Source organism: Thalassophryne amazonica, chromosome 2 (assembly GCF_902500255.1).
Source record: "Thalassophryne amazonica chromosome 2, fThaAma1.1, whole genome shotgun sequence".
Classification (NCBI taxonomy): domain Eukaryota; kingdom Metazoa; phylum Chordata; class Actinopteri; order Batrachoidiformes; family Batrachoididae; genus Thalassophryne; species Thalassophryne amazonica.
The window spans coordinates 39,383,192-39,587,013 of record NC_047104.1 but is presented as its reverse complement, the minus strand read 5'-3'; the positions used below and the strand labels follow the sequence as shown (position 1 = coordinate 39,587,013).

General features: G+C 43.8%; 2 protein-coding genes across 2 annotated transcripts in view; both read left to right on the top strand.

Moving 5' to 3' along the window:
- Window positions 1-711: 711 nt before the first annotated feature.
- On the top strand, window positions 712-133,789 carry abcc12 (ATP-binding cassette, sub-family C (CFTR/MRP), member 12). Its single transcript, XM_034162832.1, is given in 29 exon segments — window positions 712-836; window positions 2,592-2,738; window positions 30,640-30,704; window positions 30,707-30,786; window positions 31,068-31,304; window positions 35,320-35,322; window positions 51,412-51,582; window positions 60,573-60,727; window positions 67,701-67,773; window positions 69,415-69,522; window positions 72,437-72,610; window positions 72,722-72,774; window positions 72,864-72,939; window positions 75,190-75,314; window positions 78,028-78,100; window positions 86,253-86,337; window positions 96,655-96,705; window positions 99,474-99,569; window positions 103,768-103,871; window positions 105,648-105,830; window positions 105,963-106,189; window positions 118,508-118,645; window positions 118,781-118,970; window positions 119,617-119,676; window positions 119,678-119,707; window positions 124,032-124,256; window positions 129,634-129,855; window positions 129,976-130,018; window positions 133,734-133,789. Coding segments are annotated over 29 exon segments (3,369 nt in total). The 5' UTR covers window positions 712-717.
- A 41,398-nt stretch (window positions 133,790-175,187) lies between these two features.
- Window positions 175,188-203,822, top strand: part of LOC117503559 (myocyte-specific enhancer factor 2A-like) — a 120,667-nt gene continuing 92,032 nt past the window's right edge. Inside the window, exons 1-2 of the mRNA XM_034162821.1 lie at window positions 175,188-175,281; window positions 201,111-201,119. The gene's annotated coding sequence lies outside the window, so the exon portion shown is untranslated. The remainder of the gene's footprint in view (window positions 175,282-201,110; window positions 201,120-203,822) is intronic.

Sequence of the window (203,822 nt, the reverse complement as noted above, 5' to 3'; positions counted from 1 at the left end):
CTTCACATCAACAGGCCTCAGGGCCTATACAGGATGTGTTATATCGTACATAGTTGGCGGAGAAATGAGTGATCATTCTAAGAGTTAGAAACTGTGAAGATTCTGTACAAGTAACCAAGAGATATTCTTTGATATTTGGCTGATGAAATATTGACTATAGCTGATCGGTTTAATGTGGCAAACATTGCAAAAGGCTCTTTCTTCCAGGTATGGATCCAGGGTGGAATGCACCCCCCCCCCCCCCAACCACCACCACCACACCAGCCAAAAAAAGAAAAGATGCAAAAAAAAAAAAAAAATATATATATATATATATATAAAGATAAAAGAAAAGTAAAAAAAGAACATCTTACCTTTGATCACAAGACTGATTAAACCTCGCTCATTCCATATGTATGCTAAACTCGCGACCCACCCCTGCTTTCTTCTGTTCTCGTAGTGACTTTGGGAGGGGACAAAATGAAGACGGACTCTCCCTTGGAGCGGAACAACATTCACACAGTCTCATTTGTAAGTCCAGAACATTCTTATTTTCTTCCCATCTCTTTATCTGTATGAACAACTTTCCACTGTTATTCAAAGCGTTAAATCAAAGCTTTCTGTTGAAAAGGAAACTGATTATTCTGTCCTCACATCTTCTTCTACATCTCATCGTGATGCTTGATTATTATCATTTAGAGGTAGTTGGAGGATGGTGTCACGGTCAACGGTGACTCGATGACCTCTGGCCCACAACATGTCTATGCGGAATTCAGAGGGAGGACGTCCGCTTCTTCATACAGCAAATACCGCCAGAGCCTCAAGACACTCAAACTATTCCGCATTTTCTCTTCACAGTCAGTGACATAATTCTCTCCATCATAACCCTGACACGATCACCATGAGTCAGCATAATTTAAATATAACTTATAGTGAGCAGACTAAAATAATATCGAGGGTATAAGCAGACATTTGCAGGTGATGTGAATGAATGATTGTTTTCTGGAGTTTTCTTCATAAAAAAAAAAAAAAAAAATCAGAAAGTCTTAAGATTAAAGCTGGCTGATTTCCTTTAATCCACACATAGCCCTCTACCTGCTAGCTTCACAGTAAAATTATTTTATTGTGAAACAGAGTCAAGACATATGAGTTCTTAGCAGTATCTGGAAGGTTAACACCATATAGTAACTCTCTCAAACATTTGTGGACAAAGTTCTAAATAACATAAAACCATTAGACTATTTTATTGTATACTTTATACGTATACTCCATACATTTGAATGTTTGTTAAGAACATACTGTTATATGGCTGGGGGGGCCTGGCTGCCGGTTTGTTTGTCTTTTTGTTTGTAGGCTTGGCTTTGGGTTGTTTTTCCTTTTTCCCCTTCCCTGGGGTTTGATGGGACGGTCCCCTGGGGCGGGGGGGGTGTTTTGGTTGTTTTGTGTTTTGACTAATCACACATGTTTGGTTAAAGGCTGACCGCACAGGTGTAGGAACTCCTGGCCACACCTGTGCTGAGACTGTCAAACAAGGGCAAAGATGCAGCCAGTTCAACCAGTCTGTTGGAGGACGAACGCAGACGCGGTTTCCAGCCATGGTCCCTGGAGGGGGGTGTTTCTCCTGGGCCAGGTGTGTGTGGTCGCCGGGAGGCTTCCCGTGAGGGTGGGGTACTGTTATATGGCTGGGGGGGCCTGGCTGCCGGTTTGTTTGTCTTTTTGTTTTCCTCCCAGGTGGCGTGCATTTGGGACTGAGTGGCTGTGTTGCTGAGGCTGTCAGGACCTCACCCTGATCACCTGCGACTCGTCAGGACTCACAGCTGAGGTGCATCTGGATGGATTGGAGCATGTTGGCATTTAAGACTGGAGTGCACAGTGTGTATTTGCCAGAGACTCGACCTTGTGACCAGACGGGTGAGATCGTCGTCTCGGGAGCCATCTCATCAGCAGCGGATGCTGAGAAACGTCCAGGTTTGATGCACAGTCTGTGAAAGAGGAGGGGGTGAGGTCTCACGCTCGTCAGCACACTTCCTGAGGTACGTTAGATTTTGTGACTAACAGTTATACAGTCAGTAAATGTGGTGTCCCTCACACCTTATTGTATTGAGCTGTTTGTTAGTCATGTATCAGCTTCCACTGCGGTGGAGTTTTGTGAACTGGATGTTCCATGCCTGCAGGTTGGAAGCTGATCAGCAATCAAGCCAGGAAGTGTTTGCTGTTTGTACACCTTTAAGTGTTCTGTGTGTAGAGTGTGGACTCACATAATGGTTCCTTCTTTCACAGACTCGGTTGTTGCGGCCACCTGGGGGGGTGTCGGCGGGGTCCTTGGGTCCGAAACAGCTTCTGGCTCCGGACCGTTAGCGCTGCTGGGAGCGCACCACGCCAGACCGCACCTTTCTGTTATTACATTTTCACTGTTATGTATTAAATTCAGTTAGCCTTTGTACCGTGCTCTGCTTATTTCATACTGGGTCCTTCAAACGCTGGTCGGTTCTCCGAGCTGCGTCCGACACATAACACATACTATGTAATATATTCTAATAATTGTTGTTATTGTCATTAATTTTTTACGAGTGATTTTTTGTGTGTGTAATTTTCTTTTCTTTTTTTAATAGACCACACCCTCTGGATGGGGCAGGGTTTCTGTCTTTTTCCACATTTGTCTGGATGGCGCCTATGATGTGGGATATATTCAGGAATAAGCTGAACATGAATGCAATCAGTCTGTCTGCTCTGGATGGATCCCATGAGAGCGGTCAAAGGTCTGATCATCTCCCTGTTTTTCTGGTCTCCTGCATTTCTAAATTGTTTTGTTACACAGTTATTGCCAGTAATAGTGACACTGATGCTTTTTTCTACTTTTACCATGCTGACAAGACTGGTATTTGTTTGATGTATTCATCAATTTGAAGTGTTGAATTAGAATTTGACCACGTTTTCCTGAAACTTGAGTTTGATCTCTGAGAAAGTAGGCAACTGTAAATTGGAGTAAATTATGGTGCAGAATTTTTGTTGTTGTTGTTGTTTGGGGACTATGGCTCAGGATAGGGTGCCTTAATCCGGTTGTTAAGTGTGACGTAACGCATCATGTGATTTTCAACTTCTGACTCCAAACAAAAAAGGCGCGCTGTCATTAACATTGAGAACTGCACTGAGATGATCTGATCAGGCTGCACTTAAACCGTTGCACACAGACAACAGCATTAACATCGCAACATAAAACTCTTTGTATATTGTGCCTAAAACTCTCCTGGATATATTAACTAGGTTTTTAGACGTTGTTACTGCATTTGTTTTATGGAAAAATGTCAGACGCTCAGGTCGTTTCTGTTGCTGTGAGCTGCGATCGCTTCCTGTTCATGTCGTTCGGGGAGAAAGTGAAGTTTACACTTTAACGTCCTGTTTATTTTAATAAATATTTTTTTATTAACAAACATGTATATTTTTACCTGTGCATAATAAAATATGTAAAGTAAAAGAAAAAAAGTTTTAAGTGTTCTGACCATAGAACCAGACGAATGCGGTTAACGGAGGTGGAGGCAGAAAAGGGAGGAACGGAGGTTTGCGCACAATGTAAACACAAACTAAACTTAAATTGTAATCCTTAAAAGGATCAAACAGACTTCACTTTAATTGTGAACTTGGAGGTCTTTGGACCCGGAGACAGATTTATCTCGTGATGCGTTACGTCAGCGCTTAACAACCGGATTGAGAGTGATGTCAACTCAGAACATGGCGCCATTTTGGTTTCAGCTGTGCTGAACTACTGAATAACGCTTTAATGTTTTCAACATTTTTTTAAATTCATTTAACCACATACAGCAACACATCCAGATACAGCTGCTATCAAAATAAATATAAAAATAGTTAAGCTATCACATTTACAATTTATGATGATTTATTTAATTAATTTAAAGCCTGATTTATGTAGCTACAGCTAAGTAACTCCATGTCATGCAATGAGGTGTGTGACAGTTTTAAAGTCAGTCTTTTAATCACAGAAATGACTCCCATCCCACTTTCCTCAAATCAGCGAGTGTCAGCGCACTGAACTTTAATTTGTACCTGTGTTACTTTGCACGTCCAGACTGCTCTGGGTTTTTTAATGGAAATACATTGCGATCGGACGGGACATTTTATCCGATGTGAGCGAAAATCTGTTGTACAAAATCCATTATATACCGTGTTTATTACATGGAAAACAATACAAAAACTTTGGGACTTTTTTTGTCCAGTGACTGCGAATATCTGGTTTATACGATGACGGTTTAGGTGAGTTTTACTCTACATGGGACTGAACAATAAATTTACCTCTCAAAGCTTTGACGATGATGTCGGCTTCCATCCCAAACGGCTGACTTTATTTTCCAAAATTTTTCTTCTGTTCAGATCTGAAGGGGATCTGTACATCTTGACACCATTGTTGTGTTTATTTGTGCCTCCAAATGCACAGCAACTCGTCATTTTCAGCGAAGAAATTAATAAAATAGCTGGATTTACATGCAGAGAGATTAACAGCAAACACTATTTTGAACCCAAGATGGCACCATGAGTCTCTTGACCGGGTTTCTTTCGACTCGTCATGTTGCCACTCTCTCATTTAAGGCACACTAGCATCCAGTGTATCTGCCTGCATGATCTGTGTCAGTGTGAGACCTTGATTGACACCTTAGAATCATACCATTTGCCACCAAAGGACATGGCCCTCAGAGCTCTCCAACAGTTTTGTCTATTCCAGTCTGGGTGGCCACAGTCCATGAAGAGCCAATAGCTGCAGCCTCTTTGTCACACTCAATGATTTCAACAGGTGAATGGCAGCCTGAATGTACAGTCAAACTAATTAAAGACATCAAATCAAATCACATCAAATCAATTTTATTTATATAGCACCAAATCACAACAAACAGTTGCCCCAAGGCGCTTTATATTGTAGGGCAAAGCCATACAATAATTACAGAAAAACCCCAACGGTCAAAACGACCCCCTGTGAGCAAGCACTTGGCGACAGTGGGAAGGAAAAACTCCCTTTTAACAGGAAGAAACCTCCAGCAGAACGAGGCTCAGGGAAGGGCAGTCTTCTGCTGGGACTGGTTGGGGCTGAGGGAGAGAACCAGGAAAAAGACATGCTGTGGAGGGGAGCAGAGATCAATCACTAATGATTAAATGCAGAGTGGTGCATACAGAGCAAAAAGAGAAAGAAACACAGTGCATCATGGGAACCCCCCAGCAGTCTAAGTCTATAGCAGCATAACTAAGGGATGGTTCAGGGTCACCTGATCCAGCCCTAACTATAAGCTTTAGCAAAAAGGAAAGTTTTAAGCCTAATCTTAAAAGTAGAGAGGGTGTCTGTCTCCCTGATCTGAATTGGGAGCTGGTTCCACAGGAGAGGAGCCTGAAAGCTGAAGGCTCTGCCTCCCATTCCCAAAGACATGCATCCACTTGTGTGTTTGTAGTACATGGTGTGTTGGCTCTGGTCTTCATCAAGGACGGTGCTCAAAAATGGTTTCCTTCATCCTCTTTGCTGAAGGCATTATTTTGGTTATTTCTATGGAAGGCAGAATTTGATCTTCTCTTTCATTTTCAGACTGTGAAAGGTGGTGTTTCAGTGGCAGGACAATTAATTCTGCCACCATCACTAATGGGTAGTCTTCTACAGGATGGAGAGCCAACGGCAGCCCTGACTGCTCAAGATGAGGTCTCATCTGGGTTGCATGCATTGTAAGGGAGTGCCATCTCAGACATTACTCCTTGCAGTTAGTCAAGTGACACATAAAAAAAACTATAGGGAGATAAAGATGGACTGCAAGTCTACCTGGGAGGTCCCCAATCAGGACAAAAAACAGTTCTGTGAGGTGACTGTTGCGGTATCTTGCAGCACCAATGTGAGCTCCCAAATCTGCTTTGACTATCCTTCTACTCAAGCCTGTAATTCCAGAGGAAAAAAGCATCCTTTGTCACTGACAAAGAAACCAATCGAGTACAAAGACCTGAATCCGGATCAGTTGTACACAGAATGGTTTGGCTATATGGGATATACTCAGGAATAAGCTGAACATGAATGCAATCAGTCTGTCTGCTCTGGATGGATCCCATAAGAGCAGAGAGTGTTGTAATGGAACCCATTACAACACTTCTTTGAATACTGTGAAATGCAGTGTTTCAAACATTTAGAATATTTAGAGAAAATTAAGTTATTTTGTCAGTCATTTGTTGCTTTATTTTTAATGTATATATGTATTGCATGTTTACATTTTGGATTTGGTTTTAATGCTAATACTACTACTATTACTACTGCCAGAGACCTTTACTATACTGTAAAAGTATAGTAAAACCATACTGCAGCTGGACATGCTCATGGCATGTCCAGCTGCAGTATGGTTTTCTATTTTCTGATGTTTTCCTCAATTTTGGCCTTGTTCTTTGTTGTGATTGAGTGTTACCATGTACCGTTTTTTTGTGTTCTCTCCCAGTTTGGATTGTGCCGTCCAGCCTTTTGCATGGTTTTGTGTGTGCGGCCGTCAAGTGTGTTTGGTCATGTTCTGTCCCCCCGTGTGTGTCTGCCTGCCTGCGTCCCAAGTCCTGTGTGTGTGTGTGTTGGGGGGGGGGGCATGCTCCCTGTGCATGTGTGTGTCTCTTGCGTGTGTGCATCAGTCCTGCATGGGTGTGCATTCTGTCTCGTCTGTCTCTGATGTCCCTGTATGTGTGTACAGAGGCGTGTCTCCTGTGCATCTCCTCTGGCGTGTGTCTGCACCTGTGGTCCTTGTCTGTGTGTTGTGGATGTCCTTCTCTTCCATGTGAGTGCTGCCTGCATTTGTGTGTGAGGTTGTGCATCCCTGGGCAGTGTTTGCCTGATGTATGTGCGAGTCTGGTTTTCTGGTTCGTGTCTGAAATCCGATGTGTGTCTCTGTGATATCTTGGCTGTGTGTCCGTGTGTTTGTGGTTCATGATCTACACTCCCCTGGATGTGTCATTCTGTGTCCAGCCCGTGATCTGCAGTCCCTTACGTTATTGTTATTGCTGTTGTGTTGTTATGTTGTTCTCCCCTCCCGCTCTGCATCTCAGATTATTGCTCTTGTGTTATTCTTGTTTTTGTTGGGTTGCTTTGTATGCCACAGGTTTTATTTCGTGTGTAATTATTGTCAGTGGTGGGCACAGTTCTGCTAATCAGCTAATTTTGAAAACCATCAGCGGACCACTTAGCTTCCGCTAACTTGTTTTGCTGGCATAATGAATAAAACTTAACGGTAACCCCCCCCCAGCAGCCAGTCTGCTCCACTTTCTTCATTTGGGGGAGGGGGCGGTGGGGGCGAGCTCACAGCCGTCTGACTACGTAGGACAGAAACTCTGGCTCGTTCTTCGTTTTTGGGTTTGTGATCGCTTTTGATTTTACTCAAAGGCCTGGGCGGTGCTTCAACTCAGAACTGGCTTATCAGTAGCCGACAGTTTAGCTGTAACGTCCGCTAAATTTTTTGCGGTTTATTAGTTTAGCATTATAAAAGTTAACTTTTCAGTTAGCGGATTAGCGGTTATCAAAGCTATCTTTTTGGTCAGCTGTGCCTACCATTGATTATTGTGTACATCTTTGACCTTGTTTTTGGGTTTTGCACTGCTGTGGTTCTTGATTAATGTTTAATTGTTTATCTCAGTTTATGTGCCTTTTAGTTCCAGGGTATTTTCATATTGTTGTATACTTGTCGTTGCATGTGACGTTTTGCATTTGATTTTATTTTCCATGTGTGGTCTTATGTCTTTTTCCCTTTTGTGATTTCATTCTGATTGGTTCCCCGCACCTGTTGTTAATTTGTCGGTCAGAGTATATATACCTCACCTGTGCTTGCCACCAATCTGTTGACTTTTTGTTATGGGTTGTTCGTCTGTGTCGTTGGGTTTCCTGGTTTGTAAGTACTGTCAGTTGGATTATCCTCCACTGTGTTCCTGCCACCTGCTCCTGGATCTCTGTCATCCACCATGTCTCTGTGTGTTGAAGTTGGTTCCACATTGGTTAATTGAAGCGCAGTGTTTTTTTTCCTTTGCTTTTTGGGTTTGAATTGACTCTGCTGTAGCTCCCAACTGTTGGGAAAGTGTAGTGACACAGACCCACAACAGGGGGCGTAAATGAACGGACAATGGATAAGCCAAAATATAACAATTTAATGTTGCAAACTGTTCACAATGGAATACAGACAAATGCAGTTTGAGAATGATAGTCATTTATACGAAAAGTGACATGTGGGCAGGCTAGAGGATAGAAGACGTCCATCCAGAGTGGAGTTGCTGCCTGGCTTTTATGGTGCTGGTGATGATGAGTGACAGCTGGTGCTTGTGGATGAGTGACAGCAGTCACTCCCGGTTGGTCCGGTGCCCTCTCGTGCCTGAAGCCCGCACTTCCGACAGGGTGCCCTCTGGTGGTGGGCCAGCAGTACCTCCTCTTCAGCGGCCCACACAACAGGACCCCCCCCCACGGGCGCCTCCTGGCGCCCGACCAGGCTTGTCGGGTTGTCGGTGGTAGAAGTCGGCCAGGAGGGCCGGGTCCAAGATGAAGCTCCTCTTCACCCAGGAGCGTTCCTCAGGTCCATACCCCTCCCAGTCCACCAAGTACTGGAACCCCCGGCCCTTCCGACGGACGTCCAGGAGCTGGCGTACTGTCCATGCCGGCTCTCCGTCGATGATCCGGGCAGGAGGCGGCGCCGGTCCAGGGGTGCAGAGTGGTGAAGTGTGGTAGTGCTTAATCCGGGACACGTGAAAGACAGGATGGATCCGCAGTGAAGCTGAAGCTACCAGCTTCACTGCGGCCAGACTGAGGACTTTGAGGATGGGGAACGGTCCAATAAATCTGTCCTTAAGTTTTTGGGATTCCACTTGCAGTGGGATGTCTTTGGTGGATAGCCAAACCTCCTGCCCGGGCTGGTATACAGGGGCCGGGGAACGCCGGCAGTCTGCATGGGCCTTGGCCCTCATCCGGGCTTTCAGCAGGGCAGAGCGGGCAGTACGCCACACCCGCTGGCACCTCCTGAGGTGGGCCTGGACCGAGGGCACCCTGACCTCTCCCTCCACAAGCGGAAACAATGGGGGCTGGTACCCCAAACATACCTCAAATGGGGAGAGGCCGGTGGCAGATGGCACTTGGCTATTGTGAGCGTACTCGATCCAGGCCAGATGGTTGCTCCAGGCCATCGGGTGCGCGGAGGTCACGCTGCGGAGAGCCTGCTCCAAATCCTGGTTGGTCCGCTCTGCCTGTCCGTTCGTCTGGGGATGGTACCCGGACGAGAGGCTTACGTTGTCCCCCAGTTCCCTACAGAAACTCCTCCAGACTTGCGAGGAGAACTGGGGACCACGGTCGGTGACCACCAATCCCATGCAGACGTACGACATGGTGGACCAGGAGGTCTGCTGTCTCCTGGGCTGTCGGGAGCTTCGGGAGGGCCACGAAGTAAGCCGCCTTGGAGAACTGGTCCACTATCGTGAAGATGGTGGTCATGCCCCTGGGACAGCGGGAGGCCCGTGACAAAGTCCAGGCCGACGTGGGACCAGGGGCGGTGAGGCACAGGTAATGGCTGGAGGAGTCCCTGTGCCCATTGGTGGTCAGCTTTTCCCCTGGCGCAGGTGGTGCAGGCCTGGATGTACTCCCAGACGTCGGCTTCCATAGACGCCCACCAGAAGCGCTGCCGGACCACTGCCACAGTCCTTCGCATCCCTGGGTGACAGGAGAGCTTGGAATCGTGACAGAAGTCCAAGACCACAGCTCTGGCTTCTGGTGGGACGTATAACTTGTCCTTCGGGCCAGTTCCCGGGTCCGGGTTCCGTGCCAGGGCCTCCCGGACGGTCTTCTCCACGTCCCAGGTGAGGGTGGCCACGACAGTTGACTCGGGGATGATGGTTTCCATGGGATCTGACAGCTCGGCTTTGACTTCCTCTTCGTGAACCCGGGACAAGGCGTCAGATCTTTGGTTCTTGGTCCTGGGGCAGTAGGTGATTTGGAAGTCAAAACGCCCGAAGAACAGTGACCAGCGGGCTTGCCTGGGGTTCAGACACTTGGCGGTCCGGATGTACTCCAGGTTCCGATGGTCCATGAAAACCGTGAATGGAACCGCAGCTCCCTCCAACAGGTGTCTCCACTCCTCAAGAGCCTCTTTCACCGCAAGGAGTTCTCGATTGCCCACGTTATAGTTTCGATCAGCCGGGGTCAACCTGCAGGAAAAATAGGCACAGGGGTGGAAGAGCTTATCGGCCTCCCTGCTCTGGGACAGCATGGCTCCTATCCCTGAGTCAGAGCCATCCACTTCAACAACAAACTGGCGGTTAGGATCGGGCTGCACCAGGACTGGCACAGTCGAGAACTGGTGTTTCAACTCCCTAAACGCGGCTTCGCACTGATCCGACCAGGTGAAGGGGACTTGGAGGAGGTCAGGGCTGTCAAGGGACTAACCACCTGACTGTAATCCTTAATAAACCTCCTGTAGAAGTTTGCAAAGCCGATGAACTGTTGCAGCTTCCTACGGCTTGTTGGTTGGGGCCAGTCTCTCACCGCCACCACCTTGGCCGGATCAGGGGTCGACGGAGTTGGAGGAGATTATGAACCCCAGGAAGGACAAAGAAGTGCGGTGGAACTCTCACTTCTCGCCCTTCACAAACAGCCGGTTCTCCAACAACCGCTGCAGGACCTGACGTACATGCTGGACATGGGTCTCAGGATCCGGGGAAAAGATGAGTATATCGTCCAGATATACGAAGATGAACCGATGCAGGAAGTCCCGCAAGACGTCATTAACCAAGGCTTGGAACGTTGCGGGCGCAATGGTGAGGCCGAACGGCATGACCAGGTACTCAAAATGACCTAATGGGGTGTTGAATGCCGTCTTCCATTCGTCTCCCTTCCGGATCCGAACCACTGGAATGTCTGTATTTGGCACTCGGTCAGCAGGAGGAGGCACTGCAGCAGCGCCCTGTGTGTGCGCTTCCACCCGAGCGGTGAGAGCCTCCATCCTCCAATTGAGTATAACGTTCTGCTCGGTTACCAAGTCCAACCGAGCAGTGAAGGCGGTTAAGATTTGCTGCAGCTCACCTAACACGCCTCCTGCTGGCGCCTGTGCACCTAGTGTTTCCATTGGTGGTTCATCCGACGGTTGATGCCCCTCGGGATCCATGACGTTGGCCGAGATATCCTGTTGGGAAAGTGTAGTGACACGGACCCACAACAGGGGGCGTAAATGAACGGACAATGGATAAGCCAAAATATAACAATTTAATGTTGCAAACTGTGCACAACGGAATACAGACAAATGCAGTTTGAGAATGATAGTCAATTATACAAAAAGTGACGTGTGGGCAGGCTCGAGGATAGAAGACGTCCATCCAGAGAAGAGCCGGGTCCCACACGGCTTCCACCGCCAACGGATCTGAAGAACACGGGAGCCGACAAGTCCTGAATCTCCAGGTGGCCACCGTCTCCAGCTGTCAGACCTGGTACTGCTGGCAGGAAGCAGAGACAGTTAATGGTGGGTGTGTGGATACACGCCCAGTAAATCCTCACTCACAGAAACAGTTCCTCCGGGAGGGAGCACCTCCACCTCCGAAATAGGAACACGATAGCAGCTCCTGTTAACCACTTATCTGGTTGGAGTGAGAGGCGAAGATGTCGCTTCTCTCACTACTCGTCAACCCAGCTGAAAGTGCACCACAGGAACACGGCTGCAAACAGATCACACGTAAGTCAACGTTCAGATACAGCAGAGAATATTACCTAGTTGGTAGATGATATCTCGGCAGCGAGGTGGAGTTGCTGCCTGGCTTTTATGGTGCTGGTGATGATGAGTGACAGCTGGTGCTTGTGGATGAGTGACAGCAGTCACTCCCGGTTGCTCCGGCGCCCTCTCGTGCCTGAAGCCCGCACTTCAGACAGGGCGCCCTCTGGTGGTGGGCCAGCAGTACCTCCTCTTCAGTGGCCCACACAACAGGACCCCCCCCCCCCAAAATGTCTGCCACTATAGGGTGGCAGACATTTGGTTTTGTGTCAGTGTATTTTATAGTTTTTTTTATTTCTTTTGAAAGAGTTGCGCACCCAATGCTAAATAGTCTCACTGTGTGTGTGTGTGTGTGTGTGTGTAAGGCTCCAGAGGTTGTGGGATGAAGAAGTGTCGAGGGTCGGCTTGGGGAAAGCCTCTCTGGTCCAAGTATGCTTCGCTCATAAGAACCAGCTGATTGTGTCTTCTGTTGTGGCGTCCTCACCTTTGTGGCTGCATTTTTGGGTCCGGTCAGTGATCATCTTTGTATTTTACATTTTATTTCTGTCAGTACACATGGTACAGTCTGCCTTCACGCAAGATTGCCCGAGTATTACAGTCTCAATGATTCAAGAATTATATCTGCATAATTAGACAAATATGATGGTGTTGATACACTTACAGAGCTACAAGGCACAAACCATTATAACTAAACCACAACAATAATAATTATTGTCAACAATATCCTATATTAGAATTTTCGAGTATTAGATGAGAAACATGATCTGAACTCTGTGTGTCTTCTCCCAGGCAGTTGTGGTGAATCAGCTCCTGAACTTCGTTGATAATCAAGAAAAGTTTGCGCTGTCCTATGGCCTCGGTCTGGCTTTGCTTTGTACACTACAGAGTTCAGCAAAACATTCCTGATATCATTGCTGTGGGCCATAAACCTACATACAGCTGTCAGACTCAAGGGCACTTCTCTACAGTGGCTTATGAAAAACTCACCTCTTTGCGGGTGCACAGTGGCTTATCGATGGGAGAGGTACAGTATGAGTTCATAATAACGCATCTTATTTACAGAGCACTTTTCTACAAATATACAAAACAGCAGCAAACACAAACAAAATGTGTTTGTTTATTCCATTTATTATTAAATTATTCTAAATATTCTGATGATAGTGTTGAGTTCTGTTTGTGCTTTTTGTGTTATGGCATTTTGCTTGGTTGGTGGTTGTATCAGTAAATGTGACTGGGTATGTCAGTTTTGTCTTATTCTTTGGTGATGACAATGATTTTGGATACATCTGATGTCTGAGTGTAATGCTGCATCATACCATACTGCTTTACTGTGGGAGGATAGCTCTGAAGGCCTAGATGTAAAATGTACAGTCCCACCGCTGACTGATACACCACCATCGCCACAATTTAGTTTTTCTAAAAAAAAAACCCAGATTCTACAGAAGTGCTTCTTCTTCATTTTAAGAAGTATAGTGCCATAAAGTTATTCAACAGTATGAAACTGTGAGGCACTATTCTATCGACTTTGTATCATCTGATGTTATGTTGTACAAGCAGTAAACCTTGTTATGAGATTTGTGTCAGGATCTTTAACAAGGAAAATCAATACTCCATGTAAGTTTCATGAACAGTGTTTTGTGGCAGATTTTCTTTGGCTTATTTCCTTCCAGTTAAGATTTCCTTGTCATTTTGTATTTTACATGCATCTTTTTCTTCTATACATAATAATAATACCTGGGATTTTTAAATTCAGAAATGATTGAACCTCAACAACAAAACAAATTTTAATTCAGCAAAGTAAAAAATAAATAAATACAGATGTAAACGTGTGGGTGACAGAGTTACTGGTGCACATTGATGAATTTACAGAAAGCCATCACTTTTAAAGTCTTTATACCTGTCAGCGGATGCGCATGTGTTTTGGGTCACCGAATATGTGTTGGAGTTAATAAAACTAAGTGACCTGTGCAAGGAGACAAGTGAGGCCTCCAAGCCACCAAAACACACTTGTGACAACTCTACAACCCCAATTCCAATGAAGGTGGGAGTTGTATAAAATGTAAATAAAAACAGAAATACAATGATTTGCAAATCCTCTTCAAGCTATATTCAGTTGAAATACACCACAAAGACAAGATATTTAATGTTCAATTGATAAACTTTGTTTTTGTGCAAATATTGCTCATTTTGAATGGATGCCTGCAACCAGTGACAGGAACGCTGACAAACAGGTTTCAAAAAAGTGTGTGACGGGGCAACAAAAAGACTGGGAAAGTTGATGAATGCTCAAAGAAGCCTAACTGGAAACAGGTGAGTGTCACGAATGGGTGTAAAAGGAGCATCCCCCAATAGGCTCAGCCCATTCCCAAGCAAAGATGGGGCAAGGGTCACAACTTTGTGAACACTGCATGAAAAAAAATTAGTCCAACAGTTTAAGAACAATGTTTCTCAATGTTCAGTTTCAAGGAATTTAGGGATTCCCTCATCTACAGTCCATAATATAATCAGAAGATTCAGAGAATCTGGAGAACTTTCCACACGTAAGCAGCAAGGACAAAAACCAACACTGAATGCCCGTGACCTTCGATCCCTCAGGCGGCACTGCATTAAAAATTGACATCATTGTGTAAAGGATCTTACCGCATGGGCTCAGGAACACTTCAGAAAACCATTGTCAGTTAACACAGTTCCTCGCTACATCTACAAGTGCAAGCTAAACATCAACAACATCCAGAAACTCCGCTGCCTTCTCTGGACCCAGCTCATTTGAAATGGACAGGCGCAAAGTGGAAAAGTGTGCTGTGGTCTGATGAGTCCACATTTCAAATTTTTTTTGGAAATCATGGATGTTGTGTCCTCTGGACAAAAGATGTAAAAGACCATCCAGATTGTTACCAGCACAAAGTTCAAAAGCCAGCATCTGTGATGGTATGGGGGTGTGTTAGTGCCCATGGAATGGGCAACTGACACATCTGTGATGGCACCATCAATGCTGAAAGGTACATCCAGGTTTTGGAGCAACACATGCTGCCATCCAAGCAACGTCTTTTTCAGGGACGTCCCTGCTTATTTCAGCAAGACAATGCCAAGCCATATGCTGGATGTGTAAAAACAGCGTGGCTTTGTAGTAAAAGATACAGGTACTAGACTGGCCTGCCTGCAGTCCAGACCTGTCACCCATTGAAAATGTGTGGTTCATTATGAAGCGCACAATACGACAACGGAGACCCCAGATTGTTGAACAACTGAAGCCATAAATCAAGCAAGAATGGGAAAGAATTCCACCTACAAAGCTTCAACAATTAGTATCCTCAGTTCCCAAATGCTTATTGAGTGTTGTTTGAAGGAAGATGATGTAACATGGTGGTAAACATACCACTGACTCAGCATTTTTGAAACGTGTTGCAGGCATCCATTTCAAAATGAGCAATATTTGTAAAAAACAATAAAGTTTACCAGTTTGAACATTAAATATCTTGTCTTTGTGGTGTATTCAGTTGAATATAGGTTGAAAATGATTTGCAAATCATTCTATTCTGTTTTTATTTACATTTACACAACTTTCCAACTTCATTGGAATTGGGGTTGTAAATGATTTATAGGTTTTGTGGCTGTGATTGGAGAAACTGTGCATAGTGGCTGTAAAATTTCAACTACTTTTTATCAGATTGGACATAAAAGACTCAAGCTTAGGTTTTATCTGTTTTGTTTGTTTTTATACATAGTCCTTCTCTAAATAAATTAGAGTTCTTTTATAGTTCCGAGGTTCCTCACTGCTCACATCCTTTTAATTCATAGAGTGAAGTGGATTAGTGTCTATGACTTCCCCTAGATGGCACACAAGTCTGGTGCAGATTACTTCCTGACAGGCGGGATGCTCAGGAATGGTAGGACACAAATGCACGGCTCCAGCAGACAGCTCTGATTTTTAGTAATCTTTACTGAAGGAGAAAGCAGTGGTCGGTACACGAGCAGGCAGTCCAACAAAAGCAGCAGTACAGAAATCATCAGGCAAAGTAGCGTGGTCAAAGCAGCAGGCAGGAGGTCAGGTACACACTATGAAGCAGGCAGGAAGAAGAACACAGGTACAGAGCTGGAATGCAGGCACAAGGCACGACAAACTGGTGGAGAACAGTACCACCCAGTGAGCTTATAAAACCCCAGGTGGCAATCAGCAAATCAGGAACAGGTGCACATGGAAGGCACCAGAAGCAGGGCATGGCCAGAGAGAGAAACACCCATCACCAAGAACCAAGAGAGAGATAAGAGAAACAGAGACAGACAGACCCAAGCAGAAAAATCCCAACAAAGACTAAACAAACCAAAACCCTGATAACACAAAAGTAACAAAACTCAAGCCCTGACAGTAACCCCCCTCCAAGGCTGACCCCGGACGGCCCAGGCGAACCAGGATGAGAGGAGTGAAACTCACGAATCAGAGCAGGGTCCAGAACAAAGCGGGAGGGAACCCATGGCCGTTCCTCAGGGCCATAACCCTCCCAATCCACCAAATACTGAATACCACGGACACAGCGGTGAGAGGCCAGGAACCATCATCACCGTGAACGCTGGGCCACCATCCACGAACTGGGTGGCGAGGGGGAATGGCAGGAGGGAACAAAGGACTGAACCTAGCAGGTTTGATCTCACTGGTATGAAAGGAAGGATGAATGCGGAGAGACCTGGGGAGACGAAGAACAGAAACAGGGTTAATAATTTTGGACACAGGAAATGGACTGACGAACCTGGGAGCCAGTTTACAAGACAGTCCTCTCAATTTAAGATGGCGGAGAGAAAGCCACACTTTTTGGCCGGGAACATAGGCAGGAGCAGGCGACCTCCTATGGTCAACGACAGACTTATAGGCCTGTGAGGTGCAAACTAAAACCCTCTTGGCCCGCTCCCAGGTCCGTCAGCAGCAGAGGATGAGAGAGTGCAGAAGGAAGTGAAGAGCCGAGATCTAGGAGGAAACAAAGAGGGTTGATGACCAAAAACGACATGAAAAGGTGAGTAACCAGTAGATGGTGAGGGCAAATGATTATGAGCTAGTTCTACCCAGGGCAGTTGGACAGACCAGGTGGCAGGCTGCTTGGAGGCTAAAATTTGCAGACCCTTTTCCAAATCTTGATTGACCCACTCGGTTTGACCATTGGCTTGTGGGTGGTAACCCGATGTTAGACTAGCAGAAACCCCAAGGAGACGGCAGAATTCCCTCCAAAAGTGTGATACAAATTGAGGACCCCGATCAGACACAATATCCTGAAGAAAACCATGGATCTTAAAGATGTTAATAAACATCACCTCTGCGGTTTCCTTGGCTGAAGGTAACTTGGGCAGGGGGAAGGAAATGACCCATTTTGGATAATCTATCAACTACAGACAGCATCACAGTGTTTCCTCTAGAGGGCGGAAGACCAGTTACAAAATCCATTGAAATGTGTGACCATGGATGTGTAGGAACAGACAACGGCATTAACAGTCCAGCAGGAGGGCGATTGGGCATCTTATGCATAGCACAGGTTTGACAAGCATTAACATATTCAGTTTCAGCACAGGATTTCTTGGATTATTTTGAGAAGAATAGAAGATATTAGGCTGAGCATATCTCTTAAAACCTGCTATGGAGGTGGGCGCTACCATTGAGGTGTTACCTAGATTGACAGAATTTAATAGTATTTCATTAGGTGCTGATGAAACTTGTGGCGTCTACAAAAAGCACAACCTGTTTATTTGATCCCATACCAACAAAATTTTTTAAGGACCTGTGGCCCACTCTTGGGCTGACTGTGCTGGAAATTATTAATCTGTCATTAACCTCTGGATCTGTTCCGAAATGTTTTAAATCAGCAGTGATTAAACCATTACTTAAGAAATCTAATCTTGACCCGAGTGTATTGAAAAATTACAGGCCGATATCAAATCTATCATTCTGTTCCAAAATTTTAGAAAAGGTGGTTTCACGGCAGGTCATAGACCACCTTACTGAGAATAATCGTTTTGAGCCGCTGCAGTCTGCTTTTAGGAAATATCACTCCACAGACACAGCGCTCACTAAAGTTGTGAATGATCTTCTGTGAGCAATGGATTCAGACACCACTACGGTTTTGGTGTTGTTAGATCTCAGTGCTGCGTTTGATACCGTGGATCATCATATTTTGCTCAATAGGTTGGAGAATTTTTGGGGGATTACTGGAAGTGCCCTTGCCTGGTTAACGTCATATCTGTCCAGTCGTTCTCAATGTGTCTTGTATAATGGCACTACCTCTGACCTTGCTGACATGAGATTTGGGGTTCCACAGGGATCTGTTTTAGGCCCCTTGCTTTTCTCCCTGTATGTGGCAACCCTTGAGCGTATACTGCGGAGTTTTGGGATTGCCTTTCATTGTTATGCTGATGATACTCAGTTGTACATGCTGATAACTGCGGGAAATCTCACTCCCATAAAATGCCTGGAGGACTGTCTTCTATCAGTGAGAAGTTGGATGTCTAGTAACTTCCTACTTTTAAACTTTGATAAGACTGAAATGATGGTTCTTGGTCCAGCGAGACATCGGCATCAGTTTGACCAGCTGGCGCTCAGCCTGGGTTCCTGTGTCATACATCATACGGACAAAATGAGGAACCTTGGGGTAATTTTGATCCCACGTTGTCTTTTGACCTCTACATCAGGGATGTTACTAGGACTGCCTTTTTCCATCTGAGAAATATAGCGAGGATCCGCTCCATCCTGTCCATGGCTGATGCTGAGACCCTGATTCATGCTTTTGTTTCTTCTAGACTAGATTATTGTAACGTTCTATTTTCAGGGTTACCACAGTCAAGCATTAGGGGTCTTCAGCTGGTTCAGAACGCTGCTGCCAGACTTCTGTCACGTAGCAGAAGGTCTGAACATATCACACCCATTTTGGCATCTTTGCACTGGCTCCCTGTCTCTGTGAGAGCAGATTTTAAGGTTTTGTTATTGACTTATAAGGTTGTTCATGGACTGGCGGCATCTTATCTGGCTGATCTGGTGGAACTCTACGTGCCGGCCCGGGCTTTGCGGTCACAGGATGCGGGACTTCTCTGTGTTCCCAGGGTGAAGAAGTCAGCAGGTCAAAGAGCCTTTTCGTATTGTGCACCCACCCTGTGGAACAGTCATCCTGCGACCGAGTCTGTGGACATTTTTAAGTCAAGACTCAAAACCTATTTTTATTCTCTTTCTTATGGATAGTTTTTAATCTTTGTTTTATTCTTTTACTTCTGTTTTTATTTATGTATTTGAATTTTTTATTCATTTTTAATTATTTATTCAATTTTATGTTGACTTGTTTTATGTAAGGCGCCTTGAGACGGCTTTTGCTGTGATTTGGTACATTATAAGCTAATTAAATTAAATTCAGTTACATCTTTCACCAATCCTGGCCACCAAAATCTCTGTTGAAGTACAGACTGAGTCTTTTTTATATCCGGATGACAAGCAAAGCGGCTGTCGTGTCCCCACTTCATTATCTCCCCCCTGAGTGTGGCAGGAACAAAAAGCCTATTAGCGGGACAGGAAAACCAGCTGTAGAGCGGCGGTGAAAGCCGGAAGAGAGAAGCAGATGGCAGATTTACGACCCCACTCAGCTGTTGCCCATGCCAACGCATGACCAGTCAGGTGAGTGATGATGTAAGCTATCTTTGTCCTGTCGGACGGGAACTTACAGGCCATGAGCTCAAAGTTCAACTCACACTGCGTTATGAATGGTCTGACATCACCTGAGAAGCGTTCTGGTGGAACAGCAGGTTGCAGTACTCAGGTGCAGGTGTAAAGCTGGTGCGGGTGCTGATGGCCCCAGTGGTGATGGACTGGTACTGCTGGTGGTCGTCATAAGAGACCTGATGATCAAGTCTGGTTAACAACTGACTCATCTGAGTGTCACCGACTCCATAAATGTCTTGACGTTTAGCGAGATCACTAAACCCGGACGTCAGGGCAGTGAGGCGGTCTTGCTGCTGTGCGAGCTGCTTACTGTGACAGCGTACTGCTGACTGAAACAGGTCAGAGTTGGCTGTGTCCATCATTGGCCAGTTTGTACTGACAGGTGGGATGCTCAGGAATGGTAGGACACAAATCCACAGCTCCAGCAGACAGCTCTGATTTTTAGTACTCTTTACTGAAGGAGAAGCAGTGGTCTGTACACGAGCAGGCATTCCAACAAAAAACAGCAGTACAGAAATCATCAGGCAAAGTAGCGTGGTCAAGCAACAGGCAGGAGGTCAGTAAACACACTATGAAGCAGGCAGGAACAAGAACACGATACAGAGCTGGAATGCAGCAGGAGACAAGAACACAGATACAGAGCTGGAATGCAGGCATAAGGCATACACCACCCAATGAGCTTATAAAACCCTAGGTGGCAATCAGCAAATCAGGAACAGGCACATGGAAAGCACCAGAAGCAGGGCATGGCCAGAGAGAAAGAACCAAGAGAGATAAGGGAAACAGAGACAGACAGACCCAACAGAAAATCCCAACAAGAGCATAACAAACCAAAACCACGATAACACAAAAGTAACAAAACTCAAGCCCTGACACTTCCCCAGCCAAGGCTGGTACCCATTTACAGCTGCATGGCCTGACAAGATCGACAGCGTCTTAAAATATAAAGCATGCTAAAATACCCTCGGTCAAATGAGCATTTCCTTTCTCTATAGATAGTATTTACATTAATTATTAAGATCCTATTGTGTTATGTACAATTTGGACATGTTCAATCAAGCCCGTCTATTTTGTCATGTGATAATTCACAAGGAACCAATGGAAATAAGCGTTGATGCTTTATTGTGTTTTCTGTGTATCATTGATATATTCACCTTTGTATGTTTATATTGATATTGCAAAATAAACTCAATTAATCAGTCACTTAATCATAAACAATATTATATTTCCATTTTAACAGCATCTGCAGGAGGGCATGCATGTGTGCATAGATGAACTACAGGAGCGGAAGTTAACGATGTATGATGCGCATGCATGCTGATGTCCACGAGATGTCTTGTAAATTACTCCAGAGGTGTTATCGGGTTACAAATCAACGTTTTTCAGTTTTCAAACTTCAAAGTTCTTTATTAATCGTCTCCTTTCAGAGAAATTTAGCTTGGTGCATGAGGAGGATCAACTGCACAAACAGTAAACAGTACCAACATTACAACAGTGATACCCACAGAATAAATACAACTAACAATAAAATAGCATACAGACCGCACCTTTCTGTTATTACATTTTCACTGTTATGTATTAATTCAGTTAGCCTTGTACCGTGCTCTGCTTATTTCATACTGGTCCTTCAAACGCTGGTCGGTTCTCCGAGCTGCGTCCGACACATAACACATACTATGTAATATATTCTAATAATTGTTGTTATTGTCATTAATTTTTACGAGTGATTTTTTGTGTGTGTAATTTTCTTTTCTTTTTTTAATAGACCACACCCTCTGGATGGGGCAGGGTTTCTGTCTTTTTCCACATTTGTCTGGATGGCGCCTATGATGTGGGATATATTCAGGAATAAGCTGAACATGAATGCAATCAGTCTGTCTGCTCTGGATGGATCCCATGAGAGCGGTCAAAGGTCTGATCATCTCCCTGTTTTTCTGGTCTCCTGCATTTCTAAATTGTTTTGTTACACAGTTATTGCCAGTAATAGTGACACTGATGCTTTTTCTACTTTTACCATGCTGACAAGACTGGTATTTGTTTGATGTATTCATCAATTTGAAGTGTTGAATTAGAATTTGACCACGTTTTCCTGAAACTTGAGTTTGATCTCTGAGAAAGTAGGCAACTGTAAATTGGAGTAAATTATGGTGCAGAATTTTTGTTGTTGTTGTTGTTGTTTGGGGACTATGGCTCAGGATAGGGTGCCTTAATCCGGTTGTTAAGTGTGACGTAACGCATCATGTGATTTTCAACTTCTGACTCCAAACAAAAAAGGCGCGCTGTCATTAACATTGAGAACTGCACTGAGATGATCTGATCAGGCTGCACTTAAACCGTTGCACACAGACAACAGCATTAACATCGCAACATAAAACTCTTTGTATATTGTGCCTAAAACTCTCCTGGATATATTAACTAGGTTTTTAGACGTTGTTACTGCATTTGTTTTATGGAAAAATGTCAGACGCTCAGGTCGTTTCTGTTGCTGTGAGCTGCGATCGCTTCCTGTTCATGTCGTTCGGGGAGAAAGTGAAGTTTACACTTTAACGTCCTGTTTATTTTAATAAATATTTTTTTATTAACAAACATGTATATTTTTACCTGTGCATAATAAAATATGTAAAGTAAAAGAAAAAAAAGTTTTAAGTGTTCTGACCATAGAACCAGACGAATGCGGTTAACGGAGGTGGAGGCAGAAAAGGGAGGAACGGAGGTTTGCGCACAATGTAAACACAAACTAAACTTAAATTGTAATCCTTAAAAGGATCAAACAGACTTCACTTTAATTGTGAACTTGGAGGTCTTTGGACCCGGAAACAGATTTATCTCGTGATGCGTTACGTCAGCGCTTAACAACCGGATTGAGAGTGATGTCAACTCAGAACATGGCGCCATTTTGGTTTCAGCTGTGCTGAACTACTGAATAACGCTTTAATGTTTTCAACATTTTTTTAAATTCATTTAACCACATACAGCAACACATCCAGATACAGCTGCTATCAAAATAAATATAAAAATAGTTAAGCTATCACATTTACAATTTATGATGATTTATTTAATTAATTTAAAGCCTGATTTATGTAGCTACAGCTAAGTAACTCCATGTCATGCAATGAGGTGTGTGACAGTTTTAAAGTCAGTCTTTTAATCACAGAAATGACTCCCATCCCACTTTCCTCAAATCAGCGAGTGTCAGCGCACTGAACTTTAATTTGTACCTGTGTTACTTTGCACGTCCAGACTGCTCTGGGTTTTTTAATGGAAATACATTGCGATCGGACGGGACATTTTATCCGATGTGAGCGAAAATCTGTTGTACAAAATCCATTATATACCGTGTTTATTACATGGAAAACAATACAAAAACTTTGGGACTTTTTTTCCAGTGACTGCGAATATCTGGTTTATACGATGACGGTTTAGGTGAGTTTTACTCTACATGGGACTGAACAATAAATTTACCTCTCAAAGCTTTGACGATGATGTCGGCTTCCATCCCAAACGGCTGACTTTATTTTCCAAAATTTTTCTTCTGTTCAGATCTGAAGGGGATCTGTACATCTTGACACCATTGTTGTGTTATTTGTGCCTCCAAATGCACAGCAACTCGTCATTTTCAGCGAAGAAATTAATAAAATAGCTGGATTTACATGCAGAGAGATTAACAGCAAACACTATTTTGAACCCAAGATGGCACCATGAGTCTCTTGACCGGGTTTCTTTCGACTCGTCATGTTGCCACTCTCTCATTTAAGGCACACTAGCATCCAGTGTATCTGCCTGCATGATCTGTGTCAGTGTGAGACCTTGATTGACACCTTAGAATCATACCATTTGCCACCAAAGGACATGGCCCTCAGAGCTCTCCAACAGTTTTGTCTATTCCAGTCTGGGTGGCCACAGTCCATGAAGAGCCAATAGCTGCAGCCTCTTTGTCACACTCAATGATTTCAACAGGTGAATGGCAGCCTGAATGTACAGTCAAACTAATTAAAGACATCAAATCAAATCACATCAAATCAATTTTATTTATATAGCACCAATCACCAAATCACAACAGTTGCCCCAAGGCGCTTTATATTGTAGGGCAAAGCCATACAATAATTACAGAAAAACCCCAACGGTCAAAACGACCCCCTGTGAGCAAGCACTTGGCGACAGTGGGAAGGAAAAACTCCCTTTTAACAGGAAGAAACCTCCAGCAGAACGAGGCTCAGGGAAGGGCAGTCTTCTGCTGGGACTGGTTGGGGCTGAGGGAGAGAACCAGGAAAAAGACATGCTGTGGAGGGGAGCAGAGATCAATCACTAATGATTAAATGCAGAGTGGTGCATACAGAGCAAAAAGAGAAAGAAACACAGTGCATCATGGGAACCCCCCGCAGTCTAAGTCTATAGCAGCATAACTAAGGGATGGTTCAGGGTCACCTGATCCAGCCCTAACTATAAGCTTTAGCAAAAAGGAAAGTTTTAAGCCTAATCTTAAAAGTAGAGGGTGTCTGTCTCCCTGATCTGAATTGGGAGCTGGTTCCACAGGAGAGGAGCCTGAAAGCTGAAGGCTCTGCCTCCCATTCCCAAAGACATGCATCCACTTGTGTGTTTGTAGTACATGGTGTGTTGGCTCTGGTCTTCATCAAGGACAGTGCTCAAAAATGGTTTCCTTCATCCTCTTTGCTGAAGGCATTATTTTGGTTATTTCTATGGAAGGCAGAATTTGATCTTCTCTTTCATTTTCAGACTGTGAAAGGTGGTGTTTCAGTGGCAGGACAATTAATTCTGCCACCATCACTAATGGGTAGTCTTCTACAGGATGGAGAGCCAACGGCAGCCCTGACTGCTCAAGATGAGGTCTCATCTGGGTTGCATGCATTGTAAGGGAGTGCCATCTCAGACATTACTCCTTGCAGTTAGTCAAGTGACACATAAAAAAAACTATAGGGAGATAAAGATGGACTGCAAGTCTACCTGGGAGGTCCCCAATCAGGACAAAAAACAGTTCTATGAGGTGACTGTTGCGGTATCTTGCAGCACCAATGTGAGCTCCCAAATCTGCTTTGACTATCCTTCTACTCAAGCCTGTAATTCCAGAGGAAAAAAGCATCCTTTGTCACTGACAAAGAAACCAATCGAGTACAAAGACCTGAATCCGGATCAGTTGTACACAGAATGGTTTGGCTATATGGGATATACTCAGGAATAAGCTGAACATGAATGCAATCAGTCTGTCTGCTCTGGATGGATCCCATAAGAGCAGAGAGTGTTGTAATGGAACCCATTACAACACTTCTTTGAATACTGTGAAATGCAGTGTTTCAAACATTTAGAATATTTAGAGAAAATTAAGTTATTTTGTCAGTCATTTGTTGCTTTATTTTTAATGTATATATGTATTGCATGTTTACATTTTGGATTTGGTTTTAATGCTAATACTACTACTATTACTACTGCGCCAGAGACCTTTACTATACTGTAAAAGTATAGTAAAACCATACTGCAGCTGGACATGCTCATGGCATGTCTGCAGTATTTTCTATTTCTGATGTTTTCCTCAATTTTGGCCTTGTTCTTTGTTGTGATTGAGTGTTACCATGTACCGTTTTTTTTGTTCTCTCCCAGTTTGGATTGTGCCGTCCAGCCTTTTGCATGGTTTTGTGTGTGCGGCCGTCAAGTGTGTTTGGTCATGTTCTGTCCCCCCGTGTGTGTCTGCCTGCCTGCGTCCCAAGTCCTGTGTGTGTGTGTTGGGGGGGGGGCATGCTCCCTGTGCATGTGTGTCTCTTGCGTGTGTGCATCAGTCCTGCATGGGTGTGCATTCTGTCTCGTCTGTCTCTGATGTCCCTGTATGTGTGTACAGAGGCGTGTCTCCTGTGCATCTCCTTTGGCGTGTGTCTGCACCTGTGGTCCTTGTCTGTGTGTTGTGGATGTCCTTCTCTTCCATGTGAGTGCTGCCTGCATTTGTGTGTGAGGTTGTGCATCCCTGGGCAGTGTTTGCCTGATGTATGTGCGAGTCTGGTTTTCTGGTTCGTGTCTGAAATCCGATGTGTGTCTCTGTGATATCTTGGCTGTGTGTCCGTGTGTTTGTGGTTCATGATCTACACTCCCCTGGATGTGTCATTCTGTGTCCAGCCCGTGATCTGCAGTCCCTTACGTTATTGTTATTGCTGTTGTGTTGTTATGTTGTTCTCCCCTCCCGCTCTGCATCTCAGATTATTGCTCTTGTGTTATTCTTGTTTTTGTTGGGTTGCTTTGTATGCCACAGGTTTTATTTCGTGTGTAATTATTGTCAGTGGTGGGCACAGTTCTGCTAATCAGCTAATTTTGAAAACCATCAGCGGACCACTTAGCTTCCGCTAACTTGTTTTGCTGGCATAATGAATAAAACTTAACGGTAACCCCCCCCAGCAGCCAGTCTGCTCCACTTTCTTCATTTGGGGGAGGGGGCGGTGGGGGCGAGCTCACAGCCGTCTGACTACGTAGGACAGAAACTCTGGCTCGTTCTTCGTTTTTGGGTTTGTGATCGCTTTTGATTTTACTCAAAGGCCTGGGCGGTGCTTCAACTCAGAACTGGCTTATCAGTAGCCGACAGTTTAGCTGTAACGTCCGCTAAATTTTTTGCGGTTTATTAGTTTAGCATTATAAAAGTTAACTTTTCAGTTAGCGGATTAGCGGTTATCAAAGCTATCTTTTTGGTCAGCTGTGCCTACCATTGATTGTGTACATCTTTGACCTTGTTTTTGGGTTTTGCACTGCTGTGGTTCTTGATTAATGTTTAATTGTTTATCTCAGTTTATGTGCCTTTTAGTTCCAGGGTATTTTCATATTGTTGTATACTTGTCGTTGCATGTGACGTTTTGCATTTGATTTTATTTTCCATGTGTGGTCTTATGTCTTTTTCCCTTTTGTGATTTCATTCTGATTGGTTCCCCCACCTGTTGTTAATTTGTCGGTCAGAGTATATACCTCACCTGTGCTTGCCACCAATCTGTTGACTTTTTGTTATGGGTTGTTCGTCTGTGTCGTTGGGTTTCCTGGTTTGTAAGTACTGTCAGTTGGATTACCTCCACTGTGTTCCTGCCACCTGCTCCTGGATCTCTGTCATCCACCATGTCTCTGTGTGTTGAAGTTGGTTCCACATTGGTTAATTGAAGCGCAGTGTTTTTTTTTCCTTTGCTTTTTGGGTTTGAATTGACTCTGCTGTAGCTCCCAACTGTTGGGAAAGTGTAGTGACACAGACCCACAACAGGGGCGTAAATGAACGGACAATGGATAAGCCAAAATAACAATTTAATGTTGCAAACTGTTCACAATGGAATACAGACAAATGCAGTTTGAGAATGATAGTCATTTATACGAAAAGTGACATGTGGGCAGGCTAGAGGATAGAACACGTCCATCCAGAGTGGAGTTGCTGCCTGGCTTTTATGGTGCTGGTGATGATGAGTGACAGCTGGTGCTTGTGGATGAGTGACAGCAGTCACTCCCGGTTGGTCCGGTGCCCTCTCGTGCCTGAAGCCCGCACTTCAGACAGGGTGCCCTCTGGTGGTGGGCCAGCAGTACCTCCTCTTCAGCGGCCCACACAACAGGACCCCCCCCCCCCACGGGCGCCTCCTGGCGCTCCGACCAGGCTTGTCGGTTGTCGGTGGTAGAAGTCGGCAGGAGGGCCGGGTCCAAGATGAAGCTCCTCTTCACCCAGGAGCGTTCCTCAGGTCCATACCCCTCCCAGTCCACCAAGTACTGGAACCCCCGGCCCCTTCCGACGGACGTCCAGGAGCTGGCGTACTGTCCATGCCGGCTCTCCGTCGATGATCCGGGCAGGAGGCGGCGCCGGTCCAGGGGTGCAGAGTGGTGAAGTGTGGTAGTGCTTAATCCGGGACACGTGAAAGACAGGATGGATCCGCAGTGAAGCTGAAGCTACCAGCTTCACTGCGGCCAGACTGAGGACTTTGAGGATGGGGAACGGTCCAATAAATCTGTCCTTAAGTTTTTGGGATTCCACTTGCAGTGGGATGTCTTTGGTGGATAGCCAAACCTCCTGCCCGGGCTGGTATACAGGGGCCGGGGAACGCCGGCAGTCTGCATGGGCCTTGGCCCTCATCCGGGCTTTCAGCAGGGCAGAGCGGGCAGTACGCCACACCCGCTGGCACCTCCTGAGGTGGGCCTGGACCGAGGGCACCCTGACCTCTCCCTCCACAAGCGGAAACAATGGGGGCTGGTACCCCAAACATACCTCAAATGGGGAGAGGCCGGTGGCAGATGACACTTGGCTATTGTGAGCGTACTCGATCCAGGCCAGATGGTTGCTCCAGGCCATCGGGTGCGCGGAGGTCACGCAGCGGAGAGCCTGCTCCAAATCCTGGTTGGTCCGCTCTGCCTGTCCGTTCGTCTGGGGATGGTACCCGGACGAGAGGCTTACGTTGTCCCCCAGTTCCCTACAGAAACTCCTCCAGACTTGCGAGGAGAACTGGGGACCACGGTCGGTGACCACCAATCCCATGCAGACGTACGACATGGTGGACCAGGAGGTCTGCTGTCTCCTGGGCTGTCGGGAGCTTCGGGAGGGCCACGAAGTAAGCCGCCTTGGAGAACTGGTCCACTATCGTGAAGATGGTGGTCATGCCCTGGGACAGCGGGAGGCCCGTGACAAAGTCCAGGCCGACGTGGGACCAGGGGCGGTGAGGCACAGGTAATGGCTGGAGGAGTCCCTGTGCCCATTGGTGGTCAGCTTTTCCCCTGGCGCAGGTGGTGCAGGCCTGGATGTACTCCCAGACGTCGGCTTCCATAGACGCCCACCAGAAGCGCTGCCGGACCACTGCCACAGTCCTTCGCATCCCTGGGTGACAGGAGAGCTTGGAATCGTGACAGAAGTCCAAGACCACAGCTCTGGCTTCTGGTGGGACGTATAACTTGTCCTTCGGGCCAGTTCCCGGGTCCGGGTTCCGTGCCAGGGCCTCCCGGACGGTCTTCTCCACGTCCCAGGTGAGGGTGGCCACGACAGTTGACTCGGGGATGATGGTTTCCATGGGATCTGACAGCTCGGCTTTGACTTCCTCTTCGTGAACCCGGGACAAGGCGTCAGATCTTTGGTTCTTGGTCCTGGGGCAGTAGGTGATTTGGAAGTCAAAACGCCCGAAGAACAGTGACCAGCGGGCTTGCCTGGGGTTCAGACACTTGGCGGTCCGGATGTACTCCAGGTTCCGATGGTCCATGAAAACCGTGAATGGAACCGCAGCTCCCTCCAACAGGTGTCTCCACTCCTCAAGAGCCTCTTTCACCGCAAGGAGTTCTCGATTGCCCACGTTATAGTTTCGATCAGCCGGGGTCAACCTGCAGGAAAATAGGCACAGGGGTGGAAGAGCTTATCGGCCTCCCTGCTCTGGGACAGCATGGCTCCTATCCCTGAGTCAGAGCCATCCACTTCAACAACAAACTGGCGGTTAGGATCGGGCTGCACCAGGACTGGCACAGTCGAGAACTGGTGTTTCAACTCCCTAAACGCGGCTTCGCACTGATCCGACCAGGTGAAGGGGACTTGGAGGAGGTCAGGGCTGTCAAGGGACTAACCACCTGACTGTAATCCTTAATAAACCTCCTGTAGAAGTTTGCAAAGCCGATGAACTGTTGCAGCTTCCTACGGCTTGTTGGTTGGGGCCAGTCTCTCACCGCCACCACCTTGGCCGGATCAGGGGTCGACGGAGTTGGAGGAGATTATGAACCCCAGGAAGGACAAAGAAGTGCGGTGGAACTCTCACTTCTCGCCCTTCACAAACAGCCGGTTCTCCAACAACCGCTGCAGGACCTGACGTACATGCTGGACATGGGTCTCAGGATCCGGGGAAAAGATGAGTATATCGTCCAGATATACGAAGATGAAACCGATGCAGGAAGTCCCGCAAGACGTCATTAACCAAGGCTTGGAACGTTGCGGGCGCAATGGTGAGGCCCGAACGGCATGACCAGGTACTCAAAATGACCTAATGGGGTGTTGAATGCCGTCTTCCATTCGTCTCACTTCCGGATCCGAACCACTGGAATGTCTGTATTTGGCACTCGGTCAGCAGGAGGAGGCACTGCAGCAGCGCCCTGTGTGTGCGCTTCCACCCGAGCGGTGAGAGCCTCCATCCTCCAATTGAGTATAACGTTCTGCTCGGTTACCAAGTCCAACCGAGCAGTGAAGGCGGTTAAGATTTGCTGCAGCTCACCTAACACGCCTCCTGCTGGCGCCTGTGCACCTAGTGTTTCCATTGGTGGTTCATCCGACGGTTTGATGCCCCTCGGGATCCATGACGTTGGCCGAGATATCCTGTTGGGAAAGTGTAGTGACACGGACCCACAACAGGGGCGTAAATGAACGGACAATGGATAAGCCAAAATATAACAATTTAATGTTGCAAACTGTGCACAACGGAATACAGACAAATGCAGTTTGAGAATGATAGTCAATTATACAAAAAGTGACGTGTGGGCAGGCTCGAGGATAGAAGACGTCCATCCAGAGAAGAGCCGGGTCCCACACAGCTTCCACCGCCAACGGATCTGAAGAACACGGGAGCCGACAAGTCCTGAATCTCCAGGTGGCCACCGTCTCCAGCTGTCAGACCTGGTACTGCTGGCAGGAAGCAGAGACAGTTAATGGTGGGTGTGTGGATACACGCCCAGTAAATCCTCACTCACAGAAACAGTTCCTCCGGGAGGGAGCACCTCCACCTCCGAAATAGGAACACGATAGCAGCTCCTGTTAACCACTTATCTGGTTGGAGTGAGAGGCGAAGATGTCGCTTCTCTCACTACTCGTCAACCCAGCTGAAAGTGCACCACAGGAACACGGCTGCAAACAGATCACACGTAAGTCAACGTTCAGATACAGCAGAGAATATTACCTAGTTGGTAGATGATATCTCGGCAGCGAGGTGGAGTTGCTGCCTGGCTTTTATGGTGCTGGTGATGATGAGTGACAGCTGGTGCTTGTGGATGAGTGACAGCAGTCACTCCCGGTTGCTCCGGCGCCCTCTCGTGCCTGAAGCCCGCACTTCAGACAGGGCGCCCTCTGGTGGTGGGCCAGCAGTACCTCCTCTTCAGTGGCCCACACAACAGGACCCCCCCCCCCCCCCAAAATGTCTGCCACTATAGGGTGGCAGACATTTGGTTTTGTGTCAGTGTATTTTATAGTTTTTTTTATTTCTTTTGAAAGAGTTGCGCACCCAATGCTAAATAGTCTCACTGTGTGTGTGTGTGTGTGTGTGTAAGGCTCCAGAGGTTGTGGGATGAAGAAGTGTCGAGGGTCGGCTTGGGGAAAGCCTCTCTGGTCCAAGTATGCTTCGCTTCATAAGAACCAGGCTGATTGTGTCTTCTGTTGTGGGCGTCCTCACCTTTGTGGCTGCATTTTTGGGTCCGGTCAGTGATCATCTTTGTATTTTACATTTTATTTCTGTCAGTACACATGGTACAGTCTGCCTTCACGCAAGATTGCCCGAGTATTACAGTCTCAATGATTCAAGAATTATATCTGCATAATTAGACAAATATGATGGTGTTGATACACTTACAGAGCTACAAGGCACAAACCATTATAACTAAACCACAACAATAATAATTATTGTCAACAATATTCCTATATTAGAATTTTCGAGTATTAGATGAGAAACATGATCTGAACTCTGTGTGTCTTCTCCCAGGCAGTTGTGGTGAATCAGCTCCTGAACTTCGTTGATAATCAAGAAAAGTTTGCGCTGTCCTATGGCCTCGGTCTGGCTTTTGCTTTGTACACTACAGAGTTCAGCAAAACATTCCTGATATCATTGCTGTGGGCCATAAACCTACATACAGCTGTCAGACTCAAGGGCACCTTCTCTACAGTGGCTTATGAAAAACTCACCTCTTTGCGGGTGCACAGTGGCTTATCGATGGGAGAGGTACAGTATGAGTTCATAATAACGCATCTTATTTACAGAGCACTTTTTCTACAAATATACAAAACAGCAGCAAACACAAACAAAATGTGTTTGTTTATTCCATTTATTATTAAATTATTCTAAATATTCTGATGATAGTGTTGAGTTCTGTTTGTGCTTTTTGTGTTTATGGCATTTTTGCTTGGTTGGTGGTTGTATCAGTAAATGTGACTGGGTATTGTCAGTTTTGTCTTATTTCTTTGGTGATGACAATGATTTGGGATACATCTGATGTCTGAGTGTAATGCTGCATCATACCATACTGCTTTTACTGTGGGAGGATAGCTCTGAAGGCCTAGATGTAAAATGTACAGTCCACCGCTGACTGATACACCACCATCGCCACAATTTAGTTTTTCTAAAAAAAAACCCTATATTCTATCAGAAGTGCTTCTTCTGTCATTTTAAGAAGTATAGTGCCATAAAGTTTATTCAACAGTATGAAACTGTGAGGCAATATTATATCGACTTTGTATCATCTGATGTTATGTTGTACAAGCAGTAAACCTTGTTATGAGATTTGTGTCAGGATCTTTAACAAGGAAAATCAAATACTCCATGTAAAGTTTCATGAACAGTGTTTTGTGGCAGATTTTCTTTGGATTATTTCCTTCCAGTTAAGATTTCCTTGTCATTTTTGTATTTGTATTTACATGCATTCTTTATCTTCTATACATAATAATAATACCTGGGATTTTTAAATTCAGAAATGATTGAACATCAACAACAAAACAAATTTTAATTCAGCAAAGTAAAAAAATAAATAAATACAGATGTAAAACGTGTGGGTGACAGAGTTACTGGTGCACATTGATGAATTTACAGAAAGCCATCACTTTTAAAGTCTTTATACCTGTCAGCGGATGCGCATGTGTTTTGGTCACCGAATATGTGTTGGAGTTAATAAAACTAAGTGACTGTGCAAGGAGACAAGTGAGGCCTCCAAGCCACCAAAACACTTGTGACAACTCTACAACCCCAATTCCAATGAAGGTGGGATGTTGTATAAAATGTAAATAAAAACAGAATACAATGATTTGCAAATCCTCTTCAAGCTATATTCAGTTGAATACACCACAAAGACAAGATATTTAATGTTCAAATTGATAAACTTTGTTTTTGTGCAAATATTTGCTCATTTTGAAATGGATGCCTGCAACAGTGACAGGAACGCTGACAAACAGGTTTCAAAAAAGTTGTGACGGGGCAACAAAAGACTGGGAAAGTTGATGAATGCTCAAAGAACGCCTAACTGGAAACAGGTGAGTGTCACGAATGGGTGTAAAAGGAGCATCCCCAATAGGCTCAGCCATTCACAAGCAAAGATGGGGCAAGGGTCACAACTTTGTGAACAACTGCATGAAAAAAATAGTCCAACAGTTTAAGAACAATGTTTCTCAATGTTCAGTTTCAAGGAATTTAGGGATTCCATCATCTACAGTCCATAATATAATCAGAAGATTCAGAGAATCTGGAGAACTTTCCACACGTAAGCAGCAAGGACAAAAACCAACACTGAATGCCCGTGACCTTCGATCCCTCAGGCGGCACTGCATTAAAAATTGACATCATTGTGTAAAAGATCTTACCGCATGGGCTCAGGAACACTTCAGAAAACCATTGTCAGTTAACACAGTTCCTCGCTACATCTACAAGTGCAAGCTAAACATCAACAACATCCAGAAACTCCGCTGCCTTCTCTGGACCCAGCTCATTTGAAATGGACAGGCGCAAAGTGGAAAAGTGTGCTGTGGTCTGATGAGTCCACATTTCAAATTTTTTTTGGAAATCATGGATGTCGTGTCCTCTGGACAAAAGATGTAAAAGACCATCCAGATTGTTACCAGCACAAAGTTCAAAAGCCAGCATCTGTGATGGTATGGGGGTGTGTTAGTGCCCATGGAATGGGCAACTGACACATCTGTGATGGCACCATCAATGCTGAAAGGTACATCCAGGTTTTGGAGCAACACATGCTGCCATCCAAGCAACGTCTTTTTCAGGGACGTCCCTGCTTATTTCAGCAAGACAATGCCAAGCCATATGCTGGATGTGTAAAAACAGCGTGGCTTTGTAGTAAAAGATACAGGTACTAGACTGGCCTGCCTGCAGTCCAGACCTGTCACCCATTGAAAATGTGTGGTTCATTATGAAGCGCACAATACGACAACGGAGACCCCAGATTGTTGAACAACTGAAGCCATAAATCAAGCAAGAATGGGAAAGAATTCCACCTACAAAGCTTCAACAATTAGTATCCTCAGTTCCCAAATGCTTATTGAGTGTTGTTTGAAGGAAAGATGATGTAACATGGTGGTAAACATACCACTGACTCAGCATTTTTGAAACGTGTTGCAGGCATCCATTTCAAAATGAGCAAATATTTGTAAAAAACAATAAAGTTTACCAGTTTGAACATTAAATATCTTGTCTTTGTGGTGTATTCAGTTGAATATAGGTTGAAAATGATTTGCAAATCATTCTATTCTGTTTTTATTTACATTTTACACAACTTTCCAACTTCATTGGAATTGGGGTTGTAAATGATTTATAGGTTTTGTGGCTGTGATTGGAGAAACTGTGCATAGTGGCTGTAAAATTTCAACTACTTTTTATCAGATTGGACATAAAAGACTCAAGCTTAGGTTTTATCTGTTTTGTTTGTTTTTATACATAGTCCTTCTCTAAATAAATTAGAGTTTTTATAGTTCCGAGGTTCCTCACTGCTCACATCCTTTTAATTCATAGAGTGAAGTGGATTAGTGTCTATGACTTCCCCTAGATGGCACACAAGTCTGGTGCAGATTACTTCCTGACAGGCGGGATGCTCAGGAATGGTAGGACACAAATGCACGGCTCCAGCAGACAGCTCTGATTTTTAGTAATCTTTACTGAAGGAGAAAGCAGTGGTCGGTACACGAGCAGGCAGTCCAACAAAAGCAGCAGTACAGAAATCATCAGGCAAAGTAGCGTGGTCAAAGCAGCAGGCAGGAGGTCAGGTACACACTATGAAGCAGGCAGGAAGAAGAACACAGGTACAGAGCTGGAATGCAGGCACAAGGCACGACAAACTGGTGGAGAACAGTACCACCCAGTGAGCTTATAAAACCCCAGGTGGCAATCAGCAAATCAGGAACAGGTGCACATGGAAGGCACCAGAAGCAGGGCATGGCCAGAGAGAGAAACACCCATCACCAAGAACCAAGAGAGAGATAAGAGAAACAGAGACAGACAGACCCAAGCAGAAAAATCCCAACAAGAGACTAAACAAACCAAAACCCTGATAACACAAAAGTAACAAAACTCAAGCCCTGACAGTAACCCCCCTCCAAGGCTGACCCCGGACGGCCCAGGCGAACCAGGATGAGAGGAGTGAAACTCACGAATCAGAGCAGGGTCCAGAACAAAGCGGGAGGGAACCCATGGCCGTTCCTCAGGGCCATAACCCTCCCAATCCACCAAATACTGAATACCACGGACACAGCGGTGAGAGGCCAGGAACCATCATCACCGTGAACGCTGGGCCACCATCCACGAACTGGGTGGGCGGAGGGGGAATGGCAGGAGGGAACAAAGGACTGAACCTAGCAGGTTTGATCTCACTGGTATGAAAGGAAGGATGAATGCGGAGAGACCTGGGGAGACGAAGAACAGAAACAGGGTTAATAATTTTGGACACAGGAAATGGACTGACGAACCTGGGAGCCAGTTTACAAGACAGTCCTCTCAATTTAAGATGGCGGAGAGAAAGCCACACTTTTTGGCCGGGAACATAGGCAGGAGCAGGCGACCTCCTATGGTCAACGACAGACTTATAGGCCTGTGAGGTGCAAACTAAAACCCTCTTGGCCCGCTCCCAGGTCCGTCAGCAGCAGAGGATGAGAGAGTGCAGAAGGAAGTGAAGAGCCGAGATCTAGAGGAGGAAACAGAGAGGGTTGATGACCAAAAACGACATGAAAAGGTGAGTAACCAGTAGATGGTGAGGGCAAATGATTATGAGCTAGTTCTACCCAGGGCAGTTGGACAGACCAGGTGGCAGGCTGCTTGGAGGCTAAAATTTGCAGACCCTTTTCCAAATCTTGATTGACCCACTCGGTTTGACCATTGGCTTGTGGGTGGTAACCCGATGTTAGACTAGCAGAAACCCCAAGGAGACGGCAGAATTCCCTCCAAAAGTGTGATACAAATTGAGGACCCCGATCAGACACAATATCCTGAAGAAAACCATGGATCTTAAAGATGTTAATAAACATCACCTCTGCGGTTTCCTTGGCTGAAGGTAACTTGGGCAGGGGGAAGGAAATGACCCATTTTGGATAATCTATCAACTACAGACAGCATCACAGTGTTTCCTCTAGAGGGCGGAAGACCAGTTACAAAATCCATTGAAATGTGTGACCATGGATGTGTAGGAACAGACAACGGCATTAACAGTCCAGCAGGAGGGCGATTGGGCATCTTATGCATAGCACAGGTTTGACAAGCATTAACATATTCAGTTTCAGCACAGGATTTCTTGGATTATTTTGAGAAGAAAATAGAAGATATTAGGCTGAGCATATCTCTTAAAACCTGCTATGGAGGTGGGCGCTACCATTGAGGTGTTACCTAGATTGACAGAATTTAATAGTATTTCATTAGGTGTGCTGATGAAACTTGTGGCGTCTACAAAAAGCACAACCTGTTTATTTGATCCCATACCAACAAAATTTTTTAAGGACCTGTGGCCCACTCTTGGGCTGACTGTGCTGGAAATTATTAATCTGTCATTAACCTCTGGATCTGTTCCGAAATGTTTTAAATCAGCAGTGATTAAACCATTACTTAAGAAATCTAATCTTGACCCGAGTGTATTGAAAAATTACAGGCCGATATCAAATCTATCATTCTGTTCCAAAATTTTAGAAAAGGTGGTTTCACGGCAGGTCATAGACCACCTTACTGAGAATAATCGTTTTGAGCCGCTGCAGTCTGCTTTTAGGAAATATCACTCCACAGAGACAGCGCTCACTAAAGTTGTGAATGATCTTCTGTGAGCAATGGATTCAGACACCACTACGGTTTTGGTGTTGTTAGATCTCAGTGCTGCGTTTGATACCGTGGATCATCATATTTTGCTCAATAGGTTGGAGAATTTTTGGGGGATTACTGGAAGTGCCCTTGCCTGGTTAACGTCATATCTGTCCAGTCGTTCTCAATGTGTCTTGTATAATGGCACTACCTCTGACCTTGCTGACATGAGATTTGGGGTTCCACAGGGATCTGTTTTAGGCCCCTTGCTTTTCTCCCTGTATGTGGCAACCCTTGAGCGTATACTGCGGAGTTTTGGGATTGCCTTTCATTGTTATGCTGATGATACTCAGTTGTACATGCTGATAACTGCGGGAAATCTCACTCCCATAAAATGCCTGGAGGACTGTCTTCTATCAGTGAGAAGTTGGATGTCTAGTAACTTCCTACTTTTAAACTTTGATAAGACTGAAATGATGGTTCTTGGTCCAGCGAGACATCGGCATCAGTTTGACCAGCTGGCGCTCAGCCTGGGTTCCTGTGTCATACATCATACGGACAAAATGAGGAACCTTGGGGTAATTTTTGATCCCACGTTGTCTTTTGACCTCTACATCAGGGATGTTACTAGGACTGCCTTTTTCCATCTGAGAAATATAGCGAGGATCCGCTCCATCCTGTCCATGGCTGATGCTGAGACCCTGATTCATGCTTTTGTTTCTTCTAGACTAGATTATTGTAACGTTCTATTTTCAGGGTTACCACAGTCAAGCATTAGGGGTCTTCAGCTGGTTCAGAACGCTGCTGCCAGACTTCTGTCACGTAGCAGAAGGTCTGAACATATCACACCCATTTTGGCATCTTTGCACTGGCTCCCTGTCTCTGAGAGCAGATTTTAAGGTTTTGTTATTGACTTATAAGGTTGTTCATGGACTGGCGGCATCTTATCTGGCTGATCTGGTGGAACTCTACGTGCCGGCCCGGGCTTTGCGGTCACAGGATGCGGGACTTCTCTGTGTTCCCAGGGTGAAGAAGTCAGCAGGTCAAAGAGCCTTTTCGTATTGTGCACCCACCCTGTGGAACAGTCATCCTGCGACCGAGTCTGTGGACATTTTTAAGTCAAGACTCAAAACCTATTTTTATTCTCTTTCTTATGGATAGTTTTTAATCTTTGTTTTATTCTTTTACTTCTGTTTTTATTTATGTATTTGAATTTTTTATTCATTTTTAATTATTTATTCAATTTTATGTTGACTTGTTTTATGTAAGGCGCCTTGAGACGGCTTTTGCTGTGATTTGGTGCATTATAAGCTAATTAAATTAAATTCAGTTACATCTTTCACCAATCCTGGCCACCAAAATCTCTGTTGAAGTACAGACTGAGTCTTTTTTATATCCGGATGACAAGCAAAGCGGCTGTCGTGTCCCCACTTCATTATCTCCCCCCTGAGTGTGGCAGGAACAAAAAGCCTATTAGCGGGACAGGAAAACCAGCTGTAGAGCGGCGGTGAAAGCCGGAAGAGAGAAGCAGATGGCAGATTTACGACCCCACTCAGCTGTTGCCCATGCCAACGCATGACCAGTCAGGTGAGTGATGATGTAAGCTATCTTTGTCCTGTCGGACGGGAACTTACAGGCCATGAGCTCAAAGTTCAACTCACACTGCGTTATGAATGGTCTGACATCACCTGAGAAGCGTTCTGGTGGAGACAGCAGGTTGCAGTACTCAGGTGCAGGTGTAGAAGCTGGTGCGGGTGCTGATGGCCCCAGTGGTGATGGACTGGTACTGCTGGTGGTCGTCATAAGAGAAGCCTGATGATCAAGTCTGGTTAACAACTGACTCATCTGAGTGTTCACCGACTCCATAAATGAGTCTTGACGTTTAGCGAGATCACTAAACCCGGACGTCAGGGCAGTGAGGCGGTCTTGCTGCTGTGCGAGCTGCTTACTGTGACAGCGTACTGCTGACTGAAACAGGTCAGAGTTGGCTGTGTCCATCATTGGCCAGTTTGTACTGACAGGTGGGATGCTCAGGAATGGTAGGACACAAATCCACAGCTCCAGCAGACAGCTCTGATTTTTAGTACTCTTTACTGAAGGAGAAAGCAGTGGTCTGTACACGAGCAGGCATTCCAACAAAAACAGCAGTACAGAAATCATCAGGCAAAGTAGCGTGGTCAAAGCAACAGGCAGGAGGTCAGGTACACACTATGAAGCAGGCAGGAACAAGAACACAGATACAGAGCTGGAATGCAGGCAGGAACAAGAACACAGATACAGAGCTGGAATGCAGGCATAAGGCATACCACCCAATGAGCTTATAAAACCCTAGGTGGCAATCAGCAAATCAGGAACAGGTGCACATGGAAAGCACCAGAAGCAGGGCATGGCCAGAGAGAAAGAACCAAGAGAGAGATAAGGGAAACAGAGACAGACAGACCCAAGCAGAAAAATCCCAACAAGAGCATAAACAAACCAAAACCACGATAACACAAAAGTAACAAAACTCAAGCCCTGACACTTCCCCAGCCAAGGCTGGTACCCATTTACAGCTGCATGGCCTGACAAGATCGACAGCGTCTTAAAATATAAAGCAATGCTAAAATACCCTCGGTCAAATGAGCATTTCCTTTCTCTATATAGATAGTATTTACATTAATTATTAAGATCCTATTGTGTTATGTACAATTTGGACATGTTCAATCAAGCCCGTCTATTTTGTCATGTGATAATTTCACAAGGAACACAATGGAAATAAGCGTTGATGCTTTATTGTGTTGTCTGTGTATCATTGATATATTCACCTTTGTATGTTTATATTGATATTGCAAAATAAACTCAATTAATCAGTCACTTAATCATAAACAATATTATATTTCCATTTTAACAGCATCTGCAGGAGGGCATGCATGTGTGCATAGATGAACTACAGGAGCGGAAGTTAACGATGTATGATGCGCATGCATGCTGATGTCCACGAGATGTCTTGTAAATTACTCCAGAGGTGTTATCGGGTTACAAAATCAACGTTTTCAGTTTTCAAACTTCAAAGTTCTTTATTAATCGTCTCCTTTCAGAGAAATTTAGCTTGGTGCATGAGGAGGATCAACTGCACAAACAGTAAACAGTACCAACATTACAACAGTGATACCCACAGAATAAATACAACTAACAATAAAATAGCATAAATAACCATAAATAACCTTAAAACCAGCGAAAAAGAAATAAAATCACTGTAACCAACCCACTATCAAGTACTAAAATCACACAGCCATTAACAACTTGCCATTCCACTGGAAAATGTGCAAGATCTATCCTATGACAGTGCAATTTAAGTTTGTTCATTAATAAGCTTAATAGACAACGGAACAAATGAATGTTTGTATCGGTTACATTTGCACAAAGGAACACGATATCTGTTCCCCGAGTTTAACAAGATATACTCTGAATGTAGAACATGTGAGCTATCCATTAAGATTTTTTTCTTGTGTAATTATTGCTCGATCAGAGAGTTCTTCAAAACTGGGAGGAGTGTGGCCCATGATCTTACCTGCTGTTTTTATGAGGGAATGGATCTGTGCTTTCAACTTAACTGTAAGATTCCCAGACCCGCCGGTGATACCATAGCGAAAAATGGACTTAATCGTAGCTCTGTAAAAGAACATAATATTCTCTCAGACCCCGAATAAACGGAGTCTGCACAGAAAGTGCAGACTTTGATGAATTCTGGCACTGACAGAGGTAACCTGTGTCTGCCAGCTTAGGTTACTGTCAATGTGAACACCAAGATATTTATAAGAGGTCACCTGTTTAATTGTGCGGTTGTTTATGACAACAGGACTATGGATCCAGCATCATCTAAAAGTGTTTATTTCTTGCTAGCTTTTACATAATACATTAAAACTCACCTAAACCATCATCATATAAACCGGATATTCAACTCACTGAACAAAAGCAAATGTCTCAATGCTTTTGTATGATTTTCCATGTAATAAACACTGTATATAACAGATTTAGTATAATGGATTTTTGTTCACATCAGACAAAACGTTCTGCCCCATCCTAATGTATTTCCATTAAAAACCCCTCGCATGTACCGGACAGATCAGTCTGGGCATGTGCCCAGTAACAGAGGTACGAAATAAAGTTCAGCACTGACACTTGCCAATTTGAGGAAAGTGTTGTGAAAGTGTAGTGACACGGACCCACAACAGGGGGAGGAGCTGCAGCGGCGCCCTGAGCGCTCGCCGCCACCTGCGCGGAGAGAGCCTCCACCCTGCGGTTCAGGAGGATGTTTTGCTCGGTCATTTGATCCAACCGAGCCGTAAAGGCGGTGAGAATGTGCTGCAGCTCACCAATCATGCCTCCTGCAGACGCCTGCGCTCCATGCTCTCCCATTGGTCGTTCAGCCGGGTGACGCCCCTCGGAGTCCATGACGCTGGCCGAGATATCCTGTTGTGAAAGTGTAGTGACACGGACCCACAACAGAGGGCGCAAATGAACGGTCAATAGATGAGCCAAAAAGTAACAATTTAATGTTGTGAAATGTGCACAACGAAATACAGACAATCTCAGAATATAATTACAGTCAATCCACAAAGGTGATGTGTGGGCAGGCTCGAGGATAGAAGACGTCTGTCCTGAGAAGAGCTGGAACCACACGATTTCCGCCGCCACCGAACCTGGTGAATACTGGAGCCGCCAAGTCCCAAATTCCCAGGCGATCACCGTCCCCGACTGTCGGATCTGGTACTGCTGGTGAGAACAAAGACAGTCAAGTGTAGGTGTGTGCACACCCAGTAACAACAACAGTGGGAATGCCACCTCCACCTCTCACTCAATACGCTGATGAATTTACAGTGATCCCTCAGAGGAAAAGAGTGCCGTCCTGCACTCACTCAGCCTCCACAGGAAGAGGGACCGGTACTCCTGGAAACACTCACAATATACAGCTTATAAGTACACAAATGGCTGAGGATATTACCTCCAATGAAGTACGATATCTTGGCGATGAGGTGGAGATGACGTCTAGGTTTTATGGAGTGCGATGATGAAGAATGAGTGACAGCTGTCAGGAATTAATGAGTGACAGCTGTCACTCCCGGCTGTGTCCGTGGCGGCAGCGCCCTCTCGTGCCTGAAGCCCGCACTTCAGGCAGGGCGCCCTTTGGTGGTGGGCCAGCAGTACCTCCTCTTCTGGCGGCCCACACAACAGGACCTCCCCCTCAACGGGTGCCTCCTGGCGCCCGACCAGGCTTGTCTGGGTGTCGACGGTAGAAATCGGCCAGGAGGGCCGGATCCAGGATGAAGCTCCTCTTCACCCAGGAGTGTTCTTCGGGTCCATACCCCTCCCAGTCCACCAAATACTGGAACCCCCGGCCCATTCGACGGACGTCCAGGAGCCGGCGCACTGTCCAAGCCGCCTCCCCGTCGATCCGGGCAGGAGGCGGCGCCGGACCGGGAGCACAGAGGGGTGAGGTGTTGTGAGGCTTGATTCTGGACACATGAAAAACCGGGTGGATCCGCAGTGAAGCTGGGAGTCGGAGCTTCACTGCGGCAGGACTGAGGATTTTGAGGATCTTGAATGGTCCAATGTAACGGTCCTTCAAGAAGGTCCACTTGGAGGGGGATGTCCTTCGTGGACAGCCACACCTCCTGCCTGGGCTGGTAAGCAGGGGCCGGGGATCGCCGGCGGTCCGCATGGGTCTTCGCCCTCGTCCGGGCCTTCAACAAGGCAGAACGGGTGGAGCGCCACACCCGACGGCACCTCCGCAGGTGGGCCTGGACCGAGGGCACACCGACCTCTCCCTCCACCACGGGAAACAATGGGGGCTGATACCCCAAACACACCTCAAACGGGGAGAGGCCAGTGGCAGAGGACACCTGGCTGTTATGTGCATCCTCGATCCAGGGCAGATGTTCACTCCAGGCCGTCGGGTGTGCGGACGTTACGCAGCGCAGGGCTTGCTCCAATTCCTGATTGGCCCGTTCTGCATGTCCATTGGTCTGCGGGTGATACCCGGACGAGAGGCTCACAGTGGCCCCCAGTTCCCGGCAGAAGCTCCTCCAGATGTGTGATGAGAACTGGGGACCACGATCAGAGATAATGTTGATGGGTATCCCATGCAGACGGACGACGTGGTGGACCAGGGGGTATGCTGTCTCCTGGGCTGTTGGGAGCTTCGGGAGGGCCACGAAGTGGGCCGCCTTGGAGAATCGGTCCACTATCGTGAAGATGGTGTTGTTGCCCTGGGACGGCAGGAGGCCCGTGACGAAATCCAGGCCGATATGGGACCAGGGTCGATGAGGCACAGGAAGTGGCTGGAGAAGCCCTTGGGACCTCTTGTGGTCTGCCTTGCCCCTGGCACAGGTGGTGCAGGCTTGGATGTACTCCCGGACGTCGGCCTCCATAGACGCCCACCAGAAGCGCTGCCGGACAACTGCCACGGTCCTTCACACCCCTGGATGACAGGAGAGCTTGGAACTGTGACAGAAGTCCAAGACTGCAGCTCTGGCCTCTGGTGGGACGTACAGACGGTTCTTTGGACCGGTTCCGGGGTCCGGGCTCCATGCCAGGGCCTCCCGGACGGTCTTCTCCACGTGCCAGGTGAGGGTGGCCATGATAGTGGACTCCGGAATGATGGGCACCGGTGGATCCAACAGCACCGTTTTGACTTCGTCTTCGTATACCCGGGACAAGGCATCCGATCTCTGGTTCTTGGTCCTGGGGCGATAGGTGATCCGGAAGTCAAAACGTCCGAAGAACAGTGACCAGCGGGCTTGCCTGGGGTTCAGCCGCTTGGCGGTCCTGATATACTCCAGGTTCCGGTGGTCAGTGAAAACCGTGAACGGCACAGACGCTCCCTCCAACAGGTGTCGCCACTCCTCAAGAGCCTCTTTCACAGCAAGGAGTCATCGATTGCTGGGGTCAACCTGCAAGAAAAGTAGGCACACGGGTGAAGAACCTTATCGGTCTCTCCGCTCTGGGATAGCACGGCTCCTATCCCTGAGTCAGAGGTGTCCACTTCAACCATGAACTGGCGGCTAGGGTCGGGCTGCACCAGAACTGGCGCAGTAGAGAACCGTCGTTTCAACTCCTTGAACGCAGCTTCGCACCGATCCGACCAGGTGAAGGGGACTTTTGGAGAGGTCAGGGCTGTCAGGGGGCTAACTACCTGACTGTAGCCCTTAATGAACCTCCTATAGAAATTAGTGAAGCCGAGGAACTGTTGCAGCTTCCTACGGCTTGTTGGTTGGGGCCACACTCTCACCGCTGCAACCTTGGCCGGATCAGGGGCGACAGAGTTAGAGGAGATGATAATCCCAGGAAGGACAAAGACGTGCGGTGAAATTCGCACTTCTCGCCCTTCACAAACAGTCGGTTCTCTAATAACCGCTGCAGGACCTGACGTACATGCTGGACATGGGTCTCAGGATCCGGAGAAAAGATGAGAATATCGTCCAGATATACGAAGACGAATCGGTGCAGGAAGTCCCGCAAGACGTCGTTAACCAAGGCTTGGAACGTCGCGGGGGCGTTGGTGAGGCCGAACGGCATGACCAGGTACTCAAAGTGACCTAACGGGGTGTTAAATGCCGTCTTCCATTCGTCTCCCTTCCGGATCTGAACCAGGTGATACGCATTTCTAAGATCCAGCTTAGTAAAGATTTTGGCTCCATGCAGGGGGGTGAACACGGAATCCAACAATGGCAACGGGTATCGGTTGCGAACCGTAATCTCATTCAGTCCCCTGTAATCAATGCATGGACGGAGTCCGCCATCTTTCTTGCCCACAAAAAAGAAACCTGCCCCCATCGGGGAGGTGGAGTTCCGGATCAGCCCGGCAGCTAATGAGTCCCGGATATAGGTCTCCATTGATTCGCGCTCAGGTCGTGAGAGGTTGTACAGCCTGCTGGACGGGAACTCAGCGCCTGGAACCAAATCAATGGCACAATCGTATGGACGGTGCGGGGGAAGGGTGAGTGCCAGATCCTTGCTGAAGACGTCAGCAAGATCGTGGTACTCAACCGGCACTGCCGTCAGATTGGGAGGGACTTTGACCTCCTGCTTAGCCTGTAAACCGGGAGGAACCGAGGATCCTAAACACACCCGATGGCAGGTTTCGCTCCACTGAACCACCACCCCAGACGGCCAATCAATCCGGGGATTGTGCTTCAACATCCATGGGAAGCCCAAAATCACGCGGGAGGTAGAAGGAGTTACAAAAAACTCAATCTCCTCCCGATGGTTTCCAGACACCACCAGAGTTACTGGTTGTGTCTTGTGTGTGATTAAAGGGAGGAGGGTGCCATCTAGTGCCCGCACCTGCAATGGCGAAGGAAGCGCCACCAGAGGGAGCCCTACCTCCCTTGCCCATCTGCTGTCTAGCAAATTCCCTTCTGACCCCGTGTCCACCAGTGCTGGGGCTTGAAGGGTTAAATCCCCGCTCAGGATTGTAACTGGGAGTCGTGTGGCAATCTGTGTGTGTCTCACGTGTATGTTTTGACCCCCCCTTAGCCCAGTCTCTGAGGGCGGTTGTTGTGGCCGTTTGGGGCAGTTTTTCTGTGTGTGCTCCTTCGAGCTGCAGAGAAAACACTCCCCGCGGATCAGCCTCCTAATTTTGGCCCTGTGCGTTTCCCTAACAATGTCAGCAGGGGGAGCTGTTGCCCCACAGAGCGCTGCGGCTGTGGAGCGTGGGGAGGGTGGCCCCTTTTCGAACCCGGAAGGGAGATGGACGGCGCGTATCCGGCCACGTCCTTCGCCTCGCTCCAGACGGCGTTCCTCCAACCGATTGTCTAACCGTATAACGAGATCGATAAGCCCATCTAAATCCTGCGGTTCCTCGTTAGCTACCAGATGCTCCTTCAGGACCAACGACAGTCCGTTTATGAAGGCAGCGCGGAGCGCAACGTCATTCCAGCCGGACCTCGCAGCCGCGATGCGGAAGTCGACTGCATATTCGGCTGCACACCGGCGCCCCTGTCGCATTGACAGCAGCATTGTTGAAGCGGTCTCTCCTCTGTTAGGGTGATCAAACACTGTTCTGAACTCCCCCACAAACCCAGTGTATGCTGATAACAACCGTGAGTTCTGTTCCCAGAGCGCCGTAGCCCAGGCGCGTGCCTTACCCCGAAGCAGAGCAATCACATAAGCTATTTTACTAGCATCTGACGCGTACATGACGGGACGTTGTGCGAAGACGAGCGAACACTGCATGAGAAAGACCGCGCACGTCTCCACACAACCTCCGTATGGCTCAGGAGGGCTTATGTATGCTTCAGGGGATGGTGGGAGGGGTTGTTGAACCACCACTGGAACATTCATATCCTGCACAGGGTCGGCAGGAGGAGGAGCTGCAGTGGCGCCCTGAGCGCTCGCCGCCACCTGCGCGGAGAGAGCCTCCACCCTGCGGTTCAGGAGGATGTTTTGCTCGGTCATTTGATCCAACCGAGCCGTAAAGGCGGTGAGAATGTGCTGCAGCTCACCAATCACGCCTCCTGCAGACGCCTGCGCTCCCTGCTCTCCCATTGGTCGTTCAGCCGGGTGACGCCCCTCGGAGTCCATGACGCTGGCCGAGATATCCTGTTGTGAAAGTGTAGTGACACGGACCCACAACAGGGGGCGCAAATGAACGGTCAATAGATGAGCCAAAAAGTAACAATTTAATGTTGTGAAATGTGCACAACGAAATACAGACAATCTCAGAATATAATTACAGTCAATCCACAAAGGTGACGTGTGGGCAGGCTCGAGGATAGAAGACGTCTGTCCTGAGAAGAGCCGGAACCACACGATTTCCGCCGTCACCGAACCTGGTGAATACTGGAGCCGCCACATCCCGAATTCCCAGGTGATCACCGTCCCCGACGGTCGGATCTGGTACTGCTGGCGAGAACAAAGAGTCAAGTGTAGGTGTGTGCACACCCAGTAATAACAACAGTGGGAATGCCACCTCCACCTCTCACTCAATACGCTGATGAATTTACAGTGATCCCTCAGAGGAAAAGAGCGCCGTCCTGCACTCACTCAGCCTCCACAGGAAGAGGGACCGGTACTCCTGCAAACAGTCACAATATACAGCTTATAAGTACACAAATGGCTGAGGATATTACCTCCAATAAAGTACGATATCTCGGCGATGAGGTGGAGATGACGTCTGGGTTTTATGGAGTGCGATGATGAAGAATGAGTGACAGCTGTCAGGAATTAATGAGTGACAGCTGTCACTCCCGGCTGTGTCCGTGGCGGCAGCGCCCTCTCGTGCCTGAAGCCCGCACTTCAGGCAGGGCGCCCTTTGGTGGTGGGCCAGCAGTACCTCCTCTTCTGGCGGCCCACACAACAGAAAGTGGGTACCGTATTTTCTTGATTAAAAGACTGGACATCTATTTTTTAATCAAACTGTGCTCAGATCCCACCCCTAAACGAGGCAGGACGTAATTCAAGGCTGTCAATTATTAACAACATTCTTCTTGCTGCCCGCACTGTAATATGGTGTTAAGTTACACACATATCCCTGGGTGTGACAAACCAAACCGCTTTAGATCAGACCCTCTGCGTGGCTGCAAACCCGTGCACCTACTAAATGATGGAGACTGTAAAAGGGTTTTGTAGTGCGGACGCTGATTACATTTCGATTTCTGGATCAAATACATTTGACAGAAAAGTCTGCAAGTATGACCAACCTTACAACACAAAGTCAGAAAAAGACGCCCAAATGACCCGCAACTTATGGAGCAACATTACACGTACCATAGGACTGGAGGTTGATAACTGCATAAAGACGCAACAAAGTTTTGACCCGGTCATTAAATGAGGCAGGTCCTGATTCTTTCAGACATTTAATCAAGGAAATACGTAAGCTCCTGACTGTAACTAATCTGTTATATACACACACACACGAGGTCTGTCAATAAAGTATAGGTCCTTTTTATTTTTTTCAAAAACTATATGGATTTCATTCATGTTTTTACGTCAGACATGCTTGAACCCTTGTGCGCATGCGTGAGTTTTTCCACGCCTGTCGGTGACGTCATTCACCTGTGAGCACTCCTTGTGGGAGGAGTCGTCCAGCCCCTCGTCGGAATTCCTTTGTCTGAGAAGTTGCTGAGAGACTGGCGCTTTGTTTGATCAATATTTTTTCTAAACCTGAGAGACACATCGAAGTGGACACGGTTCGAAAAATTAAGCTGGTTTTCAGTGAAAATTTTAACGGCTGATGAGAGATTTTGAGGTGATACTGTCGCTTTAAGGACTTCCCACGGTGCGAGACATCGCGCAGCGCTCTCAGGCGCCGTCGTCAGCCTGTTTCAAGCTGAAAACCTCCACATTTCAGGCTCTATTGATCCAGGACGTTGTGAGAGAACAGAGAAGTTTCAGAAGAAGTCGGTTTCAGAATTTTATCCGGATATTCCACTGTTAAAGGAGATTTTTTTAATGAAAGACGTGTGGACGGATTGCAGCGTCGGCTCGCAGCCGCCGCGATGCTCCGCCACAGGAAAAACACCTCCGTTGGAAGCCTTAAGGACAAGTTGGAACATGTCCAGCTGTTAAACAATTTCTCATATACTCACTCCACTGAAAGCCATCAAAAGCCGCCTGGATTTTACAAATGGTTATCAACACGGAGGTGTTTTTCCTGTGCCGCCGCACTGCGCCGGCTGCGTCCCGACGCGTGGACCCGTCCGCACGTCTTTCATTAAAAAAAAATCTCCTTTAACAGTGGAATATCTGGATAAAATGCTGAAACCGACTTCTTCTGAAATGTCTGTTCTCTCACGACGTCCTGGATTAATAGAGCCTGAAATGTGGAAGTTTTCAGCTTGAAACAGGCTGACGACGGCGCCTGAGAGTGCTGCGCGACGTCTCACACTGTGGGAAGTCCTTAAAGCGACAGTATCACCTCAAAATCTCTCATCAGCCGTTAAAATTTTCACTGAAAACCAGCTTAATTTTTCGAACCATGTCCACTTCGATGTGTCTCACAGGTTTAGAAAAAAATTTTGATCAAACAAAGCGCCAGTCTCTCAGCAACTTCTCAGACAAAGGAATTCCGACGAGGGGCTGGACGACTCCTCCCACAAGGAGTGCTCACAGGCGAATGACGTCACCGACAGGCGTGGAAAAACTCACGCATGCGCACGAGGGTTCAAGCATGTCTGACGTAAAAACATGAATGAAATCCATATAGTTTTTGAAAAAAATAAAAAGGACCTATACTTTGACAAAAACCACCCGGACCTTCCGATCCACACACACCTCCCCCAGCTCCTCCGGGGGAACCCCGAGGCGTTCCCAAGCCAGCCGAGAGACACTGTCCCTCCAGTGTGTACTGGGTCTTCCCCGGGGCCTCCTCTTTCGGTCATGAACCAAATCTGATGACCATAGGTGAGGGTCGGAACGTAGATCGATTGGTAAATCAAGAGCTTTGCCATCCTGCTCAGCTCTCTCTTCACCACAATGGTCTGATACAGCGACCGCATCACTGCAGACGGTGCTCGTGAGCAAGACCCCGAGATACTTAAACTCCTCCACTTGAGGCAAGGACACTCCACCGACCTGAAGAGGGCAAGACACCTTTTTCCGGTTGAGAACCATGGCCTCGGATTTGGAGGTGCTGATTTTCATCCCGGACCCTTCACACTCGGCTGCAAACCGCCCCAGTGCACTCTGAAGGTCCTGATTTGACGAAGCCAACAGAACCACATCGTCTGCAAACAGCAAAGATGAGATTCTGTGGTTCCCAAACCGGACCCCCTCTACACCCTGGCTGCACCTAGAAATTCTGTCCATAAAGGTAATGAACAGAACTGGTGACAAAGGGCAGCTCTGGCGGAGGCCAGCATGCATTGGAAACAGGTTTGTCTTACTACTGGCAATGCGAACCAAGCTCCTGCTGCGGTGGTACAGGGACTGGATAGCCCTTAGCAAAGGACCCCGTACTCCCAGAGCACCCCCCATAGAGTGCCCCAAGGGACACGGTGGAATGCCTTCTCCAGATACATAAAGCAAATTTGGACCGGTTGGGTGAACTCCCATGAACCCTTGAGCACCCGATGGAGGGTGTAGAGCTGGTCCAGTGTGCCGTGACCAGGACAAAAACCACACTGCTTCTCTGGAATAGACCTTACCGGGGAGGCTGAGGAGTGCGATCCCCCTGTAGTTGGAACACACCCTCCGGTCCCCCTTCTTAAACAGAGGGACCACCACCCCGGTCTGCCAATCCAGGGGCACTGTCCCCGACCACCACGCAATGTTGCAGAGGCGTGTCAACCAAGACAGTCCCACAACATCCAGAGACTTAAAGTACTCAGGACGGATTTCATCCATCCCAGGAGCCTTGCCACTGAGGAGCTTTCTGACCACCTCGGTGACTTCGGCCTGGGTGATGGATGAGTCTGCCTCTGAGTCCCCAGTCTCTGCTTCCTCTTCAGAAGACTAGACAGTGGGATTGAGGAGATCCTCAAAGTATTCCTTCCACCTGACAGGGGAGATTTTGATTATAACGGACAAAATTCACTGGTCCACCTGAATCCATTATGTGAGTTTTACTGTCTACGAGAACCATCTTATATTTACACAGACACAAAGCACAGTTAGCAGCTAACAAGAAGTGTTTGTCATTAGCTTAGCTTTTAAATAATATATGATAAACGTGTTATATTTACTCAGACATGAAGTGGTTTTGGAGTGCCAGACAGACTAGCCAGTCACAGTGCCACTCTACTCTGATTGGGTGTCACCCCTGCTCGTCCTATTAAAAAAAAAAAAAAAAAAAAAACGGATTTGCATGATTCATAGCATAAAAATTGGAAACACAATGTGACTTTTTAACTTAACATACCTCTTAAAATAGGTCAAGGTTAGCCATCTCTGAACTTGGTAAAAGGCTGGATGGTCAGGAATTGCTGGCCACAAACGCACAGTTCAAACAAACAGCTTTTGTTTTTAGAAGGCTTTACTGTAGTGGATTGCAGAAGTTGGATACACGAGTACTCAGTCAAAGAAAAGCAGCAGTACAAAAATGATCAGGCAGTCAACGTGGTCAATGCAGGCTGGAGGTCAGAAACACACAAGGCGGCAGGCAGGACTATAGAACCCAGGTACAGAGCTGGAATGAAGGCACAAGCCACAACCTGGCGAAGAGCTAACACACCCAGTAAGCTTATATAACCCTGGGTAACAATCAGAAAATCAGAAACAGGTGTTCATGGAAAGCACCAGAACAAGGGCGTGTCCAGAGAAAGGTAAACACCCATCACCAAGAACCAAGAGAGAGACAAGAGAAGCAGAGACAGCCAGACCCAAGCAGAAAAATCCAGCAAGAGAAGAAACAAACAGACACCAATGAGATACGAAAAACAACAGTCAGATCAAAAGAGAAATAAAAAGAGATAACCAAACAAAACTCAAACCCTGACACTTGGCCTGTGTCACAAGAATGTTCCCTGTGAATTTGAAGACTGGCAGTTGTAGGATTGCTGAGCACAGATAGACAGACACAAAGCCTTCGCAATACCTGATGGCCATATTCTGATGGCCTGGGGTAAAAATATAACATAATGCTAAAATACCCTCGGCCGTATGAGCATAAACATAGGAAACAGAATGTGACCTTTTGACCTCTTAAAATAGATCCAGGTTAGCCATCTTTGAACTTCACGTCCAAGGTCTGTGTCCCAAGAATGTTCCCTGTGAATCTGAAGACCCTGGCTGTAATAGGACTGCACTTATGCTGAGCACAGACAGCTGGACGGACGCAAGGCTTTCGCAATACCCGATGGCCATATTTTGGCTTCGAGTAATAAACTGAATTAAAAACTTTACTTTATTGAAATGTCAGCCATTTGTCTCACACTGCAGTTTAGAACCTCTAGTGTAGACTGAGACTTGAATAATTTGCATAGGCTTCTTGAAACAAGGTTACTCAAATTATTTGCAAAATGTTCTTGTGAAGATCATGAGTTAAGTGTTGGCAAGTTAATATTTTCTGCAAAATGTTTGACATTCTATCCTTATAATTCATCTTTGCTCTTCCTTCTGACCTCTGTTTCCCATCCAGATCAGCGTATTGACCAGTGACGGTCACAGGATGTTTGAAGCAGTCGTGTTTTCCAGCTTCACACTGACTTCGCCAATACTGTTAATTTTGTGTATCGTCTACGCTTGCTACATTCTGGGTTACACTGCGCTGACTGGAATTGTGACGCATCTCATCTTCATTCCTGTACAGGTGTGTGCATAATAACTGTACCTTTGTTCAACAGACAGCTGTTATATCAACTGCTGTAAGTGAGGTGGCTTCAAACAGCACAATAAAAACACGGCAGGAATTTTTTTCCATGAGATGTTGGAATGCGTAACAACAAATAATGCATTTTATTGTCCTAAAATTAAATGCTGTAATTGTTATACCCCCCACAAACAAACATTGTATGTGGGAATCACCCTGTCCATCTGTCCATCTGTTCATCCAAAACAGCCCATAAAAAGTACAAAAAATAAAAATATACATAATAAAATAACATACATAAAATACTAATGATAAAACAGGGAAAACAGGTGGGTCTTATGTTTCTATTTAAAAGTCTCCACAGTGTCTGACTGCCCTATGTGCAGCAAGAGATTGTTCCACAGGACAGGGGCACGGTAGGAAAAGGCTCTGTGTCCGGCAGACTTTTTATTCACCATGAAAACACAGAGAAGTCCTGTGCCCTGTGAATGGCAGAAAAAAGCAGAGGGCTCAAAACGGACCCCTGTGGAACCCCAAACTCCATGTCAATAAGATTAGAAGTAGTGCTGTTGTATAAAATACAATGAGAATGACTGCACAAGTAAGACGTCAACCACGCAAGGGCACTTCCAGTAATCTCAAAATGATCCTCCAGCCTATCGAGTAAAATATGATGATCCACGGTGTCAAATGCAGCACTAAGTCTAACAGCACCAACACCATAGTGGTGTCCATTGCTCACAGAAGGTCATTCACTACTTTGCTGAGCGCTGTCTCTGTGGAGTGATATTTTCTAAAAGCAGACTGCAATGGCTCAATAAGATTATTCTCAGTAAGGTGGTCCATGAGCTGCTGTGAAACCACTTTTTCCAGAATTTTAGAGCAAAATGATTGCTTTGATATCGGCCTATAATTTTTCAATACACTAGGTCAAGATTAGATTTCATAAGTAATGGTTTAATCACTGCAGATTTGAAACATTTAGGAACACATCCAGAAGTTAGTGAAAGATTAACAATTTCCAGCACAGTTGGCCTAAGAATGCGCCACAGGTCCTTAAACAGTTTTGTTGGTATGGGATCAAATAAGCAGGTTGTGCTTTTTGTAGACATCACGGGTTTCGCCAGCGCGCCTACTGAAATACTATCAAATTCGTTCATGACTTTCTTTGCTAATAAAATTTTAACTATTAGAGAAAAAATTACTCATAACCATCCCAAAGACGTATCGTTATCTTTGGCTGCTTTCAGTGATGCCGGTATTTGGTTAGACTTTCTCTCCGATTGTTCTGTCTAGTTATCTTCATTAGTTACTTCCTCCAAACCATCAACATGTCTATTAGACCCCATTCCTACCAGGCTGCTCAAGGAAGCCCTACCATTAAGTAATGCTTCGATCTTAAATATGATCAATCTATCTTTATTAGTTGGCTATGTACCACAGGCTTTTAAGGTGGCAGTAATTAAACCATTACTTAAAAAGCCATCACTTGACCCAGCTATCTTAGCTAATTATAGGCCAATCTCCAACCTTCCTTTTCTCTCAAAAATTCTTGAAAGGGTAGTTGTAAAACAGCTAACTGATCATCTGCAGAGGAATGGTCTATTTGAAGAGTTTCAGTCAGGTTTTAGAATTCATCATAGTACAGAAACAGCATTAGTGAAGGTTACAAATGATCTTATGGCCTCGGACAGTGGACTCATCTCTGTGCTTGTTCTGTTAGACCTCAGTGCTGCTTTTGATACTGTTGACCAAAAAATTTTCTTATGGCATTAGAGCATGCCATAGGTATTAAAGGCACTGTGCTGCAGTGGTTTGAATCATATTTATCTAATAGATTACAATTTGTTCATGTAAATGGGGAATCTTCTTCACAGACTAAGGTTAATTATGGAGTTCCACAAGGTTCTGTGCTAGGACCAATTTTATTCACTTTATACATGTTTCCCTTAGGCAGTATTATTAGACGGCACTGCTTAAATTTTCATTGTTACACAGATGATACCCAGCTTTATCTATCCATGAAGCCAGAGGACACACACCAATTAGCTAAACTGCAGGATTGTCTTACAGACAAAGACATGGATGACCTCTAATTTCCTGCTTTTAAACTCAGATAAAACTGAAATTATTGTACTTGGCCCCACAGATCTTAGAAACATGGTGTCTAACCAGATCCTTACTCTGGATGGCATTACCCTGACCTCTAGTAATACTGTGAGAAATCTTGGAGTCATTTTTGATCAGGATATGTCATTCAATGCGCATATTAAACAAATATGTAGGACTGCTTTTTTTGCATTTGCGCAAAATCTCTAAAATTAGAAAGGTCTCGTCTCAGAGTGATGCTGAAAAACTAATTCATGCATTTATTTCCTCTAGGCTGGACTATTGTAATTCATTATTATGAGGTTGTCCTAAAAGTTCCCTGAAAAGCCTTCAGTTAATTCAAAATGCTGCAGCTAGAGTGCTAACAGGGACTAGAAGGAGAGAGCATATCTCACCCATATTGGCCTCTCTTCATTGGCTTCCTGTTAATTCTAGAATAGAATTTAAAATTCTTCTTCTTACTTATAAGGTTTTGAATAATCAGGTCCCATCTTATCTTAGGGACCTCATAGTACCATATCACCCCAATAGAGCGCTTCGCTCTCAGACTGCAGGCTTACTTGTAGTTCCTAGGGTTTGCAAGAGTAGAATGGGAGGCAGAGCCTTCAGCTTTCAGGCTCCTCTCCTGTGGAACCAGCTCCCAATTCAGATCAGGGAGACAGACACCCTCTCTACTTTTAAGATTAGGCTTAAAACTTTCCTTTTTGCTAAAGCTTATAGTTAGGGCTGGATCAGGTGACCCTGAACCATCCCTTAGTTATGCTGCTATAGACTTAGACTGCTGGGGGGTTCCCATGATGCACTGTTTCTTTCTCAATTTTGCTCTGTATGCACCACTCTGCATTTAATCATTAGTGATTGATCTCTGCTCCCCTCCACAGCATGTCTTTTTCCTGGTTCTCTCCCTCAGCCCCAACCAGTCCCAGCAGAAGACTGCCCCTCCCTGAGCCTGGTTCTGCTGGAGGTTTCTTCCTGTTAAAAGGGAGTTTTTCCTTCCCACTGTTGCCAAGTGCTTGCTCACAGGGGGTCGTTTTGACCGTTGGGGTTTTTCCGTAATTATTGTATGGCCTTGCCTTACAATATAAGGTGCCTTGGGGCAACTGTTTATTGTGATTTGGCGCTATATAAATAAAATTGATTTGATTTTGATTCGATTCTTTAAATCTAGGTAACACCACAGTTGCTCATTGCACCCACCTCCATAGCGGGGTGCAATGGTTGGGCCAAGGCATGCTGAGATATGCGCAACCTAATGTCTTCTATTTTCTTCTCGAAATAATCCAAGAAGTCCTGTGGTTAAAAGGAAGAGTGACTAACAGGTGGCTGTCCATGGATGAGAAATGCTACCGTGTCAAACGAAAACTTTGAGTTATGCTTGTTTTTATTGATCAAATCAGAATAATAGGCCCGCTTTGAAGTCAATAGTGCATGCTTATAATCTACAATAGCATCATGCCACGCGAGGTGGAACACCTCTAATTTGGAGCTATGCCATTTTCGTTCCAAACCTCTAGCCTTCTGACTGAGGTTACGCAAGTAACCGTTGAACAAAGGCGACTGTGCTTTGGGAAGGTATGGCCTTAAAAGATGTGGTGCAATCTTATCAAGTGTAGTTTTGAGCACTGAATTTAAACTGTCCACAAGACAGTCTACTGATTCTCCAAACTTGAAGCTAAACTATCAGGCAGTCTAGCTTCGAGTTCAGTCATAGTTAAGGGTTTAATGCGTCACTGTAGTAACAGGCAAGAGTGTTGCTCCACTAAGCACAGCAGCGTAAATGTAAACCTAATAAGTGAGTGGTCAGAGACCACCGATGCAAGGGGCAAGATGTTGATATTGGTGACAGCAAAATCACGTACAAGAACCAAATCCAGGGCATTTCCACTAATGTGTGTTGAGTCCTGAATGCATTGCTGAAATCCTAATGCAGCCACAATTTCCATAAATGATTTACAAAGGGATCAGAGGGCTTATTTATATGAATGTTAAAATCACAAATAATCGAAATGTTATCTGCACTAGTCGACAAGTCAGAGATGAACGCACCAAGTTCATCTAAGAATTCAGAGTATGGGCCAGGGGGCCTATAAACAATGACAAAATAATACGACTGATTTCCATACTTCTGACGCTGACAATATGTAGCATCATGGGCAAAGCGGAGAATCAGATGCTCAAACTAATTATATTTGTGACCTCCAACAACTAATAAGGTAAACCTAGATTTTAAATAAAAGCAACACCCCCGCCTTGCTTCGCACCATGAGAAACATGACAATGTGTACGCCGGTGTGCAGGCCTCATTTAGGGGAAGGACAGCTGTAGGTTTAAGCCAGGTTTCACATAACCCAATCATATCCAAGTGGTGATTCACAATTAGATCATTAATCAGAGATTTTGAGGACAGTGATCTGATGTTAATGAGACCCAAACTAAGGACCTCAGCGGAGTTAACAATTGGACTGTTTGGGTATAGGGGTGGTTCCAGAGTAATATTGCTAAGGTGCCTGGAAATAGGTTTAGGTTTGAGACATTCCTCACGGATTGTAGATAGACACGAAATATCTAATATTGCTGGAACAGCCAGCGGGCCATCCTCAATTTCAATGTCATCCAATTTAGTAATAGGTATTAAGTTTGCAAAACATGTCCCTCTATAATTTTTAAGGACACGTCTGCGGAAGCAGGCCACAGTCTCAAACTGATAAATTTCCCTCCCCGAAAAACCACTATCACCACAGTGGATTGTCTGCACTAAATTCCCCACTAAACTAGTGGATCCCAAACCCACATTCGACACAAGCCCCGCAGGGCCTCTAATCCACTGCTCTGTGACCTGCTGTAAAATCCTAGTAGGGTGAAGGCCATCCGCCATCAGATAGTGGCCCCAGAACAAAGGCCAGTTATCAACAAAACTAAAGCCGTGCTGTGTACAAAACTGTGCCAGTCACCTATTTAATGAAGTCAGCCTGCTAAAAATCTTATCACCACCCCAGGAGGAGAGGGGACCAGAGACTACCAATCGATGCTGGCACTTCCTTCTAGCAAGGTCACAAGTCCTCTCTGTATTCATTTTTGTGACTTTTGAGTGCTTCATCTTATCATTGGCACTGACTTGAAAAACTATATGACTATCTCATGTCATGTTTTTTAGCCTGTTTACCCTTCTGCAATGTCAGTACCCTGAGGTGGGAGGTAATGTCAGGAGCTCTAGCCCCAGGAATACATTTAACGTTGGCGGGTGTCTGCATCCCAACCTTGCGGGTGATAGAATCCCCTATCACTAACACCTGATGTTTTGGCCTGGAGATAGGAGTGGAAGTCTGTGGGCTCAAAAGACTGATATCAGGTGTATCCAGGGGAGAAAATAGGTTCATAGTTCGCAGAGTTGAATGTAATTTGGGTGCCACAACTGGGTGCAGAGCCGCACATGACTTCTTCCACCTGACCACAGTCCGAAAACCGTCCTCCACAGCCGGCATTTCTGGGCTGATGCCAGTAGGCATGCCAGCCAGCCCAACATCAACCTTGCCCGTAACATCAATCTCCACAAGGCTAATAAGCTGTTCCAACTGACGGACACAGCTCTCTAAGAGAGCCACCCTCTCTGCCAGCATCATACAAGATTTCATAAAAACACCTAAGACTCCTAAAAGTAACCCACTCCTAAAATGAATCAAGAATAAAATACTAGTAAAATAATAAAATAAAGTGAAAGTAAAACAATAAGCTAAAATTCACAACAAAAGTCACCTGAGCTGAGTGCCACTTAGCTCAGTTAGCTTAGCTTGGCCTGAAAATGCCCCGGCTTCCCCGCAGAAATGACAGGCTGACTGCTGATGTGGTGGCAGCCTCCGCCGCTGCAGCAGGTCTGGCTGGTAGCTTACGGCCCATCGCGGGTCCAGCTGGCGAGTCACGGGTTAGGCTTGGGGCATCCAGTGAATCACAGGCCCTGCTAGCGGCTTCCAAACGAGCAGCGGCCTAGCTGGCATATGCTGATGAGCCACAGGCCTGATGAGCGACCTCGACAAGCTGCGAGCCCAGTCAGTGGCCCCTGACAAGTCATGAGTCCAGCTGGCTGCGGCCTACGAGCCGCAGGCCTACGAATCGCGGGTCCAGCTGGTGGCATCTGATGAGCCACGAGCCTGGATGGCAGACACCGATTAGCTGCGAGCCTGGGTTAGCGACCTCTGATGAGCCACAAGCCTGGATGGGGCGCCAAAACGGCCACAGGCCTAGCCAGCAGACTCCAAACGTGGCCGCAAGCTGTAGCACGTGGTACGGTCATCTGTACCAACACCGACCATTTGCTGCTCGCTCTGCTCACACTGCTGCTCGCTCTCCTCACGCTGACTTTAATCATTTATTAATTTGTCATTTATTCATGATGAGAGAAATGCACCACATGGCCAAAATGTTGTCGCTGATGTCCCCCTGCAATGAAAGTGATACTCCTCAGCTAATGCTCCAGAAGTAACCATTTTGTAAGATGTAATGACAGCTCAGCCAAACACTAATTTAAAATTATATGACAGATACTAGTTGAAAATAAATATGCATAAATGGGTCAATGGTAGTGTAATCTGATCATTAAAAACCATAAATCATCCATTGAAATGTTTATGCAGTAAATTAAAATTTTGAATTATCTAGACCAGAGTGTTTTAAATCTGTCCTCCTTTTAGAAAATTTGAGGTTATAAGAGCATCTCTAAGTTGGTGACGTTCATTTTTCTTCTGTTCATCTGATCCAGAATAAAATATCAGATTATACAAGATTTGTGCTCAGCCACATGGGGTGAACTCAGCCACATGGGGTGTGCAGCCAGTACATTCTGAGTGCTGTTCCCAAGCCCCAGTAAATGCAGAGTACAAATCAAATTTCCATACCGAATGGGCTGAGGCCCGGGTTAACAACGACCACCACCGGTGCTGTTGCCCAACAGGGTCTTGTTGGAAATTGGGCTACTGCTGGGTGAAGAAGAAGGAGAGGAGAATGTTTTGAGTGACAGTGGATGAAGAGGAAAACTAGAAGGGTGGAAGTGAATCTTGGCAGTATGACAGGTAAAGCGAGACTGCTGGCTGACATGAAGAAGAGGAGAAAGGTAAACATATTGTGTGTGTGCAAGAGACCAACTGGAAGGGAAGTAAGAGCAGGAGCATCAGTGGTGGGTTCAAGTTGTTGTATCAGTGTGGACAGGAAGAGAAATGGTGTTGGGTTCATTTTAAAGGAAGAGTATATTAAGAGTGTGTTGGAGGTTAAGGGCCCCTTCACACATATAGCATGAAAAAGTACAAATCAGGGTGAATCATGGCAGAACAGCTCGTATGAGCCAACCATGAAAACACAGCCAACGGGCAGGTGTGAATGAACCCGCTGCGAAAGAGATTAGTAAGGATGACGTGAGGACAGCTATAAAGCGTGGAAAGGCAGTTAGCCCAGATAACATTCCGGTGGAGGTATGGAAATGTCATCTGAGTGAGAGGATGCCTGAGGAGTGGAGACGAAGTGTGCTGTTTCCTAGTTTTAAGAACAAGGGTGATGTGCACAGCTTTAGTAACCACAGAGGCATAAAGTTGATCAGCCACAGCATGAAGTTATGGGAAAGAGAGTTATGGGAAGCTAGGCTTATAAAACAGGTGAGGGTAAGTGTAGAGAAGGTCAGAAGGAGTTGCATTGTGTCGTTGTGGATTTAGAGAAAGCTAATGACCGAGTGCCAAGAGAAGAGTTGTGGTATTGTATGCGGAAGTCTGGAGTGGCAGAGAAGTATGTTAGGGTAGTGCAGGACATGTACAAGCATAGTGTGACAGCGGTGAGATGCGCAGTCGGACAGACTCATTCAAGGTGGAGGTGGGATTACACCAGGATCAGCTCAGTCCTTTCTTATTTGCAATGGTGATGGACTGGTTGACTGATGAGATCAGACAGGAGTCCCCATGGACTATGATGTTTGCAGATGACATTGTGATCTGTAGTGAGAGTAGAGAGCAAGTTGAGTCTCACATGGAGAGGTGGAGATATGCTCTGGAGAGAAGAGGAATGAAAGTCAGTCGGAGCAAGACTGAGTACGTGTGTGAATGAGAGAGAGTCCAGTGGAATAGTGTGGATAAAAAGAGTAGAAGTGGTGAAAGTTGATGAGTTTAGATACTTGGGGTCAACTGTCCAAAGTAATGGAGAATGTGGTAGAGAGATGAAGAAAAGAGTGCAGTCAGGGTGGAGTGGGTGGAGAAAGGTGGTGGGAGTGATTTGTGACCGAAGGATATCAGCAAGAGTGAAGGGGAAAGTCTACACGACAGTAGTGAGACCAGCTATGATGTACGGCTTAGGGAAGCTGGCATTATCAAAAAGACAGTGGGTAGAGCTGAAAATGTTACGATTCTCTTTGGGAGTGACAAGGATGGACAATATTAGGAATGAACATATCGGAGGGACAGCTGAGGTGGGACATTCTGGAGACAAAGTCAGAGAAGCAAGATTGAGATGGTTTGGACATGTGCAGAGGGGGACCCAGGGTATATAGGGAGAAGGATGCTGAGGATGGAGCCACCAGACAGGAAGAGACGAAGGAGGCCAAAGAAGAGGTTTATGGATGTGCTGAGGGAGGACATGCAGGTGGTTGGTGTGACAGAGGAAGATACAGAGGACAGGGTGAGACGGAAACGATTGATCTGCTGTGGGGATTGTGATCATATTCAAGCTTAGTCTAATGAGTGCCTGTAAATTTTTCTCTGAAATTCAGTTACGGTATTTACAAGTTGATTAGCATTTATTGTGGCTTTTCTATTTTTAGTATTTATTTTGACTGAGCCACAAGGACAACATATTTTTACATTGCTTGGTTTATATTGATGCCAATAATGATATTTTATTTCTCCTTACAGTTTACTTTGGCCAAGTTGATTAATGCATACAGGAAGAAAGCCATATCGACAGCAGACAGCCGCGTCCGCACAATGAATGAGATTCTGAGCAGCATCAAATTAATCAAGATGTATGCCTGGGAAGAGTCCTTTGAAGAAAAGATCACAGGTATGAAGTTAAAAGGTGCCACATGTTGACCGTCTCCCAGTCAGACCGACTTTAACCTGATATATGTGTTATATCTAACAACTTCAGCTCACTGTTGATAAATGTTTTACTGGTTTGAAAATAAATTAATTTTGAAAGATCTGGTTCACTCAAGACAAATGCATGCTTTTAAAAAACATTTGTGACTGTAGTAGAACTTTAATTTTAAAATATTAACTGCTATTTACAGTACTCAAGCTAAATTAAACATAATTGCTTTGTAAGCTTCAGTACTCCCAAGTTCCATGAGTTCGACATGACAGCTCTTTACAAATAACACAGATGGGAGGGGCTACTCAATAAACAGACTAGATGCACCGCCATCACGCCTCAAAAAAACAAAAAAATTACAAAAAATTTCCAGGCGTCTGCACTTTGGTCATTGTTCTCAGCTTTGGAAGAATGGATTCATCTCTAGTCATTTTCTCTTGTAAATTAACTCGGCTGTTTGAGGACTATGCACCACTGCGCATCTTATGCCCAAACAGAGCAGGTGTGAACACCTCTTATACAGGCAGAAAACAAATGTGTCCTTTCCCACCAACTTTTGAGTTAGTGGGAAAGGACACGCTAGCAGCAATTAAGAGATTATTGCCCCGTTTGCGCTTAAACTGCCTTGTTTCTGCTTACAATCAACTTTAGAATGATTAAGAGGTTTTGCATTGTCATCTGACAGTTAATAATCACATTATTAGTGTGAAGTTCGCTGAGCCACAGCAGGATTGTTTTTCACCGGCGCGGCTCCACTTGAAGCCCGAGGCGTCAGTGCAGTTCCACCGGCGCGGCTTTACCGAGGCCCGAGGCGCCAGCACGGCGTTATCTGACCATGGGTCCGAAGAAGGCACTGACGGCGGAGGAGGGAGACGATATCAAGAAGTCCCTGGACTTTTTGTCTGAGGAAATCTCTGTTAAAATGCAGCAGAAATCCATTATGGAGCTGGTGGAAGAAGTGAAGGCTCTCCGGATCCAGAATGCCGAGAAAGACCGGCGTCTGGTGTACCTGGAGAACCGTGTTGCGGAGTTGGAACAGTACACAAGGATGAACGACGTTATTACAGGAATTCATATTAAACCTCGATCCTACGCACAGGCGGTGTCAGAAGACAGCGGAGGAGAAGCCAGTGAGCAGGAGGCCAGCTAAGTGGAACAACAGGTGGCTGACTTCCTGCAATCTAAAGGTATTCAAATGGACTGTAATAACATTGAAGCGTGCCACCCCCTGCCCAGGAGAGAGGATGGAGACAAGCGAGCAGTTATAATGAGGTTTGTCAACAGAAAACATAAAATGGCATTGTTAAAACAGGGACGGAAACTTAAAGGAACAAACGTATTCATCAATGAACATCTGACCAAAAGAAACGCAGACATCGCCAGGAAAGCGCGTTTCTTAAAAAAGCAGGGAAAATTCAACAGACATGGACATCCAACTGCAAAACATTTATCAAACTGAATGGAACACCAGAACAAGCGAAGGTTATGGTAATCAGGAACATCGAGGATCTGGACAAATACGACCAATAAGGTATGAGGACACAAACACATCACAACACCATGACACAGACCAGAGGAACCTATTCATCTACTACATCATCTACATCTGGAGACAAGAAGGATATAACTCAAAGGATTGCTGATCATGGAGAAGTAGAACTGAGAACATTTAAATACACAGACCACAATGTACTGGACTTGGAGCACGATATAGACCCGGACAATAATTTCTTCTCAAATATCAATGACAGTTGTTGCTATTATACAGATGAACAGTTTAATCGGATCATTAAAACGGATAACAAATTATCAATAATCCATTTCAACAGCAGAAGTCTGTATGCAAACTTTAACAACATTAAAGAATATTTAAGTCAATTTAAAAAAAATATTTAACATAATTGCTATATCAGAAACATGGATCAATGAAGATAAAGGAATGGATTTTGAACTGGATGGATATGAATTTAATTGTGTAAACAGAAAGAATAAGAGTGGAGGAGGAGTGGCTGTGTATGTGGATAAGAACATGGATTATAAAATAGTAGACAATATGACAACTGTGACTGATAACTTATTAGAATGTATAACTATTGAAATATGTGAAGAAAAAAGCAAAAATGTATTAGTCAGCTGTATATATAGAGCACCAGGATCTAGTATTGAAACATTCACTGACTGTATGGGAAAAATGTTCTCAAAAACTAATCAAAAAACTGTGTTCATTTGTGGTGACTTAAATATTGATCTGCTCAATCCAAATAAGCATAAAATAACAGATGACTTTATCAGTATAATGTACAGTATGAGTTTATATCCAAAAATCACCAGGCCAAGCAGAATTACATCCCATAGTGCCACCTTAATTGATAATATATTCAGCAATGAGATTGAGAATAACACTGAGTGGATTATTAATCAATGACATTAGTGATCATCTACCAGTTTATCGTTTATAATAGAAACCATCGGTGGAATCAGCCAGAGGAGAAAATAAAATACAGGCGAGTGCGGACAGAGGAAAACATGAACACACTAAAGAAGGATTTACAGGAGCAAAACTGGGAAAAGGTATACAGTGAAAGTGATGTTGATAGTGCATATGAAACTTTTTTACAAATATTTACATCATTATATGATAAAAATTGTGTTATGATTTGAAGCCAGGATCTGAACAAAGGCTGAGATTTCCCAAATGCAGAGCAGTCACGACAAAAGGTTGAATTTTTAAAGAATACCAGGTTTAATGCTGGACTGGTGACAAGATACAAAAACAGTTGAGGAGCAGGAACAACCAAAATACAAAATTCACCCACTCAGGTTTTGGGGAGATCCAGGGCGTGAGGAGACAAAGCAAAACTTAAGTTGACAATCCTCCAGGGAGTGCAAAAACCAGAACTGAGTACTTACAAAAAGGGAGCAGTGGAGAACACAGGACATCAGAAAAGGTGAGCAGTCACTTTAACAACAGAATGATAAGTAGCATGCTGCATGGACAAAGACGAAAAGCAGCACAGGAATCAGCTCCCACAGGAAAACAGCTACAATGGACCAGCATGGGACATGAACACAGGTGAGGTTAAATACAGAGTCTGATGAGTGAATTAATTCCAGCTGGAAACTCAGAAGAAGTGTTAAGACTAATTTAAGACACTAGATGGCGGCAGAGAACAGAACATACATGACTGAAGAGTGCAAACATGAAGTGACCCAACATACTAATAAGCCTAATGACATAGAAAGGAACAATGACAAACACACAGTGGAAAGACCAAGACACAAGCAACCACAGGAGTGTAGGACAAACTTGGTTGGAAAGAAAGATGAGAGAACAGACAAAACATAATGTAAACAAAGGGCGGGGTCTAACCAGACCGACAGCACTGCACGCTCAGTGAGAAGTACCCAGACACAGAGCGCGCACATGCACCAGGAACAACACAGAGGAAAGAGGGATAATATGCACACATACACAGCAAGACAGAAGAGGGCCAGCATACATGTCAATGTGGACTAGGAGGGGGGCGTGCCAGGACACATGCGCATATAGCTGAGCACACTAACCAGACGTGCACATACACCTACACACACACACACACACCTGACTCCAACTCCTTCATCCAAATGACAAACCCACAGATTCACAAAGACAGAAATCATGGACAGAGCAAATACAACAGAAACTTGGACACTGACGATTCAGAAGACAGGACAGACAGACAAGGAAGAAGACAAAATACAAGACCTCAAAAACAACCTGAAGGGACCTAACAAATTGTCCAATTAAACAAGACTACAGAAAACAAAAAATCCAAGCTCGACCATGGATGACGAAAGGGTTACGAAATGCATGTAATAAGAAAAATACACTGTATAGAGAATTCATAAAACTAAAGACTAAAGAGGCAGAAAATAGATATAAGAAATACAAAAATAGATTAACTAATATTATACGGGTATGTAGGAAGGAATATTATAGTAACATATTATATAATAACAAAAACAATATTAAAGGAATATGGGATATATTAAATAGCATTATCAAAAATGGTAATAAAAAACAGAGTTACCCTCAGTATTTCATTGATAATAATGTCAAGAAGGAAAATAAGGATGAGGTAGTCAACGGTTTTAATCATTTTTTTGTAAATATTGGACCAAGCTTGGCAGAAAAAATTCCCGATTCCCAACCTGAGGATTGGGATAATAATCTCATAGAAAGAAATCCCTGTTCAATGTTCCTCACAGCAGTGGATGGAAAAGAAATGATAGACATTGTGAATAATTGTAAATATAAAACATCTACCGATTTAAATGAAATTGATATGGTGGTGGTAAAACAGGTCATTGAATGGATTGTAGAACCATTAACATACATCTGTAACTTATCATTTCAAACCGGTAAATTTCCCAATCAAATGAAAACAGCATGCTTGGACAATGCTTGTGGTCTCCCACAGGGGTCAGTATTGGGTCCAAAACTGTTTCTAATTTATATAAATGATATTGTCAATGTTTCCAAAATATTAAAATTAGTATTATTTGCAGATGACACAAGCATTTTTTGTTTAGGGGGGGATTTGCAGGAGTTACTGAGGAGGATCAGTATAGAAATGGGAAAATTGAAAATATGGTTTGACAGAAACAAATTATCATTAAACTTAAGTAAAACAAAATACATGTTATTTGGCTATTGTAATACAGACATACAGGTTCAGTTACAAGTCGACGGGGTAGATATTGAAAGGGTACATGAAAATAAGTTTCTGGGGGTGATAATAGATGATAAGATAAACTGGAAGACTCATATAAAACATATACAAAGTAAACTGTCAAGAAGCATTTCAGTTCTAAACAAAGTGAAACATATTCTGGACCACAACTCACTCCGCATTCTTTACTGCTCACTGGTTTTACCATATTTACAGTACTGTGCAGAGGTATGGGGTAATACTTATAAAGGTACAACACAATCACTATCAGTAATGCAGAAAAGAGCTATAAGAATTATTCATAATACTGGCTATAGAGATCATACAAATCCACTATTTTTACAATCCAAATTCTTAAAATTCACAGACTTGGTTCATTTTCAAACAGTACAAATCGTGCATAAAGCAATAAACAATTTACTTCCAGCAAATATTAAAAATATGTTTTTTAACAGATCAGGGGATTGCAGTCTGAGGGGGAAATTTAATTTAAAGCATCAGTGGGCACGAACAACATTAAAAGGTTTCTGTATTTCTGTCTGTGGGGTGAGGATGTGGAACAGATTGGGAGTGGGGCTCAAGCAATGTCCAAGCATGAACCAGTTCAAACAGCGGTACAAAAATATGTTTTTTTTCTAGGTATAGGGAGGAGGAAGGGTAATGAGGGTTAGGGTGTTTTTGTTTTTTGCTTTGGCTTGTAAATATATAGTATTTTGTATGTAAGTAGGTATGTGTAGGTGTATATTTATGTTTGTGTGTATATATATATATATATATATATATATATATCGGTTTAGGTGTGTAGGAATCTATGTTTATATGTGGCAAAGGGTATCACTGGTTGTGGGGAAGAAGGGGTAGGGAAAAATAAGCTGATGCTTCACCCTACCCCTTTTCGGACATGTTGGGTACACAGTAGGAACTTTTTTGTTGTTGTCTTCACTGATCTATCTTGTAATTGTTGTTGTATCAAATGTTCGAAATAAACAGTTTTCATTCATTCATTCATTCAATTTTTTTTATCTGCATGCAGCCATGGCCTTCACAGCGCACATTATGTGCATGACAAAGCAGATGATTCAAAGACACGCTGTGTGTTTTCCAGGTGTCTCTTTATGTGCTTCCATGCTGGAGATAAACAGCAGAATGTGCCTTGTCCACATACACTTGTTCACACAGGATTAATATAACCTGAGATAAATATGGATCATTATAGAGAAGGTTAAAGGTGCCGCAGACCAGCCAGGTGCCAGTGGGCTGGCCACGGCCCAGAGCACCCACACTAGTCAAACAAACAGGACGTAGGAGCATTGGAAATGGAACACTTAACCAACAGTATTCAGAACTAAAATACAAAATAAGACAAAGTGTGAGCAGTGGAAAGTCCTGGTGTCGCCGACCGAACAGTCGGACCGAAATTGGTCCGCCCTGCCTTCACTGTGCCTGCGTCATTTCTGTGTGTCAATTGCGGTTCAGATTATCACCATGTTTCTGATTAAAATTGCACTCCAGTCATCATCTATCTCATCTATCTATTTCATAATAAAAGATGAAGGAAGTGATCAGAGCGCATCAGCCAGACAAGCTGCTGCTGCTGCGTTCACTGTGCCTCTGTCATTTCAAAGCATCAGCAGCAACTCATTGCCTCGTTTCTGCTTAAAACGGCCTCGTTTCTGCTAAAACTGACTTTACAATGATTTAAGAGGTTTTACTTTGTCATCTGATGGTTAATAATCACATTATTCCCTTTGATTGCTTTGGGTGTCAAGAGTCAAACTCATTCGAGCTGCTGTGGTCCCAAATGATGCATGCACAGTCAAGGCAGGATGGACCGATTGTTAGGGGGGACCATTCAGTCTGCGACACTGGCTTGACTGAGGCAGCAACTGATTTTTTTTATAGTTGAGGCTTTAGCAATGTGCCCAGGTGCCTCCACTCAGCTAGTCTCATCCGGACACAAACTAGTCAACATCCGGACACAAACTAGCAGGCAGGTTCTAGACCACACGGCAGTGACAGAATTATTTACAGCAGATTATTGTTATGTGCCCTCAAAGGGTGCTGATGAGAATCTTTCTTTAAAACATTGCCATATCATGACAAATAGTGTTTTATACCCTCAAGGTGCTCCTGAACAAAAAAGCTACCCCCATTTGCTCCAGTGTAGGTATTGGGGATTGCCCATATCTGTGCCCTGTTGTTAAGTGTCATTGTGTGCTGTCTGTGTCTTTTTCTTAGTTGTCTCTGTGTATCCCTGTCTGTGGTCTGTCTCCTGTTTGGGTCCTCATGTTCCCCTCCTGTGTCCTCACCTGTCAGTCTTGTTGTATCTTCCTGTTGCAGTCCATCACGTTTGAGTTCCACACGAGTTTTCTGTTTTTGCTTGAAGAATTTCATTGTGGTCATCGTTTAGATGTTGTAGTTTGTGCAAGTCTTCACGTTTGTTTTTTACTGTTCACTTTGTACACGTTTGAGTCCCATGTTTTGTTTTAAGCCTGCTTCATTCCCGTGTCACTCGGCGGTGTGAGTATTGGTATGCCTTTGTAGATTTTCCAGTTTTACCCCGTGTTTAGCCGTGTCTTTATTGGTGGAGTATATTCTTTATGTGATTCTCCTCTGTGTGTTTTGCCCCCTGCTCTGACCCGTGTTTTTCCAGTTTGTATGTTGCCACCCTCAGCCCGCTTCCCAGTTGTATTTTTTTTGTTTGTTTGTTTGTTTTTTTGTTATTTGGGCTTGGGTCAGTTTTTCTCACTGTGGGATTGGATTGTGTATCACATGTGTTGAAGAAGAATAAATCACCTGTGTTTTTTCACTGCTCCCTGCCTGCATTGTTGGGTTTGCTTTTAAAATTGCCAGTGCAACAGAAGGTGTTCAGTAGCCATTCCATTGTAGTATCTGCAATTTTTAAAAAACAATCTACAGTAGTGTTCAGAATAATAGTGCTATGTGACTAAAAAGATTAATCCAGGTTTTGAGTATATTTCTTATTGTTACATGGGAAACAAGGTACCAGTAGATTCAGTAGATTCTCACAAATCCAACAAGACCAAGGATTCATGACATGCGCACTCTTAAGGCTATGAAATTGGGCTGCTTCTTGCCCACTGACCGCTGAGACAGGCTCCAGCCATCACCATGACCCTTAACTGGAATAAGCTGGAATATCTGAATAATTACTAAAGTTCTCAGCACACAGCATTGCTTTTTGTTGTAGAATCCACGAGGCTAGGTATCATGGACTGTAATTCTGTTTTGTTTGTTCTGGTTCAATTTCAAAGTAATTCTGAGTTATTTTCAGTCATTTTCCTTCTGTGTCACTTTGTATTTTCTATTTGTGCCTTTATTGTGATGTTTTCCTTGTGTTTGTTTTGGTTAGTTTAACTTCCGTGTTCACGTGTCCTTGCACTTCCAGTTTTAAATGCTTGCTGTCCTTTATATCTGCCATGAGAACACTTTGATGTTGCCACACTGCCGTAGGTTCCACCATGCGCTCTAGCATTCCAGTAACTGTGTTTTTGATTCCATGTTACAAACCTTTGCTATGATTATGGATTCCTCTTTTTGCCTGCTGTCTTGCTCTGGTTAGTGTGGATTTTTTTATTCCACACTACAGACCTTTGTTGTCATTCTTTATTATTGTCTTTTGCCTGCCATCTTGGACTCTGTGGTATGAGAACCTCTAATTACTGAATTTTGCCTATGTCAGCTGAACCCTTTGAAATGCTTTCTGCATTTGGACTGATCACCCGTGTACTGAGCCATGACTGTTTCACTATATTTTTGCCTGCTGTTGTTAGCTGCTTTCCCATAACTGCTGCTAATGGACGTTCCATTTTCACTGTTGGTCTTTGTGTTGGGGTCCTTGCCATGTTTGTGGATATGCTGCTACACCTGACCTGACCTGTGAGCTGGTTAAATGTTAAATGTGTTATATGGGGCTTTGTTTTATCACCAGGCCTTTACCACCATTGCCATCTTCAATGCCATGAGGTTCTGCCTCGCTTTGCTGCCAGTGTGTGTGAAATTTATTTCTGAAGCTGCTGTTTCAACAGCTCGACTGAAGGTAACTTCCTCTTCTGTAATCGTGATGTTTGTCCATTATGAAGCGATTCAAAACTCAAAACGTTTTCTGTAATTAGGTTCAGCTCAAAAGTAGAGAGAAGCTTGAATCTTTGACTATGGAAACCACCTGGATAACTGAGAGCCTTCACAGAAACATTCAGCTCAAAACATATTATGGGTCTGATTTGCTGGGTGTGTGTGGTAATTGTGATATGCTCCGTTACACACAAACTCTGCCTTATGACTGTGGATGTTCACGCATTGGCAGTTACAAATAAAGTGAAATAATTCCACTATTTCCATTTCAATTTCAATTTATTTAATTTATATAGCGCCAAATCACAACAAAGTTGCCTCAAGGCACTTCACACAAGTAAGGTCTAACCTTACCAACCCCTAGAGCAAGCACAGGCGACAGTGGTAAGGAAAAACTCCCTCTGATGATTTGAGGAAGAAACCTCAAGCAGACCAGACTCAAAGGGGCAACCCTGTGCCTGGGACATACTACTGACACAATTGACAATACGAATATACAGAAAATTTTGGGAGTCCATGCTGGTGCACAGGACAGGAGGCTTGCAGAAGATGTCCACTCCCATCTCTGGATGGAGCCGCACCTCAAACAGAGAGAAAAAAACAGAATCAGGCATCAGAAAGGCAAGAAATACAGTATAATTTGTCAGCATTAAGCAACAAGAAAAACAGAACAAATGTTAAGGTGATTGCCGGCCACTAGCCCTAAGCTTCACTATAAGCCCCAGACTTTAGATAAAGCTGAGGCCCACTCTGTTTACTAATAAAATTAATTTAAAAGGATAGAAAGCATAGTACTATACTATGCCAGTATGCTAACCATATGAAAGAGAAAATAACTGTGTCTTAAGTCTGGATGTGAAAGTCTCCACAGAATCTGACTGTTTTATTGATGCAGGGAGACCATTCCACAGAACAGGGGCATGATAAGAGAAACCTCTGTGACCTGCAGACTTTTTATTCACCCAAGGGAGACAGAGTAGTCCTGCACCCTGAGAACGCAGACCTCGGGCGGGTACGTAGGGGTTAATTAGGTCAGCTAAGTAAGGAGGTGCCAGTCTGTGAACAATTTTACAGGTTAGCAAAGGAACCTTAAAATCTGATCTCACAGGGACAGGAAGCCAGTGAAGAGATGCCAAAATGGGTGTAATCTGGTCAAACTTTCTGTTTCCTGTCAAAAGTCTGGCAGCAGCACTTTAAACCAGTTGGAGACCCCTAATGCTGGACTGCGGTAAACCAGAAAATAGAACATTGCAGTAGTCCAATCTTGAAGAGACAAACGCATGAATCAGGGTCTCAGCATCAGCCATAGACAGGATCGAATGAATCTTCACTATATTTTGCAAGTGGAAGAAAGCAGTCCTCGTGATATCTCTAATGTGAAGGTCAAAGGACAACGTAGGATCAAAAATTACCCCAAGGTTCCTCATTTTGTCAATGTGATGTATGACACACGAGCCTAGGCTAAGCGTTAGCTGGTCAAATTGATGCTGATGTCTCACTGGACCAAGAACCATCATTTCAGTCTTATCAGAGTTTAAAAGTAGGAAATTGCTATATATCCAGCTTTTCACTGATGCAAGGCAATCTTCTAAGGATTTTATGTGGATGAGATTATAGCAATTATCGGCATGTAGAATTGAGTATCATCAGCATAGCAATGAAAGGTAATCCCAAAACGCCACAATATGTGTCCAAGGGGTGCTATATAAAGGGAGAAATGCAGGGGGTCTAAGACAGACCCCTGTGGAACCCCAAATTTCATATCACTAAGGCTAGAGGTAGTGTTATTGTACAAAACACAGTGAGAACCACTGGTCAAGTATGACGTCAGCCACGCAAGGGCACTCCCAGTAATCCTAAAATGATTCTCCAGCCTATCGAGTAGAATATGGTGATCCACAGTATCAAACGCAGCACTAAGATCTAACAACACCAGGACCGTAGTGGTGTCCCAATCCATTGCAAGCAGAAGATCATTCATCACTTTAGGGAGAGCCGCCTCTGTGGAATGATATTTTCTAAAAGCAGACTGCAGTGGCTCAAAAAGATTATTCTCAGTAAGGTGGTCCACGAGCTGCTGTAAAACCACCTTTTCCAGAATTTTAGAGCAAAATGATCACTTTGATATCGGTCTATATTTTTACAGGCATTTAATTATTGTTCCAATAATTCCAAGCAAACCAGTGAATAATTATGCTGTGTTTTGCCGGTGGAGCACACAGATAACTGTGAACACAAAGAAATGTTCTTTTTGCATCAAGCACACAGATCACATCAGTCATGATCATCTCACACAAATGTCGAGATGTGTGTGTGTCTTTAAGTGTGCGTTTGTGTTGCGGCCAAAGCGTGACAAGTATGAAAATTAATTAATTGGAATTGAATTGCTAGTTTCTCTTTGTTCCATGCACCACAAAACTATAATCCTGTTTGCATTAGAGAAACAAATTTTTATGCTTTTATGTCATTTTTCATGAAATTTATTGCAGCCTTCATGTGTAAATGAAAATACGACAGTTACAGTAATGATCAGGAGTTGCACATGTGAACTTTGTGCTCAGTGCACAAAAATGGCAAACCCCCTAAATTTCCATTTGATCTTGAGAAATCTCTTTGGATGTACAAACCCAAACAATTATAATGTTCAACACCCATAATTACACATGCAAACTTTTAGTAAATCAGAACCTGTATGTTGCATTTCAATGAAAATTATATTTGATTGGCGTCTCTGAATGCACACGATGATAAACAGTTACAAATAGCTATTTTCACATTTATTACCATGTTTATGAATTTTGGTTGTGAATCTCACATTGTAGCTTGTGGTCCTAATAATATTTGACCTAATCCATAACTGTGACATGTGGCTGTTTCAGAAACTGTTGCTGATTGAGAATCCAGAGCCATATTTACTCCACAAAAAGGACAGCAAGTTTGCTGTAGTAATGGAAAACGCAACATTTTCCTGGACCAAACAAGTGAGACCATCGATGTTTGAACCAAGCACAATCAATGGGGTGAAAGGACATGACATATTTATGTTTTTGGCTGTTTTGTCTTTTGCTGTCAAACCTAGAGCTGCTAAATGATCTTTTGTTGCTGTTATTTTTTAAACGTGACAATAAAAATTTATTCTGTTCTGTTCTATGAAGATATCCAAGAATGGGAACACTGAAGCTTTGCCATCACTCATAAACATCTCCTCCGCTTTGCCTTTTCCTTGACTTTACCCTCAGTAATGGCTGTTTGGATTAGTGGTAGTTTGGATGAAAGCTTATAACCATCCTTTATGTGTTATATCCTGAAGGGAAACCTTCTTGGTGTCTGTGGGAATGTGGGGAGTGGGAAGACATCACTAATTTCCAGCATTTTGGAACAGGTTTGTTAACTTTGTGAAATTTTATTTATTTGTTTTATTGTTTTTTATGCATTTAGTCATTTACTTACATATTTGCATTTCTATAAGCTTTCCAGCACGTGGGCCATCTTCACTAACTGAATTATTTCAATGACTATGCATTTTTACAATTTTATGGATTTATATATATATATATATATATATATATATATATATATATATATATATATATATATATATATATACGAGGTCTATTAGAAAAGTATCCGACCTTATTATTTTTTTCAAAAACCATATGGATTTGAATCACGTGTGATTACATCAGACATGCTTGAACCCTCGTGGGCATGCGAGAGTTTTTTCACGCCTGTCGGTTACGTCATTCGCCTGTGGGCAGTCTTTGAGTGAGGAGTCGTCCACCCGCTCGTCGATTTTTTTCATTGTTTAGGAATGGCTCAGAGACTGTTGCTTTGTTTGATAAAAATTTTTTCAAAACTGTAAGGCACAACTGAGTGGACACCATTCAATAAATTCAGCTGGTTTTCGGTAAAAATTTTAACGGCTGATGAGAGATTTTGGTCTGGTAGTGTCGCTTTAAGGACGGTCCACGGTGCCTGACGGCGATCTGCGCTTCGAGGCGGCAGCGTCTCGCCGTTTCAAGTTGAAAACTTCCACATTTCAGGCTCTGTTGACGCAGTAAGTCGTCAGAGAACAGAGAACTTTCAGAAGAAGTCGGCATGAGGAGTTTATTCGGACATTCCATTGTTAACGGTCATTTTGTAATGAAAGAACGTGCGGGCAGAGTCGCATGTCGGGCTGGACCCGACCGCGGGGGGTCGCGGCAGGAAAAACACCTCCGTTGGAAATCTTAACGGGCAAGTTGGAACATGCCCAAGCTGTTAAACAATTTCTCAGTTACTCACTTGTTGAAAGCCATTAAAAGCCGCCTGAATTCTACAAATGGTTTTCAACACGGAGGTGTTTTTCCTGTCGCGGCGCACACAGATTTGCCGAGTCGTCACGGAAACGACTCGGCGAATTTGCGCGTACGTCTTTCATTAAAAAAATGTCCTTAAACAGTGGAATGTCCGCATAAATTCCTCATGCCGGCCTATTCTGAATCTTCTCTGTTCTCTCACGATGTCCTGGGTGAATTAAGCCTTAAATTAGGATGTTTTCAGCTCGAAACAGGCCGACGACAGCGCCTGGAAGCGCTGCAGGACGTCCCGCTCCGTGGGAAGTCCTTACACCGACAGAAACACCCCATAATCTCTCATCAGCCGTTAAACTTTTCACAGAAAACCAGCTTAATTTCTCGAATAGTGTCCACTCGGATATTCCTCACAGGTCCAGAAAAATTTTTGATAAAGCAACGCGCGCCGTCTCGAGCAGCGTGTGAAACAAAGGAATTCAGCCGAGAGGGCGGGACCACATCTCACTCAAGGCCTGCCCACAGGGAAATGACGTCACCGACACGCGTGAAAAAAACTCACGCATGCGCACGAGGGTTCAAGCATGATTGGTGTAATCGCATGTCATTCAAATCCATATAGTTAAAAAAAAAATAAAAGGGTCGGTTTATTATCTAAGAGACCTCGTATATATATATATATATATATATATATATATATATAATACAATAATTTAAAAAATTGTGCTCTTTAACTCAAAGTTGAAACAACTCTGCACTACATGATGTAAATCAGACAAAAAATATACAATACAAAATAATAAACTGTATCAGACCACACACAGTTTAATATAAAACAGCAAAATCATTAGTATTGTAACCGTTCAACCTTTCTCTTTTGGTTATTGTGGCTCTGCGCTGAACTGGTGATCTGTTCAGTGTTCTTCACAAAGACCCCATGAAGTTCAAAGTCACTAAATACCACTTCACGTTTAGTCCAGTCATTAAAACGTGGTAAATACTGTATTCCAAAAAAGCTCATAAAAACAGAGTGACTGTGACAGTTGAGGGATAACCAGGACAGCACTGACGGAGCTTCAGTGGTGATGATTGAAGAGACCATGCATACATGCAGAGACTCTCACTTCACTAGTCACAGCCATGGTGGAGTGACACACACAGAAACCCTTGTTAACCCTGTTCTTACTCTGTCTTCTTTGTAAGAGTGGTTTCTCTGCTTGACTGCGCTGTAAAAGCTGTGACTGGTGAAGCACCATTTAAAGACTAACTATTAGACTGAACCGCTGTGTCACTGACTGACATTTATTGTTTTCTGTTCAATTTCCTTGTTTTTTTTTTAGATGTACCTTCTGAAAGGCTCCATCACGGTTGATGGAACCTTTGCCTATGTTTCCCAGCAAGCCTGGATATTCCATAGAACCCTTCAAGAAAATATCCTGATGGGGGCACCTTTTGACCAGGCAAAGTAATAAATCAACAGTCTTAATGAGCAGAAATGAGATAGACTAAATGCTGATGTATAGTGCATCCAGAAAGTATTGACGGGGCTTCACTTTTTCCACATTTTGTTATGTTGCAGCCTTATTACAAAATGGATGAAATTTTTTTTTTCCTCAAAATTCGACACACAATGCCCCATAATGACAATGTGAACAAAGTTTTTTTTTTTAGATTTTTGTAAATTTATTAAAAACAACAACAAAAAAGCTCTAAAATCACATGTTCATGAGTATTTACAGTCTTTGCCATGAAGCTCAAAATTGAGCTCAGGTGCATCATGTTTCCACTGATCATCCTTGAGATGTTTCTACAGCTTAATTGGAGTCCACCTGGGGTAAATTCAGTTGACTGGACATGATTTGGAAAGACACACCTGTCTACATATAAGGTCCCACAGTTGACGGTGTATGCCAGAGCACGAACCAAGCATGAAATCAAAGGAATTGTCTGTATGTCTGTAGACCTCTGAGACAGGATTGAGGAAGGGTACAAAAACATTTCTGCTGCTTTGAAGGTCCCAGTGAGCACAGTGGCATCCATTATCAATAAATGGAAGAAGCTCAGATCCACCAGGACTCTTCCTAGAGTTGGCCGCCCGTCAGTGATCGGGGGAAAAGGGCCTTAGTCAGGGAGGTGACCAAGGACCCGATGGTCACTCTGTCAGAGCTCCAGCATTCCTCTGTGGAGAGAGGTTGTCTGGAAGAAAGACAACCATCTCTGCAGCAATCCACCAATCACACCTGTAGGGTACAGTGGCCAGATGGAAGCCGCTCCTAAGTAAAAGGCACATGGCAGCCCACCTGGAGTTTGTCAAAAGGCACCTGAAGGACTCTCAGACCATGAGAAACAAAATTCTCTGATCTGATGAGACAAAGACTGAACTCTGTGGCGTAAATGCCAAACATCATGTTTGGAGGAAACCGAGTAATGGCTACAGTGAAGCATGGTGGTGGCAGCATCATGCTCTGGGGATGTTTTTCAGTGGCAGGAACTGAGAGACTAGTCAGGATTGAGGGAAAGATTAATGAAGCAATGTACAGAGACATCCTGGATGAAAACATGCTCCAGGGTGCTCTTGAGCTCCGATTGGGGCAATGGTTCATCTTTCAGCAGGACAGTGACACTTAGTACACTCTAAAAAAGGAACTGCTGTCTCAACAAGAAAAACTGTTGTAACAATTTGCATAGATAGTTATTTTAACTTTCAAATAAGTTAATGCCACAAAACTTTTCTAGTTAAGTTGAAATACCTTTAGTTCAGTTGAATAATTAAAAAAAATCTATGCAAATTGTTTCATCACTTTTTCTCTTTGATATAGTGCTTCATTTTTTTTAGAGTGTACACAGCCAAGATATCAAAGGAGTGGCTTCAGGACAACTCTGTGAATGTCCTTGAGTGGCCCAACCAGAGCCCAGACCTGAATCAGATTGAACATCTCTGGAGAGATCTGCAAAGAGGAATGGGCAAAACTGCCCAAAGACAGGTGCACCAAGCTTGTGGCATCATATTAAAGATTTGAGGCTGTAATTGCTGCCAAAGGTGCATCAATAAAGTATTGAGCAAAGGCTGTGAATACTTAGGTACATGTGATTTCTTAGTTTTTTCTTTTAAATTTGTAAAAATTTGAAAAAACCTTTTTCATGTTGTCATTATTTGGTGTTGTGAGTAAAATTCTGAGGGAAATAATTAATTTACTCCATTTTGGAATAAGGCTGTAACATAAAATGTGGAAAAAGTGAAGTGCTGTGAATACTTTCTGGATGCACAGAAACCGCAGATAATGAGTTTTCACTGAGGATGGAATCATCAGGCTGCATATAATAACAACTCTTGGGTTAAAGTGTAGCCACTGTGGCTTTTAAAGATGAGAATTAGTTACATGAATTTTCATTGCACACCTCTTTGTTATAGTATGATGAGGTAATGTGGCAATATTTAACTGAGAGAACGTTCCTCTTATCTCTGTGAGTTACCAAGATTGTTAAACAAGGCCAGAGGTCATGTCATCTATCTCTAGCCTTTTACCCAGTAATCTGTTGTGTAGAAGTTAACTCTCCTCATTGGAGTGTAATCTTGTGAAAGTTCATGACTGTGAGTATGCAGGGTGGGCTGCATTTTACTTACAGTTGTCCACTAACGAGACAAACACTGATGAAGTTTCATGAGCTGCCTTTGTTTTTTACTTTTTAGTGTTGCTTTTGGTTTTGCTATGAATACGTTCTTATCCAGAGGCCTGTTTTCAGGGATGAAAGTGACAAAAAGTGCATGATAAACATGGATGTGATGAAAATGCATGTGAACTGAAAAATGGAGGGATATTACTGTCTATCATTCACCATTAACAAAACCCATCTGGCGGTTTTTGTTACTTACCATAAATGACAAAATGACAAAAATCATTTGCTGCAAATAATGTTTTGTGTTTTTTTTTTAAACATTTTTAATTAAAAAAAAAAAAAAAACCCTCTTCCATACTACGGAACATGAAACAGGTGCACAGCTGACTTCAAATTGGCCATTATTTGTTTGTGCATCTATTTCATGTGTGCTGCTGGTGTAATTCCATGATGGCAGCAAGAATCTACAGTCTGAAGCAGTTTGCATAGCTGGTTCAGGTTCAAATGTTCTGGGTCAGTGTAACAAAGGTTGCTTTTCTGTTTGGTTGTATTCTTTCCAGGTATGACAGAGTTTTGGATGCCTGTAGCCTCAGAGCTGACCTGGCTATTCTCCCATTCGGTGATAAAACTGAGGTAGGAGCTCTGTATCTGCAATACAGCAAACACCTCAACCATCTCTGATAAACGTCCTAAACATAGTTATTAGGGTTGCCAGGTATCCAGTTTTTGATACCTTTAAACCTTCCCCAAATTACACCCTGGATATACACTTTTACCAAATTATTGCGCAACTAATGATCATTAAATAAGGCAGCACTTAGAAGATCTGTGGGTACGGGCAGGACTAGAGAAATGTTCATTGTGGCATGGAGACTTTGAATTCTGTGCACGGTGCAGTCACTAGACCTTAACGTGTTACAAGCTTCACACTTTTAGAGTGGAAACAACTTACATGTGTGAACTGCATTGCTTTGTCCCTCACTTGGCTCAAACTCACAGATCCCAGAGTGGGAAGCAGAAGAAGAATGTCGCGGTTTGGCTCTGTTCGGGGCTTTGATTCCATCCTTCCTTCTTTCTTTTCTTCCCTTCGGCTCCTGCTTTGTTTTATTAGTTGGTTATTTTCATCATGTGTTTATTCTAGTATGTTCCATTTTGCTTTGTCACTTTGTTTCTTTGTCAAGCAGGGGTGGTGGCCAAGTGGTTAATGCGCTTGGTTTCAGTTCAAAAGGTTCTGGGTTCAAATCCCACCCCTGCCACATTTCTCCATGTAATGTGGAGTTGCATCAGGAAGGGCATCTGGCGTAAAACCTGTGCCAAATCAACATGCAGATCCTTTCATTCATGTTGTGTGGGCCACTGAAGAGGAGGTACTGCTGGCCCACCACCACCAGAGGGCACCCTGCCTGGAGTGCGGGCTCCAGGCACCAGAGGGCGCTGCCGCCTCACAGGAGCAGCCGGGGTGATAGCTGACACTCATCACCTATGACAGCTGTCACCACTCATCTGATCAGCATCGGTATATCAGCAAGACATCATCTCCACCTCTTTGCCGAGATATCGTTCTACCTGGAAGGTAACGTACCTCAGCTGACTGTTTGACAGTATTCTTTTGTGACTTTGTACGTTGTATTGTGGACTACTTTTCCAACGAGAGGTGGAGGTAGCTTTCCTGCCGTACGGATTCCTGGGTGCAAACGCGCCCTCATTTAATTGCTTTTTGTTCCTCGCCAGCAGTACCAGGTCCGACACGCGGAGGCAGTGGCCACCTGGGAGTTCGGGACTTGGCGGCTCCAGTATTCCCGGGGTCTGGTGGCGGAGGAAATCGTGTGGTTCCGGTTCTGCTTTGGACAGGCGTCTCCTATCTTCGAGCCTGCCCACACGACACCTTTGTGAATTGACTCTTGTCTATTGTTGTAATCTGTTGTATTTGTTGTGCACATTCACAACAGTAAAGTGTTGTTATTTGACCTACTCCATTGTCCGTTCATTTGCGCCCCCTGTTGTGGGTCCGTGTACCTACACTTTCCCAACAGGATATCTCGGCCATCGTCATGGATCCCGAGGGGCGTCAACCGGCTGTTGAACGGCCAATGGAAGAACAGGGCGCACAGGCGTCCGCAGGAGGAATGATCGGTGAGTTGCAGCGGATCCTCACCGCTTTCACGGCTCGGTTGGATTTAATGACCGAGCAGAACGTCCTCCTTAACCGCAGGGTGGAGGTTCTCGCCACGCAGGTGGAAGCGCGCCCTCAGGGCGCTGCTGCGGCTCTCCCTCCTGTCGACCCTGTGCGTAACAGTGACATTCCACAGGTCGTTCAACGACCCCTCCCACCTTCCCCGGAAGCATACATAAGCCCTCCAGAGCCGTACGGAGGTTGAGTGGAGACGTGCGCGGACTTCCTTATGCAGTGTTCGCTCGTCTTCGCACAACGTCCTGTCATGTACGCAACTGATGCCAGCAAGATAGCTTATGTAATAAACCTGCTTCGCGGTGAGGCACGTGCTTGGGCTACAGCGCTCTGGGAGCAGAATTCACGGCTCCTTCAGACATATGATGGGTTTGTGAGGGAGTTCAGAACAGTGTTCGATCACCCAAATAGAGGAGAGACCGCTTCAGCCGTGCTGCTGTCAATGAGACAGGGGCGCCGGAGTGCAGCTGCCTATGCAGTCGACTTCCGCATCGCGGCTGCGAGGTCCGGCTGGAATAGCACTGCCCTCCGCGCCGCCTTTGTAAACGGACTGTCGTTGGTCCTAAAGGAGCACCTGGTGGCTAAGGACAAACCGTGGGATTTAGATGGGCTTATTGATCTCGTTATACGATTAGACAATCGGTTAGAAGAACGCCGTCGGGAAGGAGACGAAGGGCGTGGCCGGGCACGTGCCGTCCCTCTCCCTTCCGGTTCCGACCGCGTTCCGCCCTCCCCACGCTCCACGGCCCCTACTCTCCCTGTGGTTACAGCTCCCCCTGCTGACGAAGCTATGGACACGAGCAGGGCCACATTTAGGGCACCAGATAGACAGAGGAGGCTGGCCCGCGGAGCGTGTTTTGTTTGTGGCTCGATAGAGCATCAGGTAAGAGACTGCCCCGAGCGGTTAAACACCAACGCCCGCCCCTAGAAACTGGGCTAGGGGTGGGCCGAGACATTCACGTGGGACACACCCACATTGCCACACGACTCCAAGTTACAATCCTTTATGAGGATTTAACCCTGAAGGCCCCAGCACTGGTGGACACGGGCTCTGAAGGGAATCCGTTAGACAGCAGATGGGCCAGGGAGATAGGGCTCCCTCTGGTGGCGCTTACCTCGCCTGTGCAGGTGCGGGCACTAGATGGCTCCCTACTCCCTCCAATCACACATAAGACACCACCAGTAACTCTGGTGGTGTCAGGAAATCACCAGGAGGAGATCGAGTTTTTTGTGACTCCTGCTACCTCCCGTGTGATTTTAGGGTTCCCCTGGATGTTAAAACACAATCCCCGGATCGATTGGCCATCCGGGGTAGTGGTGCAGTGGAGCGAGACCTGCCATCGGGTATGCTTAGGTTCCTCGGTTCCTCCCGGTTCCCAGGCTAAGGAGGAGGTCAGAGTCCCGCCCAATCTACGGACGGTGCCGGTGGAGTACCATGACCTTGTGGATGTGTTCAGTAAGGATCTGGCGCTCACCCTTCCCCCCCACCGTCCGTACGATTGTGCCATTGATTTGGTTCCAGGCGTTGAGTTCCCGTCCAGCAGGCTGTACAACCTCTCACGACCTGAGCGCGAATCAATGGAGACCTACATCCGGGACTCTTTAGCTGCCGGGTTGATCCGGAATTCCACTTCCCCGATGGGTGCAGGTTTCTTTTTTGTGGGGAAAAAGGATGGCGGACTACGTCCATGCATTGATTACAGGGGGCTGAACGAAATCACGGTTCGTAACCGATACCCATTGCCCTTGTTGGATTCAGTGTTCACGCCCCTGCATGGAGCCCAAATGTTCACCAAGCTCGATCTCAGGAATGCGTATCACCTGGTTCGGATCCGGAAGGGAGACGAGTGGAAGACGGCATTTAACACCCCGTTAGGTCACTTTGAGTACCTGGTCATGCCGTTCGGTCTTACAAACGCCCCCGCGACGTTCCAAGCATTGGTTAATGATGTCTTGCGGGATTTCCTGCACCGATTCGTCTTCGTATATCTGGATGACATACTCATCTTTTCTCCGGATCCTGAGACCCATGTCCGGCATGTACGTCAGGTCCTGCAGCGGTTATTAGAGAACCGGCTGTTTGTGAAGGGCGAGAAGTGCGAGTTTCACCGCACTTCTTTGTCCTTCCTGGGGTTTATCATCTCCCCTAACTCCGTCACTCCTGATCCGGCCAAGGTCGTGGCGGTGAGAGACTGGCCCCAACCCACCAGCCGTAGGAAGCTGCAACAGTTCCTCGGCTTTGCTAATTTTTACAGGAGGTTCATTAAGGGCTACAGTCAGGTAGTTAGCCCCCTGACAGCCCTGACCTCACCAAAAGTCCCCTTCACCTGGTCGGATCGTTGCGATGCCGCGTTCAAGGAGTTGAAACGGCGCTTCTCGTCTGCACCCGTTCTGGTGCAGCCCGATCCTAGTCGCCAGTTAGTGGTTGAAGTGGACGCCTCGGACTCAGGGATAGGAGCTGTGCTTTCCCAGAGCGGGAAGACCGATAAGGTCCTTCACCCGTGTGCCTATTTTTCCCGCAGGTTGACCCCGGCCGAACGGAACTATGACGTCGGCAATCAAGAACTCCTTGCGGTGAAAGAGGCTCTTGAAGAGTGGAGACATCTGTTGGAGGGAACGTCCGTGCCATTCACGGTTTTCACTGACCACCGGAACCTGGAGTATATCAGGACCGCCAAGCGGCTGAACCCCAGGCAAGCCCGCTGGTCACTGTTCTTCGGCCGTTTTGACTTCCGGATCACCTACCGTCCCGGGACCAAAAACCAGAGATCGGATGCCTTGTCCCGGGTACATGAAGAAGAAGTCAAAGCGGAGTTGTTGGATCCACCGGAACCCATCATCCCGGAGTCCACTATCGTGGCCACCCTTACCTGGGATGTAGAGAGAACCGTCCGGGAGGCCCTGGCACGAAGCCCGGACCCCGGAACTGGGCCGAAGAACAGACTCTGCGTCCCACCAGAAGCTAGGGCTGCAGTCCTGGACTTCTGTCACGGCTCTAAGCTCTCCTGTCATCCAGGGGTGCGAAGAACCGTGGCAGTTGTCCGGCAGCGCTTCTGGTGGGCGTCCCTAGAGGCCGACGTCCGGGATTATATCCAGGCCTGCACCACCTGCGCCAGGGGCAAGGCTGATCATCGCAGGGCTTCGGGACTGCTCCAGCCGCTGCCCGTGCCCCATCGCCCCTGGTCCCACATCGGCCTGGATTTTGTCACGGGCCTCCCACCGTCCCAGGGCAACACCACCATCCTCACGATAGTGGACCGATTCTCCAAGGCAGCCCACTTCGTGGCCTTCCCGAAGCTCCCGACGGACCAGGAGACAGCGGACCTCCTGGTCCACCACGTCGTCCGGCTGCATGGGATCCCAACAGACATCGTCTCCGATCGCGGTCCCCAGTTCTCCTCGCAAGTCTGGAGGAGCTTCTGCCGGGAACTGGGGGCCACGGTGAGTCTCTCATCCGGGTATCATCCCCAGACCAACGGGCAAGCAGAACGGGCCAATCAGGAGGTGGAGCAGGCCCTGCGTTGCGTGACAGCCGCGCACCCGGTGGCCTGGAGTACCCATCTGGCCTGGATCGAGTATGCCCATAACAGCCAGGTGTCGTCAGCCACCGGCCTCTCCCCTTTCGAGGTGTGTCTGGGGTACCAACCTCCTTTGTTTCCGGTGGTTGAGGGAGAGGTCGGTGTGCCCTCGGTCCAGGCCCACCTACGGAAGTGCCGTCGGGTGTGGCGTGCCGCCCGTTCTGCCTTGCTGAGGGCCCGGATGAGGACGAAGGCCCATGCAGACCGTCGGCAGACCCCGGCCCCTACGTACCGGCCAGGGCAGGCAGTGTGGTTGTCTACTAAGGACATTCCCCTTCAAGTGGACTCCCCTAAACTGCAGGACCGGTATATCGGTCCGTTTAAGATCATCAAGGTACTCAGTCATTAAAAAAATCTCCTTTAACAGTGGAATATCCGGATAAAATGCTGAAACCGACTTCTTCTGAAACTTCTCTGTTCTCTCACGACGTCCTGGATCAATAGAGCCTGAAATGTGGAGGTTTTCAGCTTGAAACAGGCTGACAACGGCGCCTGAGAGCGCTGCGCGACGTCTCGCACTGTGGGAAGTCCTTAAAGCGACAGTATCACCTCAAAATCTCTCATCAGCCGTTAAAATTTTCACCGAAAACCAGCTTAATTTTTTGAACCGTGTCCACTTCGATGTGTCTCACAGGTTTAGAAAAAATTTTGATCAAACAAAGCGCCAGTCTCTCAGCAACTTCTCAGACAAAGGAATTCCGACGAGGGGCTGGACGACTCCTCCCACAAGGAGTGCTCACAAGTGAATGACGTCACCGACAGGCATGGAAAAACTCACACATGCGCACGAGGGTTCAAGCATGTCTGACGTAAAAACATATGAATGAAATCCATATAGTTTAAAAATAAAAAGGACCTATACTTTATTGACAGACCTCGTATATATATACGAGGTCTATTAGACAATAAACCGACCCTTTTATTTTTTTTTTAACTATATGGATTTGAATCACGTGCGATTCCACCAATCATGCTTGAACCCTCATGCGCATGCGTGAGTTTTTTCACGCATGTCGGTGACGTCATTTCCCTGTGGGCAGGCCTTGAGTGAAATGTGGTCCCGCCCTCTCGGCTGAATTCCTTTGTTTCACATGCTGCTCGAGACGGCGCGCATTGCTTTATCAAAATTTTTTCTGGACCTGTGAGGAATATCTGAGTGGGCACTATTCTAGAAATTAAGCTGGTTTTCGGTGAAAAGTTTAACGGCTGATGAGAGATTATGGGGTGATTCTGTCGATGTAAGGACTTCCCACAGAGCGGGACGTCCTGCAGCGCTTCCAGGCGCCGTCGTCGGCCTGTTTCGACCTGAAAATATCCTAATTTAAGGCTTAATTCACCCAGGACGTCGTGAGAGAACAGAGAAGATTCAGAAGAGGCCGGCATGAGGACTGTTTAAGGACATTTTTTAATGAAAGACGTGCGCACAAATTCTGTGTGCGCCGCGACAGGAAAAACACCTCCGTGTTGAAAACCATTTGTAAAATTCAGGCGGCTTTTGATGGCTTTCAACAAGTGAGTAACTGAGAAATTGTTTAACAGCTTGGGCATGTTCCAACTTGCCCATTAAGGTTTCCAACGGAGGTGATTTCCTGTCGCGACCCCCCGCGGTCGGGTCCGGCCCGACATGCAACTCTGCCCGCACGTTCTTTCATTACAAAATGTCCGTTAACAATGGAATGTCCGAATAAACTCCTCATGCCGACTTCTTCTGAAAGTTCTCTGTTCTCTGACGACTGCCTGGGTCAACAGAGCCTGAAATGTGGAAGTTTTCAACTTGAAACGGCGAGACGCTGCCGCCTCGAAGCGCAGATCGTCGTCAGGTGCCATGGGCCGTCCTTATGGTGACACTACCACACCAAAATCTCTCATCAGCCGTTAAAATTTTTACCAAAAACCAGCTGAATTTATCGAATGGTGTCCACTCAGTTGTGCCTTACAGTTTTTGAAAAAAATTTTATCAAACAAAGCAGCAGTCTCTGAGCCATTCCTAAACAATGAAAAAACGACGAGAGGGTGAGTGACTCCTCACTCAAAGACTGCCCACAGGCGAATGACGTAACCGACAGGCGTGAAAAAACTCTCGCATGCCCACGAGGGTTCAAGCATGTCTGATGTAATCACACGTGATTCAAATCCATATGGTTTTTTAAAAAAATAATAAGGTCGGATACTTTTCTAATAGACCTCGTATATATATATATATATCCAATCCAATCCACTTTTATTCATATAGCACATTTAAACAACAGAACAGTTTCCAAAGTGCTGCACAGAAAAATAATTATACAAACTATAGAAGACAATAAACCAACTCAGATACTAATAAATAAACATAAAAACAATAAATAAATCAATAAATAAATAAAACACTGGGCCAAAAGACAACAGAGGACCATACAACTCACGCAGAGCTAAAAGCCAGAGAATAAAAGTGGGTCTTCAGACGAGACTTAAAACACTCCACTGTGGTGGCGTGTGTTTTATATATATATATATATATATATATATATATATATATATATATATATATGTATGTCAGATGAAGTATATGATGTGACACATTAGGAAAGTGTCAGAATGGTATTTTCATCGTAATGTTGACTAGACGAACATTATAATCACTGTCTGCAGTGCACCATAACTGCGCATGTTGACTTTTCTGCACGCAGGAAATTATCTATCTATCTATCTATCTATCTAAAATCAGTGTTGTTTTCTTTTTTGATTTGTTGGCTGTTAAATATTTAATCTCTGATTTTAATGGGTACAAATACAGAAGCTTCAGTAAGGCACTGTATAATTCTAATATGAAGAGGTTAATTTTTGTTATGGAATAAGTCCTTATTGCTCAAGTAGTTCCAAGCTGGTTTGGAACAGTTTACAAATGTCTGAGGTTTCTATTAAACATGAATGTTTAGTGTACTGAGTTAAAGATTCAGGGTTTATCATCAACTTTTCAGTGGAAATGACTTCTTGCAAATGTTTATTCTGAGTGACGCTGTTATATAACTGTGACCAGGAGGACAAGGCACCAGGTGAAAATCCTATTTCAGTGGAGGAGGTGGAGCTAAGGCATCGTACAGACAGCGGGATACTGAACCCAGGTGGGTGAAACCGGGGGCAGCATTTCCTTATATCCAAATGTGAATATTTTATGGCTGAACTGACATCAAACCTAAAAGCTCTCTGAGACAATTCAAACATGTTGGACCCAAAAGGGGATTTTAGGTTTAGTCCTCTATAAAAGGGGCAATTTTTAGTCCATCTGGAGAGTAATGAGGATTTATAATTTTAGATATTATAACTTTAAAAGCCAACAGTTCATTATGACCTTTTCCAAAGGACACGTCCCAGTGATTTCTGACTAGAAGTGCACTCTATAAATTAGAGTGCATAACTTCAACAAGCCCTCATAAGCACCCCAACTTCCACTGTAAAATAATAATTTAAAAACTCAAAATTATGTGGTTTCTATTTCACGCCAGAACCAGATTTGCTGAAAATGAGTCCTTATTAGAACCCTCTATCTCACAGTGTTACCAGTATAGGTCCAGTTTCTGCAGCTACACTTTCAGCCAGGTTCTCCCCAAACGTAGCAGTAGTAAACACAGTATACACTTACATATGGTAGTATACATGTACCTACACTGTATATGCTTACATACTATACATGTACATACACGGTATACACTTACATACGGTAGTATACATGTACATACACTGTGTACACTTACATAGTATACATGTACATACACTGTGTACACTTACATGTAAGCCCAATATAGAAATGTAAAAAAAAAACACACACAATGCTGTTATTCTTACATTTGTTTTTAAACATTCCAATAATTTATTGACACACTTTTTGAGATCCTTTGACACCTTTTGTTTCTCAAAGCCTTTCATATGTACTTCTTTTGCACCAAATCATTACAGTCACCTATTGACATCTAGCATAATTTTTTTTTAACCTCATTACTAGCCCTAATTTGTCCTAGTCCCAACTTTTTTGGAATATGTTTCAGATTTTAAATGTGGAAATGGATGTAAATAAACAAATGAAGTTGGCACACAAAGCATGAAATACCTTTCATCTGATATCATTATCTTGTTTTTTTTTTTTATTTGCATTTTGATACGGTTCCAACTTTTTCCGATTGGGGTTGTACTCTCAGTAATTTTCCTGTGTTCATGATGCTGTACACCAGGGGTTTTCAAAGTGTGGGAGCGTGAGCCCCCCTCAGTTTACAAATGAATAGCTGCCCCCCTCCACCCCACAACACACATACACACAATTTCAACATCTTCGTGTATTTCTTTTTATTCTTTTACACATCTTAAACACATTTTAAAAGTATTTGTGCATTTTTAAGGAACTGTCTATGCATGTACACATTTTACACCCTTTTCAAACATTTTAAACATGTTTTTAAAGAACTTTCTATTCTTATACACATTTCACACCTTTCAAACATTTTAAGTGTGTGTTTTTAAAGAACTTTCTATTCTTCTAGTTTTACCTTTTGTCATAATTTAAAAACATTTGAACATCTCTGTGTGTTTTTAAATGTCTTTGGCATAACTAACACATTTTAACATATATAATAATTCAACTTCAGGGATGGGTATTGAAAAGTTTTTATTGATATTGATTCCGACTATTGATCCAATTCCTTACTGATTCCCTTATCAATACCTCCTGTGGATTTTACTAAAAGTAGGCTTTACAGGTTTTTGTCAGTAAAATTTTATTTAGTTTTAAAGTAAATAAATATGAATTTGGTCACTGGATCCTTGATCTCTGGACATAAATAAAAATAATAAAAATCTGTACTTTTTGTCAAAAGCATTTCCTTTCAGACATTAATGACATGAATGTCACTCCATACCTCTGAGCTGAGCTCAGCCGGCTGCACGTCAGCATCAGCGTTGCCAACTTGGCGACTTTCTCACTAAATCTGGTGACTTTCCAAACCCGCTTGACGACTCATTTTGTCAGAAGCAACTAGCGACAAATCTAGCTACTTTTCCTGGCGTCACTGGAGACTTTTCTGGTGTTTGGCAGCTCAAATGTAAAAGCACGTATTGATGTTGTCTCTGTTCTCATCGAGTGGCAGCGGCTCTCCCCACCTCCGCTGCAGCTGCAAAGCCACAGAGTCTGATTGCAAAGTACTGAGTGGAGGGATATCTACAATCCTCTGCATTCAAAGATGTATGAGCGATGGCTCCGAGGCTGTTCCTGCATTGAATGGCAAACTTGACTCAGACTCACTCGGCCTTCATCTCGTTTGCTGCCCTGTGACTGCCCTGGCCTTGAGAAGTTATTTTATTTTAAGAAGTGATAGCCAATTTTAATGGCAAAATAAATAAACAAACCAATAATCAAGTTTATTTGTGGTTCTAAATATTATTAAGATATTTTTGCTTACTTTTTTGTCTCTTTCACAGTTTTTTTTTTTTCCAAAATTTTATTTCAGCAAATGCATTAACAGTAAATGAACAAAGGCAGTAATATTCACAGAATAAGATTAAATTACATAGAAAGATATATAAAAAATAAATTAAACAAAAATAAATGGATTCTTTAACGTTAATTCTCTTTTAAAAATTCCTTATAGAGTGTGACAGTTTTAGGACATTTGGGAGGGTCTATAAGCTTAATACTGCTGATATATTGATCAAATTCAGCCCAAAGTCCATGTAAATTCCTTTTCAATACTCTGAATTTATGAATAGGGAATTTACCAAACAATATTCTCTCACACAACGCTTTTTTTTTCTACAGCATCTGTTATGACATCATACTATGCAAATAATATACAAATTAGATGATGACATCATCTAGCCACTTTTAGGAGAGCCAATAACTACTTTTCTTACTGAGGAGTTGGCAACACTGGTCAGCATTAATGTAATTCATAAAGAATGCAGGATGTCTCATTTTGGGAGGAGAAAACATTTTAGTCTGTTGTACTTTGTTTGTTGTCTGTAACAAGACAAGAATCCAAGTTAGTGACTTTAATCTGCACAAAAGTGACTCACGATTGACATTTTTAATTGGCTTTGAGAGGGGTTATGGCCCAGTCACGTGGCACATGATGATTCCTGAACGAAGGGAAAAGTAATAAAAAAAAAGTCACAATTCGTTGAGAAAAGGTGGATGAAAGAGCCGAACAGCCTGCGAAGCAAGACTGCAAAAGGGACGAAAGGGGAACTTAACAAAACCGAAGCAAACGATCTCAATACTTTAAATGAAACGCACCTGGAGCCACTGCTGGAGCAGTGTGTGTCTGCATCTCTGAGCTCCAGGACTTGACACTGGGATGGAGCTCATAGCGCCTGAGTCCTGGAGAAACTGCAAATGGAAGCTGTGGAGATCTTTGGGCACGTTGGTGGACCCACCTGCTCTGGTTCCTTGTCCAGAACAGAAGAGGGATCATCTCCTTCATCATCACAACCCTCACTGTCTGTCAACACACTGCGCGCTCTGTCTTACTCCAATTAAAATAAAAAAAATTCTGGTGTGCCGTGGTGACTGCTCTATCACTGTATTATGTTCTAAGCCATATATTTTGATTTATAACAGAAAACTTTCAAAAGAGGGAATAAATATAAGTGTAAAGATGACTGAATATATCAGAGCAGTAAATTGATCAGTCCGTGTGAATGCGCATTGACTCGTGCAGTTATTTCAGCTGCAGCTGATCCACAATGTGAATTCTGCCTTCCAGAACAGCTCTTTATATAAGCTTTTGAACTATCTACCTGTTGCCACATGTACATAACGGCTGGATTGTCATTCCTACACTCATATTGTTATATTTAATATAAAATAATAAGCGCATGCAGGAGCTGCTGCTGCCGCTGATGCTGCGTTCAAGTATCGTCGGAAATTAGACAACTTTTGTGTTTCAAATTCAGCAGTTGCTTTGGCAAAATAATTAATTGTATCCACACAAAAGATTAATTCTGGCCGATACAAGGTGCCTGAGCCCATTGAAGCTGACCCCCCCACCCAGATAAAAAAAATCCAAGCAAACAGGCTGAGTTTGCCCTGTAATTTCCGATGGTACATGAACGCAGCAGCAGCTTCAGCGCTCACAAACCGGCTTCTGCACTGTGTGAAAACATTCAGCTGATCGAATGAAGTCAAACTGAACACTAACGTTACAAAAACTAAACAAACAATTAAAAAACATCATGAACGAAAGCAAAACGAAACACGGATGAATTGAGGTTTTCGTTGCCCTTCGTTCAAATTTGTCAACAGTTTAAAAATCCTGACAAGCGCCAGCTACAGGAACGAAGCTGCACAAAGGCTAAACGATGCCAACGAAAGTCCAAATTTCTTGTTTCATCAGGGCTTCGTTGCCCTTCGTTAAGGCCATGTGACTGGGCCATTAAGAAGCGGACTTGCGCTCTAAAAAGCAGCGAAGCAGTGAACCAATGAAGCAGCGAGTCTGATCACTGCTTCGTTGGTTCAAGATTCGAAGCGGAGCCGTTACAGAAGTAGTTGATTACAGACCCGCTACAGGGTCTTTATTCAACATAAAGAAGTGATCATTTTCACAATAAAACACCCTCAAAAACAATGACCGCTCTAAAGGTGTTGGGAAAGTGTAGTGACATGGACCCACAACAGGGGGCGTAAATGAATGGACAATGAAAATGCCAAAAGATAACAATTTAATATTGTGAAAATGTGCACAATGGAATACAGATACTACTTTTAGGTAACAGTCAATTGAACAACAGGTGATGTGTGGGCAGGCTCGAGGATAGGAGAAGCCTGTCCAGAGAAGAGCCGGGCCCCACACGATGTCCACTGCCAGCAGAGACCTGCAACACACCGGAGCCGCCAAGTCCTGAGTCCCCAGGTGGCCACTGCCTCCAGCTGTCGGATCGGGTACTGCTGGCAGGAAGCACAAACAGGTTATGTGGGTGTGTTAACACCCAGCAACAGTCAGTAAACTCACAGTTCCTTTCCTGAGGGATAAGTCCTCCACTCCCAGGTAGCAGGAAAACACAGTGCGTGCAGTGCCTACTGTAACACTTAAGAAATTTAGGAGTGGGATCGCCAACTCCTCCAAATTCCTACAAACCAGCTCCAAGCTGTAAATGACAGAAGGCTACGACTGCAAAACGTTCAGAAGTAATTATGTGCGTACGGCACAGAAAACGGCTGAGAGGTTACCTGTCAGGTAAGCTGATTTCTCGGCAGGGATGTGGTGTCACTGCCAGGCTTTTATGGATGAGGTGGTGATGACGTGATGACCGACAACTGTCAGCTCCGGGCTCCTGGTGCTCCTGGTGGCGACTGCGCCCTCTGGTGCCTGAAGCCCGCCTACAGGCAGGGCGCCCCCTGGTGTTGGGCCAGCAGTACCTCCTCTTCTGGCGGCCCACACAACAGGACTCCCCCCCAATGGGTGCCTCCTGGCGCCCGACCAGGCTTGTCGGGATGGCGGTCGTAGAAATCGGTCAGGAGGGCCCGGTCCAACATGAAGCTCCTCTTCACCCAGGAGCGCACTTCGGGTCCATAACCCTCCCAGTCCACCAGATACTGGAATCCCCAGCCCTTTCGACGGACGTCCAGGAGCCGGCGTACTGTCCATGCGGGCTCCCCGTCGATGATCCGGGCAGGAGGCGGCTCCGGTCCGGAGGTGCAGAGGGATGAGGTGTGGTGAGGCTTGATCCGTGAGACATGAAAAACAGGGTGTATCCGCAGTGAAGCCGGCAGCTTCAGCTTCACTGCGGCAGGGCTGAGGACCTTGATGATAGGGAAGGGTCCGATATAGCGGTCCTTGAGCTTCTGCGATTCAACCTGTAGTGGTATGTCCTTGGTGGAAAGCCACACGTCCTGCCCGGGCTGGTATGCAGGGGCCGGGGTACGCCGGCGGTCTGCATGGTCCTTAGCCCTCGTCCGGGCTTTAAGCAGGGCAGAGCGGGCAGTGTGCCACACCCGACGGCACTTCCTGAGATGGGCCTGGACTGAGGGGGCCCTGACCTCTCCCTCCACGACTGGGAACAATGGGGGCTGGTACCCCAAACACACCTCGAACGGGGAGAGGCCGGTCGCTGATGATATCTGGCTGTTGTGTGCGTACTCGATCCAGGCCAGATGGGTACTCCAGGCCGTCAGGTGCACGGAGGTTACACAGCGGAGGGCCTGTTCCAGTTCTTGGTTGGCCCGCTCTGCCTGTCCGTTGGTTTGCGGGTGGTACCCGGAGGAAAGGCTCACGGTGGCCCCCAGTTCCCTACAGAAACTCCTCCAGACTTGCGAGGAGAACTGGGGACCACGATCCGATACGATGTTCATCGGGATACCATGCAGACGCACGACATGGTGGACCAGGAGGTCTGCAGTCTCCTGGGCCGTCGGGAGCTTCGGGAGGGCCACGAAGTGGGCCGCCTTGGAGAACCAGTCCACTATCGTCAGGATGGTGGTCATACCCTGGGACGCAGGGTGACCCGTGACAAAGTCCAGGCCTACGTGGGACCAGGGGCAACGAGGCACGGGCAGCGGCTGGAGGAGTCCTTGTTCCTTTTTATGTACTGCCTTGCCCCTGGCGCAGGTGGTGCAGGCCTGGACGTATTCCCGGACGTCGGCTTCCATCGACGCCCACCAGAAGCGCTGCCGGACCACTGCCATGGTTCTTCGCACCCCTGGGTGGCAGGAGAGCTTGGAACCATGACAGAAGTCCAAGACTGCAGCTCTGGCCTCTGGTGGGACGTACAGCTTGTTCTTAGGTCCATTGCCGGGATCCGGGTGTCATGTCAGGGCCTCCCGGACGGTCTTCTCCACGTCCCAGGTGAAGGTTGCAATGACAGTGGACTCGGGGATGATGGTGTCAGGTGGATCCGACAGCTCTGGCTTGACCTCCTCTTCATGCACCCGGGACAGTGCATCGGACCGTTGGTTCTTGGTCCCGGGGCGATACGTGATTTGGAAGTCAAACCGACCGAAGAACAATGACCAACGGGCTTCCCTGGGGTTCAGACACTTAGCAGTCCGGATGTATTCCAGGTTCCGATGGTCCATGAAAACCGTAAATGGCACCGCAGCTCTCTCCAACAGGTGTCTCCACTCCTCAAGGGCCTCTTTCACCGCCAGAAGATCCCGATTGCCGACGTCATAGTTCCTTTCAACCGGGGTCAACAAGGATGGAGGACCTTGTCGGACTCCCCACTCTGGGACAGCACGGCTCCTATCCCTGAGTCAGAGGCATCCACTTCAACTATAAACTGGCGATTGGGATCGGGCTGCACCAGAACTGGTGCAGTCGAGAACCGGCGTTTCAACTCCCTAAACGCGGCTTCGCACCGATCCGACCAGGTGAAGGGGACTTTAGTGGAGGTTAGGGCCATCAGGGGGCTAACTACCTGGCTATAGCCCTTTATGAACCTCCAGTAGAAATTTGCAAAGCCGAGGAACTGCTGCAATTTCCTATGACTTGTCGGTTGGGGCCAATCTCTCACCAACGCAACCTTGGCTGGATCAGGGGCGATGGAGTTGGAGGAGATTATGAACCCCAGGAAGGACAAAGAAGTGTGATGGAACTCGCACTTCTCGCCCTTCACAAACAACCGGTTCTCCAACAACCGCTGCAGGACCTGACGTACATGCTTCACATGAGTCTCAGGATCTGGGGAGAAGATGAGAATATCGTCTAGGTATACGAAGACGAACCGATGCAGGAAGTCCCGCAAGACGTCATTAACCAAAGCTTGGAACGTCGTGGGCGTATTGGTGAGGCCGAACGGCATGACCAGGTACTCAAAGTGACCTAACGGGGTGTTAAATGCCGTCTTCCACTCGTCTCCCTTCCGGATCCGAACCAGGTGATATGCATTCCTAAGATCCAATTTTGTGAAAATTTGGGCTCCATGCAAGGGCGTGAACACTGAATCTAACAGAGGTAACGGGTATCGGTTGCGAACCGTAATTTCGTTCAGCCCTCTGTAGTCAATGCATGGACGGAGTCCGCCGTCTTTCTTGCCCACAAAAAAGAAACCAGCACCCATCGGGGAGGTGGAGTTCCAGATCAACCCGGCAGCTAAAGAGTCCCGAATGTAGGTCTCCACTGATTCGCGTTCAGGACGTGAGAGGTTGTACAGCCTAATAGGACTAAAAACAGGTTTACTATCGAAAAATTGAAAAATGAATATGGCATGATTATTGATAATGATGAAGAAATTGCTGTTGAGTTAAATCGCTTTTTCCAGTCGGTCTTTGTGAATGAAGAAGATAAAAGCCTGATCTGGTTTAATGATTTTATGAAATGTATTTATGGCGAAACAGTATGTGATCCCTTTAATTTTTATGGTCAAATTGTTGAACATCATGTTTTAGATGACATATTTTTCTCACCTGAAGACGTGAAAAAGTTGTTGCTTCAGATGAATGCTAATAAGACGATGGGTCCAGACGAAATACATCCTCGAGTTCTTAGTTCTTAGACAATCTTTTGACCAATGTAGACTTCCTGACACTTGGATGAGGGCCAATGTGACCCCAATTTTCAAGAAAGGTGAAAAGACCATAACAGGTAATTACAGGCCTGTGAGTCTGACATCACAGGTTTGCAAATTATGTGAAAAAATCATTCGAGATAAGCTTGTAATCTTTATAGAAAAAGTGCTCTCGAAAAATCAGCATGGTTTTCGAAGGGGCAGATCCTGTCTCACTAATTTACTTGTTACTCTTGAAGAATGGACGCAAATGTATGACGAGGGCTTACTCTTTGACGCCCTGTATCTCGATTTTTGAAAAGTATTTGACTCTGTGCCGAGTGCCAGACTCATTTATAAACTGCGAAAGTATGGTATAGAAGGAAGACTTTGTAATTGGATAGAAAATTTCTTAAGTGACAGGGAACAGAGAGGTTGTATGAATGGTGTGAAGTCCTCTTGGATGAAGGTCACCAGTGGTGTCCCCCAGGGATCGGTCATAGGGCCGATATTGTTTTTGCTTTTTATTAATGATTTGCCATGTGCAATAAAGTCAAATTGTAAAATTTTCGCCGATGACACGAAGGTGTATCACCCCATCCTTTCTTTAGCTGATGGGGAAGACCTCCAGTCAGACATAGATAGTCTCATGGCTTGGTCTGAAGAATGGTTACTTGGGTTTAATGAAGGAAAATGTAAAGTTCTCCATATTGGTAGAAAAAAAATCCATGTTACAATTATTTTATGAATGAAAAACAATTAGAAGCGGTTTCAGAAGAAAGAGACCTAGGAGTGTTGATTTCTAAGGACTTATCCTTTTCCCGCCACATTGCTCTTGCGGCAGCTAAGGCCAGTAGAATTCTTGGGATGATAAAAAGGGCCTTTCTGTTTATTGACAAAGACTCCTTTCTTCTTTTATACAAAACGTTTGTTCATCCTCACCTTGAATATTGTGTGCAGGCATGGTCACCATATTTGCAGAAAGACAAAAATATTTTAGAGAAAGTACAGAGAAGGGCCACTAAGTTGGTTCCAGAATTTAAAAATTTGTTTTATGAGGATAGGCTCTTGCAACTTGGTCTCACAAGTCTTGAAGACAGACAAACTCAAGGTGATTTGATTGAAATATACAAAATTTTGCATGGCTTTGAGAATGTTGACCCCACTGTATTTTTTGAATTGAGAAGGTATACTGGCCTTAGAGGTCATGAATTGTGCTTGGAAGTTAATAGATCTAGATTAAATGTGAGGAAAGAATTATTTAGTAACTGAGCAGTAAAGATCTGGAATAGTTTGCCACCTGAAGTGGTCTTATCCTCAAGTACAGATATTTTTAAAGCAAATTATGATCTGTATTATAGTATAATGAATGCCACCAGATTTTAATTGTTAATAGCTGTTTTTATTGAATGTTATGATTTGTTATGATGTGTCATTATATGCAATCATGTATATACATATTTTACACAATAAAATTAATTATGAATTATTAATTCACCTCGTTCACAACGTGACAGAACTTAATGATGCTTTGTTATGCGCAATAGCGTGCAACAACGCGGAACAGTATTCTTGACCGCGCGTAATGGTTCCTGATAATTCTCCAGCAACACGTGCCATTAATCGTAACCTGTGGTAACAGGTTGCAGCAGTTCCTGAGGACACCTGACGCCTCTGCCCCGAATCATCACATTCGTGATCAGCGGCCAAGAATGTGTACTTCATGGCATGCGTGACTTGTCATCGGTATGTGTAAACGTAGCATAAGGGAATCGTTAAGCAAAAAGGCTATTGATGGCGGTGGATGGAATAATTTCTTAACAATTCTCGCAAATAACCAGTTCATGATACCCATCCCTTGTGCACCCCCCGAAGAACCCTGTGAGGTGCCCCCCGCACCTTACAGTTTGAAAACCCTTGCTGTACACCACCAGTATGGAATACAAAATGATCATTTTTCTTCTTCTTTTCAGTGTTTGATATGTCAGATGAGTTGGATGATGGCACGCTTTCTGACCACAAATGTGAGTAAACAGAATTTATTAAGATATCAAATTGTGATGTTTTGGGGCCAGCCTGGGCTCCGTATATAACTCCAACAGAACACATTAGAGCACATACCTCAGCCAAGATCCAAAACCAATGTTTGGATCAGGAGGTCTGAGCTGAACTTACCCAAAAGGTCCTTAACTCCCCCAAAACAGAGGATCAAAATGAAAAATCTAATCACGTAAAACTGGCATTTTTTGTAGCATTCATACAGCAGAATAAAAAAAACAACAAGTGTGTGTGTGTGTGTGTGTGTGGTGTGCCCTCGCACACACTTACGGAGCACCTAAATTGTGCACATAATTAAAGTTGGTACAGTGCATCCTCAGTGGTTTGACAGCTAAAGTCGTGTTGGACAATTTTGTCAACACTAAAATAAAATAAATAAATTACCTGCAACTGAAATTAGATTGTATGTCTGAAGTATTTCCATACATTATGATAAACTAAGTCAGATAAATGAAGAGTAACACTTCATTTAAATCATATACTTGTTTTATTATTTCTGATTTACAGTTTAAAAATAAACAAATACTTTTGGACAATTTTAATCTTTATTACAAAATTGAAAATCAAAGGTGTTTTTATTTATTTTTCATGACCTCTTAGGGCCCAACTGATGTCCATGTCCCATATGTGGAATCACTTGATCACACCATTTAGCAAAGAAATGGGCATTACTGAGTTCTGGTTTTCTGTTCCAGCTACTGAGCTTCATATTGATACAACCCCAGTTCCAATGAAGTTGGGACATGTGTAAAATGTAAATAAAAACAGAATACAATGATTTGCAAATCCTCTTCAACATAGATATATTCAATTGAATACACCACAAAGACAAGATATTTAATGTTCAAACTGATAAACTTTATTGTTTTTGTGCAAATATTTGATCATTTTGAAATGGAACAACAGTCCAGGGTCTCCGCCAGTCTAGTACCCACACTCTTTTACTGCGAAGCCACGCTGTTGTAAGACGTGCAGAATGTGGCTTGGCATTGTCTTGCTGAAATAAGCAGGGACGTCCCTGAAAAAGACATTGCTTGGATGGCAGCATGTGTTTCTCCAAAACCTGGATGTACCTTTCAGCATTAATGGTGCCATCACAGATGTGTAAATTGCCCATGCCATGGACACTAACACAACCCCATACCATCACAGATGCTGGCTTTTGAACTTTGTGCTGGTAACAATCTGGATGGTCTTTTTTCTCTTTTGTCCGGAGGACACGACGTCCATGATTTCCAAAAACAATTTGAAATGTGGACTCATCAGACCACAGCACACTGTTCCACTTTGCATCTGTCCATTTCAAATGAGCTCGGGCCCAGAGAAGGCAGCGGTGTTTCTGGATGTTGTTGATGTATGGCTTTTGCTTTGCATGGTAGAGTTTTAACTTGCACTTGTAGATGTAGTGACGAACTGTGTTAACTGACAATGTTCCTGAGCCCACGCGGTAAGATTCTTTACACAATGTCAGTTTTTAATGCAGTGCCGCCTGAGGGATTGAAGGTCACGGGCATTCATTGTTGGATTTTGGCCTTGCCACTTACATGTAGAAAGTTCTCCAGATTCTCTGAAACTTCTGATTATATTATGGACTGTAGATGATGGAATCCATAAATTCTTTGCAATTGAACAATGAGAAACATTGTGCTTAAACTGTTGGACTATTTTTTCCACACATCTGCTCCACGTGCATCGCACTGAGTAATGGACCGCATCTGCAGAGTATTGAGCTTGGCAAAATACTGTTTCTTACTAATCAGCTATGCTTCAACTGGACATTTGATATACATTTGCTTTCCTTTTGCTCAGGTCTGATTGGGTCAAGTGCCTGTTCAGGATATCTTACCCCCTACCCAATCATAAGTGGGGAGGTCAAATAATACATGAGCAGGGAAGAAATTATAGATGTGAATTAATAGAATTTACACAAAAAGGGGTCAGTGTCTTCTTTATGGAGGATGAAAATGTTTTCCATTGTTTCAGCTATGTATAAATGTGGGTAGGATGAAATGGGTGACAATGCTACAGCAGACTTGCTTTACAGGTCTGGGAGTAAGATATCCTGACCTGGATATCTTACACACTCAGCAATCATAAGGGGGGAGGTCAAATAATAATTGAGAGAATTTACACAAAAAAGGAGTCAAACAATTCAGAATGGAGGATGAAATGTGTGATTTCATCCTACTACAGTAGACTTGCTATGCAGGGGGGGGGGTAGATATCCAAGGGGGGGTAAGATATTCTAGAACAACTCCCCCCCAGGGGGGAAGATATCAAGGGGGAAGAGGGGAAGATATACTGTTACACCAGATGCCCTTCACGACGCAACTCCACGTTACATGGAGAAATGTCACAGGGGTGGAATTTGAACCGGGAACCTTCCACACTGAAACCAAGCGCACTAACCACTTGGTAATTGTGCCATTATAAAATGCTGTATGTAATAGAGATATAAATTGTGAAATGTTTGTGCAACTTGGGACTGTTATGACCATTTTACATATTTGAATTTACGGATAAATAAATTGACAAATGTTATGATGTAAGCCTTCAATGAGCTTCCCCTCTTAAAGAGACCAGCAGCCGCCACTTCATATATATATAAAGTGTGTGTGTGTGCGTGCGTGTGTGTTTTAAGATAAGATAAACAATGTAAATTTTTCCTGCTGTGGGACCATAAAGGGTTATGTTATGTTATGTTATCTTGTCTTATGTTTTAATTCTTATAAAGCTATCGAAGGTGAGGACAAGCTGGTCACTCAGCAGCACTTCAGCAAAAATGCCATCTCCTGGAGAACTTACCACTACTATTGCAAGGCAGCTGGAGGTCTGACACCACACACACACACAGTCTATGTAGTCTATGAGCCCACAACCATGTTTGACATAACTGGCACCACCGTCAAGCAGTGCAAACTCACGCTTATAATCCAATTTAGGTATTGTAAGTGTGAGAATACCATGGCCAACACAAAAAATACAATGAGGCATTTGATCTACTGTCGATTTTGCAGGTTTTCCCACCTACAAAGAATGGAGAGGTCTGTAAATTTTAGCACTGGTACACTTCAACTGTGAGAGACAGAATCTAAAAAAAAAAAATCATAAAATCACATTGTATGATTTTTAAATAATTAAATTGCCTTTTATTGCATGAAATAATATTTGAACACCTACCAACCAGCAATAATTCTGGCTCTCACAGACCTGTTGGTTTTTCTTTAAGAAGCCCTCTTATTCTGCATTCTTTACCTGTATTATTGGCACCTGTTTGAACTTGTTACCTGTATAAAAGACACATGTGCACACACTCCATCAATCACACTGCAACCTATCCACCATGACCAAGACCAAAGAGCTGTCTAAAGTTGAGCTGCAGCTATGAATTATTTCAGTAATCGAGTATTCTATTGATTATTCTGGTGATTAATTGAGTAATCAGATAAAAAGTACTTTTGCGTTTTTAAACAATATCAATAGTCCAGGGCTCTCCCTAAAGCGTGGTCACAACCCGCCGTACTTGCACATGCGTGCAGTCTACTTGCAAAAACGTGGGCTAAATTTGGAGATCCGTACGTCGTAAGTACTGCCTCAGTACGAATTTAGGAGCACGCAGACACACGCAGACACGCCGTAGAGGTTTTAGGGCATGCAGAACTTTCGCTGCGGTCAGGCTGCGGATTCACCAGCAGTACAGATGACGCACGTTGTGAGTACTGCCTCAGTACAGATTCAAAGCAGCACATTTTCATTCAATTACTATTGAATTAACCAAATCCGTACGTAGGCAGTATGGATTACAGCACTCACCACATACTATGGAGGCCGACAGACTTGCATGCACGACGCAGCTTCTCACTTGAACTTGGACTTTATTTCCAAACGTCAGCAACACAGATACTCCACAGCTTCAGTCTGATAACTAGCTGTAACTTTTTGAAGCAAGTAAACACTCGTACAACTGACTGCTGCAGGCTGGACATGCTCATGCATCGCCGACGCCGAAAAACACCTGCCGCTCCGGTCCCACTCATAAAAAAACAAAGCGACCCCACACGCACACACACTGCTTTATTGTCAACTCTCTTTATCGTTACACTCCTAGAGACGTGCGTTGAACGTACTCCCTCCCTCCTCTTGCTACTGCCTCCGTATGTTTCACAAAAACGTAGTGGCTGTGGCATCCGCAGAAAACGTACGGCGAAACAAAACGCACGGTGGGTTGTGACCGGGGCTTAAGCAATGGCACAATGTCGCTGCGCCACTGTTGACATTTTGCTGAAATGGCGATGGGATGTGGTTTCTGTTTTGCTTTGTTTTTCCCCCCAACTTGTACAGTTTAACCTTTTTTTTATTTCATTCATTTAAAAGAAAAAGACAGAAAGCAGAAATGAAATTTACAAAACTTTGAATGAAAAGGAGCAGAGAGTAGAACAAGTCTTATATTTTATACCCTTTTTACAATACAATCTTTCAATTTTAAGTATCATTATTCAACATTATTAAACAGATTACATTTTTGACTTGTCACATACCACTGACTTATTTCATAATTTTAACCATTATTTAAAAGATTACATCCCTAACAGGTTACATTATAAACTTAAAACATTCTAGACATCACTAACAGATCACACCCTAGGCTTTGTCATAGCCCACTGACTTATTTCATAGTTTCATACTTACTTAATAGTCCTTAATTTTAAGGTTTTTTGAGGGTTTTTTTTAAGTTGGTGGACTGGGTCCCTGCATAAATTTTTTTTAATCCCTCTTTCTCTGCAATTCAGCAGATGCATTTCAGCTGGAGGTTGAACATGCAAGCATCGCAGTCAGGTTTTTTATTATTATTATTATTATTATTTTATTTAAGTTACCGTGTTTGTGAAGCATTGTGTGTTGCCCAAAAAAAGCAAAAATTAAAAAGCGAAACACTCAGTGCGAGTCTGAGCAAAACACAGAAGAAAGAATGGACTTTTGCTGAGAGGGCATTTCAGAAACTGTTTGTCAGTGTGGCCAGAGACGGAGCTGTGACTCACCCGGTGTGAGCGGAGTGCTCAGCCCCTGTAGAGCGAGACAGCAGCCGGCCACCGGGCGAGTCACTCCCCATGTAGAGAGGACCATGTGTTTTTTAAAAATAAACACACGGTTTTGCTTTAAATGCACAGTAAGTCTATTTAAGATGATCCGCATAGACCCGCTTTCTCTTAAAAGGCTTTATTTTACTCTGTGTGTCACGTTGGAAAGTGGTAGCTTTTGGATTAGCCTTTACACGGTTTATGGGCATGCTTTAGTCTTGTTCTTTTTTTTTCAGGGGACGTTACAGTGCCACACACAGGCCTGGCATATGTACGACAACTTTAAATGACACTTCGAGGCACAGAATTTGCCTCGAACATTTTTTGTAATTGAATTATTTGAGTTAATCGACTAATCGTTTCAGCCCTAGTCTAAAGACACCAGGGACAAAAACTGTAGATCTGCACAATACTGGGATGGGCTACAGGACAATAAGCAAGCAGCTTGGTGAGAAAGCAATAACTGTTGGTGAAATTATTAGAAAATGGAAGAAACACAAGATGACTGTTAATCTTCCTTGGTCTGGGTCTCCATGCAAGATCTCGCCTCGTGGGGTAAAGATGATTCTGAGAAAGCCCATCACTACACATTAGGACCTGGTCAGTGACTTTAAGAGAGCTGGGATCACAGTTGCAAAGATTACATTAGTAACACACTACGCCGTCATGGTTTTAAAATCCTACAGGGCAGCAAGGTCCCCCTGCTCAAGCCAGCACATGTCCAGGCCCATTTCAAGTTCGCCCGTGACCATCTGGATGATCCAGAGGAGGCATGGGAGAAGGTCATGTAGTCAGATGAGACCATAATAGAGCTTTTTGGTATCAACTCCACTTACCATGTTTAGAGGATGAGATTAACCCCAAGAACACCGTCCCAACCATGAAGCATGGGGGTAGAAACATCATATTTTGGGGGTGCTTTTCTTTAAAGGGGACAGGACGACCGCATCATATTGAAGGGAGGATGGATGGTGTCATGTATAGAGAGATTTTGGCAAACAACCGCGTTCCCTTTGTAAAAGCATTGAAGACGAGTCATGGCTGGGTCTTCCAGCATGACAATGACCCCAAACACACAGCCAGGGCAACTAAGAAGGGGCTCCATAAGAAGCATTTCAAGGTCCTGGAGTGGCTGAGCCAGTCTCCAGACCTGAACGCAATAGAACATCTTTGGAGGGAGCTGAAACACCAAACCTGAAAGATCTGGAGAAGATCCCTGCTGCAGTTTGTGCAAACTTGGTCAAGAACTACAGGAAACATCTGACCTCTGTAATTGCAAACAAAGGTTTCTGTACCAAATATTAAGGTCTGTTTTTCTATTGTATCACATACTTATTTCATGCAATAAAATGCAAAATAATTAGTTAAGAATCTGATTTTATTTTTTAGATTCTGTCTCTCACAGTTGAAGTGTACCTACGATAAAAATTACAGACCTCTCCATTCTTTGTAGGTGGGAAAACGTGCAAAATCAACAGTGGATCAAATACTTATTTTCCTCACTATGATAATCTTCCCTGAGTGGTAGGTGTACTCAGGTGGGGCTCAATTAATGAGTGCATATGCGTCATCTTGTGTTGAAAAGTATACCATATTATTTGTCTCATTACAAAGATGAAAATAAGATACACTTTTTACTATTTATTGCCAAAAATCAGGTCATTACGAGCTAAAACAACAAAAATGGTGACAAAGGCCAGTTTTAGTTTATTCAGTCCAATTCTGAAAAGGTGTCCTTAATTGACCCCTCCCTAGCTATAGCTACTACTCTTTCTACATGTCTATTGTACATTTCTTTGTACATGTCTATGGGATGCAAAACTGACTCACATTTACTATTGGTCCACTAAGATGGTACCAAAGTTCCAGCTGGCCCAAGGACTAATGCAGAAATACTCATTTCAAGCATGTATAATAAACTCTTTTTTTGTTGTTGTTGTTGGACTGCAGGTTATATCATCACCTTCCTCACCATCCTGAACATCATTCTCATTATCGCATCCACAGCCTTCAACAACTGGTGGCTCAGCTTCTGGTTAGGAAAAGGCACCGGGGTGAGAACCACAAACATGCAGTCACAAAGCCACAAATCATATTCAACACATAGGTAAGGTCCTTGGTTCCATTCAACACTTTTACCACTACATGTCCAAACCCACACAACTTGATTTTGGACCTAATTTAAAGGGCCTCTACACTTTCATCCAAATTTTAACTCTGAATATCTAAATGCCTTTCCTATTTGACCTCTCCCTGCACACGCACCTTCCTTTTTCCCCTCTCTCTCACTCTCTCTCTCTCGCCTGCTCTCTCTGGATCAGTTGTGTATAGCGGCCGCCGTGCTGCCCAGGCGGGTTCACATATGAGCCGTGAGATGAACAGGTGAGATGTGTAGATGAAGCAGGCACATGCATGCACACCGCTGCGATCAGCTGTTGTCCCGGCTGGATTGAAAGGAGCATGCGGCACCTCGCACGGTTGAGATGCACAGGCACGCTAACCTGACTGTCCTGTTTTCTCTTTTCTTTTTTGTTTTAGAAAACAAACAATAAGGATATATAAAATAAAAATAGTTAAGTGGGCGAAAGATCTCGGACACGCTGATGCAGCGTCTGTGATCGCAGTATAACATCCAGATTGTGCATCTAATCACACGTCCATTGACAGTCCACCTCATATGTCAGAGGATTCATCTGAATTTTAATGACATCATGGCTGTTAGACCCCGTCCACAGGACCGCAGTGCGTGTCAACGCGTCATGGAGACACGGCGACTAGCTATGACACACGGTGTATTTGGTGTGATTGTGCAATGTTCACCTGTAGTGCACATCATGATTGCGTCTTTGTACATTACAATATTTCCTTTTTGCAGCGAACAGGATCGGGGGGCTCATTGGGGGCACAATCAGGACATACCAATGCAATCAGACTGCTCTCAATGCTGTTGGGTTGCCATTTCAGATGCCAGTTGTATGTCAGTTTGAATGCCATTCAGGCGCACATTCACACAGCAGTATGACCACCGTACAGATATTCCCCAGTTGGACAGCAGCATGACAGTAGTCTGCCTGCTTTCTGTGTTTGTGCTGGCCTGCCAATTTGGCGTATTCCCCTAAGCGCCACACAAATGCTGCGCAGGGAATCTGAATGCAGCTGGACTGCAGCATGACTTGCACAAATGTAGTTTGAATGTCACTTCATATGGCATACGTGCAATTTGTGCTGCAGGTCGAATGCAGTACGACTGCAGGTTGACTTGCACGAATGATGTTCGACTGTCCATTCCTATGGCAGTACAAATGCAGTACGACTGACTCCATCACCATTCGTATGTTTTCCAGCACGAGCCACACATGAACGTGCCGACTGCTGTAGGAATGCTGTGCGAGGTGTTCGAGTGCAGTTTGAATGCAGCACGACTTACACGAATGTTGTTCGAATGTCAGTTCATACGTCATTCATGCAATTCGAGCTCTAATGTGACAGGGTATAACGTTTGCCGTACATAGCGTCTCTGTCATTCTTTTCTCTGCAACATCATCAAACAGTAACAAAATTGGCTCATTAATTGGAGCCAACCAGTTCACAGTGACACGTTTCATGCTGTCACTCTGATTTACACTACCAGTCAAAAGTTTGGACACACCTTTCCAGTCAACTGTATGTATAATCTGATTTATACGTTTTCCATAAATGGCATGAATGTTTGCACTAGTATACTAACAATATTCAATATTTACTGTGTCATTTCTTTGTGTGTGTGTGTGTGTGTGTGTGTGTGTGTGTGTGTGTGTGTGTTTATCGTCACTGGTCACATTTCATTTCAGTCAGCCAACGTGTCCAATTCAGACAGTGGTGACATCTCGAAGAATCCACAGAAATGGTTCTACCAGATGATTTATGGCGTGATGGTGGTTGTTATGGCCATACTTGCCGTCATAAAATGCTTCTCCTACACTCATGCCACCTTGAATGCGTCATGCAAACTCCATGACTCCATGTTCAAGAAGGTATCGTCCAATAAACATGTTAAGCGTGGAATAAATGAAACCATTAATCAGTGTGTTTGGTGATCTTCGTATTTTTTAAGTAACAGTCAGTGAGTGGATGATGCAGAAAATTTCTCTGTTTTGCTTTCTCAGATTATAACGAGTCCCATGAGTTTCTTTGACACGACACCAACAGGCCGTATTCTCAACCGCTTCTCCAGAGACCAGGATGAGCTGGACAGCATGCTGCCCATCAACATTGACCCATTCCTCCAGTTGTCATTGTTGGTCACCTTCACTATCATCATTGTGGCAGCTGCCTTCCCGCCCTTACTGGTGGCTGTGATCATTCTGGGAGCTGTGTTCACTCTCTTGCTGCTGTGAGTTAATTCTTGTTTGTTTGTTGCCGTGGACTTTTGTCCTGTGATGGTATGGTGATCTGTCCAGGATGTGCCCTAATCCTTGTGTGTTGTGTTACTCAGAATAGCAAAGGTTCTGTCCTCTCAGGGAGGCCACTTAAACAATCACACATTCAAAGATGAGTTCCATGACATGTAAAGTGGATGAGATCAGGATGTTCTGCTTCCGTGGTCACTGGTGGTGCTGAAGCTCTTCCACCTGAAGTAATTAATACGTTTCATCTTGACTGATGTAACTCTTTACCCAATAATGCAGTGAAGTGCTACACAAGCTTTATTTTCCTTGTCCAACATTTTCTCAACGAGACATCATTGTAGTTAGAAATATGTTACTAGTCTGGACAAGCGCATGATGTAAAAAACACAACTATGAGGGCTTTCATTTACAAAACTGTTGTGTTTGTTGTAATCACCTGTAATTTCTTTGACTTTCCATTGGCTAAATGTGGTTAAATTATCATGCAGATTCTAATAATGACAGTTAATCATGTCATGGCCTGTAATCAGAGAGAGATGACCAGAGTGTGCGCCAATTACAGGGGCATCACACTACTCAGCCTCCCTGGTAAAGTCTACTCCAGGGTGCTGGAAAGGAGGGTTCGGCCGAGAGTCGAACCTCTGATTGAAGAGGAGCAATGCGGGTGCCGTCCTGGTCGTGGAACAACCGACCAGCTCTTCACTCTCACAAGGATCCTGGAGGGTGCCTGGGAGTATGCCCTGCCAGTCTACATGTGTTTTGCGGACTTGGAGAAGGCATATGATCGGGTTCCCCCTTGAGATACTGTGGGAGGTGCTGCGGGAGTATGGAATGCGGGGTCCCTTCTTAGGGCCATCCAATCTGTACTCACAAAGTGAGAGCTGTGTTCGGGTGCGCAACAATAAGTTAGACTCGTTTCCGGTGGGGGTTGGCCTACGCCAGGACTGCACCTGATCACCAATCATGTTTGTGATATCCATGGACAGAATATCGAGGCGTAGTTGGTGGGAGGAGGGTTTCCAGTTTGGTGGGCTCAGGGTCTCATCGCTGCTTTTTTGCAGACAATGTGGTCCTGTTGGCTTCATCACTCTGTCACCTCCGACACTCACTAGATCAGTTTGCAGCCGAGTGTGAAGCGGCTGGGATGGGGATCAGCACCTCTAAATCTGAGGCTATGGTTCTCAGCAGCAAATCGATGGATTGCCTACTCCAGGTAGGGAATGTGGTCTTGCTCCAAGTGAAGGAGTTCAGGTACCTCGGGGTCTTGTTCACGAGTGAGGAGACAATGGAGCATGAGATTGGCCGGAGAATTGGAACAGCAGGGGCGGTATTGCATTGACTCTCCCGTACTGCTGTGACAAAAATGGAGCTGAACCACAGCCCCAATTCCAATGAAGTTAGGATGTTGTGTAAAATGTAAATAAAAACAGAATAAAATGATTTGCAAAATCATTGTGTGTGAGCGGATGCAATACATCACGGTTAGACATTTGTCACCCTGGTTGCCTGGATAATTTTATTTACATTTCACACAACGTCCCAACTATGAAGGGTCAAAGTGATCAAAATTTATTGAAATATTGAATGTGGTAAATATGTGGTGAAAATGAAAGCAGTAAAACAATTAATGTGGTTAAAAGTGAAAGCAGTAAATATTGAATGTGGTTAAAAATCAAAAGGGTAAAACTGGACTTGATAAAAATGGAAGGTATGAAGTACTGAACATAAAAATGAGTGACGTAAAAAACAACATCTGATTAATATTGCCCCTTTGAAAATTAAATTTGGATGCCACTAAAATCACATTATGGTAAATATTAATCTTACAAATATTATGTCTTAAAAATATAACATTGGCTAATTTAATTCACTGCCTCGATCTTAGTACCTCTGCTTTACACACTTCAGTTGTATCATTTGCTGGACTCGATTTAATGTTGAATGTTTTCATTCACTGCCTCAGTTTTAGCAGGTCCACTTTACACACTTCACTTTTATCATTCACCGCGTCAACTGTGCAATTTTGCTCACTTCCATGTAAATGGGGAATCTTCTTCACAGACTAAAGTTAATTATGGAGTTCCACAAGGTTCTGTGCTAGGACCAATTTTATTCACTTTATACATGCTTCCCTTAGGCAGTATTATTAGACGGTATTGTTTAAATTTTCATTGTTACCAGATGATACCCAGCTTTATCTATCCATGAAGCCAGAGGACACACACCAATTAGCTAAACTGCAGGATTGTCTTACAGACATAAAGACATGGATGACCTCTAATTTCCTGCTTTTAAACTCAGATAAAACTGAAGTTATTGTACTTGGCCCCACAAATCTTAGAAACATGGTGTCTAATCAGATCCTTACTCTGGATGGCATTACCCTGACCTCTAGTAATACTGTGAGAAATCTTGGAGTCATTTTTGATCAGGATATGTCATTCAAAGCGCATATTAAACAAACATGTAGGACTGATTTTTTGCATTTACGCAATATCTCTAAAATTAGAAAGGTCTTGTCTCAGAGTGATGCTGAAAAACTAATTCATGCATTTATTTCCTCTAGGCTGGACTATTGTAATTCATTATTATCAGGTTGTCCTAAAAGTTCCCTAAAAAGCCTTCAGTTAATTCAAAATGCTGCAGCTAGAGTACTAATGGGGACTAGAAGGAGAGAGCATATCTCACCCATATTGGCCTCTCTTCATTGGCTTCCTGTTAACTCTAGAATAGAATTTAAAATTCTTCTTCTTACTTATAAGGTTTTGAATAATCAGGTCCCATCTTATCTTAGGGACCTCATAGTACCATATCACCCCAATAGAGCGCTTCGCTCTCAGACTGCAGGCTTACTTGTAGTTCCTAGGGTTTGTAAGAGTAGAATGGGAGGCAGAGCCTCAGCTTTCAGGCTCCTCTCCTGTGGAACCAGCTCCCAATTCAGATCAGGGAACAGACACCCTCTCTACTTTAAGATTAGGCTTAAAACTTTCCTTTTTGCTAAAGCTTATAGTTAGGGCTGGATCAGGTGACCCTGAACCATCCCTTAGTTATGCTGCTATAGACGTAGACTGCTGGGGGGTTCCCACGATGCACTGTTTCTTTCTCTTTTGCTCTGTATGCACCACTCTGCATTTAATCATTAGTGATCGATCTCTGCTCCCCTCCACAGCATGTCTTTTTCCTGGTTCTCTCCCTCAGCCCCAACCAGTCCCAGCAGAAGACTGCCCCTCCCTGAGCCTGGTTCTGCTGGAGGTTTCTTCCTGTTAAAAGGGAGTTTTTCCTTCCCACTGTAGCCAAGTGCTTGCTCACAGGGGGTCGTTTTGACCGTTGGGGTTTTACATAATTATTGTATGGCCTTGCCTTGCAGTATAAGGCGCCTTGGGGCAACTGTTTGTTGTGATTTGGCGCTATATAAAAAAAAACTGATTGATTGATTGATTGACTTCCACTGGACCGGAATACGGCAGCAGCCACTGTTGCGACAGCGGAAATTTGTAGTCCAGAGCCACTGCGCATGTCACTGACCGCGGGGTGGCACCATTGGGAGTCGCAGGTGAAGAGCGCCCAAATCTAAAAGGGCTTTTCTACTTCACAAAAGTAGCACTACTCGACTCGACTCTACTCGGTTTTTTGCTTGTTTATTAGGATTAGTACCTGGTACCGAGTGCTTTTTTTAGTACCTGCTCAGCAGCAGTTCCAAGCGAGCCGAGCCAATACTAAAATGTGACGTCAACAGGCTGCTGATTGGACAGAGAATGTCGTCACTGGACGAGTCATGAGCGCGCCGTCCGAGAGGAGTATCAAACCCACCATTTTTAAATAGTCACAGCGGCGTTACAAAATCCGGGGGTTTTCTTTCGTTTCACGGCGAGGTTTTTTTTTTTTTATTTACTTGCACTGGTCCATGGATGAGTTGCGGACGTTTGTGTTTGGTGGCGGAGGAGAGAATACAGAGGTGGATGAAGCGACCCGAAATGAGAAAATGGCAGCACTTTGCTTTGGCCGCGCCCGGCTCACCGGACATTACAGCAACGCAGAGAACAGCTGAAACAGCTCAACAGTGATTACAGGACCACAACGACCGGAGAAGGCCAGACTGTAAGGGCTGGAAACGGTTCGACCGCAGGAACGCTGTTTATGGACACCGACCGACGAGCACCCGGAGGCAGGATGACCGCAACTCACCCACGGCATTGTTGGAAGCGGCGGATGGTAAGTGGTTTTGTGACTTTGTAGTCTGCTTGAAAGCACCGTTTAACGTTACTTATCCCATTGGTGGGAAGCACACTTTAATGAAAATTTTGAGTCTAAACTTGTGTTAAAGTAACATCGTTGTCTCATGTATGCGGACACAGTAAGCTAGCTGACTGCTAACTAGCAAGCTAGCTAACGCTGTGCTCCACTTTAAAGTATTAACTTCTGACAGAAAAACACCTAAAGTCAGCATGACAACAAACGTTTACATCTAATTTACTGCCATCACTGTATTTTTTTGTAACATGTCGTGATTTTGTGTTTTTGTTGAAGAATCCAGTTCCATAAGCGAGGAGGGTTCAACCATCAACGTCCAGCACCACAGCAACGTGTCATCACTGGGAAGAATAATGTCTCACATCACGTAGCTTTTAGCTCCAAAATGTATTTCCCAAATACGATGTGTGTGTGTAATATATATACGAGGTCTATTAGAAAAGTATCCGACCTTATTATTTTTTTCAAAAACCATATGGATTTGAATCACGTGTGATTACATCAGACATGCTTGAACCCTCGTGGGCATGCGAGAGTTTTTTCACGCCTGTCGGTTACGTCATTCGCCTGTGGGCAGTCTTTGAGTGAGGAGTCGTCCACCCGCTCGTCGATTTTTTTCATTGTTTAGGAATGGCTCAGAGACTGTTGCTTTGTTTGATAAAATTTTTTCAAAACTGTAAGGCACAACTGAGTGGACACCATTCAATAAATTCAGCTGGTTTTCGGTAAAAATTTTAACGGCTGATGAGAGATTTTGGTCTGGTAGTGTCGCTTTAAGGACGGTCCACGGCGCCTGACGGCGATCTGCGCTTCGAGGCGGCAGCGTCTCGCCGTTTCAAGTTGAAAACTTCCACATTTCAGGCTCTGTTGATGCAGTAAGTCGTCAGAGAACAGAGAACTTTCAGAAGAAGTCGGCATGAGGAGTTTATTCGGACATTCCATTGTTAACGGTCATTTTGTAATGAAAGAACGTGCGGGCAGAGTCGCATGTCGGGCTGGACCCGACCGCGGGGGGTCGCGGCAGGAAAAACACCTCCGTTGGAAATCTTAACGGGCAAGTTGGAACATGCCCAAGCTGTTAAACAATTTCTCAGTTACTCACTTGTTGAAGCCATTAAAAGCCGCCTGAATTCTACAAATGGTTTTCAACACGGAGGTGTTTTTCCTGTCGCGGCGCACCACAGATTTGCCGAGTCGTCACGGAAACGACTCGGCGAATTTGCGCGTACGTCTTTCATTAAAAAAATGTCCTTAAACAGTGGAATGTCCGCATAAATTCCTCATGCCGGCCTCTTCTGAATCTTCTCTGTTCTCTCACGATGTCCTGGGTGAATTAAGCCTTAAATTAGGATGTTTTCAGCTCGAAACAGGCCGACGACAGCGCCTGGAAGCGCTGCAGGACGTCCCGCTCCGTGGGAAGTCCTTACACCGACAGAAACACCCCATAATCTCTCATCAGCCGTTAAACCTTTCACAGAAAACCAGCTTAATTTCTCAAATAGTGTCCACTCGGATATTCCTCACAGGTCCAGAAAAAATTTTGATAAAGCAACGCGCGCCGTCTCGAGCAGCGTGTGAAACAAAGGAATTCAGCCGAGAGGGCGGGACCACATCTCACTCAAGGCCTGCCCACAGGGAAATGACGTCACCGACACGCGTGAAAAAACTCACGCATGCGCACGAGGGTTCAAGCATGAATGGTGTAATCGCATGCCATTCAAATCCATATAGTTAAAAAAAAAATAAAAGGGTCGGTTTATTATCTAAGAGACCTCGTATATATATATATACATATATATATATATATATATATATATACTGTATATGTGTGTGTGTATATATACACACACAGGGTGACATCCCCCCCAAAAAGAAAAGCCATAAAATATTGTAAAAAAAAAAAAAAAAAAAAAAAAAAAAAAATCCACTAAGGTCCAGCAAATTTTACTGGACCTTCCCCAAAGTTTCAGTTATCTTAGTTGCTTTGCATAAAAGTCATGTTCTTTCAAATTATGCTCCATATGGTATATATATATATATATATATATATATATATATATATATACACTCAACAAAAATATAAACGCAACCCTTTTGGTTTTGCTCCCATTTTGTATGAGATGAACTCAAAGATCTAAAACTTTTTCCACATACACAATATCACCATTTCCCTCAAATATTGTTCACAAACCAGTCTAAATCTGTGATAGTGAGCACTTCTCCTTTGCTGAGATAATCCATCCACCTCACAGGTGTGCCATACCAAGATGCTGATTAGACACCATGATTAGTGCACAGGTGTGCCTTAGACTGCCCACAATAAAAGGCCACTCTGAAAGGTGCAGTTTTGTTTTATTGGGGGGGGGGATACCAGTCAGTATCTGGTGTGACCACCATTTGCCTCATGCAGTGCAATACATCTCCTTCACATAGAGTTGATCAGGTTGTCAGTTGTGGCCTGTGGAATGTTGGTCCACTCCTCTTCAATGGCTGTGCGAAGTTGCTGGATATTGGCAGGAACTGGTACACGCTGTCGTATACGCCGGTCCAGAGCATCCCAAACATGCTCAATGGGTGACATGTCCGGTGATTATGCCGGCCATGCAAGAACTGGGACATTTTCAGCTTCCAAGAATTGTGTACAAATCCTTGCAACATGGGGCCGTGCATTATCCTGCTGCAACATGAGGTGATGTTCTTGGATGTATGGCACAACAATGGGCCTCAGGATCTCGTCACGGTATCTCTGTGCATTCAAAATGCCATCAATAAAATGCACCTGTGTTCTTCATCCATAACAGACACCTGCCCATACCATAACCCCACTGCCACCATGGGCCACTCGATCCACAACACTGACATCAGAAAACCACTCACCCACACGACGCCACACACGCTGTCTGCCATCTGCCCTGGACAGTGTGAACCGGGATTCATCCGTGAAGAGAACACCTCTCCAACGTGCCAAACGCCAGCGAATGTGAGCATTTGCCCACTCAAGTCGGTTACGACGACGAACTGGAGTCAGGTCAAGACCCCGATGAGGACGACGAGCATGCAGATGAACGTCCCTGAGACGGTTTCTGACAGTTTGTGCAGAAATTCTTTGGTTATGCAAACCGATTGTTTCAGCAGCTGTCCGAGTGGCTGGTCTCAGACGATCTTGGAGGTGAACATGCTGGATGTGGAGGTCTTGGGCTGGTGTGGTTACACGTGGTCTGCGGTTGTGAGGCTGGTTGGATGTACTGCCAAATTCTCTGAAACGCCTTTGGAGACGGCTTATGGTAGAGAAATGAAAATTCAATACACGAGCAACAGCTCTGGTTGACATTCCTGCTGTCAGCATGCCAATTGCACGCTCCCTCAAATCTTGCGACATCTGTGGCATTGTGCTGTGTGATAAAACTGCACCTTTCAGAGTGGCCTTTTATTGTGGGCAGTCTAAGGCACACCTGTGCACTAATCATGGTGTCTAATCAGCATCTTGATATGGCACACCTGTGAGGTGGGATGGATCTCAGCAAAGCAGAAGTGCTCACTATCACAGATTTAGACTGGTTTGTGAACAATATTTGAGGGAAATGGTGATATTGTGTATGTGGAAAAAGTTTTAGATCTTTGAGTTCATCTCATACAAAATGGGAGCAAAACCAAAAGTGTTGCATTTATATTTTTGTTGAGTGCATATATATATATATATATATATATATATATATATATATATATATTTTAAACTTGCTTTTGTTAATCACTTCCCATTTCTACCTTCATTATTGTCCAGGTAAGAGAAAAAGGAGCCTGTTCCAGCAGGAGAATCTGTCTATCCTGAGTGATGTTGAGGTTGAAGCTGAACTAGATTCAGTGTGATCGACACATCCGACTGATCCTCGAAGAAGCAACGCAGGTGGAAGCTGCATCTACTCGGGCAATCCTTGACGTGCTGGGCGAGCTTATCCACGCGATGCATGACCGGGGCATGTGTCCTGCGTCCCCACCCCAGGACTATAGACACATGGAACTTTTGTATAGTTTGTGTTGCACAGATTTATTTTTATTTATTTTTTTTTTTTTTTGGGGGGGGGGGGGGGGGTATTTGCTCTTCTTTTAGTTGCAGTAAACAATTTGACTTATGTGATTTATCATAACTTGTCATTTCTGGTTGAGTCAACAGTAAAAAACATTTTGTTGTTGACGTTTTGGTATGATGATGGTTAATTTCTAAGAATTTTAATTTGGGATTTGCTACTGCAGAAGACACTGCACATTACACCTGGCTAAATCTTTACAAAGATGCTGGAATAATCATGTCGAAACTGAGATTTTAGCAAATGGTATTTAACATGAAAAGGTTTAGTCACTTCAGTGAAGACACCATTACATCAAGGAATTCTGGCTGTACTATAGGTGTAGGGTTTGTGGTGTATAATTCTGCTGGATGACTGATACCAAACCAGAAGTAATTAATTCAGATATTTTGAATAACCAGTTTTACTGTCTATTTACTTCCATTTACATTTATGACCCCATTAAATGTAAAACTTATTTTAGTACAGGATTTTGCTTAAACAGCTTTTCAAACTGTTAGCATTTAATTTAAATCAGTAAACCTTGGTAACTTTTACAAATCAAATTGATTTTACACAAAAGTGGAGACATTTTAGCAAAAAGTACAAAAATTTATTAAAAATTCACAGTGAAACATAACCGGTGTATAACGTGTAGGCAAATGACAGGTATCCCATTCTGTGGCATGAACCTGCCATGAGCAGTGTCTCTGAGAAAACCATCTAAAACACGCACATACAGCAAGCCTCTCTTCATTGGCTTCCTGTTAATTCTAGAATAGAATTTAAAATTCTTCTTCTTACTTATAAGGTTTTGAATAATCAGGTCCCATCTTATCTTAGGGACCTCGTAGTACCATATCACCCCAATAGAGTGCTTCGCTCTCAGACTGCAGGCTTACTTGTAGTTCCTAGGGTTTGTAAGAGTAGAATGGGAGGCAGAGCCTTCAGCTTTCAGGCTCCTCTCCTGTGGAACCAGCTCCCAATTCAGATCAGGGAGACAGACACCCTCTCTACTTTTAAGATTAGGCTTAAAACTTTCCTTTTTGCTAAAGCTTATAGTTAGGGCTGGATCAGGTGACCCTGAACCATCCCTTAGTTATGCTGCTATAGACGTAGACTGCTGGGGGGTTCCCATGATGCACTGTTTCTTTCTCTTTTTGCTCTGTATGCACCACTCTGCATTTAATCATTAGTGATCGATCTCTGCTCCCCTCCACAGCATGTCTTTTCCTGGTTCTCTCCCTCAGCCCAACCAGTCCCAGCAGAAGACTGCCCCTCCCTGAGCCTGGTTCTGCTGGAGGTTTCTTCCTGTTAAAAGGGAGTTTTTCCTTCCCACTGTAGCCAAGTGCTTGCTCACAGGGGGTCGTTTTGACCGTTGGGGTTTTACATAATTATTGTATGGCCTTGCCTTACAATATAAAGCGCCTTGGGGCAACTGTTTGTTGTGATTTGGCGCTATATAAAAAAATTGATTGATTGATTGATTGATATTTTAATTAGTGCTGTCAGGTTATTAAAAAACAATGTAATTGATTACAGGGTTTGTGATTAGTTAATCTAAATGAATCATTTAATTGCAGGTATATTTTTAAAAAATCTGTGTGTTTGGGGCATTTAATAATCTGGTAAACGGTGTGGGTTATTTCTGTTACGCATCAAGCAGGTATTAAGCTGTAAATTGATCTTAAATTCGGAGAAGTGTCTAACTGTAATATGGATGGGTTAAATGCAGACAAATTACATTGTATTTATGTGTACAATGACAATAAAAGGCTGTATTATAAAGAATGCCTATAAAAACAGAATTGTGGGAGTTTGGAAGCTGATTCTTTCTGCACAATATGACGCCTTTAAAAATTATCTTATGAGATTTCATATTTAAATTTGTCCATTGAACATTAAAATCTGGATGAAAAACAAATCAAACGTTTTTAATGCATTTTAACCTGTTCGAGTTCAGTGACATTAATTAACGTTCATTAAAACCAAATTAACATTTTGTGCATGAACGTCAGTAAACGCACAAACTCCCATGTTTGATTTTTAACAATAGTTATCAAAATAAGTTACTTTGGTATGAAAAGTATTGACATCTAACACATTTATTGCTCTCAGAAACTTGTCTTCCTTTACAGACCAAGTCACTCACGTCAAATCAAAATGGAGCAAAGTGTGACTGAAGGTGTGATAAGTGCTGTAATTAATTAATCTAAATGAACACTTTATTTTGACAACCACAATTTTAATACTTAATAGTGACAGCCTGCAGTTATTACTTATTTATGAGCTAACGATTAGCTTACTGTCATGCTTTGTCTCTTCGTCTGTAGCAGCTCGTATCTTCTCGTCTTCATATTGTTGTAAGAATTCCCAAAGTCTTCTGTAGTTTTCAAGTGTATTTTGTCTCGTTGCCAGCAACTTTCTCTTAAAAACTCACAGAGCAGCAAACACACAGAGTCCGCCATTGTTTATGTTTGTGTCACGTATAAAACAACGTCATTTGGGCGCTCTTCGCCACCGACTCCCAATGACGTCACCCCGCGGTCAGTGACATGCGCAGTGGCTCTGGACTACAAATGTCCGCTGTCGCAACAATGGCTGCTGCCGTATTCCGATCTACCAGAAGTGAGCAAAATTACACAGCTAACGCAGTGAATGATAAAACTGAAGTGTGTAAAGCGACCTGCTAAAATTGAGGCAGTGAATGAAAACATTCAACATTAAATCGAGTACAGCAAATGATACAATTGAAGTGGGTAAAGTAGAGGTACTAAAATCGAGGCAGCGAATTAAATTGGCCAGTGTTCTATTTTTAAGACATAATATTTATAAGATTAATATTTACCATAATGTGATTTTAATGGCATCCAAATGTAACGATTCTAATTTTTAAAGGGGCAATATTAATCAGATGTTGTTTTTTACGTCACTCATTTTCGTGTTTAGTACTTCACACCTTCCATTTTTATCAAGTCCAGTTTTACCCTTTTGATTTTTTTAACCACATTCAATATTTACTGCTTTCACTTTTAACCACATTAATTGTTTTACTGCTTTCATTTTCACCACATTCAAAGTTTTACTGCTTTCATTTTTACCACAATCTATGTTTTACTGCATTCATATTTACCACATTCAATATTTCAATTACTTTTCATCACTTTGACCCTTCATACCCAACTTCATTGGAACTGGGGCTGCACATTGAGGGTACAAGCAGCCAAAATGGGTTTACTTAGGAGGGTGGCTGGTGTCTCCCTTAGAGATAGGGTGAGAAGCTCAGTCATCCATGGGGAGCTTGGAGTAGAGCTGCTGCTCCTTCGCATTGAAAGGAGCCAGCTGAGGTGGTTCAGGCATCTGATAAGGATGCCTCCTGGGCGCCTCCCTAGGGAGGTGTTCCAGGCACGTCCATCTGGGAGGAGATCCCGGGGAAGACCCAGGACTAGGTGGAGAGATTATATATCCACACTGGCCTGGGAATGCCTCGGGATTCCCCAGTCAGAAGTGGCCAATGTGGCACGGGAAAGGTAAGTCTGGGGTCCCTGCTGGAGTTGTTGCTCTTGTGACCGGATCCCAGATAAGCGGTTGAAGATGAGTGATGAGTGATGGCCTGTAATCCACTGGATTGCAAGCATGTCCAGCTGTTAAAATGCCTGGATGAGACCACCAACTCAGCAGGTAATGAAGCATAGTTCAGTGGTCCTCAGGTTCATTTCCTTCTAGCTCCCCCCACCCCCACCCCACACACACGCTTATATAAGACAGGCTGGTTTGTTTCATTAATTATCAATGGGCACACCTGATTTGCCCGTTAAAAACAAGCTAAACATGGTTTCTTTGTCGTTATAAAGCCTGATATGTGACAGCACAAACACAGCTGCTGATGTGATGTCATATTTGTACAAAAGCTGCTGCACTTTTTAAAATCAGGTGGGAAAAGTGTAGAGTGGTGCACTGTTTGAAAATTGTTTGATTTCTGTGCAGTGTTTTCCAGAAGAGCATACGTCAGATAAAGAGGATGGAGAACATCAGTCGCTCTCCGTGCATCTCTCTGACCACCTCCACCCTGCAGGGCATCAGCACCGTGCACGCCTACAACATCAGAGCTGACCTCATTGTACTGTGAGACTTTATCATTGCGTTACTTTAAATCCAGTAATTAGCTGAGAATTCAGTTTCACAGCAGATGTTTTTATTGTGTTGTCTGTCTTGTAGATATTCAACATGCTGTAAGTTTGCAATATGTTTGCGGTGTAGGTTCAAGAATCTGAATGATGTCAACTCCAATCAGTATTTTTTGTTTCACTCTGGGACACATTTGCTCTCCGTCACAATGGATTTCATGGCTTCCACTTTATCCTTCTTGGTGGCGCTGTTTGTTGTCCTGAGCAGCAACCACGTAATCGATCCAGCTGTGAAGGGCCTGGCCCTGTCCTACACCATCCAGGTAAAAATAAAAAGGCACATTTGGTTTGTATTGGGGCCCAATCTATATCAGCTGCCTGTTAATATCGGTCAATATGAGCCTTTTGTGAACACATTGGTATCGGTGGATTTTTTTTGTGAAACTTTTATTTTACAGAATAAATTATGTCAAAAACACTGTTGGCTGTTGGAAATGGTGTCATTATGTAGTTTGTCCAGGAGACGGTGCTCTGATGCCTTTTTTTACAATGCTGTCGAGTATGGCTGGGGCCCCCATCATGCCTTGGTCACATTAGCTAAAAGAGACAGGTGTTTTACAGTGACGAGAGAGCTGGAATCTGTATGCTGAAATCTGGGCGGGGCCAAAACAGACAAGAAGTCTATTTTATGCAAATTCTGAGCGATAGGACACAATGACTGCCAATCCAAGTGATTTATAATAAAGTTTATGTTTAAACTGCAAAACATGACCATTGCTAGGAATCATTGCCATTTTTATGTATGTATCAGCCGATATATTGGTATCGTAAATGTTTTTACTCCCTAATATCCGTATTGTTATCATTCCCTGAGAAATCCATATCATTCACGCACTAGTTGTATTGTGTGTATGACTCTATACTTAACATAAATAACTGTGATGTGTGCGTGTATGTGTGTTGTCAAAGTTGACAGGAATGCTGCAGTACGTGGTGAGGTTGGCCACAGAGGTAGAGGCGAGATTCAACCTCAGTGGAGCGGATGCAAGAATACATCACGGTCAGACACCCTGTTTGTCACCCTGGTTGCCTGGACAGCAATATAACTTGGTACAAAACAATGGTTTTGAGGCAATTTGTACCAAAATTGATGGAAAGATTGAGGTTCAGCCGTAAGCAAAGTAGCTTGATTTTGAGGGGTGGGCTGAAGGACAGCACAGGAGCTCTGATTATGGTAGCACAACAACAGGCCCTAAGCACCAGCTCCATACAGGCAGGGGTCCATTTTAATTTTTCAATTTCATGTCATTTATATAGCGCCAAATCACAACAAAGTTGCCTCAAGGTGCTTCACACAAGTAAGGTCAAACCTTACCAACTCCTAGAACAAGCACACAGGAGACAGTGGTAAGGAAAAACTCCCTCTGATGATTTGAGGAGAAAACCTCAAGTCCAGTATCGCAGACAGGACCTGAGGTGCAGGCTGATGCCCCTGAGAGGGTCCAGCACATAGTGGCAGGGTGGAAGATGCAAGATGAGACAGCACACACTGAAAGGCACAACCAAGGAGCTGGGATAATGTATAGGAACAGCTTCAATTTCAATTTCAATTTCAATTTATTTTCCATTATATAGCGCCAAATCACAACAGAGTTGCCTCAAGGTGCTTCACACAGGTAAGGTCTAACCTTACCAATGCCCAGAGCAACAATGGTAAGGAAAAACTACCTCTGAGGAAGAAACCTCAAGCAGACCAGACTCAAAGGGGTGACCCTCTGCTTGGGAGATGCTACAAACAGAAATTACAGAAACAATTCACAGAACAATTCACGGACGAATATACAAGAATAGCTGTTGGTGCACAGGACAGGAGGGTTGCCAACACAAATACAATTCCCATCTCTGGATGGAGCTGCACCTTAAACAGAGAAAAAAGAGAATCAGGCATCAGAAAGACAAAAAATACTGTATAATTTGCCAGCATTAATCAACAAGAAAAACACAAGAAATACTAAGGTGATCGCCGGCAGCTAGCCCTAAGCTTCACTAAAAGACCCAGAATTTAGGTAAAGTTGAGGCTGCGGCCCGCTCCAATTACTAATAACATGAATTAAAAGAGTAAAAAGCGTAAAACAAAATTGTACCAGTATGCTAGCCATATGAAAGGGAAAAGAAGTGCGTCTTAAGTCTGGACTTGAAAGTCTCCACAGAATCTGATTGTTTTATTGGCGCAGGGAGACTATTCCACAGAACAGGGGCATGATAAGAGAAAGCTCTGTGACCTGCAGACTTCTTATTCACCCTAGGGATACAAAGTAGTCTTGCACCCTGAGAACGTAAAGCCTGGTCTGGTACATAAGGTTTAATTAGGTCAGCTAGGAAGGGAGGTGCCAGTCCATGAATAATTTTATAGGTTAGTAGCAGAACCTTAAAATCTGATCTCACTGGGACAGGAAGCGAGTGAAGAGACGCCAAAATGGGTGTGATGTAGTCAAACTTTCTGCTTCATATCAAAAGTCTGGCTGCAGCATTTTGAACCAGTTGGAGAGCCCTAATGCAAGACTGCGGTAAACCAGAAAATAGAACATTGCAGTAGTCCAATCTAGAAGAGATGAATGCATGGATCAGGGTCTCAGCATCTGCCAGAGACAGGATGGGACGAATCTTCATTATATTTCGCAGGTGGAAGAAAGCAGTCCTCGTAATATTTCTAATATGGAGGCCAAAGGACAACGAAGGATCAAAAATTACCCTAAGGTTCCTCACTTTGTCAGTGTGATGTATGACACACGAGCCTAGGCTCAGTGTTAACTGGTCAAATTGATGCCGATGTCTCACTGGACCAAGAACCATCATTTCAGTCTTATCACAGTTTAAAAGTAGGAAGTTTCTAGACATCCAACTTCTTAGTGCTGCAAGGCAATCTTCTAAGGATTTTATGTGAAAGGTAATCCCAAAATGCCGCAATATGTGCCCAAGGGGTGCTATATAAAGGGAGAAAAGCAGGGGGCCTAAGACAGACCCCCGTGGAACCCCAAATTTCATGTCACTAAGGTTAGAGGTAGTGTTACTGTACAAACACAGTGAGAACAACTGGTCAAGTATGACGTCAGCCATGCAAGGGCACTCCCAGTAATCCAAAATGATTTTCCAGCCTATCAAGTAGAATATGATGATCCACTGTATCAAAATGCAGCACTGAGATCTAACAGCAACAGAACCGTAGTGGTGTCTGAATCCATTGTAAGCAGAAGATCATTCACCACTTTAGTGAGAGCCGTCTCTGTGGAATGATATTTTCTAAAAGCAGACTGTAGTGGCTCAAAGAGCTTATTCTCAGTAAGATAGTTTATGAGCTGCCGTGACACCACTTTTTCCAGAATTTTAGAGCAAAATGATAGATTTGATATCGGCTGATAGTTTTTCAACACACTAGGGTCAAGATTAGGTTTCTTAAGGAATGGTTTAATCACTGCAGATTTGAAACATTTAGGAACAGATCCAGAAGTTAAAGAAAGATTAATAATTCCAGCACAATCGGCCCAAGAGTGGGCCACAGGTCCTTAAACATTTTTGTTGGTATAGGATCAGATAAACAGGTTGTGCTTTTTGTTGACGTTACAAGTTTCGTCAGCATGCCTAGAGAGATACTATCAAATTCTGTAAATCTAGGTAATACCTCAGTAGTTGCGCCCACCTCAATAGCAGGGTGTAGTGGCTGGGTTAAGGCATGCTGGGATATGTTCAACCTAATGTCATCTAGTTTCTTCTCAGAGTCAACCAGGACATCTTGTGCTGTAAAAGGAGAGCGAGCTACAGGTGGTTGTCCATGAATCAGTGTTGCCACCGTGTCGAACAAGAACTTTGAGTTATGCTTGTTTTTGTTGATCAAATCAGAGTAGTAGGTCTGCTTTGTAGCCAATAATGCATGCTTATAGTCTAAGATAGCATCACGCCACGCAAGGTGGAATACTTCTAATTTTGAACGACGCCATTTCCATTCTAGACCTCTTGCTTTATGCTTGAGGTCACGCAGGTAATCATTGAACCAAGGTGACTGTGATTTGGGGGAGCACGGTTTCAACATAGGTGGTACAATCATGTCGAGTGTAGTTTTGACCACTGAGTTTTAACTGTCCACAAGTCTGTCTACTGACTGGGTATTTGTCAAAAATGAGGCTAAGACATCAGGCAGTCTAGCTTCTACTTCAGTCTTAGTTGAGGACTTGATGCATCGCTGCAGTGATAAATAAGGTTGTTGTTCCACTAAACACGGCAGCGAAACTGTAAACTTAATAAGTGAGTGATCAGAGACCACTGATGTAAGAGGCATGATTTCAATATTCGTGACAGCAATACCACGTGCAAGAACCAGATCCAGGGTATTTCCACTAATGTACGTTGAATCCCGAATGCATTGCCGAAATCCTAATGCATCCACAATTTCCATAAATGATTTGCAGAGGGGATCAGAAGGCTTATTTATATGAACGTTAAAGTCACCAATGTTATCTGCAGTAGTTGACAACTTAGAGATGAACGCACCAAATTCATCTAAGAATTCAGAATATGGGCCAGGAGACCTATATTCAGTGACCAAGTAATATGGCTGATTTTTATTCTTCTGACCTTGGCAATGCGTAATATCCTGAGCAGAGCGGAGAATCAGATGCTCAAACAAGTTATATTTGTGACCCCCAACAGCTAATAAGCTAAACCTAGATTTATAAATAAGAGCAACACCCCCGCCTTGCTTCGCATCACGAGGGACGTGACTAACTATATATACTGGTGGGCAGGCTTCATTTAAGGGGAGGACAGCTGTAGGATTAAGCCAGGTTTCACATAACCCAATCATATCTAAGTGATGATCAATAATTAAATCATTAATCAACAATGATTTTGAGGACAGTGATCTTATGTTAATGAGACCCAGTCTAAGGACCTCATTGGGGTTGACAGTTGAACTGTTTGGGTTTAGGGGTGGTTCCAGAGTAGTATATATTAGATGCCTAGAAGTAGGTTTAGGTTTGAGACATTCCACGCGCGTTGTAGGTAGCAGACACGAAATCTTTGCTATTGCTGGAACAACCACTGGGCCATCCACAATTTCAACATCATCCAATATAGTAATGGGTATTAGGTTTGCAAAGCATATCCCTCTATGATTTTTATGGACACATCTATGGAAGCAGGCCACAGTCTCAACTTGTTGAATTTCCCTCCCTGGCAGATAAACGGCACTATCACCATAGTGGATTTTCTGCACTAATTTCCCCGCTAAGCTAATGGATTCCACACCCACATTTGTCATAAGCCTTGCAGGGTCTCTAATCACCTGCTCCGTGACCTGCTGTAGATTCCTAATGTTACCCTCCCTGTAGAGCTCTATCTGCTTTACAGCTGTACCAAATTACGGACTGGAGGTACCCAAGTCCAATTGGGAAACACCACCAAAGGTGGATGAAAACAGAAGAGGTGAGGTCCTGTGGGACTTCAAGTTCCAGACGGACGAACAGCTGATGTCCATCCAACCAGACATAGTGGTGATTGACAAGGAGCAGAAAATGGAAGTTGTGGTCGATGTGGCAAATCCAAGTGATAGCAACGTCAGAAAGAAGAGCTATTATTAATGCTCACCAAACAGAACAGTAAGAATTGAAGGAGGCAGAAAATTGCAGTAGGTTCTGAGTAGAGAAGCTTGAATCTTCGACTGGACTGGGTTGCTTGACGTGAGGATGTTTCGCTTCAAATCACAGAAAGCTTCCTCAGCTAAAATTCTTGCTCTGGTAGTCTGACTTCTGTCTTGACTCTTGTAGAGAAGAATAAACCAGAAGCCGACAAAAGCTGGAGTTTTTTTAACCTAACCAGACCCCACCTACCGAGAGGCTGACTGCTATAGGCTAGTGACTAAACAATAGCTCTAATTAGCACCTATTGTGCTCTAGTTAGCACTCTCCTAATGACAGGACGGAAGCCTCCCCTGATGGCTCCCTTGACGACTCTCTCCTGATGACGTGAATGACTCATTACCATGAACAAAAGACTGAAACTGCTTTGACCTGAGTACCACATTGTAAACAGGGGACAAAGCGTGTCTGAGACCTGCTCTGCGGTTAAGGCTGGGTTTCAACTGTTTTACAAAGAATGCTTCCTTGACACCTCTCTCAAACCATTTCTTCTCTCTGGCTAAGATTTTAACTTCCTTGTCCTCAAACGTGTGGTTAGTGTCTTTCAGGTGGAGATGAACTGCAGACTGAGGTCCACTGGCGACCTCTCTGCGGTGCTGGTATAGCCTCTTGTGTAAAAGTTGCTTTGTCTCACCTATGTAGTGTTCATTACAGTTTTCTTGACATCTGATATGATACACTATATTACTCTGTTTGTAACTAGGGATGCTGTCCTTAGGGTGAACTAATTTCTGTCTCAAGGTGTTGACTGGTTTAAAGTAAACTGGGATTTTGTGCTGTCTGAAGATCCTCTGTAGTTTTGCATACAATTTGGCCAAGCACCTCAAGTGGATTTTGGCTCCTCTAGTGGGTAACTCAGACCACCATGTGGAGAACACACAAGATTTTGTGAACAAAATCAAGGACCTGCAGCTGGAGGCAGATGAAACTATGGTGTCATTTGATGTGACTTCGTTGTTCACCTGCATCCCCACCGCTGAGGCCATCTCAGCTGTGAGGCAGAGACTGCTGGAAGATGTGTCTCTACCTGAAAGGACCAAACTCACACCAGACCACATCTGCCAACTCTTGGAGATCTGTCTTAACACCACGTATTTCCTGTTTAGGGGGAATTACTACAGGCAGATCCATGGTTGTGCGATGGGGTCTCCGGTATCCCCCATTGTGGCCAATCTGTACATGGAGCAAGTGGAGAAGACAGCCTTGACGTCGTTCACGGGCATCTCTCCCAGTCACTGGTTCAGATATGTCGATGACACATGGGTTAAAATCAAGCAACAGGAGGTCGAGGACTTTACAGAACACATCAATTCGGTGGACTCCAATATCAAGTTCACATGTGAGGATGCCAGAAACAACCATTTAGCCTTCTTGGACTGTGATGTTACGATTGGAGAGAACAGGCAGCTCCAGACAGAGGTTTACAGAAAACCCACTCACACTGACCAATATCTGCTCTTTGGCTCAAAGCACCCCCTTGAACACAAGCTCGGGGTGATCAGGACACAGAGCCCTACAGGTGCCCACAACTGCAGAGGGAAGGGCTAAAGAGCAACAACGGAAAGCCCTCACAGTATGTGGGTACCCACGTTGGTCCCTGGACAAAGTGCAGAAGTCCCAGAAAACAAAGAGACCAGATAGACAGGAGACGGAGACAAGAAGAAGAGGAGTGTCTCTCCCTTATTTAGCAGGAGTAGGGGAAAAACTATAGAGGATCTTCAGACAGCACAAAATCCCAGTTTACTTTAAACCAGTCAACACCTTGAGACAGAAATTAGTTCACCCTAAGGACAGGATCCCTAGTTACAAACAGAGCAATGTACTGTATCATATCAGATGTCAGGAAAACTGTAATGAACACTACGTAGGTGAGACGAAGCAACTTTTACACAAGAGGCTATACCAGCACCGCAGAGAGGTCGCCAGTGGACCTCAGTCTGCAGTTCATCTCATCTGCAGTTGCACTCGCAGGCTTTTCGGTGATGGGAGAAGTCCAGGCTCATTCGTCCACTTTTTCTCGACCATTTGTGAATTTGGGACTTTTTTTCCTTTGTTCAGCTAATGCCGTGTGCCGTGTGACCGGGCCATTACCGCCAGCAACTGTTTGGGTGTGGAGTAATATAGTTTTTTTTCCCAATTGCTAAAACACATTTCTTGAAACCAAATCCAAAAATTCTAACTACATTCACAAAACCCCAGACTCTCCTATCAAAATTAAACCATCACCTCAAAATGAGTTGTCCTGTGATCAAAAACAAACAATATGTTCAGATACAAACAGCAAACAAAAATATATTCACCAACGAGCACTCATTAGACACGACACAAAATAACTTAGGACACAGCATCCAGGGCACGTAGGTAACTCAAAATGTTGATTGTAAAAGTATTTAGCAAAAAATATCAAAGTCAATGTGATATCTATATTCAGCAATGACACAACAAAAAAATAATAAAACAAAATAAAAAGCACATCACTGCAAAAGAGATTCATTCTCCAACATCATGTCTTTGTGTGTGGTCAAGTGTGTTACAGTTTTTGTCCGTTGCTTTTTGTCCGTTTTGCAAAACTTTGCTCATAGTTTCAAAACTCTACACACAAGGAAATAAGACACAACACTGGGAAATAAACCATTCACATCTATGTCAAATTGAACCTCTGCTATCAAAACTGGACAATCCATTGCCAAAATGTCACTCTGATGACAAAATGATGCCCACCTGCATCATATGAATACACTTTCAAATCAGCAGCAACACACTAGTCTACTTTATATAAAACACTGCAGTCTTTCATTTTCACTGTTTTTAATCAGTTCCACATAAGGGAAGCTTTCACAATGACCAAAAAATGAAATGATCAATACTGTACATTGCGGTACTGTACTTTACAGTACTGCATAATAAAATAAAATAAAACAAACAATAAAAAACAACAAAACACAGAAAAAACACAATTGTGCCTTAGTACTGTAGGCTTATGGATCCTGGCGTCTGTTGGGGTCTAGCCACAGGATCTCATCAACATCACAAGCTATGTCTTCTCTGGCTAAGCATTGGGGGAAATATCCCCTTGTGTACCGAATCCATCCATGGATAGACCTCACCTCAGTGTCTCCACAGGCCTGCTCCATTGCCTGCAGAAGAGGCATGCGGGCATGTGGTTGCTGGTCATGTACCCGCCATCTCCAAGTGGAAAAAAAATTCCTCTATAGGAATTAAAAATGGGGAGTAAGGGGGCAAATACACAACTTCAAATTGATTGTGATCGGTGAACCAGTTCCGGACCAAAGTAGCCCAATGGAAACTCACATTATCCCAGACAACAACAAACCTGGGCTGCTCTGGTTTGTCCTGTCCTACTACATCATGAAGTGCATCTAAGAATGTTATAATGTGTTGCGTATTATATGGACCCAGTTTGGCATTATGATGTAGTAGGTCTTGAAAGCTGATTGCGGCACAGAAGGTGATATTTCCCCCACGCTGCCCTGGGACGTGCACAACTGCTCTTTGGCCAATTATGTTACATCCTCTGCGTCTATTTTTGGTCAGGTTGAATCCAGCCTCATCAATGAAAATTATTTCATGAGGCTGTGCAGCTCCATCCATGTCCAAGATTCTCTGTAAAACATATATTGTGGATGGCTTTACTCAAAGCACACAACTACAGTACAAGGCAGAACCTACAGAACCTATCCACCCCACCACACAGGTACCTGTGTAACTTTCTGAATGTGGTACTGGTCCAGTGGTACATATTCAGCTGTTACAGGAATGCAACTATTCTGTATTACATGTACTGTATACATGCACATATAAAGCACTGTAACCCTCACCTGTACATAGTCATGTCAGAGTTCTTTGATCCTGGCACTGTTCCTCTCAAATGGGACCTTGTATAGTTGTTTCATGGTCATGTTGTGCTTTACCAGGATGCGTCTGATGGTAGTAATGCTAACTTGATTCATGTTGTTGAACACTTGCCTATCTGCAAGTATTTGTTCCTGTAGCTGGCGGAGACGGATTGGATTGTTTGCCCTGACTAGGTTCACTATGGCAAGTTCCTACTTTTGGATGAACAAGCGTTGGTGTCCACCACCAGCAGGTCTTCTGGGCATTCTGTGGAAAAATGCCACCACAAGTTGTTACTGTATTGGTTTGCTTCTTTTTTTTAATGGTACTGCAAATACTGTACTTTACTGTATATACCATACACAGTACTAAAATATCTCAACAGGTTATTATGGCATATTTCACACCACTTTTGTTAGAAAAGGAGCATTAGCCACTCTACATGTGATACGGTACAGTAATGTGATATGGTACAGTACTGTAGATACAGTCTGAGTAGAGTAGAGAGTTGAGGACAGACCTGTTTTCCAGTCTGAATGTCCTTATTATGGAGGAAACTCTGAAACGCCTTAGATTACAGTGGACTCTTTGTCCAGCTTCTCTCATAGTCAGGCCATGGTTTATGACATGGTCCACCAAAGTTGCTCTTATGTCATCTGAAATAATGGTCCTTGCACGGCCTCCTCGACCACGTCCTCCTCTTTCTCTCTGTCTTCCTCTGCCTCTAGCTCTCCCTGCCTTGCTTGTGAAGTTCTCAAAATGGCTTAACTGAGGCCTTTTTGTAGCTGGCTGACTGCTGTTCAATTTTGTAAGCAAGTATTTTTAGGTGTGTGTTTAAGTATTTTTAATTACCCAGTGTGTTTTGTATTTTGAATAGATGTGTTTTCCCAATGGTAATGTAAGATTTCATTTCTGAACAAAGTGTTTTATGTAGTAAATAATGTGTAGTTAGCAGGAGCAAGTGTGTTGCAGAATTGCAACTAAAGTGCAACGCAGTACTTTTGTTTAAGGTATGGTTACACTGTGTTTAAGGTATAGTAACAACAACTTCAAGTTATGTTACTTTGGTTTAAGCATGTGTCAAAAGTGTTCAGGCAATGGACAAAAACTGTAATCAAGTGGGGTAACAGCCACACAGGAAGTGGATGGAAGCATTTCCTCAGGGTCCAGGTCTGTATCCAGACACTCAGTCAATAGTACTCCTATAAAGTAGGGTGGGGGAAAATTAAATATAAAATAAAAAATAAATATAAAATAATTTATGAAATAATGCTGAATTTATATGGAAGTGATTGTTATACAAAAACTTCAGATATCTGTCACTGAGATAGATGATGACTGGAGTGCAGTTTGAAGCAGAAACAAGGTGATAATTGGTGAATTGCTGGTGACTTTCCGAAATGACACCTGCGCAGTGAAGGCAGAGTGGACTGATTTTTAGGGGGGACCGTTCGGTCAGCAACACCGGCACTGCAAACATCTCAAGTCTTTCATTTCCGCTCCATTGTGGTGTACAGAAGCAAAATTTGAAAAGCAATCACTGTCCAGTTCCATGCTGATCCGAGTGTATGTTCTTGCCCATAGGTACAATTTAGACCCCTTCAACAACTACAGTGATGCAGAGATATGGGCAGCGCTAGACAAGACCTACATGAAGGACTCAGTATGTATCAGTGCCACATGGATCAGCTTCATGCTGGTCAATCCTTGTTGTACTTTGGCTGAGTTCCTATTTGTTTTTGGCTTTCAGTGTTAGTTCACAGTAAAGTCGATCTTCCCACAGATCTCTAGGCTCGAGCAGAAGCTGCAGTCAGAGGTGTTAAACAGTGTAACCATACCTTAAACAAAAGTACTGCGTTGCACTTTAGTTGCAATTCTGCAACACACTTGCTCCTGCTAACTACACATTATTTACTACATAAAACACTTTGTTCAGAAATTAAATCTTACATTACCATTGGGAAAACACATCTATTCAAAATACAAAACACATTGGGTAATTAAAAATACTTAAACACACACCTGAGAGGACACCAGCTGGACTTTTTGTGCACCAACTCCTTCCTCAGGTGCGCGCAGCGCTGGCCAACACCACGATCATGGACTACTGTGCACTGGCGGAGGAGGCTGACAAATTCTTCCTGGCCGGCTAGCACCATGGCATGACAGCAGCCGCACTCGCACGCGGAGGAAGCAGCTGCATCTCTCCCTCCACAGCAGCGCTCACAAACCAGATTCTGTTTCTACCACGCAATGTTCAGAGCCACCGACTCAGTTTCTACAGTGTACAGTTGTGTAAGCTCAATGTAGCGCAGACTTACATGCAGAAGCGCAGACTTGCTTAAAAATGGTATGCTTTCTGCATCCACTGCTCTATGCAGAAAGAAATTAAACACGTTTAATTTCTTGGGTCCGCCTCGCGTACCCCTCCGCATACTGCTGCTGGGGAGCAAAAACTCGGCACTGAGCTGCATAACTCAGCATAGTAGATACGCCACAATGCGCAACTCTACGTTTGTGCCACTGTGAAAGGGGCTTTAATCTTCTTTGTGGAACCTGTGCTGTACATTTTGAAAGAACTACTGTATGACATAAAGAAAGAAAGTTTTATGTAAAATATATTCTATTTAACATTAAACTCCCACAGTGCCCACAGTATCCTTATCTATCGCATCTCATCACCTTTACTTAGACATCCTGAGGTTGAGATAAAAGCTTTTGGGGTGATTCTCATTTTTCGGTCATTATTGCAGACCAAGCACTTTTCAAATCTAATCTTAAGACTTATTTATTCAGGCCAACATGCTGATCCATATCGGATGGTGACCCCGTGCAAAAACGAAGAAGCTGAAACAACTTAACTATATATAGTTTTATGTATAGGTACAATGTCAAACTACATCCAGGACTGTAATTTGGTTTCCAGTCTGCAGATATCTTTTTGTGGGTTGATGGCAGAACTTCCATCCAGCCACTGTAAAGAACATTTGCAAAGCGCAATACTGTGAATGTAGCTCTGCCTTCCAATGGAGGATGGCATGCACAATGAAGGGGATGAGGAAAAGCCACTTGGATCCTCACCTTTGGAAAAGAAGAAACCTCTGACACCACTGCATTGGTTCCGGTCTACCACTTCTCTGTCTGCAGAATGGGAAGTGGACCCAAGTGGGCTGTGCTTAAGCCCCCATCACACATAGTCAGAATGTGCACAAAGCAGGTCGACATGACATTTTGGCCAAACTTCTTATGCAGTCGGGAGGGATAGAGGCGTGGTCAGCCGTGTCAGAATGCAGCCAAACTGTGTCGTGCATACCTGCACGATGCAGCCCAAAACATATTTAGACAATAGTCAGATGACACAGGCTGCCATCAGACGGCCATAAAAAGCTCTGAAAACTGTCTGATGTCGAAACATCTGGATGGCAAACACAGAAACGGCGATGTGATGAGCACATGGAGTACACGGACAGGCATGGAGTGTATTGGACAGCGCAGGGCATGGATATTATTATTTTGTGATGGACAGAGCATTTTTGAGCCGCTGTCGTGGGGACACGGAGCACACCAGCCGGCTGAGCTCACGCTGACCATTTGAAACGGCAGCGTGCGTGCTCAGGACAGCACCTGCATGGATAATATTTTTATGTCATGGTGGACAATGCATTTGCGGGCTGGTGTCATTGGCACACAGCGCAGGCAGAGTGAGAGGAGCTTCCCTGGCCGTTGTCCACCCTGCGGTGAGAAGGCTGTACCATAGGTGAGTTCACATGTATATTCATAGTGTCATGGGGTGGCTAAGCAGTTCCATGTCCATTAGATGATGATCATGTAATAATATGTATATTACAGTGGTGAGATCCATTCAGCTCCAAGCCTCTGATGCATGCAATGTGTGACAGTGGTCGAGCGCACCTGCAATGGCACAGGGTGCTTTTGTTTTGATTGGGCACTGTTCACACCCACTGCCCATGATGAATGTGTGCCACATATATGTTATTACATGTCAATATTTCCTTTGCACTCCCTGGCCGGGGTCCAGTGGAGCTGCACATACGTGGCACAACATGTTGGCAGGCTTTGCTGTGACTGATCATCTCAGAGCTCAATCAACCGCGATCAGGTAGTTTCAAATGCTGTTATGATGCCATCAGAATACATAGACTGTGATCAGATGGTGCACAAACTGCACATAGACCACCGTCAGATGTGCATCCCATCTCAACAGCACCGAGTGTGTTTTGAACATGTGCAACACACTCGGGACAGCTGAGCGAATGGGTCCAACTATGTAGACTGCTCAGAGACTGCTGTCCGTCCATCTTCAGACCACCCCTCACTATTCCCGATTGTGGCCGGATGTGTCATTCTGACGCCATTCGGCCTCAATCAGTGTATGTGTGATGGGGGTATTACTCTTCTAGTTGCAGGGAAAACTAGAGCAATATGAGATTTCTGACATCTGCCAATCCGGATCCAGATTACCTACAAAATTCAGTGCAAGTCTTCCATACCTTAATGTCCATCTGTGGTGCAAATTTGGTGAGAATCTGTGACGTAGTTTTGACATAATTCTTAAAAGCCTATGTAAAGTGAAATCTTGATCCAGAATCTGGAGCCAGATCAACCCCAAAATTCAGTGGAATCTTCCGTGCCCTAATATCTATCTGTGGTGCAAATTTGGTGAGAATCCATGAAGTAATTTTGACAGAATCCTTCAAAGCCTAAAGTGAAATCTTGATCCAGAATCCGGATCACCTCCAAAATTCAGTGGAGTCTTGCATGCCCTAATATGTATCTGTGGTGCAATTTTCATTAAAATCTGTTCAGTGGTTTTGACATAATCTTGCTAACAGACAGACAAATAAATAAATGCCAGTGATTTTATTTCGTCCTTGGCAGACATTACTAACTACACAATGCTATGTTAAGAGATGCAGTTTGTGTTCTGATAGACCTGGCAACATAAAACTACATTCTAATGGTAATGTACACGAGAGCGAGCAGTGTGAGCACCATAGCGAGCGTGCGCGAACGGTCGGTGTCTGGGTAGACAGCCATACCATTGTACAACTTCGATCAGAGTCCACGGGCCGCCGAAGGCCCCAGCCAGGACCAGACGCGTCGGTGGATGCCATCAGTGCGCAGTTCACCGGAGGCCCAGCTCGGCCGCAGCTTGAGGGAGGCTGCCATGAAAACCCGCAGCATGCCGGAGGCCCAGCCGGGACCGTGGCCAGAGGGAGGTCGCCATCAGTCCACAGCTCGCCGAGGCCCAGCGGGACCGCGGCTCGAGGGAGGTCGCCATCAGCCCGCAGCTCGACGGAGGCCCAGCCGATACCGCAGCTTGTCGGAGATCGTCACCAGCCCTCCACCGCCGGAGACACCACCCGAGCCCGCGACTCGTCGCGGCTGCAATTAACATCAGCAGTTAGCCTGTCGGCCCTGCAGAGAAGCCGGGACGTCGCAGGCTAGGCTAAGCCAGCCTGGTTTTGGCTAACAGCTAAAAGCTAACAGCTGTTGCACAACAAACAGCTGTTAAATAAGATGGTGAGAATGGGGCCAAAGAAAGCACCCATGACGGAGGATCTGGAGGATATTAAGAAGGTTCTGGATACTCTCACGGAGGAGGTTTGTGCCGTAAAAACTCAGCAGAAGGAGATACTGGCCTTAGTGAAGGAAGCTAAGGACCTGCGAGGCCTTATTGAGCAGAAGGACAAGCGGATCACGTCGTTGGAAAGACGGCTGACTGAAATGGAGCAGTACACGTGAATGAACAATGCTGTTGAATCTGGGCTCTACATCAGACCCAGATTGTATGCTCGGGCAGCAGCCTCTGGTAACAGGGGGGAGCCCGATGAACAAGACGAATGCTCCACAGAGCAACAAGTTGCTGCTTTTTTACAAACAAAGGGGATCAATCTGGATATAAACACTATTGAAGCATCAAATCAAATCAATTTCAAATCAAATCAATTTTATTTATATAGCGCCAAATCACAACAAACAGTTGCCCCAAGGCGCTTTATATTGTAAGGCAAAGCCATACAATAATTACAATGCATGCCATCCGTTACCCAGGAAGAATACATCAGACAAACCTACAGTCATCATGAGGTTTGTTAACAGGAAAGACAAAACAACTCTGCTCAAACAAGGATATAAACTTAAAGGATCCAATGTTTACATAAATGAACATCTCACTAAAGACAAGGCAGATATAGCAAAAAAGGCAAGATACTTGAGAAAACAACAAAAAATTCAAAACACACGGACTTCAAACTGTAAAGTATTCATCAAACTGAACAGGTCTCCAGAAGAAGCCAAAGTGTTGCTGATCAGAAGCATGGAGGAATTGGCAAAATATGACTAAAACATGGTAAGTGAACGCAGCCAACTTTCATAATGACTGACAAATATACAGACCATTCATCGGTGCTTCTGAACAGGAATAGTATAACTGAGATCATACATGGTTATGAGAATGTGGAATTACAACCTTCTAAGTATACTGAGCATCATATACAAGATCTGGAATATGAGATAGATCCGGACAATCATTTCTATTCCTTCATAGATAGTAACTGTCAGTATTACACAGAGGAACAATACAATAACTGCATTTCAAGTGATGGGAAATTGTCCATAATCCACTTTAATAGCAGGAGTCTGTACAAAAATTTGGGGAGTATCAAAGACTATTTAAAACAATTTTGTCAATCATTCAGTATAACTGCCATAACGGAAACATGGCTTACAGAAGGTGATGACACAAACTATGAGCTGGAGGGTTATGAATTTAATCATCTGAATAGACGAAATAGAGGAGGAGGAGTGGCTTTGTATGTTGACAAAAGGATTAACTACAAAATTAAAGATGAAATGACTGTGGCTGTGGAAAATCTTTTGAAATCCATCACCATTGAAATAGGTATGGAAAAAGGCAAAAATATAATTATTAGCTGCATATATAGAGCTCCTGACTCTAAAATTGAAGAATTTCAAAATTGGACAGAGAAATTGTTTTCACAGATGGTAATAAGCGAGTACTTGTTTGTGGAGATATAAACATTGATTTCTTAAACCCGCATCAGCATATAGTAACTGAGGGTTTTATTAACACTATGTACAGTCTAAATCTATATCCAAAAATGATTAGGCCTTCAAGAATCACTTCACATTCAGCTGCTCTCATTGATAATATATTTACAAATGATATCGATACCAAAACACTAAGTGGCTTATTAATTAATGATATTAGTGACCATTTACCAATTTTTATAGTAACTGATTTGAAGTTTAATAAAAAATGTACTGAGAAAAAACAATATTGCAAGCGCCTGCCATCTGAAGAAGCTATCACTGCCTTAAAAAATGATTTACTTTTACAGGATTGGAATCCCATTTACAATAGGCAAGATGCGAATTTAGCATATTCCGAATTTGAAAACATATTTCTCAATATAACAAAAATTGTCCAATTATACAGTATAATAAAAATAATAACTATAAAGCTAACCCATGGATAACAAAAGGTCTTCAAAAGGCCTGTAAAAATAAAAATAGGCTATACAGAGAATTCATTAAAAGTAAATCAAGAGAGGCAGAGGTTAAATATAAGAACTATACGAGGTCTGTCCGTAAAGTATAGGTCCTTTTTATTTTTTTCAAAAACTATATGGATTTCATTTATATGTTTTTACATCAGACATGCTTGAACCCTTGTGCGCATGCGTGAGTTTTTCCACGGCTGTCGGTGACGTCATTCGCCTGTGAGCACTCCTTGTGGGAGGAGTCGTCCAGCCCCTCGTCGGAATTCCTTTGTCTGAGAAGTTGCTGAGAGACTGGCGCTTTGTTTGATCAAAATTTTTTCTAAACCTGTGAGACACATCGAAGTGGACATGGTTCGAAAAATTAAGCTGGTTTTCAGTGAAAATTTTAACAGCTGATGAGAGATTTTGAGGTGATTCTGTCGCTTTAAGGACTTCCCACGGTGCGAGACGTCGTGCAGCGCTCTCAGGCGGCGTCATCAGCCTGTTTCAAGCTTAAAACCTCCACATTTCAGGCTCTGTTGATCCAGGACGTCGTGAGAGAACAGAGAAGTTTCAGAAGAAGTCGGTTTCAGCATTTTATCCGGATATTCCACTGTTAAAGGAGATTTTTTTAATGAAAGACGTGCGGGCGGATTGCAGCATCGGCTCGCAGCCGCCGCGACGCTCCGTCACAGGAAAAACACCTCTGCTGGAAGCCTTAAGGACAAGTTGGAACATCTCCAGCTGATAAACAATTTCTCATATACTCACTCCACTGAAAGCCATCAAAAGCCAACTGGATTTTAACAAATGGTTAAACACGGAGGTGTTTTTCCTGTGCCGCCGCGCTGCGTCGGCTGCGTCCCGACGCGCGGACCCGTCCGCACGTCTTTCATTAAAAAAATCTCCTTTAACAGTGGAATATCCGGATAAAATGCTGAAACCGACTTCTTCTGAAACTTCTCTGTTCTCTCACGACGTCCTGGATCAACAGAGCCTGAAATGTGGAGGTTTTAAGCTTGAAACAGGCTGATGACGGTGCCTTAGAGCACTGCGTGACGTCTCGCACCGTGAAAAGTCCTTAAAGCGACAGAATCACCTCAAAATCTCTCATCAACTGTTAAAATTTTCACTGAAAACCAGCTTAATTTTTCGAACCATGTCCACTTCGATGTGTCTCACAGGTTTAGAAAAAATTTTGATCAAACAAAGCGCCAGTCTCTCAGCAACTTCTCAGACAAAGGAATTCCGACGAGGGGCTGGACGACTCCTCCCACAAGGAGTGCTCACAGGCGAATGACGTCACCGACAGGCGTGGAAAAACTCACGCATGCGCACGAGGGTTCAAGCATGTCTGACGTAAAAACATATGAATGAAATCCATATAGTTTTTGAAAAAAATAAAAAGGACCTATACTTTACGGACAGCCCTTGTATAAGGACTATCAAAATAAACTAACAACTATTATGCGGAACTGTAAAAAAATCATACTTTGGAAAAATACTAAACGATAATAAAAACAATATAAAGGAAACATGGAAAATATTGAAAAGTATTATAGCAAATAAACCCAAATCAAATAACTATCCAACATACTTTACTTATGACAACAAAGATAAATATAACATGAGCCAAGTAGTGAATAGTTTCAATAAATTTTTTGCTAATGTTGGGCCAGATCTGGCAGCTGAAATCCCACACAGTACATGGGAAAATCAGCAATTAATCGCCAGAAATCCGCACACATTTCTCAGCCCAGTAGATGAAAGGGAAATTAACATAGTTAGTACATGTAAAAGTAAAAAGTCAGCAGATCATAATGAGGTACATATGTCCTTAGTAAAGCGAATAATCACTGAAATCGCAAAACCATTATCATATATTTTTAACAAATCATTTCAAACTGGGATTGTTCCTAACAGTATGAAAGTGGCAAAAGTGATATCTTTATTCAAATCTGGCAGCAAGCATCTTTTTACTAACTACAGGCCTGTGTCTCTACTGTCACAATTTTCAAAGATACTGGAAAAACTTTACAACAGCAGACTGGATAAATTTATAGATGGACACAACTTGCTTGATGAAAGTCAATATGGTTTTAGAGCAAAAAGGTCCATGACACTGGCATTGCTCAATTCCATAGAAGAGATCAATAAACATGTGGACCAAAGGGTAATAGTTGCAGGTTTATTTATTGACTTAAGAAAGGTTTTTGACACAATTGAACACAATATATTATTTCAAAAGTTGGAACTGTATGGGATCAGAGGAGTTGCTTTGAGTTGGATTAAAAGCTACTTACAAAACCGAAAGCAGTTTGTTAAACTCGGGGAATACTGTTCTTCATATCTGGACATCATTTGTGGGCTACCACAGTGTTCTGTGTTGGGCCCAAAATGATTTTATACATTAATGATTTATGTGAAGTCTCAGATATGGTTAAAACTGTGCTCTTTGCAGATGACACAAACCTGTTTTGCTCAGGGGAAAATCTGCAACAATTATTATCTGATTTAGGAACAGAAATGATAAAGTTAAAGAGATGGCCAGATATTAACAAATTATCATTAAATTTGTCCAAAAGTAAATTGATGTTATTTAGAAATTATAAAAAAGATATTCAAATTCAGTTAAATACGAGGTCTATTAGATAATAAACCTACCCTTTTATTTTTTTTTTTAACTATATGGATTTGAATGATGTGCAATTACACCAATCATGCTTGAACCCTCGTGCGCATGCATGAGTTTTTTCACGTGTGTCGGTGATGTCATTTCCCTGTGGGCAGGCCTTGAGTGAGATGTGGTCCAGCCCTCTCGGCTGAATTCCTTTGTTTCACACGCTGGTCGAGATGGCGCGCGTTGCTTTATCAAAATTTTTTCTGGACCTGTGAGGAATATCCAAGTGGACACTATTCGAGAAATTAAGCTGGTTTTTGGTGAAAAGTTTAACGGCTGATGAGAGATTATGGGGTGTTTCTGTCGGTGTAAGGACTTCCCACAGAGCGGGACGTCATGCTCGCTTGCAGGCGCCGTCGTCGGCCTGTTTCGACCTGAAAACATCCTAATTTAAGGCTTAATTCACCCAGGACGTCGTGAGAGAACAGAGAAGACTCAGAAGAGGCCGGTATGAGGACTTTATGCGGACATTCCACTGTTTAAGGACATTTTTTAATGAAAGACGTGCGCGCAAATTCGCCGAGTCGTTTCCGTGATGACTCGGCAAATCTGTGTGCGCCGTGACAGGAAAAACACCTCCGTGTTGAAAACCATTTGTAAAATTCAGGCGGCTTTTGATGGCTTTCAACAAGTGAGTAACTGAGAAATTATTTAACAGCTTGGGCATGTTCCAACTTGCCCGTTAAGGTTTCCAATGGAGGTGTTTTTCCTGTCGCGACCCCCCGCGGTCAGGTCCAGCCCGACATGCGACTCTGCCCGCACGTTCTTTCATTACAAAATGTCCGTTAACAATGGAATGTCCGAATAAACTCCTCATGCCGACTTCTTCTGAAAGTTCTCTGTTCTCTGACGACTTACTGGGTCAACAGAGCCTGAAATGCGGAAGTTTTCAACTTGAAACGGCGAGACGCTGCCGCCTCGAAGCGCAGATCGCCGTTAGGCGCCGTGGGCCGTCCTTATGGCGACACTACCAGACCAAAATCTCTCATCAGCCGTTAAAATTTTTACCGAAAACCAGCTGAATTTATCGAATGGTGTCCACTCAGTTGTGCCTTACAGTTGTGAAAAAATTTTGATCAAACAAAGCAGCCGTCTCTGAGCCATTCCTAAACAATGAAAAAATCGACGAGAGGGTGGGCCACTCGTCACCCAAAGACTGCCCACAGACGAATGACGTAACCGACAGGCGTGAAAAAACTCCTGCATGCCCACGAGGGTTCAAGCATGTCTGATGTAATCACACGTGATTCATATCCATATGGTTTTTGAAAAAAATAATAAGGTCGGATAATTTTCTAATAGACCTCGTATACATGGGGTAAACATAGAACGTGTCAAAGAGAATAAGTTTTTAGGTGTCATTATTGATGAAAAATTAATTGGAAAGCTCATATTCAGCATATTCAAATGAAGGTATCAAAAAGTATTGCAGTATTAAATAAAGTAAAGCATGTTCTTGATTGCAGAGCACTACATACTGTCAGGGATTTGGCAGGGTCAGGGCACTGAGACCTTGTTTTTCCTCCTTTCTGTTGCTTCTGGTCTGCTTCGGCTTTGATTTAATATTTGTTTTCTTTGGGATTTATTCGGTTATGTTTTTCTTGTTACTTTGTTTCTTGTTATTCTGTTGCCATTATCCAGTTCCGTTCTAGTTTTGTTCTGTCAGATTATGTTTGCATTATTGATCATTAGTTTATCATCCATGTATTTTCTCATTTGTGTTATCTATTATGCTTTATACTGGGGTTTTGCTTTCTGTTTTTCTTGTAGTTTATTTTCTTCTTATAGTTCATTCATCACCTTGTTTTCCTAGACTAGTTCTGCTCTTGTATTTGTTTCTGATCAGTTCTCATGTCTAGTCTGCTTCCAGCCATAGTATGTTCTGTTCATGGTTCCCTGGTTCTCCTCATGCCCCTCTGAGTTCTGTTTCACTCCACACCATGCACCTGCCTTCATGTCTTCATCCCACACTTACATCTGATTATGTTCTCTCTGCACCTGTCATGTGTCCCTGTCTCTCACTTTAATTCTGTCTGCTTTGTATTTCCTTTCTCTCACGCTCTGTGCACCTGTTCACATATCTTTGATTTTCTCCACTCCACCTTGTACTCTCTTCCATCACTGTCTTGCACACATAGTATCTTTGTTCATTAGCCACGCCCCCTTTCTGGATCCTTCCTCTCACCTGCATCTTGTTAACACCAGCTGTTCCTAATTTGTCCACATGCATATAAACCCTCACAGTCTCACAGTCCCTCGCCAGATTGTTGTCGCTTCCAGCACACTCTCCAGCCTTTGTTGTTCTCTGTCCTGATTAGTCTTGCCGTGTACCAGTTCCTTGCTCTGTGTTTTTTGACCGCCTTTTGCCTCAGCCTATATGCCAGTGTTTGCCCGTGCCTCAGACCCCTGCCTGGAGATGACTGCGTTTTTGCCTCACCCTGCTTTTGCCTCTGCTCTGTTTTCTGACAACCTGTGTACCGAACCTCTGCCCGAAATAAACATGACGACTTGTACCTCAAAGCCTGGTTTGGGAGTTTGTATTGTGGGTCCACCCGCTCCTGGGGTCGGGCAGCCGCCCCGCCTTGACACATACTCTCTATTGTTCTTTGGTTGCACCCTACTTGACTCATTGCGCTGAAGTTTGGGGCAACAGTTACAAAACTACATTGCAACCATTATTCATTCTTCAAAAAAGAGCATTAAGGACAATTCATAATGCAGGTTATCGAGACCACACAAACCCACTGTTCATTAAATCTCAAATATTAAAACTTAATGATATGATTTTGTTCAAGACTGTTCAGTTAATGCACAAAATGAAAAATAAAGAAGTGCCATTTAGAATTCAACAATATTTTACTGAGAGAGAAGGAAAATATAATTTACGGGGCTTGTATCATTTTAAAATTGCTGGCGCTCGGACGACCAGGAAGGGTTTCTGTGTCTCCATGTGTGGCCCTAGATTATGGAATAACCTGACGGATGAACTCAAACGATGTCCAAATATCAATCAGTTTAAAAATCAATATTAAAAAAATGATGTTTTCAAGATATGTATCTAATGAAGTACGATGAGTTTTGTGTTGTCAGTTGTAATTGTGAACTTGTACAGTAACATTCATTTGTGTATGTGCATGTATGTATATGTGTATGTGTATATATGTATGTATGTGTGTATATATGTGTGCGTGTGTGTGTGTGTAATTATGTATGTAGACGAAGACACAGTGTTCACTTGATATGTTTATGATAATGGGATTTGAGTGTGTGTTGTTAAATGTGTTTGTAGCATGGCCCAAGCAGCGGGTCACCCCTTAGAGCAGGGGTGGGCAATCATGTGCCATAAAGGGCCTAGACATTGCAGGTTTTCCTTGCTACCAGTCACCTTCACAGGTGATTTCATTAATGTTCAGGTGTCTCAGCAGGTGATTTCATTGATAACCAGGTGTTTATGTGCAGGGGAGAAGCTCATCAGCAACCCACCTGGTGAGGTGATTGGTTGCAAGGAAAACCTGCAGTGTCTTGGCCCTCGTTGCCCACCCCTGCCTTAGAGTCTGGTCTGCTTGAGGTTTCTTCCTCAATACATTAGAGGGAGATTTTCCTTACCACTGTCGCCTGTGTGTTTGCTCTGGTGGTAGGTAATGTGTATATATGTATGTATGGGGTGGGCGTTTATAAGCTTTGCTTCTGCTCACCCCCTATTTGGTCACACATGTCACTGTGGAATTGTCTTGTATATCAGTTTTTGTTATTGACGAGTTGTGTGCCAAATAAATAAGTTCAAGTTCAATTAGAGCTCCAATAAAGATACAAAATCATGCATTTATTTCAGCAATTTATGGAAGAAGGAATTTGATGAAGAAGAAGGAATTTCATATGATGTATTTATCAAAGATGAGAACAGCAACTCAGCCAAATGGGCTGTGCAGCCAGTTCACTCTTAGTGCTGGTGTCGCAGACCGAACAGCTCCCCCCAAAAATCAGTCTGCCTGCCTTCACTGTGCATGAGTCCTTTGGGATCACAGCAGCTCACCTGAGTGACTCTGTTCACCCAAAGCGATCAAAGGGAATAATGTGATTATTAACAATCAGATGACAAAGTAAAACCTCTTAAATCATTATAAGCAGAAATATTTACAATTTATTTACAAGTATACAAGAAATTAACAGTTTACTGGCATTTTTGTGGACAGGGATTAAATAAGTTCATTTATGGACACAATTCTTACTAACTCATGAGATGTGAAAGAAAAACAGATGAAGCTTAAAGACTTTAAGTAAATAAATCTAATTAGAATTTAGTGATGAAATTTGAAGCCAATTATTATTAAGAACATTATTAAACAAACGTGAATATGTTTAAAAAGAAGCCACTTTGCATCCAATGACAACACCCTTTTTCTGGAACCTTTAACTGGGTCACTTAGCTGATTCATTGAAGAGGTGGTTTGGGTGGCCCGTCCATCCGCCATTGATGTAGGCTCTGCAGCATGCTCACTTGGGTCAGGGGTTAACTCAGTGGTTTCCCCGGGTGAATCCAAAGGCTTGTGTCGGCTGGTTTTACCAACAGGATGGCTGCTTGCAGTCAGGTCATTAGCTTGCTTGGACCCCAGAGGTGGAAGGCATTTGTTGAAAATGGGTTCTGGTAGCTTTTAAAACGTTTGTTGGAGCCAGATTAAAAGTCTTTGTGAATTTAGGGAAAAAGTTAAAACTTTAAAAACAATGGAAAATTACAAAAGAGGAAAGTCGCTTTTCTGTAATTTTACTATTATTTTGAAAAGTTCAGATCGGAAGTTCTCTTAAAACGTCGAAAGACTTGACGCACCTTAAAAGTGTCAGGCTACTACTTTGATAAATTATCAGAGACTAGCAGCGAATGCCCCATGCTAGCTTAGCTTAGCATGGGGCCTTGTTGACCCAAAAATAAAATTAAGCATTTAAGAAAGGAAGAGAGAGAGCAAGCAGAAGAGTTGCAAGAATGGCAAGAGAGAGAGCAGAAACCCTGTTCTAACTTTTTAAAGGGGGACTGACATCACCAAACTCCGCCCATTTAGTGTATGGAATTTCACAGAAAACTTCATGTTTCAGAGGGGCAGACAAAAATGATTCAACTATTTCAATAACTATTTTGGTATACTAGTTGTTCTAAGACATAGTCACTTAAACACATCCTTTGGATAAACAGAATACTTCACCATCAACATATTGACAATGCAGAAAGATCACACTTAAACACACATCAGTTACAAGGAACACATGTCAACAAAATGGAATGATTATATGCAAAGCATTTTGTTTGATCAATACAAACAACATTAGAAGTTTTTATATATGAATAAAATAATACTGATGCATTTTTTATTTTAAGCAAAGGTCTTTTCTTTTACTTAGACCTAAAGATAAAAGCTGATTGTCAAGACTCAAAGTTTATCATGGGGGAAGGTCCTCCGGCAGTGTAGAGAGGTTTTGGCCTTGGCGTGAAGTCATAAAATTTGGGTTCTCCTGGCCTGGAGAAGCTCAGATTCTGACGTGAAGCAATTATAATGTCATGTAATTCATAGTGACTGAAAAGTCATGATAAAAAAGGCAATGGTTCCCTTTGAAGAACTTTGAGTTACAGTTCTGTTTTTGCTGTGAGCCACAGTGTGGGCCCACCCTCCAAGGTTATCTTCAGATCACCAGATAACTTAGGAATTTTTCAACTGAGAATGAAACACAGTCTCTGTCTTTAGTTCCAAACTCAGGCTTTTGTTGAGACAGCATAAATGTATTTATTTAATTAGGGTGAATTGAGGCCATGGGCTACATAGCAGAACCTTAAAATCTGATCTCACTGGGGCAGGAAGCCAGTGAAGAGATGCCAAAATGTGTGTAATGTGGTCAAACTCTCTGCTGGCTGCAGCATTTTGAACCAGTTGGAGAGCCCTAATGCTGGACTGCAGTAAACCAGAAAATAGAACATTGCAGTAGTCCAATCTAGAAGAGATAAATGCATGGATCAGTGTCTCAGCATCAGCCATAGACAGGATGGGATGAATCCTCACTATATTTCGCAGGTGGAAGAAAGCAGTCCTCGTAATATTTCTAATATGGAGGTCAAAGGACAATGTAGGATCAAAAATTACTCCAAGGTTCCTCATTTTGTCAGTGTGATGTATGACACACGAGCCTAGGCTAAGCGTTAACTGATCAAATTGATGCCGATGTTTCACTGGACCAAGAACCATCATTTTAGTCTTATCAGAGTTTAAAAGTAGGAAGTTTCTAGACATCCAACGTCTCACTGATGCAAGGCAGTCTTCTAAGGATTTTATGTGGATGAGTTTACCAGCAGTTATCGGCGTGTATGACTGAGTATCATCAGCATAGCAGTGAACGGTAATCCCAAAGTGCCACAATATGTGCCCAAGGGGTGCTACATCAAGGGAGAAAAGCAGGGTATCTAAGATGGACCCCTGTGGAACCCCAAATTTCATTTCACTAAGGTTAGAGGTAGTGTTACTGTCGGTACTGTAGGTTAACGTCGATGGCCTCCGGTGCTTTTGCCCTAGAGGGTGCCGGCAGAAACTGGGCGACTGCTGGGTGAAGGATAAGAACAGGAGGAAATCGTGTCTGTTGGGGAAAGTGTAGTGAAACGGACCCACAACAGGGGGCGCAAATGAACGGACAATGAAAGAGTCAAATATGAACACTTTACTGTTGTGAATGAGCACAACACAGAGGAATGTGAAATTTAACAGACAGTCAATCACAAGGGTGACGTGTGGGCAGGCTCGAGGATAGAAGACGTCTGTCCTGAGATGAACCGGAACAACACGATTTCCTCCGCCACCGAACCCGGAGAATACTGGAGCCGCCAAGTCCCGAGTCCCCAGGTGGCCACCGTCTTCGAAGGTCGGATCTGGTACTGCTGGCAGGGAGCAGAGACAATAAGATATGGGTGTGTGCACACCCAGTAGCAACAACGGTGGGAATGCCACCTCCACCTCTAACACACACTCGTGCAGCTCCTGTCTACCCACTTATCTGGTAGAGGTGTGCAGCGGAGCCGTTGCTGGACACACCGAACGCCGGTCACACAGACACGGAACACCACAGGAAAGCGGCTGCAAAAAAGAGTTCAGACTGATACACAGTTCCCTTTCAAGGCTGAGAGTACTACCTGAACGGTTTGACGATATCTCGGCGATGAGGTGGAGATGACGTCCGGGTTTTATGGAGTGAGATGATGAAGCATGAATGAGTGACAGCTGTCAGGAGATAATGAGTGACAGCTGTCACCCCCGGCTGTGTCCGTGGCGGCAGTGCCCTCTCATGCCTGAAGCCCGCACTTCAGGCAGGGCGCCCTCTGGTGGTGGGCCAGCAGTACCTCCTCTTCTGGCGGCCCACACATCAGTGTCCAGAGGAAAAAAAATACAAGAAGGGTGGAAGTGAGAGTAGGGACTTTGAATGTTGGCAGTATGACTGGTAAAGGGAGAGAGGTGGCTGACATGATGGAGAGGAGAAAGGTAAACATATTGTGTGTGCAAGAGACCAAGTGGAAGGGAAGTAAGACCAGGGGCATAGGCGATGGGTTCAATATGTATCGTGGTGATGATAGGAAGAGAAATGGTGTTGGGGTAATTTTAAAGGAAGAGTATGTTAAGAGTGTGTTGGAGGTTAAGTGAGTGTCTGGCAGGGTGATGAGTGTGAAGTTGGAAATTGGGAGTGAGTTAGATGAGGTGGTGGAAAGTGTGTCCAAGCATGAAAGAGTGGTGATATGATGTGTGAATGAGCCCACTGGAATAGTGCGGTTACAAGGGTAGAAGTGATGTAAGTAGTTTAAATACTTGGGGTCAACTGTTCAAAGTAATGGAGAGTGTGGTAGAGAGGTCAAGAAGAGAGTATAGGTAGTGTGGAGAAAGGTGGCAGGAGTGATTTCTGACCAAAGAATATCTGCAAGAGTGGAGGGGAAGACAGGAAGCAGAGCTAGAGGTGGGAGAACTGAAAATGTTGCGATTCTCTTCGTGAGTAACGAGAATGGACAGGATTAGGAATGAAAATATGAGAGGGACAGCTCAAGTGGGACAGTTTGGAGACAAAGTCAGAGAGGCGAGACTGAGTTGGTTTGGACATGTGCAGAGGACCCAGGGTATATAGGGCGAAGGATGCTGAGGATGGAGCCACCAAGCAGGAGGCAAAAGAAGAGGTTTATAGAAACATAGGCGGTGGTTGCAGGTGTTTGGTGTGACAGAGGACAGGGTGAGATGGGAAATGATTGATCTGTTGTGGCGACCTCTAACGGGAGCAGCTGAAGGAAGAAGAAGATCAAAAAGGAGAACAGCACCGAAAGACTTGTTATTAACCATGTTTAAATCGGGCTAAGACTGAACCTGTCCTCAGTTAACTGTGCTGGACAGCACCTGGGAAATTTCACTCTTCTGACAAATTTAATCCCAGACATTGAACTCAAACAGGAAAACACCTGGAGACATCAACAGAGGAAACCCTGGTTCTTCACAACCACCACTAGATGGTACTGTGGAAACACTGAAAACTAATGGAAGCAGCACTCGAATATCACTGTATCTATAACACTGCAGCATTTGGCATCAGGGGAGTAGAGAAGTTTGAATCTTCAACTGGACTGGGTTGCTTGACGCGAGGATGTTCCGCTTCAAATCGCAGAAGCTTCCTCAGCTAAAATTCTTGCTCTGGTAGTCTGACTTCTGTCTTGACCCTTGTAGAGAAGAATTCTTCTCTACAAGAGTTTAATCAGAATGTGTGTGGATTATCAGGTCAAAGGGTCAATAGGTTTTTACAGGCATTCCAGGGTTACATCATAACACCAGTCAGTTGCGTTATTAACTGCACCGATCGTTTCCTGAAAAGTCCTGATCGGGAACTGAAAAGATCTGCGTGGATTACTGCAATTTAGCGCAAGAACTGAGTGCTGTTGGCTCACTCCTGTTTGTGGGATCCACTTCCTGTCAGCTAAGTCACGAGTACATTTAAATCATCAGAAATGTCAAAGGAATAGTTTTCTATTTTAGGTGGCACACCAATTCAATAAAGTTCCTCACTTTCCACAAGCAGTAATTTATTTACACCATATATATATTTACATCCATTGTTGTAAAATGATGAGCTCCTCTGTCTGTTTAGACATTAATTAAATATCTGTCCAACTTCAAAATTACACATGAATCCAAAAAGCCCAGATATCCCAGTTTTACACCAGCATTTAAGTGCAGCACACATTTACTGAGGTATGTGGAACTGAACAGTATGAAAAGGGTGTTTAAACTTCAAGCAACCTGATGAATGCAAAATTGTTCATCTGGAAATAAATACAAAATGATGCCTCAATTTATTTTTTAGGACCTATTTAAAAGTAAAAAAAAAAAAAAAATCAAATATGTAAAGCTGAAGTTAATGATCTGTAGGTGATACTATTATTTGTTCAGGTTATGATAAGAATATTTCAGATTTATTCATCAATCAACTCAATAAACAAATCCAGAGTTTTTTCATCCATGTAGGGGTATCGAGCAAAGATCTGATGATCATTGCTCAATCAGTAATGATCAGACTATGTTGCTCACCTGAGGATGGGTTATGACAAGGAACAGGCACTGGGAAGATCACTGAAGAAGAGAATAAGAAGTGTTCTGTTATGATTTAGCAGCAGGAACTAAAACAAGTCAGGACCCCAAAGCAGGACAGAGAACACCCAAGGTGAGTTCCAAAATGTGACAAGGTTTATTTACAACTTGGGCGTGCAAACACAGGGACAGGTGAAGTGAGGGAGCCAACAAAAGTACAGCTTCAAAAATGATTCTAGTCCAGGACAAAAACAAAACAAAACAAAAAAAAAAAACAGTGAGGTGAAAAGTTTCAACAAAAATACAGTTTAAGCCAACTCTGGGTGAGGGTGATGTGTAGAATCAAAGTGCAGCTACCAGACCTGTGGTGGTGGAGGCTACTGGTGAGAATTGTTTTTGTAATCAATAGTGGCCATACTGAGCCACGATAGTCGGCATGGCACCACCCAGGAAAACAGATAAACTCAAGGAAGATATAGAGGAGATAAAGACCTCATTAAACCGTATATCAAAAGACATGTCTAATCTAGACAAACTGATGGTGGAGATTAAAGAACTCCAAAATCTGGTTAAAGAGAAGGACAAGATCATTAAGAAACTTGAGCAACATGTAGATGAACGTGAACAATTCACTAGAAAAGATGTTATAATATCTGGACTAGAAACAAAACATCGGACATATGCAAGGGTGGTGGATTCTGGTGGAGCTAGTGGGGAGGATGCACCACCTGAAGAATGACAATCATTGGAACAACAAGTTACAAACTTTTTATATCAAAAAGGTGTTGTCATCCATCAAGACACAATATCAGACTGTTATACTATTCCAACTAAAGATAGAAAAAATAAACTATCTAACATTGTTATACAATTTACAAGCAGAAAATATAAAAATGAGTTATTAAGACAGGCAAAGAATTTGAAAGGAACGAGTGTCTATATAAATGAGCATCTAACGAAAAAAATGCAGATATTGCTAGGGAAGCAAGACTACTAAGAAAACAGAAACATATTGTTGCTACATGGGTCTGGAATTGTAGGGTGTGGATTAGAGTAAAAGAAGGAACAAACGGTATACAAATCAAAAACATGGAGGACCTTACGAAATACAGACCTGAATAGACAATCAAATATGGCATCTGTTGGTAATTGGACCAACAAACAATCAGATCAAACATGGAAACAGATGATAAATTATATGACATAGACACTAATATTGATGAAAGTATACTTGACTTAAAAACGATTGGTTGTGAGTATTATGGGTGATTCTTAGACTACGGGCACTTATTATGTCCTTTGATCATATTGTATGAAAAACAGAAAAAGGGAAAATTTCACACTTTTATAGTTATCTTTACAATGAAAGTGTGTTAAGAAATTTGTTCTAGTAGTCTATGATGACTTTTTCATGTTTTTTCAGCATCATTATATGCAAATATTGACATTTTGTGCTTGTCCCACACCCAGACTTTTGATCTTCAATGATAAAAATGAATGGTAAAGAAACGTTTTTTCTAATGTTTTAAAATATCTCTGAATAAAATATCAGTAAAATAATCAAAACATAATTGGGGTATTCAATGTCATACAACTGTTGTGATTTTTTTTAAACAAAATGTAGTTGTCCCACACTATTGCCGTAATTTCCACCACAACACTGTAATGTCCCTTTAAACAGTTTGTATGAAAGATTGTTTGGGTAGTTTCTATGGAGATAAACAGTGACATCAGAGCACATGTATATAGCGCCAAATCACAACAAACAGTTGCCCCAAGGCGCTTTATATTGTAAGGCAATGGTGTGGTGGAAATTACATTTACAAGGCCAATAGTGCCCGTAGTTAAAGAATCACCCTTATACGGTAGAACAGCTGAATAGTGAAAAAATTGCAGAAGATACCCTGTCACTCATACATATAACAGCCAAAGCTTGTATTGTAAAATGTCACAAATAAAAGATTATTTAAATCAGTTTAAGAATAGATTTAGTATTGTTGCAATCACTGAATCTTGGCTTAAAGATGATCTCATGGATGAAGTTCAAATGGAGGAATATGAGCTGAATTTTGTAAACAGAAGATATAAAAAAGGCGGTGGTATTGCTCTGTATACAAAAACAGATCTGATGTGTACAATTGTTGAAGAAATGACAATTATGAATGATGTCATAGAAATTGTAACAGTGGAACTTGTACATGAAACATCTAAGAATATTCTAATCAGTTGTGTATACAGAGCAGCAGATTCTTGTGTTGTGAAATTTACAGATAAAATAATTGAATTATTCCATCAAATTAAAAACAAAACGCTTTTTATGTGTGGGGACTTTAACATTAACATAGAAAGCTCCAGTTGCCAAAGATTGTGATTTTGTGAATTCAATGTATAGTTTGGGGTTATTCCCCTTGATAACAAAACCAACCAGAATTACATCGCAAAGTGCAATGGTAATCGATAATATATTTACAAACAGAACAGATGAAATTATCAAGAATGGGATCTTCATGACAAATATTAGCGATCATTTACCAATTTTTTCAATATTTAAATATAAAAATAGGTACAACAAAAAAACTCTTATAAACTTTAAAAAGATAAGTCAGTAAAAGCCTTAGAGGCATTAAAATATGACCTTAAAAATCTAAATTGGGAAGACGTTTATGCCAGTGATGTTAATGTAGCATATAACTCATTTATGAAAATATTGATGAAATCATACAATAAAAATTGTAAATTAATTGAAATTAGTAAGAAAAGAGTAAATAAACCATGGCTGACAAAGGGAATAAAAAAATCCTTGTGCAAAGAAAAACTATTTATACAGGTGCTTTTTAAAATTGCAAACAAAGGAATCACAACATAAATACAAAAAAATATAAAAATAAACTATTAACAATAATTAGGAAACAAAAAAAGATTATTACAGTGAACAACTAAATAAGAGTAAAGATAATATGAGGGTAACATGGGGAATTATAAAAGGTGTGATTGATAGTGGTGGAGCGAAAGAAACTATTCCAAATTACTTTGTTAAGGAAAATAAAGAGATATACGATATAAAAGAAGTTGCAAATGGGTTTAATGATTATTTTTCAAATGTAGGATCAAGTCTGGTGGGAAATAAACCAATAATAGAAGATAAATTACGTACATTGGTAAATACGGTCAATAGTATTTTCCTGGACAATGTGGAAAAAGATGAAATAAGAAATATTGTAAAAAAAAACTGTGTAAGCAAAAGATCAACTGACCATGAAGATTTAGACATGATGACTGTAAAAAGTATAATAGAAATTGTTACTGAACCATTTACTTATATTTGTAATCTGTCTCTGTCAACTGGGATTTTTCCAGATGAAATGAAAATTGCTAAGGTAGTCCCATTATATAAAAATGGAGACAAACATAATTTTTCTAATTACAGGCCAGTATCATTGCTTCCACAGTTTTCTAAAATTATGGAAAATGTTTTTGTGACAAGATTGAATAAATTTATTGAGAAACATCATATTTTAAATAATGCTCAGTATGGATTTAGAACAAAACATTCAACAGCTATGGCAATTATGGAACTAATAGAGAAAATATCAACAACAATAGATAATAAGGATTATTTTGTAAGTATTTTTATCGACCTGAAAAAGGCTTTTGATGTTATAGACAGTGTTGGGCACGTTACTTTGAAAAAGTAATTAGTTAATAGTTACTAGTTACTTCTCCCAAAAAGTAACTGAGTTACTAACTGAGATACTCCACTATAAAATAAAATATATACATAAGCCAGATGCATAGAGAGCAGGACAAGTACCTGCACAGGGGTTTGCATTTATTGCAACTCAACGCAAACTATAGACAACAGATGGACATACAGTTCTCAAAATATGTTTTTAGAAAGAAAAGTACACAATTTAACAGAGGCTCATTTAAACTGAACTGAAAATGTATATGGATTTGTTAAATCCAACTTAAAGTCCATAACATGCATTCATTCATCTTGCATGTATGCAATCATTTATCCAACCAGCCAACCCAGTCATCTCACCAACAGCAAAGACCTGCACAAAGGTTTTCATTTACTGCAACTCTAACTTACCAGAACTAGTACACAACTATAGCCAACAGATGGACATAAAGTGCTCCAATTTTGTTTCTTAAAGAAAGTAAATAGCTTAACAGGAGTGCTTTTTAAATTGAACTGAAAATGTTCATGCATTTGTTAAATCCAACTCTAAACATGCATGCATTCCTCTCTCCATCTATCCACTCAACCCAGTCATCTCAACATTTTAGCCCTTAAACCAGTGGTTGTATCGTAGGAGAAGCAGCTTCTCAAATTTGAGGTCAGAGAGTCTGTTCCTCTTTGGTGTGAAGACCAGCTTCCCCAGGCTAAACAGTCTCTCCACTGGAGCACTGGATGGAGTGGCAGCATTATACTTCAGGGAAATTCTCTTTATAAGAGGAAATCCATGAAGTGAGTCCATCCCTTGGGCTCCTGATTTCAAATAATCTGCGACTTGACTTTCCGCAGTAGCAGAAGTGTCATCTTCATCATCAAAGGAGAAGAACGCATCCTCAACAGTTGAGCTGGTACATGTGGGTGTGGTGGTGCTTGTACCTTTTTGCTGGTCTTCATTTCTTACACTTGCACGACATACCGCCAGCAGCTCTGCTTTGGCCTTGTCCTTTCTTTCTTGTGTTCGCAGCCAACGTAACTTGAACCTGGGCAGAGTCACAGCAGCCAGGAGAGCACTGTCGCTCTCCAGCACCTCTGTAAATCTTGTTTTTATCGCCTGAAATGACATAAAGCAAAGAACATATGACTGACTGTCTATACAAACACACACAAACACACACACACACATTATGAGTACAATATATACTCTATATTATTCATTTTCACAACGTATGGATGTATTAGACAGAAATGTAGTTCTTACCTCGACTATTGCCTCTGGAAGGTCCACAAGTATTTGGAGTCCACTCTTCAGCTCAAGGGTTTTCATCATCAAGGTCTCCAGGGTAGGTAGCAGCATGCCGTGGTAGCAGTTGTCCTCCCCCTGGAGGATATCTAGGGCGACTGTCAGTGGCTTCATCGCAATGCAATATTCCTTCAGGAGCTGATGCTCTTTTTCTGTGATTGCTTTCGAGCCGAACTTGGATGAGATGGTGTTGAGGTCGACTATGGGAATCTCACAGATCCTAGCTAAGGCTTCATAAAAAGAATTCCATCTGGTACTGCAAGGCACTATCAGCTTCTTTGCAACCACATCCTCTACAGTCTCTGCAGCCACTGTGGAACGGCTGGCCTTATTCCACAAGGCTGTGCATTTTGCAGTTGCACTCCTGTAAACTGCCTTCTCTGGTCTGGAGAGAATCCACTTCTCAATGTCAGAACAAGACACAAGGTTCAGTGTGTGTGATGCACACCTGTAGTGTGGTGGTAAATTAATCACATCGTCATCCTCATCAACACGGCTTTGCAAGACATCATTCATGTCAACAAAAGTCACCTCATCATCTTCCTCATCCCCAGAGTCATCCTCCTCGACTGACTGATACCTCTTAAAAGCCTTAATGAAATTTGAGTCATTGTCAGTGACAGTTGCCATTATTTTGTGCTAAATGCCATATGACGAGTGGATGTTGTCAAGCTCTGTGGTGATGCTCTCGTGTGTATGACGGCCCTTAAACCGTCGGCATGCCAGGGCAGCTTTTTTTCGTTCCATGTTTGCTGGTGGATGTATCCAGTGTGCAGTTACAACAAGGTAGCTTTTATTGTGTGCAGTCCATATGTCTGCAGTAGTTGCCAAATATTCCAGCTGTTCAAATTCTTTTTTGAGCTCAGCATTCATTTTAACATATTCGGCATCAATGTATTTCGAAAATGTCTTTCTACAAGGCGGGCCGACGCCTCCTTTTCTCGGTATTTTCCCTATCAGAGCCCTGAAGGAGTCTGACTCCACTGTTGACATTGGCAGCATGTTCTCCACAATATATCTCCCTATCAAGTCATAGAGCTCTGTCTGCATTAGTTTTTGGGGAGCTGAAGCACAAAAATCAAGCTTTTGCTGCTTACACAGTGAGGGTCCTTCACCGTGCCCTTTGTTAGCGGACCCCACATTAACACCAGCCATACTACCTGTGTCTTGGGCCAGTAGTTTAGCGGAAGCGTGAGCCGTTGACAGGTGTTTCAGTAGGTTGGAGTTGCTTACACAAGACGTGGACAAAGTTTTTGCTCGGGGACATAATGTACACTCGACGTGTACGTTTTTACCTTTGACCTCAACGAGGTTAAAGTAGTGTCTGTATTTCCATCTGGCAAACGCTGTCTTCCCACTTGAATCCTCCTCACTCGCCATCTCTCGCTATGCGTTGTAAACACCCTCCACTATGCATGCGCTCTAAACACCCACCCACCTAGTTTCTCTGATTGGCTGAAGACGTAATCTTACTATACCTTAGCCAATCATCATTGCTTAGGCGGTTATCTCACCCTCCCCTCCTTTGTCACTCACACACACACACACTGACAAGACACACACACTTGCGCCTGAGAGTCCTGTGTCTGTATGCGCAAAGTAAAAAAAAAAAAAGATTATTGAGCGGCTTCAGTAACATGCAGTAACGGGGTGTCGGTAGTGGTAACGGCGTTATAGTGACAGTCAGAGTAATTAGACCACTCAAAATTGCTTCACAAGTTACAACAATATGGAATAAGAGGTGTTGCACATCAGTGGGTAAAAAGCTACTTAGAAAATAGAAAACAGTTTGTTCAGATAAATAATACCAAATCAGAATTGTGTAACATTATTTATGGAGTACCACAAGGATCGGTACTTGGACCCAAACTGTTTATTTTGTATATCAATGATTTTGTGAATGTATCCAATGTGCTTGGCAGCATTTTATTTGCTGATGATACAACGCTGTTTTACTTTGGATCAGATATACAGGAAGTAGCACAAGTGATAAATACAGATTTGGAAAAAGTTAAACATTGGTTTGATATAAACAGATTGTCACTAAATATTAATAAGACAAATTTTATATTGTTTAACGATAGAGCGAAAAAAATAATGTGTCATTACAAATAGATGGAATGGATACACAAAGGGTAAAAGAAATTAAATTTTTAGGAGTCATGATTGATGAAGATCTTACATGGAAGTCACACATAAATTACATAAAAGGAAAAATAGCGAAAGCCATTGCTGTTTTGCATAAAGTAAAATATTCATTAAATAGTTATGGTTTATTAACATTGTACAATTCATTGATTGTCCCATATTTAACTTATTATGTAGAAATATGGGGATCAACATATACAACCTATATACAACCTTTATTTATTTTGCAGAAAAGAGCTTTAAAAGTGATTAGTAACAGTGGTTTTAGAGATCCATCTAATCCATTGTTTATTAAGTATAGGTACTTAAATTTCATGATTTAGTCGATTTGAAAATATTACAAACAATGTACCAAGTTAATAAAAATACTTTACCAACAAACATTCAAAATATGTTTGAAAAAAGAGTAAGTAGTTATAAATTGAAAGGAATAGAAGTCTTTAAAAAACCAAGATTTAGAACCAAAGTAAAGAAAAGGAGTATTGCAGTAAATGGTGTCAAATTATGGAACAATCTTAATAAAGAAATTAAAGAATTAAGGTCGCTTAAATTATTTAAAAAACATATTCAATTAGATGTATTAAATAAGTATGAAACTATGAAATAAGTTCATGGGCTGCAAGAAAGTCAAAAAAAAAAAAAAAGGTAATCTGTTAATAATGTTTGGAGTGTCTTAAGTTTAAATGTAACCTGTCAGAGATGTAATCTATTAATTAATGGTCATAATTATGAAATGGGTCAGTGGTATGTGACAAGTTAAAGAAATGCAATCTGTTAAATAATGTTGACTATGATGTTGGATATTGAAAGATTGTATTGTTAAAAGGGGCAGAAATCATAAGACTTGTTCTTCTTTCTGCTCCTTTTCATTCTGGTATTGTGGTGCTTTGTTTTTGCTTTTCTGTTTTTCTTTTTAAATGAATGAAAAGACAAAATACTCACAACCCATGGAGAGGCAAGGATAAAACAGGCAACCAGAAATGGAATAATAAACCCCAAGTACTCTGAGTTTCAACATACAATGGACCTGCACTGGAGCGAAAAACAACAGTGGCTAAATAGACAAACTAATCATGCAGGTGGTGTGAACGACAGGTGTGGGAAAATCAGAGGACCAAGGACATGTGAGGAACTAATCAGAACACAAGGGGGCAGCAAATCACAGCACATACATGGGTGACTGAACATAACCAAAAGCAGCTGAGAGGAGAATGCAAAAAAGAGTGAAATACTCTCAATTCAGTATTTCAGCGTTTCCCATAATCCCCGTGCTTCCCAGAACACACTGCGGTGCCAGAAGGGTTCCACCATCCCACAGCGCATGAAAACACTCGGAAAGCGAGGATATGGATGGCGTTGATGTCGCTACTTCAAGGGTGATTATGATGATGATACGTTCTCCCAAGTTGAGAGGGTTATCTAGAGGAGGTGCAGCACATGTGATGGACTTCTGCTGTGCCCCAATGATGTGTTGTTGTCCATACTTCATGTGATGTGTCTACACTGTGAGTGATGAGCTCCTGACACCGGAACGCTGCTGAAACCGACCTCTTGCGTGAGTTATGGAACGCAAGATAGCGCAAGGTTCACAACTACTATACACCGAATAGAAACGATCACAAAAAAAAAAACAAAAGACACTATATTACAATTAAGATACATAATTACTAGGGAGAGTGACTGGACCAGAGGTGTAACCTGTAAGGCCTTGCTCTCACTGCCTCCGATGTGCTTACTGAGTCTGTGGGCTCAGTAAACGCCGCAGTGGCCACTCACAACCCCCCCCCCCCCCCCCCCCCCCCCCCCGTCTCAGGTCCAGAGACTACGCTCGCTGTTTTGATGCGGAGCGCTCGATCCGGCAGCCGGCAAGGATAGACTTCTTCCGCAGCGCCCCAGGGTCTTGGTAACCACAGCCGCAGAGCTCCGTGGCCACTGAGAGAGGTTTGTATCTTTTTAATGACTTCGATTCTCTGCGGGTCCCGCATCCGGATTCTGAAGGGTGAAGGGACATAGGCAGGAGACAGGAGAAAATTGATCAATCAATCAATCAATTTTTTTATATAGCGCCAAATCACAACAAACAGTTGCCCCAAGGCGCTTTATATTGTAAGGCAAGGCCATACAATAATTATGTAAAACCCCAACGGTCAAAACGACCCCCTGTGAGCAAGCACTTGGCTACAGTGGGAAGGAAAAACTCCCTTTTAACAGGAAGAAACCTCCAGCAGAACCAGGCTCAGGGAAGGGCAGTCTTCTGCTGGGACTGGTTGGGGCTGAGGGAGAGAACCAGGAAAAAGACATGCTGTGGAGGGGAGCAGAGATCGATCACTAATGATTAAATGCAGAGTGGTGCATACAGAGCAAAAAGAGAAAGAAACAGTGCATCATGGGAACCCCCCAGCAGTCTACGTCTATAGCAGCATAACTAAGGGATGGTTTAGGGTCACCTGATCCAGCCCTAACTATAAGCTTTAGCAAAAAGGAAAGTTTTAAGCCTAATCTTAAAAGTAGAGAGGGTGTCTGTCTCCCTGATCTGAATTGGGAGCTGGTTCCACAGGAGAGGAGCCTGAAAGCTGAAGGCTCTGCCTCCCATTCTACTCTTACAAACCCTAGGAACTACAAGTAAGCCTGCAGTCTGAGAGCGAAGCGCTCTATTGGGGTGATATGGTACTACGAGGTCCCTAAGATAAGATGGGACCTGATTATTCAAAACCTTATAAGTAAGAAGAAGAATTTTAAATTCTATTCTAGAATTAACAGGAAGCCAATGAAGAGAGGCCAATATGGGTGAGATATGCTCTCTCCTTCTAGTCCCCGTCAGTACTCTAGCTGCAGCATTTTGAATTAACTGAAGGCTTTTTAGGGAACTTTTAGGACAACCTGATAATAATGAATTACAATAGTCCAGCCTAGAGGAAATAAACGCATGAATTAGTTTTTCAGCATCACTCTGAGACAAGACCTTTCTGATTTTAGAGATATTGCGTAAATGCAAAAAAGCAGTCCTACATATTTGTTTAATATGCGCTTTGAATGACATATCCTGATCAAAAATGACTCCAAGATTTCTCACAGTATTACTAGAGGTCAGGATAATGCCATCCAGAGTAAGGATCTGGTTAGACACCATGTTTCTAAGATTTGTGGGGCCAAGTACAATAACTTCAGTTTTATCTGAGTTTAAAAGCAGGAAATTAGAGGTCATCCATGTCTTTATGTCTGTAAGACAATCCTGCAGTTTAGCTAATTGGTGTGTGTCCTCTGGCTTCATGGATAGATAAAGCTGGGTATCATCTGCGTAACAATGAAAATTTAAGCAATACCGTCTAATAATACTGCCTAAGGGAAGCATGTATAAAGTGAATAAAATTGGTCCTAGCACAGAACCTTGTGGAACTCTATAATTAACTTTAGTCTGTGAAGAAGATTCCCCATTTACATGAACAAATTGTAATCTATTAGACCAATATGATTCAAACCACCGCAGCGCAGTGCCTTTAATACCTATGGCATGCTCTAATCTCTGTAATAAAATTTTATGGTCAACAGTATCAAAAGCAGCACTGAGGTCTAACAGAACAAGCACAGAGATGAGTCCACTGTCCGAGGCCATAAGAAGATCATTTGTAACCTTCACTAATGCTGTTTCTGTACTATGATGAATTCTAAAACCTGACTGAAACTCTTCAAATAGACCATTCCTCTGCAGATGATCAGTTAGCTGTTTTACAACTACCCTTTCAAGAATTTTTGAGAGAAAAAAAGGTGACAAGCATGAACACAAACACACACACAACAACACTATGCAGCACGCACACACAGTCACAAGACTCCAGTGCACATGCAGCACATGCACTCATCTAAAACACACGACAGAACACAGACATCCAGCACACACACACACACGCACACACACACACACACACACACACAGTTACTAACATGACAGCTGACGCAGACAACGAGCAGAAGAGGGCAAGAGAGAGAGAGAGAGAGAGACATGCTCACTCACACACCCACGCCGAACCCTCACAAGACAGGCGAGCACTAAGACAAGAAAAGGACATGGGACAAGGGACACATAAACATCATATCCCAACCCCCTGACCAGGACAGGAACCGAACACGTATGTCCAAAAGTCAGAAGCACAATTCAGTTATTGTCTCTGGCAGATTTGTCTCATCCTCACTCTCAGAGGCTGTCTGTCTGTCCATCTGTCTGTCTCCTCTGGATCCAGTTTGGACACAAGTGAAAAGAATTCAGCACTTGGACAAATGTCTGAGTTTTTGAAGTACTGCACTGAGTGTTTCTCTTTTTGCTCTGTATGCACCACTCTGCATTTAATCATTAGTGATTGATCTCTGCTCCCCTCCACAGCATGTCTTTTTCCTGGTTCTCTCCCTCAGCCCCAACCAGTCCCAGCAGAAGACTGCCCCTCCCTGAGCCTGGTTCTGCTGGAGGTTTCTTCCTGTTAAAAGGGAGTTTTTCCTTCCCACTGTCGCCAAGTGCTTGCTTACAGGGGGTCGTTTTGACAGTTGGGGTTTTTCTGTAATTATTGTATGGCTTTGCCTTGCAATATGAAGCGCCTTGGGGCAACTGTTTGTTGTGATTTGGCGCTATATAAGTGAAATTGATTTGATTTGATTTGATTTGCACTGTCAGGTAGGTCAGGTGATGGTGTACATTTAACCCTTCACATTTCTTGCTTCTTTTCAACAGGTGTTTGAATTCAGATACCAGAATCAGAATCAAAAGTCTTTATTCGCCAAGTATCTACAAGAATACAAGGAATTTGACTCCGGTTTGAACTGTACTCTCTCTGTATGAGCATGTATAAATATACACTAAACAATGAATAAGTCACAGTAAAAATGTGCAAATAAAACAAACCAAACAGAGACAGAGAAAGACTGGATGACGGATGTGTAGAAGATGACGAGCAGTTCCTTTAGCAGGTTGAGCTTCCTGAGCTGTTTGAGGAAGCACATCCTCTGCTGAGCCTTTTTTCTGATGGAGTCTTACGTGGGAGGTCCACCTCAGATCCTGGGAGATGGTGGATCCCAGGAACTGGAAAGTGTCCACAGCAGGCACAGTGTTGTTTAGGATGGGGGGATGGGGAGTTTCTCCTGAAGTCCACTACCATCTCCACAGTCTTGCGTGGGTTCAGCTCCAGTTTGTTCTGACCCCACCAGAGGACCAACTGTTCCACCTCCTGTCTGACCTTGGATTGATCTACACATCAAAAAGACGTGAACTGTGAGATCAGTATTACTTATACAGATGAATACACCTTTCAATAAAAAAAATCTGATATGAATCACTGAGATTACTACACTAGATGGATGTGGTTGTTATGGTATTCATAACAATGAATGAATGAGTGATGTTCTTATGATTTATCACATGTTGATGTCCTTTGCATTGCAAAAGTACATGTATACACACACTGCCGAACGGAATCTGTTTGTTTTATACAATGAGTCACAAATAAAAATGTTTTGACATGAAAAACCTTTTTCAAATTTACAAATTCAAATTTACAAATTTTATTTACAAATATTTCAAAGAAAGACATTTCATTTACATTTCAGAAAGTATGCATTTGAGGAAGCTTGTTGGGAAAGTGTAGGAACACGGACCCACAACAGGGGGCGCAAATGAACGGACAATGGAGTAAGCCAAAATAACAACGCTTTACTGTTGTGAATGTGCACAACGAATACAACCAATTACAGAAATGGACAACAGTCAATTCACAAAAGTGTCGTGTGGGCAGGCTCGAAGATAGGAGACGCCTCTCCAAGGTAAGACCGGAACCACACGGCTTCCTCCGCCACAGGTCCCCGGGAATACTGGAGCCGCCAAGTCCCGAACTCCCAGGTGGCCACTGCCTCCGCGTGTCGGACCTGGTACTGCTGGCGAGGAACAAAGAACAGTTAGATGGGGGCGCGTTTGCACCCAGAACTCCGAACGGCAGGAAAGGTACCTCCACCTCTCGTTGGAACAGTAATCCAATAAACTAGCTCAGTCAAACAATATGTACTCTGTTTGCTTCGATATGTTACCTCTCCGGTAGAAACGATATCTCGGCGATGAGGTGGAGATGCCGTCCTGCTGATATACCCCACTGATGATTGCCGTCAGCTGTCTCAGGTGATGGGTGACAGCTGTTACCGAGGCTGCTCCTGTGGGGCGGCGGCGCCCTCTGGTGCCTGGAGCCCGCACTTCAGGCAGGGCTCCCTCTGGTGGTGGTGGGCCAGCAGTACCTCCTCTTCAGCGGCCCACACAACAAAGCTTTCTTGAAATTTGTAAAAAGGATCTCCCAAGAAGCTACCTTAGCTTATAAAAGGAGTCCTAAGCACAAGATATATTACAATACAACAGTAAAAAAAAAAACAAAAAAAACACCCACCACCCCAACCCCTATGGATGCATTAAGCACTCCCACACACACATTCATACAGTCCCACATTATCTGGAAATGATATTGCACTTATCCCATCAACTAATCTCATACTGATTTTTGCAGTCATATTCACAAAGGTACATCATCAAACGCATTCGATTATTTGCGGCAGCAATTTTTCGTACATTTACAGTCGTGACAGAGGCATTAAAAAAAACAAGGTACAAAGACATTTAATTATATTTGAATTTCATTGTTGTGTACATTATATACACATTGTTTTGTATTATTTACTATTAGGGTCTAGCCTGAGTATAATGCAGCAACAAGTCATTTTTCAAAAGTTTCTTAAATATATTTAACGATACTGAGTTTTGTATTGTATCGTCAATTGCATTCCAGATCTGTGGACCTTTGCATGTAATGCTAAAATTAGTACATTTCAGTTTACGCTTTTTACCCTTGACCTGATTTTTTCTTCTTGTGTTATGATTGAAGCAGCAGGACCTTCGTGGCTGAGACGACAGTGGGGATCGAACCCACGCGGCTCGCACAAAGGACCGTTCCTCTACCAGGTCAGCCAAAGGGGAACTCCCCGTTAGCCAAGCTAGCGGGAACGTCTTTTCAATTGGGACCCGGGACTTTCATCCCGCTACACATCTCCCCACCATTTTTGACTTCGTCCCGAAGTCACAGGTGCATGTTAGCATACTCTGTGACCAACATCCTGTTCGTGACACCAGATTGAAGCAGCAGGACCTTCGTGGCCGGGACGACGGTGGGGATCGAACCCACGCGGCTCGCACAAAAGACCGTTCCTCTACCAGGTCAGCCAAAGGGGAACTCCCCGTTAGCCAAGCTAGCGGGAACGTCTTTTCAATTGGGACCCGAGACTTTCATCCCGCTACATATTCATGAGTTGGATAAGTAATTGGGATTAGTTGGCAAAGTCTTTCATTTCGCTTATATACTACATTATACATCATGCATACGTTCTGAAATATGTTGCTCTCAGTTAGCTTTTTACTGATCATGTTGTCATTTGTACATCTAAACTCAGACAATTTTTCACGTCTGCATATATAGTAATGGTAAATGCCACACTGGCAGAACCATTTATGAACATTATATCCATATATGCAATTTATTCTTGCAAGACAGAAGGTATGTAGTGCGTGAGTGAATGTGGTGTGTGTGTGATCCCCATCCGCCCTTCCCAATCAGCCTACAGCATCCTACTCAAAGCTGACTGACAGCTTCTATCAGGAAGGACCGACCACCAAAACAACACAAAGACAGACAAGAACAAAAGACGAGTGGTGAAGACAATAACTGTGACGTGAGACACTGAGGAGACGGGTCCCCAGCCATACAACATACCAGGACAAAGAACCACACATGAACAAACAGTGACAGCAACAGTCTGTTGTCTTATTAGTGAGCATCCATACCCTAATCTTGGACACCAGAGTCTTGATTCCCTTGAGAGCACCCAAAACCGAATTGTGGTGATGGCCACAAACACACAACCATCCACAAACAGAGACCCAGATCACAGCTAAATATCTGATCACTACTGTGGCTGGTGTGTTGGGCCAAGACAAGAGTAGAGAACCTTACCATATGACATGAACCACTCCAGCGCATCAGAAGCCATGCGGCTGGCCGCGAGACTGACGGAAATGGGTCCAGGATGCAGGGCCCCTGGAGAAACCAGGAGAAAAAGGGCAGCAGAAGGGCACAGGGGCCAGGGCAGTGCCCAGAGCCACCGGGCAGCACGACAAACCAAAAGGGGAGCGGCCCGACGGCGCCAGAACGCACCCCGACAACCCCACATGCCACACTCACCCTACCTACCTATCCCACCATAGTTGTTATAATTAATCGCCCTTGCTGTGTACAACCCCCTAAATGAGCAAAGATAAAGTGTTGCATTAAAAGCAGGGCAAGAGACGGCAGGTGTCAGACTGCCGTGGGTGGCCGCGGCACACCGCTGTACCACAGCCTGCCCTGCAAAACCACCACCGCCTAGTGAGCCCGACTCTAAATTAGTGAAGGTGTTTACTAAATGTGTAGAAATAAAGTGTGATGCATTAAAATTGTAAGGCAGGAGTGGTGGATGGAAATCGCAGTGGAAGGCTGCAGCGTACAGCTGCGCCACAGACTGTAATAATTTACTAATTCATCAGTTAGCTTCTGATCATTTGTGGTGTGAGTAAGTTACTGTAAAGTGGTTTGGAAGCATTCAAAAGATTTTCACTCAAGCTTAATCTGGCTTTCAGACATGAGGTATTACAGCTGGTCAGAAGTAAACTGACACTAACCTTGTCACACAGTGAGCACGATAAACAGAAGCAACTGAGCTTGGATGTGACGTCAATGTTTGTAAACAAGTAGTATCACTATATCCAGGTAGGAAAAGCAGAGTGTCGCCCCCTGCTGTCGAGATATTGAAGAAACAAGCTGAAAGTCTGTGGATGCTGACGTTGATAATGATACAAACTATGGTGAAAACCTCAGTGAAATTGATTAATAGTGTTTTCAAAATGTTACACAGTGCAATTTTACTTGTCATTTTCTGGTCAGAATTGTGTTCAAAGAACATCCTGCCCACAGACGGCCTGAGCATTTTCAGCTTCATGCTCGGAGCCACAACTGTGCGAGCAGCAGCAAGACTCCTGGAAAAAGGAAATAACTTCAGATTTTATACTGAAAAGTCCCACAACTGTATATATTATGGATATACAATATAACAACACATACCAGTGCCAGCTGCTCCCCAAGCGCTCCCGGATGTAGTCAGTGGCGCCCCCATGTGGTGGCTGGGGGTGGCTACAGCCACCACCAGATTACTCTGAGCCACCCCTCAGCCACCACATGAGGGCGCATTGGATTTGTGTGGATTTAGAGAATATATTTTAAATCACAACAGTTAATAATGTGAAAATGGTGTTAAAACAAGAGCAACAGCAACATCATCAACAACAACAACAACAATAATAATATATAATATAATAAGAATAAGAAACAGAGCACAATGGGGTCCTCCGCACCTTCAGTGCTCAGGCCCTAAAAGTAGACACAGCCGCGTTGCTACGTTCTCCTCCCCCCTCCCCCTCCCATAACAGTACAGTCTTGTCAAATTTGTCTCAGTCATTGTATTCTGTCATGAATAGTTGAATAACCCAAATATTGTTGGGAAAGTGCAGGAACACGGACCCACAACAGGGGGCGCAAATGAACGGACAATGGAGAAAGTCAAATCACAAAGTTTTACTGTTGTGAATTCACACAACAAACACAACAGATTACAAATACAGCAGTAACCGAATTCCAAAGGTGTCGTGTGGGCAGGCTCGACGATAGGTGACGTCTGTCCGAGTCGAACCGGAACCACCCGATTTCCTCTGCCACCGAACCCCGGGGATACTGGAGCCGCCAAGTCCCGAACCCCAGGTGGCCACTGCCTCCGCTCGTCGGATCCGGTACTGCTGGCAAGGAACAGAAACAGTCAGGTGTGGGTGCGGCTGCACCCAGCAACACACAGGGTGGAACACCACCTCCACCTCTTGTCAGGAAAACACTAAAGTGCAGGAGTGTGAGTACTTATCCAAATACTGTTTCCTGCTGCTCTTCTCTCTCTCTGTATAAAGACAAAAGGTAATTAAGGTTTATATAATCGGCTGGATACGTTACCTCCTTGGTAAAGCGATATCTCGGCAATGAGGTGGAGATGCCGTCCTGCTGATATACCTCCCTGTTGATTGATATCAGCTGTCTCGTCTCAGGTGATGGGTGACAGCTGTCACCCTGGCTGCTCCTGTGAGGCGACAGCGCCCTCTGGTGCCTGGAGCCCGCACTCCAGACAGGGCGCCCTCTGGTGGTGGTGGGCCAGTACCTCCTCTTCGGCGGCCCACACAACAGGACCCCCCCCTCAACGGGCGCCTCCTGGCGCACGACCAGGCTTGTCTGGGTGGCGACGGTAGAAGTCGGCCAGGAGGGCCGGATCCAGGATGAAGCTCCTCTTCACCCAGGAGCGCTCTTCGGGGCCGTACCCTTCCCAGTCCACCAGATACTGCAAACCCCGGCCCATCCGTTGGACGTCCAGGAGCCGGCGTACAGTCCAAGCCGGCTCGCCGTCGATGATCCGGGCAGGAGGTGGTGCCGGACCCGGAGTGCAGAGGGGTGAGGTGTGATGAGGTTTTATCCTGGAAACATGGAACACTGGATGAATCCGCAGTGAGGCCGGGAGCTGAAGCCTCACTGCGGCGGGATTGATGACCTTGAGAATTTTAAACGGACCAATGTATCGTTCCTGCAGTTTTGGGGAGTCCACTTGTAGGGGAATGTCCTTGGTGGACAACCACACTTCCTGCCCAGGACGATACGTAGGAGCCAGGGTCCGCCGCCGGTCTGCATGGTTCTTCGCCCTCGTCTGGGCCTTCAACAAAGCAGAACGGGCGGCACGCCACACTCGACGGCACTTCCGTAGGTGGGCCTGGACCGAGGGCACACCGACCTCTCCCTCAACCACCGGAAACAATGGGGGCTGATACCCCAAACACACCTCAAAAGGGGAGAGGCCGGTGGCTGATGATACCTGACTGTTGTGGGCGTACTCGATCCAGGCCAGGTGGGTACTCCAGGCCGTCGGGTGCGCGGCTGTCACACAACGTAGGGTCTGCTCCATCTCTTGGTTGGCCCGTTCTGCTTGCCCGTTGGTCTGGGGGTGATACCCGGACGAGAGACTGACCGTGGCCCCCAGTTCCCGGCAGAAGCTCCTCCAGACGTGCGAGGAGAACTGGGGACCGCGATCGGAGACGATGTCTGATGGTATCCCATGCAGACGGACGACGTGGTGGACCAGGAGGTCCGCTGTCTCCTGGGCCGTTAGTAGCTTCGGGAGGGCCACGAAGTGGGCCGCCTTGGAGAATTGGTCCACTATCGTGAGGATGACGGTGTTTCCCTGGGACGGCGGGAGGCCCGTGACAAAATCCAGGCCGATGTGAGACCAGGGGCGATGAGGCACGGGCAGCGGCTGTAGCAATCCCGATGTCTTGCGGTGGTCGGCCTTGCCCCTGGCGCAGGTGGTACAGGCCTGGATGTAACCCCGGACGTTGGCCTCCAGGGACGCCCACCAGAAGCGCTGCCGGACGACTGCCACGGTTCTTCGCACCCCAGGATGACAGGAGAGCTTAGAACCGTGACAGAAGTCCAGGACTGCAGCCCTAGCTTCTGGTGGGACGTAGAGTTTGTTCTTCGGTCCGGTTCCGGGGTCCGGGTCTCGTGTCAGGGCCTCCCGGACGGTCTTCTCCACGTCCCAGGTGAGGGCGGCCACGATAGCGGACTCCGGGATGATGGGATCCGGGGGATCCGACGACTCCGTTTTGACCTCATCTTCATGTACCCGGGACAAGGCATCCGATCTTTGATTTTTGGTCCCGGGACGGTAGGTGATCCGGAAGTCAAAACCGCTTGGCGGTCCTGATATACTCCAGGTTCCGGTGGTCAGTGAAAACCGTGAACGGCACGGACGTTCCCTCCAACAGATGTCTCCACTCCTCAAGAGCCTCTTTCACCGCAAGGAGCTCTCGATTGCCGACGTCATAGTTCCGTTCGGCTGGGGTCAACCTGCGGGAAAAATAGGCACACGGGTGAAGGACCTTATCGGTCTTCCCGCTCTGGGACAGCACGGCTCCTATCCCTGAGTCTGAGGCGTCCACTTCAACCACTAACTGGCGACTAGGATCGGGCTGCACCAGAACAGGTGCAGAAGAGAAGCGCCGTTTCAACTCCTTGAACGCGGCATCGCAACGATCCGACCAGGTGAAGGGGACTTTTGGTGAGGTCAGGGCTGTCAGGGGGCTAACTACCTGACTGTAGCCCTTAATGAACCTCCTGTAGAAATTAGCAAAGCCTAGGAACTGTTGCAACTTCCTACGGCTTGTGGGTTGGGGCCAGTCTCTCACCGCCGCAACCTTGGCCGGATCAGGAGCGAAGGAGTTGGAGGAGATAATGAACCCCAAGAAGGACAAAGATGTGCGGTGGAACTCACACTTCTCGCCCTTCACAAACAGCCGGTTCTCCAACAACCGCTGCAGGACCTGACGTACATGCTGGACATGGGTCTCAGGATCCGGAGAAAAGATGAGTATATCGTCTAGATATACGAAGACGAACCGGTGCAGGAAATCCCGCAAGACATCGTTAACCAACGCTTGGAAAGTCGCGGGAGCGTTTGTGAGACCGAACGGCATGACCAGGTACTCAAAGTGCCCTAAGGGGGTGTTAAATGCCATCTTCCACTCGTCTCCCTTCCGGATCCGAACCAGGTGGTACGCATTTCTAAGATCGAGCTTAGTGAATATTTGGGCTCCATGCAGGGGCGTGAACACTGAATCCAACAGGGGCAACGGGTATCGATTGCGAACCGTGATCTCGTTCAGCCCCCTATAATCAATGCATGAACGAAGACCGCCGTCTTTTTTACCCAAAAAAAAGAAACCTGCACCCATCGGGGAGGTGGAATTCCGGATCAACCCGGCGGCTAACGAGTCCCGGATGTAGGTCTCCATTGATTCGCGCTCAGGCCGTGAGAGGTTGTACAGCCTGCTGGACGGGAACTCACTGCCCGGAACCAAATCAATGGCACAATCATAAGGACGGTGGGGGGGAAGGGTGAGCGCCAGATCCTTGCTGAACACGTCGACAAGGTCATGGTACTCCACCGGCACCGCCCCCAGATTGGGCGGGACTCTGACCTCCTCCTTAGCTCGGGAGCCGGGAGGAACCGAGGAACCTAGACACACCCGGTGGCAGGTCTCGCTCCACTGAACCACTACCCCGGACGGCCAATCAATCCGGGGATTGTGTTTCAACATCCAGGGAAATCCTAAAACCACACGGGAGGTGGCCTGAGTCACAAAAAACTCGATCACCTCCCGGTGATTCCCTGACACCACCAGAGTTACAGGTGGTGTCTTATGCGTGATCAGAGGGAGTAGGGAGCCATCTAGTGCCCGAACCTGTACAGGCGAGGTAAGCGCCACCAGAGGGAGCCCTATCTCCCTAGCCCATGTGCTATCCAACAGATTCCCCTCAGAGCCCGTGTCCACCAGTGCTGGGGCCTTCAGGGTTGAGTCCTCATAAAGGATCATGACTGGGAGTCGTGTGGCAATGTGGGTGTGTCCCACGTGAATGTCTCGGCCTACCCCTAGCCCTGTCTCTAGGGGCGGGCGTTTGGAGTTTGACCGCTCGGGGCAGTCTCTTACGTGGTGCTCTGTCGAGCCACAAACAAAACAAGCTCCATGGGCCTGCCTCCTCTGTGCATCTGGTGCCCTAAATGTTGCCCTACTCGTGTCTTTAGCTTCGTCAGCAGGGGGAGCTGTGGCCCCACGGAGCGCAGGGGCCGTGGAGCGTGGGGAAGGCGGAGCGCGGTCGGATCCGGAAGGGAGAGGGACGGCGCGTGCCCGGCCACGCCCTTCGTCTCGTTCCCGCCGACGTTCTTCTAACCGGTTGTCTAATCGTATGACAAGATCGATGAGCCCGTCTAAATCCCGCGGTTCGTCCTTAGCCACCAGGTGCTCCTTAAGAACCAATGACAGTCCGTTTACAAAGGCGGCGCGGAGGGCAGTGCTATTCCAGCCGGACCTCGCAGCCGCGATGCGGAAGTCGACTGCATAGGCAGCTGCGCGCCGACGCCCCTGTCTCATCGACAGTAGCACAGTTGAAGCGGTTTCTCCTCTATTGGGGTGATCGAACACGGTTCTGAACTCCCTCACAAACCCATCATATGTCTGAAGGAGCCGTGACTTTTGCTCCCAGAGCACTGTAGCCCAAGCGCGTGCCTCGCCGCGAAGCAGGTTTATTACATAAGCTACCTTGCTAGCATCGGTCGCGTACATGACTGGACGCTGTGCGAAGACGAGCGAACACTGCATAAGGAAATCCGCGCACGTCTCCACACAGCCTCCGTACGGCTCTGGGGGGCTTATGTATGCTTCCGGGGAAGGTGGGAGGGGTCGTTGAACGACCAGTGGAACGTCAATGTTACGCACAGGGTCTACGGGAGGGAGAGCCGCAGCGGCGCCCGGAGGGCGCGCTTCCACCTGCGCGGCGAGAGCCTCCACCCTGCGGTTCAGGAGGACGTTCTGCTCGGTCATCAAATCTAACCGAGTCGTGAAAGCAGAGAGGATCCGCTGCAACTCACCGATTACCCCTCCTGCGGACGCCTGCGCGTCCTGTTCTTCCATTGGCCGTTCAACAGCCCGTTGATGCCCCTCGGGATCCATGACGTTGGCCGAGATATCCTGTTGGGAAAGTGTAGGAACACGGACCCACAACAGGGGGCGCAAATGAACGGACAATGGAGAAAGTCAAATCACAAAGTTTTACTGTTGTGAATTCACACAACAAACACAACAGATTACAAATACAGCAGTAACCGAATTCCAAGGTGTCGTGTGGGCAGGCTCGATAGGTGACGTCTGTCCGAGTCGAACCGGAACCACCCGATTTCCTCTGCCACCGAACCCCGGGGATACTGCAGCCGCCAAGTCCCAAACCCCAGGTGGCCACTGCCTCCGCTCGTCGGATCCGGTACTGCTGGCAAGGAACAGAAACAGTCAGGTGTGGGTGCGGCTGCACCCAGCAACACACAGGGTGGAATACCACCTCCACCTCTTGTCAGGAAAACACTAAAGTGCAGGAGTGTGAGTACTTATCCAAATACTGTTTCCTGCTGCTCTCCTCTCTCTCTGTATAAAGGCAAAAGGTAATTAAGGTTTATATAATCGGCTGGATACGTTACCTCCTTGGTAAAGCGATATCTCGGCAATGAGGTGGAGATGCCGTCCTGCTGATATACCTCCCTGTTGATTGATATCAGCTGTCTCGTCTCAGGTGATGGGTGACAGCTGTCACCCTGGCTGCTCCTGTGAGGCGACAGCGCCCTCTGGTGCCTGGAGCCCGCACTCCAGACAGGGCGCCCTCTGGTGGTGGTGGGCCAGCAGTACCTCCTCTTCGGCGGCCCACACAACAAATATATTAAGTTAATGTAATTAAAGTGTGATTTGCAATAATAAAAAATCAGTGTTTAAATATATGAATATACTGTAAATTCAGTATATCAAATAGTTTTTTTTTTTTTGATCGGGTATGCCACCCTAAGATTTTGCCTAGCCCCCACTAGCCACCCTTAGAATTTTTTTTTTGCTGGCGCCACTGGATGTAGTGAGCTGCAGCTGCACTGCAGAGGGCAAGGCGTGCAGGTCGCAGCTGCAACCATGCAGGCCTTTCATTCATGCACAAACTATTGCAAGTGTGAGGGAAGCGTCACCTGTTGTAGTCAATTCACAAAAAAAAAAAAATCAGATGTACACCGAAGGCAATGAAGATGATGATGAGGAGGAGGAGCATTGAGGAGTAATAAGGATGACGAGTCAGAGGATTGTGGCAACTACTGTTTATTGTGTATTGTTTAAGACTGTTTGGCATTTTCTCTTTGAAATATGCCTATCTACTATCTATGAACAGCGAATTTACATTAAAGTATGTTAGTTTGGCCTTTGACCTTCATTTTGACCTTGCCCCCATATCCAAAACATAACTCCAGAAATGGACTCCCTGCCCTCAAAACCCCCTTAAAATCGGTATTGCATGACATTCAAGGTTACTAATATCAAAAATTTGAAAAATGGCCAAAATCCAAGAGGGTGGTGGTGGCCATCTTGAATTCCATGAAATGCTCAAAGCGCACGGGTAGCAACCAAGCTAATTCAGCTCTCCTAACTATATAGAACACATTTCCATGAAAAAAGTTTAGAGTAATTAACATTGCAGGGTCCCACATAGGACATACAGGGCCGGCAAACCAACTAATAGATATCATGATAGACTATTTATGTCATGTCCTCATAAATAAATAGTCTACTTTTGAAACTCACCTCCTGTAAAGACTTCCTCTCTTCTAGACTGTCTCTGCTTTCACGACAACAGCTGACTTTGGTCTTCTTGACTGGGCTTGACGTGACTAAGCTCCCTCGGTATAGTATGCCCACAGGCTAACAGCTAGCAGCTCATGGTCCTGACAGCACAAGACCATCTTTACGGTGATATGTCCTGGGTTACATCAGTTTAAAGCACACAATATCTTTGAGAGAAGAGCAGGAGGGTAGAAGGATAGGGAAAAAAATAGCTAATAGCTAAGAAGTAAAACACTGGAGAGACAGCCAGGGTAAAACAAAAAACTCCTACGAAGGATGGGGAATGCATACTTTTTGTTGTGATTCTGTCAGTGTTGGGGTTTTTAGTCTCCTGTCTCCTCTTTGTCTCTGCTTCTCACATCTATCCCCAGCTCCAATCTACTCATCTTATTTCTGCACTCATCTCTTTGTGTTATGTCCTCACAGTTAATCCCAGAGTATCAACTCATATCTTCTTTCAGCTCTTGTCTCCTTGTTCGGTTATCACATCTTGTCTTTTCACATTTCATCTTGTCAAGTAGTTGTCTCTGCATTTGTCTCGTTCAGTTTCTAGCAATGTCTGGTTATCTGCTGCCATCTGGTGTTCCCTTTTATTATCTTCAGTTTCAGGTACCGGCTGAATGTTTGCTGCCCTCTGGTGTTCCCTTAAATTCCCTACATGTCATCAGTCTCTAATTAAGTGCACCTGCTTGGGTCTCCACCTGCAACAGTTAAGGCTGGTTATATATAGCGACTCCTGTTTGGTCTTAGTTGTGTTGTCACTCTTGGTAGTTAGTATGTTCTTGATTTTTGCATTCTGGAGTTGAACTTATTTAGTCAGAAGGAATGACTTGCTGAGTTCCTGTCTCTGAGTTTGAACCTTCTGGGAAAGAAGAAAGACTACTTTTGTTTAATCCTGTCTTTATGCTGGAATTCCTCACCTAATAAGTTAAAGACATTCCTTAGTTGTACTTAGTCTACGTTTTCTCTTTATGAAGCTGTTTCTTCAGTTTGTTTGTCACTTCTGATAAAGAAGATTCCTGTGGTTACTTCCACCTCCAGGAAGAGACATCTCAATTTGCACCCCTTCTTATGAAGAAGAAATTTTCAGTTTTATTCTGTGTTGACACTCACCTTCCACAAAGAAAGGAATTCTGTCTGTTAAGTTCACCATCTTTGAAGAAATACTCCTTGGTTAATTCTGTCTGTGTTTGGAACTCTCCAGTTGAGAAGACGACTCCTTAGTTTGATCACCCTGGTTTGAAGATTCTTCAGTTTGGCCACACTTATTTATAGTCCATGATCCAGTTGTGAATTTTGACCTAATCGGTATCACTTAAGGGAAAAAAGCAACACTTAGAATCCAGCCTCAGTGTACCATGGCCTACACAAAAATGTATGATAGCCATCTCAGGGTGGTAGCTGTAGCCAGGTAGGGGTCAATGAAGAATTACACAAAGGTCAGACTGTAAAAATGCTCCAATCATGTTGAAAACTATATCACATTATTTGTCTGATCATAACAATTCCAAAAAGGTATAGTTTGGACTATCTATGATGGAATGCTATGGGGTAAAAACAGCAAAGATGGTGACAAAGGTCCATTTCAGTTTGTACAGGAGTCAAAAGTTAAAGTTGCTCCAATTTCAGCAAAAAATGATGCAAAATTATTGGTTGCAATAAAAGGATCAATAAATAGAATAGTTTTGACTGTGTTGGATGCTTTGTCTCCAAAGTAAAGGTCAAACAAGGTCAACATCCATTGAATTCTATGACATGTGACATATGTTACCCTGTAACATGATAACTAAGTGTGATAGATGGTGCAAACTATTCCTTTTTAGAACCCTATTAACCCAATTTTTTACTGAAATTGGAGCAACTTTAATATTTGACCCCTGTACAAACTGAAATTGACCTTTGTCACCATTTTTGCTGTTTTTACCCCATAACTCCAAAATATTGTTGTGTGGGCCGCTGAAGAGGAGGTACTGCTGGCCCACCACCACCAGAGGGCGCCCTGTCTGGAGTGCGGGCTCCAGGCACCAGAGGGCGCTGCCGCCTCACAGGAGCAGCCAGGGTGACAGCTGTCACCCATCACCTGAGACGAGACAGCTGATATCAATCAACAGGGAGGTATATCAGCAGGACGGCATCTCCACCTCATGGCCGAGATATCGCTCTACCAAGGAGGTAACGTATCCAGCCAAACGGATCATCTTTTGACCATTAAATACTTTTTGCCTTTACACAGAAAGAGAAAAGACAGCAGGAGACTGTATTTTGGATAAGTGCTCACATTCCTGCACTCACCTGTATTTTCCTGACAAGAGGTGGAGGTGGTGTTTCCACCCTGTGTGTTGCTGGGTGCAGCCGCACCCACACCTGACTGTATCTGTTCCTTGCCAGCAGTACCGGATCCGACGAGCGGAGGCAGTGGCCACCTGGGGTTCGGGACTTGGCGGCTCCAGTATCCCCGGGGTTCGGTGGCAGAGGAAATCGGGTGGTTCCGGTTCGACTCGGACAGACGTCTCCTATCGTCGAGCCTGCCCACACGACACCTTTGGAATTCGGTTACTGCTGTATTTGTAAATCTGTTGTGTTTGTTGTGTGAGTTCACAACAGTAAAACTTTGTGATTTGACTTTCTCCATTGTCCGTTCATTTGCGCCCCCTGTTGTGGGTCCGTGTTCCTACACTTTCCCAACAAATATTCCATCATAGATAGTTCAAACTATACCTTTTTGGAATCATTATGATCAGACAAATAATGTGACATAGTTTTCAACATGATTGGAGCATTTTTAAAATTTGACCTCTGTTTAATTCTTCATTGACCCCTACCTGGCTACAGCTACCACCCTGGGATGGCTATCATACATTTTTGTGTAGGCTATGGTACACTGAGGCTGGATTCTAAGTGTCGTTCCCCTCCAAGTGGTACTAAAAACCTGCTTGGCGCATGGACTATTATGAAGAGGATTTCCTTTACCTGTTTTCTCTCCACCCTTAACTGTTTATTCTCATTTGTATTTAATAAAACTGTGCTTTAATGCCACCCTCTCTCTGAGCTGAACTTCATCCTGGGGTTCTTCTCCATCCTTAATTCCAGTTAGCAGCCATAACCCCTAACTGTAATACTAGTTGTATATCTTATCAGATAAAATAAGAATTTTTTTAAGCTTCAAAATGAGACTATACAAATAGTATCAATTGTTATAATCTATTGATATGTTAAAACATGACGTGCCAATACAACATGCACAAGCACCATTAACTAATGGTCCTATTTTTGTATTTGTGATATTTTAAGTACTTATTCTTTTGTAATATTTTAAGTGTTGTGTGATTGGGCCATAAATCATGATTTAGATCATATTAGCCCTGTTAATGCCATTTTTAACACTTTGCTCACGCTTTTATATCCAGCCATATAGTTGTAAACACGTGGGTGTGTTAATTGTTTGTGTCTCTGATGTGCACATCACTCTGACTTCTTGCTTTCACACTATTAACAGTTTTCCAACATCACTTAAGTGTTGCCAAATTAATAATAGCTGTAGGAACGTGCACACGCCAGTCATGAAGCTGGCGTGTGGCACGATGACGTACGAACAAACAACGGCGTGAACCGCCAAAAAAAAAAAAAAAAAAGTCAAAGATGGAGGCGGAGCTCCGGTGCTGATGACGTCCACGGTGGTGGGAGGAGCTAAAGCGTCCAGCTGCTCTCAGTTCGAGTTTCTTCAAAAGCAGCGGACCGAGACTTTGGAGATGATTTGGTAGAATTTGAAGCACAAGAGGGTAAGTCACGTAGTGTAAATATATTTATGAGTAAGATGATGCGTGTTTCAGGCTGCTGTGTTTTTAACTATAATAATTTTAAAAAGTCGTTCGATGGTCCGTTCAACAGCGCATAAGTTTTATTTATCAGTTTGTTTGTTTAACTTGACAGAGCCAGAATCTGCTGTAATATATTCAAAAATACTTATTTAAATTATACTCATAAAACTTAGGTAACAGTGAATTTGTTTCATCAATCCAGCGTCCAAAATCCAGATATCTAATTAAAATTACAATAACAGAAGAGAATATCAGCAAAAAGCTCTCAGATGACAGCTGTAACTACACAATTGATCTGATATTACTGTGGTAAGTAACAATTATTTGATAATCTAATATCATATACAGCTTTGTTTTATATAGATTTCAAAGTGCTTTGAAGAAAAAAACAGTAAAAATTAATATGTAATCAAACTATTAGAATGAAATATACATACAGTGTAAACAAAATAAATTAAACATTAATAAAAATGTTTAATTTAACTTTACATTAATATATTATGGTTACATTGTGTGTATATTTCATTCTAATATTCATCTGATTACATACTAATTTTTATTGTAAAAAATACAAAATAAGGCGTTAAGGATTGGTGACAAGGTGCCAGGGCTACACCTTGTCACCAATCCTGTTTGTGATATTCATGGACAGGTTATCGAGGCATCGGGGAGGGTTTCCATTTTGATGGGCTCAGGGTCTCATCCCTGCTTTTTGCAGATAATGTGGTCCTGTTTGCTTCATCGACCGGTGATCAACACTCACTGGATCAGTTCACAGCGGAGTGTGAAGTGGCTGTGGATGAGGATCAGCACCTCTAGATCTTAGGCCATGGTTCTCAGCAGGAAACCAATGGATTGCCTATCCTGGGTAGGGAATGTGGTCTTGCCCCAAGTGAATGAGTTAAAGTACCTTGGGGTCTTGCTCATGAGTAAGAGGACAATGGAGCGTGAGATTGGCCGGAGAATGGGCACAACAGGGATGGTGTTCCATCCGCTGTCCTGTTTTGAGGAAAAGGGAGCTGAGCCATAAGGCAAAGCTCTCGATCTGCTGGTCAGACTTCGTTCCTACTCTACCTATGGTCATATGGGTTGGGTCATAACCGAAAGAACTAGATCGCGGGTACAAGCTGCCAAAATGGGTTTCCCTAGGAGGGTGGCGTTGTCTCTCTTAAAAATAAGGTGAGAAGCTCAGTCATCCATGGGGAGCTCATAGTAGAGCCGCTGCTCCTTCACGTTGAAAGGAGCCAGCTGAGGTGCTTCGGGCAAATGGTACGGATGACCCCTGGGCGCCTCCATAGGGAGGTTTCCAGGCACGGAAACCTGGAAACCTCCCAGAGGGGAAGGTTTCCATCTGGGAAGAGACCCCTGAGAAGACCCAGGACTAGGTGGAGAGACAAATATCTCCACACTGGCTTGGGAACGCCTAGAGATCATGCAGTCAGTGGTGGTCAATGTGGCATGGGAAAGGGAGGTCTGGGGCCCCCTGATGGAGCTGTTGCTTCCACGACCTGGTCCCGGATAAGAGGTTGAAGATGAGTGAGTGAGTGAGTAAACATTAATTTTAAACTGTGGAAAGGATGTGTTTTAAGGTTGGATTTAAAGAACTTAACCTGCTCACCTCCAAAGGCAGATTAATCCACAAGACTGGAGCACAGTAAGAGATCCCACCCGTGTGTTTATATTTCATTGTAATTCCATTGTCACTGACCGAAGGGACCCCCCTTCCCCCAAAAAATCGGTCCACCCTGCCTTCACTGCGCATGCGTCATCAGCCGCGGTTCACCGGTTATCGTCTCGGTTCTGCTTCAAACTGCACTCCAGTCATCATCTATCTCAGCAACAGATATCTGAAGCTTTTGTACAACAATCATTTCCACATGAATTCAGCATTATTTTATCAGAAAAGAGGGGGGAAGTGATCAGAGCACCGCGGCTAGATGAGCTGCTGCTGCCTTCACTGCGCCTCCATTATTTCATACCGTCAGCTGCGGTTCACCGATCGCCTCGTTTCTGCTTAAAACTGACTTTAGAATGATTCAAGAGGTTTTACTTTGTCATCTGATTTGTCATACAAAATGGATCCCAAAAAAACTGATCTGTAATAGCAGGTTGGACAGACACAGTGTTCCTGCTGAGGGTGAGTTCTTTTTATCACTGTATGCATTTTAAGATGGTTAAAACTGTTTATTGCTATAGAAATAAATCCCATGAGTAGCACTGAGCTGAGGCGCTGGGATTAAGCATTTTTCTCTGCACCCTCTCAGAGCGTTTCTGCTGGGGAGGTTGCTATCCGGTTGTTAAGCGCTGACGTAACGCATCACGTGATAAATCTGTTTCCGGGTCCAAAGACCTCCAAGTTTACAATTAAAGTTACGTCTGTTTGATCCTTTTAAGGATTTACAGTTTAAGTTTAGATTGTGTTTACACTGTGCACAAACCTCCGTTCCTCCGTTTTCCGCCTCCACCTCCGTTAACCGCATTCGTCTGGTTCTATGGTCAGAACACTTAATAAAACTTTTTTTCTTTTACTTTACATATTTTATTATGCACAGGTAAAATATACATGTCTGTTTGTTAATAAAAAATATTTATTACAATAAACAGGACGTTAAAGTGCAAACTTCACTTTCTCCCCGAACGACATGAACAGGAAGTGATTGCAGCTCGCACCAACTCCCATTGAAAATAACGGAGGGGCGCCACTGAGCAGCGCATGGAGTAGACCAGTTTTTTGGAGGCTCCTCCGCGGTGCTCTTGAAAATTATTATTTTGGCAGTCTAAAGCAATTTTTATGCTCCCTTGACCTCCCGAATTCTCTGGAGCCTCATTCAAACTTTTTCTAAGACATGACATGCCTAAGAAACTTGATAATGCCGAGTCACGTCGAACTGTTTCTGCTAATGCTAACACTAGCACCGCTAGCGGCTTCACTATCGGCAAAGACACAAGCGACGACATGAATGACCTGCCTCCTATCTGGGAGAAGGTATCTGAGAATCTTCTAAAACACATTCATGAGAGATTCGACAAGCTGGAGCAGACACTTGAGGCTGTGAAATGCTCTCAAGCTGAGGTGCTCGAGAAGGTGGGAACTATGGAAGAACACATGACGGAGCTGGACAGCCACGTTAGCAACTTGGAAGAAGCTTTAACAACCCTCAAAGACGAAAATCACACATTTGGGCTCAAAATAGATGACCTGGATGGTCGTGCACGTTGCAACAATATAAAGATAATTGGCATTCCTGAACAAGAAGAAGGGGGAAACCTGACGGAATTTTTCAAAGTTCTGATTCCTAAAGTTCTCGGTGAGGATCACTTTCCAGTGTTGGAGATAGATCGGGCGCATCAGACCTCCCAACCGAGACCACCGGACGGAGCCAAGCCCCGCGCAATCATCGCCCAGGTTCGAGAACAGATTCTATGCCTTTGGAGGGCGAGGGAGCTGGAATATAAAGGCAAAAAGGTGCTGATCCTTCCCGATTACACTTCTGAGGTGCTGCGGCAGCGGCGGGAGTTTAATTAGGTCCTGATCAGGCTCCGGGAGCTGAAGCTGGAACACAGTCTCCTTTTCCCGGCCAAGCTGCGGCTGAAGCGCGAAGGGCACTTCAAAGTTTTCTCCTCGCCAGGGGAGGCTATGACTTTCCTAAACACTGTGCCCAAAGCAGCATCGTAAAGGTTACAAGCCATGTGTGTGTGTTTCTCCTTTTTTTTTTCCTCTTTCATGGTGGTGAAACCATGCATTCTGCCACCTTTTTGCCATTCAGATGACTTACTTTCCTAATTTTGGATGACTGTCATTTATACTGTACTCACTTATAATGCAAAATTTGCACCGCGGACAGGTGCTTCCTCTTTTCTTTTTCTTTCTTTTTTTTTCTCTTCAAATAAGCTAAACAGTGTGTCGCTAGACATGCGTGTAGTGCCCTCATTCATAAAGGGATGTCCCGTGCTCATTTTGACGAGCACAAGGGGGAGAATGTGTTCGAGGGGGTGTTCACAGATGCCGTTTTACATCTGATCGTTTGTTTATTTTTGTATCGTATTTTTGTGTTGTTCTGGGTGGTTTCTTAATTTTCGTTATATTAAGAGTTATGCCAGACCCCGGTGAGGCAACACATAGCAGCGTTAATAACAGCTTAACGTTTGTGTCATGGAATGTAAAAGGTCTGGGTCATGTGATCAAAAGGGGTCGCGTTTTCTCCCACTTAAGGTCATTGAAAGCAGATGTGATTTTCCTGCTGGAAACCCATGTTAGTGTAAAGGAACAGCACAGACTTAAAGCCAACTGGATCTCTCAGGCCTATCAAGCCCCCTTTAATCGTAAGGCCAGAGGGGTGGCGATCCTTAGCCGCAAAAATGTTCCTTTTCGCCTTGAATCTATGAGAGCAGACCCTTATGGTAGATACCTGTTGATTTCTGGTCATATAAATTCTTTACGAATTTGTCTATTTAACATTTACGCTACAAACTCTGACAACCCAGAGTTTTTGTTGGGAAAGTGTAGGAACACGGACCCACAACAGGGGGCGCAAATGAACGGACAATGGAGTAAGTCAAAATAACAACGCTTTACTGTTGTGAATGTGCACAACGAATACAACCAATTACAGAAATGGACAAAAGTCAATACACAAAGGTGTCGTGTGGGCAGGCTCGAAGATAGGAGACGCCTCTCCAAGGTAAGACCGGAACCACACGGCTTCCTCCGCCACAGGACCCCGGGAATACTGGAGCCGCCAAGTCCCGAACTCCCAGGTGGCCACTGCCTCCGCGTGTCGGACCTGGTACTGCTGGCGAGGGAAAAAGAACAGTTAGATGGGGGCGCGTTTGCACCCAGAACTCCGAACGGCAGGAAAGGTACCTCCACCTCTCGTTGGAACAGTAAACCAATAACTAGCTCAGTCAAAAACTGTGTACTCAGTAGGCTTTGATATGTTACCTCTCTGGTAGAAACAATATCTCGGCAATGAGGTGGAGATGCCGTCCTGCTGATATACCCCACTGATGATTGCCGTCAGCTGTCTCAGGTGATGGGTGACAGCTGTCACCGAGGCTGCTCCCGTGAGGCGGCGGCGCCCTCTGGTGCCTGGAGCCCGCACTCCAGGCAGGGCGCCCTCTGGTGATGGTGGGCCAGCAGTACCTCCTCTTCAGCGGCCCACACAACAGTTTTTTGTGAAAGTCTTTAAAATGTTACCAGCCTCGTGTACAAATATTATAATTAGTGGTGATTTTAACTGTTATTTGGACACGTTATTAGACAGAGCGTCTACCAAACCTGCACCTCAGATTGCTTCAGTGCAAACCCTGAACAACATAATTAAGGCTAAAAACTTGGTTGGAACTTTGTTGGAAACCATTTGGAAGATTCAGACGGCTTTCGGTGGCTTTTCAGTCGAGTGAGTATCCGAGAAATTGTGTAACAGCTGGGCATGCCACAACATGTCCTGTGAGACTTCCAACACGGAGGTGTTTGTTGTGCGCCATGAGCGGCTCTGTCCCGACGTGCGAATTCCTCCGCACATCTTTCATTACAAAATCTCCTGTAACAGTGGAATGTGCCGCAAAAGTGCTGATGTCCACATTTTCTGTGATTTCTCTGGTAGTCACATGACGTGCCGGATCAACACAGCCTTCACTTTGGAAATGATCTGGTCGTTTCAGCCTGTCGATGGCCGCTCGGAGCGCGGTGCGCCCTCCGCCGGTGTGAGCCATCTTTAATCCAGTTGTAATGGTCCTTAATCTGTGTGACGCCAATAGAATCTTCACCGAAAGCCATTTGAATTTTGCGAATGGTTTCCACCTGGCTGTCTCTCACAGTTTCTGGAAAAATTTGATTCAGCGCTGCTCCAATCGCTCAGCCATTTCCCTGACAATGAAAATCCGACGAGGGGGCTGGACCAGTGCTCACTCAAAGCCTGCCCACAGGCGAATGACGCAACCGACAGGTGTGAAAAAACTCACGCATGCGCACGAAGGTTCAAGCTTGGCTGATGCAACTGCACATGATTCAAATCCATATAGTTTTTGAAAAAAATAAAAAGGTCTGTTACTTTTTGGACAGACCTCGTATTTGTCTGCTATTAAAAAAGGAGAAAGATCTGACCGAACCAATTAGCTATAGACCAATTTCTCTCTTAAATTTTGATCAAAAAATAATATCAAAAGTCCTGGCTACGAAAGTGGGCAGGCACATTTTCCAGAATTATACATCCTAACCAGACGGGATTTATTCCTGGAAGATTTTCATTCAGTAATGTTCGTCTGCTGATAAACACTATGTACGCACACTACAATGAGATGACACAAGCTGCAATTATATCCCTGGATGCTCAAAAAGCGTTCGATCAAATTGAATGGTCATTTATGTTTGGCATTGGTGCTACATTTATTGACTGGGTTAAAATAATTTATTCTAAACCGATTTCTTCAATTCTCACCAACTTGGATAAGTCACAACCTTTTAACTTGCAGCGGGGTGTAAGGCAAGGTGACCCCCTTTCTTCCCTTCTTTTTGATATCATGCTTGAACCGCTTGCAATTCTGATAAGGAGCCACCCTGGTATTCAGGGCATCACCTTCGGCAATGTTGAATGTCTCGTAAATTTGTATGCTGATGATTTACTGATCTGCATCTCAGATCCCGTAGTTTCAGTCCCTAACCTTCTAGATTGTATCAACTCTTTCAGTAAATTTTCAGGATATACAATCAACTGGACTAAAAGTGAATTTTTGCCGCTCGCAGACAGTCTGTGCCCCGCTTTCTTAAGCTCTCTGCCATTTAAACAAGCTACCACTCACATAAAGTATCTTGGTCTAAACATTCCTAGAAATCCCAATCTTCTAGTCAAACTGAATTTTCTGGACATGGTAGAAAACCTAAAAAAACGTAGTCTGCAAGTGGGATCTGCTGCCCCTCTCTATGATTGGTCATATCAATGCAATAAAAATGGTGGTGCTTCCTAGGTTCTTATATCTTTTTCAAAATCTTCCTGTTAGCTTACCACCTTCTTTCTTTAAATTACTTGACTCAGTAATTCTTTCATTTGTTTGGACAAAGAAACCGCCACGCATTTCTAAATTGCATTTAAGAAAAATGCGGCCAACGGTGGTCTTGGTCTCCCCAATTTCAGGCATTACTACTGGGCTGCAAATTTAAGGGCTCTTATGTTTTGGCAGCAAAGCCTCCCCGATGATGACTGGTCAGATATCTATCCCCTTTGGCTGAAAATTGAAGCAACCTCAGTCTCTAACACATCTCTTCCGGCGCTTTTGTTTTCTCAAACTCACCCTCCCTTGCTCAATAAAAATTTTGTTCTGAGAAATTCCCTCAAGATCCTGAACCAAGTTTAAAAGGTATTCAAACTCCCAATCTTTTCCATTTATACTCCGATCTCACGTAATCATGCATTCAAACCCGGTCTAATGGACCCATGTTTTTAGATTGGAAAAGGCGAGGACTTTGTTGTATTGGAGATCTTTACATTGGGAATAAATTTGCCTCATTTCTTGAGCTCCAGACGAAATTCAACCTTCCTCAGACACATTTTTACCGTTACCTTCAGGTCAGGAACTTTGTTCGGGAGTCCCATCCAGAATTTCTGATTAAACCAAAGGGTCATATTCTCTATGATTTACTTTTGCTACGTCCAGACACCAAACGCTTAATCTCCCGTTTCATGAATGTTCTTACCACACCTACAAATACAGGCAATCTCAAAGAAGCCTGGGCCAGGGAGTCAGGATTTCCAGTGAGCGTGGAACTTTGGGAGAAGAGCCTGTCGGGCATACATAAATGCTCTATTAGTTGCAGGTACAGATTGATCCAATTCAAAGTCATTCACAGGCTGCACTTTTCAAAAGTCAAACTTAGTAAGATATATGAATCATGCTCCCCCTTGTGTGCTAGGTGTGGCACGGAGGAGGGTTCACTATTTCATCTTTTCTGGCAATGTCCAGCATTACATAACTTTTGGTCCCATATATTCAATTGGTTTACAGTTCATCTTCAAAGGAACATCCAGCCCGACTGGACTCTAGCACTATTTGTCTGCTCAGACGAAACAGGGCCCCTCCCGCCCCATCATAAGCAGGTTCTTAGCACTGGCATGGTTGCTGCAAAAAAACTTATACTGCTAAACTGAAAATCCTCAACATACAAAGAGTTTTATGTTGCGATGTTAATGCTGTTGTCCATGTGCAACGGTGTAAGTGCAGCGTGATCAGATCGTCTCAGTGCAGTTCTCAATGTTAATGACAGCACGCCTTTTTTGTTTGGAGCCGGAAGTTGAAAATCACATGATGCATTACGTCACACTTAACAACCGGATAAGATGCACTAGTGGACCACAGCCACTCAGTGTGCAATTTCAGAGTTTCACATCAAAGTACACACCCATTTCCTATTGCAAATGTACCTCTCCAGACATTTGCAACCTTTGCTGCCTTCACAAAATAAATTGTGAATGTAGTTACAGGGCTGGCAGCACAGTGGTATTCTAAAGTTCAAATAATAAACCCTCTGGTTTCTTTAGGCTTCAGTTATGATACTCTTGCAACTGACAGCAATTTCTATTTTCGTTTACCATTCAGACAGATGTCTGATCCCCACCACTTGAAAATAGCCACCTCTCTGCTGTAGCTAAGGTGAAACATTGGCGCCCCCCTTGGACTTTTCTATTTACTAGTGTCCATAATACTGATGCAGCTGCATGCTGGATCATGCACAGAGACACGTGCCACATGACCAAATTAATGGAGCCGACATTCCCTCACAGTGCAAGTGATCCTCCTCACTCGTGTCCCTAAGTAACTGCTCCTTTGACATGGAGTCATTTCAGTGGTACCCAAGGATCCTCCAAAGAGACAAAGTACCAAAGACGTCCAGTCATTTTATTTTTAGGTCAGTGGTTAGCATCAAAGTCTCCAACCCATAGAGTGAGACGAGGAGCACCAAGATCCCAGAACATGGAACTTTGTTCTCTGCAAAATTTAATATGATCAGAATAAACCCAGTTACATTCTGAGGTTTGCATTCCCTGTTGACCATGTCAGTAAGTGGTGGAACGTACTTTGTGTGTTCCTCTGGTGGTGTTCTGGGTCCTTACTACTTTCCCTCAAGGCAGAATATTTGTCTTTGTGGGAAACAGAAATAGCAGCTCCTCTGCCACACAGGCTTCTCTTTTAGCCCTATGTTTTGGGAAAAAATAGTCTTCTGTGTGTGTGTAATTTGTTGAGAAGCTATTTCCAGTAGTGGCTGACTTGCTCTTCTGGTCAGTTACATGCCCTGACCTAACACAGACGGCCCCTGTGTGAACCTGTGCCTTTTGTGTCCGCTTTGATTTGCTGCAGTGATGACTGGCTGAACCAATGATACGCTTTATCACATGCAGCACAGAAGACGAGATGTTAACCGACTCCTCTTTCGGTGCAGAGGATCATGTCCAGATTGATGTGAGTCAATCTGATAGGATTACACAGACACATCTTCGGAAATATTCATGTGATTTGTCAGTGGCTTCATCACATCCAGCATTTATTACAGATGATTTATACACAGATGTCTAGAGGGACACTCTGCCACTGATCAAGTACTTATGAGGATGTAAATGTGGACTCTAGCAAACAAGAGTAAGACACAATAAATGGAAACAAAGGAAGCCTGAGTTAAATATGTGCGTCGGATGCACGTGATCAGAATGTGTAATAATTTTATGTTTCAGAAACAGTTATTTGGTCACATTCTTGCTTGCCTCTACTGGTGGTTGGCTCTCACTGCGGTATTGTATCACTTCCTGTTCCGGAGCACGGCGGTGCTTTGCTGTATCTGTTAGCTGTTTAATCTGTGTAGTTAGATTGATAACTAGATAACTAGATAACGATTTGTTTCACAGTGTAATCTTCACGTGCCTTAACTAAAGCACTCCCTCTGCTGAATCACCTCTAAATTATTTACACATTATTCACTTTGTGTGTTTTTAGGGTTAGGGTTAGGGTTAGGGTTACTAACCAGCTACTAGCTCTTAGCCGGTTTAGCATGGTGGCTTCTCCTGTCTTTCCTGCACTTTTCTGCTCTGGTTGTGAAATGTTTAGTTATTCCTCAGCCTCCTTTAGCAGTAATGGTACTTATAATAAGTGTAGCTTATTCGTAGCTTTGGACGTCAGGCTGGGCGAATTGGAGATTCGGCTCCGCACCTTGGAAAATCTTACAGCTAGCCAGGCCCCTGTAGTTGGTGCGGACCAAGGTAGCTTAGCCGCCGTTAGCTGTCCCCCAGCAGATCCCGAGCAGCCGGGAAAGCAGGCCGGCTGGGTGACTGTGAGGAGGAAGCGTAGTCCTAAACAGAAGCCCCCTGTACACCACCAACCCGTTTACATCTCTAACTGTTTTTCCCCACTCAACGACACACCCGCCGAGGAACAAACTCTGGTTATTGGCGACTCTGTTTTGAGAAATGTGAAGTTAGCGACACCAGCAACCATAGTCAATTGTCTTCTGGGGGCCAGAGCAGGCGACATTGAAGGAAATTTGAAACTGCTGGCTAAGGCTAAGCGTAAATTTGGTAAGATTGTAATTCACGTCGGCAGTAATGACACCCGGTTACGCCAATCGGAGGTCACTAAAATTAACATTGAATTGGTGTGTAACTTTGCAAAAACAATGTCGGACTCTGTAGTTTTCTCTGGGCCCCTCCCCAATCGGACCGGGAGTGACATGTTTAGCCGCATGTTCTCCTTGAATTGCTGGCTGTCTGAGTGGTGTCCAAAAAATGAGGTAGGCTTCATAGATAATTGGCAAAGCTTCTGGGGAAAACCTGGTCTTGTTAGGAGAGACGGCATCCATCCCACTTTGGATGGAGCAGCTCTCATTTCTAGAAATCTGGCCAATTTTATTAAACCCTCCAAACCGTGACTATCCAGGGTTGGGACCAGGAAGCAGAGTTGTAGTCTTACACACCTCTCTGCAGCTTCTCTCCCCCTGCCATCCCCCCAATACCCCATCCGCGTAGAGACGGTGCCTGCTCCCAGACCACCAACAACCAGTAAAAATCTATTTAAGCATAAAAATTCAAAAAGAAAAAATAATATAGTACCTTCAACTGCACCACAGACTAAAACAGTTAAATGTGGTTTATTAAACATTAGGTCTCTCTCTTCTAAGTCCCTGTTAGTAAATGATATAATAATTGATCAACATATTGATTTCTTCTGCCTTACAGAAACCTGGTTACAGCAGGATGAATATGTTAGTTTAAATGAGTCAGCACCCCCGAGTCACACTAATTGTCAGAATGCTCGTAGCACGGGCCGAGGGGCAGGATTAGCAGCAATCTTCCACTCCAGCTTATTAATTAATCAAAAACCCAGACAGAGCTTTAATTCATTTGAAAGCTTGACTCTTAGTCTTGTCCATCCAAATTGGAAGTCCCAAAAACCAGTTTTATTTGTTGTTATCTATCGTCCACCTGGTCGTTACTGTGAGTTTCTCTGTGAATTTTCAGACCTTTTGTCTGACTTAGTCCTTAGCTCAGATAAGATAATTATAGTGGGCGATTTTAATATCCACACAGATGCTGAGAATGACAGCCTCAACACTGCATTTAATCTATTATTAGACTCAATTGGCTTTGCTCAAAATGTAAATGAGTCCACCCACCACTTTAACCATACTTTAGATCTTGTTCTGACTTATGGTATGGAAATTGAAGACTTAACAATATTCCCTGAAAACCCCCTTCTGTCTGATCATTTCTTAATAACGTTTGCATTTACTTTAATGGACTACCCAGCAGTGGGGAATAAGTTTCATTACACTAGAAGTCTTTCGGAAAGCGCTGTAACTTGGTTTAAGGATATGATTCCTTCTTTGTTATGTTCTCCAATGCCATATACCAGCACAGTGCAGAGTAGCTACCTAAACTCTGTGAGTGAGATAGATTATCTCGTCAATAGTTTTACATCCTCATTGAGCACAACTTTGGATGCTGTAGCTCCTCTGAAAAAGAGAGCCTTAAATCAGAAGTGCCTGACTCTGTGGTATAACTCACAAACTCGCAGCTTAAAGCAGATAACCCGTAAATTGGAGAGGAAATGGCGTCTCACTAATTTAGAAGATCTTCACTTAGCCTGGAAAAAGAGTCTGTTGCTCTATAAAAAAGCCCTCCGTAAAGCTAGGACATCTTACTACTCATCACTAATTGAAGAAAATAAGAACAACCCCAGGTTTCTTTTCAGCACTGTAGCCAGGCTGACAAAGAGTCAGAGCTCTATTGAGTCGAGTATTCCTTTAACTTTAACTAGTAATGACTTCATGACTTTCTTTGCTAATAAAATTTTAACTATTAGAGAAAAAATTACTCATAACCATCCCAAAGACATATTGTTATCTTTGGCTGCTTTCAGTAATGCTGGTATTTGGTTAGACTCTTTCTCTCCAATTGTTCTGTCTGAGTTATTTTCATTAGTTACTTCCTCCAAACCATCAACATGTCTGTTAGACCCCATTCCTACCAGGCTACTCAAGGAAGCCCTACCATTAATTAATGCTTCGATCTTAAATATGATCAATCTATCTTTATTAGTTAGCTATGTACCTCAGGCTTTTAAGGTGGCAGTAATTAAACCATTACTTAAAAAGCCATCACTTGACCCAGCTATCTTAGCTAATTATAAGCCAATCTCCAGCCTTCCTTTTCTCTCAAAAATTCTTGAAAGGGTAGTTGTAAAACAGCTAACTGATCATCTGCAGAGGAATGGTCTATTTGAAGAGTTTCAGACAGGTTTTAGAATTGATCATAGTACAGAAACAGCATTAGTGAAGGTTACAAATGATCTTCTTATGGCCTCAGACAGTGGACTCATCTCTGTGCTTGTCCTGTTAGACCTCAGTGCTGCTTTTGATACTGTTGACCATAAAATTTTATTACAGAGATTAGAGTATGCCATAGGTATTAAAGGCACTGCGCTGCGGTGGTTTGAATCATATTTATCTAATAGATTACAATTTGTTCACGTAAATGGGGAGTCTTCTTCACAGACTAAGGTTAATTATGGAGTTCCACAAGGTTCTGTGCTAGGACCAATTTTATTCACTTTATACATGTTTCCCTTAGGCAGTATTATTAGAAAGCATTGCTTAAATTTTCATTGTTACGCAGATGATACCCAGCTTTATCTATCCATGAAGCCAGAGGACACACACCAATTAGTTAAACTGCAGGAATGTCTTACAGACATAAAGACATGGATGACCTCTAATTTCCTGCTTTTAAATTCAGATAAAACTGAAGTTATTGTACTTGGCCTCACAAATCTTAGAAACATGGTGTCTAACCAGATCCTTACTCTGGATGACATTGCCCTGACCTCTAGTAATACTGTGAGAAATCTTGGAGTCATTTTTGATCAGGATATGTCCTTCAATGCGCATATTAAGCAAATATGTAGCATTTGTGCAATATCTCTAAAATTAGAAAGGTCTTGTCTCAGAGTGATGCTGAAAAACAAATTCATGCATTTATTTCCTCTAGGCTGGACTATTGTAATTCATTATTATCAGGTTGTCCTAAAAGTTCCCTGAAAAGCCTTCAGTTAATTCAAAATGCTGCAGCTAGAGTACTGACGGGGACTAGAATGAGAGAGCATATTTCACCCATATTGGCCTCTCTTCATTGGCTTCCTGTTAATTCTAGATTAGAATTTAAAATTCTTCTTCTTACATATAAGGTTTTGAATAATCATGTCCCATCTTATCTTATGGACCTCATGTCCCATCTTATCTTAGGGACCTCATAGTACCATATCACCCCAATAGAGCGCTTCGCTCTCAGACTGCAGGCTTACTTGTAGTTCCTAGGGTTTTTAAGAGTAGAATGGCAGAGCCTTCAGCTTTCAGGCTCCTCTCCTGTGGAACCAGCTCCCAATTCGGATCAGGGAGACAGACACCCTCTCTACTTTTAAGATTAGGCTTAAAACTTTCCTTTTTGCTAAAGCTTATAGTTAGGGCTGGATCAGGTGACCCTGAACCATCCCTTAGTTATGCTGCTATAGACTTAGACTGCTGGGGGGTTCCCATGATGCACTGAGTGTTTCTTTCTCTTTTTGCTCTGTATGCACCACTCTGCATTTAATCATTAGTGATTGATCTCTGCTGTCTTCCACAGCATGTCTTTTTCCTGATTCTCTCCCCTCAGCCCCAACCAGTCCCAGCAGAAGACTGCCCCTCCCTGAGCCTGGTTCTGCTGGAGGTTTCTTCCTGTTAAAAGGGAGTTTTTCCTTCCCACTGTCGCCAAGTGCTTGCTCACAGGGGGTCGTTTTGACCGTTGGGGTTTTTCTGTAATTATTGTATGGCTTTTGCCTTACAATATAAAGCGCCTTGGGGCAACTGTTTGTTGTGATTTGGCGCTATATAAATAAAACTGATTTGATTTGATTTGATTCTGATCATGTGTAACTGACACACATCTTTAACTCATGTAAATCCAACACTTCCCTCCAAATGTACTGATACACAACATCAGTATGGACCAATAACATCTTAAGCTACGTTCACATTAGCTACATGTGACTTGCCATTCATTTTTCAATCAGAGTGGGCATCTTCCAGCGGCAAGAAACAACGGTCACTCTGCCACCAGCTGGGTGGGGCCAAAAGAGAGCTGAAGTCAGTATTTGCGTAAAATAGACTTGAAGTCAGTATTTGCATAAAGTAGACTTCAGGTCTACTTTATGCAAATACCAAGTGACATGAATATGATGCCACAAGCTTGGTGCACCTGTCTTTGGGCAGTTTTGCCCATTTCTCTTTGCAGCACCTTTCAAGCTCCATCAGGTTGGATGGGGAGTGTCGGTGCGCAGCCATTTTCAGATCTCTCCAGAGATGTTCAATCAGATTCAGGTCTGGGATCTGGCTGGGCCACTCAAGGATATTCACAGAGTTGTCCTGAATCCACTCCTTTGATATCTTGGCTGAGGGTCATTGTCCTGCTGAAAGATGAACTGTCACCCCAGTCTGAGGTCAAGAGTGCTCTGGAGCATGTTTTAATCTAGGATGTCTCTGTACATTGCTGCTAGGGCTGCAGCTATCAGTTATTTTAGTAATCAAGTATTCTATCGATTATTCTGGCGATTAATCGAGTAATCACATAAAAAGTACTTTTGCGTTTTTAAACATCAGTAGTCCAGGGCTCTCCCTAAGCAATGGCACAATGTTGCTGCGCCATCACGCAGATTGTCAAATTTAGTGTATCCCTGTCTGTTTTCCTGGGTAATTATTTATTTTATCACATCTTTACAAGTTTCCCAGTGTCAAGAGCTGAGCATTCCCCTGACACTGGACTGTAAAGCCCCTTTCACACCGGACCTGCTTCGAGTTGCTTCCTGTGGCATCATGACGACGCAGAAATATCTGTGTCAGGTGTGCGCAGCAGGGGGCAGAGAGGAGGTGAGAACGCGGCCTGCAGGTTCTCTGCACAGAGAAATCAGAGTGCACAGTTTGGCTGCAGGCAGACTGTGCACTCTGATTTCTCTTCTAATTTCTCTTCTAGTTTATATTTGTTCTTGTGCAGGGCTGCAGGTCTGCGCTCTGAGTTCTGTTATAGTTTATCTTTCCTCCTGTGACCGCGAGATGCGCGTGCAGGTGAATGAACCGTCCGTGAGTAAATGTGGAGATGTCTGGAGTTATACTTGATGTGGACATGTTCTGTCTCTGGCAATCAGTCTGTGAGCAGGACTTATGTCCTTTTTTGTGTGTTGACACGATGATTAGAGTTTGAGGGGAGAGTGAGAAACTGCCTGCAGCCAGACCGTTTTTTTCCTTTCTTTTAATTGTTCACATGTGTGCGCGTGAACAAACCATCTGTGAGTGGACTGGAGCTGTCCGGACATTTTACTGGATGTGGACATGTCCTGTCTCTGGCAATTGGTCTGTGAGCAGGACTTATGTCCTTTATTTAACACGATGAGAGAGTTTGAGGGGAGAGCGAGGAGCGCAGCCAGCCTCATTTTGTCTTTCTTTTAATTGTTCACATGTGCATGTGTGAACGAATCGTTTCTGAGTGGACTGGAGATGTCCGGACTTTTTACTGGATGTGAACATGTCCTGTCTCTGGCAATCAGTCTGTGAGCTGGACTTATGGAATTTATTTTATTTGAACACTTTTGTGAGAGAAGAGCGAGGAGCTTTTTTTTTCTGTTCGCTTTTTTAAGCGTGTAGTTTTCACTGCATTGTATACACAGTATAAAAACAATCCTGCATGATTTATACTGCGGGAACAATGGAACACAGCAGGAATCATAAATTGGCCTTGGGTAATGTTGTATTGTGAGGGTATTGCTTCCAGTCACGTTCAGTACCATCCTGTTGCTCGGACTTGCGCTGAAACCACTTAATTCTGCGTCGAGCAGAGGACGCAAAGAAAAATTAAACATGTTTAATTTTTGGTGTCCGATTTGCTTCATCTTTTGCGTCCCTTGCGCTGTTGTGGCGCCGAGCCGCATCGTCTCTGCACTGGGTTGCTTCCACGCGGTGTCGTCATGATGACACATGACGCAACTGGGAGCAGCCCCGGGGTGAAAGGGGCTTAAGCACAGGCGGCCGGTGTAATCCTCAGTCAGTCAGGCTGCACGCGAACGTGAGCACAGCGGTGCGATGATTTACCCAAACTGACTCAGACTGACCCAAAATGACTCCAACAATTTACCCAAACTGACTACAGATATGACTAAATGAAGTACTTTTATTTATTTTCGGAAATGTGCTTTGTTCTCAAAACATTACATGAAGCACTCCCCCCCCCCCCCCATTTTTTGTAATCGAATTATTCGAGTTACTCGAATAACACTGTAACACCATTTTTGTTAATGGCTTCTAAGTGTTATATTTCAACTGCTTATGTCTAAAGTCTATGGAAAATGACTACATTCAGCACAAACTTTGATTTTTTTTTTTTTTTTTTTTTTTTACGTTCTAGAAAGTTCTAAAAGTTTCTTGAAATTTCTAGATAATTCTGGAAATTTCTAGAAAATTCTGGACAGTTCTAGCAGTTCAAGAATATTCTAGAAGACTACTCAGTAGTAGTGAAGGCGAATCGAGAATATTCTTGAAAACAGACAAATTTCAAAATATCATTGTCCTGATCACAGAAGCAAAGTTTCTGTGGAATAACAGCTATTTTCTATTTATTTAAGGCATAACAGGTTAAGAAAACACACTGTGTACCCAGGAACAAAACAAAAATAAAAATTTGTTACATAGTGTAATCATTTCAGCCCTAATTGCTGCATTCATCTTTCCCTCAATCCTGACTTGTCTCTCAGTTCCTGCCACTGATAAACCTTCCCGCAGCGTGATGCTGCCACTACCTTGCTTCACTGTAGGGATGGTGCCTGGTTTCTTCCAAACATGACACCTGGCATTCACGCCAAAGAGTTCAGTCTTTGTCTCATCAGACCTGAGAATTTTGTTTCTCATGGTCTGAGAGTCCATCAGGTGTCTTTTGACAAATTCCAGGCAGGCTGCCATGTGCCTTTTACTTAGGAGTGGCTTCTGTCTGGCCACTCTACCATATTGGCCTGATTGGCTACAGAAATGGTTGTCCTTCTGGAAGGTTTTCCATAGAGGAATGCTGGAGCTCTGACAGAGTGACCATCGGGTTCTTGGTCACCTCCCAGACTAAGGTCCTTCTCCCCCAATCACTCAGTTTAGACAGCCAGCTGCAGGAAGAGTTCTGCTGGATTCGAACGTCTTCCATTTATGGATGATGGAGGCCACTGTGTTCACTGGGACCTTCAAAGCAGCAGAAATGTTTCTGTACCATTCCCCAGATTTGTGCCTTGAGACAATCCAGTCTTGGAGGTCTGCAAACAATTCCTTTGACTTCATGCTTGGTTTGAGCTCTGACATGTCCTGTCTGTGGAACCTTATATATGTGGAACCTTATATGTAGACAGGTGTGTACCTTTCCAAATTATGTCCAATCAACTGAATTTACCCCAAGTGGACTCCAATTAAGCTGTTAGAAACATCTCAAGAATGCTCAGTGGAAACAGGATGCACCTGAACTCAATTTTGATATTATATCAATTTATAAACAGAAAAGGGAATTACATTTTGGTGTGTCACTCCGCTGACTTTGTGTACTTCCAAAAAAAGAAAGTTTGTGCACTTCTTCACTCCAGCAAAAAAATCACGTTAGAAATTTGTTCAGCTTTGGTGCGTCACTGCTGCTGTGACATCAACAATCCAACACGGACTTTAAATTGGAGTCCAAAAATAATTCTGATGATGTCATTCGCGAGGCTGTTCACCAACTTCGTGTACTTCCAAAAAAAAAAAAGACTGTGTAATTCTTCGTAGGGAGAGAGTGCTCTTAAAACCTTATCATTCTGTGTTTGAGAAGCAACAAAAATAGTGTTATTCACTACAGGAGCTTTGCCTTTCCTAGTCCCAGGGGCTTTGGAACAAATCACACATTTGTCTTTGTCTAGAGAACAAGATTTCTTCTCTGGTTCATCACTCATAATCTCATTATGTTAGGGTACACGATTGATAATGGGCTACACAAAATACAGGTTCTTCTTACTATGACTGAAAGACAGAAATGGGAAAATCTCACTTCATCACTCTTATTAGCTCCAAATATATAATAAAGAATGTGAGGCTGGAGCCTAACAGTTTCCTTACACCATATACATTGAAAAAGTGTTTTCATGGTCATTTTAAATACGTATGTTCAGGTCTGTACTTTGTTAAATCGAAATTCTTGACATATTTCCTGAAGTTAGGGTCAGTGTGACACCTTTATGATGCGTACCGCTCAAAAATGACAGTGGCATGCATATTTTTCTGCTCCTTGCCTTGGAGGAGCAAAAAGTGAAAACCCACGCACTCAAATCCAAGCAAAAAGAGCTTGAAACAATTCAAATATTTTCACAACCATATCCAGAAAAATATGGTTGTGATTTGTTGGACAGCGGGAAGGGCAGTGGCGGTTTTTGATATGGGCCATGCGGGCCGTTCCCCTGGGCGGCATTTATGGAAGTGCGGCACAGATGGGATGAGCACTAAAAAAAAAAAAAAAATCATGTCCACCGCAAAATGGTTTTCTTGTCACTGTGTGTAGAATTGGCAAATTGGCGCCCACTGTAGGCGCCCCTGCTGGCTGAAGCGGTGAGATGGTGAAAGAAAGAGAACGGAGGATTCAGCTTTATCCCGAGCTGGGCACAGCCGAATTCTCTCTGTGTGCGGCAGGAAACCAGGGACAGGCGCTGTCCTCCCATCTGCTCCACTTTGGCTCTGTGCACTTAGGACGCAGCACAGAACCAGAACTCTGAGCCACATTTCTCTGTTGATCATGCAGCAAACGAGGCAGGCAGCCAGTTTATAAAATGAAAGGCGTTTGAAAGCAGGCAGATGGGTATGTAAACTTTTCCCCCACAAGTGGGGGAAAAGTTTACATAAAGGACAGTCTGCCTATTTGTAAAGACGGCTGTGTTCACATTACAAGGTGAAGTGACTGAATCTGACCCTTTTTTGTGCCTGCAAGAGTGTGTTTAATAATAATAATTTTCCAGCAGCTGGCAACTCTTTTTGTTGTTATGTACACCGACAAAGTAATAATAAGAAGAACAATGATAATGAAATTTAAAATTAGGCTTATCAGCATAATTAATTGATTTATTTAATGGAGAAAAAGAATCACATTTGATTTCATTGGCATGGGAACGCTAGTAACATTTCAGGTTAGATTTTTGTTTGTTCCACAGATGAAGAGCTTATAGTTAGGGCTGGATCAGGTGACCCTGAACCATCCCTTAGTTATGCTGCTATAGACTTAGACTGCTGGGGGGTTCCCATGATGCACTGAGTGTTTCTTTCTCTTTTTGCTCTGTATGCACCACTCTGCATTTAATCATTAGTGACTGATCTCTGCTCCCCTCCACAGCATGTCTTTTCCTGGTTCTCTCCCTCAGCCCCAACCAGTCCCAGCAGAAGACTGCCCCTCCCTGAGCCTGGTTCTGCTGGAGGTTTCTTCCTGTTAAAAGGGAGTTTTTCCTTCCCACTGTTGCCAAGTGCTTGCTCACAGGGGGTTGTTTTGACCGTTGGGGTTTTTCCGTAATTATTGTATGGCTTTGCCTTACAATATAAAGCGCCTTGGGGCAACTGTTTGTTGTGATTTGGCGCTATATAAATAAAATTGATTTGATTTGATTTGAAGATCAAAAATTTGGAGGGGAAAAAAAAGGCAAAACACTACATGATCAAATTTCTGTCAAACCTAAAACTTCAGCAGATTAATTAATGCTAAGTATTTACACATTTAGTCTAATATGTACAAACATCAAGCTAAATATTTAGCTAAATGTTGAGACAAATATGTACCTTAATAAAAGAGCTAATTGTTCCTCCCTGAAAGACAAAAAAGATAAAGTGTCTAATGTAAGACATGTTTATTCAAATTTGCAATTCATGGATGTTTTGTTTTGGAGTTATATTGTAGCCTTCAGGCTTTTGATGTCAGTTTGAATTGCAATTTCAGGGACACTTCTAAAATATTAATAATATAATAATAATAAATATAATAAATTGCTGTTTGTGCAAAAATTTAGTCTTTTTTTGGGGGGGGGGGGGGGGCTTGGACAGAGTGTCGCTCGGGGAGTAATTCAGTGTAGAACCGCCACTGGGGGAGGGCTTAAGTCAAATATACAGACCTCTTTCTAAGGTTTACTGCAGCGCTATAAGTGCACACCATCTAAAGAAGAACTTAGTGTCTTTATGGTTCATAAACTGAATGTTAAGTTTTTCATTCATTCATATTTATTTATTTGTCTATTTTTCAACACCCGTTGTTGTCTGTTATGACAGGTGGTGAAGTGTCTCAAACTTCTGTTTGTTTTAAAAAGGAAAATGCAACCTATCACTTTACTGTTTGCACAAATAAATGGAAATTTTGAATGATGTTCAAATATCTGCATCTCCGAGATGCATTTATGCAGATTGTCAACTGACTTTCCTCACATCAAAGAAAACTCTTCAGACCTGGGCTGGTTAGGATGGTTGACATGTTACTGTAAATGATCAATCAACCATCAATCAACTTTTTTCTTATATAGCACCAAATCACAACAAACAGTTGCCCCAAGGCGCTCCATATTGTAAGGCAAGGCCATACAATAATTATGAAAAACCCCAACGGTCAAAACGACCCCCTATGAGCAAGCACTTGGCAACAGTGGGAAGGAAAAACTCCCTTTTAACAGGAAGAAACCTCCAGCAGAACCAGGCTCAGGGAGGGGCAGTCTTCTGCTGAGACTGGTTGGGGCTGAGGGAAAAAAACAGGAAAAAGACATGCCGTGAAGGGGGGCAGAGATCGATCACTAATGATTAAATGCAGAGTGATGCATACGGAGCAAAAAGAGAAAGAAACAGTGCATCATGGGAACACCCCCACAATCTACGTCTAAAGCAGCATAACCAAGGGATGGTCCAGGGTCACCCGATCCAGCCCTAACTATAAGCCTTAGCGAAAAGGAAAGTTTTAAGCCTAATCTTAAAAGTAGAGAGGGTATCTGTCTCCCTGATCTGAATTGGGAGCTGGTTCCACAGGAGAGGAGCCTGAAAGCTGAAGGCTCTGCCTCCCATTCTACTCTTACAAACCCTAGGAACTACAAGTAAGCCCGCAGTCTGAGAGCGAAGCGCTCTAATGGGGTAATATGGTACTACGAGGTCCCTAAGATAAGATGGGACCTGATTATTCAAAACCTTATAAGTAAGAAGAAGAATTTTAAATTCTATTCTAGAATTAACAGGAAGCCAATGAAGAGAGGCCAACACGGGTGAGATATGCTCTCTCCTGCTAGTCCCCGTCAGTACTCTAGCTGCAGCATTCTGAACCAACTGAAGGCTTTTTAGGGAACTTTTAGGACAACCTGATAATAATGAATTACAATAGTCCAGCCTAGAGGAAATAAATGCATGAATTAGTTTTTCAGCATCACTCTGAGACAAGACCTTTCTGATTTTAGAGATATTGCGTAAATGCAAAAAGGCAGTCCTACATATTTGTTTAATATGCGCTTTGAATGACATATCCTGATCAAAAATGACTCCAAGATTTCTCACAGTATTACTAGAGGATCAGGGAAATGCCATCCAGAGTAACGATCTGGTTAGACACCATGCTTCTAAGATTTGTGGGGCCAAGTACAATAACTTCAGTTTTATCTGAGTTTAAAAGCAGGAAATTAGAGGTCATCCATGTCTTTATGTCTGTAAGACAATCCAGCAGTTTAGCTAATTGGTGTGTATCCTCTGGCTTCATGGATAGATAAAGCTGGGTATCATCTGCGTAACAATGAAAATTTAAGCAATACCGTCTAATAATACTGCCTAAGGGAAGCATGTATAAAGTGAATAAAATTGGTCCTAGCACAGAACCTTGTGGAACTCCATAATTAACTTTAGTCTGTGAAGAAGATTCCCCATTTACATGAACAAACTGTAATCTATTAGACAAATATGATTCAAACCACTGCAGCGCAGTGCCTTTAATACCTATGACATGCTCTAATCTCTGTAATAAAATTTTATGGTCAACAGTATCAAAAGCAGCACTGAGGTCCAACAGAACAAGCACAGAGATAAGTCCACTGTCCGAAGCCATAAGAAGATCATTTGTAACCTTCACTAATGCTGTTTCTGTACTATGATGAATTCTAAAACCTGACTGAAACTCTTCAAATAGACCATTCCTCTGCAGGTGATCAGTTAGCTGTTTTACAACTACCCTCTCAAGAATCTTTGAGAGAAAAGGAAGGTTGGAAATTGGCCTATAATTAGCTAAGATAGCTGGGTCAAGTGATGGCTTTTTAAGTAATGGTTTAATTACTGCCACCTTAAAGGCCTGTGGTACATAACCAACTAACAAAGATAGATTGATCATATTTAAGATTGAAGCATTAAATAATGGTAGGACTTCCTTGAGCAGCCTGGCAGGAATGGGGTCCAATAAACATGCCGATGGTTTGGACGAAGCAACCAATGAAAATAACTCCGACAGAACAACCGGAGAGAAAGAGTCTAACCAAATACCGGCATCACTGAAAGCAGCCAAAGATAACGATACATCTTTGGGATGGTTATGAGTAATTTTTTCTCTAATAGTCAAAATTTTGTTAGCAAAGAAAGTCATGAAGTCATTACTAGTTAAAGTTAATGGAATACTCAGCTCAATAGAGCTCTGACTCTTTGTCAGCCTAGCTACAGTGCTGAAAAGAAACCTGAGGTTATTCTTATTTTCTTCAATTAGTGATGAGTAGAAAGATGTCCTAGCTTTACGGAGGGCTTTTTTATAGAGCAACAAACTCTTTTTCCAGGCTAAGTGAAGATCTTCTAAATTAGTGAGACGCCATTTCCTCTCCAACTTACGGGTTATCTGCTTTAAGCTACGAGTTTGTGAGTTATACCACGGAGTCAGACACTTCTGATTTAAAGCTCTCTTTTTCAGAGGAGCTACAGCATCCAAAGTTGTCTTCAAAGAGGATGTAAAACTATTGACGAGATACTCTAACTCCCTTACAGAGTTTAGGTAACTACTCTGCTCTGTGTTGGTATATGACATTAGAGAACATAACGAAGGAATCATATCCTTAAACCTAGTTACAGCGCTTTCTGAAAGACTTCTAGTGTAATGAAACTTATTGCCCACTGCAGGGTAGTCCATCAGGGTAAATGTAAATGTTATTAAAAAATGATCAGACAGAAGGGAGTTTTCAGGGAATACTGTTAAGTCTTCTATTTCCATACCATAAGTCAGAACAAGATCTAAGATATGATTAAAGTGGTGGGTGGACTCATTTACTTTTTGAGCAAAGCCGATAGAGTCTAATAATAGATTAAATGCAGTGTTGAGGCTGTCATTCTCAGCATCTGTGTGGATATTAAAATCGCCCACTATAATTATCTTATCTGAGCTAAGCACTAAGTCAGACAAAAGGTCAGAAAATTCACAGAGAAACTCACAGTAACGACCAGGTGGACGATAGTTAATAACAAATAAAACTGGTTTTTGGGACTTCCAATTTGGATGGACAAGACTAAGAGACAAGCTTTCAAATGAATTAAAGCTCTGTCTAGGTTTTTGATTAATTAATAAGCTGGAATGGAAGATTGCTGCTAATCCTCCGCCACGGCCCGTGCTACGAGCATTCGGACAGTTAGTGTGACTCGGGGGTGTTGACTCATTTAAACTAACATATTCATCCTGCTGTAACCAGGTTTCTGTTAGGCAGAATAAATCAATACGTTGATCAATTATTATATCATTTACCAACAGGGACTTAGAAGAGAGAGACCTAATGTTTACTAGACCACATTTAACTGTTTTAGTCTGTGGTGCAATTGAAGGTGCTATATTATTTTTTCTTTTTGAATTTTTATGCTTAAATAGATTTTTGCTGGTTATTGGTGGTCTGGGAGCAGGCACCGTCTCTACGGGGATGGGGCAACGAGGGGATGGCAGGGGGAGAGAAGCTGCAGAGAGGAGTATAAGACCACAGCTCTGCCTCCTGGTCCCAACGCTGGACAGTCACAGTTTGGAGGATCCAAGAAAATTGGCCAGATTTCTAGAAATGAGAGCTGCTCCATCTAAAGTGGGATGGATGCCGTCTCTCCTAACAAAACCAGGTTTTCCCCAGAAGCTTTGCCAATTATCAATGAAGCCCACCTCATTTTTTGGACACCACTCAGACAGCCAGCAATTCAAGGAGAACATGCGGTCTGATTGGGGAGGGGCCCAGAGAAAACAACAGAGTCCGACATTGTTTTTGCAAAGTTACACACCGATTTAATGTTAATTTTAGTGACCTCCGATTGGCGTAACCGAGTGTCATTACTGCCGACGTGAATTACAATCTTACCAAATTTACGCTTAGCCTTAGCCAGCAATTTCAAATGTCCTTCGATGTCGCCTGCTCTGGCCCCCGGAAGACAATTGACAATGGTTGCTGGTGTCGCTAACTTCACATTTCTCAAAACAGAGTCGCCAATAACCAGAGTTTGATCCTCGGTGAGTGTATCGTCGAGTGGGGAAAAACGGTTAGAGATGTGAACGGGTTGACGGTGTACACGGGGCTTCTGTTTAGGGCTACGCTTCCTCCTCACAGTCACCCAGTCAGCCTGCTTTCCCGACTGCCCGGGATCTGCCAGGGGGGAACTAGCGGCGGCTAAGCTACCTTGGTCCGCACCGACTACAGGGGCCTGGCTAGCTGTAGAATTTTCCACGGTGCGGAGCCGAGTCTCCAATTCGCCCAGCCTGGCCTCCAAAGCTACGAATAAGCTGCACTTATTACAAGTACCGTTACTGCTAAAGGAGGCCGAGGAATAACTAAACATTTCACACCCAGAGCAGAAAAGTACGGGAGAGACAGGAGAAGCCGCCATGCTAAATCGGCTAAGAGCTAGTAGCTACGCAACCTAGCGGATTCCTAAAAACACACAAAGTGAATAATGTGTAAATAATTTAAAGGTGATTCAGCAGAAGGAGTGCCCCAATCAAGGCACCAAACAGGCCATGAAGCAGCACAGGCAACGCACGACAACAGCGAACGCACGACAACGGTGCTAAAATAAAATAAAAATCAACTAAACACGCTGTGGAGCAGCACAGATAACGCACGACAACAGTGCTAAAAGAGAAAAAAAAAATAAATAAATAAAATAAAATAAAATAAAATAAAAAAAATAAAAACGAAAGCGTTAGCAAGCTAGTTAGCTTGCCAACGCTGATGAAAGTTAGCTGATAAAAGTGAATACATGATGAGCATTACAGTGAGGGAACAAGTCAGAGCTCCACCTTCCTCAAGGAGCAGGTCCACCATACACCCTGCATGTTTAGAAGCTTCAATCAGAACTAAAAAAAAAACCCTCACAATTTATCACAACTTCAAAGTATTTCTGAAGTTTCCAGGCAGTAAACCAATTTTCAATCAGTCCTCCTCTGTGTGTCACTGGCAAGAAACCCTCACTCACAATCAGTAGATATGATGCAAATCAGCTGCTGGCATAAGTAGATGTAAAGCAAAGCAGAAGGAAGCAAAGATCTGAGCAGAGCTGCAGGGAAGGTAAAATTGCATATATTGAATAAGATCTGTAATTTGTCCTTTGTACTTATGCAAATAGTGGTGAAACCAAAACTCTTTGATCTTCTGGCAAATATGAGTGTTATCAGAGCGGCTCCCAATAGTAATAATAGTAGTGCTATGTGGCAAAAAAGATTAATCCAGGTTTTGAGTATATTTCTTATTGTTACATGGGAAACAAGGTACCAGTAGATTCAGTAGATTCTCACAAATCCAACAAGACCAAGCATTCATGATATGCACACTCTTAAGGCTATGAAATTGGGCTATTAGTAAAAAAAAAAGTAGAAAAGGGGGTGTTCACAATAATAGTAGTGTGGCATTCAGTCAGTGAGTTCGTCAATTTTGTGGAACAAACAGGTGTGAATCAGGTGTCCCCTATGTAAGGATGAAGCCAGCACCTGTTGAACATGCGTTTCTCTTTGAAAGCCTGAGGAAAATGGGACGTTCAAGACATTGTTCCGAAGAACAGCGTAGTTTGATTAAAAAGTTGATTGGAGAGGGGAAAACTTATACGCAGGTGCAAAACATTAAGGCTGTTCATCTACAATGATCTCCAATGCTTTAAAATGGACCAAAAAAACAGAGACGCATGGAAGAAAATGGAAAACAACCATCAAAATGGATAGAAGAATAACCAGAATGGCAAAGGCTCACCCATTGATCAGCTCCAGGATGACCAAAGACAGTCTGGAGTTACCTGTAAGTGCTGTGACAGAAGACGCCTATGTGAAGCTAATTTATTTGCAAGAATCCCCCGCAAAGTCCCTCTGTTAAATAAAAGACATGTGCAAAAGAGGTTACAATTTGCCAAAGAACACATCAACTGGCCTAAAGAGAAATGGAGGAATATTTTGTGGACTGATGAGAGTAAAATTGTTCTTTTTGGGTCCAAGGGCCGCAGACAGTTTGTGAGATGACCCCCAAACTCTGAATTCAAGCCACAGTTCACAGTGAAGACAGTGAAGCATGGTGGTGCAAGCATCACGATATGGGCATGCTTCTCCTACTGTGGTGTTGGGCCTATATATCGCATACCAGGTATCATGGATCAGTTTTGATATGTCAAAATACTTGAAGAGGTCATGTTGCCTTATGCTGAAGAGGACATGCCCTTGAAATGGGTGTTTCAACAAGACAATGACCCCAAGCACACTAGTAAACGAGCAAAATCTTGGTTCCAAACCAACAACATTAATGCCTCGCAGATGTGAAGAAATCATGAAAAACTGTGGTTATACAACTAAATACTAGTTTAGTTCACACGATTGCTAAAAAAAGCAGTTTGAACATAATAGTTTTGAGTTTGTAGCATCAACAGCAGATGCTACTATTATTGTGAACACCCCCTTTTCTTTTCTTTTTTTACTAATAGCACAATTTCATAGCCTTAAGAGTGTGCATATCATGAATGCTTGGCCTTGTTGGATTTGTGAGAATCTACAGAATCTACTGGTACCTTGTTTCCCATGTAACAAGAAGAAATATACTCAAAACCTGGATTAATCTTTTTAGTCACATAGCACTATTATTCTGAACACTACTGTATATGAACCCTGCAGGATCTATTCTGGGCTCTCATTCCAAAAACAACATATCCAAAAGCAGGGTTGCTAAGAATAAATAAAAATTGACCTTTTTTTCTAAAAAAAAAAAGCATGATTTTTTTTATTATTTTTACCAACTTTTATTGATTTAAATGGACTTTTTCGATTCTTATTTATGTCACTCTTCTAAATGAGACTATACAAATGATATCATTAGCTATAATCTTTATTGACATGTTAAAACATAAAGGTGCACATACAGCATGTACAAGTACCATGAATTAATGGTACTGATTTCATATTGTGGTGATGTTTTAAGTACTGATTTCTAAAAACTAAATAATTTTAGATTTTTTTAAAACGGGGATTTAAAACATGATTTAAATCAGCTTATTAAAATCATACCAGCCCTGTCCAAAGGTCACCTTCATGAATTACCCAACCAACCTCATTTGGCTCCTTTCAACACAAAAGACGAGGCTTAGATTTAGAGCAATTTCCAAAGGACAGAGTTCATCACCCCAATGGCCCATATTGGAAATGGTTGTAAATAAAATAAAAATTTTTGTGGGGGGGGGGGGTAAAAGGTTCTGTACTTTGGAAGATTTGTGTGAAAAATTTTAGATGTCACAAGAAGGGCACAGCATTTGAGCTTTTCTTTGGTGTGTGATGATGATGCATGCATAGAGCTGAATACTTTGAATATGTTCACATTTGCTTAAGAACTGACTTTAAAAGTTAGACTTAGATACTCTTTATTGTCATTCAGTGTTCAACAAATGTGCATAGAACAAAATTTTGTTGCAGAGGACTCAGGGCAGG